Source organism: Pseudonaja textilis, chromosome 1, assembly GCF_049901715.1.
Source record: "Pseudonaja textilis isolate UNSWEBS1 chromosome 1, rPseTex1.2, whole genome shotgun sequence".
In the NCBI taxonomy this organism is placed as follows: Eukaryota; Metazoa; Chordata; class Lepidosauria; order Squamata; family Elapidae; genus Pseudonaja; species Pseudonaja textilis.
Window position 1 is genome coordinate 211,930,648 of NC_141990.1, and position 288,358 is coordinate 212,219,005.

General features: G+C 38.5%; 6 protein-coding genes across 17 annotated transcripts in view; 3 read left to right on the forward strand and 3 right to left on the reverse strand.

The window, feature by feature from the left end:
• The first annotated feature begins 4,465 nt into the window (after positions 1-4,465).
• HEG1 (heart development protein with EGF like domains 1) lies at positions 4,466-51,630 on the forward strand. 3 transcript variants are annotated; one of them, XM_087920386.1, is made up of 24 exons: positions 4,466-4,830; positions 5,905-6,213; positions 9,179-10,126; positions 11,738-11,851; positions 13,206-13,469; positions 15,131-15,430; positions 17,716-18,030; positions 20,288-20,605; positions 22,651-22,971; positions 25,591-25,847; positions 25,878-25,923; positions 28,509-28,853; positions 29,272-29,595; positions 30,990-32,342; positions 33,804-33,917; positions 35,887-35,981; positions 36,228-36,286; positions 37,136-37,296; positions 38,593-38,727; positions 41,942-41,984; positions 42,570-42,607; positions 44,295-44,382; positions 45,092-45,266; positions 46,471-51,630. In XM_087920386.1, exons 1-24 carry the CDS (start codon positions 4,491-4,493, stop codon positions 46,618-46,620), a joined length of 6,612 nt encoding a protein of 2,203 aa, XP_087776512.1. In that variant the 5' UTR covers positions 4,466-4,490; the 3' UTR covers positions 46,621-51,630. The 3 variants fall into 3 exon arrangements, with proteins under 3 accessions (XP_087776512.1, XP_087776511.1, XP_087776513.1); XM_087920385.1 differs by having other exon boundaries at positions 25,591-25,923; XM_087920387.1 differs by lacking the exon at positions 5,905-6,213 and having other exon boundaries at positions 25,591-25,923.
• An 8,377-nt stretch (positions 51,631-60,007) lies between these two features.
• On the forward strand, positions 60,008-89,220 carry MUC13 (mucin 13, cell surface associated). The gene is made up of 12 exons (XM_026707869.2): positions 60,008-60,050; positions 64,629-64,688; positions 65,475-65,588; positions 68,043-68,149; positions 69,793-69,848; positions 73,146-73,315; positions 77,830-77,961; positions 79,923-80,034; positions 81,066-81,103; positions 83,197-83,281; positions 86,032-86,272; positions 87,836-89,220. The coding sequence occupies exons 1-12, from the start codon at positions 60,008-60,010 to the stop codon at positions 87,860-87,862; spliced, it is 1,185 nt and encodes a 394-aa protein (XP_026563654.2). The 3' UTR covers positions 87,863-89,220.
• An 8,857-nt stretch (positions 89,221-98,077) lies between these two features.
• ITGB5 (integrin subunit beta 5) lies at positions 98,078-175,808 on the forward strand. Its single transcript, XM_026707946.2, has 15 exons — positions 98,078-98,667; positions 111,594-111,679; positions 117,821-118,025; positions 123,394-123,643; positions 130,340-130,508; positions 133,235-133,396; positions 135,621-135,716; positions 136,283-136,372; positions 140,757-140,891; positions 142,635-143,064; positions 163,608-163,830; positions 165,840-165,943; positions 170,712-170,828; positions 174,084-174,250; positions 175,224-175,808. Exons 1-15 carry the CDS (start codon positions 98,586-98,588, stop codon positions 175,317-175,319), a joined length of 2,412 nt encoding a protein of 803 aa, XP_026563731.1. The 5' UTR covers positions 98,078-98,585; the 3' UTR covers positions 175,320-175,808.
• A 4,792-nt stretch (positions 175,809-180,600) lies between these two features.
• Positions 180,601-188,552, reverse strand: UMPS (uridine monophosphate synthetase). 3 transcript variants are annotated; one of them, XM_026708026.2, is made up of 6 exons: positions 188,331-188,552; positions 186,197-186,350; positions 185,056-185,724; positions 183,955-184,130; positions 182,934-183,048; positions 180,601-181,765 (listed from the first exon to the last, which is right to left on the reverse strand). In XM_026708026.2, exons 1-6 carry the CDS (start codon positions 188,463-188,465, stop codon positions 181,584-181,586), a joined length of 1,431 nt encoding a protein of 476 aa, XP_026563811.2. In that variant the 5' UTR covers positions 188,466-188,552; the 3' UTR covers positions 180,601-181,583. The 3 variants fall into 3 exon arrangements, with proteins under 3 accessions (XP_026563811.2, XP_087776523.1, XP_087776522.1); XM_087920397.1 differs by having other exon boundaries at positions 186,197-186,325; positions 188,331-188,545; XM_087920396.1 differs by having other exon boundaries at positions 180,601-181,234; positions 188,331-188,537.
• Positions 188,553-194,230: 5,678 nt separating this feature from the next.
• LOC148128014 (kalirin-like) lies at positions 194,231-227,278 on the reverse strand. Its single transcript, XM_087925862.1, has 12 exons — positions 227,063-227,278; positions 220,953-221,012; positions 214,480-214,507; positions 213,363-213,401; positions 213,208-213,289; positions 209,488-209,621; positions 205,861-205,992; positions 202,910-203,074; positions 200,903-200,981; positions 198,384-198,584; positions 197,618-197,756; positions 194,231-196,924 (listed from the first exon to the last, which is right to left on the reverse strand). The coding sequence occupies exons 1-12, from the start codon at positions 227,156-227,158 to the stop codon at positions 196,379-196,381; spliced, it is 1,701 nt and encodes a 566-aa protein (XP_087781988.1). The 5' UTR covers positions 227,159-227,278; the 3' UTR covers positions 194,231-196,378.
• A 3,310-nt stretch (positions 227,279-230,588) lies between these two features.
• Positions 230,589-288,358, reverse strand: part of LOC113441172 (kalirin-like) — a 76,793-nt gene continuing 19,023 nt past the window's right edge. Inside the window, exons 1-16 of one of the 8 annotated variants that reach the window (XM_026708021.2) lie at positions 286,063-286,376; positions 256,099-256,382; positions 254,318-254,419; positions 251,168-251,263; positions 249,863-249,996; positions 248,890-248,956; positions 248,430-248,533; positions 245,111-245,180; positions 243,441-243,527; positions 241,903-241,995; positions 240,884-240,934; positions 240,352-240,429; positions 238,353-238,538; positions 234,641-234,812; positions 232,863-233,104; positions 230,589-231,608 (exon numbers count right to left, since the gene is read on the reverse strand). In XM_026708021.2, the coding sequence (XP_026563806.1) occupies positions 231,357-231,608; positions 232,863-233,104; positions 234,641-234,812; positions 238,353-238,538; positions 240,352-240,429; positions 240,884-240,934; positions 241,903-241,995; positions 243,441-243,527; positions 245,111-245,180; positions 248,430-248,533; positions 248,890-248,956; positions 249,863-249,996; positions 251,168-251,263; positions 254,318-254,419; positions 256,099-256,382; positions 286,063-286,153 (2,109 nt within the window). In that variant the 5' untranslated portion in view covers positions 286,154-286,376 and the 3' untranslated portion in view covers positions 230,589-231,356. Of the gene's footprint in view, positions 231,609-232,862; positions 233,105-234,640; positions 234,813-238,352; positions 238,539-240,351; positions 240,430-240,883; positions 240,935-241,902; positions 241,996-243,440; positions 243,528-245,110; positions 245,181-248,429; positions 248,534-248,889; positions 248,957-249,862; positions 249,997-251,167; positions 251,264-254,317; positions 254,423-256,098; positions 256,383-286,062; positions 286,377-288,358 lie in introns of those variants that run through there. The other 7 variants (XM_087920402.1, XM_087920399.1, XM_087920398.1 and 4 more) reach the window with 7 other exon arrangements.

Below are 288,358 nucleotides of genomic sequence, written 5' to 3' on the forward strand. Positions count from 1 at the left end.
CAGTTATTTATTTTAGCTAAAATCGCATGGGTTGTCTTTCCTAATACCTTGCTCCATATTGAGTTTCATATTTTTTTCTAATAAAAACCTGTTTTATTAGATCTTAGTATTGGTCTTCAATTTGGTCTTAGTAACATTTTTTTTTAAAAGACAATATTCTAACAGTAATAGAAACACTTTATGCAACACATTTATTATTTATCTTTGAAAACTCTAGGGTAACTCAGCAGTGTACATGATCAAAACAAAATAGACAAACTCAGCAATTTTGTTATATATCAGAAAGCAACATGCAAGAAACTTTGCAGCAAAGATGATCTGTAAATAGGAGTAATAAATAAAAGGAATAAGAAAATATTTTTATGTTTTGCACAAAAGGCAGACAGGTGATTGAGGTCCACAGAGGCCAGAAGGGTTTTTGAAAATGATGCTACTAGGTTTGCAAAACTAAAGAGCAGTTTACTGATAATGAGATACTTGCATTTTTTTTTAAAAAAAAAGTAAGCCACCTTTTTTAAAAAAGTGTGGTTGAACGTTCTTCAAATATTTGTGATGTTTCTGTTTAACAACTGCTGCATTCCATTGCCTCCATTCAGTAATCCCACTCTAGGGAATGTTGCTTATTAAAGTTAATTTGAGCTTTTCCAACAGATTAACAAGGAACAGGATCTGAAGTGTGAGTCTATTTATTTCTCTATGAGCGTTAAGTAGGAGATCAGGCTTGAACGGTTTTTTTGTAGTTGACCTTTCTGAAATAATGTTGAAAAATCCTATGTACTGATTTAGAATTAAGCTTGAGTGGATTTTTCTACTCTTGGAGAAATATATTTTTTGGTGGGTATCTACTTTACTAGCATGCCAGTAGAGGAGAAGAAATGTTGTTTTGCAGAGTTGTTGTTGGCGTGCTCAGTGAAGGGCTTGGAAGCCCCACAGAGTGGCAATTTCTTCTTCTTTGCCTTTAAATAATCCCCATGTTTTATTGTTAAAATATTGAGGTACAAAGAAAGTAGGAAAAAGCAAGATAAAGCAAAAAAACAAAAAACCCTACTACATTTATATTTTTAAAAGCATAAAAAAGAGAAAATAAATTGCATTCTAGGGATCTGTCCTCCCTTTCATTTGTATTCCCAACCACTAGCCACAGTTTAAACATTTAAACTTTGCATCAAACAGTAATTGTTGTTGGTTTCTATTTAAATCCTAAAGACCATATTCCAGATGTTTAAATCTGCCCTGCTTTATGATAATTGTATACAATGGCAGCCCTTCCTGCTTGAATTTGGTTAAACTTCTAGAATATGTACTTTCAGTTTTGCCACCGCAGCACATTCTCCAGTTTCAGCTTCCTGATCTTATATGGTGGGCCACGTATCTCTTTTCCGATCAAAGTGGCATTATCAGGGAGGAAATGTAACCTGTGAGTTGAACATCCCTGAATTAAGGCTAAAATCTCCCAGCACTAACTTGAGCGTAAGCATCATTAAACTCATGTGGAATTTGCTTTTGCAAATTTCCAAAATGATTGGCCAATGCTGAATCTTGCAACTCTCCCATTGGTTTAGCTGCACGCATAAAAGTAAGCAATCCCAAGATAAGAAAAACTAATATTTGTGGGAGAATATAGAGTTGTATAGGTTACAGTTCTTATGCTTGGAAAGAGAGAGATGCATATAAAACATGTATATATAAATCTGAACTACATTTGCAAACCAAATTGGACCTTGCAGCAAAATAACGTCCTATGGAATGCTTCTGTTCAGGATTCTTGTCAATCAGCCGTGCCCTTTTTTTAAGGAGACTCCATTTCGTATCCTTTTTTTAAAAACCCTACCATTCGTACACAACTGTTAATCAGCATTATGTGGCTATGGAGCACCTACCATCTTCACTGGGTGTTGGTGATGGTGATTTGGGACTTCCTTTCTGTTGATTCCTCTTACCCCAGGTTGTTTTTATACTTCTGGAAAAATGGGGACTTCCTCAGCTTTATCCTTCTCTTTTGTGAAATGTAATGTTTTACATTACAAAATGACAAGTACATAGATTTGCTGTTGTATATAATATCATTAGCATTCTGGAGCCTTACCAAATACTGAATTAGATGTACTCTCCACCAGAACGCCATAAGAACCACTTAGATGGGCGTAATTGGTGAAATGAAATGAATGAAACCATACTGTTAAGACTTGCTGGGACAAGGCATTCTGTTTTAACTTTTTATTTATTTATCGAAGTATAAAATATAAAGTAAAAAAACATGGAAAAGTAAGAAGAGAGGAAAGGAAAAAGAGGGGATATAGTGTAACAGGAGGAAAAAAATAAAATGGTTCCAACTTCCGACTCTCTTTGGCTTGTACGTACTGTTGGGTAAAAGCAAAAAAATTGTAGTTGTAACCTTGTTACCTTCGACTGTGCCAAAGGGACAAGGCACTGTGGATGTTGCCAGTAGGCAGACTGAGATCAAGGTCCTTTCTGAAAACAAAGGGAGAAAGGTGTGTGTGTGTTTGCCTTTGCATGTGCTCATATAGCTAGTTTATTCTGCTTAAATGGTTTTCTCTGCACATCAGATATTGAGCTCCGAGTTCAGTTATCAGGCAAATTGCTGAGTGTTCAATTAGTGTTTGTTGGTCCCAACTAGTGTTTGTTAAGTGGGGACATGTTTTATTTTTTAAGTACTTATTTAATAATATTTATAACTCACCCAAATCGTGATGGATTTCAGGTTGAGTAAAGGAGAATATTTGTTCTCAGGATTGAAATGAAGGATCCTTGTTGCTCTCTCTGAGCTTGGTTGTTTTCTTGAAGACATTTTGTTAACCCAACTAGGTAACGTCATCAGTGCTAGTAGTACTAGGATTCTGGGTTGGCTACAACAAAGACAAAAAGCTCTAAGAAACTAAATATAATACCATCCCAGCCATTGATAATATATCAGGTGCTTTTAAAACTAAACTTATTTAATTTAAGGGCCAAGCATGCAGTAAAATAAAACTATTTTATTGTTTTTGCGGAATGTCGACTTTGAGAAGCAAGCAGATCATTTGTGTGTGTCCCTCCCCTTCTAAAAGGCTGACTTTCATCTTGTGAGGGAAATCCATGATACCAAGTTGTCCAGATGGAAAATTACCTTGACTTCAAAGGGCGAGGCAGGAAGACAACATATTCAGGCAACATATTCCCAGAGTTTTACATTCGTGACTCTGAGAATATGTTGCTTGGATGCACATCTTCCTGCCTCTGTGTTTGAAGTCAAAGCAATTTTCCATACAGATAACCTTTAATTCTCAGTATTGCCAAAACATGCCCATTTCTGGTGACTACCCTCAAATGCTCTTTAACCACCATTTTGTATGGATGGGGAAAATGTTTAAATTCGTGTGTGTGTGTGTGTGTGTGTGTGTGTGTGTGTGATATTAGAAAACCAAGATAAATTCCAAAGTCCTGTCATTCATGAATGTTAGGGTTCTCACAGAATGAGGAAATACAAAAACGAAGGGTCTGGTGATGTTGGGATATGTGTTTATTTGAAAAAAAACAACAGATGCTGGTATGTTATGAAAAAAAAAACATAATTAAAGCCCTGTATGTTCTGCTTGTTTAATCCTATGGATGTTCTAGAAATGAGAAATATGAAACAAACAGGAACTTACAATCATTTCTATTGTTCATATAATCTGGTTTAAGGGGCTTAGTAGTTCAGCCAGCAATCAGCTGCAAAAGAACCAGAACATAGAGAAAAACAGGGTAATAAGAAGGCGCTCGAGCATAACCAACGTCAAGATTTAGGAGATCATAGTGACAGGAGCAGAGCCAGGAAAAGAAAGTCCAAGAAAGTCCACGAATATCAGTCTGCTACCTAAGTGAGCTTCAGAAACTATTTCCATGAATGGGGGATGTTTGTAGACCGAACTTCACACTCCAAGGGCTAAGGCAAGGAAGGTATAAGATGGGACTTAGTAGATCCTCTACCACCAACATGCATATGACCAACATGGATCTTACTTTTTACCATTCATGAGCATATATGCAACCTATTATCCATACTTAGTCCTATATACAGGCATACACTCAAACTTATATCAGTCAGAATAGAGGTGGAAGGGACCTTAGAGGTCTTATAGTTCAATGCCGTGTTCAAGGAGGGAACTCTATATACCATTTCAGGCAAGTGTCTAATCAATCTTTTCTTAAAATCCTTCAGTGATGAAGCATCCACAATGTCTGAAGGCAAGCTGTTCCACTGGTTAATTGTCCTCATTGTTAGAAAGTTTCTCCTTAATTCCAGGTTGCTTCTTTCCTTGATTAGTTTCCATCCATCTATGATAAGTTTCCATCCAGGTTTTACTGCCAAATTTCCTTTGGCACAGTCATGTATTAAGATTCAAATGCAAATGTCTGCCATCCATCAATAAACATACTTGCTTGGAGTCATCAGATTTCACCTAAGCCTTGTTTCTGTTCTCTTCTTCTTCATTTTATCATCAGCCATTATGACCAGACAAAAGGATGTAGAAAGTCCAAACACTGAAGCAAAGATTTCCACTTCCTATATACAAAGTCTAGATGCAACCAGTACATCTGGAAATAATAAAGTAAGGACGTTGTGGACCAATTTAGCTTCAGCATCTGTAGCTGCAACAGGAAGTACCAGATCTTATGCCAAAATAATCAGATCTGTGAATGTGACATCACAGTTATCTCAAATAATACAAACCAAGCAAGCAAGTGCCTCACGAAATATGGCGGGTATTGCCGAAAATGAATCAGTGACTTCGAGGAAGCATTTTCCCAAGACAGCAAATTCTCCATTTTTGGAGGAAAAACATTCAGGTGAGTTGGGGGAAAGACACTGAAACAATATAATGTATTGCATGATTAGGCAACCATTAGTTTTGAAAATGTGTTTGTGGATATTTTCATAATATGGATACGATAACTGAACACACTTTTCAAAAATAAAATGGCTAATTATTAAGCATAGCACAACATTATTTATTTATTTATTTGTATGCTATGATGCCAGAAGGTACATGGTACCGAAGTACACTCCCCCCAAAAAATAAAGATCCACCAACAAAATAAATCAAATATAAAATATCAATTAATCAAAAATGTGTGTACCAAATTCAAATATCCAGTTACAGCATATCCTCCTCCTTGAATTTAACATAAGAATAAGAACTTAAATGTTCTCCTGCCCAAATGGGAAGAAACAGACGAGATCTCCATTCTTGTACCCTTTATGTTTAGAATCTTATACTCTAGTCCAGAGGTCACCAAACTTGGCAACTTTTAAGACTTGCAAACTTCAACTCCCAGAATTCTTCAGCCAGCCATCAGTTCTGGGAACTGAAGTCCATAAATTTTAAAGTTGTCAAGGTTGGATACCCCTGCTCTAGGTATACGCATGGGTAAAAATATAGAGGCTTCATTTCTGAGTGGAGACATGATAGTGAAGAGCAGATTAATGCATGTTTTAATGAGAAAAATATTGGAATAAAAATAGTCTGTTTTCTCCTCATCCCCTCAACTTACCCAGGATTAAAGTTTATTAATGTTTTACTGTTTAATGCTTTGCATTAAAAAACACAAGTAAAATAGAAAAGCTTGCTGTATGCTGTTACTGTACTACTACTGTTATTATATTTACATTTAAAAAATTTTATTTCCTCAGTATAACTGTCTTTTATAACAGATTTCAATGCATTGTTCATTTCAAAAATTATTATTTATTTGTTTAAATTTACTGGCAATCAAATTCCAGTGGACTCTGGATGGCACTCAAAAGTAAAAAAAAGTTCTTTGTTAGCCACTCAGAGTAATTGATAAGTGGCCAGCTCTCGAAATTTAAAGCATAAACCAGTGAAGAAGGACATAATGAAACAGCCCTGTTTCTTATTTTAGCCATTGGGAGCAACTACCATACAGCTAATACCTGGGTTGAAGACAGCACAATGTCCGGTTTCCATATACCAGACATGGGCAGTTCAGCAACACTCAGTCAGAGTTCAGAAAGGACTTCCCGCTTTCTTAGAGAGAACTTCGGTGGAAAAGGGCCAGCTACTCAAAAAGAACTTGCTACATCTTCTGGTCAAATCCAACGGTCATCTCATGTAACATTTCCAATACCCCAGAATAGGAGATCAAATGCCAAACAGCCGGATTCTTTAACAAGGATTGTGCTTACTTGGCCTTATACTTCTCCACGAACCAGTATGTATCCTTCTATATTTTCTATTCCTTACTGTCAGAAAAAGCAGGGGATACAGCAGGGTGGGGAAACTTTGGGTGGCCTTGAGTTTGCATTTTATATTTCATGGCAATCTTGGATTGCAAGAATAGCAATATGGATGCAAATGGATGGAGGTGCGACACCTATTTTGGAGCAAGAGTTTACATTCCTGCTCCCCCTTTTTCTTAAACTGTTTTTCTGGAATTCATATAAAGGTTCCTTTGGGTTATCTGCCTTAAAACAATGGTAGACTACCACCTATAATTGACAGCATAGTTTAAAAAAGACTACAAAGAATAGGGCTGGGTACTTGTCAAAATTCTGCTCTAGAACATAGCTCCAATTTGGTACAGATAGTGCTCGAGTTATGACCAACATTGAGCCCAAAATATCTGTGGTTATGGGAGATATTTGTTAAATGAGTTTTGCCCCATTTTACGACCTTTCTTCGCAACAGTTGTTAGGTGAATCATTGCAGTTGATCAGTTAGTAACCTGGTTGTTAAGTGAATCTGGCTTCCCCATTGATTTTGTTTCTCAGAAGGTTGCAAAAAGGGGGTCACATAACCCTGGGACACAGCAACGGTCATAAGTGTGAACCAGTTGCCAAACATCTGAATGTTGATCACATGATCATGGTGGTCGTGTATAAAGGTCATGATAGTGAAAAATAGTAATAACTCACTTTTTTCAATGCCACTGTAAATTTGAAGGATCACTAAATGGACTGTTGTAAGTCAAGGACTATCTGTAATGGTTTGGATGAAAGTGAGAGGGTGACATTAAATCTGGATCATTATGTCACATTAAGTCAAATGTGTTGTTGTTCAGTAGGCAATCAGAGATTCAGAATGTGCTAGTTTGGTCTGCATTTCCTCTTTAAGAGTAAACCCACAGTCTAAAATGCTGCTTAATCCTGCATGTTGCAGATTTCCAAACTGCAATTGGTGGTGTGAAACATTTTTCACTGTTGCCTTTACTGTGCCAGTTGCCATCAATCCTGGGTTGGTCAACTATGGTCATACTTACCCATATCTGTTCGGGATCAAAATTAATTTCTACAATCTTCTTGATGCAGACCTATTTCTTTTAAGACAGTCCTCCTGAACTTCAGTTGATATAAAATGGACAGGGTAGGACGGAATATAAAATGAGTAAACTAAACCGGGGAAAATCTATAATTATCAGGTAAAAAAACCCCAATCTTTGTCTCAATAATCGCTGGAAAATATTAATACTTTCTCAATCTAGATGTCAAAATGAAATACATTTAAAGTGCAGAACTGTTTGTCTTTTTTCATATGTGGATAGGCTCCTGTTTTGCCTTTCGTTTTGTTGATTTAGGGTGCAAGGCCCTAGGCCTGGAAACCTTCACTGGGAATAATAACAATAACAACAACAATAATAATAACAATAACATTTAATATATATACACCTCAGATCTGCCCCCTTTCTGTAGCTCTCCTTGCCGTATCTTATTCTTTTCAAAATGGAGCATGAAATTATCAGGAATAAGTCTGCCAAGTAGCGCAATTTGGCAAGCATCGTATCTTTTTAAATTGGTATTTCTACAGCTGATCTTTTCTATGGAAGATTGCTTTTTCTTTTATTTGTTTTCCCCAGTTTGTGTGAGAGAAATACTGTCAGGACTCAAAGAGGCCTTCAACGAAGCATTTTGAAGGTTTTTCTGCTTGCAGTTACTCCACACAGTTGTCAAATAATTCAAATCCATCTCTCTCACATTTTTAGAGTTGTAGCTTGGCAACCTGTAAAAGTCTGAGTGCGCAGCTTGCTGAGAAATAGATTATTTTGACATACATGAAATCCACAAACAAGCAAATAATTTCTGCTGGAGTATTGCCTCCCATTAAATGAGATCATTAAGACCATGCAGAACATATTAGTCTTGCACTGACTGGACTTTATAGCTTAAAATGGATCAGGTTATAATAACAATGCCAGCTTTGTTCACCCCATGAGAATGTTTTTGCCAGCACTGCTTGGCACAAATCTGACATGTGGGGCAGAGCTAACCTGAAGGTGTGTTGCTCTGGGTTTATTAATTTCTACTGGCTTTCTTTATGTTGATTTCTTGAATATTTCAATTTCTGCATTTAAAAAGGAGAAAAGCGAGTAATATAAACAGTCGTACTGGAGTATTCAACATGGTGCCCCCTCCCCCCCAACAGTAGAACGCTGGCTGGATGTCTGCAGCCTTCATGAAACAAAATATTAAACACATTGATACCTTTATAGAGAGATCATTGAAATCATTTGAGATTTGGAGATTTGGGTTGGGCATTTGTGTCATTGAGTGATCACATGGAATCGTTCCAGATAAGCTAACTGAGCATTATCCTAACATGTAGAAAGAAAAACCACTATGATTTTATTCTTAGGGTGATGTCAGATATCACACTGAGTCATAACAAACATGATGTGTGAAGCAGATTGTGGATCTTATTCTGCCTGATATCCTGATTTTAGCTTAATTTATGTGTGCTTTGTACTCAACTCATTAATTATGTTAAACTTTAATTCAACATGCAGAGATTTAGTCAGAAGTTAATCTCACTTCTGTTTGATAAATCATTGTGTTGAAGTAGAGCAATAAGAATTTTCTAACATTAATTACAACATGGACAAGGGACAATGTGTTTGGGTCTTCCTGTCATTCTCTCTGCATTCTTATGCCACTACATTTGGGATATTTCACAGTAATGTTTTACTTGCACCTGTTTCAAGGTTAAAGTTTTTTATTAACACTCTGAATCATTGCTTTTTTCCCAGATGTTTCAAATTTTTGTCAGATTAGAAGCATGAGAAATTAACCAGCCTTCTATTATATTTGCAGAAATATAATTACTATATGAATACACTTTGAGAGATCCTGTCCAATATGTAGGTTGCATGTCTAATTTCTTTTTCTGTGTTTCATTTATGAAAGATACTCATCAGTTAAACAGAAACTCCAACACAGAGAAAAGAATTTCTAGTCCTGATATGGATTATATGAAAATCCTGAACATATCCAACAGAAGTGAGGAGAAGATATTTCAAACTATAAGAGACTTCAGCAGTTCTCAAGGTCCACATTCCACATCTGCTATCTCAAACCTTGAAATGTCCACCAATGGAGGGAAGATACTTCGAACTCTCAGAGACATCAGCAGTTCTCAAGGTCCACATTCCACATCTGCTATCTCAAACCTTGAAATGTCCACCAATGGAGGGAAGATACTTCGAACTCTCAGAGACATCAGCAGTTCTCAAGGTCCACATTCTGTATCTGCTATCTCAAACCTTGAAATGTCCACCAATGGGGGAAAGATACCACGAATTCTCAGAGACATCAGCAGTTCTCAAGATCCACATTCTGCATCTGCTATCTCAAACCTTGAAATGTCCACTAATGGGAGGAAGATACTACAAACTCTCAGAGACACCAGCAGTTCTCAAGGTCCACATGCTGCTTCTGCTGTCTCAGACTTTGAAATATCCACCAGTGGGGAGAAGATACTACAAACTGTCAGATTGAGCAGCAGTTCTCAAGGTCCACATTCTACATCTTCAGTCTCTAACCCTGAAATGTCCACCAATGGAGAGAAGATACTACGAACTCTCAGAGACATCAGCAGTTCTCAAGGTCCACATTCTGTGTTCACAATCTCTAACCTTGAAATGCCCACCAATGGGGAGAAGATACTACGAACTGTCAGAGAGACCAGAAGTTCTCAAAATCCACGTTCTGTATCCACAATCTCTAGCCTTGAAATGTCTGGCTCTTCAGACCCCAGTGATTCTTCTTACGTGATAGTGCCTGCAGATTCCCAACAAATGGATCTGTCAACACATGACACTGATGAAAGTTCTCAGTCTCCTTCAGCAACTACAGGTAAAGGAGAAGCAGAGGTGGCATTCAGCAGGTTCTCACCAGTTCTGGAGAACTGGTAGCGGAAATTTTGAGTCATTCAGAGAACCAGCAAATACCACCTCTGACTGGAGATTTTCCCTGTATCCTTCCCCTGCCACACTCACCAAGCCACGCCCACAGAACCAGTAGTGAAAAAATTTGACCACTGAGGAGAAGGATCTTACATTTGATCAAGATTTCAGAGTAGTCTTTTATTCATGTTGGGATAAAGCCAGATGTTCTACAGTAGATGAACAGAAAAAAGTAAAGAGAAAAGGAAAAAATAAGTTATCACTAGGGAAACAAGTTATTTTGGGAAAAGAGCAGCACTATGTATACATGACTGTTTTAAATAAATCTTCACTTCAAATACTGGGGAAGGGTAAAGGTGTTGCAGAAGGTTGCATCTTTATTGAGTGATGTCAGCACTAAAGATAATTTGGCTGCCAAAATTATCTTCTTTTTATCTATTGGATTCAAATAAATCATATTAATAATAGGTGGAATCATTTAAGAAAATTAGATATTTCCAACATTGGCTTTATCTTAATGCAGAGAAGGTAATACTGAGGAATTATAAGAACTACATTCTAAAATAAAATTGAAATAAAAAGGAATGATGATTATGTTCATAATTACAATAATCTACTTCATTTGTATGACACCTGTTCTCTTGATGAAATTCAGAGTCTAAATAATGAACAATTCTAGAACATTGTTGTAAAACAACACATTTTAAAAACAAATCTCTGCAAAGACCTGATACAACTGAACTTCATGCAGGCAGTTGCTGATGTTTCCTTTTCAACTTTATTATATGAAATATATAACAGATGCCCAAAACAATTTAAAAACAATCTTCTTTAATTTAATTATGCTTATGGTTTTTGTTTCCAATGCAATTAAGACTAAAGTGAATAGTTACTAGCAACTGCCCATTAGTTATGTATTTTCTTTTCAATCTTAAAGAGATATTTACTTTTCTAATCCTTGGAATATATTTCTAATTTTTGGTCAGGTTGAATATATCCTTTATAATAAATGTTAAGTTCATTGTTTATGACATCATTTATTGAAAAACAATTTGTTGAAATTAGCAACATTTAAACTTTAGAGCAAAATTCCCATGAACTATTTGAGAAGCTATGGATATGAATACTTTTGTAGAAAAAGCACTTTTTCATTAAAATGGATACTAAAAATGATTTTAGATTTTAACCGTATGTTGAATTACAGAGAGCCGATAGTAGGCAGATAGTATGCAGTTATCATTTTTTAGACCTCATTACCATCATCTGGTGCAGGGGTGTCAAACTCACATTGTCAGGGCGGCACTATGTGACCTATTGGGACTTTTTTCCCCTTCGCTAAACTGGGTGTGGCTGTGGCCAGCACGTGACACATCCGCCCCGTGGGCTGGGAGTTTAACAGCCCTCTAGTGGCTTCTCGATATTTGCAGTTAAGATATGGAAGATCTATACTACACTGTGTTGAATAAAATAACTAAATGTTCAGGTTGTGGGAAATGTTACTGTCAAAAGTGTATAAAATACAAGTGTATGAAATGCATTCTGTATTCTCATCTTTTCTCAGTGACCAATCGGATGTCCATGGAAAGCCCAAATACTAGAGAGAAGTGCAAAACACCTTTCTGCTCATGTTCTAATGCAACTGAGATAGAGAGGCATCCCAAAACTTATACCAGAGGTAATATATAGCATTCATGATGGGGAGCCATCAATAGATCAACTGTCCCGAAATTCTCACTACTCTTTTAAAGATATCCAAATTACAGTAATGGCCAACTCCACATCACCATATTGAATTCTGTGTTCTGTTGTTTAATTATGGTCATAAAGTGATATACTAGGTTTCAATTTTAGCTTGACCTTACAGGTAGTCCTCAATTTATGACCACAATTGAGTCCAAAATTTCTGTAGCTAAGCAAGACATTTGTTAAGTGAGTTTGGGCAAATGTTAGGATCTTACTTGCCACAATTGTTAAGTGAATCACTGCAATTGTTGAATCAGTAACACAATTGTTAAGTGAAGCTGGCTTCTGCATTGACTTCATTTGCAAGAAGATTGAAAAAGATGATCACATGACCCAGGGACACTGCAATGGTCATAAGTATGAGTCAGTTGCCAAGCATCTGGCCATGGAGATGCAGCAATGGTCATAACTGTAAAAAAAAGATCAAAAGTCACTTTTTTTCAGTGCCATTGTAACTTTGAATGATCACTCAATGAACTGTTGTAAGTTGCGGACTACCTGTATTAATTTGAATAAACTCAGCCAATGTAATTTACTAAATAATGCTTTATGGATACTGTTGAACACAATCTGGTCTATTCAATAAATGATTAAGCAACTGGGTTAGCACCGTAAGTAAACCAAACCTGTGTGCTATGCATATAATATATCTTGAATCTCACTATTTATCTATCTTAGCTAATTTTAACTTCAATATTATCAGAAACAGAATAAATCCCCCCCCCCTTTTAGTTTAAGGAATTAAGGCAGATTAGATATCATGAGTTAATATTCATCAGAGATAACTTGAGTTGGTCTTATATATGATAAAAATATCAGATAATTAACACAAGCAAAATCTCAAAACATTAAATGATGGATTAAAATCTGGAATAACTTTTCTTGAAAAGACATGTGCTTTATGTTCCATTAGATGTGGAAAAAACCATGAGAGATTTAATTACAAATAAATATTTGGTATGTTGTGACAATTACTGGACATAGAATTGGATTGGTTTCTTTATGTATGTATAATTCCTTATCTATTTTTTTATATATTTTTCATAGGTTTATATGCTGCTCCAATAATCAATTGATTCTGAGAAGCTTATGTAAATGAAAATTTAAATGTCATCATTATAAGTTTTATGTCTTAGTTCTCATTGATCTTTTTCATAAACAATAAAACATCTATTCCCAACAGAACTAATGTTTTCTACCAAATATATATGAATATCCATTAGGTAAAAAGCATTATGTTAATTCAGCCTGGAGATTCATGTCATCTTTTCATTGATATATTTCAGTCATGGAAGGCACTAAACAGATGAACAGCAAATCAAACACAGAGAGCAAAATATCTAGTTCTCACTTGGACGGTGTGACTGTTTCAAAAGTATTAGTCAGAGATGAAGAGAAGTCCAAGAATGTAACACAAACATTCACCACTGCTAACGCTTCCAGCTCTTCAGGGCTTTCATCCAGACCAGAAAAGACTGAAAAAATGGATTTGTCGCGCAGGAATTTTGTTGTCACTAAAGAAGCATTTACATTTTCTCAGGCTCCTACAGGTAAATAAAGAAAATCCTTGTTTCTTCTGGATTTCAAGCCTTGCTAAGGCTACCTGGGATAAAGATAACATGAAAATATTTGAGGTGGATATTAAACAAGAAAATGTGATAAAAAACAAGCAGTTTATTGAAAAAGATGAAGTCACTAGGAGATGAAGATGAATGAAATAATTGCATCTTCTTTAATGGGACAATAAAATCTAGTTTGAAGTTGGTTCTAGTCCAGAATAATATGTATGACAAAGTTTAAAGCATGAGGGCAGACTGAGTTATTATTTTGTAAAGCATTAAAGATAATACTAATGCGTACATTAGATTTCCTATTACAAGTTTTAATTTGAAAGAGATGGCACTGATTATTGGGAAAATTTCTGAGAAACTGTAATAATTGACATTAAGGAAACAAAGTCCTGTTTATAAGGTTAGAGAAAAACATTTCACCTGTACTATGGTAATAGATCAGAGAACTGTACTAATAATATTGCTAGTTGTTTGTAATAAAATTATCCATTCACTAATTCTTCTAAATAAATATGATTATAGTAAATCATGAAAGAAGTGTTTAAAAGTTGACACATTTTAATCTTAAATTGGTTTAAAAGATACATGTTTTTTACCTTGTCAAATTCTCCGGAACATTGATTATTAAAATAGTACTTTTCACTAAAAATAAGCTATTCTGAAAAAAAAAGAGACTGTATAATATAAATGTAAAGCTTTAATTGTTGCTAGTACTGTTGGTATAATGAAATTAAGATAAAAACAATTGGGGCTAATTTACCATACCCAACAATAACTATTTTCAGATTAGAACCATGTTCTAATTTTTTATACATACCTTTTAAAACATTGATAGATTTCCTAAGCTGTTCTGTTGTTCTCCAGTTTGACATTCATGCAATCTTACAATACATTTGAAAAGACAAATGTGATCATCCTGATAGCCACACTTTTAGACCATGGTGGAAATTTTACTTCCACCAAACATAAAATGGCATGTTGCATTCTCATGAAAGCACACTATGTAGATAAATTTACCAGGCCCAGTGCATTAGAGACAGAGCGTACCAAAGAACTTACAAGAGGTTGGCAGTAAGATGAGGTATTGAACAGGTAATATTTGTATGGATAGGTATTCTATCCCTTTTTGCTTTTGTTATCTATCACATAACTTTGAGACCTTAAATTGTTTCTTTATGTGGATTTTAATGAGTGGCATTTTCTTGGGCTTTCCAGAAAGTAAATAAAAACTTGTTTGGGTTCTTTGCAACTGTATGGATTAGAATAGGATAGGGATAGGGATAGAATAGAATGGAACAGGACAGAACAGAACAGAATAGACTTTGAATGTCTTCTAGTCCAGTCCCCTGCTCAAGCACCTTTACCATTTTAGATAAGTGAATGTCTAGACTCTTCTTAAAAATATCCAGTGATGAAGCGCCCATGATTTCTGTAGGCAAGCTGTTCCACTGGTTAATTGTCCCGACTGTTAGGAAGTTTCCAGTTTCTCCTCTCTTTGGTTAGTTTCCAACCATTGTTTCTTGTCCTGCCCTCTGATGCTTTGGAGAATAATTTGACCCCTCTTCTTTGTGGCAGCCCCTCAAATACTATAATGCTGCTATCATGCCCCCCCCATCAATTAATTTTCTACTGCATTTCAGAACAGAACGGTCAGCAACAGAGCAACTCAGATATGGAGAGCATTGCTTCTAACTTTTACACAGAGAACACTGACAGAAGTGTGAAGAAGATAATACAGACTCTGGGGTATACCAGTAGTTCTTACCGTCCAGAGTCAATATCCACAGCTTCTCAGAGTGAAATACCCAGCGGTTCAGCTCTTACTGATTCTTCTTCTGTGTTGACTCCAGTTCAAACCAGACAAAAAGATTTATCACCTGGGTTCACCAATGTCATGGAAGCAGAAAGTACACATCCTTGGGATTCTTCACAAGCAACAGGTAAAAATTAGTTTTTTTGAGGAGTTTCAGAACCTTGTCTAGTATCAAGATAAAAACAAAATGTCACAATTACACATTAAGTGTGAAAAAAAGGTTGGGATGTTTAACTGGAAGCAGCTAAGCAGCTAAGACATTTGAAGGTGAAGTTCATTAAACATATGCTGGTTTTTTAATTATTATTATTTGCAATTTCAATTTACTTGGCCACCCATCTTGAATTCACTATTCTATGCAGCCAACAAGAGTTTAAAACACCAGTAGCATATACCAGTAATGAAAACACATGTAAGTTAGTAGCTGAAGTTAAAAAAAAAACAATTAAAATGACCATCATTGACAGATGGCATTCTTTAACAAAGGGGACTCAGAGCAGTTGTCTTCTGACAACCCAAATGGAATGGGTAGACATCTTTAGGAAGAGGTGGTCCATTAAATAATCTGGCCTCATGCCATGAAGGAATGTATAGGTCATTCCCAGCCTTTTGAATTTATTTTTATTTATTTATTGAATTCATGTAGCCACCCATTTCACATTTGTGACTCTAGGTGGCACACATAGTTTGGCAAAACAATTAAAACCATTAAAAAACAGAAAAACAAATAGCTATTAATATAAACAAAGATGCAGAAAAGTGCATTCAAAATCCTAGATACCATACAACCAGTTGAACCTGGAAGCATACAGGCACCCTGTTCACAGAGCAGAGGTGTAACATGATGGTGAGGCATATATGACTGCTTGGAGCACTGCATTCTGTACCAGCTACAGCTTCCAGATACTCTTCAAGGACAGCTCCATGTAATCTGCCTTGCAGTAGTCCAATCCATCAGTCTGACTCCTAAATGACTCCTGCACAAACAAAGAGATAGATACATATCTCTATATCTATCTATCTATCTATCTATCTATCTATCTATCTATCTATCTATCTATCTATCTATCATCTATCTATCTATCTATCAAAGTACCATAGACCTGAAGATAAATAACTAGAAGAGATGTAGAGAAAACATATATCCCAAATAGATTTCATTGTATCAAATAATTTTAATTCAGACTGGGAAATCTAGATGATTGCCATTTTCCTTATATTATACTGTAATGTATCTTCTGTGTACCCTATCCTATACTTCATTGAATCTAGTCCTTGTGAGGAATCATAAAATCATAGGACTGGAAACTGCTGTGGGTTATAGGAATTGGGGAAATCAAGTACCTTGGAGGCCAGAGGTCCCTAGCATTATCCACACCTAGATTTAACTCCATCTGTTGTAGAAAATAGGTTCAAGCATATTTGTAAATCAGTGGATCATGCTATTTTTCCTGACATTCTAGCATTGGAATGTACTTATCTTATACTCTATTTTAATGAGGGAATTTCACTGTGGTAATAATTTAGATTCTTCTCCTTTTCTTGTCATGGAACAGTTGCTGATGGTATCTTATTATATCTGCTTCATGAATAAAATATAATTCCAAAAAAAGTATAAACTGAGTTTTTTAATGTCAATGGGTACTCAGAGTTTTTTCTTTCTTTCTCTCTGAGGTGAAATTAGGGCTAAAATGAATGATACTATTACTCTCCTTGACAATTTTGTCTTTTGAACTGGTTTGAACTGATACAATAATCTTAAAACATTTTAGGATGCTTATATCTAATCATTTAATCTTGGTATAAAATTAGTAAAAATATTAGGGTTAGGTGAATCTGAACATACGACAAGTTGAATTAAAATGTTAATAAAGTTCTGAGTGCTTGCAAATATGTGTGGAAATAGGGCATGTATCATTACATATTGTATGGGCTATACAGATGTTTTAATGTGCTAATCTGCTCCACACAACAATTAAAATAAACTTCTGAGGTAAATATGTCCATCATCTGAAACCAGTGGATCAGATTCTCTCTCCTCCTTCATCACTACATCACAATCCCCAAATTTCTTCTCGAAGGTTAGGAACTTGCACTATTAAGTCATGAGATGCATCCAGTTGAAAAAGTGATTCATGGGAAAACACTTTTTTTTCAAAATTAATAATATGCATATTATGAAATAAACATAACAACATTATTGACTTTCTATTTATGTAATGACAGGATGGTTTAAAACCTTATGACACACACACATACACACATTTACTTGTCATAATAATGCTTAAAATTTATTTTTCAGGCTAAAGATATTCTCCCATTTGAAATTAATTTTTACCAATAGGTTATAAAACATGGTCTTCATTCATTGCTGGCAGGTGGTGTATCTAAATATTTACTGTTGCTTTTCAGCTGCAGAAGGTAGCCATTTGAGGAGCAGTTCTTCTAAAGAGAAAATTTCCACTTTTCAGAGAGATGGTGTATCTGTTTCAAGTCTATCAAAAAGAGATGAAAGAAGTACACTACAAACTGTAAGGGATGTCAGCAGTTTTGAAAGTGACACACAAACGCCCACTGTTGCCAATGCTACCATCTCCAGCAATTCAGATTTTGCTCATTCTTTTCATATAAAAACTCCAGAAGAGATCAGCCCAGGTTTGTTACCTGAAGACACTGATTTTACTGAAGGAATGCTTATATCTTCTCAGGCTCCTTCAAAAACAACAGGTAAAGGATAAAGTTGTCAGAAGACTGAATTTATTTTTATTATTTTGAAGAGCCAGTTTGGTGTAGTGGTCGAGGCACCAGACTAGAAACACAGGTGTTGAGTTCTAGTCCAGCTTAGACATGAAGCCAGTTGGGCCTGGGCCTTCCTCTCAGTCCTAGAAGACAGATAAGGGAAAATCACTTCCAAAAACAAACCTTGCCAAGCAAAAAATACAGGACTTGTCCAGGTGGTTGCCAGCAGTGAAGAATAATAACTCAAAAGCAAATTACCTTCACCCCTACATTATTTGTTTTGGGTTTGTGTAAGAGATAATACAAACGTGATAGAATAAGATAAAACTCTCACAGAAACAGCAATTGCTGAGATTTCTATGCATTTTGAGATCTTATGGGTTCCTATATTTTTGTTAATCTACAGACCATAATAAAAATGGATTTGTTTAATTCCTATAATTAATACGTGAGAGAAATTAAAAACATTTTTTAATGATGAATTTATTTAGATTGTAGTATAAACAGTAAAGTAGTTTGACTTTTATCAAATTCCTTGTTTCTTTAGCAGCACTACCTGGCCAGAGGTGGTATTCAGCAGGTTCTGGCCAGTTCTGGCCAGTTCTAGTGGAAATTTTGAGTAGTTCGGAGAACCGGCAAATGCCACCTCTGAATGGAGATTTTACAGTCGCCTTCCCCTACCATGCTCACCAAGCTATGCCCACAGAACCGTTAGTAAAAAAAATTTGAATCCCACAGTTCTGGGTGGGTGGGGGAATAATGGGATGACCACAGGTGGGCAAAAAGCAGGGGGAGTGGGAGCAATTTCTGGCTTCCTGCCAGCTTCTCCATTGATTTTGTTTGTGAGAAGTTGGCAGGGAGGTTTGAAATCACTGCTTCGCTTCCTCGGCTGACCTGTGGAACTGCTTGCTACTTTTCTGGGAGGGAGGAGGGAAACAAAAGGAGCTGTGCACCATGAGAAAATTGCATTCTTGCTCCTCATCTTGGCATATCCCCAAGACCCTTCTCCCTTCAGGGACAAAGGGGGCTCACCCATCAACCATCCGTGGTCCCCCCGCTGAGCCCCATCTTGCCAGGAGGCATCTGAGTCACCCCCTAATCCTTTCCTTACTGCTCACTGCCATTAAGGATTACATTTCATCCCCAGTCCCCAAGCGACCAATTGCTGCTCTCCTATTGTGCTATACTATCAACCAGTTGAATGTTGGAGCCAGAGGAAGGCAGAAAAGAGAGCCGGGATATGGCCCTCCCATCTTTCCTTGTACTATGCCATCTACAGGATTTCTGAGAAATATAGTTGGAAGACACGGTGGTACTGTAGCGGCCACAGGTTTTCCAAATTTCATTCCCACGGAAGTCATGGATCGTTAATCCATTTGAGCTATCTTGGTTATATTGTTACCCAATACCTTCCAATTTCACCCAATTGAAGGTGACAAACCAACACAAGAGTTTTAGTGGTATATAGATGCTGCTAGTTTTTATAGAACAGCTCCCAAAGTATAGTGTAATTAAGGTGAAAATGAATGGTACCAATTTAATTGGAAATAAGTGTGATTGCTTACTGATTTGGACAAGCGTTGGTCTGTTGTGAGAGAAAATACTATTTAATTAGGGTGATAGAGTTTATCATAAGCAATCCAGTGATCCCAGAAATTGAGAGCCAATTAATGCTGATGTCAGTGGAAGTTGGTTAGGAACTTAAACTGCCCATGCAAATAAAGAAGAAAGCAAAGTGTTATGTCCCTGGAAACAAAGCATAGCAACGTGAAAATTATTGCGTGCATGGCAATACCTTCCAATCCTTTTTGTCATGGAATGATGTATAAACAAGGATATGTATTCATCCTACAATTCTACTCTATTTTTTATTTTTATTTATTTGTATCCCACTTAATTACAAAGAACTCAACACCTCTTCCGCTTCCTGTTTTCCCCACAACAACAGTCCTGACTTGGGCTGAAAGAGAATGCCTTCATGGCTAAGGCAGGACTTGAACTCACAGTCTCCCACTTTCTAGTCCGGTACTTAACCACAAGACCAGGGGTCCCCAATCCCCAGGCTGTGGCCCACTACCGGGCCATGGCCTATTTGGAACCAGGCAGCGCGATCAGTGGGCTGGCGCATACAAATTCATGCAGCTGTGAAAAGCAACTTTTTAATTTCAAAATTGATAGAAGGTTTTCATGTACATAGTTACGAGAAAATCGGGACTAACATTAATTCCTTCCTCTTCTGTTTCAGTTGAAGAGAATGGTCAGTCACACAGCAGCCGCAGCTCAAGTACAGACGGCATTTTCTCCACTTATCACCTGAACAGCACCTCCATTTCAGTTCTATCTAGCTTAAATGGGGAGAGGACATTACGAACCCCAAGAGATGTCAGTAATGCTCACAATGTAACACAAGGATCCATAGCCTGGCACAATGAAACCTCTATTTCTTCAGGCCTCACCAGTTCTTCTTACCTGTTAACTCCAGTAGAAACAGATTTAACTCCTCAGACCACTGATTTCACTGAAGGAACAAGCACGCATTCTCGAGCTTCTTCAGAAAAAACGGGTAAAAATGAAAGATATCTGGTTTCAGAACACTACAGGAAAACCTCGATTCATGAGCACAATTGACCCCCAAGTTCTGGTTGCTAAGTGAGACAGTTGATAAGTAGGAATTTTGCTTGATTTTATGACCTTTCTTGACACAGTTGTTAAGTGAATCACTGTGGTTGTTAATAACACAGTTGTTAAGCAAATCTGGCTTCCCCGTTGACTTTGCTTCTCAGAAAGTTGCAAAGGATGATCGCTTAACTCCGGGACACTGCAACCATCATAAATACGAACCAGTTTCCAATCATTTGAATTTTGATTATGTGACTATGGTGATGTTACAATGGTCGTAAGTGTGAAAAACTGTCATAAGACACTTTTTTTCAGTGCTGTTGTAACTTCAGACAGTCACTAAATGAACTGTTAAGTCGAAGGTTACCTGTATTTTACTTGGCACTTGTCTGCTCTTCTTCATGGAGCTTAATATTGTTCAATATACAATATTTGCCACTGTCTTGAATATTTTTTCCTAGAAAAAGCCACATAGGTTCTCTTACTTCTCCCTTCCTTATCCACATGCTAATTACGTCACATGTTAGCGATAAGCCTCTTTCCTGCTTCTAGAAAATAACTCAGTACCAAACTGGGAAGCCACAGTCAGTCATTAACCTTGGAAAGGATCTCTATTGGTTGGGCTTTTGCTGGTCACATGATCTGCCATAGATACCTTGCTTGATATTGCTATAGTATTAGTGCCCATCAATCTCATCTCTTGTCACAGCCTCTCCTCACACATAGTTCTTTTCCAAAAATTTGACTTAGGACCATTCAGTTGGTTTTGCAATATTAGAGGAAATGTCAAATGCATATTCCTTCTTTCATCCTGCCATTGTAAGCTTATCACAGCAATGAGTAGGAAAGAAATCATGGCTAAAGGGCACTAGGAATTCAAGGTGAGAAAACAAGCTCGCCTTTTTTCCTAGTAGTAAGGTGGATTTCATTCCACTTGTTTTAATGGATCATATATTAGAGTCATAATTCAGAATCTCCTTTCTTTGTAGTTTAATAGGCAAGTGTTTTTATCCTCTATCAGTTGTACATGGTAAAATACAATAGATGTAGCAGTGCTGAGATTACAGTGCAGTTCTAGTGTCATTTACAGTGAAACTAAGACAAAAATGAATCATGCTTATAATTCCTTGCATTCAAATCATTAAAAAAGTATTATTTTGAATTAGCCATAACTATGTGGAAATACGTTATCAAAAACATAGGAGGAGAATTCCTCATGGCATGGGATCTGGTGGGAATATGATTTGAATGTAATGGGAAATTGGGCTGATTTCCAGATTTGGATTAGGGTAAATGGTTAAGAATATGGCTATAGATATTTGTGAAAGTTGGGATACTAGTTTCTTTAAAGATGATATTTATATAATTGTTTTAATGTATTTTTGCTTTCTTGTGTAGAAAATTCCCAAGTTATATTTCACAGCTCAATTAGTAAAGGCAATTCATTTCAAAAAAGAAAATCACTTAGTTTATAAAAGCAGCTCCAGTTCTAGACCATATCAATAAAGTTCTTGAAAGTTGTTGCTTAGTAATAACATTTTCTTGGAGCATTAACATACATTTAGATAAAGTGTATTCCAGAAGGAAAGACTTTTTTCTTCCAATGCAATTATTTCTGAGTAGTTCGGAAGAGATCTTCAATGGTGAAAGATCTCACTTAAAAAAATATAGGGAAAGTTGTTTTAAAGAAGATTGCCTCAAATAAAAGATAAAAGTCAAAAATGTTGATATTTAAATGCTTTAAATTAATGTCATTCTGCCATATGATAGCTGAACATAAAAATCAGCTATAAATGAAAAAAAATAATAACTTCCTTTAGTTTCAGTGTTCTAGGTTGATTGTTCATTTCTTTGATAAGACAGTAGTTATTCCCTGGAAAGTTAATGTTTTCTATTAGAGCTGCATGAGTGTAGTTGTGGAAGCATATTTGTGGTGTTCCTTTAGCATATGAACATAATGCCTCCTAATATTTGACTATTATATTTCAGGTGTAGAAAGCAGTGATCCACCAAGCAGCAGCTCGAATATAGAGACCAGATTTTCCCATTCTGATCAGGACAGTGCATCTGTTTCAGGTTCATCAGACAGAGCGGATGAGATCACACTATCAACTTTAAGAGAAGTCAGCAATGTTTTTAATATAACCCAAACATCCAGTTCTAAGAACGATAACATCACTAGCTCAAATGTTGCTGATTCTTCTTATACAATGACACCAAGACACACCAGAGAAACAAATTCATCATCTGGGAATAATGATTTCACTGAAGAAGCATTTACATATTCTGAGGCTCCATCAGAAACAACAGGTAAATGAGAGGAATATCTTGTTATGTCACATTTCAGAGTAATTTTTAAGTTGGTTAATGTAAACCAGATTCCTGTGGAAAAAAGAATCAGAATATCAGCTTCTTTTCTAAGAATCCAATAATGGGGTTTGTTGTTATTAAACACTTTTAATAATGGGAACTTTGTTCATAAGTAAGTTATGAACAAAAATGCTTTGGCCCTTTTCTTACATTCTCTTTTCCAAATTTTACATTCTCTATTCTGATTGTTTTCCAGCATACGTTCAAAGCCATGTCAAATGTTACATCAATTTTACAGGACAATTTTTCCTAATCTGATAATCTCCAGATACTTTAGAACAATCATTTATCAGAATACCCGAAGGATCTTTTCTGCCCTTACATGAGAAGTGGGACATGGAGGTCTTTAACATAATGAAATCTAAACATGAATCTATTATTAGCAAATTAATTAGTTTAGTTATGACATGTCTGTGTAAAGTAGCCAGATTTGATATGAAATGCAATAATAAAGCTTCCAATAATTTGGTACACAGTAATACAGAAAATGAAACATTAATTTTCAATTTTAAACAGTCCATAGAGTTGGATAGGATGTCACAACATCCCCATCGTCACGTGATCAGTATTTGATCAGCTGCATCATCTAGGTGTCATCTGATCACCATTTGTGACCTTCCCAGGTGACTTCCAACAAGCAAAGTAAATGGGGAAAGCTGGATTCACTAAATGACCACATGATTCACTTAACTGCAGTGATTCATTTAACAACTGTGGCAAAAAATGTTGTGAAATCAGGCATGACTTACTTAAAACTGTCTTGCTTTAGCATTCTGGAAATTCTGGCCCCAATGGTCGAGGATCACCTGTACATCCAAATGAATCCAGTAGTGTTCTTTAACGTTTATTTTAATTTTTCAAGTTCTATTTGAATGGAGACTGACATGGCAATTGTATTGAAAAGTGTAGTATTTTTTTTTTTGCCTTTTAATGACCATGTAATCCCTTCCCGAGGTGGAGTCTGGGCAACTGAATGCCCTTCCTGTCACCAATGCAGAGTTTGCAGCAGATAATTACTCATTGTGCCCAGAGAGAAAAATATCTGCCACTATCTAGGACCGTGAAGGCAAACCTATGGAACACGTGCCGGAAGTGGCATGCAGAGCCATTTCCTCTGGCACACAAGAGCTCACCCGGAAGAACTCCACTGCACATGCGGGCGTGTGGCCGCCACCCTACAGCTGAATGTCGGGTATCTGGCGGGCATGCGCAGGGACTAGGGTGTGCAGGAGACACGTATGCATGCACAGAGACATGCGGCGTGCACTGAGGGTTGCATGTGCAGGTGCAGAGATGCACAGTGCGTGGAGGGATTGTGCCTTCATGTGCAGATGGATGGCGGCAGGGGTGATTGCGTGTGCATGTGCAGGAATGCATGATGCGTGGGGGGTGATTGCACGTGCATGTGCAGATCCATGGTCCACGGCGGGGGAATCGCACGTGCAGAGATGCTGCATGTGGTGGAATCACATGCGCAGATGCAGAGATGCATGGCGTGTGGTGGGGGAATCTACACAGAGATGCACAGCGTGTGGCAAGGAGATCATGCACACATGTGTAGACATGCAGCGCGCTGTTGGGGGATTGCGCATGCATGCACGGGGGGGTAGCACGCATTGCCTTCTGGGTGCAATTATCAGCACAGGAGCCAAAAAGGTTTGGCACCACTGATCTAAGATCAAACTCACAACCAGGGGTGGGATTCTACCAGTTCACACCTATTCGCTAGAACCGGTTGTTAACATTCTAAGCAGTTTGGAGAACCGGTTGTTAGAAGAAATTACTGGCCTAATCCTGTAAGGAAGGCAGGAAGGAAATATTCTTGTGTTTCTGGTAGAAACTGCCTCACCATTAACCCTTATTACATTCTTGGCAGGACTAGACTTCCTGTCTCAGGAACTTCTCTGGAGTTTTTTCCCCCTCCTTTGCTGGTACTTTGCTTGTGTGGAGTGACCATTCAAAGTTACAATGGCACTGAAAAAAGTGACTTATGACCATTTTTCACACTTATGACCGTTGCAGCATCCCCACAGTCATGAAAGGCCAGGCGAGGAAATGCGTGCCTCGATGTGAGTGATATTGAGTTGGCCACACCCTGCCAATAACATGACCACCAAGCCATGCCCACCAACTAAGCCACGCCCACAGAACTGGTTGTTAAAAATTTTGAATCCCACCTCTGTTCACAACCTCCTGATTGTGAGGCAAAAGTTATACCTCTAGGCCCCTGCACCACTCTATTGAAAAGTGTAGTAATAATATAAATAAAATTAGGCTACAACATAAAGTATACTCCCTTGAATGCACTGGAACTTCTCAACAAACAATGATTCTTATGCTAACTTATACAGTATGTATTCTAGTAGTCAGAAGCTCTAATGCACAGGTCTCAAACATGTGGTGTCCCTTTGGTGTCCCATGATGTTTTGTGATGTTTCCCCCCTTCGTGGAGCTGGGGTGGGTGTGGCCTGTGCGTGACGCATCCAGACTGCAGGCCGCCAGTTTGACACCCCTGCTCTAATGTATAGAAATATCTAATGATTGCCTCTTCTCTTGCAGACACCAAGAGTAGGCCACATGCCTTGAGCCACTTCAATGTAGAAAAGAAGGCCACTCAGACTGAGAGTATGTTCTCTTCTACTGTGATCCAAGATGAGACCTTTGGATCTTTAACTAATCAGAGCAGATCCATAGACACAACAGAATTGTCACCGATTGATACAAAAAATGCTGGTTCTTCTGTGATGATCCAGATGTCGTCTGCCACATTACGAAGTAGTAAAGAAAATTCCGCCTCTACTGAAATGGATTTCACAGAATCCCTAGAACAGTCTTCAGATACTACTTCATCAAAAGCGTCAAGTTATTCATCTTCTGTGAAAGATTTTTCAAGTGAGTTTTTTTTCTTGTTATGGTTATAGTTATAAATCCATCAGAGACCAGGTTGTCAATTCATTCCCTTGTAGGCCTTCCAAATTGCTCTTCCCCCACTTCCTATTTACATTTTTTTTAAAAAATAAAGTCTATTTTCACTGACCCATACAACTGCAGGCATGAAGCTTGCAAATGGTAGACTTTTTTTCTAAGGTGACCAACTTTTTTACAATGAGAAGGAGGACACAAATAAAGAAGAAAAAAAACAAAGCCACTTGTGCATGGCGCACTCTTGGGTGCCGCACATTCTTGCACATGGTGCACTCCTGCGCACAGTACACTCTTGAGCATAGCACACTCTCTCAAAACAATTCTCCTGTGTGGAGCGCATGCATCTCATAATCGCGTCTCGCCGCATTGTACCGAGCCTTGATGAATCGCCATGTCAAATACAAATACGTCACATCACACACAATGGATCAGATTGGCATTGATCAAATACGGAGATTTACAGATTAGTCTTCAAATATCAAAAAGGAGGACATGTAGGAGGACACTTTTCGAGAGAGGACAGAACTTACAAAAGGAGAGTTGGTCAACTTATCTTTTCTCTTAGGTCTCACACTTTTGTCTGCCAAAAATGTTCACGTATGCTTTATTTATAGTAGCATTATTATAGCGTCCATTGAAACTATATGATAATTATATTTATTTTGCACAAATACAAGGATGTGAGGACTCTTCTAAATATATGTGGAAAGCAAGGTTGTGATGTAAAATGATGTATTTAGAAGCAGCTCTAGTTAAAGACAAGGCCATTTTTCAACAGGGCAGATGTATACCTTCCTTCTATAGCCTCTTGGAAAAGTCATTCATTGAGATGATTTAAGATGAAAATGCATAATGCAAGTATTCCTCAACTTACAACCTGCCACTTAATGACCATTCAAAGTTACAACAGACCCCAAAAAGGGGACTTAGGACCCAGATCTGAAGTTATAATGGTTGGCCCTTCCCCATAGTCACGTGACTGCATTGTATGATGGTTTTGCAACAAAACAGCATACATAGCAAACCATTGGCTCATTTAATGACCATGGCATTTGTATAGTGGTGATTTGCTTAACAATAACGATAAAAAAACATAAAATCAGGTGACTCACATGATTGGCTGATTTTACAACTGTTATGACTTATGAATGCAATGGGCAGTCTCCATTAAGGCTGTAACTCGAGGACTATTTCAATTCAGAATAGAGCCGGAAGGGATCTTGAAGGTGTTCTAGTCCAACCCCCTGCCCAAGCAGGAGACCCTATACCATTTCAGATAAGTGGCTGTCTGTCCAGTCTCTTCTTAAAAACTTCCAGTGATGAAGTACCCACAACTTCAGAAGGCAAGCTGTTCCACTGATTAATTGATCTCACTGTTAGAAAGTTTCTCCTTAATTACAAGTTGCTTCTCTCTTTGCTTAGTTTCCATCCATTGTTTCTTGTCCTGCCCCCTGGTGCTTTGGAGAATAAATAAGCCCTCTTCTTTGTACCCATCAAATGCTGGAATACTGCTATCAGGTCACCCCTAGTCCTTCTTTTCTCTAGATTAGCCATACCCAAATCATGCAACTGTTCTTCATATGTCTCCATTTTGTCTCCAGGCCCTTAATCATCTCAGTTGCTCTTCTCTGCACTTTTTCCAAAGTCTCAACATCTCTTCTGTAATGTGGTGACCAAAACTGGATGCAATATTCCAGGTGTGGTCTTACTAAGGTTTTATAAAGTGGCACTAATATTTAACCTTATAGTATAGATACTGTATTACCTATAGCATAAAATGTTATTAACTGTGATAAGTGAAATTTGAGTCAATTCTGATTTTATGGCAATGCTGGAAAAAATTCAAATACTTATTAGTTATTGGTAGCTATGTTCTCCATAAGATTCCATTTTATTAAAAAAAAGTCATCTCTTTATATGCAACTACATACTAATTGAAAATAGTGACAGAAATGAGAAGCAAAAATAACTTTGTAATGCACTCAGACAGTTTAGAGTAGTGTTTAAGGCACTGGACCAAAAATCAGGTGACTGTGAATTCTAGTCCTACCTGAGGTACAAAAGTAACTGTGTGACCTTGAGCCTGTGACACTCTCTCAGTCCTAGGAAGCAGGTAAGGGCAAACCACTTCCAAAAAAATTCAAGGGCTAGTCCAGTTGTTAGTCAACAATGCCTTGAAACCACACAAAAAAATCCACCCAGAGGTACAAACACAAACAATATAAACCTCTGTTTATAAACTTTACCTAGTAAAAGACAGATGAACTGAACCTAACATTTTCTACTAAGCTGTAATAAGATTAGCACAAAGTCACAATAAAAATGTTTTTTTAAAAAAAAAAATCAAAGTCTTACAACAAGGATATAGGGATTATGCCTAGAAGTTTAATTCACAGCATGTCTCTTTGGACAGAGAATAATCATGCTGTGTTGAGTTAACTTTAAATTGTTGAGAGTCAGTTCTTTTATTGTGCCCCTCAATTTGACTTGTATTGTTGGAACACATTGCACAAATGGTGCTTATGAAATCTGAATTTTTAATCTTATTTAAGGCTCTACAGACCATTTTCAAACCATTAAGGGATCTGAGGTGGGAAGAAGATTTTCGATTGCTTCAACAGATAGCGTTTATCTATCAACCACATTTGTACATGGGGCAGAAAGGACTTTAAGATCCCTGCCAGATAACAGCACGTCTGATGATGCAGCAGATAGCAACTCTTACAATTCCCAAACTTCCAAATCTTCAGGGGAAAGCTTGACTTTGTCTTCAGATCCTGAAACAGAAACACATAATGCCTCACTAAGTGAAGTGCAATCTATTGGGCCTTCTACTGAGTATTCAACAGAATATTCCTCTGGAGTTCCTACAGCCTTGTCACCAAATGATTCAGCAAGTAAGTTTGCAAAGAACAAAGGAAAATGTGGGCTAAACTCAGTATGGTTTGTATTGTGTATGTCCAACATGGTAAATGTGTGTATATGTACGTATAGCATACAGACATTCAGCATATATAAATGGGCATGAATGTCTGTTTCTGTAGACATATCCAGTATGCAGAATCAAAATACTGTATTTATGATGAACTATCTAACTTGTTTGGATTTAGTTTGTGCAGAAGTAAATGTGTATGATCTAAAAGGCAACCACAATACATTCTGAGCCAATCAAATATAATTACTTCCAGGACAGTACTCCATTTCAAAATGTAGGGCTACATTTCTAATTCACAGTGCTTAATATTATAAATAATATGACTTCTGATACTTAATTATCTGCCATTTTAAACATATGTGTCCAAATTATTATTTCAGCTATTGGAAGCACTGATAATTCAACTAGTGGGCCAAGAGTTTTGCATTCTCCCACAATCAGCACTGGTAGTTCAGCCCCCTTCAGTGAAGGGGAACAGCAAAATACACAACCTACAATTAACACTACAGTGATGGAAGAGACTGAAAGTGTCTCATCATATATGGAAAATTTTGACAGCACAAGATCAAAACCTTCCTCATCCAAGTCATACTCTAGAATGACACATTTATCTCTAAAAGATTTGGATATCTCTCCATCTTCAACTGAGGCTTTCCAAATTCTTAGTTCATCAACTGATTCTTCTTCCAAAAGTGAACTTTCAGGTTAGTTTTCTATTATATTCTTTTGCCAGCATCAAAGCCAATTCCTGTCTGGGTTTTTTTTTCTTAGTATGTAAATGAATTGTGCTTTTCTTGGAGAACATTTTATTTGATGTTTCTAAAAGTGTATCAGTAAAGCACTTGAATATATTCATGGTTCTTTTTTTTTTACTTCCAGATCAAGTAACATTAAATGTTCTCTGAATCTGACATGTATTATTCCATTAGTAATTGATGGGCATAATAGGCACTGAGTTCCGTGTTGGTTATATCTAATATTTAATACTTCTTTATGTTCTAGTTTGTGACTCCTTTAAGTAGCTCATGTAACCTGAAGGAAAGGGCCTTTTCTTTGTGGGATAACCCGTCCCATAGCTTCTTAGGACATTTTTTGTATGAATAAGTTTCCAACATGAGATCCTGGTTTTTTCCTTAGGAAATGGGTCAAAGCAGATGAAAAATGCTATCTGAGACTTCAACCAGCCACAGCTATTCCAAGAAATACAACTTCCACAATCCATTGACCCATTGATTGTCTCCAGAATTTTCACCTATTCTAAAAGTCAGACTATTTTGTGGGAGACACCAGGAATTCTACTGTTATGTAGAGTCAGCCAGATGTTTAGACTGGATTTGTCGTTTTTGTTCACTATCCCAAGGACCTGGGATAGGCAGATATTGTTGATGATGGTGTTAAAGGCACCGTCACAGGATGTAAGCTGTTCCAAGTCAAGCTGCCTTTTGCAATTGATCAGTGGTGATTTTGCCAATGCTGTTGGTGTGCCAGTGGTGCTTCAGGTGTTTTGGGATTGCATCCAAGGCACCTATTACTATTGGTTATTATCTTTGCCTTCGTTGATTACAGTCGTTCTACTCTTATTTATACATTATTAGTCTTATTATTTATTGTAATAGAGTTGGAAAGTATTCACTTGAGTCCCAGAATGTATGAGAGGATTCAGAAGAACAGCGTGCCATAGTATTTGACAAAGCAAAACCATTGCAGAAAGACTGATGATGATCAGTATACCTTGACATTTCACATCCTGTGAAATGGTAAAGTCTAGCCATATCCTAGCCCATCCTTGCTATTATATGTCCTCTGGTATAAAAGTGACTCCCAAAACATACACCTTCTGTCTGACCAGATCTCAGAAGTCCCTATCTAAGAAGACGGTGGGACAAAGAACTTGCCAAAGAAATCACAGAAAGTAGGCTGTGTAATAAGATCATCCATTCCTTGGTTTGGAATGCTCTGAGCCAGTAAACTGGAAAGTAGAAGTTCCAGGATTATAGCATTTATTTTGAAATGTACCTTAGACCGTTATCTCTTTCATTTTTCTCTTACGATTAGAAAGTTTGTCTCAATAGTTAATTGTGATTTGTTTCTTTTTTAGATACTGGAACAGAATACCAACCAATAAGTGGGACTGATTTGGGGAATCAGACCTCTGTTTCTCATACTGACAGCACATACACTTTAACTACCTTTGCCAAGGGTGGAGAAAGGACATTGCTGTCTCTTCCAAACAACGGCACATCAGCTGATTCCGCAGGAAGTTCCACTTACTCTGCAGAAATGTCCAGCGCTTCGGAGTCAGTTCAGTCTTTCTTTTCAAGTGACATGGATTTTTCTGAAAATTCAACAGAACCTTTGGCAGTGCATTCCCTGAAAACACCAGAGTATTCGTCTACAATGAGTGAACCAAACACAACTCAGTATTACTCAGAATCAGAATCTGCATCCACTGGCAGCTTGTCATTTTCATCTTCCCCTACAAGGCTGTCAGAGCAGGATTCACTTCCACCAGTTCACCCATCCACTCTGTTTTCCTCAGCCAAGTCTTCTGCCCCATCCTCTTTTTCTACTTTCCCATTACCATTATCGTCATCTCCACCCACATCTCTAATGACATTTTCACCCATGTTCTCATCCACAAAACCACCCCCATTGCCTTTCTTTCCCTCTGTGTTGCCTTCACTTTCTTCAACACCTTCGTTGTTACAGCCTAGTGAAAGTCTTGAAACCAGTGTTTCTGTGACTGAGCCTGAAGGAACAACTGGAGCAGAACTACACACGGCAAGAAGCTCCCATGGCGAATATAACCATCCGACTACGGCGTATCCATTGGTGAACAACACTATTCTGATGGCAACTGGGACTTCTCTTCTGATGGAAATTACTGAACAGCCTGCCAACCGTTCTTCACCAAGAACCACTTCCCAAGAGGAAACGAAAGGATGGACACTTAGTCTCCCAGGAATCAATATTGAGAATGAACCCATTACAAGTACCTCTTCACCCTATTTCCAGGAAATGACCACTACTTCTGAGCCAGCAAAAGCAACTACGGCTATACCGTTGCATACAATCCCTCAAAAGGATACTTTCCCTTCATCAACAGTAACCATGGGCAAAAAAACTACAGAAATAACACACACACCTGGAAGATTGCCTACTTCAGCATCAACCATGAATTATTTGTTCACTACAAAGCTTCAAAAGGTTCCATTGCCCTCTCCTACTGAAATATCTTCTTCCCCTGGAATTCCCACAAAAATGATGGAAAAGAACAGTACAACAACTGTGAAAACCACAGCGCCCAGGATTGTTATTACCACTTCTCCCTATACCTTAACTTCTCACAAAAGCACTGTTCAGTCTTTTCCTGCTTCACCGATTCCTTCCAGACCAACCACAACTGCGAGTTTAGGAAGCTCAAAGATATCTTCAACTGTCTATGGAAAAGGTACCTTTGTTTGCAAATATTGGAAACAATATTGGCCTGAAAAATGAATTTAACTTGTGGTAGATAATTGCATACTGGAATAGGAGCACTTTGCCTAGATTAAAAAAAAAAGTATTTGAATTTCATGGAGATCAAAGTAAGATGTAAATATGCCATATAGAGTTAAAAGTTATTTGAAAATGGGGAAGGAACATCTTTATACTATGAAAAGGCCAGACAAAAACAATTATTTGTAAGTCAGTTTCTTAAAAACAAATAGCAGCAAATGCGCAAAGAAACACTTAAACATACTGCTAAGTAATGGTGGAAATGTTGATCTTTTCTATAATCACAAGAGCATATGCAATTTAATTAAGTGGAAGAAGGTGAAAAGAAATCTCAATGTATATTATCTACCATTCTGTAGCACAGTGGCTCAGCAGTTAAGAACCTGGGCTTGTTGGAAAGCCAACATTCCAAGTTCGAGACCTGAGCGCAGCACGACGGGGTGAGCTCCCATCCCCTCCTCAGCTTCTGCCAACCTAGCAGTTTACAAATGTGAGTAGATAAATAGGTGGGAAGATATCAGCACTCTGACATTGTACTGGCCCACATGACTGTGGAAATGTCTTTGGACAATGCTAGCTCAATGGCCTTGAAACAAAGATGACCACTACCCCATTAATTCAGGAACAACTAGCAGAGTAAAATCCACAGGGTCTTTTTTCTTTAATTATCTACCATTCCAGAAAATAATTTTGTTATTATGCTCAAGTCTCATAATAAATGTTTGCAATGGTTATTCACAATTACAGAATTCATGTAATCACCATGTAATCTGAAATCACAATTTTGAGTACTTGAGGTCTATTTCAAGTCAACTGTTTGAGAAGAGAAACTTTGTCTTTAACATCAAGTAGTCAATATTATTAATAGGTGTCATAGGCTATCTTCCAGATGATAAATGTGTATTATACCAAGTACAACTTGGTATCCCAGTATCTGAGAAGCTGAAAGTAGTGCCCTAACCAGCAAGGAAATGATTTGATTATTGTACAAGCCTGCAGACAGGCCTAACCCTTTCGTCTATAAATGATGTAAGGTTTAATTTTATCCGCTCTGGCCTATTGGCATAACGGTTGTTTTTTTTTGCTAAAGTGATTAATCCCGCTAAAGTTTTATTTTCTATCTGGAGCTGGAAGATGGCTGAATCCTCAGCTGGCCTTTTGCTATAGTTCCAAGTAAGTAACTTATATCTCATTAGGTTCTGCCAGACTCTCATTCCTTAGATTGTGCCACAGACATTCAATGACCGCCATAACATTAGCATATGGATGGATGGATGGATGTCCAGTCACTCACTTTGTCATAAATCAACTGTTTCTCTGTTCACCCTGGAACAGAGTGCTTTCTATTGAAGACATAGATGGTCATTCTACAATGGCCATTTTCCTCCTTTTCTCTCTTCTGTTTCTGATGTAGATGAATGCCTGCCTAATCCTTGTCCACCTATGTCTACATGCACTCATGTACAAGGTTCATTCCAATGCATTTGTTCCTTGGGCTATCAGATGGGAAAAGGAAAATGCAACTTAGGTAAGAGCCAAGAAGCAAAATAATAATAGCTAAAATATTGTCATTGTAAAAAAAAAAATTAAACCAAAAATATATTTAACTTCATTTTGCTGATTAGTGACCTTAAGTTGACACTGTATATTGTATTACATTACTGTATATCTTAGAGTTCTGATATTGTCAGCTTGATTATATAATAGTCAGTTAGGAGAATTCTTGGCAGTACAGTTGACTTTGACTTCAGAACTAGAATAGAATAGAATTCTTTATTGGCCAAGTGTGATTGGACATACAAGGAATTTGTCTTGGTGCAAATGCTCTCAGTATACATAAAAGAGATACATTCATCAAGAGTCAAGAATCATAAGGTACAACACTTAATAAAAATCATAGGGTACAATAACAATCAACTAAGCCTAACTTATGACTTTTGGGCAAGATGATTACATTCAAGTTACTGACAGGTATGGGATACAAAGATAGATATATATGAATAGCATGTGTCTTAAACACCGATTTGATGACTGGTTCAACTTCCATTGTTAAAGCATACACACACGAATTCAATTCAGGTGGTACCTGCTCCAGCATTAGACATTATTCATACAGTTTAAACTAAGTTTTTTTTAAAAAGACAGACAATTTCAGGTTAAAATATTCATTTGAGTCTCCCTACTCTTCTCACTGCATCCTGAGTCATAGTTTTCTCCAATTTTCTCCCAACGGTCCTGAAAAGGCAAATGTGTGTGAAAACTCAAATAAAGCTCTTTAGGTTGTCCCAAAGGTGCTTTTTTTTCAAGAGGCAACTGGACTGTCTCATTTTTCTTTGAAGATGTTTTGCTTCTCATCCAAGAAGCTTCTTCAGCTCTGACTGGGATGGTGGGGAATGGAAGGATTTATATTCCTTGCAGGCAGCGAGTCATTTGCATTCTTTTAAGGAGTATAAATCCTTCCATTCCCCACCATCTGGTTCAGAGCTGGAGAAGTTTCTTGGATGAGAAGCAAAATGTATTCAAAGAAAAAACAGACAGTCCAGTTGCCTTTTGAAAAAAAAAGCACCTTTGGAACAACCATGACCTGGATGACTGAGAATCTCCATGGATTCTCAAGGTTGTACTTTAACTCATCACTCTTCTTGCTATGGATGACTATCCCTATCAAGGCAGCATGGGAGTTCACCTGGTGATACCCTCCCTTGGGGATAAGAACCTTCTGAGTCAATCTAAGCTCTGTAATAGGTTGGGGATGCAAATGATCGTGGGCACAGACTGTGGATTTTAATTATTTGCTGATTCTAGACCTCTCCGTGTATTTATAGCAAAATCATTCTATCTCAAAACACCCACAATTCTTAGCCAAGTTCTTTTTCTAGCTTCCCTTCATTCCTTATCCCATATGTTAATAGCTTCCCCCCCACCCCCCCAATGCTGATAATCTGACCAACTTTAGTTATTTGGCCTCTTTAGCAACCTTCCCAGACTAGAATTCGGGGGGATTTTAGCAGTTGAAATCCACATCCTTGTACATCACCCAGGTTGCACCAGGCTGCTCTTGTCCTTAATGTCCTTCCACTAGCCCCTGGAATATTTTTTTTTAAAAAATCCATACTGGTGGCTTTTTTTCTCTCTTGTGGCTTTGAAAATATCTTTTTTGCTGTTGGGAAGGCAGCTGGGAATTTTGCAAAGGAGAAACATACCATTAGAAGGGAAAGGTAATAGCTGCCCATAAGGCAGACTAGAAGTCAAAATAATGAGGATGATACCCACTCTTGGTTGTATCCTTCTATAGATGATTTCTATGTCTTTGCATCTTTTGTACAAAATGCAGCTTAGCCCGTAAAGTCAAAGTCCTGACTTACATATCAAAAGTCATATTTCTGCTTCGTTGTGCAAAGAAAAGGCATAAGAACATATATGTCTGTATACATGAGAGAAAGGGATGGTGGAATCTAGTCTTGGTATTAGCTAACAAGGTGTTCTCTCATCCACAGTAAGGACCTTTGTTGGTCACTTTCCACTAACATTTAACACAACTGGAGGGACATACGCAGAACTACATCAAATTGAAGGAGTTATCATAAACCTGGTAAGTGTAATAATTCTCCTTTAAATATTTGTTTTCATAAAAGCATCTTGTGAGGCCATTTTTGGAAATTTTAATAAAACTTCCTGATGCTCTCAGTCTTCAGAGAGAAAGGGAAGAAATGGACAAGGTGTAAGAGGGAAACTTTATGCCATTGGCAGTTGTGTGGCTGTATTGTAAGTCCTGGGTTCAAGGCATAATTGCCAAGCTTAGAATTCTTGGTTGAACTTTTTTTCCCCTTGTTTTCAGCTGAATGAATCCCTTTCAACATTTCCTGGTTATTATACTTCAACTGTTAAAGCCACAAGGTAAGGAGCATATCATAGTGAAACAGCTGGGGTATAATTTGATCTCTTTCTCCCTTCTTGATATGATTGATACTACATGCATGAATGCATGCATACATACATACATACATATAACTAGGGCTTATTTTCTAGTTGGGTCTTATTTTGGGGAAACACAATATATATGTATAATATATAATGAAGAATGAGCCGGGCCAACCACAAGGTCACGGGCAAAGCAGCAAATTGCAATAGCTGACAGGTTAACATCACTTCTTAGAGATAAGCAAACCAAGCTGTGTCTAGTAAGGAAGGAAGCAACAGGAATTAAACCTCCATCGACCAACATGACTGAAGCAAAAACAACAGAGTTAATTACAGGTGGGAGGCAGTTGGAAGGGCCTATTACCCATGCAAGGGCTAAATTGATTAATGATATATAAAGGCATGGATTTCTGTAATGGTAATTTAATACTCTGACGATGTCAGCAGAGGGTGACGAAAGCTTAGTAATAAATATAATTTTAGTTCCAGAAACCGCAAGATGTTTGCTTCTTCTCTTACAAGTATGCCTGGAACTCATATTTTTAGAATAGTTTGTAATGTATAATATATATCTCTATTTCTATCTCTATATCTGTCTCTATCTCTATTCTATATCTATCTATCCACACACACACACACACACACACACACACACACATATATTTATATACATATGTGTGTATGTATATATGTATATATATATGTGTATGTATGTATGTATGGTATGTTGTGCCCACAGAAAAAAGACTTGTTTCTTAAGGCACAACATTCCAATGGTCTGAGTTAAAATTTTCTGTTATGCTTCCACAATCTCTTGCTCTTCAGGCAAGAAGATACTGTTCAAATATCCATCCAGAGCACCTTTTCCATGGCTTCCAACGTCACCTTTTCTGAAGTAATTGGCACAGTGCAAAGTCGGATCCGAGCCTGCAAAGCTCCCACCCCACCCTGCCAGTTCATCTCTAATTTGACCCAGCTCTATAGAGGTAAATACTGCAGAGTTTCTAAACCTCCCCCGAAAAAGTGTTTTGAAATAATTTTATTTACAACAAACAAGAACATTTTCTTCATAGCCATCTTTGTTGAAGTTGGAGATGTCTCAAAATGTCTAGAGCAGAGGTGTCAAACTCGCGTCGTCATGGCAAGGTCATGTGATATATCGTGACTTTTTTCGCCTTTGCTAAACCGGGCATGGACCTGGCCAGTATGTGATGCGTCCAGCCCAAGGGCCGTGAGTTTGACACCCCCGTTCTAGAGGCTGGAATGCAAGGATCAAGTCTGTTCCGACATGTGTAATTTGTCTCATTAAAAAGGCTCTATAGAAGGGAAGGCAGTTGTCATTGCACGTGAGGCTTTTCATCTCAGAGATACAACATTTGAACTTGTCCAAGTGACCTGAGCTCAGTTCTGAGGATCAAATAACGGGGAGGATACACTATAAAAAAAAAAGAGACAGCGGTTACAAAGACATTGCGATTAGTTAGATTTTTCAAGAGTGTTAATCTATTGGTGGAGATCTGCAGTCTGTTAAAGCACTACTGTAATCACACTTGTGATACTCTATGAAAAAGATTAGTCTGCTTGGCACCTCATGAAAGACACGCAGAGAAAACACACAAGTCAGAAAAACAAAACCCGAAATACCAATGTAGAAAATTGCCAAGGGAAATAGATGTAAATCCCACATCTTTAGCCTGAGTTTTTCTCATGGGATGTATATAATATCATAATAAAAGAAAGCAGAGAGGCATAACATTTCCTATCTCTAAAAAGTAACCTAGCCAGCATTGTGTGCTAAATCTCACCCAGAAATTCAGCAACTCAGGGAACTCATCCTCAGGGAAAGTGTTAATAGAGAAGAAGTTCATTTCAGTTAAACTCCTTATTTTAATGCCTATTTTGCTTGGCAGCAGAGTCAGTATATTCTTACAGTTGCTTTTATTTGGATGGGATTCTTAGTTATGTACAGTTTAAAGACAAGAGGGCACTTTGGGATATCAAAAATTCTGTGCTCCCAGCTGTGATTTTAGTTTTATTGGTATAACTCTAAAGAAAACAAGATATTTATTTATCTTGTTTTTTTTTCTTCTTTGAGAGGTAAACAAGCATAATTTTCCTTGGTCCTTTATGTTGACATCTCAGAAGGAAAACTAAGTACAAGTACAAGTTGTAATTTGCAAAGCAAGAATACAGTAACGATGCTTCCCCCACCCTCGCTTTCCAAATCAAAGTTATAACGCTGTAAATGTATCCCCCACCCCTCTCTCTTTCTCTCTTTTTAGTTGGTGGTCTATGTAAACATAAAGATCCGGAATGTGACAAAGGGACTTCTGTGTGTGTAGACTTGGATGGCATTGCTGTTTGCCAATGCAAACCTGGGTATTTCAAATATAACAAACTGGATCATTCATGCAGAGGTATTGTGCTTTACACAGCTAGGTGGCTGGGACTAGTCTTTTTAATCTTTTGATTCCAGTTCAAAGGATTTTATGCAGATCAACACAATTCCTTGCCTTTCTATGCATGCTAAGGAACTCTGCTCTCTGAATAAGTATTAAGAGCTTACTGGGTTTTTCGGTCTTTTATTTGACTAGAGTGGAGATATTGGGGATATTGTCTTCTGCCCACTCTCTGTGAAGCAATAATATTATCTTTTTGCACAGCCAGAAAAATAAAAAAAAATAAAAGAGAGCAGGCCAGGGAGGAGTCCGCTACGCCTGTGATGAAAATTAAATTTTTAGTGATTACATTGTGCAGTTATTTCTGTCTTTGTTTTGTCTGATTTCCTAAGGAAGTGGAAAAAAATTAGTGGATCTTTATGCTCAGCTGTTTACGTTGTCTGAAAAGTATGCATTGTTTTCGTCCCACAAAGTGGATAATCCACAATTGGAGCCAATGCCATTTACTGAAGGTTCTATCAGAATAAGTTTCATTTGCTGCAAAACAAAATTTTACCCTCTGTGCATCTTCAGGGACATTCAATTCTGCGCCGACTGAATCATAACATAGATAAATTTTCAAATGTTATCTACATTTCAATAATGTGACCCCATTTTTTATTTGCAATTGTAGCCATAGCAATCTCTTCTATTAATCTGAATTTCGAACAAAAACAGAAAATCAGGAAAAATGCATATTTGTGAGATATTGCAATGAAATTGGATCTAATCCAGTCTGTTAGGAAAAACATTTTTATGGGCTCCATAAAAATACTTTTATGGGTTCCAAGAATACTTTGTAGAACTCATAGATTACTCACATAAACACTCACAGAAATACAATCTAAAATAAATATTCTAGATCAGTGTTACTCAAGCTTGGTGACTTTAAGATGTATGGACTCCAACTCCCAGAATTCCCTAGCCAGCCTTCATGCTGACCAGGGAATTCTGGGAGTTGGAATCCACACATCTTAAAGTTCCAAGCTTGAGAAACACAATCTAGTTTGTAGATTTTGATTGGGTATACAAATCAAGAAAAGCGAGGTTTTTATAAGTATGATTTGTTAAATAAACTATAATTGCATATTATATGAGGCTAATCTACTGTTAGATTCACAGTCTAAGACTGGTGGAAACTTAATAATTCAAGTCCTAACCCAGATTCTAAAAAAATATTGAGGTAGTGTTTAAAAATATAGGGATTCCAAGCAAGGTAGGGTTTTGTTTTGTTTGGAAAATCAGGGCGTACATGTCTGAAAAATTCAATACTTCCAGGTAGACTTTTAAGTATTGAGCCTCTGAGGCTCCAATCACAATTGATACGACAATAGATTTCATTTTCTATAAGTGTTCAACGTTGATCTGCAAGTCCCAATATTTCATATTTTTTTCCAATTTCCAATCCTCAATCCTAGCATCACCCAGTATAGCAAAATCAATGAACCAGATTTTCTTCTTTTCAGTGACTATTCTATAAGGCATGTTATGAACAAGAAGCCTGTGTGTTTGGATCTTAAATTCCCATAAGACCTTAACTCACTCATTTTCCAAAACCTTATCAACTTGGTGGTCCCAGTAGGTGTGTTACTGCATTCAGATCCAAACCTCTGGCAAAGTTTACAGTGAATAATTCTGCCAACTTGGTCATGATGCTGCGGATAGGATTTTGCAAATATCATTAAAAAGCATGAGCTTTTGTGAGCTATAGGTAGCAGAAAGGCTAGATAAAGTTATTAGTTTGAAAGGGTGCTACCAGAGTCCTCTTAACTGGTCCGTTATCATAGACCAGGGATGTCAAACTCACATAATTATGGCAGTGTCATGTGATGTATCGGGACTTTTCCCCCTTTCACTAAACCAGGAGTGGGAATGGCCAGCACGTGACATATCCGGCCCATGGGCCGAGAGTTTGACAGCCCTGTCATAGACTAATATGGGTCTCTTCCTCCTGTGGGTTGTGGTAATTTCTCCAAGGAATGACTCTACTGTATGGAGAAGCAGGAACCAATGATAATGACTCAAAGGGAATATCTTATAGGAGCCAAATGAATTTCGCCATCAGTACCAATAAAAGAGAACAATCGCTCACGGCTAAACTGAGCTTGTTTTTTTACTTGCGCACATTTTATTACCTAATTTCACCATCGGTGTTTGGAATGACCAGAAGAAAAAAGAACAATTGAAATGGAAAGCGCCTGCTTAGTCACACAGTACCGAGAATAACTGTAGCTCAGGGTTGAAATGAGGGGTCTTTGGTGCTCTTTGAGCCTGGCTGTTTTTCTTGCAGATGTTTCATTATCCAAACTAGGTAACACCATCAGTGCATTGTTAATGAAACATCTGCAAGAAAGCAACCATGCTGGGAGAGCACCAAAGCCAATATAGTCATACTGTACTTAACTGCTTCATTGGGAAATGTTGTAATAATTATCTGAGTAGATGCTGTTCTCCTCACTGATTGATTTTAATCTGCCCTAGTGCAGGATTCCAGGTTTCCTTCTCAAATGTTGGCCATTCTAATAGGTGCCTGTATCTCAGGTGACATTTTTACCATTGGAAGACTGAGCAAAGATATGAGTCGGGGCCATGTATCTATTTTATCTATATTTATTTCCTACCAGCTGCTTTTCTCCTTGCAAAGGAAAAAAATAGAGCTTTTATGTCTTCAAACCCCTTTCTCCCTCCCCTCATATGAAGTTCGGAGTTGAGCTGAACTCCTGTTGACTTGTAATGTATTTTCCTGTACTGAGTCTTCAATCACAGCCACTATGTGGAATAATACTGACCTCTACTGGTTTAAATACATTTAACTACCAACTGATGTTTATTTACATATATAAAACTTATCCTAGACAGATATTGATTTGTAAAAAAAAAAAATCAATCCATCACCTTTTTTACCCTCTTAATAATCTTAAACAGCCCTTACATTGTATTCTCTAAGTGTCACTGTTGGGAATTAAAAGATTGACACAGTTGATTCTATGGAACCCATAAAAAAATCTGCAATTGTCTCATAGCAAATCCAATTTGAAACTGCTTTTCAGAGAAACTGTTGTACAAGATACTGCAGCTTCTTAAAAAGCAAGCCTTTATACTGTACAGCAAAAATAACCCTTGGAATCTCAACCATTATCTTTTGTTCAGCCATTGGTATTTTATTCATCAACATTCTTTTCTTGATTTTTAGCCTGCGAAGATGGGTATAAACTCGAAAATGACACTTGTGTGAGGTATGAAAAATAAGGAGCAATTTTTCTTTCTTTCTTTTCAATACACTGTGTCAATGTAGGCCTAGGTGTCCTCAGCTGCCCATGCCCATTGTGTGGAGGAACAAGGAGGTTAGGGAAGAAATGAGGTGGTTGTCTGCCACTTTGGTCTAGTTGTTAAAGGCCAGCTTAGAAGGGGGAGACTGTGAGTTCAAGTTCTGCCTTAGCCATGAAAGCCAGCTGGATGACTTTGGGCCAGTCACCCTCTCTCAGCCCAACTCACCTTAGGTTGGGGAAAATAGAAGGGGGAATGTGTATTGGATATGCTCATTACCTTGAGTTATTTGTGAAAATAATAACAGCCGGATACAAATAAATCCATTTTAAAAACTATACATGTTTGTTGCTCTTAGAGGAATGAACCAGGATCCCAAGGTGGTAACAGTTCTCAGATGAATCAGTCCATGGGAGGAGGCAGAGTGTTAGCATTAGAATTTACAAGAGAGAGGTCTTTTTTACTTCATTCATTGTGGATGATTGGATTCCTGCTGAAGAAATTGTGGGTTTATATATGAGACTAAAACTATATCTCCACTGTTTTCTTTTCAGTTGTCCATTTGGATTAGGGGGATTCAACTGCAGGAATCGTACGTATCCAGTCCAATGTTCTTACCTGTTCTATCTAGTTTTATTTGCATTTCTTAATTTTAATATTCCCTTCCATTGTAGATTATCACTGATAAGCATATAAAACCAATCAATTTAGAAAGTACTTACCTCAAAAGTATCTTAATAGATAATTTAAATATAATATACAAACATATATTTATCTATATAAAAAAATTAAATTGAATATGCATTCAAAATTTACAATTTTTCCAGGTTTGGTTACTCTTTAATATAGTATATGTTAATTCTGTCAGGATTCCGGTAGTTACCCCAATTAACCCATTTTCTATACACATTTTATAGTTGACAAATACACTTTAATATATACCATATTGTGTTCAATATATTTATAACTTTATAAAATATTCTATCTCCCTTTCTGCATTTATTTATTTGCTCATACAATTTGGATGCCACCTGACTCCAACTGACTTGGGGATGTGGATCTTTTCATTTTGTGAAAGGCTTGTGCAAATAGATTTATTTGACACAAAATTCATACCCATTTCTGATTGGAGGACTGGTGCCATCCTTTCAGTGTGGTGGAGAAAATAAGCAGATGTATAGATGCAGAATTCCTTCAAGTTGAAACAAAATGCTTTGCTGAGGGATACGGTGTTGCTCTCAAGTGTCCCACTGAGGTGGAGTCTTGCAATTACTGAGTTCACAGTTTTAAAAAAAGAAATTCAGCAGAACTCTAGAAAGATGGTAGAACATAATGTGGGATTCTAATCCAATGGCATTTCAAAATGCTTTCTTTAGTGCTCCCTAAGTTAAATGATAGCTTCAAGTATATCTTAAATTGGAGGATTCAGATAGATTAACGATTACGGTCACTCCTGGTTCGTATTCTAAAAGATTTGCTGGAGATCAGAGATTGAATGGCTGCCTTTGCAGGAGTTTTGAAATAATGTGACTCCCAAACCTTATTGCTTTACCGCAGGGGTGTCAAACTGGCATCCCACAGGCCAGATGCATCACACACAGGCCACGCCCACCCCAGCTCCACAAAGACAAAAAATGTCACGATACGTCGCACAATGTCACATGTCGTGATCCATGCCTTACAGCCTTTTGAACTAGCCAAAGTTCTGGACTGTCTTGAAGAGAAGTTTGCAAAGACAACAGTATAATAATCTAATATTTTAATTAGTCTTTATTAACATGTCCTAAAGCTTCATCAATTTGAGCATTGCCTCACAGCCAAGCTGGTTTTTGTTCAGTTCCCTCCAAGATCTGAGTTGGTTGAATCTTTCCTTCTGACATTGGATGGAGTTAAACATTCCATGACTGCAACTTAGGTCAGATGTCTATGGCAATTCTCAGTCAACCAGGTCATGCTTGTCCCAAAGGTGCTTTTTCCAGAGGCAACTGGACTTTCTGGTTTTTCTTTGAAGATGTTTTGCTTCTCATCCAAGAAGCTTCTTCAAGCTCCTTCTCATCCAAGAGCTGAATAAGCCTTTTTGATGAAAAGCGAAACATCTTCAAAAAAAAACCAGAAAGTCCAGTTACCTGTTGAAAAAGCACCTTTGAGACAACATAGGTCAGGCTTTCCAGCTAAGGGACTTTTTGCAGAGAACAGGAAACTGGTAGCCACTTTACTGCTAGTCATTCTAGGAAAAAAAAAAATCAATGGTGCTTAAAATGGCCTGTTCTTTGTTTTAGCATACCAGCTTATCACCATTGTGATTGCCGCAGCTGGAGGAGGACTTCTGCTTATCATGGGAATAGCTCTCATAGTCACATGCTGCCAGTAAGTACCATAAATGTCTCATCCTTTGACATTTTTAAACTATTTAAATAACATTAATGAGCCATAAAAGCAGTTTTTAATTTTTGAAAAGATTCCTATGGATTATATCTTTATTGATCAATTTGTTTTGCCTGCTTAAACAATAGTTAGCTTTGCAAACATCAGGAAGGTCCAAGCTGACAGAAGACAGTTTCAGCCATGTTGTGAAGCTTGTGCAGGCGATAACAAGCAGGTGTTCAAATACTGAATAGAGGAAATTATTTTTTTGAGATTATTTATTTCACGTTGTTAAAGAAGAGAGTTTGATATTCTTGTTTTCCTGCCTTCTGTCCGAACGATGTATTTATATGCTAGCCATAATTCCATGATTGGTAGAGTAGGCTAAGAGAAAATAATCATTCATAATCCTCTAGCATAGTACTTAGCCTTATATACTGCTTCGCAGTGCTTTTATAGCCCACCCTAAGCGATTTACAGAGTAGCATATTGGCCTCAACAATCTGGGTCTTCATTTTACCCACTTCAGAAGGATGGAAGGCTGAATCAACCATGAGCCAGTCAGGATAGAACTACTGGCAGTCAGCAGAGTCAGCCTGCAATACTGCATTCTAAACACTGTGCCTCCACAGCTCTACCAATGTATGTTTAAGTTGGCACGTTTTTCACTTCACACTATTTAGCCTGCAGATAAATGTATTTTTCTTTTCAGAAAGAATAAAAATGATATAAGCAAACTCATCTTCAAAAGCGGTGACTTCCAAATGTCACCATATGCAGAATATCCCAAAAACCCTCGTGTTCAGGACTGGAGCAGAGAAACCATTGAAATGCAAGAGAACGGGAGTACTAAAAACCTATTACAGATGACGGACGTTTACTATATGGTATATTTTCCTACATTGAATGAATGTCTAGGAAAGATAGGCACTTTGCAATCATTCAGAGATGCGTAAGAATAAAAAAGCAGGATTCTCTTATCAATTGTTTAACACAAAATGAAAATACAGCAAACAGTCCCTGAGCAATGAATAAAATGAAGGTTATGAGATTGTTCATATTACAGTATTTCATAACTCCCTTGGATTGGTGGCTATGATAACTTCTTCAATAATGTTCAAATATAGGTTGTCCTCGACTTAACAACCATTCATTTAGTGTCCATTCGAAGTTACAACAGAACTGAACAAAGTGACTTTTGAGTGGTATTCCCCCTTAAGACTGGTGCAACTTCCCCATGGTCATGTGATCAACATTTGGGTGCTATGACAGTTGCGCTATGCCAGGGGTCATGTGATCACCATGTATAAACTTCCCAGCCGACTTCTGATAAGCAAAATCAATGGGGGAAGCCAGGCTCACTTAATGATTGCATGACTCACTTAGCAACTGGAATGATTCGCTTAACAACTGTGGCAAAGAAAAAAAGTCATACAATGGGGCAAAACTCACCGGCCTTGCTCAGCAATGGAAATTTTAGTCTCAATGAAGGTCGTAAGTCAAGGACTACCTGTATTGCAGGCTGTAGGAACCCACTGCTTCTGTCTAAAATCTATTAGAATTCAATTCTTTATAGGAAAATACTCGAAGGAAATACTTATTTTAAAATACTTTGTTGAAAGTATTATAAAATACTTTTAAATGAGTTGCGAAGTTGTTGATAATTGATTGGGAATGTATTTCTTTTGCGTTATTGAATTCCCAAAGGTGTTTAACTAAGTTAGATAATAAAAGAATACTATCGTATTGATTTCATATGCATGGATTTATCTTGTTTCTTTAACCACTTTATCCTCTTTTGTTTTGGACACTATGATGTTTTCCTCTTACTGTATTTTAATATTTAAATCCTATGGGATTGGAATGCAATCTTCATTATTATTGAATGGCTTCCAATAGAAGAATGGTGAAGAGGTATAATCCCCTCTGTTTCTAGCAGTACGTGAAGCTGAAAGTTAAGGAAAGGCTTGGGGAGAAAAGTGCCTGCCAGAGAAACTCCCATTTGTGCAATATTTAGCTCTGTCCATGTAAAAAACTGGCAAGTGTTGAATTATTCTTTCCTTCTTTTCTGTGTAAATCTCTCTCCTTTAGCCAACTAATCTAAGGAATCCTGAACTAGAAAGAAATGGAATCTATCCGCCTTACACAGGTCTTCCGGGATCTCGACACTCCTGTATATACCCTGGACAATACAACCCATCCTTCATTAGCGATGATAGCAGAAGAAGAGATTATTTTTAATGCAGGTGAAAAAAGGCAGCTGGGTGACAAATGGGACCTTTGTATGCAGCGTGTTCCCGAGTATGCAGTCATCAGACAACAACTCAGTCACAACTGTGTACAGAAGGGGACTTTGAACCTGTGGAAAATCTCAGAAGGAGCTGCGCACAAGGAGCCATCTCCAGCTCTTGCTGAGCAGCAGCGAAAAGAAGACAGGTGTGGAAAGCAAGTTCCATACGCCTGGTTGTTGGAAAGACAAGAAAGAAGCTCATTCTGCATATTTTTCTCACCACTAACTGTGTCACATAATGTGAACGTAATAATAGATCGTGAAAGCAAAACTAACAAAACACTGTGGATGACACGCTAAATCTGATGCCATTAGGGTGTGTTGTGTTTACAGATAGTATCTAGTGTGCCAGGTTTGTGTTGCCCACTTTTTGTTTATGCAAAGCTGGCTTGAATGAATGTTATGGAACGAACCCTTGCTCTGTTGCCAGGTGTCCACTAGGAGGTACTCACAGCATGTTGCTCACCGAGTGGTGGAGATGGGTACGGGAACATGGCCTAGCAATATGGGATCCTATGCAGAATCCAAGGTGGGGTTTTATCCCTCTCCAAAAAGGAAAAAAAAAGTGATTCCCCCATGATCTGTCCTGTTGTTTAGTTATGGCCTAGGTAGTAGTGATACTTGACTCTTTGCCCTTATTCCAGGGGTCTGCAACCTGCAGCTCTGGAGCCACATGCAGCTCTTTCAGCCCTCTGCTGAAGCTCCCTATCGGCTGATCCCATCACTGGCTGGCCCCTCCCCTCCCCATTACTTCTCGCCTGGCCTGAGAAGGTAAGGGTGAGGGCGGGAGATGGAGACTTGCTCCATATTCCAGAGCAGGAGTTGACTGGGTGGAAGTGAGTGATATCGAGTTGGCCACGCCCACCCAGTCACACCGGTGGTTAAATTATTGGCTCCCGGTGTTTTCTTTTGTGGGGGAAACAGGTCCAAATGGCTCTTTGAGTGTTTAAGGTTACAGACCCCTGCCTTATTCATTTTTTTCCTATGTGCTTCAGACCAGATGCAAAAAAGTTACGTTTAGTTATGTTCTGCGGATTTTTTTTCCTCCTTTCTGTTTAAAGGTATTGAGGGTATAAGTCTGTCTATGGAGATTCTAAATTATCCAGGTCATAGTTGTCCCAAAGGTGCTTTTTCCAAAAGGCAACTGGACTTCCTTGGTTTTTTCTTTGAAAACCTTTCACTTCTCATCCACGAAGCTCTCTTCAATTCTAACTGAAGAAGTTCTAACTTCAGTTGGAACTGAAGAAGCTTCTTGGATCAGAAGCGAAATGTTTTCAAAGAAAAAAAACCAAGAAAGTCCAGTTGCTTTTTAGAAAAAAGCATTTTTGGGATGAGGGTATAGGTCATCTGCATGTAATCCAATCTTCTCTAATCGATTACATTGTCCAGATTCTGGTGAAGGTTTTCCAGTTATGCAAAGTTGCTCCTACATCATTTGACAATAGTAAATGCACAACATGTACAAGCAGAAATAAGGCAAAGCAGCTTACTCTCATACTCTGTATTACTTAATTGGTCATAGACTTCTTTGTAACATTTCCTTATTTATTTATTTAAAAAAAAGCTTTGGGGAACGTAGCTATTTGTTCTAAATAAGTGCTATTCTGAAAAGTGACCTTTGTCAAGGTGTGGCAAGTTGATAGGAATGTTTGAGTGGAATTTGAGCTTAATCATGAAAGTTCAGGAATGGCGAAGGACCGAATGTGTAGATTATTCATTGGTATTAGAAGAGTACAGAATGTGAGCAAATGGAACCGAAGACCATGTGATCAGTTCAATCTTGGTCCTTCAGAGTCACAGTGCAGCAGACTGTGCTTACCTTGTACAGTAGTTCCCTATCTGCAGGGGTGGGTTTCTACCGGTTCTGTCCACCTCTGTAGAACCGGTAGCTTTGAAGAGCAGTAGACATAGAACCGGTACTAGGTCTGCTGATGTTTTTGCCCACCCACCCACCCGGGCTCTTACCTGATCTTTATTTCCTGGTTTTTCAACTTCAGCTGCCGAACGAGGCACAGCTGCAGTTAAAAAAACAAGAAAAGAGGGCTGTTTCAAAGGCTGCTGATGACGATTAACAGGCGCGCAGCTCACAGCAGGCAGGGAAGCTCGTAAATCCCGAACTGGTAGTTAACCCTGTCGTATCCCACCCCTGCCTATCTGAAACACTGCACAAAATGGTACACAATGATATGCAATGATGCAGAAGAAAACATGCATGATAGAGGCTGCCACATCCAGTTTGCCTCCAGGATTGGCTATTCAAAATAGAATAAACTCTGAAGTGCCTGGAACTATCCTCTATGGTTATACCTAATTCTTTAATCAGAGGAACAGACAGTTGAGCAGTGCTGATATTTTGGGGTGTACTATGGCACCCACAAAATAACAAGTGCCTAGTAATAAAATACTCATTTAGACAAAAGGCAAGGCAATGAGGTACATCCGTTCACCAATTTGTTTATTAAGAATGCCTCTGGCATCTGACACATTGTCAGAAATATAGGTTTTGCAGAGTGCTACTTTGCTTTAGAGCAGACTAGCTTTACAGTCATTGTTTCAAACTCAAATCCAGAAGGAAAAAAAAATAGGGAAGAAAGCTTACTGGGCATCAAAATGTACAATGTCGTTTCTGGCCATAATGTTGGAAATCCAGAAAATATAACAATTATCCAAGGTATTTCTGGGGAAATTGATCCTTTCAAGAGGCTAAGATAAAACTAAAGCAGCCACATCTGTGCTTCTAAACATATATTGGCCCTCTTCTATTTATAGACTAAGCAGGTTCTAATGATGGGAAAGGTGGAAGGAAAGAGAAGAGGGCAACCTATAGCAAGGTAGATGGAGTCAGTAATGGAAGTACTGGAAGTACTGGAAGACTTGAAGGACTAAGTTAGGGACAGTTCATCTTGGAGAAATTCTAATCTACAAGGTCACTAAGGATTAGCACTGACTTGATAGCATCTATGCAATCAGTGAATGAAGTAGTTTTTCCCCAACCTATGCAGAGACTATAATAGAAGGTTATTTTCTTAAAACACCTGGAACACACCAGGTTGGGAAAAACTGTACTGAGCAGTCTCTTCCATTTTGTTTCAGTCTGTAACTTCTCCATTTATGAAATGATGTAGGAACAATGTGATAACAGATGTTAACGGTATTTAACTACTCTGCTGTTCAGATTGCTGCCTTCTATATTGGGATTTCCTGGGTGATGAACGTAAGACTGTAGAAAGCCCTCCATTATGTGAAGATTTTCCTCCCAAAGCTGATTGGACTAGAAGACCTCCAAGGTCCCTTCCAACACTGTTATTCTGATCCTGCTTGATAGGGAGTATAAATGAGGAAGTATAAATGTGAACTCCTGGACCCAACACAAAATAACTTGGGGCCGAAGGATTGGGGTGGGGAGCTTCCAGCATGCAGTCAAATTGTATTTGTGCGGCATCAAGATTGCACATATACACCCAAAGAGACGGTCAGTACTGCCTGCCATGAGCTAGCAACACTGCCCTTACTAACCATCTATTTAATAGATGCACAAACAACACAGCGGGTCAAAATGTCTCAAGTAGGCCTTTGTTTATAGACAGCAAAAAAACCAGCTGTGGTTTATGTTCACTTTCCAAGAAATGTATTATTCCCTTACTTTAAACAACTGAACTGTTTCTTACACCATCAATTTAAACCACAAGTTTAAACAAAATATCTAATTCCTTAATTTAATCCTATCAATTATATCCCTCAGCCTATTGAGTGAATCCTGCCGTTAGATATCCTGGAGAATGAGGTTTTGTACTAGATTGGACAGATTTCATATAGTCAATTCTTAAAATTTTGGCCAACCATCATTCTCAATATTTCCTTGGGGGCAACCATCACAATTTCTTAACTTGTCATAAATAGGCACACATTTCCACAGCAGATGTATTCAGATGATAACAGTGAAAGCTCTGTGGAGTTTAATTTTGTTGCCAAGCAACAAAAAAACACCCCTTCCCTGCATAAAAGGGAGCCAAAGTAGTTATTAATTTATTTAGATGAAATAATTGGATCTTTCCAGGTGATTATCTTGAATCATCATTGTTTAATATCAGCATGCTGAAACTGATATTTTAAAAATCTTAATTGGGTTTTTATTTATTTACTTTTTACAAAGGGCAAGCTTGACTATTTTGAGAAAATATTTAAGGTTATGAATATATGTACTTACGTGAAATAATTTCTACCAGACCAAACATTCCCACCCACCCACCCCCCGGAGGCCTGCCTTCCTATGATAACATAAATATCTATAAGTATGAGCACATTAATTCAGGGGTGATCAACTATGCTGACCTTCCTTATTTCAGTTGCATTAAAAACTGCCTAGTCTTGCTTTTCTTTGTGAAATATATAAATTAGATATTTTTGCAAGAAAATAATAAGCACTGATTTCTATGAAATTAGTTTGCTTCACAGAAAGTTCTCCAGAGAAGCATGTAATATCTTATATCATTTGTTAAAATTTTAACTTGCGAGTATGTGAAAAGTTTGAACCTAATGTTAATTTTACATGAAATCTTCTATGTCTTTTTGTTTTGTTATAAAATTTACATTTGTCATTTTTATTAGGCCATGCTCAAAGCTGCATATGATGCCGTCAAAGATAAATTATGCCTTGTGTTTTTCTCCATGATGACTCTGAATTACTGACCATCAATGAGTTGTAATTATTGTATTGTACATTGTTCAACTTTGCATATTTGTGAACATATCTTCTGATTTGTTTTGGTTATTTTAATTTTCCCACACTGTTATTTAAAACCGTATCTTATTTGCAATCTTCACTAATTATACAGTAATGTAGTTTCTAAAGTATAATTTCTAAAAATTGGATTATTTTTATACCAGCATCCAACTTATCTGAACTCTGGCGTTCTAGTCAGTATGTTTAAAAAAAGGCTACAATAAAAGTATTAATAATATTCTCAACGTGCATTTTTATTGGAACAATTGGTGTTAATCAAAGCTATGCTTCCATATAGAAGATTTACTTAATTCTTCCTGTAGACATATAATTATGGCCATGGATCATCGTGTATAAAAGTAACATTAATTCTGGAATCCTGGGACAGTTGAGAAATCTTAGCAGATACATTGAGATGTGTGCATTTATTGAATTTGTACACAATGGCCTTCATTTGATTTTGAAAAAGAGTATAAAGGCAGCATGAAGCAGACTTTCCTGGGAGTTGTTCAATAACTGGAATATCTGTGGAGATTCTCAATTGTCCCAAAGATGCTTTTTCAAGAGGCAACTGGAGTTTCTGGTTTTTCTTTGAAGACGTTTCGTTTCTCATCCAAGAAACTTCTTCAGCTCAGGTCTTCAAAGAAAGAAAAGAAAGAAAAACCAGAAAGTCCAGTTGCCTCTTGAAAAAGCACCTTTGGGACAATAACTGGAATATCATTACCATAAAGATTTTCTCCTAAGCAGTAACCTTACTGATGGGGGCAAAGCAAAGTATTGGAGGCTCTTCTCAAGAATATATAGAATGTGTATATGGAAGAAGGTAGCTTATGATGTAACCTTGTCCCAAGTTGTTTAATATTTAAAAGAAGGAGTGGGCTGGCAAGCCAATTATGCAAACCAGTTTACCAAGGATAAACATGTAGATGAGGCCAGGACTTTGTCTCTCTCTTTCTGTATATAAGTACAGAATTTGTATATAAGTAAATATAAAGTTCATGCTATATCTGTATATAAGTAAAATTTAAAGTTCATGCTATATTTTACATTTTCCCAATACAAAGGGGAGAGAAAAGTGCACCAACACTCTGCCAATATTCAATGGTATGGGCAAAGCAAGATAGGACTAGGGCTGCAGATCATTTAAGGTTAAAACTAGTGCAAAATTGTGTCTGGTAATAAACCAAATGTAATTGCAGTTAGTTAAACCTAGGTTTAATAAACACCTATGAATGACTAACATTTTTTTTATGTATATGTATGGACTTTGGGAGTGTGCATTTACATCTATATAATATATGTTTACTATATTATATGTAGTATATGATAAAGGCTTCTTCAAACTGAGCTTGACTTTGGACATCCCAGTCTAGCTAATATTTCTTAGATATCTCTCATCTACGTGCTAACCAAGCTGACCCTGCTTAACTTTTCAGACCATCCAAGATCAGCCAGGTACGGTTACCTGCAGTGCCTGGTTAGGGTCAGTCATATTTTAGAACCATTTTTAAGGACAGTCCTTTCTACTCTGCATTGCAATAGCTAAGTAGGAGATTACCAGAGGATGGGTAGTTGCAGTCAAGCTACATCTGTCCGGGTAAGGTGTAGTTGATATGGATCTAGGACAACTTGCTGTGATCAACTCACCATGGATTACTCAACACAGCCAACTCGCTGTGGGGCAATTAAATGTATTAATTGTTTCAATCAATTACTTTTATTATTCCTGACCAGACTTTTGTTGACAGTGTAATTCTTGTATATCTGGATTGACTTTATTTTATTAATATTGGCCACGGTGCCACTGAAATTAATTTAACTTTTATATTTGTTGAATTGTCCTATGGTGAGTTGTCTCGCAGTGAGTTGACCATGGCAAGTTGTCTCACATCGAGTTGGCCATGGTGAGTTGGCCAAAACAAGTTGGCCATGGCAAGTTGTCCCTTTTTAAGTGGATATAATTGCCACTATCAATTGTAAAAAATAAAAGGTTTTAAGGGACAAAGTCTCCTTTCTCATCCTGTGACTCAACTGTAGTCTCAATGCTTTAGTTTGAGAAAAGTGAAAATACAGGTAGTACTCAACTTACAACAGTTCATTTAGCCACTGTTCAAAGTTACAATGGCACTGAAAAAAAAATGACAATTTTTCACAGTTGTGACCTTTGCAGCATCCCCATGATCATGTGATCAAAATTCAGAGGCTTGGCACTTGGTTCATACTTATTGTCAGGTTTCCAAGTGATGAAATCCATTTAAGAAGAAAAGTACAAAGTCCATCTTCCAAAAAGATTTATTTAGGAAAGCATCAAATTGGCAAAGTCCATGGTAATTCCAGATCTGACACAACCCTGAATTATCCCACAATATTACAAGTTAGAAACAACCCCCAAAAGTCAAATTCTCTAATAGAAGTAATTCAACGTTACTTGATGTCATAAATCTCAATCTCAAGGAGCCCCAGTAAGGACAGCTCATTTCCCACAGGAAGAAAGATCACCTAGCTAAAACATCTCTCTTTATCTCCACTCCTCCCCACTTAGGAATGTGTCAAGCCTGAAACCCTTCCTCACAAACCACAGAGAAAGTATGAAAAATAATATATACTAAGACTAACTAAAATGGCTGACACTTATTACCATTGCAGTGTCCCAAGATCATGTGATCCCCTTTTACGACCTGACAAGCAAAGTGAATGGGGAAGCCAGATTCATTTAACAACCATGTTACTAACTTATCAATTGCAATGATTCACTTAACAACTGTGGCGAGAAAGTTTACAAAATGGGGCAAAACTCACTTAACAGGTGTCTCAGCAACAGAAATCTTGGTCTCAATTGTGATCGTAAGTTGACTACCTGGTAATACCATCTCAGGATTTAACATAAATACTTACTATAGAATTTTTTAATTTATCCCTTGTCTAGAACAAGCTGGAAATCATTTAGCAGAATAGACCTATCATAGATCAACATTAACTTTATCTTGTCTAGAGACTTTGAACTAAGGTTCGGTTTGCTTGATTCCATAAGTTCATTTTTGCACCAAAGTGCTGAATTTTAGGAGTTGTCCAGAGAATCCTGGTCAACTTGGTACATCTGTAGAAGACTTCATTCTATACAGGATACCTATTAAGGCCAGAACCTGATTCCACACTGTATATAATTTGTTCATAACCAGTAAACTTCTGACTTTTAAAAAATGGTTGCATGTGATTATGTTCTAAATATAAGTTTATTATTTTGAATCCATGGGAACTGGTAATGGACAAATTCACAGAGGCAGAGGTGGTATTCAGCATGTTCTGAGCAGTTCTGGAGAACTGGTAGCGGAAATTTTGAGTAGTTCAGAGAACTGGCAAATCCCACCTCTGACTGGAGATTTTACAGTAGCCTTCCCCTGCCATGCCCACCAAGCCACACCCACAGAACCGGTAGTAAAAATTTTTTGAATCCCACCATTGCACAGAGGTCAAGCAGAGAGGCTGTTCTTAATTCTACTTTTGTACAGCAGAAGCAAAAATAGGCTTTGAGGTCCTAAGTTAACTTGGTCTAAAATTTCCCTTCAGGCAAGAAGAACTTTCTGTTATTTATTCATTAAATTTGTATGCTGCCCATCTCACCAAGAAGAGGCTCTAGGTAGATTACAATGAAGTAAAAACAAGTTAAAACTTTAAAATATTAAAATAATATTAACATTAAAATTAACTACAAATCACCGAAGTTGAGAAGGAAGGGAGCAAAATGTACCTGAGGTGGAGCTGGAGTCTTATCTCAGTTGATTAACTACCACCACACCCTTTAAAGGCTTTGGATCCAAAACTCGTACCCTGCGCTTGCTCCACACAGCAAACCTTTCTTTGTAACATCAGAAAAAGAAGAAGAGGCTGTAAATGCTGAGAAGGAAGAAAGGAAGAAAAAGAATCTGTTATGCATTTTTCCCCAAGGTTGAAACACTTCCCCCAATCCTAAAGGGAAAATCCAAACAACTCTATGTTAAGGAAGTGGATAACAAGCTTATAATTTGATAATTATGATAATTTGACCTGTACTAAAAAGATAAAATTTGTATTAAAAATATTCCATAGATATTTACTCCAAAAGACAATCCAACACTCACTTAAAATTACTTAGCTCTCCAGTGGGGAAGCAATAGCAGATTCATATTCTCCCTCTCCTCTCTCTCTCTCCCTCCCTCCCCTCTAATCTATCTCTATAAATCAGTCATTATTTATCATCTATGAATCTGTCTATCAATATCTATCTATCTATCTATCTATCTATCTATCTATCTATCTATCTATCTATCTATCTATCTATCTATCTATCTATCTATCTATCTATCTCTCTCTATCATCTATCTAAATCTTACTACCCAAAGCTCTATAATATAAAATATAAGAGTATAAGCGCAGGTCTAAAACATATATGACAATAATCAATGAACTGGAACACCTGTTTACAATAATCCATAAAGTTCAAGGTCCTAACTAAAATAGGCATCAATTAATCATCCATTAGTGGCTTAAAATAGTACTGCTCGGGGTAATAAAAGTTGCACCAGATTGTGAAATATAGTCCCTGAAATAAATATGTTGAATGTTAAGGCAAGGAAATAATTTCTATAATATATATAAACTCAGTACCAAGTGTATTTTAGGTATACCTTAGATATACTTCTTAAGATATACTTACATATGGAACTGGGTTCCCTCTTAAATATGGGTTCCCTCTTATTAAATATGTTTCAGATTTACACAGCATTTCTTTGGAATCTGGTTATTTTTATTCATTTTCAATCATCTTCTGGCTTTTTTCAACATATGGCTTCAGCTTGAGTCCAACCAACTGAACAGGTGGACTGTGTGCATACATCTATTATTTCATCTATTTTTAAAGAACTTCGTATACAGATGTGATATATATATGTATGTATGTATGTGTGTGTGTGTGTGTGTGTGTGTTATATATATATATATATATAAATATAAATATATATATATATATATATATATATATATATATATATATATGTTCTTAAGTTTTCGTGGGTACTTGCATGTATGGCATTCAGCTTTGTTCGGGTATTTTCCCACGTCATTGTAGTTGTGCTTTTAAAGTTGTAGCGACGTTTCAGCAGAATCTCATCTGCCATCATCAGGCTTCTGTATGGCAGATGAGATTCTGATGAAACGTTGCTACAACTTTAAAAGCACAACTACAATGACGTGGGAAAATACCCAAACAAAGCTGAATGCCATATATATATATATATTTGTTTTCTGAGGTTCTCGCGGGTATTTGTATGTGGATCTTTGGTTGTTCGGGTTTTCTCCCGCGTAAGATTCGAAGTATCTAGGCAACGTTTCGATGAAGTCTCATTCATCATCTTCAGGCTTCTGTCTCCGGCTATGTGCTTCTCAGAGTAATGTGAGATTGCAGCTGCTTCCTCCTTTTAACTGCCAGTGGGTGTGGGACTTGATTGGATGGGGGCTTGGCTGTGTTCTGATTGGGTGGGGGTGTGTTAGACTTCATCGAAACGTTGCCTAGATACTTCGAATCTTACGCGGGAGAAAACCCGAACAACCAAAGATCCATATATATATATATATATATATATATATATATATATATATATATATATACACACACACACACACATATATATATATATGTATGTATATATATAACTGAAATTTATGGTAGACTATGTGCAATTAATGAGCAACAAACTAAGGAATTTGTCTTACAGCAAGGCAGAAAGGTTGAAAAACCTGCTTCTCTTATAGACCAGATCTGTTATGTAATTGATCATCATTTCCCACAAATTCAACTTTTATGTAGAGAATTAATGATAGAATCTTCAGGATCTCACTTTCTCTGAATTAATGTGTCACACGTTTCTATTTAGCTACTTATCAATCATCTAGATTCTTGGTAAAAACGTTGCTTTTTAATTCAAACTATGGATTTAGTTGAAGGAGATTGAAGGATTTATTGGTTTCTGCTCTTTTTTCACCTTTGGTTCCCACCTGATCATTTCACCTCTGATAATGATTTATACTGGGATCATGAACTTAGACGAACAAACTTATATCACAAGTAATTGTATAGGATCCAATCTGGGTCAGTTACCAGAATCAGAGGCTTTGTCTCCCAAGCTTTGAACTCGTGCTGGAACCCATCCTCAGGGAATTCTCTCTATTGTAATGAGAAATTAGAGTACTAGAGAGAAGTTATCTGAAGATGCCCCCCAGCACATGTCCGAATGCTTGGAAGACTAAACCTCTTACGTTACTTGCTTAAAGGCCAAGGAGAAACAATGGAGAAATTGGTGTGATCAAAGCATAAAAAGAATAAAATCACCTCCCATTTATATTCATGAGTTCGTCCCTCAGCTAAAAAGGCATTGAGATGCATAAACACTTCATAATTATGTTGATGTGGGTAATATGTATTTTAAAATAACTGTTCATGGTATCCATCAAATGAAATCACTGCATAAAAGCAAATAAGATCATATAACAAGAGAATTAAAAGCATCCCACTAGACTTCAATCTAATTGTCCTTGGGAGGAAATCCTAGGGATATGGGAAGTTTCAGAGTTCTCTTTTTGGAACTGAAGAAAAAGCTTTTGAGTTCTGAACATGTCAATCTAACATTGAATTTCCCCTCTCTGTACCTATGAATACTTCTCTGTTTTTCCCTTTTTAGCATCAGAACTTGAATATGGAGAGATAAGAGAGAACTGAGAATAGGAGTCGTGGGGTGTAGAATGTCATGGAAATCAGGGTGTATTAATCTTTTATGCCTACAGTACAAGAAAAATATTAGACAATTATTAGTGCTGATCCAAATTCTCTTCCATTTTTCTTTTAAAAAATGCAGCCAAGAGGTTAAGCACAACATTTTATGTTGTTGTTTTTTATAATGTAATAAAAATTTTAATTTGCAATTTCCAAAACCTAATAGTATCTCTAACATTAGCTATCCTATAAAACAGAAAATAAGTATTACCCTTTAAAATAACACTTAAAATCTACCTCAGTAATTAACGGAGGACACCCACTGATGCATTCAGTCACCACTACTTTTCCTTTCCTCAAATAGGTGTAGGAATAAAGAAAATTAATCCATTCCTCTTTTCGCGTACTATTTTCTATAAATAATGGGGAGAGAAAGAAAGAGAAACAGGTAACCTAAGTAATATTAGCAATATCTAAACCATCCTAAGAGAGCAATCCAAGGAGGACATCAAGAGGAAGCAGTAAAGATGGAAAAAGACTTGAGTCCAGAGACTGTTCATATTGGGTGAAAGGAAGAAAATAGGATGGTACATTTAGCACAGCAGTGAAACAATGAAACACTGGAGGGCATTGAGACCTTTCTACTCTGTTACTGAAATGCCAACCTTCACCATTTCCAGAGAGGATTTTACTATGAAGGTCCAAATTGTTGGATGAACTTTTCAGCAGCATCTGGAAGAAGACTTCTAGAAGAGAACATCTTTTTTCAAGGATCGATTTTCGTTTTCACCTGAAGAAAGGAGAATTTGCAAAAAAAACAACAACAACCTATGCCTCCTGGGAATAATAAAAGTAGGTTGTGTCGTCTTTTAGATGGCATTCAGAGTCTCCACATTGTATTTGAAAAAAATTATCAAAAGTAACTCCTGTGGTGTTTTCCTCAATTCATGGAGACTTAATCACTACTTAACTGAATGTTTGATGGTTGCAGTTACTTAGAGTAGAGAAAAAGACTCTTTGGTTAGATTTGTTTCGATTCCTATCCTTTCAAAATCCAGACTTCCACATCTAGGGTAAGTGAAGTTTTGTAACTTTTGCACTTCTGGAACCACCTCAGCCCCTTTGAAGCAAAAGTTGGACTAGAAATAATTCCCCTTTCCATTAATTCTTTCCAGAGGAAGGGGAAACCTAAAGCTTGCCCCTCTATGAATGCCAAGGGGCATTTGAACATCCATACGAGTGACGTAACTGGGCCATTGAACTTCTGGTGACCTTAAATGCATCCCACAGCATTGGTGAGCATATTAGGAGAGGAGGGTCTAAGTACAGAAGTAGAACCGGCACTCAAGAAACAGCCTTGTGTTTCTTCTGGTCAGCAATCAATTTGTTAGCAACAAACAACAGGATTAGCACAGTCTACTCCTTAACTGACATTCTTGTGTTTAGAATTTATTTATTTATGTGATTTATTTGATTTGTCAATCGCTTACAAAATAATAGGTGTAAGTATAAACATGAGTAAGAATACAGAAGATAGGTACAATTAAATGGGGACAATAGGACAGGGACAGGAGGCACGATGGTCCACTTATGCACGCCCCTTACAGACCTCTTAGGAATGGGGTGAGGTCAATTAAATTTGAATTATCTATTGAAGCAGATGCTTGGATCAAATCGAGAAATATATTAAGTATCTACTGTACTGCAAGGTTTACATTGGCTCCTTTGGCCATATATTAACTGGTATGATCCACCTGTAGCTCTGACGTCAATTAAAACGTGAACTCTGTCCTCAGCCTAGTGATCTAAAGGACGCTAATTTAAGGGGCGAAGCATTTCCTTGTAGGATTAGCAAGGAGACACTGCAGCTATGAAAAGCTTTGTATTTGTCGGTGTTCTGTGGCTCGCCCTTGGTAAGTGGCAACCTTTTCTGGAAATCCTGTTTAATATCCCCTACTTCATTTATAAAAACTAAACTAAAACTGTATTATTAGCCCAATGATTCAATATAGAGCGATCCATCTCCGACTAGCCATTGATCTACATTGGGCGGACATCATGATCTCTAATTGTCAATAATGTTGAACTGATCCTGTTTCATCTTGCTTCTTTCATCAGCATTATGGCTGAACCAGGATCACTTGTTAGATAACAATGGAAAATAGAAGTCAAGGCTTGTGCTTGGTTTCTGATTTGGGAGTGGCAAAACCAAGATCTTGGTAGGCACAACTTGTGGCAAACAGACATAGACAGGGCTTTCCAGATAGTTTAAACCATGGATGGATCAAGTTTTTGACAGTTCAGAAGTTTAAAGTTATTTTCTCGGAAGCCAGAGCCTATGGAGACTGATTGAGAAGTCATCTAACTGCCTATGATTAGATTTTTTGAATTTTCTTTCCAGGATTTCATGATGTCGGAGATTTCTTGTAAACTGTTTTTCACAAGCAGAGCCTAAATCTGTGTAGGAGGGAAAAGGGAAAATTGTCTCTGTGCTATTTGGAAGTTTATTCCTGAATTTTGATGTCACAATCTTCAGGAATTCTAAAAAGGAGGCTGCAGGAAGCTCATGGCCCACCCCTGTTTTCTGTACTCACAGTAGTGGAAAAAAACTATGGGAATAACAACTAATTGAATATAGATTCTTGAACATGACAAACCAACTGTCTTTAGTTTGACTTAGTGTTACTTTAAAAAACTGATTCTCTTATTTTTCAAAGAAAGGCTTCAATCCAAACCAATCTTTCCCTTAGGAAAATACTTTCCAGAACAAGAAAAACATCCTTTTCCTCATTTAAAGAATCCAAAACAATGGAAAGGGCATCTTTCGATCCAACCTGAACTAAACTTAGCTTTTTGACTAAGGTCAAGTGTAGATCTTTTCCAGCTTAGCATTGTTAAAATTCTAATTTTTGCTCAAATATTTTTGCTTGCTCAACAATTTATCTAAGTCACAATATGTTTTAATCCCACAATAGCTGATGGACCAAATGCTTTCTTACATTTGATGGTGTTGGGGTTGGGGTGGGGTATAGCTCCATTTTAAAAACATTTTTCACAACAGCAAAAGCTGTAACAAAGCAAAGCAAAAGGTTTTAGCTTAGAAGATTTTTATTACTTGTCAGAGTAAGATAAGATGATTTTGAAGTAATTGAAATCTATTGTAATTGAAATCTACTGGTAATTGCTTTTCAATAGTTCAACATTGAGGGTGGGGGGATATTTTTCAAACTTTTATATGAATTTGCCCAGTCCTGGAAAAAAATCTGTTGTTTTAATCATATATGTAATTCTAGTGTTGCATATACAGCTTTCTTGAGACTATCAAAATTTCTAACTAAATAATACCATAGCTAATGTCCCCTTTCCTAAGACGTATTAAATCTCTTGAAAATATTCAAAGTACAACTAAGGTATCTCATAATAAGCCACTTTGCAAGTGATATCATTGGTTGTCTAGTAATACTTTATTAGATGTTGTAATTCATAATTTGATAATCTGTACAATGTTATATCAACACTTTGTATACCAAAACTCTTATCCTGGCCATTTTCAATACAATAATTTTCCACCAAGACATTAATAAATATGGCAGAAAATAAACATAAACATGAGTTTGGATTAAGTGATTTTAATGGCTCTATTCTGTTAAATAGCAACTACAAAATATATGAGTATTAGTTATCCATAAAATATATTTAAATTACAAATTGGTTTTAGTTCTTTACGTATTCAAATTTATATCTGTCGCCATTTGCAGCTGTCTGCTAGTAAACCATAGCCATACAATACAATGACAAAAAATTATGCTAGAAATATATAATATGACATTAAAATTCATAAAATGAAATCAAGTAATATGCCAATAATGGGGATCTTGAGATAAGTATGGCAACCTGAAGAAATTTTTCTGAGAATATTTTTTTTCCTACTGGATTTACAAATGAGACTTATTAAAACCTCAAAGAACCCCGTGTGATTGAATAGAGAAGAAATGAAAAGAAACCAAGTCTTACGGCAATATTTGAATGATCTAAAGATTAAGAACGTTAGAAGAAAAAGGAAGGTTTATAAAATTGGGTTATTTGATCAGTGTTAAAATAAGTATGTTGTTGCTTCTGGCTACCCATTTTGGATTTTCTGTTGACATAAAGATGAAAAAGATGAGGTTTTATGGATTTGTTCATAGATAAGAGATGGAATATGGGATAAACAGATGTTTATAAACTTTAAGGTGGTGAAGAGTCACTGAATTTATTTATTTTATCTATTGTTATAAAGGTTTGAAGTCAGTGCTTTACATATTTCTTCTTTTTCTTTCTTGGGGAAGCCAGATTCACTTAACAACCATATTATTCACTTAACAAATACAACAGTTCACTTAACAACTGTGGCAAAAAAGGTCGTAAAATGGGGCAAAGCTAATTATTCTTAATTGGCACTAAGCAACGTGGTTGTTAAGTGGGTCACACCCAATTTTATGACTTTTTTCCCCAAGGCCTTTAAAAAAACCAGAGTTGGTCAGTGAATCTGGCTTGCCCCATTGAGTTTGCTTACGGGAAGTCAGCTAGGAAAGTCATAAAAATTTATCAAGGGACCTGGGATGCTGCAACTGTCATAAATATATCTCAATTGCTAAGCACTTGAATCACAATCACATGGCCTTGGGCACTGTAATTGTTATAGGTGTGAAGGTTGGTCAAAAGTCATTTTTTTTCAATGCCATTGCAACTTTGCATTGTCATAAATAAATGGTTGTAAATCAAGAACTAGCTATACACAAAAGCAGCCATATCATAGGCTGAAGTTGCTAATGTTGATTTTAATACATTTAGGTAGTATAGATACTGCAGCCTAAATCTGTTTCCCTGACAATTTCCAGAATTCTCAGCAGTGAATTTTCAGCGATTTGGTTAAGTTTTGGACTATTATGTTTATTTGAAAGAAGACAATCTTGTTTTTAAATTATCCCCTTAATAAAAGACTATTGTAGTCGGAAATAAATCAATAAACACAGATGCAGCTACAATATTCGGCTTTCACATTAAAATTTAGATGGCCAACTTTAGCTGAAATCAATGTCAATAAGTTCCCACTCCAATAAATAGGTGATATAGCTTTACATATGTATATCCAATGTATATTCTAGCCAGAAAAAAGAGGCAGGGGCCAGACAAAAAACAAATCTATATTGATTATAATTAATTAAAACAATCGCCTGTGAAATTACACCCTCCGTTTTCAAAATTAATCAATTCCTATCCACATGCAGCGATCATTCTCTTTTTCATAAACAAGATTTCAGTCACATATGGGCACATCCTACTATACATGTTTTCATCCTACTTTTCGGCTAAGGCAGGAAATTAACCAAGATGGAACCTACAGGAAATGAAAGAGCTACTCAGAGAAGGGAAAGAAAGAGAAGCAAAGAGGAAGCAAAACCCAGAGGAGATGAGACAGCAACCAGAGATAACTGAACAAAGAAAGACAATTATGTTTTGGTGTTATAAAAGAGTTAAATTCACTGCCCCCCTTCTTAAGCAACAGCTAATTTTTAGGTTAAATTTCAAAAACACAGTCTTTTTGCCGCCATTTGCAAGGAGATCAAAATAGTAAATCCTAAAGGAAGTCAACCCTGATTCAGGGGTGGGATTCAAATTTTTTAACAACCGGTTCTGTGGGTGTGGCTTTGTTGGTAGGTGTGGCTTGGTGGTCCTGTGACTGGGTGGATGTGGCTTGGTGGTCATGTTATTGGCTGGGCATGGCCAACTCAATATCATTTACATTGAGACACACATCTCTTTGCCTGGCCTCTCAGGACTGTGGGGATGCTGCAACAGTCATAAGTGTGAAAAATGGTCATAAGTCACTATTTTCAGTGCCATTGTAACTTTGAATGGTCACTCCACACAAGCAAAGTACCAGCAAAGGAGGGGGAAAAAACTCCAGAGAAGTTCCTGAGACAGGAAGTCAAAAGGAAGTCCTGCCAAAAATGTAATAAGGGTTAATGGAGAGGCAGTTTCTGTCAGCAACACCAGAATGTTTCCTTCCTGCCTTCCTTACAGGATTAGGCCAGTAATTTCTTCTAACAACCGGTTCTCCGAACTGCTTAGAATGTTAACAACCGGTTCTAGCGAATAGGTGTGAACTGGTAGAATCCCACCCCTGCCCTGGTTGCTCTTTGTAAGGACAGATATACCGAAGCTGAAGCTGAAATACTTTGGCCAACTTAATGAGTGGAGAGGACTCCTTGGAAAAGACCCTGATGTTGGGAAAGATGGAAAGTGAAAGGAAAAAGGGACAGCAGAGAATGAGATGGTTAGATAGTGTCATCAATGCAATGAACATGAATTTGGGCATGTCCAGGACGGGGTCACAAAGAGTTGGATACGACTTAGCGACTGAACAACAACAGTACTTCTTATTCATTTCTTTGTTTTCAACACTCTTTTTATCAGAAGTATATCTATACCTTATCTTTTCTTATCAGGGTATGTAAGGCCATCCTCCCAAACCATGATTGACTATTTAGCGAACAGTACTGGTGCTGGTAAGTAAGATTTAATTGTCTGGGGCCTGCATAATTTTGTTGCCTACTGAATGAATCTACTAGCTATAAAATTGCTTCACCTCTCCTTCCCCAAAAGCATTCATTTTCAAATAGATTTGCATAATTCAGGGGGGATTCCGAAAAATGTGTAAGTGCACTTGTTCTCCCTTCTGAGAATTGACCTTTTTATTATCATGTTTAAGAGACTTTAACATAGACTGCCATGTTTTTAGTCAAGGCATGTGAATTCTTCTTCTGACAACTGAAGAAGTATAACTCAAAGTTTGGATATGTTATTTGAAGTTAGAACTAGACTTAGTATGAACACAATGTGCAGGTTTTATGTGAGAGAACAGCAAAGGATTTTTAAAAAGCCCCCAGCATCTTCTTTATTTTCCAAAATTTGCTTGCAACTTTAAAAGAATAAAATCATTGCACACCACTTTGGTTGTTAGTTTGCCAAGTTCTTTAGAGGACAAAAATGTAAAATGAAGTCATAGAGCATATCTCTGGGGTTAATAGAGAGAGAGGCGGAGTGAAAGTAGGAGGCAGGAATAAAGAGGAAATAAAATGAAAGAAGTAAAATAAGTAGCAAAAGCCAGCATGCAGACATGATGGTTGCTTAAGCAAAGCTAAACTGAAACTTTTAGTTCTTGCTATCCAGGAGAAGATCTACTGGTTCTCCTGTTCAGCAGAGTCAGTACAAGGCCTGAGCGAACCAACTTGATCAGGCAGATGATGATGAACCTTATTAATACATTTATTTTAATTTTGTTTTTCCTTTAGAATCCTGTCCTGATAAGAAGTCTACCTATGGTGCTACATGTCTCAAGCTCTACAGCCAGGTTATCTACCAGTGTCCTTATGGGTTCTACTATAATAATTTCACTTGTAGGCTAGGTGAGTAGTGGTCATAAGTTTGATTTTAAATGTTAAAAACTGTCATAAGTCACTTTTTTTCAGCGCCATTATAATTTTGAACGGTCACTAAACAAAATGTTGTAAGTCAAGGATTACTGATGTAGGATTAGCATATAAAATCCTAGAAAGTTAATAAGCCAAAATTATAATCTTTATTAGTAAAATCATTAGGAATATCAGGAAGCTTGCTTTCAGAATGGTAGGCCAAGAATGAAATACTACCCTGTTTCCCTGAAAATAAGATAGCCCTAGTCTGGTTGTTCATGGTGCCATGGCTTTGAGGCGAAGCAAGGTGATGGTGGAGCTGTCCCATACGCCCACACTGACTTACCTCAGGACTCCCACAGCCAGGCCACCAATGCCCTGACATGTGCCTCATGGCGGCAACACCAACAGCCATGTGCAGCAGGAGCCCACATAGCTGCTGGCCCATTTCTTCTGCTTGCTTATGGCTTCAATGGAGTAGGAGGTCAAGTGGTGTGTTGGTGCTGCAGCCGCAAAGTGAGGCAGGAATCAGGGTGTGGATGGCCTGGCTGTGGGGGCCCTGAGGTAAGCCAGTGCAGGGCACATGGGGCAGGTCCACCTCCCCACGTCTTGGTGGCAGTACAGACACATCATGCTGCCTCCTGCCCTGCCATGAGTAAACAGAAGAAGTGGACATGGAAAAAATATATTACATCCCCTGAAAATAAGCCCTAGTGCTTATTTTCCAGCCCAAAAGAAAATAAGATCTGGTCTTATTTTCAGGGAAAGATGACCTGGAATATCCATCTGCCCATCATTAATAATATTTTGAAATGTTTCCTATTTCTTTCCTAGCCCCAGAGGTCTCGTTTATACTTTGGGATAAAATTCAACTTGAGTCAAGGCCAATGGAAGCCTTTTTGATGGAGGAGATACCTAGCCCTAATCAGTCAACAATAAACCCCAACCCTAACTCCTAACCCTAATCTTTCAGCAGTAAACTCTAACCCCCACACTAGTTCCTAACCCGAATAAGACAGCAATAAGGGCTGTAAGAACACAGGCCGACTCTAAGAGACAGATTTCTTTGATTATGTATGTGAGCCCATGACAAAATAGTCCTTCATATTACCATCAAAGCTGAATTCTTCATTAAGATTCCATATAACTGAGTCATTCAAAATGTATTGACTATCACAGGGGTCCCCAAATCCTGTCCATGAGCCTGTACTGGACCACGACCCGGGCCACGACCTGTTGGGAACCGGACGCACAAGCAGCAGGCAAAACTGCATTTGTGCAAGTAGTATTCACTCAAAACCATCATTCACCAACAGAAAGTCCAGGCAAGAGTCCTGCAAGAAGTTAACTGAAACTGTAGTCCTTATCAGCTCATTTGATAAATGCAAGGCCATTAGGTCCCAGTCAGGAGGCTGCAAATTAAGTCAGTTCAAACAGAGAAATAGACAAACCTCCGTTCTGGCAAGGCAATCTTTGTCGCATGAAACACACAAGGAACAAACTTTCCAGAAATGTGAATGGTTGTCTGTGACAACCAAACCACTCCGCTTTCCTTTCCTCCCTAGCCAGGGAGGAGCCATTCAGCATCCACATTTGTTTTGCTTCCAGAGCCAGCTCACTGTCTTATGTTGTTCACCTCTCCTATCTGCTCTGCACATACGCGCATCTGGAATAGGCCCCAGCTGTTCCTCCTCCTCACGCATCTCTGACTCCAAAGGCAGCTGCCTCTCTGGCTGGGGAATGCCCGACGACCCTGGCTCTATCTCTGTGTCCATTGCTGAGCATCAATCAGAGCCTTCCCCAGGCTCCAGAACTGGCTCAAGTTCTTCCCCAACCTCCTCATCGTCTGAGTCTGCCACCAGCTCCCCTGGCAGTTGGCGGGCTACAACACATCCCCTCTTCCCACCTCCTGCCCCCTTTGCCCCATCACTGCCACGACCAGTCCACAGAGGTGGAAAGGTTGGGGACCACTAGACTATCACATCTGGCATAAAGTGCCACACCCCATAGTTAACAGCCTTGTTTTCAGACTGTTGAGAGTGATTCAACTGGTCATTTTAAACAGTAAGAAAGCCTGGATTGGGTAGGTCTTGCTGCAAAGAAGGAATCACTCTGCCTGATGGCCAAGGAATGTCAGTGTGTCTTTTGGATGACATCTACTGTAAACCATAGAATAACTTCATTTAAAAAAAACCCTGAAAATATGTCTTTAATTCAGGTTTGACCTATTGTGGTTTTATTTGTAAATCCTAATTCGAACTCCAGCAACACAATGCTTTTTCTAGGGAATCCTGGAAGATCTGAATGGGTACATTTTGCTGTTTTCCATTTCTGGTCTACTGCTGGGAAAAACAAAGCATATGGTTATATAATGATTTTTTTTTTTACTTTTAACATCTGATTGTCCTGATATTGTATAACTATCTGTGATTCCTACTGTAATTTCAGGGAAAGTATTCCCAGGAGAGATGATTCTGGGTACCCCTTTTACTAAGTCTATGGAAAACCAAACAAGTGAAAATTATCAAAACTTATATGATAATCTCACAACTTTTGTAAGTTTACTTTTTTCTGACTTCTCTTTTACTCTCAAAATAGATGCAGATACAGTGTATGTGTGTGTGTATACATACCTCTCTCTCTCTCTCTCGTACCCATTCATAACTACCTCCAAATAATACAGAGAAAAAAATGTTCTGATTATGGTGTTCGTCATACTCATTACACCCAGAATTTCTATTTTAATATCTTCATTGATTGAAATTTAACTTTCCAATGATATTAAATATTTGAGATCCCATATCATCAAAGTTTATTTAATGCATATAACATTCAAAAAACTAATATAAAAATTACTATAATATTAAAAATAATACATGTATTAAATCTGTAAAGTAATAATACATTTCTGTGCAATATAAATAATTTTCAAACATTTTAGTATGCAGTTAAAGCAAGCAATTATCTAGAACAAGAAATGGATTGATCTAAGTGGAAAAGAAAACCTGCAGAAATATTACTTCTTGCAGGATGCCAGAGAATCGAAACCTGGTATAAAAATTATTCAGAAGAGGACCAATTCAGAGCTTTATGAAAATGCCTCCATGTCTGTCTGTCTGTCTGTCCCTTATCTTTATATCTATCTATCATCTATGTATGCATCTATCTATCTATCTATCTATCTATCTATCTATCATCTATCTATCTATCTATCTATCTATCTATCTATCTATCTATCTATTCTCTTTCTCTCTCAATATCCATCTATCTCTATCTATCTATTCACATATTTAGTTGGAATCATTTTAAAATGGATTATTGTTTTAGATCAATTGTTTAATATCTTGGAATAATCCAGTTTTGCCCAGACTAAATTCTAGTGTTATGCAGACAACCTCTTACAGGTAGTCCTTGATTTATGACCACAATTGAGCCAAAAATTTAAGTTGCTAAGTGAAACATCTGTTAATTGAGTTTTGCCCCATTTTATGACCTTTCTTGCCATAGTTGTTAACTGAATCTGGCTTCCCCATTGATTTTGTTGGTCAGAAGTTTGCAAAAGATGATCTCATGACCATGGGACACTACAACTGTCATAAATATGAGTCAGTTGCCCAACTTCTGAATTTTGATCAGGTGACCAAGGGGATGCTGTAACTGTCACTGCTGTAAGTGTGAAAAACGGCCATAAGTCACATTTTTCAGTACTGTTGTAACTTTGTAACTGTTTAAGTTGAGAATTGCTTTTATTAGCTTTGGCCTCTATGATTTCTCTCTCCTGTCCTTCTTTGGAAGAATTGCAAAGGCAATCTGAAGAATCTTATGTCCAAATCTTAGACTATGATTACTCTTAAATATGGATAGTGGAACGAAACTAGTTGCCCAAGTCATAGTTTGAACTTAGGTCCACTAATCCTAGTTTGGCTAGATTTGGACATCATGAGAAGCTGTGGCTGGACTACAACAGAGCAAAACTCCTCTCTAGAGTGAAACGTTTCCTCTTAATGTTAAACCGTGTTTTAGTTTAAGAGATGAATCCAAACTCATACCCATGTTTATACACATCTCCTTTGTTAAACTACTGTAATTCACCTTTGGATCTCTATCTGTTGAGGTATTCCCGTCCCCATTCATTTTTTTAAAAAAAATTCCCAATTCTCAGCTTGATTCTTACTTGCGTTGTATTAAACTTTTGCAGTTTGACAAGACATTTGAAAATCAAGATTTTCGGAGCATAAACATTCTTAGCGTGAAGTAAGTGTGATGGCTTTGTTGACATGTATACCATATACATTTTGATATAGGGTATGATTATATGTGTATGTGTATGTGTGTGTGTACACGAAAAGAGCACCAGGTCTTATTTTCAGGATGGGGGGAATTTCATCCACTGACTCACCTCGCTTGCGTGCATCAGGAACTTCTTCAGCTTCAGATAGCTGCAGCCAAGTCTCGCACACCACAGCCTATTTCTTCTGCAGCCAGCAAGGCTTTCCTGAAGGCCTCTGTAGCCAATTATCAGCTTGAGGCCTTCATGAAAGCCTTGCTGGCTGCAGAAGAAATGGGCTGAGGTGTGTGAGGCCTGGTTGCAGCTATGCGAAGTTAAGTAGCAGGGCTGCTCCACCACCACTCCATCCCCACCCTAGCTTAATTTTTATTCATGAACCCTGGAGTGGGCGGGGTCTTAATTGGGGCTTATTTTGGGGTAGGGCTTATTTTGGGCATACATGTAAAAAATCAAGCTAGGACTTATTTTCTGAGTTGGTCGGGGAAACACGGTGTGTCTGTATATGTGTGTGTGTACATACACACACACACATTTATATACACAAACATTAGAAGTGATATTCAGCAGGTCTGGAGCAGTTCTAGAGAACTGGTAGCGGAAATTTTGAGTAGTTTGGAGAACCAGCAAATCCCATCTCTGACTGGAGATTTTACAGTATCCTTCACCTGCCATGCCCACCAAGCCACACCCACAGAAACCGTAGTAAAAAAAATTGAATCCCACCACTGACACACATATACATATATACGTACATACAGGAGTGGGATTCTACTGGTTCCCTCTGGTTCTATAGAACCGGATGTTATGATTCTGTTCAGTTTGGAGAACCGGCAAATCGTGCCCCTGGCTGGCCCCACCCCTTCCCTTCCCGGCCGCTTGTCTCTGATGAGGCGGAAGATAAGTTGCTGGAGCTGCCGGGCTTTAAGCCTGGAGCAAGAATCCCTTTCTTTTCCCCGCTCCCCACCCCTATCCTATTTGAAAGACATTGAGTTTGTGTTGCTGACGGTGTCCTCCATGTTTCCCAAATGAGATAGATCGAGTGGGAAGTGGCTGGTGTGTGCGCGTGTGAATTTAAGCCTCCTTCCGGAGGGGAAGCCCAGAGCGCTGCCGGGTCGCCTCCTCCAAGCAGCGCGCCTGCCGGGCTTCCCCTCTGCCGCGTGGCTGGGGGCCAGGTGTGAGCGCCTGCGAGGAAAAAGGAAGCTGAAAGTTGCTGGGAAGTTGCTCGGGTTTCTACAGCTTCCAGGCTTAAACTTTGCACAGGCAAAGTTTGCAGGCAGGAGCATCTTCCTGCCGAGGAGCAGGAAGGGTTCTGCCCAGAGGGTGGGCGGGCTGCTTGGAGGAGGTGACCCAGCGGCGCTCCGGGTTTCCCCTCCGCCATGCGGCTCGGGCCAGGCGCGAGCGCCCGAGAGGAAAAAGGACGCCGCAAGTTGCTGGGAAGTTGCTCGGGTGCTGGGAGCCGCGGTTGTGGTGAGCAGCTCGTCAGACACGTACGTGAGGAGGAGGGCTTTTAAAGTGCTGCCCGAGCAGGACCGCCAAGCCGGGAAATGGGGCACCAAGGCAGGGCAAGGCTCCACCAGCAGCGGCCTAGCTTTAGGTGGCTCCAAGCAGCCCGCTCCAAGCAGCCCACCCGCCCGCCGGGCGGAACCCTTCCCACTCCTTGGCGGGAAGATGCTCCCACCTGCAAACTTTGCCTTTGCAAAGTTTAAGCCTGGAAGCTCCGGGAAAAAAAGGGGGATCAGCAGGGACTCACCTTCGGAGAGGTCACACTCGAAGGTGATTTCGAACTCCCAGCCAAGGCCTTTGCAAAGTTCTTTTCTTTCCTACCCCGAGAGCGCTCCGCACTGTTTTGCAGCTTTGGGGGCCACGCGGCGCAGGGTGATTTTTTTTCAGAGGCGGGCCGGATTGGACAGACCAACGGGCCGGATGTGGCCCATGGGCCATAGTTTGCCCACCCCTGCATTATTCAAAGCTATGAGAACTTGAATGGTCACTGAATGAGTGGTCGATAAGCGAGGATTACCTGTAAAAGATCTCTGTGAAGAGTTGCAGCCTGCCATTTTTCAGGATGGTCCTTCCAATCCTTATTTCTGCTTCCAAAGCTCCAACCAGTTTGTATTCTGAGCGAGCATCCCAAGTCTTTATGAGTCTTGATTTGGAAGCCTCCCTTCAGTTATATTTTATAAATACATTTTTTTTAAAAAAAATGTATATCTGTGTTGCCTTGGCTATTTGCATAAAGCACCATTTTTTTCTACTCAGAAAGCTCAGGCTTAGGTGTTCCATCATTGGAAAGACTTTGAAGAAGGGACTGTGGACAGCCACTTGTCTGAAATGGTATAGGGCCGTGATGGCGAACCTATGGCACGCGTGCCAAGGCGGCACACAGAGCCATTTGTGCTGGCATGCGAGATGCCAGCAAACTTACCTCATTGCGCATGTGCACGCCTCACGGCTGATTTTCAGCCCGTTTGACGCCTTTTTCAGCCGCCCAAAGGCTTGAGGAAGGCTTCTGTCGGTTTCTACAAGCTTTGTAGGCCGAAATCTAGTGACAAAACAGAGCTAGATTTCGGCCTACAAAGCTTGTAGAAGCCTGAAGAAACCTTCCTAAGCCTTTGGGAAGCCGAAAAGCGCCTCAAACAGGCCGAAAATCAGTTGTGAGGTGCAGTACAGGTAAGGGGGCTGCAAGGGTGGGTGGGTAGGATTGTGCGCGAATATGTAGGGGATGTGCGCATTGCCTTCTGGGTCCCGGCACACAAGTGCAGGCGTGCAAGCGTGCACACAATTTTTGGCACAGGAGCCCCAAAAGATTAGCCACCACTGATATAGGATCTCCAGCTTGAGCAGGGGGTTGGACTAGAACAGGACATATGTCCTACATTTGTATATTAAACACTCCCATTCAAGTCAAAAATTGATTTCCCCCACAACTGAAAAACCAGTAGGCCAGGGTTGGGGAAGCTTTTATGGCTCACTCAGGAATTCTGGGAGTTGAAGTCCATAAGTCCATAAGTGTTAAAAGAGCCAAGTTTCCCTACCCCTGGACTAGAAGACCTCCAAGGTTATTCTGTATCTGTTCCATCTTTATATCCCTTTGCAACTCAGCTCTTTCTGGTTGGGTATCAAAGTTTGCAGATTTTCTTTGTAATGGCTGCTTTGGTTTTAACCATAATAAACTTGAAAGTTTTAGTGAACTTAAAATACTGGAATTAATAGCCACCTTTCTTAACATACCTTTCTTAACATTTGTGAAATTACTCTTTCAGATTATCTCAAGGAATTTCTCAAAGGGTGAATAAGGCAGGAAACGAAACTAATACTACAGTTACACTCATCGCTGCATTTGATGAAAAGGCACATATGACAATTCAGAAATTGGAAGAGTCTGTAAATAATTCTTCTTTTAAGGATGACTTCAGTGAAGTATCATTTACACGTATGTATATATTAAAAAGGTTGATTCAATCCTGTCATTTTAAAACTACTAGAGATTCCGCAAGGTGCTGACTCCAAATGTGTGGGATTACACATGTCACATGGCTGATATGTCAACCAACCAGTCACAGATACTTTACTTTGAAGAGAGTTGTTCTGATCAATTGGACTATCGCTTGGTTCATATGCCCCAAGGAAGAGGGGAGTCAACCTATTCTCCAAAGCATTCGAAGGCAGGACAAGAAGCAATTAATCAAAGAACCAACCTAGAACTAAGGAGAAATTTCCTGACAACTATTAATCAGTGGAATGGTTTTCCTTTAGAAGTTCTGGTTTAGCAAGGGGTTGGATTAGAAGACCTCCTTCCTTTCCAATTTTGTTATTCTATTATACACTGGATTAGGCCATGATTTTAACAACTATATCACATATACAATCAATGGGCTGCACCTATACATCTTCAGATGACTTAGCACAACTTAGCTTGGAATCATCTAAGTTCAATTCTTTTATCTACTAGGTAGGGCAATGAAAAGCAGTAGTCAGCTGACACAACTCCTTTACTCTTTTTTCAAATTCAAAGGTTGCGTCACACATCAAGCTAAGCCACAACTATGACTTATATATTTTTGGTTTTGCATGAAGTGTGAATCCAGGTCATTGTGGTCAGTAAATTATGGCAACATATATACCAAGCTATGCTCAACGAAACATTAGCTAAACAATGACATCTTAATGTGATGCATATTGTCATGCCCCTGTTAGAATCTGACTCCGAGGGAGAGGAAGAACAACCGACAGGGAGTGGGTGTGTGGTTCCAGAGGTTGTGGACAAAACTGGGGAAGGGCACAGGTTGGCTGGGCATTCAGAAGAAGACCCAGGCCACCCCTTCTTCATCCTAGGGCATGCAGGGAGGAGCGGATCAGGGAGAAACATGAATGGCATGGTCTATGGGGGAGGAAAGGGCCTTGATCCTCTTCTTGGGCTGCAGCTGTTTAAAAGGACAAACTGTGCATGGGCCAGTGCTGGAAGCAAAGCGTGAAAATATTTGTAGTCTGTCCATTCTTATCTGAGTTCTGGCATCCTTCCCAGTGATGTTTTGATATCTGTGGACGTCTTCAAGCCCTTATCCTGCCTTGTCTCCTTAATTGCTTCAGTGTGGTATGTGTTGTTTTTTCTATTTATAATTTATATGTATTTTGAGCTTGAACGGAGGTTCTTCCTTTTGTGCAACTGTTTGTGGGGGAGTTTTTTCTCCAGTCAATGATAATTGGACCTTTCAAGCCAAGCTGAAGGAATTAAAGGGACTTTGCTGGTTTTTGTGACTTTGTTGCTTTTGTATCCCACCTTGGGTCATCACATATATCATCACATATATCATCACATATATCCTATTGAGTGAGAGTGATGCAGATTAGGTTTTTTAGATGTTGCACATTGCTGCATTTCCTGATTCTTGCTTAAAACAGGTAGCAGATGTAACTGAATTGTTGTTCAAGTGCAGGCAGGCAAGAGTCAGAGGTCAATTGGTATAATTATTAATGAAATATGAAATAGTCACCAGATTAGGTAGATATCGTGTCTAGAAAGGAGGCAATAAACTTCCACAGCTACATGTCTATAGCAATTCTCAGTCATCCAGATCATGGTTGTCCCAAAGATGCTTTTTTCAAGAGGCAAATAGACTTTATTGTAGACATCCCAGTTTCATCCAATAAGCTTCTTCAGTTCTGACCTGGTGGGGAATGGAAGCAGAGGTGGTATTCATCAGGTTCTGACCGGTTCTGGAGAACCAGTACCGAAAATTTTGAGTAGTTCAGAATACCACTTCTGACTGGCCCCACCCCCATCTATTCTCTGCCTCCTAAGTCCCAGCTGATCAGCTGGGTCTTCTTTTGTTGCCCTGCATGGGAGAATGGAGCTGGAAAGCAGGTTAATGGGGTGGGGAGAGAATGGGGATTTTATAGTATCCTTCCCCTGGATTGAGGTGGGAATGAAGATTTTACAGTATTCTTTCCCTGCCACTCCACGTCCACACAACCAGTAGTAAAATTTTTTGAATCCCACCACTGAAGGATATGTCTGCCAAATCTGTCCATTCCCCACCGTCCAATCAGAGTTGGAGAAGCTTCTTGGACGAGAAGCGAAACATCTTCAAAGGAAAACAAGAAAGCCCAGTTGCCTCTTGAAAAAAGCATCTTTGGGATTTCCACAGCTACAGGTTAGAAGAGAAGAGAAGAGAAGAGAAGAGAAGAGAAGAGAAGAGAAGAGAAGAGAAGAGAAGAGAAGAGTTTATTCGCAAAGTTTGATTGGACATACAAGGAATTTGTCTTGGTGTAAATACCGTATTTCCCCATGTATAAGCCACCCCTTTTTTCCAAAATTTTCAAGCCCAAAAAGTAGGGGGGTGGCATATACAAAGCAGGTACACTTTTTATACGTGAAAAATGCATAAAATAATAAAGTAGGAATAAACTGGTTTTCCAGCAGTATGCTATACTTTTTTGTAAAAATTGTACATGATGATATGATTACGAGTGCGAGTACGCGATAGAAATGCGTACGCTAGGCATCGGCCTGAATGCTTCGTTCCTACTCTCGTTCCGATGCGTAGATTGCTAGCGTCGCCTGCACCGCTTTCGGCGTCATGACCGAAGTTGTAGATCTAGATGTCGAATTTTGTTTCTTTGTAAATTTTCTTTCTTCATAACTTGTTTCTCTAATAAAATATTTTTTTCAAAACTTCACAGTCCAAAAATTGGGGGGGTGGCTTATACAAAGGGGGTGCTTATACATGGGGAAATACGGTACTTTCAGTATGCATAAAAGAAAAGATACATTCGTCAAGAGTCGAGAATCATAAGGTACGCCACAATAATAGTCATAGGGTACAATAAGCAATCAAATCATACTAGGAAATAGTCAATATAAATCGTAAGGATACAAACAACAAAGTTACAATCATACAGTCACAAGTGGGAGGTGATAAGGAGTGATGAGAAGATTAACAGTAATAGTAGTGCAGATTTTGTAATAGTTGAACAGTGTTGAGGGAATTATTTGGTTAGCAGAGTGATGGCTTTCAGGGAAAAACTGTTCTTATGTCTAGTTGTTCTGGTGTGCAGTGCTCTATAGCATTGTTTTGAGGGAAGGAGTTGAAACAGTTTATGTCTGGGATGTGAGGGGTCTGTAAATATTTTCACAGCCCTCTTTTTGATTCGTGCAGTATACAGGTCCTCGGTTGAAGGCAGGTTGGTAGTAATTGTTTTTTTGCAATAATAATTATCCTCTGAAGTCTGTATCTGTCCTGTTGGGTTGCAGAATCAAACCAGACAGTTATAGAGGTGCAGATGATAGACTCAATAATTACTCCATAGAACAGAATCAGCAGCTCTTTGGGCAGTTTGAGCTTTCTGAGTTGGTGCAGAAAGAACATTCTTTGTTGTGCTTTTTTGATGATGTTTTTGATGTTAGGTGTCCATTTTAGGTCATGTGATGTAGTAGAACCTAGAAATTTGAAGATCTCTACTGTTGATACTATGTTGTCTAGTATTGTAAGAGGTGGTAGTGTGGGAGGGTTTCTTCTAAAGTCTATCACCATTTCTATGGTTTGTGTTCAGTTCCAGATTGTTCCGGTTACAGTTGTATAACCTCCTGTCTGTATGTGGATTTGTTGTTGTCTCGAATGAGACCAATCACTGTTGTGTCATCAGCAACCTTCAGTATTTTAACTGATGAATTGTTTGAGATGCAGTCATTGGTATATAGGGAGAAGAGAAGTGGAGAAAGCACAGTCTTGGGGGGGCCCTGTGCTGATTCTACAGGTATCAGATGTGATTCTGCCTAGCTTCACCTGCTGCTTCCTGTCTGTTAGGTAGCTTATGATCCACTTACAAGTGTGTTCAGGTACCACTAGTTGGTTTAATTTACTTAGAAGAATATCTGGAATGAGGTATTGAATGCTGAACTGAAATCTACAAAGAGGACCCTTGCATAGGTATTTGGAGGTTTGGAAGAATTACAATTCAAAGTCCTGGAAATGTATGACTTAAATTCTGTATTCGTGAGGCCTTTAACTTAGTATTTAAATAAAATAAATACCACTGTATAACTTAATCAACCAACAGCATTAGTTGTCTAAGGATCGTAACTCAATAGAAATTTATATATTTAAATATTTAACCACTCTACCAGATTTTGACATGTCCAGTTCAGGTATTTAGTTAATTTCAAAAGACATAGAGAGAAAAAACACATTCCTTCCAAAAAGCTTCCCTTGTGCCATTAGAAACTGAAGTGAAATTCAGTTACAATCCAGTCATACTCACTGGCACCAATTCCATAGGATTTTATTATTTTTTCAGCTCTATCTGGAAATGTCAGGAGCAGAACCTGGGCCTTTTGCACGCAAAATCATGGACTCCGCCACTGAGTAGAAGTCCTTGAATGTCTACTATTGAGGGAGATATTGTTTCCTCTCCAGCTACTTATCCATGCTGTTCTACATTTTATAGGTATATCAGGTTGTGATATTGTCTTCTGTGATAAAGACACTACAGACTGCAAGGATGTTGAGGGCAGGATTCCAACATGTGAATGTAAACCAGGCATGGCTAAGAATTACTTAGAAGACAAAACTTGTCGAGGTAAGACTTTGAAGGCAATTTTCTGAGGTAAATGTGGTTAGCTGTCTAGCATAAACCAGAGTATCTTATTAAATATGGTTTTGCGAATCAATAGCCTTTTATGGCAGAAGATAATTATTTTTTTTCTATTTTTTTTTAAAAAAGTGAAATGATACCACTCACTGAATCACTCTATATGTGCATGTGCACATATATATGCATGTGTGTTACATGTTAGAAACATTATTCTAGAAATAGGCATTAATAAAATAATGAGAGCCACAAATGGAATCCTAAATTTTGGAGCTTCCCACTCAGGGGTGGGATTCTACCTAGTTGGGCCAGTTCTGTAGAACCAGTTGTTACAATCCTGCACGGTTCAGGGAACCGGCAAAATGTACCACTGGCTGGCCCTGCCCCGCCCACTCACTCCTTACCTGGTATGCACGCCATCAAACTTGCTGCTAAGTTGCTATTTTTCCTTTTTTTCCCCCTGACCATCAGCAGTTCTGCTGTGCAGAGAGATTTAGATTAGCTAGAAAGCAGGAAATCGTTGGATTTCTTGCTTTCTAGCTAATCTAAAAACAGAGCTGAACCTTCCTTAGGACTGAAGCTTCTATTTTTCTGTACAGACTCAGGTAGCAGATTCCAGAAAGATAGACCTTTGAATGAATCTGTGATTCTGTGAGCAACTCAATCTGCCTGCCTGCTTTGCCTGATTTTGAGTAAAAGTTGCTCTTTTTAAAATAAAAAATTCAATATTTATATACATGGTGTGTTGTGAGTTAACTTTGTGACTTTGCTTGCTAGCAAATTTTATGAGTTTGCTTGCAAGCAAATTTTATGTGACAGACTCAGCTAGCAGATTGCAGGAAGATAGATCTCTGAGTGAATCTGTGCTTCTGCAAGCAACTCAATATGCTTGCCTGCTTTGACTGATTTTGGGTAAAAGTTGCTTTTTTAATTATAAAAAATTAAATACTTATATAAATATTTATAATATTTATATACAAGCCACACCCAGCCAGTCACATGGCCACCGAGCCACACCCACAAATTAGGCCACACCTACAGAACTGGTTGTTAAGAAATTTGAATCCCACCCCTGTTCCCTTTGTAACTCTGGGAGACTGGGAATTGTCTCCATACATATAGTTCCCATACTTCTTATTTCTGAAAAAGTACTTTTTGAGAAAGTGCCTTTAAAATTAGGTTCTAAGGAATACATCTAGCAGAAGAAAGTACTAATTTAAGAAATGATTTGAAGTAAGAATATAATCAGCGAATCTCTGCTCAGTTTATTTATGCAATATATCCTCAAAGGTTGCATACAAGTACTCCTCAAGGTATGAATGTAATGGAGCCTGCGCATTCCATTCGTAACCCAAGGATTTGTGGGAGTGAATCTCGTACCTTGAGTGGGATCATTCCTTCCTTTTGCCCACGCATTCGCTCGTTAAGTGCACATGAAGTATTTCAGGGGGGGGAAGGCCATGGGCGGGGCAAGTGATGGGAAAGGTAACCTACTTAAGACTATCCAAGGCCTCACTGACCCTCTGAAATACTTCATGCTCCCACAATTGTTTTCCCCCAATCTGCCCAATCTGCCGAGCCAGGTCACTTACCTTGTGAAGATCTAGCAAGCACTCTCCTCTTCAGCCTCTGCCTGCACCCCTTTGTTTGAGCCTCCGCGGGCCTCGCCCACAGGTTGCTGGCCAAAATGAAGATTCTGAGGGATGAATCCCTCTGACACTCTGTTCATCTCTCCGTGGGCCTCCTCTGCCCTATTGCTGGCTGAAATGGAGCACCTGGAGGCCTCCTCAGCCTGTTGCAGGCCAAAATGGAGCCTCTGGGAGCTGGATCTAAATGTTTAAAGGAACCACTGGACTGCCATTGCCTTGCTTTGGTTCCCATATGACCTATTTTCAGTCAATGCTTTGCTAATCCTAAATTATTATCTGTTCCTCCCCTCCTGAGTGCAGCCTGTCAAGGCTGTTCTGCAGAAAAAAATGAATTCTGTTTCATGAAAGAAAATCTCGTCCCCGAATGCCGATGTCTGCCAAATTTCGAGAAAAAGGATGCAGGATGTGAAGCGTAAGTATGTGATTAAGAAAGCCGTCCTCCTCCAATGTATCTTCATCCCTTGTGAATGGGTGGACCTGCCCATGTCGTTTTTGTGAAAAACAAAATGGAAGCAGTTTGTCATTGCCTTTTTCCCCTGACTTCCTTTGTAGACTGGCATTCCTCTTTTGGCCTCCTGAGAGAGCGATTTAGGCTTCTTTGTATTCCAAGAATGACCAAGGTTGCCTAGCCTCTTGTGCTGACCAGAGTTTGACTGCTGCGCCAAAATGATATGATTTCATGGGATGATTTGCAGTCTGCTAATCTTTTCTAAGCAGACACTAACTGCAGAGAGAGATGTGGGAGCCAGTTTAGTCATATCATGATAATATGCATCATAAGAAAAAAAAGAAGCTCATCTAAGACATAGAAAAACATATGCTCCTAAGTTATACACAATATGTTCTCCCACTATAAATAAAACAATCCTTCTACAGGTAGTCCTTAACTTACAACCATAATGGAGCCAGGAATGTATGTCCTGATACTCGTAACTCAAAGCACCCACACGATCTAATTTTACAACACTATTTTCAGGGGTGGGATTCAGTTTTTTTAACAACCAGTTCTGTGGGTGTGACTTAGTTGGTGGGTGTGGCTTGGTGGTCATGTGACTAGGTAGGCGTGGCCAACTCGACATCACTCATGCAAGGGGTGCTTCTCCTCGCCTGGTCTCTCATGACAGTGGGGATGCTGCAACGGTCATAAGTGTGAAAAATTGTCATAAGTCACTTTTTTCAGTACCATTGTAACTTTGAATGGTCACTAAATGAACTGTTGTAAGTCAAGGATTATCTGTACAAAAATACAAAAGGCTTCTTTGCTTGCAAAAAGCTGCCCTAAATATCAATCATTAGATTAAAAATATCTTTGTGCCACACCCTGGGTCATCACACTTTGAGTGGTCACAAAACAACCGGTTGTAAGTCAAGGACTACCCACATGGGAGAAATCTTGATACATCATCAATTACTCACACGATGATATTTTGTGTTTGCTTTTAGGTGCAGCATTGGATTTTCTGGAGAAGGCTGCCAAGATAGTATGTATTACAAGGAGAATATTTTATTTAAAACTGAAAACTATTTCTAGGGGGAGAGATATGGTAGACCATCTATAATATAAATTATATCAGAAAAGCCCCAACATGAAACTTCTATTCATTGAGAAAACATAAGGAGAAATACCACATACAGACATACATAGAGAACCATTTCTGAACCACCCCCTCACTGAAAACTGCTATTTTTAAGGTTATATTTTCCATAAGCATAATTTGAGGTGGATGTGAGCGTAGGAGAGTACATTTGTACGAGCCTTCTGATGTCATATTCATGTATAAAAGAGCCACACACCTTGCAGTACAATATCACTGCTTCTCATCTTTCTAATGAAAGCAGCAAGCTTCTATGGACACCCCTCTGTTGCACTGTACCATTTCAAGTACCTTTGTAGAACATCTCTGTTGCAATATCTCATAAATATATATTATGAAGAACTTCAAAGAGATAGTCGCTAGTTATGTTTTGCTCAGGACCAAATAAATTCTTGAAGCATACCCAGTTGCCGCAGCTGAAGTTTAGCAATGTCAAAACCAAGGGACTCAGATATTCTAAGCTTTCCAAAAAAGAATCCTGCTACCAAAATGTAATAATGTGTCTTATGTTTCCTAAGATGATCATAACACAATGTTGTCCTGTGGAAACTCTTTCCACAAAACCAAAAGGTTCCCCCCCGCCTCCCCCGGAGAAAGATTTGTTCATTTCTTGCTTTAACTTTGTTTTAAAATTTGTTTTCCTCACAGAGTGGGGGATATAAAGTGTTATAAACAGGATATTATTTCACTTCAGCATCGTGAATGTATGTTATAAAAGTTATATCATAGAACGCAGCCAATTTTATGTGGTCGGGTTCAGTCGCATAATTTGTCACTCACACTTTAGACTTTAACACAAGGCTCTGCTTTCCCCCACTTTTGTTGGCACTTTGCATTTGGTTCACTTTCAATTAAATTCCCCCCTCTTTCTTTCTCCCCAAAAACCCTCTGAACCCCAAGAGGCTACTGCTTTCCAATGAAAGAAAGCCTCAACGAAATCTTTCTATGAAGTTTGTTGAGGTAATTTCCCATTAGGAGAATGAGTGCATACAGGGAGACGTATAGAGAGTAGTGTTGGAATAATACACACAGAGCACACAGATACACTGTACAGTAAATGTAGGTTTTTACTTCCAGAAACGTTAAGCAAAGTCCAAACGAGCAATCCAAAATCATTCACAGGTAAATCAGTCAGTTTTCAATCCAGGGATAATTCAATAACAAATTCCAGTGTCAAAAACAGTTCAGTATCAGACTTACATTAAATCCAAAAATATCAGTCAATTAGGAAAAATGGAGGAACGGAAATACTTTCCAACAGAAGGAAACAGAGAGACTCACTCAGACACACTCTCTTCTGAGACTAAGACTAAAACAACCCAGGTTTCTAGCTCCGTCTTGTGGCCATTTGAAAAACCACATCCAACTACAGTTTTGCATTTTCGTAAAGATATAGTACTAAAATGTCTATCCTATTTCTAACCCAAATACCTGTTAGGTGACTTATATTCCTAACAAAGTTACCTAGGTGATTATGCCTATCAGATGATAAAATATTTGAATTTCCTTCTCCTTCCATTCATCTTCAAATGGATATTTTTTTCACTTATATTGTATCTCAGAAATGATTTATTTCTTCATTTCCTTCCCATTCACTTTTTCCAAAGGAAAAAGAAGAATCAAAAATTCCTAGGGATGAGGAGCAATTAAATCAATTTGGATAAAATCAAGCAATCAGTGACCTTTAATTGTCTTCCTGTCAACATGTGATTTGATAAGCATAGGGGAATCTCTGTTACTTTCTGCCTATTCCATCCAAAGTGAGAGACCTCTCTATGCAGAGACAATCCAGAATGGAAAAGAAGAATAACTTTTTTTTAAAAGGTGGGGAGAGGTTAGAAAAAACAGAACAAGAAATAATAGCCCCATACGTGACAGAAAAAATTAAAATCTATTTTCCTTTATATGTAACAATGCAAAAATAAAAGTATTAGAAGATCTCATATGGTAGCCATGGTAATTTTGAAATCTCTTCTCAGGTTACATGGCCATCATCATAGGAATATCTACCTTATGCGGTGTTCTTCTGGTGGCTTTAATTGGCGTAACCATTTGCATCTTAAGGTAAAGTTTCCCCTCGCACATACGTGCTAGTCGTTTCTAGCTCTAGGGGACGGTGCTCATCTCCATTACAAAGCCGAAGAGCCAGCTCTGTCCAAAGACGTCTCCATGATCAGGTGGCCAGCATGACTAAACTCCGCTGGCGCATGAAACACTGTTACCTTCCCACCAAAGTAGTCCTATTTTTCTACTTACATTTGTACATGCTTTCGAACTGCTAGGTTGGCAGAAGCTGGGGCAAGTAATGGGAGCTCCATTATGCGGTGCTTCGGTTTCAAATGTCTTGGTCAGGTACAAATGATTTTTGGGAAGGGATGGCATTCAAAATCCCAGCAACCGGTTCTCTGCCCAGTTGCTGGCTGGGCATGGCCATAGTGGGTGTGGCCTACCAGAACTTCTGGGAGGCCTGTTTTTTGCTCTCCCCAGGCTCCGGAGGCTTTCCTCAGGCCGCTGGGAGGGTGAAAACGCCTCCCTGGGCTCTAGAGGCCCTCCAGAAGCCAGAAACAGGCCCATTTCTGGACTTCTGGAACTGCCAGGAGGCCTGTTTCTCCCCCCGCCACCCGAGCCTCTGTGCAGACCCAGAACTTATCTGCATCCAAAACAGGCTGTGTGGAGACTCCTTGGAGGGATGGAGTGGGGTAAACGGGGCCAGCCAGTCGGTTCAACTACTATTTTGGCAAACCAGATGTAAATTTAACATTCAGTTCGCCTGAACCAGTCCAAATCAGCTGAATACCACCCCTGCTTTTGGGGGTGTATGAATATATGTTATTAAAAAGTTTGTGACATGAGGCGATTCTGAATTTCATAGTTTAATTTGGAATTCAAAGCTATTAGGTGATGCATGAATGGACTGGCTGATTAAATGTGTTCGTCAATCTTGTCACAGATTCAGCTTCCGTATAAATATGCAGGTAGTCCTTGACTTACAGCCATTCATTTAGTGACCGTTCAAAGTTATTTTAAAAAAGTGAAGTATGGCTGTTTTTCACATTTATGACCGTTGCAGCACCCCATGATCAGGTGATCAAAATTTGGGTGCTTGGCAACTGGCATGTATGACAGTTGCACTGTCCTGGGTTCACATGATCACCATTTGTAATCTTCCCAGCCAACTTCTGACAAGCAAAGTCAATGGAGGAAGCCAGTTTCATTTAATGACCATATGATTCACTTAAAGACTGGAGTGATTCATTTTAACAACTGTGGCAAAATAGTGGTAAAATGGGACAAAATTCATTTAACTATGTCACTTAGCAGTGAAAATTTGGGGCTCAATTGTGTTGTATGTTAAGGACTACCTGTATCTTCCTCTTACTACATATGCATGGGAGACACCCAGGTCCTTTCAAACAAATTAAGCAAAGGTCAGTATTAAGATCAAACTAACCTTAACTCACCAATTTTTAAGCCTCACCGTGAAAAGGAACAAAATATTGTGACACACAAAATAACAATTTCAATACACTTTTTAGTGGTGCACTTTCAGGGACGGGTTCATAAGTCACAAAAATGGGAGAGGTGTTCATTGTCCACCTGGATTAAAGCACAACACAAAGAAACTGTCACATAAAACAAGGCTCTCCAAATTTGGCAACTTTAAGACCCGTAGGACTTCAACTCCCAGAATTCTTCAACCAGCCATGAATTCTGGGAATTGAAGTCCACTAGTCTTAAAGTTGCCAACTTTGGAGACCCCTGACATAAAATATTGAAAACATGCAAACATTAGTTATAGCTAGCATTTTAAAAAGGCCTACATTTTCCCTGAGTTTCCACTAGTTGTCGAGTTACTCTTTCCAACACTCCCAGTTGTACAGTACACTAATCGTGGGATAAGAAAAGACGTTATTCTATTGAACAGTTACCGATGAAAAATAAAAAAAGCAGATTAGAAACAATCACTTCTTCTATGGAAAGGAGGAAAACAGAGGGCTCTTCCAGGGCTCTTAATTGGAACTAATCCTTCTCAATTGTTCACAAAAGGGGTTAGAGCTGAGCAGTAAAGTTGCCAGATTTGCCAACGCATGAGTGTCTACAGACAAAAAAAGGATAACAAAGAGAAGCAAAAGGATTGTCCAAATTGAAAGAGAATGAGCATTAAAATGGCAAGTTAAGTTCAACAGCATACACAGAACTACATTGGCACAAACATTTGTAACCACGGATACACTAAAACTTCTGACAATTGAGCAGAAATTAGACTATGGCAGGCAAGGCATTGTAAGAGAGGGCAGAGCGGTTATGAAAAAGTGAATTTTAAACTGGGGATCATTAGGAAAGGTCCCCCTCATTATTATTTAGAGTAAAAAGAAAAGTGTGTTTTCATTTTATTGTAGAAATTTAGCTGTCTTGTGCACTTCAAGGCTGATATGAAGACAAATAATGAAATAATCAATAATACCGTTGTAACAACTAGTATCTTGATGAACCTAGGAATCTGGTAAACTTGATTCAAAAAGAATATTGCAGAGTTGGAAAAAAGAGTTTAAAAATGGCAATCAAAAGTGGTCATGATTACTTGGGTTTATGAAATTTCCTTTACTAAAATGATTGAGATCCTAAATTCCCTTTTACAGGGCACGTATTTGTAAATTGTATTGATATGAATAGTTAGCTTCATCATCACCTCTGTCACAAAACTTTGCACAACTCCTAGGGAGCTTTGTTAAGAAGAAAAAGCCAAGATGAGCACAAAAAGTGAAGACAGATTTTGAATGTCATTATGATTGCCCTTTCTTTTTGTATAAAAGAAAACGGAAGCCTAAAATGGAAGAGCGACAATTGGTAAGCAATGAGTATTCAACCTCGGGCAATCCTTATGGCGTTCCTCCTGCCACAAACTTTGCTGAAAGTGGGAGAATGTTCCCCAGAATCCAAGCTACGAATGGCACACCATTGAGCAAAGCCACTGCTGAGAACCCAACCAATTTCTACAAAGGAGGAGCTGCAAATAGAGGCTACGTTCCTGAGCAAGATTATAGCAATGATAACGTGAGTGGCCGTTTCAGGGGAAGTTTAAACATGAATATGGCTGAGATTATATTTTGTGTGTGTGTGTGTGTGTGCGTGTGCGTGTGTGTGTAATATATAGGTGGCTTCTATTTTTTTTTTCTCAGGCAGGCAGAATTTCCCCAAAATCTAGGTTCCTATCTTTGCAGTGGCATGAAAATCTGCATGGTGAGATAAAGCAGATTCCATCCTTTCCAATAAATGGAAAGTATGTTTATTTTAGAAGATAGCCACTTTGGCCAGTCTCCCTGCATTTTCTGTTTGTCACACATTCCTGTATCCTTGATCTGTTGAGCTGCCACTGACAGGGCAGTCCCAGGGCTCTGAGCAGTAACTAAAAACCCTCATTTGGATTTATGTTGTGTTCAGTAGCTAGAAAGCATCATGAAGCTTCTTCTCTGAATGTCTGGAACAGGGACAGCATCTGTATTTGGAAATCAACATCCTAGATGTTAAATGTCTGGTTTCCTTGCTGCAACCAAATTCTCTGGTTGGCTTATTGCAGGGGTCAGCAACCTGTGGCTCTGGAGCCGCATGTGGCTCTTTCATCTCTCAGCTGAGTCTCCCTGTTGCTGGTTGGCTCCACAATGGATAGGGCTTTTAGTTAGGATAGGTAGAGGAAAATGGACACTGCAGTAGGAGGAGACTATGGTGGGGGAACCGCCATAGAGTCTGGTCGGCTCCAGAATTGAATGGGGGGCTTTTGGTTAGGATCTTTGTGGCTCTTTGAGTGTTTAAGGTTGCCGACCCCTGCCTTTTTGTATTGCAGAGATGCACAGCTTGAGACCTTTGGTTTGCAGGAGGATTTAGTTCCCATCCCACAAATCTACAAATAGGAATTGTAATTAAATAACGAGGGATTATTTATTCTATTGATAGCATCATTGAATGTATAACTTGGGGAAAAAACATGGAGATCCTATCACAACTATTTGGCTGGGGAATTCTGGGAGTTGAAGTCCACACATATTAAAATCATCATGGTTGTGAACTGCTCTAATCTAAATTCCTTGTCTATCACAGGAACCCACGACCACCATAGTAGTTTTATTTTAAATTAACTACTGCTGCATTCTTTTAATTTTGACCCAACTAAATTAAATTACAGTGTAAATTTTTGTCCAGGGCTGTTTACTTGTTCAATGTGAGTCCTAGCATGGCACTCAAAGTCTAAAGTCAGTTTTCCTTTTTCTCTGCAAAAATAGGCAGCCCTATTAGAATGCTTCCTCATGAGCTATGGCTAGTCTTAACAGGGAATATGTATCCCTGAAATTTAGAGAACCAGCAGCACTGGATCATGAAATGCAGATGATGTTAGTTTTTAAATAATGCTGCAGTACAACTTTGCATAATTCTGTCTAAAATTTTTTTGAAGAGTGATAGTTCAGTTTAGTGAATTATTTTCAAAGGATTAAGATATATGATTTTGTTGGGGGGCGGAGGCGTCAAAAATTTGTAGTAGTAATAATAATTTAAAAGTTCAGCACATGTCCCCTTGGCTAAATTATATTTCCCTTGTTTTATTCTTCATTTCTAAACAACCAGTGGCTAGACATGGCCTCCAGATACTGAGTCCAGCTGAAGAGCAAGGAAAAATAAGAACATCTGGCCAACATGGGCGCTGCCATGGAATCAAAATGCAATGCTTCTGAATTCTCCAATCACTTTTCAATATCTCAGAAAGACTTTACAGCTACCTTTTGTAAACTACTCTAGACCTGCCGGTTAATGGAACTTCAGCTCTACTTGCTGTCTTCCTTAAATGAGGTGGGGGGGTGGAGGGGTGGTGGCAGGAAGAAAGACATGGAATGTGCTGCAACCCTACAAGCTGTCATGGCGTTAGCATATCTTTGATCACCTATGTGTTATCACAAAAGAAGAGGCAGTCAGGAAGAGGGGAAAGAAGAATAGCTCCCTTTAACCCAGAGAGTTTCTTAACCGGAGTTTGATTGTTTTTCATGTTTTGAAATGTTTTGCTAGTTTTGCTAGTTTCTTTTTCTTCACCTACTCCCCTGCATAAAACACGCACTTTCATTTTTCTCACTTTCAAGCCCCATGTTGCATTCAGTCAAAGTCCCTTGTCCATCCCAATTTCCACGTTCAAACACTTTTGAAGTACAGACACACATGCTCTGTGTGTATGTGTGTACTGGGGGTTTAAATGTCATGTAGATGGTTGGAAATCACTGCTTGTTTGCACCCTGTTCAACCTGCTGGTATGGTATGCTGGCACTGCTTATTGGTATGGTATTCTAGTCAACGATGAATTGTTTGCAGAGGTTTGTGAATTTCTGTACTGTGGACTTTTAATTTTGTGAACCACCAGGGAACCACCATCTAGCTGTGCAGTTAGTTTCCCAATTTTCCTACTTTCTTACAATTTTTCTTACAGGTTACCTATTTTCCCAGGACTTAGGCATCCTTTTTTGTCAGAATTTGGCATCTCAGTCCCATTTTTTGAATGAAATGCACATGGATTGTCAGAGAGAGAAATACATCTTTAAAAAAAAGACTGTTCTTACACTTTGTTTCATTATAGAGCTGGTGAATGGAAATAGATATAACTGGTATTACAGCCTTCTTAGAATTCTAGAGGCTATCTCATAAAACAATTTCTGAGTGAGAAAAGAAAAAAATGACCTGTTTTCTACCCATCAAATGAACCCCTCTATGTCACAACTCTTGTGTGTGGAAGACATTCAGTCTTCTCACTTGTTCAACAGTTCCTCTTCTGGTAACCTCAGCTATTACAGTTGTGCAAATTCTTCAAAAGAAATCCTTTAGAAAAGCAAGTATGAAGTGCCCTTTTTTCAGACTATTAAGGCAACCTTGTTTTTTTCTCCCAGGAATATGTGGCTGCTTTGGGAGCTCTTCCCTGCTGCCTCTGTGTGTGTGTTCATGGACAGCCCTTTTAATTCACTGGTGTGTGTGTGTGTGTGTGTGTGTGTATGTGTGTGTGTGTGTTCCTCTTTCAAACTATTTGCCCTATAGCCCTAGAAGAAACCATCATTGTGGTTAAAATGCACGGAAAATCAGCGTGGTTTTGAAAAAGCTGCTAGGTAAGTTATATCCACAAGATGGTGCCCCAACGTTGGGCTACAATTCTAGTCTACAGACTAAACTGTGCTTCCCTGATTTATAAAATCCCTTACACAGGAGTGTTCTGTTTTGTATGAAACAAAATAATTCCTAAGATACAAATATCTAAAAAGATCTTGCAATTTCTACAATCTAAGTTTGTGATTCAATTTAAAGAATTAGCTTGCTTTATTTAGGGTTGGTTGATATTTATATGGAATATATCAAGGTGTTTGTGCTGGTTTTATTTCTGATTGATTATACCACTTCAGCTTAATTGGCCTATGGTCTTTGATTGCTTGTGTCATTACAAAACATCACCATGACCTCTTTTTGTATTACTTTCTACCTGATTCTGGAATCCTACTTGCATATTACTCTAGGAGGTGCTCATCTACTTGTGCTGTCAGAGTCTGCTGTCTATTTCTAATACTTTGCAGGGCAGGACAAGCTTCATTTTAAGGGGAAAATGAATAGGAGGAATATTTTAAAACTGTCTTTCGGGAAGAAGTGCTTTGTACAATAACATTCCAGTTTTTTTGAAAAGTCCATATGCTCTGTCTCCGGAATAAGACAAACTTTTAGGTCAATGAGCATGGTTGGCCACATGCATCCTCACAAAATGGCCACCGCAGAGAGGCACAAAATGGCACAACTCACTGTGGTCACTTTGCTGTGGCCAACCTGCAATAAATATTATCTACTACTAATTCTTCAAGTTTATTTCCAAAATTTGAATTTTATTGGGTTATGCCATGTGCATTTGTCCCAAAGCAAGTTGACTCGTGGCAAGCTGGCACAACGAGATGGCCATGGTAAGATGGCGGTGCCGAGTTGACTATGGCAAGATGACTACAGCAAGTTGGCCACGGTGAGTTATCCTAGACCTGAAATACGCGTGCTTATTCACAAAGCGACTGCCTCACAGGTTCAGTTTGGGCCCAAATATCCATTTACCCTATGACTAATTGGGAAGATTGTGCTCTAGCTCAGGGGTTGCCAACCGTTTGGACCTCAGGGACCACCAAACTCATAATTTTAAATCCCGCAGACCAGAGACCCTGGGAAAATCCCCCAAAAAGTCTGCAGGAAAATTCCCCGCCATGTTTTCCTAACGATCAATCATTCTTTATTTGGGATCGCATGATACCTTATCCAGCTCTGTTCTCAAGGGGAGGTGGGAGAGAGAAACTTTTGGCTTCATGCAAGGAAAGCAGCAGAAGCAGCAGAAGTCTTTCTTTCTCTCCCCCAAACTCCGCCAGAAATGAGTCTTTGTCACACCAGTGCAACCTCTTGGACCAGGATGCCTTGCAGGTTCCCAAAGACTAATTTCTGGAGGAATTGGGGGGAGAGAAAGACTTTGCTGCTTTCCTTGTATGCAGCCAAAAGCAGAAGAAAGAAGCAGAAAGAAGCAGCCCGGTGGCCAGGCCAGGTGCATGAGGCATGTGGGACAAGTTTCCCCCCTCCCCCCTTCCCCCACTTGTTGTTCGCAATGCGATGCAAGACTTGTGTTCCCATGGGCCATGTGCGTGGCACAGTCTTGTGTTCCCGTGCAGCCTGGATTGATTGCTTTGCGGGGTGCTTTGGGGGTGACATTTCTCTGCAGACCACCAAAATTTCCTCGTGGACCACCAGTGGTCCCCGGCCCACTGGTTGGCGACCACTGCTCTAGCTGCAGTGGATCGAGATATTGTCCTCTTTTTGGGGAGAATGATGGGACCCAGACTCAGAGGGATACCCCTGGGTTTATTTTATTTATTATTTATTTTATTTTTATTGATTGATTGATTTGATTTGTCAATCACTTACAAGATAATAGGTATAAGTATAAACATGAGTAAGAATACAGGAAATAGGTACGAATAAAAGGAGACATTTGGACAGGGATGGGAGGCACGATGGTGCACTTAAGCACGCCCCTTACAGACCTCTTAGGAATGGGGTGAGGTCAATAATGGATAGTTTAAGGTTAAAGGAGTGGACGGTTAGAGGATGTAACAACAGAGTCAGGGAGCGCATTCCAGGCATTGACCACTCTGTTGCTGAAGTCGTATTTTTTTCTGCAATCAAGTTTGGAGCAGTTTCATTCCCTTCTCTGCCCCACCACAAGCTGGAGAAAGAAGCGGTTCCTGAAAACAGCAAAGGCAGAGTTTCCTGATTGGGCCTGAAACTCAGACCTTGTGCCCCAAAGCCATGGAAAAGTAAAACGTAGGATAAAACTGGAAAACAACATCACCCAGTGTTTCAGAGGCATTTTATTTTATTTTTTTCCATGCTGCTTTGCTAAATTGCAGGCCTTTATCTTTGTTCCAATGTTATGCCTCTTCCTTCAGTTTATCTGCTGGCAGGTTAATGATTATTCGCGTTGATAGGCGGGCCTCCTCTGATTAGGTGCTGTCTTATTACTCCTTAAGCCCTAGCATGGCTTTCATTGATTAAAATAAAAATATATGTGGGGACTTGGACAAACATCATGTTCTTCAAGGCTACTTAGGATTAGTAGCCCTCTTTAGAAGAAGAAAACTGGAGCCAGAGATTGAACAACCTCTTCCTGGGGAACGGAAAATCTCCCGCTCGTCCCCATCCATATTTCACATGAATAAGAGACCTGATCAATTTGGGAAAAAAGCTCACCTTCTTTTTCTAATTTAATTCAGTCACTTGATAAGCTGCTTTTCTTTACTAAGACAGAAAAGGACGTGAAGCTAGAAAATGCAGATAATAAACCAATCACGTCAGACTAATTCATATTTGACCAATGTTGTATATAATACTGAAACATTCACCCATGCACACCCCTTCCAACCATCAACTATGTATTGCATTTTGTTGTTCAGTCGCTAAGTCATGTCTGTCTCTTTGTGACCCCGTGGACCAGAACACAGCAGGCACCCTGATCCACTATCTCCCAGAGTTTGCCCCAATTCATGTTTATTCCATCAATGACCCTATCTAACCATCTCATCCTCTGCCATCCCCTTCTCCTTTTACTCTCCATCTTAACAGATAACAGATAATCAGAGTTGGAAGGGAACTTGTAGGTCATCTAGTCCAACCCCCTGCCCAAGCAGGAGACCCTACACCATTTCTGACAAATGGCAGTCCAATCTCTTCTTGAAAGTCTCAAGTGATGGCGCTCCCACAACTTCCAAGGCTAAGGTGTTCCATTGGTTGATTGTTCTCACTGTCAGAAAGTTTCTCCTTATTTCCAGGTTAAATCTCTCCTTGTTCAGTTTCCATCCATTATTCCTTGTCTGACCTTCGGGTGCTTTAGAAAATAGCTTGACTCCTTCCTTTCTGTGGCAGCCCCTGAAATATTGGAAGACTGCTATCATGTCTCTCCTGGTCCTTCTTTTCATTAGACTAGTCATGCCCAGTTCCTGTCACCGTTCTTCATATGTTTTAGTCTCCAGTTCCCTAATCATCCTGGTTGGTCTTCCCTGTACTTTTTCTAGAGTCTCAACATCTTTTTTATAGTTATTTCCCAACATCTGGCTCTTTTGTCCTTTGGGTGGCCACAGTATTTCAGCTTCAGCTTCAGTATCTGTCCTTCTAAAAGGACAATCAGGGTTGATCTGGCATTGACTGATTTGATCTAATAGTCCAAGGGACTCTCAAGAGTCCATTTTCAGCCTGGCTGGGAGATGAATAGTTGTCTGCCACATCCATTCATCTCCGCCCCCTGCCTTTTATCCCCAGAGCTAGGGTGGGGCAGCTGTGGCTCTTCCGTCCCAAGGATCGGCCCACAGATTTCCACTGCTCTCCTCTCTTCTGCAGATCCACTCATCAGGCACTGGACCCAGCTGTTCCTCCTCTTCCTCATCAGCCATCTCCAGACCTGGGGGCTGTTGACTTTCCAACTGAGGTCTGACAGACGGCGCAGTCTCTGCTCCCCCACTCCGACAGCTACATTCCCTCTTCCACCTGGGAGCTCTTTGATGCTGACCCTGACTTCCATGCCTCCTCCTGCAAAGAGTAATATCTATACATTTCTCTATATTTCTCTATATTTCGTCTCTATATTTCTATCATCTATTTACCTACCTACCTATCTAACATCTCCTGTCTCTATCTATCTATCTATCTATCTATCTATCTATCTATCTATCTATCTATCTATCATCTATCTACGGTATCTATCATACTATGAGAGAGCCCTCAACTTACAACAGTTCATTTAGTGACCTTTCAAACTTACAAAGACGCTTTAAAAAGTGACTTATGACAGTTTTTCACACTTACAACACTGGAAGCATCCCCATGGTCACATGATCAAAATTCAGACACTTGGCAATGACTCATAAATTTGAAACGCCAGGTAAGGAAGCCAGCCTGACAAGCAAGTGACGATATTAGTCTGTATTTTTCTTGGCAAGCAGGATTATTAAACTGTTCCTGATTATGTTAAGTCAACAGCCTGGCTTAAAGCCAGGAATCTATACACATTCAACAATACCTAGATGCCTCACAGAGTTTTGATATTTGACTTTAATGACCAGCAACTCATGAAACTGTGAGTCCTTGGGGTAATAAATGGAGCCTCAGGTGGGTCTTCAGAACGACATCATTCCTATGGAAACAGGCAACTTTCTAGCTCGCTTGGTTGAAGAGGGAGGCCCAACGGTTTTCGTTCCATTGTGTTGTGCTGGTGAGACCAAGTTAATCTCTTTACAAGGCTGGGTGAGGGAAGGGGAGGCGATCGATGCAGCTAAACGGAGAAAGGTCTGGGGTGGAACAATTATGGGTCACCTACATTCCCCTCCTACGGATGGCCTAAAGCATTTAAACACACAAAAATCAGTACAGTATAATTTATATTTTAATACAGGATTGATTGCAGTTTAAATGCATTCCAATGCTTAAGAAAGATTAGAAGATAAATTTAAAAAATGGTTAAACCAGGAAACAGATTACTAGGAGAAAAGGAACAGAGAAAAAAAATAAGGTTCCTAGTATGGGGTAAAATGTCATGAGTGTGATTTAAATAACTATCGGAAACAATTAGATATCTTACATTTTAGACAGATTTTCTATATCTACCGTATTTCCCCATGTATAAGCACCCCCTTTGTATAAGCCACCCCCAATTTTTGGACTGTGAAGTTTTGAAAAAAATATTTTATTAGAGAAACAAGTTATGAAGAAAGAAAATTTACAAAGAAACAAAATTCGACGTCTAGATCTACAACTTCGGTCATGACGCCGAAAGCGGTGCGGGCGACGCTAGCAATCTCACGCATCGAACGAGAGTAGGAACGAAGCATTCAGGCCGATGCCTAGCGTATGCATTTCTATCGCGTACTCGCACTCGTAATCGTATCGTCACTTACAATTTTTACAAAAAAGTATAGCATACTGCTGGAAAACCAGTTTATTCCTACTTTATTATTTTATGCATTTTTCACGTATAAAAAGTGTACCTGCTTTGTATATGCCACCCCCCTACTTTTTGGGCTTGAAAATTTTGGAAAAAAGGGGTGGCTTATACATGGGGAAATACGGTATATTATATGACTATATTGTACATCTAGCCTATCTCATGCTTTACAGAGAGTGTGATTCAACAAACTAAACACAAACAGTGGTTTTCTACATCATATTATATCTACAATCTGTCCACGCACCCACCCATCCATCCATTTACTCACCTATCCAATATTCTTATTCATATAAGCAAAATAAATACAATGTATATTAGAACTGAGCAAAAATTTCCTTCAGTTGTCTTGTGAATATGGCTAGCACAATGCAAAGCAGCTGGCTGACATAGTTCAGCCTAGCCTCATAGAGTTGATGCTTATGACGGTGACACCCTCTTGGATACCCTCTTTGATTCCCAAGCGTTGCCTCCAATGCTCTAAACATGAGTCGACTGTGCTCTCTTTATACAAACCTAATGGATATATGGAGACATCATCTGCAAACTTCCCTTGCATTATTTATAGAATCTAGAGAGCTGCCTATGTCAGTCTTAAGACATAAGGTAGCTCACAATGCAATACGTAAAAAGAAAATATAATAAAAATCATATTACAGAAAAGCTGAGGCCCCTGAAAATTTCAACCCAGTTGCACCACACATACAGCATGATCTGCTAATAATCTGACCCAGTGCTTGGAGGAAAGACCACGACGTCTTCATTGCTCAGCAGGGGTTTGGGTCATCTGGATCTCAAGCAAGATGTCCTTCTAAAGGGCAGCATCAGGAGGCACACTTCCACAATGCCACTAGGTGGCTGTGTTTCAGAGAGGAGACCCAAAGCATACACACTTTGCCACATCCGGTGGAATGAGCAGATAGAAGGCAGCCCCATACATAACATGGTCCTCTGCCAATAAGGTCTTCATAGGAGACTACCAGCACCTTGCATTGCACCTGATGGCTTATTGGGACCAATACAGCTTTGTGAAGCAGAGGTGTTATCTGATATACCAAATTATTTGTCCCAAATTATCTGTAGCTTCCAAATGTTCTCGAAGGGCAGCTCCATAAACAGAGTATTGCAATAGTTTAATCAGGAGGTGATTTGGGCCTGAGGTTCCCCAAGAAGGGCCTACCAATGTAGGAAGAAGTATCGATTCCAGCACTGATACAAGCGTTTTACAGCTTGCATGATGAGAAAATAAATGTTAACTACTTGTTACGCACAAAGCCATCCACCACCATCATCAGGAATGCTTCTGAAATTGTTGTCTAGATGGCTGCTGCCCCAAAACTGTACCAGAAGCTGGCAAAGAGTTTTGAATGATTAAAAAAGTTTATTAGTAATTTTTAATACTTCTAGGAATGTTCTATCAATAAACCCCACCTACAGATAGGTTGCTTTCCTCTATTGCAGAATATTAGAATTACTCCAGTGTTTCAGAATATTCTAATGTCACGCTTTAAGTATTTTTACAGTTTCAAACAAAGCTACAAATTGGCTCCACAGCAGAGGTGCTATTCAGCAGGTTCTGACCAGTTCTGGAGAACCGGTAGTGGAAATTTTGAGTAGTTCGGAGAACCGGCAAATACTGGAGATTTCACAGTATCCTCCCCCTGCTACACCCACCAAGCCACAGAACCAGTAGTAAAAAAAAAACTGAATCCCATCACTGCCCAGGCATATGTAATAAATGTCCAGAGAGCAGAGGGTTTTGGTGTGTACAGTTTTCCAGGTGAGCCTTCGATGAAAGGTAGAATATCTGTAATTTAGGGCTACCATTTTATTGGTTGAGCTTATGTATATAGTGTATACCCACACAAAAAAGCCCTCCTGGCTCCTTGGCAGCCATTTTTGCTGTTTATGTGGACATGGGGGGAAGTCAGGGGTGGTATTCAGCAGGTTCTGACCTTTTCTGGAGAAGCAGTAGCGGAAATTTTGAGTAGTTCAGAGAACCGGCAAATACCACCTCTGACTGGAGATTTTACAGTATCCTTCCCCTGCCACACCCACCAAGCCACACCCACAGAACTGGTAGTAAAAAAAAAATTGAATCCCACCACTGCTCCATAGGCAGAAATTCTGAGCCTCGGATAAGAAAACACCATTTCTTAATGTTACAGTACACATAGTCCTCGACTTACGACCACAGTTGAGCCCAACATTTCCATTGCTAAGCAAGACAGCTATTAATTGAATTTTGCCTCATTTTACGGCCTTTACTTGCCACAGTGGAAGTGAATCCGGATTCCCCATTGACTTTGCCGGCCAGAAGGTCACAAAAAACGATCACATGACTCTGGGGTATGGCAACTGTGGTAAATACGAGCCAGTTGCCCAGCGTCCGAATTTGGATCACATCAGGGATAGGATCCGACTGGTATAACTACCGGTTCTGTCGCTCTGTGTCGTGCGTGCATGCGTGAGTCGCGTGAGTGCAATTTACAACCTGCTGAACTGCCCGGACAGCTGAGCAGCTGCTTTTTCAATAGCAGCTGTGTCGTGCAAAACAGCTGCGGTTGAAAAAGCAGGAAATAAAGGTCAGGTGAGAGCCTGGGCAGGCGGGTGGGCCATAACAGCAGCAGACATAGAATCGGCTCTATGTATGCTGTCTGCTGCTCTTCAGAACTAACAACCGGAGTTGGAGGACAGAACCGATAGAATCCCCCCTTGGATCACATGACTACAGGGATGGTCAGTTATAAATCACTTTTTTCCAGTGCCGTTTTAACTTTGAACAGCAATAGCACTTCACAGGGCTTTCACAGCCCCTCTCTAAGCATTTTAGAGTCAGCCTATTGCCCCCAACAATCTGGCTCCTCATTTTACCCACCTCAGAAGGATGGACGGCTGAGTCAACCTTGAGCCTGGTGAGACTCGAACTGCCAAACTGCAGGCAGCAGAAGTAGCCTGCAATACTGCATTCTAACCACTGCGCCACCAAGGCTTATGGTCACTAAACAAATGGTTGTAAGTCGAGGACCATCCGTGCTCCAGACATTGTGGCTCCAACACTGGAGGTTTTGAAAGAGATTGGACAGGCAAATGGTATATAAGGCCTCCTGCTTGAGCAGGGGGGGGGGGGGGTTGGACTACAAGACCTCTCAGGTCCCTTCCGACTCCGTTATTTCTACATTCAGCACTGCCTTTCCTGCGGCCGCCATGCCATTCCCATCCATTCTGACCCCACTTTAAAAAAAAAAGGCGGGGAGAGGCCTCGCGTCAGGGCTGCAAAGAGTTAATCGCTGCTGGACGCCGATTGGGCGGGCTGGGCGGAGATTTTTACCATTCAGAGCCCGGGCAGCAAGAAAGTTCAGGAGTTTGGGAAGAGAGTCCCAGCCAGAGAGCCCTCTAGGAAAGGAGGGGAAGGGGGAGGGGAGGCAGGTTGAGGAGAAACAAACGCAGCCCAAAGACAAAAACCCCATCCCCAAACGATCCAGGCGGCAGAGAAGGAGGCAGTTGCTGCTTTCAAGGTCCTGGGAGATCTGCCTGTTTTCAGGCCGTCCCGCAACTTTGGATTCCCTGGAGAGCGACCGGACAAATTCGCCCGGGACGGAAACAGCCGGACGATGTGAAGAAGCAGCCAGCGCCGATCTTCTTTTGCCTTATTTTCCTCCTGGCTGGCTGGCTGGTTTGGACTCGGCGGCCGTAGAGACAGTAATGCTTAGGATCGCGCCCGATCCAGCCGCCCACCCGATCCGTGCCTCCTGTCGTGGCAGCGGTGGCCTTTGTTAAACGCCGGGCTTTTCCCGAAAGCTTTTTTAGCCTCCGCTTCTGCCGGCGGCGATCGTCGTCATGGCCCTGGGGAGGGGGTTCCCGCCGTACGCCGCCGCCGCCTGCCTTTGGGTCCTCTCCTCCTTTTGCCCCAGCGTGACAGGTGAGTGGAAATCAAAGGGGACTTTGGGAATATATTTTATTTCTCTCCGGGGATGATGGGGGGTGAGTGGGGGTGGCGACAAGGTGTCATAGTTGTGTGAATCTTGCGTGGGGGCAAATGTGTCAAACGGCCGCCTAATTTACAGTCCGAGGTAAAGGATAACTTTATTTTTATTTTGGGGATCTTGATGCTGCTTTTCGCGGCAGGCAGGGTTTGGGGAAGAGGGGAAGAGAAGGGGTTAATGGAAAACAGTAAACGTAGCACGTGTAAGAACTCCCTGTAAACATACCAGGGTTTCGATAGCAGCAGCAGCAGCAGCCCAGAAAGTCAGTAAATAGATGGACGATTATTCAACACACACCCCTTTCCCTCCAGCTGTATGGTCTGGGTTCCTTCAACTGCACTTGCACAGGATGGATCCAGCGGCCAAGAGATTTTGGAGGAAGCCCGCTTGCTTTGGCTCTAGTGAGGGCTGCAATGAAGAAGTGGCTAAATGGATTGATTAAAGTTTGCCAAAGTCTTTCGGATTGATGCTGCGGGAAATAAAAGCTGAAGAAATAGAACCTGAATTGGTAGCGGTGCCTGGAGAATAAACATGCCAAGCTTTTAACAGAACAGAATGACAAAAGTTGGAAAAGGGACCTTGGAGGTCTTCTAGTCCAACCCCCTGCTTGGGCAGGAAGCCCTATACCATTTCAGGCAAATGGTTGTCCAATCTCTTCTTAAAAACTTCCAGTGTTGGAGCATTCACAACTTCTGGAAGCAAATTGTTCCACTGATTAATTGTTCTAACTGTCAGGAAATTTCTCCTTAGTTCTAAGTTGCTTCTCTCCTTTATTAGTTTCCACCCATTGCTTCTTGTCCTTCCCACAGGTGCTTTGGAGAATAGCTTGACTCCCTCTTCATTGTGACAGTCCCTGAGATATTGGAATACTGCTATCATGTCACTTTTAGTCCTTCTTTTCATTAGCGATACCCACATTTTACAGTACCCTGAAACTGTAAAAGGTGCACAATTTTCCTAAACTTCTTTGCAGAAAACCAAACATGAAAATATGATGGATCTATATGCATTCATGAAGCCTTTCATTATAGCAAAGGGTGACTTCTGTGTGGTTTATATCCCACTTCTTATACTTCCAGAAAAGCTGTGCATCACCAAGTTACTTCTGCAATATGAGAGAAGGCTGTCTAGTGTCCCCCCGGCCCAACTGAGACAAGCAGACGTGGGTGTCATAGGAGTGTTTATGGTCTTGGTTTGCTGATATAGCATTTTTAAAAGTGTTTATAAGGCAGTTAGTGATTTTGAAATAGCTGTAGCTCAGCCTTCCCAGTGTGGCTCCTTGAGAATGCAGCTTGCAAGATGTGCAACAATGTGCCAGGTTGGGCAACATTTCCATAGATGTCTAGGCTGGTAATAACATGCGGGCAATCCAAAGTGAAGAAGACTTCTCTTTCATATCAACTGCCCAAACGTGCTTATTAGCTCTTCTGTATCTTTGAAAATACGCTTGTTACTAGCTCCTTATTCTTTGCTTGCCCTCTCTTTACCTTAGATTGGAAATAGGGTAGTCTTTAAATGCTAGTTCCATTCCTAACGCTTGTTGCAGAAGTAGATTACTCAGCAGAGGAAAAAAAAAACCACTATCAGGTATGGTTGTCCTGTATCACTTCCATCAGCAGTATTGAATAGCGGAAGATGTAAGAGAGACTGCAGTGATGCCTCTCCCTGTATATTTGAGGCCAAGGATCTTTTTCACCTCTCAATTTGAAAAATAAGCTTCAATTCCATAATTAGTTTTTTTTTTTAATAATTTGTGTATCTTGGGATGTTTTAAAACAGCAGTTTGCACCCCTGTTGAAGTTATACCCAGCTTTCACTTCTGACAAAAGCCACTTTTTACTCAGATAACAGATATTCAGAGTGGGAAAGGACCTTGTAGGTCATCTAGTCCAACCCCGACCCAAGCAGGAGATCTTATACCATTTCTGACAAATGGCAGTCCAATCTCTTCTTGAAAGTCTCAAGTGATGGCAGTCCCACAACTTCTGAGGGCAAGCTGTTCCATTGGTTGATTGTTCTCACTGTCAGAAAGTTTCTCCGTATTTCCAGGTTGAATCTCTCCTTGTTCAATTTGCTAGGTTCCCATTTGGTCCAAGCCCTGGGATAAATGCATGTTGGTGATGCTCCCTTCAGCCCATTCCTAATCCATAATAGAGGTCATCCTTTGCTGTTCCTGAGTCAAAGTGGTCTTTTCCACCCCATGTAGCCCATTAGATGTCTGCATTGTTTTTCAAGGGACTCAAAATCTGTTTGTTGGGACAGTGAGGTGGCCAAAAGGTTTGGGATCAGGCAAGCCTGATTGGCCACTTCAGATATATTCAGACATGCATCTTCCTCTTTAATCTCTTGTCATTTTCCTGCAAGGCCACTCTCTTTGGGAGTGGAAAACCGAGGATTTTATTGCTTATTGTACCCTATGACTATTATTAAGTGTTGTACCTTATGATTCTTGACTCTTGACGAATGTATCTTTTCTTTTATGTAAACTGAGAGCATTTGCACCAAGACAAATTCCTTGTGTGTCCAATCACACTTGGCCAATAAAGAATTCTATAAATCTATCTATCTCTTTCAAACCAACCTCTTTTGTTGTATGTGTCCAACAGGCTCAGGAAGTATCAGGACTTAACTCACCCCATAGGCCCAGTATTCATTCAAAACATCATGCCTGCACGAGCCTGTTGTTAAAACCATCCACCAAACACAGCAGTGTTGTGACTGGCAGATGGTTCCTTGCTGACTGATGATGTGAACGCAGAGAGAAGGCAGTGGTGCTGGAGTCTTTAAATGATGGCTTTGCTTAACCGATGGCATCCCTGAAATTAGGACACAGCCATCTGGCCTCAGGTTAAAAAAAAGGCAGGGTAGGAATTGGCAGTGGGGACCGAGGTTTTAAGACCAGTACAGATAGTCCTTGACTTAACAACCACAATTGAATTTCTGTTGCTAAGTGAAACATTAGTTACGCGAGTTTTGCTCCATTTTACACCCTTACTTGCCATGGTTGTTAAGTGAATCTGGTTTGGTTGTCACAAGGTTGCAGAATTTTGATCACATGCCTACATGCTATAACAGTTGTAAGCGTGAAAAAAAAAATCCCCTTTTAAGTAATCTTTTTTTCAGGGCGTTGTTAACTTCCAACAGTCACTAAATGAACTGTTGTAAATCGAGGACTCCCTGTATAGGTTTCTATCCACCCAGGCCACAACTGAGCCACCGGGGGAGCCCTTCTGACACTCTACGAGGCAGGTTTTCAGGATATGAGGGACAACAAACCGGACACACCATGGGAAGATGACAGTTATGTTTCTGGAACATTGTATTTCTTATTTGCACTTACCTGAGAGTAAATAAATCACACTGAATTTGCCGGCTTTGCCCATTTAACAAATGCAACAGGGATCTAAGTTAACAGCTAACTAAACAGTAGAAAGTATTGTATTCCCTATAATGTATCTTAGAGCAAGCTATAAATCATTTTCACATGGAATGCCTTCAGTGGTGGGATTCAACATTTTTTACTACCAGTTCTGTGGGTGTGGCTTGGTGGGCGTGGCAGGGGAGGGATACTGCAAAATCCCCATTCCCTCCCCACCCCACTAACCTGCTTTCCAGCTCTGTTCTCCTGTTCAGGGCAACAAAAGAAGACCCAGCTGATCAGCTGGGACCCGGGAGGTAGAGAATAGATGGGGTCAGGGGTCAGTCAGAGGTGGTATTTGCCAGTTCTCCAAAATACTCAAAATTTCTGCTACTGGTTCTCCAGAGCTGGTCAGAACCTGCTGAATCCCACCCCTGAGTGCATTGTAACTTAGAAGGGATTGCTCATGACTGTACATGGCAGTTGATCCCAAAGATATTTCTTTTTTTTGTCCTTTTGGGTAAAGCTTTATTGCTGTTCCAGGGTGTGCTTCAAAAGGGGTGAAATTTTCAGGAGAAAATGGCTAGGAAGAAGCAAAGCTACATAGCAGCAAAGAGGGGAGGTGTGTTATTGTCATGTTTGCGCATGTTGTTTTGAATTGCCTTCCTTCCACCTTTCTTAAAATATGAGCACAACTCGCCTTGTGACACATGATGTACCACTATAATCTGTCACTCTGAAGATTTCAATATGTGGAGAAATGCAAACTGGAAGTCTACAACAAGTAAAAGGCAGTTGGGTTAGTGGTAAGAAAAATTCCAAAATCTTTCCTTATTATTACTTGTATACCCATCTTATGAGCCTCTACATGGATCGGTTCATCTATACACGTCCTTTTGCAACATTTGAAAGTGGCTGGCTTCTCTTCTAGGGCTGAGACAGAGAGAGATTGGCTCAAAACCACCCTGCTGGTTTCAATATTTTTAACGTTTCAAGATCTACAAACTTAATTTTACAAGGAAATGTCCGAGGAAGAGATCTAGTGATGGGGGTGGGGGAGATGAAGGAATGAAGTCCTCCTCCTCAAGATAAAAGGTGCAGTTATATCCAGTGCTAAATTTGTGTTGGTCAGGATTGGCCTTGAATATTTTATTGAAGATTAGAACTGGGAATAAATAAAATAGACAGAGAGAAGGGCTGCTTGGTAGAAAAACACATTGCATATTTCACTGGAATAATTCTTTGACTATTCCATGAAGAGGTTTTGCAACAGGAAATAGGCTATCGTGCTTTCCTTGGGCAAGTTCCTTGAATGATCTAGCTGGCTTCCATTTATAGAAGCAGTAAATCCTCACATAGACCAGTCATATGTTTGCACTCCTTTAAAAGGATCGGATCTCTGCCTATACATAGCATTTTTTAGTATTAAAATAACCTCCTCTTGGAGCAACTTTTCTTTAAAACTTGAGGTAGCGCCAAGTTGATTTTTTAACAAGGCCAGCAGATTCCTATTTTGCCAAGACTTCGGGTATCCATGAAAACTACAAAGATGCAAGGCTGCTTTCTTGTTGTTACATTGCTTGATCCTAACCTGGATCATGACATACTTTTCTACTAATAAATATTGCTTCTTCAAGAGATCATATTTTTAAAGTTCTCAGAATCTCTGTTTGGTCCATGCCAGATGGCAGCCCTTTTTACTTCTACCCAGAACTATAGTTACCGATCATCTATGTCCTAAAACAGGAGATCCCAACCTGTGGGCTGTGGCACACTAGTAGGCTGTGAGGGGTTTGCAACTAGGCTGCAGAAACAGCTGTCTAGTGTATGTGCAATTAACATGCATCCTTGCTTGTGTGAGCAGCTGGTGAAAACACACACGTTCCATTTAAGTTCCACTTGTGCAGCACCATCTCTTCTATCCGGTCCACAAACCCGGAAATGTTGGGGACTCCTGTCCTAAAACACTGCTGATGGCTCGGCTATTTGCCATTTGACACAATGCAATTTAGTTTAAAAAAATTACAAAGAAGATCGCATTAATCCTTGCTGACTCTGGCATTATTTAATGTCTTCCCAATCATGTGGACATCTCCTTGGTATTGGAAAATCCCTTATGGGCAAACGATATCAAAACTGTAGCTTAACAGTGCAACATCTGCTTTGCCTCAGAAACTCTTGTGTTCGAGCCACAGCACTTCCCAGGAAAGTGAAGACGTTTCCTGCCTCAAATTATGCAAAACTGTCATAAATCAGTCTATGTAATATTAAGCCAAGTAGACAAAAGATCTAACTTATCAGTATTGTAGATTCTCGTTTCTGTTTTACAAGGGATGTGCAAAATGTTTCCATTTGAACCAGGGGTGGGATTCAATTTTTTAACAACCGGTTCTGTGGGTGTAGCTTAGGTGGTGGGCATGGCTTGGTCGTGTGACTTGGTAGACATGGCTTGATGGTCATGTTATTGGCAGGGTGTGGCCAACTCAATATCACTCACATCAAGGCACGCATCTCCTCACCTGGCCTCTCATGACTGTGGGGATGCTGCAACAGTCGTAAGTGTGAAAAATGGTCATGTCACTTTTTTCAGTGTCATTGTAACTTTGAATGTTCACTCCACACAAGCAAAGTACCAGCAAAGGAGGAATAAAAAACTCCAGAGACGTTCTTGAGACAGGAAGTCTCGTCCTGCCAAGAATGTAATAAGGGTAAACGGAGAGGCAGTTTCTGTCAGCAACACCAGAATGTTTCCTTTCTGCCTTCCTTACAGGATTAGGCCGGTAATTTCTTCTAACAACCGCTTCTCTGAACTGCTTAGAATGTTAACAACCGGTTCTAGCGAATAGGTGCGAACTGGTAGAATCCCACCCCTGATTTGAACTCTTTTGAGTTCAAAACATTTTAAAGCTTCCCATTTTCAGCATGAAATTCTTCCAGAAGATACAAAATAAGTCAAACTCAAAACCTGGAAGCTTTGCACATTTGCATTCAAAATGCCTTTGCACCCTTCTATTTTACTATTAAATTAAAACCCTCTTCTCACATCATTTGTGTGTATGTACACACAGATGTTTTTTCCCCTAGAGTAGACTGATCTATATTTCAGAAAAGCAACTCAGTGATTTCCTCTCCATAGTTATCCAAAGACAGAATATACCAATTCTCACATTGTGGAACCCATTTTTTTAAAATACCCATAATTGGAGGTTAATGGCTGAGGTGGTAAATCTTAATATCCTTTTCCTTCTTTACAAGGGGATTTGATTTGGTTATTTTTCTTGTAGGAAAAAAATCCTTCGGTACTTTAGTTGATAACAGCTGCTGCCGTAATTCAGCATTCCTGCACTTTTAAGCTTCATACATCTTTTCTTGAAGCACCGTGAAATTGAAAAATGTCCAACTCTGGAATGTAGCATGGGATGAAGAATGTAGTTTGGTTTGAAGTTGTTTTCTAACTTTGTGTGGAAGCAGAACTTTGTGTGGATGGTCTGAGGCTAGAAGACTAAGACTGGAAAAGCATATTATCCATCTTTCTTGGGGGCATATCATGCCTTTTAATTCCTTGTCTTACTTACAAAGGAAAACGTGATTCCTTGCGGTGGTGATGAAATTCTTGAACGTGTGTGGACAAATGCTCACTCAAGGCTCAAATAGAATTCTGGCTGAATTAAGCCTGCCGGCCCTGTTCTAGGCATGTTTATGAAAAAAAAATAACTTCAACGGACAACCAGGAAAATGCTCCTCTCATAACTATGGTAAATAATAATGCAGTGGGATTCTGTGAACTGGTAAATGATTCTAGCTAGCATAGGCTGCTGCAATTGAGATGTTTACTACTGCAATAAAAAAAATACTGGAGAAACTGCTGTGAAAAACATAAGATGCCCTTATGATAGAAACTTGAGTTAACATAGCCCTGCTTTGGAAAATGCAAACCCCAAATATTCTTATTGTGATAACTGCACTTTTAAAAGCAGAAGTAGATCTGAGGGCTCTTAGCTGTTTTATTGATTTCCTTCTTTATAGTTACAATTTAAGAAGCACAGTTACCGAACTATCTGCTAAATTAAGCAGCCTGTGAAAAAGAATTGAAAAACTGTAGAACCCGGTGAAAACGTCCCAGACATTGTTATAACAAGCACTGAATCCAAGACATCTGGAAGTAAAATGCAAGCAAAATTTGGGCAAAATTTAATTCATTTCTGAGTGATGAAATCAAGTCAGGATAGAAACTGGCATGCTGTTGTAAACTTAATATTTCAATTGTATTCTCCAGAATGCTATTAACGGAATGATACTGTGTATTCTATTATTAACACATTAAGTATTAGTTCACAACTCACTGTCTGAAATTTGACACAGAAGCTGAACATTTGACATATGCCATTACTTGATCAAAAATCTATCCAAATAACCACCCATGTAATTGTTCATTCTTAATGAAAACAAACTAATTGATGAATGTGGCTTTCTATTTCTTGTCCTTCATCTACTTCACCTTCTAGCTTTCAGATCTACCATGTTCTAATCAACCTCCATAACTGTTAATATAAGAATTGATACTGGATTTGCCCCCACAACATAGTTCATCTTAAATATGAGTTGATGGAATTAAGAATTCTGTCAAAAGGCCTTCTAGGGATTGTGTAAGTGTGCTTTGTGTAACAAAAATAATAAATGAATTAAATTCTGAGACTTTACGTTATGATAGTCATGGTGATATAGATAAAGAATATAATTATCTGCCTTTAAATGCAGGACAGGAATGGGAAATATGTGGAATGCTTTTTTCATAATCTTTATTTTGAAAAAAATACTTTATTGTCCTTACATAGCACAATCTTATTTTGTCAATATTATTATTTGCGGAAATAATTAACATGCTAGCATTGCACATAAAATAAAAATGATAAAATGAGAGAAAGATGGATTTAGGCAGACAGATGTTTGAGCTGTTTTGTATACAGCATAGAAAACAAAGTATGTTTTGCATTTAAGTGTATGTCACCTCTTAAGAATTGACACCAATGTGACGGCAGGTAATCAATATTTCACATTTTGTTTTAACCTTTTACTGCTAATGTTGACATGGCACAAATTCTCCCTTATAGAGTTTCCCATCATGTTCCACAAACCAGATGACATTTGTTTATTGATTTTATTTATTTTCAAATTTTGAGGCCACCTTGACAACTCTAGTTGGCTTACAGATCGAAAAGGACACAACTGTCTATACGAACCAAAGAGCCCTTAGGAACCAACCATAACCAAAAAAATACTCACATCAACCTATCCTCAGTGCTTGGGAAGATACTCAAGTGTTCAACTATTTCCTGAATTATATAACGATAGGAGCTATAAAAATCTCAGGGAAAGGGGGTAATATTGTTCCAGAGATCAGATGCTGCATTAAAGTAAGTGCATTTTCTGGATTCTTCTTGACTTTCTTGAATTGATGGTGCCCAGAGTTCATCTGCCCTTCTTGATCATATTGGATGGCTTGAAATTGTGGAGAATCATGCAGACTTCATTGCTATGTTACATTTAGCTTGGATTTTGAAAACTGATTTGTTGAACAGTGGCCTCATTTGCTTATGACAGTAACCCAACTTAGGGTAGGGAAAGACATTCCCATAACTTGGTCCAACAAGATGGAAGAACATTCTCTGGGGGAACTCTGAGACAGAACAGAAGAAACAAAGAGTCAGTATTGAGCAAAATAGAAATGGCATGAAGAAGGCTGAAGAATGAAGAATCCGTGCAGGCTAAGATAGCTTGAAAGTGGTGTTTTCCAACCTTGCCAATTTTAAATTCTGTGGACCTTCAATTTCCAGAATTTTGGTAGCTGAAGTCCACATGTATTAGAGTTGACAATTTTGTAAACCATTTGATACAAAATTGCTGCTGCTGGAGCAGGTTGTTATTTTTTCAACAAAGTGGTTTTGTGGGGTGTGGAATTTTCAATTCTCAAAGTGAATGACTCATGCAGACAACACCCATTTTTTTGCATTTTCAAAGATCAGCATATGCTGCACAAGAACAGCAACACAAAAGTGTTACGAAGGGAAATTGAAATTCCTACCCAGATGAAATTGCAAATCTGTTTGAGCTACATCTAACCTGCCATTCAGTGTTGCCATTTCTTCTATGGTTATGGTTATGGTTGCTGATGAGAAATTTTGGAGCCAAACCAATTAATGCTTCTGTTGATCTTTTAAGAAGGATTTAATGGAATCGCCTCTAGTGTAGGCAGTTATTACACTGACACTTTGGTATAGGATAAAAGAAATCAGTTTATAATCCAGCCTCAGGTCATTTTCTCTTTAGACTGCATAGCATGAATGTAGAGTCATTCATTGGATTCCTTTACAGTAAGGTGAATTCAGTGAGAACTTTAGCTCCCTTCCCATAATGCTTTTTTTCCTTTTCTGCAATCATCGTTATATGCAGTTGAAAACAAGTTAATCCCTTTTTTATTTCTCTGTTTACTTTCCTGTGAGGTCCAGTTTTGTGCAATGGTTAAGATACCAGGTTAGAAAGCAGAAGACCCTGAGCTCTGGTACCACCTGTGGGAAGCGCCCCTCTCCCAGAAAAATGAAATATTTTGGGAAATATTTAAAAAGGCAGAATATTATATTTCCCTAAAGGAGAAATGGAGAAACATGCTCTTAAAGACAGAAAGCATCCCCCAGTCTTTCTTAATAGCCCACAGCAGATGCCAGCACTTAAGGAGATAAAGAGCTTATTGAAAGAGGAAGCCAGCTATCTAGATGGCTCTATTCATAAGCAAAGCAAATACTGCAGGCAGAAATCCCTTCAAGACAGGATATTTCAAAACTCCTTGAGCAAAACTAAGAAAGACAGAATGATAGGATTAGAAAGCAGCCCCTCACCCAAGATCCAACACAGGACGAAAGCCAGTTGCCACAATAGGAATTGCCCAAACCCTTTCAGAACACAAGCCCCCTCATTGCACCACACCCAGAACAGCTCAAACTTCAAAAGTCACAGAAACCTATAAAGTTCCATCCACTCATTCAACCATTTGTTCAGCTCACCCAGAACCACAAACCCTGGTGGTTCTGTTCACCAGTAAATGGGCCTTCTTTCCAATCAGCCTCTAGCCTCCATGTTGTTCCCAGTGTCTTTCTCCCAGCTTGGAAGTGAATCAGATGGATTTTCCTTCCAACATACCTAAGGCATAATGCCAGCCAGGTGACCTTGAGCCAGTCATGCTTTCTCAGTTGTTGGAAGCAGACAAGGGCAAACCACTTCCAAACTCTTGCAAAAAAAGGGGGGCGGGGACTTGTCCAGGCAGGTACAAGAAGTCAACACTGACTCAAAAGACATCAAATATGTATATATATTTGCATATATCCAGAGTCTACCGTGTTTCTCATATAATAAGGCCGGGTCTTTTTTTTTTTTTTGAGCCCCGAAAAAATGGCTAGGCCGTCTTTTTGGGTGTGACTTAATTCCCCCACCTTGCATCTTCGGGTGGGCGGCGACAGCTTGGGTGTTGATCTCGGCGTTGGTGGGGCACTTCGTATCGGGGTCAACGCAGGCAGCACCATATCCGGGTGTGCAACAAAAGTGCTTCCTAACAGCAAGCCCCCCCACCATTCCTCCCATTTCGCATGTTTTAATATAGGCCTTAATTTGGGGGAGGGGCTTAATTTGATTTCATGCCTATAAAACAATGCTGGGACTTCTTATTGGGGGAGGCCGTATTGTTGGAGAAACAGGATAGCTAGGAATTGCCAAGATCTGTAATGCTAATAGTTCACTGCTGAAAGAGAGAGAGAAAAAATCTTGCATCTCAGTTGCCGATGTGCTGTTCTGTCAGAACCATGTATTCCATAACCAAAATGGAAATAATAAAATTTCACAAGTTTTAGCTGTTGGTGGATATGAGTTTTCCTTGGTTTTAGCTGCAACATGGCTAAAGCTACTAGTTTAAATCCATGTGTTGCATGTCAAAGGGCTAATTTAGGAGCCTCCAGTTCAGAAGGAAGGATAATCAAGGAGACAATATAACAAAAATGTATAAGGCATCATTGGCCAGTAATCTCAAAATCAAGAAATTCTCTAAACGGAGTATGTCTTTGATTAATTTCGCATGTAGACTAATAAAACACACACACACACACACACACACACACACACACACACACACACACAGAGTTTATATATATTACAATGTTTCTTACTAGAATCTAGTATGTTGCCCACAATATAGAAACAACACTGTGAATAGGATGGATTTATTGTAAGTATCAAAAAATTGCACAGTGACTTGGAATGGCAACATTGAACCCAAGATGTTTGAAAGGCTACTTCTCCTGTATCAGTCTGCCAAGGCTTCAGCCCAGAGATAGACTTCCTTGTAGGGTTTAGGAATATATTTGGAATATTAAGGATTTGATGGGCAGGCTGACCAAATCTTTGCACAAATTGACTGTCTTGCTGGACACAATTAATTAAAAATTGAATTTGTCAGAAGGTGAACCAGCATGTTCTCTATGAACACAATGGAATATTTAAAGAGCTCAAAGAAATTGCTATAGATAAACAAATAAATAGAATTTGGTACATACAGCTTTCTATTTTGCAACTGGTGTTAAAAAGTATGTCTTAAATCATATGGGACAGAGAATTTGGACACTAAAAGAGTTAGCTCTCTAAGAAGATTTGAATGACTTTATATTCCTTTTGTCCATCCCTGCTTGAAGGATGTAAATGCTACAGTCCTTAGACTTTGATATGTCCTGCCAAATGAGTTCAAGCTTATCTTTCTCCGTGATCTTTATTTTATAGGCATTTTTATTCAGGTAGATTCTTGGAGAATAGAAAAGGCCATTGTATGTCATTTATTTTGTAAAATACAGGTAGTCCTTGACTTACAACTTACAATTTAGTGACCGAAGTTTCAACAGTACTGAAAAAAGTAACCGATGACCATTTTTCACACTTATGACCATTGCAGCATCCCCATGGTCACATGATCAAAATCCACACATCTGGCAACTGACTCATATTTACGATGATTGCTGTGAGCCCCTTTATGACCTGCTCACAAGCAATGGAAAAGCCAGATTCACTTCACAACCCTGATAACTAACCCTTAACTGACAACTGCAGTGTTTTTGCTTAACGACTGTGGCAAGAAAGGTTGTAAAATGGCACAAAACTCACTTAACAAAGGTTTCACTTAGTAACACCAATTTTGGGCTCAATTGTGCTTGTAAGTCAAGCACTATCTGTAATGTTCTTAATGTTTCCATTCTGTTTTCATCCACATATCTTTTATTTTATTTTTCTTATTATTACTGTTATTAGCCACCTTGAACCTTGGAGAAGATAAATTTATCTTCTCTGTGGCGAAGCAAAATTTTTATGTGACGTTGATATGGACCAATAACGTTTGTTCTAGGGAAGGAACATTTAAAATCTCCAATTTTTTTCCTTGGGCTTTCTTTCAGTTTTTCTTTGTTTTCTTTAAAGGTCTCAGTGTTTGTTCAAGCGGCAATGCTACCTCCTGTGAAGAATGCTTGCTCATTCATCCCAAGTGTGCTTGGTGCTTTAAAGAGGTAAGTTCCCCATTTTTTCTCCCTAACAAAGCAAATTGCATCCTGGGTATTTCTAACCTTAGTTTTTTTTCCCCTGCCAAATTTTCACCCTTAAAGAAAAACACTATAGGGTGGATACATCTTGTTCCTTAGGCTAAGATGCCTGACTTTTTAGATGTTGGCTCTGGCTTGGAGAAGATTATTATGCAACTCAAAAACTACCACCCCATTATGAAATTGGTTCTTAAGGACATGTTTAATTCAGCTGAACACTTGCCATAATAACTGCTAGAACATTCCTCATATGCTGTGGCTTTAGATCAGGGGTCCCCAAATTTGGCAACTTTAAGACTTGTGGACTTCAATTCCCAGAATTCTATGCTGGCTGAGGAATTCTGGGAGTTGAAGTCCACAAGTCTTAAAATTGCCAGGTTTGGAGACCTCTGCTTTAGATATACAACAAGACATTTGAGACTAAGGGGCATGTACAGTGAGTTGATATCTCCAGGGCTTTTTATCAAAAGCAAGAGCCTAGCCCTACGAGAAGATTGGCTTCCTCCAAACCTTTGGTATGGAGCTTCCTTGTAAGCAACTAATGTTTAAGACAAGTGTGCTACTGGTGTGGGGACATCTAAAAGGCAGAAAATATTGGTGAGGATACAGTCATATTAAAATGAATTTATGTTATTTTCCTGGCACCGAAAATGCAAGTGTTTTTAATAGCTGTGCCAATACAAATGTTTATACAGAGATTGTTGTGGCTGCTCTTTTGGGACAATCATCAGTAGTTCATGTTGAAGCATAGTCAAATCAATTGTGAAGATTTTTCAAACCTGACTAGAGGTTAAAGGGCTGTTTTATATGAAATAATTCCTGAAGCCTACAGTAATTTTTCATTTAAACATCCTCTTTGAATGATGCCACTGCCAATAATAACAAGGCTTTTAAGCTAGGCTGGAAAAGTTGACTATCTTATATACTAACTATGAACAGTTGGAGACATTCTAAATGTCTTCACCTCATTTTAACTCAAGTACTCATTATGGAGGGGAAAAATACTGTATCCCACAAAATTATATACATTTATTCATAAAAATGTCTCACGAAGTTTGGATTTCTGTGGAATAAAGTTTGGGTTTTAAAATTTGCATCTAGCATCCAGGTTTCTGGATACAATTTCCACAAGTTACTGAATGCAAATATCTCACCCAGGGGCAAAATTCTGCATCAATTAATCTTCCTTTCATTTGTAGGAGAGAAATGGGCAATGGATTTTCATTTCTCCTGTTATCCAAAAAGTTTTGTTTGAAATGATGGCATCAGAATATATGACTTCAGAATATTTGACCTATTCTCTTCTCTTCTCTTCTCTTCTCTTCTCTTCTCTTCTCTTCTCTTCTCTTCTCTTCTCTTCTCTTCTCTTCTCTTCTCTTCTATTTATGAAGTTGTAAGAGACACATAGTCTGATCTCCTTTTGGCATGCTTATAATTTTCTGAATATGTTTCAAAAGCTAGGTGTTTAATAATACAGGTAGTTCTTGAATTACAACAGTTCATTTAGTGACCATCCGAAGTTACAATGGCCCTGGAAAAAACTGACTTCTGACCATTTTTCACACTTAACGACCATTGTAGCATCCCCATGGTCACGTGATTTACATTTGGATTCTTGACAGCTGATTCACATTTATGACAGTCACAGTGTCTTGAGGTCATGTGACCACCTTTTGCAACCTTCTTTCGAGCAAAGTCAATGGGGAAGCCAGATTCACTTCATGACTGCGTGACTGATTTAACAACTGCAGTGATTCACTTAAGAAATGTGGCAGGAAGGATTGCAAAATGGGGCAAAATTCACTTAACAAATTTCTCACTTAGCCACATAAATGTTGGGCTCAATTGTGCTCATAAGTTGAGGACTACCTGTACTGCACATGCAGAGATTTCTTATGCTCTTTAATCTGCAATTCAGGAGGGACACTTTTTGTGAAGAAAGGAAAAAAGAGAGAAGAAATTTTAGGTGTTGCTATTCAAGAACGGTTGCCAATATAATTATATAATTCTCTTACATGATTTTACCAATTTACCAGTTATCAATATAATTATACCAATATAATTTTGATCTAATGATATGACTATTTAAAAAAAAACCCAGTTCCAACAAAGGCTAATCAGCTTATGAGGCTTAGGCACTAACAGGTTATACCAGTATTTCATGAAATAATTAGATGGTATTTTGATGAAAAACATGCTTCATCTGAGATCCTTGATTCTGGAGGCGTTTTTTTCTTTTTTTTTTTTTTTTTAAGAGATGAAAGCTTCCTTTATATTTCTGATTTCAGACAAAAAACAGATGTGGTATATGGCAATGACATGCTTTTGGGATATGTATCCCTCGAGGCTAAGATGTGAAAAAAGGAATGATATTCTAAGAAAAATAATTAAAGTAAATAAGTAATTTTAGAGCTGATTATTTTTATTATAAGACTTCCCAAAAGTCTAAATCAGAAAATTCAAGAGTAGAGATTATAAGCAGTGCTTATTGTGTTAATTTTTTTTTTATACTGGAAGAGATGGAAAGGAGTACTCAGTGTTTGATGGGTGCCCTGTCTCTCTTTGTAATTTATAGATGGAAAAATCAATAGACAATGTACACTTCTAGCTCATATTATGGATTAGCTAAATTTGGTAGAGCTATTTTATTTTCATGGTTCTTCAGATTGCAAAATATTCTGCCTCTTCTGATACGAATGAAATTAAAAACACTTTGTTATTGAGCCTCAGAAAGTTTAAAATCAAAAGGAGACGTGCAATGACCTTCAAAACTCCACTAAATCTGTACCTCCAGGGTCAGCAGGAAAATAAAGATGAGGAATTCTGTCTGTGGATGGTTTTCTTAACTACCCTTTCCTAAGCGGGCAAAATAGATATATGTCGAAATTACAGTGGGAAATTTTCAGGCAGCCTGATATTTATATATTCTTAATTAAAACATACATAGTTTGCACTTTTTCAAGGCTGAACTGGGCTCTGGAGAAGGCATCGCATGAAGGTATGTTGCACAATGACTCAGTTACCTATCTGACTGTATTTTTAGACTACCAGACTTCAAATGATCCCGGGCAGTGCATTATACAGAAAACATAAAACAATACCCAAGGACAATAAAATCAAAATAAGATAGCTAAAGAAAATACAGCTAGCACAAAAAACAATAAGCAGCCAGAACTAAGCAAGAGTGACCGTCAGTCACAAATTCTACCTGCTGCTTATGAACCATCTAGGACAGAGATGTCATGAATCTAGGACAAGGATGTCCAATTCAAGGCCTGGGGGCCAGAACTGGCCCACGGGGTGCTTGGATCTAGTCCACGGGGCTGTCCTGGAAATATCGAAGGACCAGCCCGCAGTGTCTCTGCCAGCGAAAACGGAGCTCATGAGGGTCGTGGGCAGCCCTCGCAAGCTCCGTTTTCTCTGGCAGGGAGTTGCAGGAGGCCATCCCAGCTGAAAATGGAGCTTGGGAACCCGTTTTCACTGGCAGAATGCTTGGGTCATCACACTGGTGCCCCCCCCAACACCAATGATGTCATGCTGGCCATGCCCACCCCGGTCACCCAAGGTCAAACACAACCCTGATGCAGCTCTCAATGAAATTGAGTTTGATACCTCTGATCTAGGAAAACCCCAATCCCCACTCTTTCAGAGGAAAGGGCACTTCATCCAATAGGTAGCACCAGAGCAGAAAGAGAGCCATTCTGCAGAAAATGGCATTTCATCTTGTTGAGGTTCATCTTCGGATGGTTCATCCTCTCCATGCCTCAGCAAAACACCAAACCAAGATGTCTACAGCGTCATTGTCTGAACTCAAGGTAGAATTCCCAAAGGTGCTTTTTCAAAGGGCAACTGGACTGTTTGGCTTCATCTGCTATTTTAACAAGGTGATTATTAGGTGTGTGAGGATTATATGTCATGCTAAATATGATCAGATAACAACTAGAGCTTTGCAGCACTTCAGAACTGATTCCAGAGTTTAGCATGACCTCCGCCCAAATCACAGCTGGTTTAAAGAGCTGCAGAGAGATGCTTCTGTTGCACTCCTGCTTACTTTAAACCACCTGTTTGGGATGGAATCCAAAGTGAACTCCAATATGCCTGTGGAGATTCTCAGTCTCACCTGGACTGGACTGGAGAAGCTTCTTGATTGAGAAACGAAAGGTCTTCAAGGAAAAACAAAGGAAGTCCAGTTGCCTCTTGAAAAAGCACCTTTGGGACAACCATGACCTGGATGACTTAAAATCTTCATAGACATTAGGGTGGAATGTACAACTGAGCATCTTTAGAATACTGATGACATTTCACCTTAACTAATGGACAACATCTTCCAGGGCATTTACATAGAAATGAATCCTATTGGCCTTGTAAGTTAGAATACAGCAGATCATCCCCTTCTCCCCATCGGTTGGTCCGACTTATTAAAGAATGAGCCAATGAAGCATAATACTTCAGATTCTATTGAAGGACAGTGTTCCCTAGTATGATTGCTATCCACCTGCAGGCTTGAACCATGCCTCTCTTAGCTCCTTCAAGTTTCTATGATGAATGTGAGAAACTGAAACTAGGCAATAGTCAATACTTCACTGGGAAGCATTCCCTGGCTCACTTTTCTCTGGCTCTGAAGAACTCAGTGGAGTGCCTTCCCAAGCCATCCTTGAATCCAGGGATTAGATAACTATAGAGTATAAAGACCATTATCTTGAGAGATTTATTTGTATTTGGAGTCCTGGTGGTACAGTGTTTAAAGTGTGGTGTTGCAGGCAAACTCTGCCCACAGTCTGGATTTCCACCCTGACAGGGCTCCTTTTTTCTCTTACTAGTAGGGCTTCTCTTGGCTTCTCTCTTTCTCTTACTTGTTGGCTTCTCTTGGCCTTTCTCTCCCAAAAAGCAATCTCACATTTGTGGATTGAGATTGGGTTTGCTTATAAATATTGTTCTCCTGTTTTTGTGCCAGAAACTTACCTAAATGATTTATAGGCATAAAATACTGTTGAGGAAAGTGCATAGTTCTTTTTTGTTGTTATTCCAGACGAATTAGGTGATGGGGGAAGATACCAAGAGATAGTAAGGACAAGGACACACGAAAGGATTAAAAAGGATTAAAAACAACTCAATTCATTTTTCACTGTATTCTTTCATGAGTCTTTTATTTATATTCTCCTGAACTGTTTTTCTTCCTAGTTGCTCTTTAATCCCACTCATCCCCCTGTCCCAATGAGCTGTGGTGGCACAGTGGTTAAAATGCAGTATTGCAGACTAATTCTGCCAACTGCCAGCAGTTTGATTCTGACTGGCTCATGGTTGACTCAGCCTTCCATCCTTCTGAGGTCAGTAAAATTAGGAGCCAGATTGTTGGGGGCAATAGGCTGACTTTGTAAACTGCTGAGAGGGTGCTGTAAAGCAGTGGTCCCCAACCTTTTTTGTGCCGTGGCCTGGTACCGGCATCACAAAATCATCCTCGGCCCGGTACCGGCATCAGCACGCATGGCAAGGCAAGCTGAGTGACTGGCCAGCCAGCCGTCCCCTGCTTCTCCCCGCCATCTTCAACTCCTCCTTTGTACCTGTGTCGATGGGCTTCGCGACGGCTTCAGGATGGTCGCTCGGCTCGCCTTGCCATGCGTGCTGAAAGAATCCTCGCGCCTTAGTTTTGTTCAAAGCTGCCCCCCCTCCCGATGAAACTAAGGTGTGAGGATTCTTTCAGCACCCAAACACCACTTTCCAACCAGAAAAGCTCACCAGAAGCACTTTTTCATCAAAACAAGATGGCGGCGCCCAGCAAACCGGCGGCCCAGTAGAAATTGTTCCACGGACCGGTACCGGTCCCCGGACCGGTGGTTGGGGACCCCTGCTGTAAAGCACTATGAAGCAATATATAAGTCTAAGTGCTATTGCTATTGCAATCCCCAACCAAGCTAGTCACTGCATTTCGCTCTGATCTGTAAGGTGAATAGGGAATATGTTGAAAAGATTTCTGATATGATCCCCTTGTAAAACAATCACACTGAAATATGCAAGAAAGAAACAACTTCCTTGCTAACTCTCCTTTGCATTAAGATAGTCCCTGGGCAAACTGATGTACATTTTCTCCATTCTTCTCTTCTCTTACAGGAATTTGGCAACAAAAAATCCATCACTTCAAGGTGTGACTTCATTGAGAATCTCATCGCCAATGGTTGTGCAGGGCATTTTGAGAGTACAAAAAGCAGTGTTAATATAGTAAAAAACCTTCCACTGAGCAGCAAGAGCTCTACTGAGACTAATCCTGATGTGATCCAAATAATGCCTCAAAAGATCTCCCTGAATCTGCGGCCCGGTGAGTGTTACCGGGTGTTTCTCGTCCTTTAGTTTAAGTTTAGACTAGGAGTTAAAGTTTAGCAACATCTGGAAGCCCAGGTTCTCCATTCTTTTGAGATAAGGGAAGAATGTCAGGCAGTTTGGTATTAAGTGAGCCAATTCTGCCTTGCATGGGCTCCTCGTTCTTGTTCTAGTGACATAGTCTAGTGCTGGTATTCGGCAAGCCCAGTTTGTGTTTTAATTCTGAAGCTTCCAGTGAAGGATTCTCAGTTAGGATCCAGTTGGTGCCCCAAACCGGGAGATGCTGCAAAATGGCCATAAATACAGCCATGTTGCTGAGCGCCCAGTGTTTCATCTTGTGACTGTGGGGTTCTGTGTGACCATCAGAACTTCAAATCTGGGTCCCAAGTAGTCCCAAGATGGGTCTATTGTAACTTTGAAAGGTTGCTAAATGACCAGTCATAAGTTGAATACCTGTACTGGCTTTCCAACCATTGTGGACCAAATTGATAATATTTGCATAGCTAAAAAGATCCAATCCAAGTTAGGCCAATTAATTTAAGTTTCTTGTAAGCCACTGTAAAGACAGAGTTGTCTTGACAAATTTCCTCACTCCAAGCTTATTTTCTGGCAGACCACCAGTAGACAGCATACAAATCTCTGTCATAAATAACTAAATAAATGAATAGACTATGGTGAGACAACTGTTTTATAGTGTTATTAAACTTGCTTTTTGAACTTTGAATACGTGAGATCAAAATTTGAAGAAACCTACAGTTCATAAACTCATTCACTTCCAGAAATTGTGGATTCCCACCCTCCAATCATGAGAAATATCTCCCGCTTCCCTGTACTGCTCCAAACAACAAAAGTGTTTTGATTGTTTTGCGATTATGAACCTTGAAGTTCTGATCTAGAAACTAGAGACCTCCCTGTTGTTAGTTGTCTGCCAAGGTGGAAATTAGAATACAAAAGTTGGAGATTTCACTGTGGAATTAATTTGCAGAAAAGAGACCCCTTGGGTTGATTTTTCAACACTGGCCTAAAGATATTTGCCCTTCCATTTTCATACTTTCTCAAAAGCACTTTGTAATGTAGTGAAAGGTCAAAATAAAATTTGAATTCATTGAACAGTTTTGTACGGAGTGCTTGTTGCAGAACAATTCAATCAAACGAGAGACAGAATAGGGTTTTTTTTTCCTGCCTTACATTCCTCTCTTTTTGCAACTAAGCACGTGTTAAGGGATGAGCCATTTGTTATTTTTCTAGTTCAAGTTCATAAGATGCCCCTCCGTGTGTATCTATCAAGAACTTTAACAGGGCTAAACCTAGCTTAGCATAAACTCACAAAACCCTTTGAGGTTTTTTTTTCCTTTCGCACTACAAGTATAAATGCCTTGGATTTTCACATCAATACAATAATTTTATATCAGGCTTTAAAAAGCTTTCTGGGCAGTGGTAGGCAATTTTATCTTTCATGCATTTATTCATAGCTCTATTAATAAAGATAGCGTTTTAACTCTTTCAGCTCCAACTCTATCAAGGGTGGGCAATGCGAAGGCCTCCGGATATTGCTGGATTGCAACCCCCATCAGCCTTCACTAGTAGCCAAACCGTTCAGAGTCAAGGGGAGCTTATCCTTCCATGAAATCTGGAAGGACATCCTTTGCCCACCTTTGCAATAGATGAAAAAAAAATACAGGTAGTCATCAATTTACAACCATTCATTTAACGACTGTTTGAAATTACAACTGCACTGAATAAAATAACTCATGACTGCTTTTCACACATAAGACCAGGGGTGGGATTCTACCAGTTTGCACCTATTCGGTAGAACCGGTTGTTAACATTCTAAGCAGTTTGGAGAACCGGTTGTTAGAAGAAATTACTGGCCTAATCCTGTAAGGAAGGCAGGAAGGAAACATTCTGGTGTTGCTTACAGAAACTGCCTCTCCGTTAACCCTTATTACATTCTTGGCAGGACTAGACTTCCTGTCTCAGGAACTTCTCTGGAGTTTTTTTCCCCTCTCCTTTGCTGGTACTTTGCTTGTGTGGAGTGACCATTCAAAGTTACAATGGCACTGAAAAAAGTGACGTATGACCATTTTTCACACTTATGACTGTTGCAGCATCCCCACAGTCATGAGAGGCCAGGTGAGGAGATGCGTGCCTCGATGTGAGTGATATTGAGTTGTCCACACCCAACCAATAACATGACCACCAAGCCATGTCCACCCAGTCACATGACCACCAAGCCATACCCACCACCTAAGCCACACCCACAGAACTGGTTAAAAATTTGAATCCCACTCCTGCATAACACTATTGCAACATCTTCATGGTCATGTGGTCAAAATTTGGATGCTTGGCAACTGACATGTATTTATGCCAGTTTATGCGAATGTGATCACTTCCTGCAACCTTCTGACAAACAAACTCAACAGACGTTTTACTAACAACTGCAGTGATTCGGCTTAACAGCTGTGGCAAGAAAGGTCATGAACTGGGTCATAAAACTCACTTAACAACTGTCTTGCTTGGCAACAGGAATTTGGGGCTCAATTGCGGTCATACATCAAGGACGATCTGTAAACTGCTTTTTCACATGTAACATCCTTATGCATTTATACCAAACTAAATCTCAGAAACCCATCAAATGGCAGGAACTTCCCCAAGATTTTAGCTGAGTTCTTTTGCAGCCATTTAGTCAAAAAACCTATTACATTAGAGGTGACTAGTTTATGTCATCTCATTTGTCTAAATTTGTGCATTCCAGAACTATACTTCTGAATTATGGTTACATGTTTTTCAAAAATTGTAAGTTGTTATGATCAGTTATTTTTCCCTGTTCATCATCTGAATAAGGAGGCTTCTAAAGAAGATGTGACAACAAAAGGGTTCATAATATACACGTAAAATAGTCAAGCTAGATTTAAAACCATATTTTATAGCTCTCTATTAATTAATAGGGATTCACATTTGATTCACAGTAAATTGGCCCAACTGGAATCAGCCTCTGCGTGACGCATGTTGATTTTCCTGGAGAATGCATTTGCAAAGACAAAATAATTGTCCAACGGGAACAAACTCACGGAGCCGAAAGGGAGAAAACAGCTTTTTTGTTCAGCTGAACTCCCTGTCACATCAATCATTTCAGCTCCCTGATTCTTTAGGCAGCAAGTGAAATTCTTATACGGGCAGAATTAGAGGATTACGTTCCTAGCAGAGAACCCAGTGGAATCAAAATAGCTTTAAAAGCCGAAGTCGCAAAATGTGGAATTTAGGGAAAGTATAGCTACAGAAACACTTCACGTTCTGTGCCCACCTAAATCTTGCAGTGACTAATTTGCTGCTTGGGCTAATGAGAAACCGTGATCAAACCTTGCACTGGCTTATGGAAACTAAGTGCATTCACAAGGAAACATCACTTCAACCCTAAAGTAACCCCTATTTCCCCTGACCCTATAACCTTCTTCTTTGCTGTTCTCTCCTTCCTTTCCTTGACCTTCTTTATCCGTTCCTTCTATGAATGCTTCACCCATATCTTTTCTTTAGTCCCATTCCTTCTGTTTTCTCCTTCCCTTTCAAACCCTGTCTGTAGAACCCTAGTTGGCCCTGGTTACTGGACTAACAATTCAACCATTATTTTAAAATTAAACATTTTATGGTCTTTTTCTCTTTCTCTCCCATCCTCACCTTTCTTCCAGTGGTCATCATTAACTGGAAATATGTATGCATGGAAGAAACACTTTGTATCCTGCTGTCTTAACTGTGCATGGTATAACTGAAATATTTCCGTCATTTTGAATCTTATTTACAAAAGCTTTGCATACTTTAAGGAGAGAACAGTTCTGCTAGAGCTATCAGAGATGGCTTTAGTTATGGAATTGCTTTTCCTGTTTTGTTTGTTTTATTTTGTTTTGTCTGGGAGGGCCTTGAAACTCCATAACTATTTATCAATGGAAAATTCTGAAAAATTGTCACCCCATATACATGAAAGCTCTTTGTCCTGGTTTCTGAACAGAAGGAGGATTACAGTTGTAAACACCATAATCTCAGAGTTATATGCTTGGTTGTGCAGCTGTTACTTAGACAAAATTATTTTTTACTGTTACATCTTTATTCCTGGGCTTTATAATACAAGCTGCAATAGGATGGAACTGAGGTTTCCAGGCCAAGTTCCCGTTAAGAAACAGCTCTTAATATAAGTCATATCTTACAAAGCCAGCAGAATATGCATTACAGTGTAAGGATGTTGACTTACTCCTTACTGTTCTGAATAACACTCCCACCCCTGAAATAGATGATTAATTAGGCTGTGGGTGTGGATGGGAATTGTTTGCTTTTGAAAATGCTTTTGATTTAGGAGGAGTTCATAGTCTTCTTTGGGGCAAGGGGTAGTTTTGGCCTTTCAGTGGCATCCTGGGATAGAAAATATTATCAGGGATGGATATGAATTCAGTTTTAAAGTAAGTTTAGTGGTCAGTGTCTCTGTAATTTTTTTCGTTTGATTATATTAAAAATTGCAATTCAGCAGCAAAATTCACGTCTTAGGGAGTTGTCTGCTGTCTTAAATCCCAGGCTGTATCGTTGCATTAAAGTTTTACTCAAGTATGGTCTTTAACATGACTAATACATATTGTTATGTTGATATAATCCCCCATCCACCGGTTTGAACCTTTGGACGAGGCCATTGCAAAGCAGACTTCAGATATCCTCAGTTATTCCCCTTACTGGTCCATAACACACACATCAGTTGGAGCAGCCCTAATGTATTTATATATAATCTCTGCCCTCAGCCTCCATACAGAGAGTCTGAATATTTGTCAGAAAGAGGCCTTTTGTGTATCTTTATTCAATCAGTGATAACAAAGGAGTAGAGGCTTCTCTGTGAACATCTTCCCCCAGAGGTTGGTGCTCCCTGCATATAAATGTGTAGGAGACTGGCTGCATTTTAACATGCTATCATTCCAGAGGATTGTCACCGCTTCCTTATCTGTGTGAACCTTAGATAAAGAATTTCTGCCCAGGTCTACCACAGCACAGCTGTAGAAGTTTTCAGCAACAATGCATGAGGAATGTCTTCTGCTTTCATTCTTTATTCTGATTTTCCCACCATTTGAAAGTTGCCCTTTTGGCAGCCTTAACTGGAGGAATGACTTACATGAGATTCATATAAAAGAAAGAATGTGGTCGAGATTTTAGCCATGTGCCTGCTGCAACAGGAAACTTTGTGCAGAAGTGTTCATATTTTAGCCAGGGCACTGTGGCTATTTCTGGCCATGGGGAGGCTAAGAGGATGTTTTAGGGGCTGCGCCCAAACCGAGTCCCAAATAAAACCTGTTCCTTTTGCTTATTAACTTGCCAATGATCTGCTGCCTCCACAGGTGACCCAGCCTCTTTCCACGTGCAGGTTCGACAGGTAGAGGATTATCCCGTAGATCTGTACTATCTGATGGATCTTTCCCTCTCCATGAAAGATGATCTGGACACCATTCGGAACTTGGGAACTAAGCTAGCTGAAGAAATGGGAAAGCTCACCAGCAATTTCCGGCTTGGTTTTGGGTCTTTTGTAGACAAGAACATTTCTCCCTTCTCCTACACAGCTCCAAGATACCAGAATAACCCCTGCACTGGGTAAGCAACAGCCTTGGGGTTGTTTTCACAAGAAATGCCAAATATATGTATCACATTGAGCAACAGCTGGTCAGCTTTGTTCATCGGTATTCAAAATTGTTTCCAAGTAAGCATAACACATAAATATTTGTGGTAATTCTAGGGTTTTTTTCCATTCAGAATATTGATATTGGCATTAATATTTTTTTTCTTTCCTGGACTGAGCTCACTTTTTAAAATTACATTAATGTAAACAAATGTTGGGGAGTGGAAATCAGATCCATAGTGTTCTTAAAAATGTTATTTTGCTGTGCTCTTATATAGATCAATGTGGAGGGAAAGGATGGATCTTTGGAACCTGGCCAGTTAAATATTTCTAATGAGATCATTTGCTTGAAACCTGGAAGAGAAAATAACTCTTAAAAACTATATGGGATACTAACAGGAATCTATATTTCTGTATGAATTCTGCATGAGTAGATTCTATTTGAATCTCAATTTCTATATGAATTGATTTCTAATTATGGAACAAATCTTTTTTGGAAATCATGTGGTTTTTTAAAAAAAATATATAGATACTTGACTTACAATCATTCAAAGGTACAACCGCACTGAAAAAAGTGACTTATGATCATTTTTCACATGTATTACCATTGCAGCATTCCTATGGTCACATGATCACAATCCAGATGTTTAGCAATTGATATGTATTTATGACAGTTGCAGTATCCTGGGGTCATGTGATCACATTTTGCAACTTGCTGACAAAGTCAATGGAGAAGCCAGATTCACTTAACAACTGTGTTACTAACTTAACAACTGTGTTACTAACTTAACAACTGCAGTGATTATGAAAGGTCATAAAATGGGGCAAAACTTACTGAACAACTGTCTTGTTTAGCAATGGAAATTTTGAATTCAATTTTGGTTGTAAGTTGAAGACTATGTCACATATCTCTTAGGTCCTTTGATCCGTGAACTCTAGTATTCTAATATTAATGGGACAACAGGCAAAGCTGTTGATATTAAAGGAAGATTACTATAAGGACATGCAAAATTGGTCACATCCTCCAAACTGCTGTCACTCATCTTGCTTTTGTATAACAGAATTATGCCCCATGTCTCTACCAGTACCTTAATGTACTCCATTATTGTCTTCGATGAAGACATTGGCCAAACCCATTGGTGGAAGGATACCTTCTTATAGTTATGTCCGCAAGACCTTACTTTTGCTGTTAATTACTTAATGTCTATTCATTTATTTTGCAAACCTATCATTTATCTACTTCACATTCAAAACTGAATTTCTACAGCAGTGTTGGTTCTGAAGAAGGAAATGTTTGAGAGGAAAAAGAAAAATAACCCTGAATTCATCAACTTAAACTGAGAAATGGTTCACTAAGATGTCTGTATGTCTTTTTAATGTAATCTTTAAAATTGTCGCTCTCTCTCTCTTTAAAGATTCATTATATGTCTCTTTAAAGATTCATTATATCATCGGCAGGAAATAGTTGCTTTCAGAATCTGCAGCCAGTTAAGAAATAATTTCCCAGTCCTGCAATGTAAGCTTAGTATATTCGAAAGGATTTATACTTAAGAAAGCATGTTTAAGACTTCAACATTAGTTGTAGGCCCATGAATCAGTTCTGCTGCATTTTTGAAGCATTCGCTTGCCAGGGACTCTTACTATTTATAACAAAGAGGTTTTATCCACTTTTAAATAAGGTTGGGCATAAGGGACACTGCCTCATTGCTGACATTAAATGGGCAACAAATGAATACTTGGCTCTAGAAATAAAGCTTTTCGCACGGAAGATTGCTTTGTGTCACTCAAATCAGTAGTTATTAAGTACTGCTCATCCTCTTTGAACTCTGATGCACACAGCTATAGGGGAAACCAGATGATGCCATTTCTTTGAGTCAGCATCATTGAAGAGCAATACAGTATGCCTGTTTGTTTTCCTCGCTCTTAGGGAATCTTCTGTCAAATCTAAAATAATCTGAAACAGTAGCAGAACACCATAGAATTTTAGGGGCTGAAAGAAATTTCTAAGATGATCTGCTCTGAGATTAAAAACCTTTGCATTTTAATATTTATGTATTTGCTTACTTTCTTTGTAGTTCATTCTCAAAAGTTTTGAGCAGCTAGCAATCAAGATTCATATAAAACAAAAAGTCAAATAACAATTCCACCCAATAAACAGAATTGACAACACCAAAATAATAAATAGAAAACATGTGAAACTACAGTATGTATCTCCCAGATTCTAACCTTCCCTTATGACAATGTTTCTCAACCTTGGCAACTTGAAGATGTATGGACTTCAAATCCCAGAATTCCCCAGCCAACTGGGTGGGGAATTCTGGGAGTTGAAGTCCACACATCTCCCATGTTGCCAAGGTTGAGAAACACTGTCTTACGATACTCTCTCCTCCTGTGCCAGATGGAACAACCTAATACTTTAGTTTGCAAATTGAAAGTTCAAGAAAAGCCTACCTGGGATCTGTTTCTACAGTGGCTAGCCAGCTCTTTAAAAAAAAGAAAAGTCAGAAAGCCACGGATTCATCAAAACAACATGCAATGTATTTCTTTGAACATTGTGTTTTGGTGAAAAGGTAAGTACTTCAATAACAATAGCACCCTTAGCAGCCTGTAGGAGATCACAATTAATCCTGGTGTTTTGACTGGAGCCCTCTGTCATAATTCAAGGCTATGACTGGCCCTACCCATGGATGACCCTTGCCTTAAGTAACAGGTATTGAGCGTGGTGAAACAGGAGGAAATTACTCCTCCTTGTTCTAGTGTTTAGTTGCCTGGGAAGTATTCTGTCTCTTTTTTCTGAAATGACTTCCATGATTTCATGTATCACTTTCTACCTCTGTTTTTGATAGGTGCAAAGAAAGATTTCTTGCTTTATCCGGAGCTTTAAATGTCTTGGGTTAAATCAGTGTCAAACTCATGGCCTGCAGGCCGAATACGGCCTGTGGGGTACTTAGATCTGGCCCATGGGGCCACCTTGGAAATAGCCGCTGCCAGTGAATGCAAAGCTCGGGAAAGGCACACACAGTCCTCAGGGCTCCGTTTTGGCTGTGATGGCCTCCTGCAGCCCTCTGTCAGTGAAAATGGATCTCGGGGAGCTGCGTGTGGACCCCCCAAGCTCCGTTTCATTGGCAGAGGGCTAGCAAAGCAAACTAAAAACAAAACAAAAGAAGAAATGTTTTCCCCTTTGCATTTGAGCATTCAAGAATGGACAGGAAAGGAGAAAGGGAAAGAGGAAAGGCAAAGACAAAGAAAGGAAGATGGGAAGAAAGCAAGGAAGGAAAAGGAAGGAAAAAGAGGGAAAGGAAGAAGAAAGGAGAATGAAGAAGGAAGGAAAAAGAAGGGAGGGAGGGAGCGAAGGAAGGAGATTATAACGAGAGTGCGGGCGGGTCTGAGGGAAGTCTTACCTTAGCACTTGGCCACCACAGGTGACCCCGACACGAGAGATGTCGAGCTGGCCATGCCTCCCCCCAAGGTCAGACACAACCCTGGTGCAACCCTGATTCAATGAAATCGAATTTTACATCCCCGGGTTAGATTAGCTGGAAGAAAAAAAATCAATGTTTTGTGTTATCTCCTACAATGCATCATGAGAAGGTAATGCTCGAGCAAATGTTTTAAAAGACTGATGTGACTGATGTTTTCTATATGCTTGGGTGGGTGGGGACTGGCGTCTGGCATGCTTTGAAAAGCAAGTCACTGTTTCCTTATGGTGAAATCTTGCTTAACTGGCTGAATCAGCACTTTCATATTATATTATTAGTTCAGCACTCAGATGGGTTCTGTATTGCTTAGAGTTGCCAGCTTTTCTTATGCAGATTCTGTGCTAAGATTCAGAATTACAGTCTTCTGGAATGTCTGAGGACTCCTGTGCCTACTTGTAAGAGAAAGGAAGATTAATGCAAAAAAATATTTTTTTCATTTTGCATTTTTTTAAAACCATCATTGTTTTTTGGTTTTGTTTTCCAAATGGAAAACTAGGTTCACTCAGACTACTATTAGTAAACCTCAGCATTTCAAATTGCAAAGCTTTATGTAAAAGAAGATGATTCAAACATTGCTTTCTGTAATGATCTGGCTAATGATCCTGAACCTTGTAATCTGTTCACAACATTTATATTATTCTGATCATCACAAAGAAGGAAGGTTGGAATCTTGTTAGCAAATACCTTGTGAGCATACATAAAAAGCAAGCTACTTTCATTGGATATATTGCATTCGCGTAGAGGCTGGGGACAGTAATTCATATAAGATTTCAAAAGACAAGTTCATTTAATTTTATTCACTGAAATGCTGCATCAATCTTCTGGGCCTATTTAGGTTGAAGTTTTTGTTCTGAGTAATTATTTAATTCAATAGTCAATCACAGTATTCCTCATATAGCATTAGAAACTGTTAAATTCCTAAGCTAGATTTTTAATATCTGTTGTTGTTGTTAATATAGTTCCTTTGCCAGCTGGGATAATCTAAGATATTTCATCCCTGAACTCTGTCAGAATCCGTCTATATCCACAAGTGAGGCAGGGTTTTTGGGAACATGCACAATCGGATGACCACAGCTCCATCCTCTGATGGTGACAGGAACAATGTGGTTCTTTTAAAAATAAAGGACGGTGTTCTCATTCTCAGCAGCTGCCTCTAACTAAAGTAGACTTCTGCAAAAAGCTGCAGGAAGTTGAGATTAACAAAATAGAGGAACTTTTCTTTTGTGAAATTACTATTTTGGTAGGAATGGGTAACCGGTCTAGCCATAAAATGGTGTTAAAATTTCTTTCTTTTTTTCTAGGTGTTGCTAGCTCTGTCTGATTGCTTTTTTAGTTTTGGAGAATATTGTTTCATTTTAGGGGTTCTCTTTGCATGAGTTATTTTATCTTTAGAAACGTCCTCATGTACTGAAGTTCTCATCCATCCGTAATGCTGAAAAATTCTCAAAATGATTCTGCTCCCCATGAGTCAGAATCTGTATTGTTTAAAAGACTAAGATATACACTGCTCAAAAAAAAATAAAGGGAACACAAAAATAAGACATCCTAGATCTGAATGAATGAAATATTCTTATGGAATACTTTGTTCATTACATAGTTGAATGTGCTGTCAACAAAATCACACAAAATTTATCAATGGAAATCAAATTTAGCAACCCATGGAGGTCTGGATTTGGAGTTACACTCAAAATTACAGTGGAAAAAAACACTATAGACTGATCCAACTTTGATGTAATGTCCTTAAAACAAGTCAAAATGAGGCTCAGTAATGTGTGTGGCCTCCACGTGCCTGTATGACCTCCCTACAACGCCTGGGCATGCTCCTGATGAGGTGGCGGATGGTCTCCTGAGGGATCTCCTCCCACACCAGGACTAAAGCATCTCCCAACTCCTGGACAGTCTGTGGTGCAATGTGGCGTTGGTGGATGGAGCGAGACATGATGTCCCAGATGTGCTCAATTGGATTCAGGTCTGGGGAATGGGCAGGCCAGTCCATAGCATCAATGCCTTCATCTTGCAGGAACTGCTGACACACTCCAGCCATATGAGGTCTAGCATTGTCTTGCATTAGGAGGAACCCAGGGCCAACCGCACCGGCATATGGTCTCACAAGGGGTCTGAGGATCTCATCTTGGTACCTAATGGCAGTCAGGCTGCCTCTGGCGAGCACATAGAGGGCTGTGCGACCCCCTAAAGAAATGCCACCCGGCACCATTACTGACCCACTGCCAAACCGGTCATGCTGGAGGATGTTGCAGGCAGCAGAACATTCTCCATGGCGTCTCCAGACCCTATCATGCCTGTCACATGTGCTCAGTGCGAACCTGCTTTCATCTGTGAAGAGCACAGGGTGCCAGTGGCGAATTTGCCAATCTTGGTGTTCTCTGGCAAATGCCAAACGTCCTGCACAGTGCTGGGCTGTAAGCACAACCCCCACCTGTGGACGTCAGGCCCTCATACCACCCTCATGGAGTCTGTTTCTGACCCTTGAGCAGGCACATGCACATTTGTGGCCCGCTGGAGGTCATTTTGTAGGGCTCTGGCAGTGCTCCTCCTGTCCCTCCTTGCACAAAGGCAGAGGTAGCAGTCCTGATGCTGGGTTGTTGCCCTCCTACAGCCTCCTCCACGTCTTCTGATGTATTGGCCTGTCTCCTGGTAGTGCCTCCATACTCTAGACACTACGCTGAAAGACACAGCAAACCTTCTTGCCACAGCTCACATTGATGTGCCATCCTGGATGAGCTGTACTACCTGAGCCACTTGTGTGGGTTGTAGACTCCATCTCATGCTACCACTAGAGTGAAAGCACCGCCAGCATTCAAAAGTGACCAAACCATCAGCCAGAAAGCATAGGAACTGAGAAGTGGTCTGTGGTCACCACCTGCAGAACTACTCCTTTATTGGGGATGTCTTGCTAACTGCCTATGCTTTCCACTTGTTGTCTATTCCATTTGCACAACAGCATGTGAAATTGATTGTCAATCAATGTTGCTACCTAAGAGGACAGTTTGATTTCACAAAAGTGTGATTGACTTGGAGTTACATTGTGTTGTTTAAGTGTTCCCTTTATTTTTTTTGAGCTGTGTATTTAATTTTTCTGTTTTTCAGCAGCTTTGATGAGGGATGTATGAGATGTGATGATGTTTTTGTACTAACATCAAAAACAATGTGTATGCTTTCTTTCCTTTTTAGATATAAGTTATTCCCAAATTGTGTCCCATCCTTTGGGTTCCGCCATCTTTTATCCCTCACGGATAAAATAGATAGATTCAATGAAGAAGTTCAGAAACAGAAGGTTTCCCGCAACAGAGATGCTCCAGAGGGTGGCTTAGATGCAATCTTGCAAGCTGCGGTGTGCGAAGTAAGTAGTTTAGGCCTCTGTGGGAATAATAATTGAACGCAATTTTGCATGGCATGCTGATTGCCAGCACTATTAGCAATGGAAAATGATACATGGATATGGTTTTGTTTTAGAAATTGGTGCAAGAATTTTTATTATATTTGTGTTACGGTATAAGTACATCTTAGTAAGGGATAGATGCACTAAGTTGCTTTTCCATGTCATTTTGGTTGTACGGTATGAAGAAATATCTTTTTCCCTCTGTGTTGCTGGTTTCCCTTCTACATAAATATCTATCTCTATTTGAAATACATTTGTTTTTACCCATCCCATCTTGCAGGAGGGACATGCTCCAAGTGCTGTCAGCTAAGGAGTGATGGCTGGCAGGGCCCAGGAGAAGGAATTTTTCTGCCACATCACCCACCATATGGAAGATCATTCCATCTAGGATTAGGGTAGACCCAACTCTATTGACCTTTTGTAAGGCCCTAAAAATTTGGATTGGGGCTTGGGGCACCAGAAGTGTGATACAGACCATGTCATTTATGAAGCTCTGCTCCTACGTTTTTAATTCTTTATCTCATATTACGAATTCTGTTGTTTTTATCTATTTCACTGTATGCTGCCTACAGTCATTTATGTGAGTTGTGCATCTACACCAATCACTCAATCAAATGAATAAATGAAAGGAAAGCAAAATGCACAGGGTACCAGTTACTCTTCGTGCCTCTTTCTTCAAACAGTGGTTGCAATTTACACAAGGGTTTTGATAAAATGTGCATTCTTTTTGCCTTTGCATTTTGCTGAGCTGTGTAGCATTAGGACTTAACTGTGAGGGACCTGTTGTAATGTTGGATGCCTTTGACTGTGCTTTTGTTTCTATTGCCTGCTGTCCCTTCTTGTTTTTTAAAACCCTCTGCGCTGACCGAAACGGTCTGCTTCTGAAATGCTCAGGAACAGTTGTCTCTTGTTAGCTGTCTCGGCAGAGATTTCTTGGCTGGCAAAATGACCCTTAAGGTTTAAACTGCTGCTTGTGAAATCAAATGATAATATCTATCTATCACTTTCTTGGAAAGTGCATGATTTTTTTAGGAGAAACTGAAGACTAAACTCTGTTTTGGAATTTTCTACTAATAATGTTTTTCATGTCTCTTTTTGATACTCTCTTCACATTTATATCGCACACCAGAAAATTGCCAAGTGTAGATTATAAAATACTTGGTTTTCGTTCCAGAGCTGGGTGGGATCCGTAATAGTTTAACATCTACCGCGGTTTCAGTTTGCAAGTAGCCAATGAAAATATAGACTGAGCATTTATTTCCCGTATGTTCAGCCCATATTAACTTCAAAATAAACATTTTGTCTCTGAATCAACAGTCCCCTTGAAAAATGCTGGCCAGTAGTTATCTCAGACTGTTTTGTTCTATTCCAGGGTAGGAACTTTGGTTCACCAAGTATTGCTAAACTACAGTTCCCAGCATTCTTTATTTCTTCCCATCTTAGATGAAGTGCTGAGAGGTGTCATTTAACAACATTGGGACAGGCATTATTCTCTATCCTGTGTCAACACAATACTGTTGGCTAATTCTTATGTACCATGCTCCACTTTTTTTCTGTCAGTTTCAGTCCATTGATGACATTTTGTTTGATGAACATTTATTTAGAAGAGACATTTGGCTGTTAAAAAGAATTGCTCTGCTATGCTAATATAGGATAAAAATCTCACCATGGATTATTCCCACTCTGCAGACATTGGGCATGCTGCTCTGATAATGTCTAAGACAGGGATCTCCAAACTTGGCAGCTTTAAGACTTGTGGACTTCAACTCCCAGAATTCCTCATGCTGGGATGGGGAATTCTGGGAGCTGAAGTCCACAAGTCTTAAAGTTTCCAAGTTGGGAGACCCCCTGGTCTAAGAAAAAGAAGAAGACCATTCATGGTTTCACTGAATTGAATTCTTGGAATATAGTTGACCTCTTTTGTAGCAAAGGTACGCTGGGTATCATTAGATTGAGGTATTGGTCCTTTCAAAGGTGTTTCAAAATTATGTTCCGCCAATGAATTTACTTGTTTTGTCCCTTTTTATTTCAGTGTAGATTTTCTGGTTGCAGAATTTAAAGACTTGGGTATATAACTGTTGTGGTTAGGCGGCAGCAGGTGCGGACGGTTGAGGAGACCGAGGACTCAGATGAGGGGCCAGGACCATTAGAGAGTGGACTGTGGGGGATGGAAGCAGTGATGAGGTTCCTGAGGAGCCTGTGCTAAGTGAGCATGCGTGCAGGATTGCTCGGAGGAAAGAGTAGTTACAACAGCATGGGCAACTCGGGAGTAAGGCTGCAAAGTAATGGCCCCTCCTTCAAGAAGATAAAAGCCCGCTGTGAAATGAACGTACTTTGCAGAAGGCAAAGACGTTTTGAAGCTCCAGCCTCATGGACATTCCAGTATCCTGAGTTTATATTTGAAGATTCTTATTTTGCAAATTATTTCTTGTCTCATCATTTGGCAAGTCTTGCACAGTTTGGCAAGGCTTGTGCTTATCACAGCTAATTATTTTGTAAAAGCATTATAAGGTGTCTGTTCCTTTTGCATTGTGTTTGATGTGTTGGAAAAGGGCGTGGGTCAGAAAAATAACCTATTTTATTCTTGCTGTGGAGGAGGAGGGGTTTGTCTACTTACATTTCCTTATCTGCACAGGCTTTTAACGAGTGTGATAGAACTTCTGTTTCTTACCTTGACTTTCATGCAGAAAGAGATTGGGTGGCGGAAGGAGGCTTCGCACTTGCTGGTCTTCACTACTGATGATGTCCCACACATTGCGCTGGATGGAAAGCTGGGTGGTTTGGTGCAGCCACATGATGGGCTGTGTCACTTGAATGAGGCCAACGAATACACAGCATCCAATCAGCTGGTGAGAATGCACAGCTGAATATTCTTTCTTTTCCCCTTCTACTAAGATGTTTCAGAGTTGCAGTTTACTTCTGTATGTATTTGTCCATTGCAGACCTTGGACACATATTCAAGACCCAAAATATGTTTCTGTCTACCTAGTTATATACTCTCTAAAAGTGCTTTAAAAAATGGGTAAGAAAATTGTCTTGCGTTGATATTTTAATTTTACAAAAACTCTTCGGTCCTTGTGGACGTAAAAGAAATCCATGGTGCATACTGGATTCCTGTATTTCCTGCAATACTTTTTTTGGGGGAGGGATGTTGGAAAGGATATTATGACACTCTGAACTGTGCTTATTATTTCATGATTAATGCAAGTTAATATGTCTGCTTTAGATGCAAAATCACATTTCCAATCTTGACTGATCTCAGAAAAGCTAAGTGAAGTTGAGGCCTCTCAGCAGTGCTTGGATGAAAGACTTACTAGGAGATCCATGGTTATAATTAGACCAACGTTTTTCAATATCAGCAACATTAGGATGCATGGACTTTAATTCCCAAAATTCCCTAGCCAGCAATGTGGGTAGATCTGGCTAGTTACCCAAAATCAAGCTTGACTGAGAGGGATTTTGATTTCTAAATTAACCTGGTTTAATTACACATAGCTTAATATCAGCCTCAGTTATCTCAGGTCCTGACAATATAAATATTCTCATTGAAAAATTAGTAATAATAATAATATCAAAGGAAAAAATAGCTCCTGATGCTTAACCTAAAAGAACCATCAACAGAGAGTGCTTCAGCTTCCAGAATGAAGCTCTGCTTTGTTTTCCATAACTGTGGCCTTCTTTCTATAGGCCAAACAAAATGCCAACTCAAACTTATTTTTTGGCCTGTGGTGGCCTTATGTAATTTGGCCTTATGAGGCTGTGGTGTGCCCCTCCTCCCCTGCTGAAAAGCTTTCCTGAGTGGTTGTCCTATGACAGCCGCCTGGAGCCCTTGAACAGAACCATCTTTTGTTTCCCAAGTAAACAAAACAAATATACATCTTGGTTGACCATTGCGGAATTAATATACTAGCCTGGAAATGCAGTAAACAAAACAAATATACATCTTGGTTGACCATTGCGGAATTAATATACTAGCCTGGAAATGCAGTGAAAAGCTGGTGCCTGAGAGCATGGCAGGCAAAGCTTAAGTTTGCTTTCCAAAGTTTGCTTTCCAAAGAAAGATACGAATAAACTTCTCTGAAAAATTGCTAGAGAAATGTTAGCGTGTAGAGAATGATAGTTATTTAGCAGTTGGTTTCTCCCTAAAGAGATACATTCTTATGTACACTGAAATGCTTTTGTCCTCCATAATGTAGAACACCTTTCTACCAACTTGGGTTTATATGTCCCCACCTGAATAAAGATGGCCTAGCTTTAATTATCTATGCCCGAATACCATGTTTGTTTTATAGGTTCCTATAAGGTTGCTACAATTCTATACGAATCTGCTTTTAGAAGAAAATCTAGCTTGGGAATTTTAGTTCAGAAAAAAATAGGCAGCAAGATTGCAGCTGGGCATTATTGCCATGTCACTGTTCATTGCCAAATGCAGTTCAAAGTATGGTGTTACTGCAGTATATAAACCCTTTCATCATTTAGCACCACAATGCTTGGAATGTCTGTTCCAAAATATTCCAGCCAAACTCTTGCAATATTGCAGTACATTTGTTTATTTATATCCCTGATATTATTATTATTATTATTATTATTATTATTATTATTATTATTATTATTATTATTATTAACAATTCAAGGTGGTGAACATATCTAATGCTCCTTCTTCCTCCTATTTTCTCCACAACAACAACCCTGTGAGGTGAGGTGGGCTGAAATGGAGTGACTGGCCCAGTATTGTAAGCACAAATTAATGTAGATAAAATAACCTGTCTACTTTGACAGATAATAAATAGAAGTGTATTTGTCACCTATTCCAACAGTCCTATGAAGTGCCATAATTTCACAGATGATGATAGATCCTTTGCTGATAGAAGAGAACATATTTTGGTTCATATTCATAGTTGAGTTCAGGCATTTGGCAAATGAATAATCGCATACAGTGGAAGACTTTTAAAGTCTATTCATAAGTAAATCTCATTCAGTTCAATGTAATAAAGATAATCTACAGATTTGTGGGCTAAAAACTGCATAATAAATAATTTTACATTATCACTTTGCTTTCCTTTTCCCTTTTAGGATTATCCTTCACTTGCACTTCTTGGAGAAAAATTAGCTGAGAACAACATTCATGTAATTTTTGCAGTGACCAAAACCCACTATATGCTGTATAAGGTAAATGCTAGGGGGAAAAAAAAGATAAATTAATATCTTGATTACATTTGTCAAGGTGCCAGAATTTTTTTTTCTGAAAGTGTGAAAAGGCTAGTTTTTGAGAGGAATGGCAGCTTTGAATTAAAAAAGTATTTGAGAATATAGTTTATGATTGGATTTTACAACCAGAACTAACTGGGTGAAATTTAACTGCTCGTATAGCCCCTTCATTTCTGTTTGATTCTTTAATTAATTTCAGGCTGAAGCTTTCCTTCAAAGAACTTAAGTTTTCTAAAGCAAATGGACAAATATTGATCACAATAGTACCAAAAATAGCTGTGTGTTTAATCCTTCTGGACTCTGTATAACTCAATCTGTATCTGTATAACTCAATCTATTACTTAATTATATTACATGAAAGATAATGTCTGCAAAGTAATTTCTTAGTGGCATTATTCCCTTTTATTACCCATTATTCTTATCACAACATGAAAAAGACTGAAAGAACTATTAAAATGGACGTTTGAGCACTTGGAGGGTATTTTTGGTTCAGATTTCAATTTTCTTGTATGCTCTGTTTTAAAAAGAATCTCACGGCCCTAATTCCTGGAACAACAGTAGAGATTTTGTATCAAGATTCCCGAAATATCATCCAGCTTATAGTCAAAGCCTACAATGTAAGTTTCATACTTTTCAATTCAACTGTGAATGGTCAATGTAACGCATACATAGCAAGATTATATTTCATTTTTTACTATTTGTATATTCTTCATTTGCATTTCTTTTTCAAACTTGATTTGTGGGATTAATTTGAGTGTATGAGTGTGACATCACGTAATAGTTTTGAGAGATAGTGAAGTTAATCAGCTTTCTGCATGGGGTATGTTATATTTCTTTTATTTGTTTTTGTCCATTACACTTTTGAAGGGATTCTTTTAATATGCTACTATTTTAAAATTCAGTCTTTCAAACCTGATGGTATTTTCTCATCGTAACCAAATCATTAGTATTGGAATATAGCCAGTGGCAGATTTTTTTTCTGAACAAAATTTTTCTAGAAACCTCTTACACATTTTCTCTTGTGTATCTTTTCTCTTAAATTCTCAGTTGAAATATTAAACAGGTTTTGAGATATATCAGATTGTATAGTTGCCCACTATTAGCATATAAAGTCATTTATGGCTACCCAGATCCCAAAGATCCAAGTGAGATGTTTACATTATTTAAAATATAGAATCATAAACATCCCAAGTGAAATATTAACGAATTTAGAGATAAATAAATAATTGAGCTCTCTTTTTTCTTTGATTTTTTTACCTGGTGCTTGCTTATAATACTGACTAAATGTGTTCTAGTATCATTTTGTATCATTGTCCACAGTCTAGACCAAGGGTGTCCAACCTTGGCAACTTTAAGACTTGTGGACTTCAACTCCCAGAAGTTGCCAAGGTTGACACCCCTGGTCTAGACCTTTTGAAATGGCTTTCATTGCTTGACATTTTTGTTAATTACCTTAGTTCAATAATTGTGAACCTATATACCTCCCAATTTTGCCCAACTAAAGAGGTTACAAACAGACATGAGAATTTTAGTAGTATTCATTCAAAGACTGTAATGACCATATGTACATCACAAAGCAATCTATGCTTTTAGTAAACTTCCATGATACATAACAACATACTGTGAGGCAATTGTTGGCACCAAATTGGGCTTTTTCATTCTCAACTTGTTAAAAGGTACCAAACAAGTTACCTCTGTTTTTGCCTTCCTTTAAGTATATGTGTATGCAACAGTTACAGGAAGGTTCCCAGATTAGTTTAATTATATTTATTTTAAAAGTCCAATTTTGCATAAACTGGTTTGGGTGGCAATCATAACCACAAACAGCAGTTTTCAACTAGGTAGAAATTAGTGTGAAACAATTATTATGACAATTTTTGAATTAGCAGCTAAGGTTCTAATAATGAAAAAAGACTAAAGAATTTGAGAATGTCATCCAGATGGTAAGAAACTAGACAATGAGAGACTATGGGTGGGGAAAAAACACTTATAATTCCTGCTACTACTGATTCTCTCTATTTTGTATGCAATTCCTCTGGACACACCATTTGTTTCTTCATACTTCACACATTCTTCATTAACTTGGAGCTGCTCATTCTTGGCTGCACCCCCATTCAGTTTTCCTAAGAAAAGATTAGCGTATCTCTCTGCTATTCAACAAAACAATTCCCGCTTCATTCAATAATTCAAAGTTTTTATGATTTCATCCAACATTTCACTTGTGTAAGAGATACAAACCTTGTGTGTTCTCAAACATTGTGTGGTGCTGCTAAATCAACTATTTGAATGCTTTATTTTGGAAGGGCTCAGATCAGAAAACAGGGATGACAAATAACACTATTATATCATTTGTGGTCATAATAGCTTGTACCTGTTGCATTAATTGTATCTATCATAGTCATGATGCTTTGAATTCTTTTTTTTTAATTTGATGATAGGAGTACTATTTTATGACATGAGAGTCCTCAATATATATTGGAATAACCTACTACAGTAGCAGGGGTGATTGTATGGTTAGGTTTGAATTTTTACTGCCTGTTCATTGCTTGACTTGTTTTGGAATGCTTTCTCTATATTGTTTTAAAACAGATAAGTGTTATGCCAGAAAGTTTATTACTTCCTTTCCATTCATGAATGCCAGAATAGCAGTACTGAGTTTTCATACAATTAATTTCTAAATCTCTGCAGCTGCTATGGCTTGGGAAGCCAAAGTTATCTCATCTTGATAGAGCAACAGCAGTAATAGCAATAAGACCAATATATGTATTGTAGAAAATGATGTCAGGATTCCAGCAATCACTCTAATTAAATCATGATTCTCGAGCCAAGCTTCAAAAAACTTCAAAGGATTCATTAGAGGCAACATACTGGTACTGCCCTGTATGAAGCCAACTCTGGCATACCTAATTTACAATTATATGTGACCCTGTTTCCCCCTCCCCCCTGGGGAGCCAGAGTCTCCAATTGAGCACGTTCACAGGCTGGCTATTATTCACGTTCTCCAATTAAATATATTCGTGGGCAAAAGCTCTGGTATTTTAGTTACAATCTTTTAAAGATAAAAGTTGGAATGTACTTTCGCTTTCCCCTCCTTTTTATGGCAACTACTAAAACAGGCATAGAAATGTTTATGAGTTGACAATTGACCAATAAAGAGAGTAACATTTTCAGTCCAATAGGATTAGAATATGGCTCTCAGATCTAAAAAGCCAATGTCCCAGAATAATTCCATGGTGTTGGGAAGTTCCAAGCCAGGCAGGGAAGCGGGGTCAAGCAGGGAACTAGCCTTGAATCCTTGCATAGCTGCTTTAGTCATACTTTATTGTACATTGCTCAGAGTCCCTCTTTAAGGGAGATGGGCAGTTCAGAAATGGGAAACAAACACATAAATGAATCCTTGACAGCTATCCCTCCCCCCAGTTCCATGAAACTTTATCTCTTTCCAAGAAAAGGCAAGCAGTCAGAGGTGATTCTTATACTATAGGTACAATACAGTAAAATAGTCAACTCGAACCTTTCATGTGTGGATCTGGTTATCTGATACATGGGTAATGCTATGAAAGGTCAGAAGAGAGTCCAGGAAAAAAAATTTGGGGATCATACTTATCCAGTTTCTATCAAGATGCCTTTCTTCAATGATTTCTGCTACAGAATCATATCTATATGTAGTAGATTCAAATAACTACATTATGCAAGAAACCTTGAATTGATTTGCTGATGTACGTTTTGGGACTTTACTCAGGAAAGGAGCACTGGCAAAAAGGGAGAGTGAATAAATTAATTGATTGGTTTATTACTTTTCCCCTTAAATAGCTTCCTGTAAATGACAAACATATGGCCCTACCCTTAATAAGAATTAATTTAATTTGTATTAATTAGCCAATCCATTCTGGCAGCTGTTATTAGCCAAATAGCAACAGCACTTAGACTTATATACCACTTTATAGTGCTTTACAGCCCTCTATAAACAGTTTACAGAGTCAGCATATTGACTCCAACAATTTAGGTCCTCATTTTACCCACCTCGGAAGGATGGAAGGAATCCAGAGACCAAGTTTATTTGGCTGCAGGCAATTTACCATTAGGATTTTAATTGCTTGAACTTACTCTGAAAGTAGCAGAGAGGAACTGTTTCTTCATTGTCGTGGAAAAAAACACTATATATATGTTTGAGTTCTTCTTGTTTTCCATAATTAATCTCACAATTTTTTCTACCATTTCCCTGAGCCAAGCACCTCAGATATCTGGGTTCCGTGTGATTGAATATAATTTATATAAATAATTGTGTGTATCATCTGGATCATCTCTACAGAACAACCAGGGTTCTGACAGCATTCCCTGTTTTATTTGATATTGTTGACCATGGGTGTCAAACTCAACATGTCTCATTGCCGTCATATGACATTTCACGACATTTTTCCCATTCACGGAGCTGGGGTAGGCATGGTCTGCACGTGATGCATCCTGCCTGCGGGCCACCAGTTTGACCCCCCTGAGTAGACAGTCCCTCAGAATAATGGAGGATTCTCTGAGATTCTTTAGTCAGCAAGAACAGGCAATTTTAGGAGATCTTTATCATAGTAGATGTATTCAATTTATTTTGATTAAGTTTGTGTGGAAGTTATGTGGAGGAGATGCTTCATAGAAGCTGCATAATATTGAAAATAGAACTTGCATGGTTTACGTTTTATGAAAATTACGTTAAACATTGCAACTTTCCCTGGTATATGGATGTGGTGCCTTCATGAAGAAAAAAAAGTGGCTAATATTTTCATACTGAGGAAGCTTCTGAATAGCTGGAATCTATATTCTCTTCCCAAAATAAATTCTCAGAAAACAGTTCATCTGTTTTAATTAGAAAGAGAAAAGCTTCTTTGTTCATTTACAATGTTCATATGTTTTTACTTAATCATGAATAAGTAATAGAAACAGCGTTATGGTTATAAAAAGATAGATGTGCTTTAAAAATCAGTTCAATGAATTAATCTTTTTTTTATTTAGAGTATTAGATCAAAAGTAGAGTTAACTGTCTGGGATAGTCCTGATGACATTAACCTGGCTTTCACAGCCACATGTCAAGATGGTTCATCATATCCTGGAGTGAGGAAATGTGGAGATCTTCAGATAGGAGACACGGTGAGTTTGCTGTACCTCCATTTGTCAGTTTGGGGAAAGTTGGGTATTTTCAGTGATCTTTCCTTTAAAGAAGCAGCAGCTGGTCATTGAAACATTATTTTATTGTAATTCGATGATGGTGGTGATAGGGAATCTCTTGTCAGTTGTAATTTTTTTGACGGTCTTTTTCTCTATGACTTTTTGATACATATTTTTTTTTCCTCTGTTCAAGGGGGAAATTACTCCTCTGATGTCTTCTAAGGTTGTCTCAAGATCTCAAGGAATTGTGGGTGGGGGTTACCGATTCGAGCCAGCCTGGGCCACATTGTTTAGCATTGTTAATAGTGTTGCAAATATTTAATAATGGGTATTAAATTATTTGGAGGAATCCCCTCTACTCTCTAGTTATGGGGGCTGATTCTGTGTTCTTTTTTTAAATCAGGGAATGGCGTGGTTGGTATTATTTGTAGCAGAATATGCTGCAAGAGCCATCTGTATGTTACCATTTGGCACAGGGAAATAGAGCAGGCTGCCGTCCAGAAAAGCACCGAATCACAAGGACTCCAAAAGAACAATGATATCTCCTTTGCCCCCATCTTTTTCAAACAAAGACCATTTTGAGATGCCACAGAAACAGGTTTTTTAACAGTGCTTATACCCACATGCATAAAGCACAGAAACAGGTTTTTGGGGCAGTGCTTATACCCAAATGCACAAAGCACTTTCTTTTCAGTTGCTAGAACCTGTTCCTTTATTCTATTGGACAATGACAGTAGATGGTGTGTGTTTTTTTTCACCAAGCTTCTCACTTATTTTTTTTCTAACATCTGTTCTGCATTCTCTAGGCAGCTTGCAAATTTGTACCCGTGTAGGAAAAAAAGAGAAAAGGCAGCACTTATTTGTAGTCTAAGCCAAGGGTCTTTACTTCTCTAAATAGTATTGAGTTAAATACTGTTGGTAGAACAATCCATTTAACAATTACAAAACTAAGCAGCTACGCACTTATAAAAGACCATATGTATTTTTCTCAGTTAATAAAATATTTTAAAAGTCTGAGGATGACACTGAATATATAGCATTGTGTCTTTAGTTTTTGTTTTAAAGAGCAACATTCTAAATAATTCTTTATATAATATGGAAATAAAAAAACACTTTTAAGTTCAACACATTCCTTAGCATGCTGGTTTCTAGATTAGTGTGTGTGTGTGTGTGTGTGTGTATTGTATACAAACATTTACTTTGCACTATTAACCAGAATTATGGGTGCTTACAATTGTGCCAATAATGCTATAGAGCACTGCACACCAGAAAAACTAGACACAAGAACAGTTTTTTCCCAAAAACCATCACTTTGCAAAACAAATAATTCCCTCAACACTGTTCAACTATTACAAAGTCTGCACTACTATTACTGTTAATCTTCTCATCACTCCTTATCACCCATCCCCTCCCACTTGTGACTGTATGATTGTAATTTTGTCGCTTGTATTCTTACAATTTATATTGACTGTTTCCTAGTATGATTTGATTGCTTATAGTACCCTATGACTATTAAGTGTTGTACCTTATAATTCTTGACTCTTGACGAATGTATCTTTTCTTTTATGTACACTGAGAGCATTTACACCAAGACAAATTCCTTGTGTGTCCAACCACACTTGGCCAATAAAGAATTCTATTCTATTCTTTGACGCTTTCTATATATAAGTAACTTTTCAGGTTTCTGATGCCTTTTCACTCTTACTTCTTACTATTCTTTTTTAGGTTTCCTTTGAGATATCAGTAGAGGCTCAGACGTGCCCAGCTGAGAGCATCTCACACACCTTCACTATCAAACCAGATTGGTTTCGGGACATTGTAGAGGTCACCGTTTCTTACAACTGCACATGTGGATGTACCAAACAGATAGAGCAGAACAGCAGTAAATGTAGTGGAAATGGCACACACGTGTGCGGATTATGTGACTGTAACCCAGGCCATGTAGGAGCCAAGTGTGAATGCGAGGAAGGAGAAAGTGGGGCCATGTACCACAACATGTGCCGAGAAGCTGAAGGGAAACGTATCTGCAGTGGCCGTGGGGAGTGCTCCTGTCACCGCTGTGTGTGCTATAAAAGTGAATTTGGGAGGATCTACGGGCTCTTTTGTGAGTGTGATGACTTCTCCTGTCCAAGATATAAAGGCATTCTGTGCTCAGGTATGTGTTAAATTATCTCAGAGTTTATTTGAGTAAGCGGGGGGGTGAGGGGGAAACGGCACCTCAATTTATTTATTTTTATTTGCTTGCTTGCTTGCTAATGCTGCTGCAATTCAGAATGACTTTGAGCATCTTATACTTCATAGTGTAGTGTAGTATAGCATGGTATGGTAACAGGATTACAATAGATACCATAACAACAATCAATCATAATAAGCACATGCAATTATTAGGAATCACTAGGGGATGTGTCATCCAGCTGTACAAGTTCTTTCCAAAGCCCCTCTAGAAAGACACTAGAAAGGGATAGAGATATTCTTATATATAGGACTAAGTAGGCTGTTCTAGAGTATGGGAGTCAGCATAGAGAAGAGTAATCCTCAAGGTCCATAATGGTACCATTCCCATTTGGCAGTCTCTAAGATGCCTAGATCCTAAGCTGTAAAAGGCCTAATAAGCTCACCTTGAATTGTATTGGAAGCCTACTTCTCTCAGTGGAGGTATTATCTTAATCGAAGTGTTACAAATGAAGGTGATTCCATTAGTTTTTGAGCCATTGCATTTTGGACTGTTTCTGAATGGTCTTCAAGGGCAGCCCCCCCGCCCCTTAAAATTCATTGTACTAATTTAGTCGATTTACTCATCACCATTCAATAAATCTTACAAAAGTTGCTAGTTTGGCATAAGAATAAAAGATTAAGACTTTACTTTTCTCTTATCCTTTCTCTTAATAGCTATATTAAATGTATATTCATTTGGGAGCCACACAACATGGAATCGTTTCCTAAAGCTATAAGTTAATGTAATTTCACATTACTACATTGGCACATACAGTATTTTGTCATCAGGTAGAATCATACTTAAATTCAGTGTTCACTACATCAAATAAGTGTAATATTTTCCAGCTAGAGAGAAAATTATCATTAATCAAGGAGAAATTAGATAGTTTTTCCTTCCCTGGTAATAATTAATACCGGTAGGTAATGAGATTAAGAAGTAAATAAAAGTGCAAAGGGAGCCCACAAAATAATATGAGGGAGAATGCTGTATACAAGTGCTTTGCTTGCCTGAGGTTATAGTCTTAGATTGGCTTTATACGCAAGAAGGGAATGCTAGCTGCAGATTTTATGAATTAGCTTTCCTTTGGCAAAGACACTTGTTTGTGTGAAATGCACGGAAATATTCTACAGAGGATGTTGTGTCTACAGTCCTGGGACATGAAAATTCCCAGGAACGATGCACATGAAAAGGGACAGCTTTGGAACGGCTTCTTCGAATTTCAGTAAGATGTAGTGGCCTGATTCCACCCTGACTGTAGGGCTGTTGGGGCTTTATTTAATCTTGCTGACTATTCAAGTCAAAGAACAAAATATCGTACAGGAAAGTGGACTTGCAAAACGAGACACTTTTTTTTTTTTTAATGAACTGAACAAAAATAGATTTATATCATCAGCTGACCCTGAGTCATGCTGGAAACACATGATTCCTGTAAAAACACTGTCCAAGGTTTAAATGAAAAAAAAAAAAAAAGATTTGAAAATTGCATCTGCAGAAAAAATTGAGAGGAAATGCAAAATCATTCTTTCATGACTCGACTTCCTCTCCCCCCTCCCCCCCATCCTCATTCAGATGATCATATGGAATGATAACCTTTGTTTACAGTGAAAGCTTAGATGTATTTTCAAGAATTCCTACTGAGGAGGTTGGGAAAGAAGGAGAGAGAGAGAGAGAGAACACAAAAGTTCAAACAGTCAGTAGTCCTTAAGCATGGGTGTCCAATATTGGCAACTTTAAGACATAGCTGGCTGGGGAATTCTGGGAGTTGAAGTCTTATAGTTGCCAAGGTTAGAAACCTCTGCTTTACAGGCTTCGTAAATAATTATGTGGTGAGCCTCTTTCTAGCAAGTAGAAAAGAAAAAAACTTGTTTCAGTTCCAGTAACTCTAGCATAAAAAACACTTATTCGTATCAGACATATCTCTTAAACCCCATAAAAAGTGTCCTGTTGAATGTGAGATAGACTGTACAGGAATAGATGTTCTTAAGACAACAAAGCCTTGTTTGATAGGAAGGATCACCATTTGTTGGTTTGTTGGTTTGTTTCATGCCTTGAAAGCTTGGCTTGCTGTCACCACGCTCTGTTCTCAAATAAGCATGGAAATAATAGCATACTTTAAACTAGAATGGGGAATAAGAGAAGTAAATTGCCAAAGTAGGGAAAGGAATGAAACAACAGTTCTACACTGATTAGACTGTAATTTAAAGCCAACTTATTCAACTAAGCTTCTCCAAATTAGTTGGATAAGAAGGTTTCATCATACCTCGCCATCATCTAGAGAGCTACATGTTAAGAATCCTTCCTTTTCCTATGCTTCTACTTTTATTTATTTATTTATTTTACAAATGGCAGATGAAGTTGATCAAATCCTCTTAGTTTTAAAAGCATCAAATCTGGCTCTGATTACATTTGGTGGCATTCAAACACAGGAAAAACAAGAATTCCCTGAGGAAAATGCAGACAGAGGGTTTGTAAAAGCAATCGGTAACAGTGAAGCAGTAGAAATAATTAGACACAATGAAGAGAACATGGTAATGAGTTCATTGTTCTGCAAACAACAACAACAACAACAATAATAATTTAAAAAACAATAAAGAAGTCCTCCTCAGTACTTGATGGTAGAAGCTTGTAGGTTCTTGTCAGGAGATTTGGACTGTACATTGTACAGTATTGTTTAAGGGTGGGTTCTTTTTGTTTTTGCTTTTTGCTTTGGGGAAAAATATGTTTTATAGTTTGATGACTTGGCTGTCTGGAAACATTCCCAGAGTGATTCAGTGGAACTTCAAATGCCATGCAAGACAACATGAGACCTTGTGGTTTATAGAAGAAACCAGTCTACATGGGTAGAATAAATCCTGCAACACATGGCATATTTAGTCATGCGAATAAAATAAGAATATTCATACACTGAGTAGAAAAAGTGAAGATCATTGGGGGAGCAACAAAAATGGGAGAAGTTGAAGCATTTTACGCATTGCAAATGTTAGCATTTGAAGGGAGTACTAGATGCTATTGAACTCTACTACCAGTGCCATTACAAGATAATGATAATAATGTCCACAACAAATTTTACCCATATTTTATACTCCAGGGAATTCTGTAGGTATTATGTCAACATAAATTAAATCTACCTATAAAATAGACCATAAATTATAGGTGCGAAATAGACAGATTAAATTTAGTAAATTAAGAAGTACCTGTGTCAGCAAGAATTGACCTGGAAGACATACAATTAAAGTATAGGCCTTTATAAGGAATGGACTAAATTATTCAGAAGAGAAACTGAGAAATTGTAAGAAGAGATTAGGGATATTTTGAAAAGAGAGCAAGAAAGAATAGTCTCATAAATTCAAGGAGAAGATCCAGTGGTTTGCAGAAAATAATATCATAAATAAAGGCAGAAAATGAAAGCACTGTGCAACAAAAAATGCACAATGAACACCAGTTTTTAATTTGAAACAAGAGGGCTCTAGGAGGGGTTGGCTTAATCAAGGAGATCCACAGAGATAAATAACAAGACAATAAAAATGAGAGGCCTTTTTAAGAGGTTCAAAGAAACCACAGGGGTGAAAAAAAAATTACAGTTAAACTTGGATTTTGTTTTTGGCCATTCAATCATGTCCAATTTGGAGATTGCCTGGACAAGTCACTGAAGTTTTCTTGGCAAGGTTTTTCAGAAGTCGTTTGGCTTGCCTTCTTCCTAGGGCTGAGAAAGAATGACTGGCCCAAGGTTACCCTCCTGGCTTTGTGTCTAAGGTGGGACTAGAACTCACATTCACCTGCTTTCTAACCAGATACTTAACTAACTATACCAGGCTGGCTTTTAAGCTTGGAATACTCAGGAATAATCCCAGAAGAGACACAATAAACACAAAAGATGAGGCATGACAGCAGTAGGTCAGCTATCAGATAGGAAAGCATCAGGTGCAAATGAAGTAAACATGAAACTGTATAAAGTTGTTGGAGAGACGATAAAGCGTCAACATATAGTGAACAAAGCAGTACAGTCTAGAGCAGGGGTGTCCAACCTTGGCAACTTTAAGACTTGTGGACTTCAACTCCCAGAATTCCTCAGCCAACTGGCTGAGGAATTCTGGGAGGTGAAGTCCACAAGTCTTAAAGTTGCCACGGTTGGACACCCCTGCTCTAGAGACTGAAAAAAAAAAAAAGATCAGTCTATAGAGATGTCAGGGAACGTGCAATTTACCATCCTATTTCAATCATTTCTCTCTCCCTCCCTCTCTCTCTTTCTCTCTTTCCCTCTGCCCCCTCCCCCCCACATAACCTCAGCTAAATGCAAAACCAGATAGCTATGGAGAATGTAAACAGGAGAGTTAGCTTTGCTTTATTATTGTTATTTATGCTGTATTGTGACCTTTGATCATGTTGGTTATCATGGAATGTGGAATATATTAAAGTTCATAAGCACACAAAAACACCTGATTACTCTTCGGAAAAACCAGCACAATGGACAAGAATCTATAATGAAAATCGAATTGATATAGAATGATTCAGAATAGGAAAAGGAGTGAAAATAAGGGTGCATGTTTTCCCCCTGGACAACAACCATAACAACGGCAGAATTGGAAGTGATGACAGATGGAATCAAAATACAATGTTGAAGTGACAACAGTTGGACATACATAGCCAGGATTATGTACTTACTGTAGTCAGCAATAAAGAAATCTACAAGAACATATTCAGAAAGTAAAATAGAAAATGAAAAATCCTGGTAAGTGTTAAATATTAACAAGGTTAAAGGTAATATCCTTGTTGTCCTGTGGTTAACAGTGAAGAATATAAGGTAGTAAGCTGTGTTTTCTGAGATTCAAAATGAGTAAAGAAGAAGAACTAAAGAAGATATTAATTACAGCGAGATTCATTGTAGGAAGGAAAGCAATGACAGATTTAGGTACCATCGTGCAATTTCAGTGACAACAAGGATTAGAGTGATTAATCATGATGTATGGTGGGGAATACTGGACACTGAGAAAGACTGACAAGATGCCTTCAAAGTATAGATCTGGAGTTGGTTACAAAGAATGCTGTGGATTGTAAAAGGAACCCAATAATCATGGACCAAATAAGCACTGACTCCTATTTTGAAAGGGATGGTGAGCAAGCAGAAATTCCCCTACTTTGGGTATGCAATGCCAGTGGGTGATAGATTATTACCAATGACTCTGTGTGGCAAGTAGGGGAGGAAGATAATGGATAAATTGGTTGAATGGAACCAAAGAGATTTCATGAATGTCCCTGGAAGAGCTACAGATAGATAGTCACTAAAGCACATTGAGACAGCAAGCACCTCTATTTGTCCATGCAGCCATCAGGAAATGTGTCTGACTCAGTGGCAATTAAAAATTCCGATTCTGAACATTTTGTCCAACGATAGAAATCAGTTAAATTGAATGTCATGGTGGCCTGGTGATGAAGACAGTCGCCTCTCACTCAGAAGGTTTTGAGTTCTATCCTATGTAGTGGCAGATGTTTCTCTCCCAGGACGCAAAGAGAAAAATACCTGCTGTGAACTCCGTGTAGGCATCAGGAAGGATATTTGCCCAATAAAATGCTCAGCTCCATACAGTTACCCTGACCCTACCCTGAATAGGGATTACAGAGTTGAATATAACTTAGTTAAATTGTCTGCTGAATTGATTCTGCTGAATTGATTCTTTGATAATAACTCAATAAATTTGTAAATTTGTTCTTACATAGGTCCATACTGATTTTAGTTTTTGCATTTCTGAATCAATGAAACCAGGTAATAGTTTTAAGTCCCTGTCTTGATCTGTGAATAGCTTCATTTCAAGTATTCCAGCAATATTATAAGAAGGAAATAGAGGGAAATATATAACTATTTTTATTGGCTTCTTAGAAAAACAATCTCTTTGTAAATATTTATAGAGCTAACAAATTATGAATTCCCTCTTATGTTTGGGGATGCTTCTAACTCCTGACACTTCCGGTAAACTATGATTTCTGTGGACCTATGTAAAAACTGTGAGAAAAGTGGGGTATGTTAGTCTGTTTTAACATAACTCCACTTCACGGGGTCCTGAAAAAGGGTTAGGCATGGTGTGCTGTGCTTCTATTCATATTGTGAAGGGGATTAACATCGTGAAATATGAGGAGAAGGTTTAGACCCCTGAGTCATAATGAACATGGACATAAGCAGCAGGAAGTGGCGTCCTCTTTTTGGTTTTTACTTCTAGCAAGAAGGCTATTATAGTATGCATTAGATTGAAGAGATGCTACCATGCTTGGAGTCTCAATATTGTTGGGTTATGGCTTTTTAAAAAATATCATGTTCTCTCTCTCTCTGTGTGTGTATTTTGAAGTTGTCAGTATGATTTGACTATTGCAAGCAATTTGTTAGCATCCCAGTCTGGCAAATCTCTCTTGAGATATGAGGTTGCTCACTCTCATATTTCACTACTTCTTCCTGTAATCTTCAGGATGAAGAACAGAGAAGAGAACTGTCTGGATTTATCTCTACTCTAAAGTAGCCTGTTAAAGCTCTCTTTAAAACCAATTAATAAAACGCTGAAAAAAAACCCCAATTCTATGATGCTGATAAATTCCCTGTCTCTTGATTTCAAGTTTTATTTTTGTTTTTCTTGTCTCTTTTCTTTTGCCTATCTTTCTTGCCCCTTGCTTAATAATAAAAAAAATAAGTTACTATGCAGCCCTTTGGGATTCTCCTTCTTCCCTCAGTGCAGAAACCTCCTGCTTTGTAAAACCTTCTCATATTTTCCTGCCCAGAAAGTCATCATGTTGATGGATATCATGCCCACAAAACTCCAGGAATACTGAGGGCATGTCTGATTTCATCAGATCTGGGTTATGCAAAATTCAGAATTTTCCATTCTGTGGAAACTTGGGAATATTCCCCCTTAAAACAAACACTGTATTTGTATCAATCAGAAAATGCAACTTGTATTTCTATACCTGTCAAACTTGACATATACAGTATAATAAAGAGCTTTGACCCTTGCATACCTATGAATTTAAGGCGTGTTTTGTGATATTGTCATGGTTGAAGCTGATAAATCTTTTCCTTATTAATACTGCATTTTACACAAGCTTCACTGGCCAAAGGGTTCTCAATAGATTTATTCTGTTTTGCTGCAAAATAAAAAATAAAAACCATGAAACTAACATTTTCTGGAGTGTTACCATAACTTTTCAGAAACCTTTTCTTTAAATTCACTGTTTTAAAAAATGTGTTAAAAATATGCTGGATGCGTTCTAAGCTAAATACAATAATGTTTACTCTTCATCGTAGGTCTGTTTGTAAAGAGTGATAAAAATAGCAGAGAAGTATTTCCCCATTTGTTGTGTGGGAAGGAATCTAATTGAAGCTAGCATGAATATATCAGGAAGAATTAAATCTTTGAAAGATTTAATTTTTTTAATTTTGTTTTTTAAATGAAAAAGGTACCAAAGCAGCATCCAGGAAACCAAGGGCTCATTTTCAAAGGGGAAGCAACTGTATAGCATCTGGATGAATCTGTCAACATCACGCATGAGTTGTGTGTGTGTGTGTGTGTGTGTGTGTGTGTGTATTTGTTTTCTTAAGTTTTCGCGGGTACTTACATGTATGGTATTCAGTTTTGTTCAGGTATTTTCCCACGTCATTATAGTTGTGCTTTTAAAGTTGTAGCAACGTTTTGGCAGAATCTCATCTGCCATCATCAGGCTTCTGTATTGTGTTCGTCTGTGAGTCAGGCTTTCACAGCCATTTCAGTTAAAAACTATTGGTTCTAGCCTACTGCTATACCAGAATGTTTTTTTCTTCATCCTGATTGGTTGGGAGTCTTGGTCTGTGTTTATTGGTCTTGGAATTTGCTGTGTTCTGCTTGATTGGTGTTTCTAAAATCTTCTGTCTGTTTTGTAGCTTTTTTTTGTCTTGATTGGCTGGCAACATTGTGTTTCCTGTATTGGAGGCTTTTAGTGCAGCTTGGCTCCAAGGAAATGGACGGCTATCATTTATTAGGAAGTTTTATCTGGGTGTCTGGTTGGGGTGTGTTTGAGCTGGAGGTATCAGGGGGGATCTGTTTGTGCCCAGGTGTTTGCCTGGCTTGTAGTGTGGATATTTTTTTTGTTTGTGAGTGCAGGCTTCCAAATAATTGACAGTCTGGTGGAATCATCTCTTCTATCCATGCTTTCAGGTCTTTTTTCAATCTCTATGGCTTCTCTGATAATTCTGTGGCTGGAGTTTTCTATAGTGGCTAGGGTTTTGGTGCCACTGAAGTCGATTCTATGACTTGTGGCTTTCATGTGTTGGAGTAGTGAGGAAGTGTGTTCCAGCTTTTTGACTGCATTTTTGTGTTCATCCAGGTGGGTACTTATTCTTCTATTGGTCTGTCCAATGTATGTGGCTGGGCATGATGCACAGGGGACTTCATATATGCCTTGGTTTTCCAGGTCAATTTTATCTTTGGGGTTTCTTAGGATGGCTGCTATTTTTCTGTCTGTTTTGAAGGCAGTCTTGATGTGATGCCTGTGTAGTATCTTACTGATTTTGTCTGTAGTACCTCTTATGTAGGGCAGGACAGCTGTTCCATAGGTCTGTTCATCTTCTAGGTCTCCATTAAGTCTCAGTGTGTTTTTGTGGATCAAGCCGGTGATTTTGCTTTTGTGGAAGCCGTTAGCTGTCAGTACTTTAGTCAGGGTGCATAGTTCAGTCTTTATGTGTGTCTTGTCTGCCAGGCGTTTGGTTCCAGCGATTAGTGTTTTGGCCATGGAGTTTATCTGTGCTGGGTGGTGTTGGGATTGGGTGTTGAGGTAGCGGTTGGTGTGTGTTTGCTTCTGGTATATGATGTGTCCTAGTGTGCCATCTGTTTTTTTTGTAGATTAGTACATCTAGGAATGGTAGTTGTTTGTTCATTTCCATTTCCATAGTGAACTTGATTTTGGGGTGTGTGTGCTGTTTAGGTGTGTTAGGAAATTGTTTAGGTTTTCTTTTCCATGGGGCCAAATCACAAATGTGTCATCGATGTATCTTAACCATAGTTTGGGTTTGTGGGTGGCATTATCTAGGGCTCTGGATTCGAATTCTTCCATGAACAGGTTTGCAATGACGGGTGACAGTGGTGATCCCATAGGGGCTCCTTCAATTTGCTTGCATCTTTGTCCTTTGTATATGAAATAGGTGTTGGTTAAGCAGTGTTCTGCTAGTTCCATTGGGTGTTTAGCTGGTTGGTATTTATTTTTGATGATTTCTTTTATCGGGACTTGAGTGAATAGTGAAACCACATTGAAACTTACAAGCTGATCAGTTCCATGTGTAGATCTTTGATCATTTCCAAGAAGTGGTATGAGTTTTGTACACGTGAAGCTTGGATGCAGTAAAATCTCCAGTCAGAGGTGGTATTTGCTGGTTCTCCGAACTACTCAAAATTTCTGCTACCAGTTCTCCAGAACTGGTCAGAACCTGCTGAATACCACTTCTGGATCCAATCCCAAGAGAGAGAAAAAATCCTTCCTGGGAATATCATGACACAATTGATCCTGCCAGCTGCTTCTCAGATGAGGCTACAGAAGTAGATGGCAATTACAAAGGCATCTTCTGCTTCAGTTCATGATGTGTCAGCTCTTCAAGGTAGTTCAGTCAGAATACAAAACCATGAGTACTAACACAACCGTTATTGTAAGGTTGCAGTAATAGAGCCCTGCAAGCCTCCCCTGCCTTTACTTTGTGGGAACTAGGGAGGGTCTCTTTTGAGACTATTTCCTTGACCCCCATCCCTCTCTCCTTTGGATTCAGATTTTATTTATTAGACTGTTCTCTCAGCTGTGGTTTCTTGTCTTCCAAGGTTATTATCTCAACTCATTATGTGATACTTCCAATTTATTCATCTACTTTGGCTTATTTAAACCCAGTCAGTTAATACACGGCATGCAGCTTGCCAGGCAATTGAGTTAATTCTTGAGTGATATAAGGCAACAAAAATTCACCAAGATTCACCGCCCATCATTTTTGCCTTCCCACAGATATGCCGATTTCTCACGAGAATATCAGCATCACTCTTTATCCCCGTTCTCATGTGCAAATTTATGAAATTAAGAAGCATGGGATATATGATGAGCATTCAGGTTAAGCAGAAAGATAACCCAAGATGATTCTCTGTGCTTTGTTGGCTGATTTCTCCTTATTGTTTTGGGCATGACTTCTACTGGTAAGGCCAAGGCACAAGAATTTGGAACTCTGGGCCAAGGTTGTACAGCTCTCCAAAGAAAAGTGAGCAACATATGGCCTCCAGATGTTTGTTGGCTATTGTCCCTGAGCATTGGCTAGACTAGCCAAGGCTGATGGGTGAGCCCAGCAATCTTTGGAAAGCTACCTGGTCCCTCCTAGCATTAACCTCTTTGCGGATTTCTCCTGGAACAGGGGAAAAAAGCAACTGGAATATTGATGACGGTTGAGCAGTAAGTATGACAAAGTGAAATTTTCTGCTAGACATCGTAGCATCCTTTCACTTAATTTTGCAGGCAAAGTGACAGGGATAAATTCTTCATCACTGAGGATCATGTACAGTTATACTACATTTGAAGTAAATGACCCTTCCCTGTGACTACATTACTTAGCCAAGTGTCAAAAGCTGATATTCTGAGTCTTTTAGCTATGCCTTCTACCTTCACTTCTGATTATTTAATAAGTCTCAGTGTTACTCCAAGGAGTACTAAACTCTTATCTTCCTGGGCAAACAACATAGCTGTTGTTGGCTTATCCAATTTCAGATCCAAGAATGTGCCAATGAGAGGTGGGAAAAGGACATTCTTAAGGCCCTGGAATTTGCAAGGGCTGATAACTATCTTCTTTATTCCAACTTCTTTTTCAACCCTGTTTTGCATAAGCAGATTAGACCAGGGATCTCCAACCTTGGCAACTTTAAGACTTGTGGACTTCAACTCCCAAAATTCCTCTCCTGGCTGAGATATTCTGGGAGTTGAAGTCTACAAGTCTTAAAGTTGCCAAGGTTGGAGACCCTTGGACTAGATGATAGATTTTAGTACTTAAAATTACCACAGGATCGGCCATTTTTATCTGTTTATGCAATGGCTACCATGCTCTGAACCTTTGAGGGGATTTGAGCAGTCTGTTCTGGAGGACCTGGCAGGCTTGTTTTCTTTACAAAGAAAAAAAAAGTGCTCTTAATAAATAAATGTCCGCCTATTTCTTTGGCGTTCTCAGCATATAAGGATTTCTGCAATGCTGATGCAATATTGGCATGCTCAATGTGTTCCAGTTCTGACAAGGCGCAGTCAGCCTCATAGCACAATGCGTGCAAAGTATGGATAATTCTGTGATCAAGTTGTAATTGAACAAAGAAATGGGTGAATCAACTTTTCACTATTTCTTCTGGGTCAAATCTATATAACGGAGGGGCCCTATGTTTCTGTTTTTGTATTTTTTCCATTGTATTGTTTGTGCCGGAGATGGAAAATAATGAAGTGGAAGAGTGTGTAGGTGTAGATGTGAGGGAGAGAACTGAGGAAAATGTGAGTTTCTTTTTCCAGTTAATGATAATTTTTTTAATCGTTCGCCAGTATGCTTATTCTGGAACCTTTGAATTCACTCCAGAGGTAATGAAAGAAGAAGGCAAATACATTGATGCTTTTGTGCTTTTTTATGACAGTTTAAATGTATTGTTAATGCAAGTATCGCAATATTTGAAATCAATGGTCCTTTAATATGACATGAAGTGGAAAAAGATGAGTTTATATGCTGGATTGAGATAGAAGCATGCCTTGTTGAATTCAATTGACATAGTGAAATGAGAAGTGAAATGTCATCCTTGCCTCCAGATAACCTGATGTTTAAACATAAATATAATAAGTAATTCTTAAATAGCACTTCTATTGTGAAGTAAGGCCAAAATAGAAACTGAGAAATAGAAAGGTCAGAATATTTTTAACATTTGACCAAATATTTGAGAACATTGATTATTTGTCCTTGCAGAAAAAAACTGATTTACGCTACCCCTGAAAGCCTTTGTGCGGAATCTTTGCCAGGGCTAGGATTAGGGATATATCCATGTTTCATCTGGAGAATAGAAACCCCACCATTCAAGGCCAAGCTTTTTTCTTACCTTCGAAATTTAAGAAAACTTAAAATTTTCTTATTAAAATTATTTTTGTGTTTGAATGCCAAATACCCGATTACACAAAGCATTTAAAGCACCAGGCTGGACAAAGGTTAATTTGCATGAAGATTATTTAGGCCTTCAATAGTGCTTGAATGTACGGTTAAAAAAAAGTCTGACCATCTTTCTATGAGTTAAATTCTACAGGTAGTCCTTGACTGAACAACAGGTCATTTAGTGACAGTTTGAAGTCAGAACAGCACAGAAAAAAGTGACTTATGACCATTTTTCTCACACTTACGACCATTGCAGCATCCCTGGGGTCATGTGATCAAAATTTGGATGCCTGGCAGTTGGCTCACATTTATGAGGGTACCAGGGTCATGTGATTCCCCCTTTTGCGACCTTCTGACAAGCAAAGTTAGTGGGGAAACCTGATTCACTTAACAACGATGTTACTAACTTAATAACTGCAGTGATTCACTTAACGGTTGTTGCAAGAAAGGTCATAAAATGGGACAAAATGTCACTTAACAAATGTCTCACTTAGCAACAGAAATGCTGGACTCAAATGTGGTCGTAAGTCGTGGACTACCTGTAGTATTTTGAGCCAAAGTTTTGACTTTTCATCAGAAGTTGCCATGTGTTCTCATTCTTGATTTCCTATATGATGGTACCAATAATGAAAGCAGCCTTCCGTTATTACAATTTTAATGTTTAAGAGTATATTGAGTATAACTATTCAATGATCATATAACAAATGATCTGTTATCTATCCATATCACAATTTTTTTAACAAAAGGGTGGCTGTACATATATATGTATTAGGGTTCACTTTATAACACTTATGTATTGTTGATGTTCCACAGTCACTGGTATATGTTATATAATTGGATGGCTAATGAGCATATTTACGTCAATTAGTAAACTAGTCATAGAGCGAGGTGAGAATATTAAATCTGTATACAAACAGAATGAGTTACTTTTGTAGTTGTTGCTCTGTGCAAAATGTAAGAAAAACATTTACTATCTGATAGTTTAAACAAAATTTAAATTAAGATGCCGACAGTGTGTGTCCGGGTGAACAAATTGCAGAAAACCGCAGCCTGAAGGTTGCCATCTTAGCTCTGTGCCAAATCTCTTAATTTGAATTGTACATTTGACGTTGTTGGGACTTAGCCAGAGTTGGAGGAGATGAAGGGAGTGGGCCTTTTTGTGGTGCTTTGTGCATTTTAATAAGCATGAGTGCATAAAAGGGGCACAGGAGGCCAAGACAATATCCTGCCAGGTTCTTGAAGGACAACAAGGCAGGATAATATATTTCCAGTTTCTGTTTGCTCTTTGCTGGCGTTCACAGTAGCAGACTGAGAATTTGGATGTCTGATTTAGTTTAGCAGAGGCAGGGTGTAATTTTGATAAATGCAAGACTTTTTCCCCCTAAGATATCTGAACTTTATTTCCTTCTGATCTTCTCTAAGCTTTTTCTACTTGACAGCTTCTGAGTCCTCCACCTTTTTCCACACTGTAATTTTTTGTACTTGTGCTTGCAGCATCTTTGTTAGAAAGATGATCCATCCAACCATTTTATGCTCAGCTCCCCATAGCTGCTCCTCCATTACATAGTGTCAGAATGAGAAAAAGTTTGAAAAGAATGTGAATATTGTTTTATTCTTGATGCACAATAGTCACCAATTCCTAATTAAGGCTTTCTAACTTTTCAAAAAAAAAAAAAGAATTAGTTAACAGGTGCCCGTAGATTTTTGCTAAGTCTTGCTTAGGTTCTTGTGAGCTTGCCTAGTTGGTTACCGTTCTTGCCTGTTGTGTGTAGTATGACAGATTCAGCAAGCACCATCTAATAATTGAATTCCTTCCTAAATAAAGGTAAAGGTTTCCCTCACACATACATGCCAGTCGTTTCCGGCTCTAGGGGGCCGTGCTCATCTCCGTTACAAAGCCGAAGAGCCAGCGCTGTTCGAAGACGTCTCCGTGGTCATGTGGCCAGCATGACTAAATGCCGAAGGCACACAGAACACTGTTACATTCCCACCCAAGTGGTCCCTATTTTTCTACTTGCATTTTTACCTGCTTTCAAACTGCTAGGTTGGCAGAAGCTGAGACAAGTAACAGGAGCTCACTCGGTTACGTGATGCTAGGGATTCGAACCACCAAACTGCTGACCTTTCTGATTGACGAGCTCAGCATTTTAGCCACTGACCCACCGCGTCCCTTCCCTCCTAAATAATTCATTGCAAATATAAATTGGGATGTCTGTCTGTCTGTCTGTCTGTCTGTCTGTCTTGAATAATAAGAGTGACAGTGTTACTCTTGAATAAAGCCGACAGTAAAAGACTTCATACAGAGTTGAAAAGACCTTGGAGGTCTTCTAGTCCAACACCTGTTCAAGAAGGAAACCCTATACCATGTCAGACAAATGGCTGCCCTGCTGAGCTGTTCGGTGTAATGATTGTGGCAGGGGTAGGATTCAAATTTTTAACAACCGGTTCTGTGGGTGTGGCTTAGGTGGTGGGCATGGCTTGGTGGTCATGTGACTGGGTGGACATGGCTTGATGGTCATGTTATTGGCTGGGCATGGCCAACTCAATATCACTCACATCGAGGCACGCATCTCCTTGCCTGGCCTCTCGTGACTGTGGGAATGCTGCAACAGTCATAAGTGTGAAAAATGGTCATAAGTCACTTTTTTCAGTGCCATTGTAACTTTGAATGGTAACTCCACACAAGCAAAGTACCAGCAAAGGAGGGGGAAAAAACTCCAGAGACTTTCCTGAGACAGGAAGACTAGTCCTGCCAAGAACATAATAAGGGTTAACGGAGAGGCAGTTTCTGTCAGCAACACCAGAATGTTTCCTTCCTGCCTTCCTTACAGGATTAGGCCAGTAATTTCTTCTAACAACTGGTTCTCCAAACTGCTTAGAATGTTAACAACCGGTTCTAGTGAATAGGTGCGAACTGGTAGAATCCCACCCCTGGATTGTGGTCTGTGCTTCCTTAAGCCAACCACATTTCTCAGAGTTCATATATCTCAGTTTGCACTCCTTACTAGCACTGATGATACCTAGTTTGGGTAGTGAAACATTTGCAAGAAAATAAGGAAGCTCAGAGAGCATCAAGGACCTTTCATGTCAACCCTGAGCTACATATATTCTCCTTTATAAATAGAAATTTCCTGACAGTGAGAACCAGCATGCCTCCAGAAGTTTTAGGGGCACTCTATCACTGGAGGTTTTTAAGAAGAGATTGGACAGCCATTTGTTGTTATTTGTATAGGGGGTTCCTGCTTGAGCAAGGGCTTGGACTAGATGACCTCCAAGGTCCCTTCCAACTTTGTTAGTCTGCATTCTGTAATATAAATAATTGCCTATTTCTCTATCTGCTTAGTCTTTTCTAAATCAGAGCAATTAGAAATTACTTGTTGGGATTTCTTTGATACCTGCCAGCCATCAATAAAGCATAAAGCTCATCTATCAAAGGGCTTCTGGAAATACTGTCTGGGTGTAGAACATGTAACAACTTGAATTTAAATAAAAATGTAATAAAATAAATGGTTGCTTTTAAGCAAATGATGAGGTTGTCTCTTTGTAGTCAAACAGCTAGAAATAACTACTGTTTTGTTGGAATATTCCAAATATCTATTCCAACAAATAGAAGAAGCAATTTTGTAATGATGTTGGAAAGTGAATGAAATCTCCACCAAACATCATTTAGTAAATATGATTCAAAACCCAAATAGCAGTTTTGGAAACTGTTTGGGATATCATTAGTAATAGGGCTGCATGCACTTAAATGATTGGAGAGAACTGTTTTGTATTTGGTGTGAGGGTGATATTTCTCTGGTGTTCATTAAAACAGCCTGGCCTTTTTCAGCTTTCTATGTGAAGCTGGCAGAAAGAAGTTATTCTTATATATGATCCAGATCTGCTAATTAAAGTTAATTTAGCTCTTAAAGTGATGCACCTTTTTCATATTCATGGTGTAATGAGAAAAAATGGGTTTGGGGTTGCTTTAATTAAGAATAGAAAGGAGCGGCTTTTGTGATAAATCCAAATTTTTGAAATGTGTTGCTATGTTATAGAACTAGAATCCATGCTAACTGATCCTCATTTTGAAAACCTTCATTTAATATGGGGGGAGTCTACAGTGTGCTTTATTTCCTGTTCTAACTGAATAATGCTAACATAATTTACTTTTGAGTGCTTGAAAGCATCATATAAATGCAAAAGGCCTATTGATTCTTAAGAATATTACCTAGCAATATTACCTAGGTTTGGGAATTCCTGCCTTCCTTGAATTCTAAAAGTTGTTCATATTAGTAACATATCAGAAGATAATAGGAGCTTTAGCCTATATTAGAGTCTAATGAACACAGATCTTGCTGCATGCATAAAATGAGTATAATTATTTCATACGAACATAGCAATTCTAGCCTAAACTTATGTGAAAAAGTTTTGTGCTTGCATATAATGAAAATAAAAAGAATCTGAGTAGAAATCACCGTGGTATAGAATTTTGAACATTCCCCAACTTTTTCAAGCAGATTTTGCCATTATTGATTAAACTTTAAGCTTTTTAAAGATAATTTAATTTGGATTGATCAGTTCATTAGTTATTAATTATCACAGCAGATTTTTGTTCATTTATTCCTATGTTCCAGATATGTTGGATTTGTGCTCTTATGACTTGAGAACTCTGGTCTCAAACAGGGGTGGGATACGACAGGGTTAACTACTGGTTCGGGATTTACGAGCTTCCCTGCACGCTGCGAGCCACGCACCTGTAAATCGTCATCAGCATGCTGCGTGCAGAGAAGCAGCCTTTGAAACAGCCCTCTTTTCCTGCTTTTTTAACTGCAGCTGTGCCTCGTTTGGCAGCTGAAGTTGAGAAATCAGGAAATAAAGATCAGGTAAGAGCCCGGGTAGGCAGGTGGGCCAAAACATCAGCAAACACAGATCCGGTTCTGTGTCTGCTGCTCTTCAGAGCTACCGGTTCTACAGAGGTGGACAGAACCAGTAGAAACCCACCCCTGGTCTCAAACATATCCGAACAATAGAGAATTGAGGAAAATAGAAATCCCAGTGAGTTGCCAGTCACTTGTGTGAGATAGTGGGATGGTGATGATACAAATAAATACATTTAATGAATAGGAAATCACACCCATGATAATTTTTGAAATTAGACTGCATTAAAGAAAGCCAGGGAGTCGGTCTGGCTTAGTGGTGAAAGCACCAGGCTAGAAAGTGGGAAACAGTGAGTTCTAGTCAGGGGTGGGATTCATATTTTGTAACAACCAGTTCTGTGGGTGGGGCTAGGTGGGCATAGCCATGTGACTGGGTGGGTGTGGTTTCTTATTTTTTTTGCAGCACCCCCTCCCATTTTTTGGGCCTCCTGTGCCTCAGGGGAGCCTCCTGAGGGGGCATTTTTTGCTCCCAGAAGGCTTCTCTGGGGCTCAGGAAAGAAAAAAACTGAGCATGGGGGGCACGCAGCACCCCCCTGTGCTCTGTTTTGGGGCTTTCTGGGCCTCAGGGAAGCCTCCGGGGGGGGCGTTTTTGCTCCCAGGAAGCCTCCCTGGGGTTGCTGCACCCCCCCCTCCATTTTTTGCCTTCCTGGGCCTCAGGGAAACCTCCTGGGTGAAGCAGTAAGTAAGTGAAGGGAATCCCAGCACAGCTGATCATAGGAACAGCTGATTGTCTGGAGGAAAGAAAAAGAAAACCTTAAGGAGTGACTGGGCGGGAAAGAACACAGTCAGCATTGTCGGGCATGTGCGCAAAGTTGCACATGCCTGATAAGGACTGATTGGGAGGGGAGGGGAGGGTGGAGCGGGGTGGGGCCAGCCAGGAGCACAATTTGTGCAGAACCATAACAACTGGTTCTATAGAACTGGTCCAAACCGGTAGAATCCCACCCCTGGTTTCTAGTCCTACTTTAGACATGAAGTCAGCTGGGTGACTTTGCATCAGTCACACACTCTCAGCTCTACAAAGAAGGCAAGGGCAAATTACTTCGGAAATCTTGCCAGGAAAACTTCGGGAACTTGTCCAGGAATCAAAATTGAATCCAAGGCAATATCTCACCACACCCAAAAGACCAAGCTTGGTGTGCAACCTTAGGAAGACAGGTAATAGCTACAGGAGGTTTGTACAGGAGAAACAGAATGCAAGACTTGGGTTTCGCCAATTATGGGTGGCTCATTTTGGCGTAAAACTCCTGATAAAACTTGTTTTGAGAATAAAATATGGTATAAGTAGTTTATTAAAAAAATCTGTGTCTTAGGGAAAGGTTAGGAAGAAATTAATTCGATTAAATCCTTTATATTTTCTACTGTTCGTTTTAGATGGAGCCTAGCTGACTAACCATGTAGAGTTGACTGCAACTTTTTCTGCAAATATAAGTAAAGGGAATATATGACCTTTACTCTGCAAACATGTTCCATCACATCAAGTAGTTTGACAAGAACTATTTGGTCGCACCATTTTAAAGACTCTGTTGCTTCCAGGTGCCCTAGATATCAAGCTACAGCCTTCAGCGTATGGCTTGTATTACAAAGCTCTAGGAAGTAATTCCTCTGGGGATAAATGGTTGCAAAATGTTGTTAGTGGCAACCCTGCAATTTTTGCAGTAGCTGTTTACTTTCTGTTCTTTTTGGCAGAAAGCAAAATTTCTTTCCAACCAACAAAAAGATACTAGAGATGAAAAGATTTAGCATGAAGTATTTGTTAATGCAAAAAAGAAGGCATCGTACAAGACATTGGTGCTGCTCTGATTTGACTATAAACAGACTTTGGCAGCATAAGAAAACACTCCAGAACCGAAAAGAAAACATTTGGTTATTTTTTTTCTGTCAAGACCAGAACAACTAAGAAACTTATGTTCTGTTTTGATATTGCATTTAACTCCGTTGTAATTCCTTGTTCTTGCAAAAGTAGCGCTTACGCTTTCCAGATGAGCTTTACATGTAAAATGTTAACCATTTGAAAAGATTTCTCCCTTTTTCATCAAAGGGATATCGGAAAAGGCAGTCCTAATATCAACCCTAGCCTAGGATGCCAAAGAGACTTCTCCAATGACCCATATGAAACTGGATTTGGATTTGAACCAGTAAAGCTTTGGTTAAAAGCAGCTTGGCCTAAACATTCACTGGGTGGTCTTGAGCAATTTATATCCTTCCAGCTTAAATGGAATGTCTCTCTCTACACACCAATCCTGAAAGAAAAGGTGTTCTATAGACTTTTAGTAGATAAGCCTTTTCCTCAGGGCTGAAAACACGATGAGTTGGCCCATTGTCTTCTTCTAAAGGTTTATGTTGGGTAAGTTCTTTTACATTGTTCTGGGCCTATAGGTTTGGAGTGCATTCACAATGAATTCAGTGGGAGTTCTGGGTAGATTTAGATAGAATTGTATTATTTGAAACAGAAGACCATTGCACTGTAGACTTTCTTTCTACAGTCTACAACCACATTCTGATTATTCAAGTAATTTCTTGGTTTGGAAACCTAAAAACTACCATCAACTTTTTAAAACACTGGAGATACTACGTATGATTTAAAAATGCTCTACCTGGATCCTTCTGGGGGCATGTTATTTTCTTGTTTCTGAGGGAAAGATTTAATAAAATAATTGACCATCTGCAATCTGAAGCAATAGTGGAGAAACAGGTCTGTCTGTCATGAAATATAAACACCATTCTTCTTTAGTTGCTTTCAGTTTGTTTTCATGCTCAGTTTTCGGCTTAGTCAACTCTGTTTCTAACCCAGTTAATGTCTTCTGCTGCCACCACTATTTTTCTTTTCTTTTTCTTTTTCTTTTTTCTTTTTGTGTGTATCTTTGAGTCAATCTTGTCTCCTAGTAACCAACTGGATAACTCTATGCAGTTTTCTTGGCAACATTTTCAGCAGTACTTTTCCCTTACCTGTGTTCTAAAGCTGAGACAGCGAGAAAGAGAGAGACTGGTCCAAACTCAACCAGTTGACTTTGAGCCTCAGGCACAACTAGAACTCACAATCTCCTGATTTTTAGCCAGGTGCCTTAACTACTAAACCAAATTGGCTCTCAGTGCTGCTACTACTACTACTATTTAAACAACGTGAATTTATAAAGTATATTATGTCTTTTTTTATCTTATAAGTTAGGCCACTAATGATCTTAGAAGAAAGTATAGATGAAGTAGTAAGGTGTGCCTGAAACCACCGAATAATTCCATAACAATTAAATGAACTTTAAGCCAATACAGATACAAGATCATTGGATGAAGGGTTATGGTGATGATTGAATATGTCTCGTTCTGTTTCTGAATCAGATTTCAAGAGAGCATCTGGAACTACCATCCATGGCATTGGCAACGCAAATGATTTGTTTTTCCTTTGTGTAACTTGTATTTAGGCCATGGAGAATGCCACTGTGGGGAATGTAAGTGCCACGATGGCTATATTGGGGACAACTGCAACTGCTCAACGGACACAGGCCGGTGTCTTTCTAAGGATGGCCAAATGTGCAGTGGCCGAGGCAATTGCATCTGTGGGAAATGTCAGTGCACTGAACCTGGAGCTTTTGGGGAGACTTGCGAGAAGTGTCCCACCTGCCCGGGTGTCTGCAGTACTAAGAGGTATGTGCCAATATTGTGGTCCAAAACCCCTCAAAGAGCAAGCTCATGACATGGTTTTCTTTTCGATTTCTTGGCTGCGTTGTTGTCCTTGCAAACCTGAACACAGGTAATCCTCAATTTACAATTATTTGTTCGAAGTTACAAAGACGCTAAAAACCTGACTTATGACCATTTTCACACTTACGACCATTGCAGCATCCCCATGGTCACGTGATTAGAATTTGGAAGTTGGCACCTGGCTCATTTGTGACTGTTGCAGTGTCCCGGGGTCATGTTTGTGACCTTCTGACAAGCAAAATCAATAGGGAAGACAAATTCACTTAACAACTGCAGCAATTCACTAACAAATGTGGCAGGATAGGTCGTAAAATGGACCAAAACTCACTTAACAAATGTTTTACTTAGCAATGGAAATGTTGTGCTCAATTGTAGTCATAAGGTGAGGACTGCCTTCTGCAAATACAAAAAAAAATGTGGTGATTATTAAAGCTTGACAGAGGTTGCTGTAAAGGAGATTGTTTCTAAAGTGCTTCGTAGCATGAAAATTGGGGCTTGGCTTTTGAATTAAAAAAACTCTTAATAATGGAACATGGAATAGAACTTTCCCTGGGACTCATATGTTAGTGATTTGCTTATCTTCTCTTACTCTGCTCCAATAGTTCAAGATCCATGTAATGGAATCTGATTGACTTTCAAGCCCGAAAATTGACATAAGTGTAGCCATTTTACTAACCTTGCTTCAGATCTGTGACCCTTTACCCAAGTTGGAAACAGCATAGTGTTCATACATTGGAGCTTGTCAGAAATCCCAGTTTGTTTAGCTCTGGATAGTTGAGAAAACCAAATGATGTATGAAGATATGATAAGTCACTAGTATACTATGTTCTGTTTTGCTTAATGCAACCCCCGCTCTGTATTTCTGTCCTTAGTTCCAATTTAATTCAGCCTCAAATTATTTAAAAAAAAAAATCCCAGTAACAAACAACAACCCTTTGGGACTAGTTCAAGGAATTGTTCCCTAAAGCAAGTCCTCTCTTGAATGATTTCTCTTTGAAGTGCCTTTATGAATATTCTTATAGGGAGGCTAACCAAGCTGAAATCATTTCCTGGAAAGATTTAACAGTCAAATGATACATAATTTATGTAGATTAAATAGGAATAAAAACATCAAAACAGCTTTGTTTGAGATAATATTGTGGTACACATTTTATTATACGTTAAGAACGTCCTTGACTCACACATTAGCACTTGGCCTGCTTTATCCAATGGAAGATGTTCAAAAGAACACAAATGTTACAATCTGGTAGGTCTTCTGTGGAAACAGAGTCCTGTCACAAAGCTGAATCCAAATTTGAACCAATTCTAGAGCAGCAATGGGGAGCTGTGGCCCCTTATGACTTGTGGATTTCAACTCCCCAAATTCCTGATTTGCTGGCTGAGGAATTCTGGGAGTTTAAGTCCACAGGTCATAAAAGAACCATCGTTCTCCACCCCTGTTCTAGAGCAATAGTTTGTATTATGTCAGGGCCATTGCCGCTTTGAAGAAGGGAGTCATTCAGAGTTCTGGTGCTAGTTAGAATATCAAGACTCATTTCTCCTTTTATGACCATCATGTGTTAGATTACATCTTTCTAAACATGGCAGCTTTAATGTAGACTTCAACCCTCAGAATTCCCCAGCCTCCATGGATGGCTGAGGAATTCTGGGAGTTGAAGTCCACAAGTCTTAAAATTGCCAAGTTGGAGACCTCTTTGTTAGATGTTGAACTCAAGGGAATGTTCACCCAAATATGTAATATTGATACAGTTGTAAGAAAAATCTATTTTGGTTTGGAATATTTGAAGTTCATTCTTCTCTTTGCATGTTGTAACAGTCACAGGGGTAAGTTAATCTGCGAATGCACTAAAATGTAGTCTATACCAAAAAAGATTTTATTTTCCAGAGAAGCCTCATTATCATGTTTTAAATGTGACTTGAAGATATATTTATTAATGGTTCTTCCTTCCCAGGGACTGCATTGAGTGTATCCTGTTCAACTCAGGAAGGTTGGCTGATAACCAAACCTGCCAGAAACACTGCCGGGATGAAATCATAACACGAGTAGATTTTCTTAGTAAGTACCACCAAAGTGAAAACAACAGAAACGTTGGACATATAAAATATGTGTGAATCATAGGTGCATTTCTGACAAGGAGAACACTTGAACAAAGCTACCATAATTTGTTTTTGATGCCGTAAGTTCTTGGCTCATTTGAGTGGGATTTTTTTTGAGCCTTTTGTGTTGGAGGAAACTTTCTGAAGTATTTAGAGTGCTTTCCATGACAATAGCAGAAGTAAACACTGCATTTATTATTTATTTATTAAATCTATTTACATAGCCACCCATTTGATATAAAACAAACAAGGAATAAGGCCCACAAATCATTAAAAAGCCCTTAAGCCAGGAAACATACCCCACTGCACATCTGGAGCATAGGATCTAGCACAGAACCAGGTCTTCGGGACCCTACAGAAAGCCAGCAAGGCTGGGGCCAGCCTTATCTCTGGAGGGATGATGTTTTGATTGCAGAAGGCCCAGTGGTGTATTAACCATTAAGCAGACTAAACACATGCTTAGGACACCAGGCCCAAAGGGGGCAGCACAAAGTTGAGAACATGGCTTCGTTTGTACGGTATGTACACCAAGATTTGTCAGTGCTTAGGGCACCAGTGAGCATTAATCCACCACTGGAAGGGCCCCTTATGGGGCTTGGCCAATTAACACTGCTTGGCTGATGGTACCTTCTTTCAGATCACATGGGGCAGGTGGGAGGGCCTAGAAGAGGTGGTTCTTCTCTTATGTTTCAACTACTGGAAAATTGGATTGCAGAACAGTGAGAGAGCTTTGTTTGCTATAGACTGGCAAAGCAGAGAGTTCTGCATTGAATGGCCCTTAAGTGTTCATCTATGTTCCACTGCCTCAATCCAGCCTCTTTCTGGATTGTTTAGGTTGATATTAGTGGATGTGCACAGATGATAGCCAAACAGAGGTGAGGCTAGATGATCTTTTTAAGCCATTCCAATATTGAGTTTAAATATTTTAATATTTGGGAGTGTTCAAATTTCAACTCGGTTGTCTTTAAAAAGAACGCCCTCGTCTTTTTTTCTTACCTTTTGTTAATGCAGACATGGAGACTGTTTTGGTGTTGCTCTTCATTCATGTAAGACTTCTGTTTCTTTGACTCACTCTTCACTATTCCAATATCACAAGCAGCAATATTTGCTGATATAAATGTTTTGCAATACTCTTTTCTTTCTTTAATCTATGGTAGATATGTTTCTATCACTCTTGAGGGCAAGGGTAAGTTTGACATTCCTTTGGCAATTTGCACAGGATTTTAATATCAATTCTGCTTTCAATCTTTTGAAGAAAACTTCGTTCTGCACTAATGGCATTTAGAAGTGCAGTACAGATTTTATGGCAACATATTTTAATAATGATTTTACCTGAAATTTTCCTTTTTCTCTAAATATAAAAGTGAACAAGCTTTAAACTTAATTTCAGATAGCTGAATGTAGAAAATACCTTAAATGATAGTCTTTAGATTAAAGCTGTTTTCTAAATTCACGAGTTAAGCTCTGCAAAGATAACCTACCTAAATATTATACTTGCTTGCACAGAGGGGCCTTCCAAGTACAAATTGCAAATGGTTCAAAGGCCAAATCTACAAAATGACTTCCTTATCTGCCCTACTGGCAAAATAATAAATATAACATTTTTTTCACCTCTGGTTTGGTCATTAGAGATGGAAGCATCAGCTTTTGGGGGACAGTTGTAGTTGGATGAGCTATATCAGGAAATAAGAGAAGAAAAAAATAGAATAATTACAGCTAATGAGTTGTAGTTTAATTTGGAATGCTACTTGCGATAGCATTCCAGAAGAGATGCACAGTTAACATTACACAGAAAGATATACAGTGCTTGGGGTGTTTGGCCAAAACTCTGGCTCATTATTGTTTCATTTGAGCTGTGGTGCCCCAGTGGTTAAAATTCAGTATTGCAGGCTGACTCACTGCCAGCAGTTCGATCCTGACTGGCTCAAAGACCTTCCATCCCTCTGAATTCAGTAAAATGAGGACCCAGATTGTTGGGGGGCAATCTGTAAATCGCTTAGAGAAGGCTGTAAAGCACTAGGAAAAGGTATATAAGACTACGTGCTATGGCGATTGTACTGTATTTTAAATAAGCATTTCTAAAATAATGCACCCAAATAGTGAAAACTTTTTGATTTTATAGGCAACAAGAGTTCTGCATAAACCAAAGGAAATGCAACAGTGCCCAGAGATTATATGAATGAGCAGAGTCTCGGCTAGGAAATGCCTTTGCCCTGTGATAAAATCTTTGCTGAATTTATTAAATACTTACCATCTAATTTTTCATGTTTTGTACAGCTAATCTTGTTTCTGGGTATTAAAAAGGAGGGAAATGATCTTAAATTACCTGCAAGAATTTATAGAATTTGAACCACCCATGCCACATTCTTTTGTTGTGTAACCCACTCTATATAAGTTTTGTGCATTTAAAAAAAAACACATAGAGAATGAAGTGGGACTTGTTTACCAGGCTCCTTCTGCAGATAATCAGTGGTTATAAGTAGATAGTTGAATACTACGTGTACATTGTCCACATACTGATCTTAAAAGATCCTTGGTAGTAAGACTAAAGAGCCACTGCTGATTAAATTTGTATCTACCTGTGTAGAAAAATGTCTTCTTTTATATAACAAATAATAATACATTTAATAAAGAATAGAGTGGCTTCTTATATCTGTTGGCAAAATGTTCACATAATAATGAAGCTGCTTTTGTGGGTGAGAGTTGTAATGGGCTTAAGTACTATATTGGGAACCACATGGTACATATTTCCTCTCCTGACAGTCAGAGGTCCTTTATGCTCTTGGTTATTTTCTTGCAAACATTTCATTACCCGATTGATGATGTTACCTAATTCGGTAATGAGACATCTGCAGGTAAACAACCAAGCTCAGAGAAGACCAAGCACTCCACAGCTGAATCCTGAGGTACAAATGTTCTCTTCCATAAATACCACTGTTTTCTGCTCTGCCTTCCTCAAATACAACTTTTCTCTCTATAAATTCCCAATGGCATTTCCATTGCAATTTGAGTTTGTAATGAACTAAGACTGAGTGGGAATCTACTATTGTTCGTAAAGTTCTATGTTTTTTGCAAAAGCTCTTAGAATCCTTTAGAAAATCTATGAGAATTTGGCCAAGGATCAACTGAGCTTCAAAAGCAGTGAGCTTGCCATGGGAGCAATCAATTTATTATTTCATTGAGATGTTTGAATCTCTATGTGTTCAGGCTGCTTGCTGGCTCCTATTTGTCAAGTAGCAAAGGCTCACCCAGTGGATAGATGAGCAGGGAAACTTTGAGTCCTCAATATGGGGTCGCTATAGGGGTCATTAAATCACTTCCTTTTATAAAGATTGCCCAGATATGCAGCAACCTGGGTGGCAAGTGGTACTCTGGATGTGTGGTAAAATAATTCAAGCCATATTGGTTAAACCCCACTTTACCTATAGAACTGATGCCTTCTTGAATATGCTCCATGCTTTGAGCACAGTTACTGGATTTGTTCACGATTTCATTATAGGTACTTTTAATATCCTCATTTCTGCTTTTTTGTTTAGAGCAGGGGTGTCAAACTCGCAGGCCGCGGGCCAGATGCGTCACATGCTGGCCACCCCACCCCCATTTTAGCAAAGGGGGGGGGAAAGTCATGATACGTCACAAGACGACAATGTGACGACGCGAGTTTGACACCCCTGATTTAGAGGGTCAGTTTTAGCAAATATACTTCAACTGTAATTGAAGCAAGATGCCTGCTTTTATACAGTTTGATGGGGGGGTCAGAGCAATGTTTCATGTTGGCTTTTTAGAATTAAAAAAATAATAATTTTAATTTTCTTTCTCAGAACCTGCCTAGTATGTATCTTATTTTTAAGATAATAATATACTTAGTAATAGTAGTGCTTAATGCTTTCTTGTCAGAACTAGAAACAGCGGCCAGGTGTCTTTATTTCCCAAAGGGCTAAATAGTTTTTAAAAGGATTGAAGTCTGTGCAAGTTTAAAAAAAGAAGACCTACCTGAAAACGTATCAGTTGCCTGTCTCAACCCACCCCATATATCTGAAAAGCTTTAATTAAACAGATTAGTTTAATGCTGTGTGTTGATCCCTCCATAGTATTTTCACTTCATATATTTCTGTAATACATATCATCCAATATTGTAATTCTCCTCACGTCCCACTCCTTACACCCAGATATAGACTGTAAAATTAAACCTATTTCTAGACAATTACTTCCTTTATGCAGATTTGTAGAAGGAAATGAAACTTCCTGTTCCAAAGAAATTACTCCAAAAATTACTCCAAAATTCCTTGGCCTTCTTTCAGGACCTCATAATAATTACTGTTTTAGTAGAGTATAACTACGTCCACATTTCCTTTGCATTCCCTGAGTGATATCTATCCATGGATTTATAAACAATTAGTCATGAAGTAAAACAATTGGGTTGGACATCTCATCCAACACACTCTCTATGTTAATAGTTTGTATAATTTTAGACATGCGAACACTTCCATAATGTGCTCCATATGTACTAATAAGAAGCCTCTCATATTGAAGGAATCCAGTCTCATGAGAATCCCAGCATATCCTTCAATTGCAGAGGCCAAAATAACAGGTATTTTAAACACATTATGATGCGCTGAACACATGCCCACAACGCAAACATGGAACATGAGTTTTGCATCTGAATATATTGCAATGTATTAGATTAACGTCCTTTATTCCACTGAGTTTTTAAAATCTTATTTCAGAAACTGATGACCCTAATTCAATCTTATGCGCGTATCCCGTGAAAGATTGTGTGATGAAATTCACGTACTCAGAACTCACCAATGGGAAGACAAATATCAGTATTCTCAAGGAACCAGGTATCTATTTATCTGCCTTGCTTTTTCTTATTGATATAAACTCTTCAGACCATCGAGGCAATGAGAATTAAAAAACAAAACAAAATATCTTAGACTGGTGCAGGACACATATTTGGACACAGTTTTTATTAGCAGAAAAATATATGTGGATCAATTCTACTCCATTTTTTTATAGAGTGGGTGATATAAATATTGAAGAGAAAGATGGCTATTGGTAACACAAGGGACATTTGAAAAACCCATAGAGAAAGTGGATTATTAATTCCAGTATTTGAAAAACTGGTGTCCATCACCAGGTCATGTGTACCTAGGATGACGAGATAATTTCAGAGGCACATCTTACTACTTAACATGCTTATGGTGCTTTCTGGAAGATTTCTAGAAAGTAATAAACTGATTTAGACATAAAATGAAGGCATAGAATTTCATCATCAAATATAAATCAGCAGTGGAAATCTTCCTTTAATTAATCAGGTGCTTCTGGAACAAACATTATGGCACAACAACTGCTTCAAATTTTATTGTCTAACTGCTGCATACAATTAATTCAAGCTTTTTGCATACATATTTGTTAGCAAACTCATCTCTTAGAGTACTATGACTATGCTACAAATAATGTCCACAAAGATTTGTGTTTTTATATGTAGATAAATCATAAAGAAAAGTAATATCAGTCAATAGTATGGTGGCACAGAGCAGAATCAACCATTATCTGTTTTTACCTACCTAAAATAAATTATTAACACTGACACTACAAGTTATATCTACATTTTTATTTATTGTTGAATAAGAGTATCTTAGCATATTGTGTCTTTGGTTGGATTCCAGCCATTAGTTCTGGACAGAAAGGCAAGTTTGCCCAAACTACTGATGAAATATCAGTCTTTTTCCAGACAGAGTTCTATGCATTTTGTCTTCTTCCTCCTTCTTTGGAATTATGTTTTTTTCTTTTTTAAGGACCTCCCTCCCATGAGTATCTTTTCCCATTTTATAGATTGGGACATTAAAATCTGTATTAGTTTAGATTTTTACTCTTGTAAAGGGTAACGGGTAAATGTAAAGTGTAAAGGAATCCCTGCAGATTTTATTCTACTAGTCATTGCTAACTGTAGGGCACGGTGCTCATCTCCATTTTAAGGCCATTGAGCCGGGGCTGTCCGAAGACATGGTCATGTAGCCAGCATGACATCACAGAGCACTGTTACCTTCCCACCGAAGTGGTACCTATTTATCTACTCACACTTGCATGCTTTTGAACTGCTAGGTTGGCAGGAGCTGAGGTGAGGATTGGAGCTCATTCCGTCAGGTAGCGCTTGGGTCTCAAACCTGGGTTGCCAGCTTTCCAATCAACAAGCCCAGCATCTTAACCACTGAGCAACCGCACCACCTTATTTTAACGCATAGCATGGTCAAATTAGTTTTCTACTTTCAGATAAAGCAGGCATGTCCAAAGTCCAGTCTGGGGACCAATTGTGGCCTGTTTTCAAATGTCAAGTGGCCCGCAGCCACTTCTCCCCGCCAGCTCAGCCTGTCACTCATCCCCGCCAGCCGGCATTTTTCCCATATAATATTAATGGTTCAAAAAATGTCAGGCTGAATGGTCGGCCCCCCCACATTTTCACCTCACCAAATCTGGCCCTCCTTGCAAAAAGTTTGGACATCCCTGAAATAAAGTATTGATAAGATTTCTTTAACTTAAACTATGTTATACAGTTGCACTTTTACTTTGAAAATGATTTTTGAAATTTTTTTTCACATTTGCCTTCTTATATAAAATTGGTCTCGCATGGATTTTCAACATGCAAGTAACGGGAAAAGACTACATTTGTGGTTGCTCTGGTGTTGAGATGGATTGTTGAAATAACCTCACTCTAGTTTGGAAGCACTGTTGCCAGAAAAAACATTTGGGACAAGATCTAACCAACCGAATAGAAATACCCACCCATTCCATATATTCACTAGGCTAAATATAATTATCACCAGATTTAAAAAGAATCTAGATAATCCAATGTATAAAATAGTAATTTAAATGGAGAACATTGGAGAATGTCCATTTGTAGCTGAATATTCATTTCGGTTAAATCAGGTATGATCAGATGTAAGCTGATCTATCCAGGAGTAAGAAATAATGAGAAACTTGTTTTCGCATTTCCATATTTTGAACTGCAAAATATAAGCAGTAGATGTTTCCTTGGGTCAAACTTGATTCATAGTGACTATATAGATGAACCTGTCTTGTCTTCTTTGCAATAATACAAAAGTGACATCTTGTACCTTTACTTCACATCTAGTCTACAGTGGGGAGTGTTTCCGGTGGTCCCCAATCCAAGAATCAACACAATCTGATCCTGTTTAGCTTTTTCAAGATGAAAATTGGCTGAATGCTGCCATCTGCTGTGAAAAATTATCTCACAAATGCTTAGCAAAAATGAAAAAGTATAGCTTGAGAAATATACAAAATATTAAATATAAATATACAAAATATTTAATGATTTTAGAAATAAACAGATAAATAAATAATATATAAGCACTTGGCACACAGGTGAGAAAAAGCTTCTCCTTTAATACCAATCTAAGGAGCCTCTTTTGCATTGCTAGAACTTTTGGCAGAATCCAATTTGGTTACATAATTACATATTTATCTACCCAGTAGATAAATAGCACAATCCAATGGTAGGTGACTCTAAAGGAAAATGTGTACAGTATATTTAAATCTAGCTGATAATTCCCATAAATTTTATCTTATGCATATAATCTTCCTTGCAAGGAGATGTCTATGACACAGAAGAGTATGGCCTACATGTTGCATGCCCATAAACCTCTCAGCATAAAATTTTCATTTTTAAATTATATGTGCTGCTCTGATTTGAGTTCATACTTGCGAGTTTCCCATCTGCTTAATGGCATATATACAGCCAGCCCCCTACATGAATTATATTAATTCAACTTGCATCAATATAATCCATGATAATGAATTATATGAATGAATTGGGTGTTAGCAATAGACTTATTGTTTAAATCTTAGACCCAATTGGTCTGAGATTTAAATATAGATAATAACAGTGGTTTATTGATAATAATGCTAAAAATGGATAAGATACATTTGAAAATAGTTACTCACATTCAAATATTGTCCAAATAGATTCATGCATAGTTCAGGAGCGATGTATTCTATTATTATCTGATGAGGCTTGTTTTGAAGACACTGTCATTGTCAACAATAGTAAATCATGTTCCCCTCTTTCTTCTTCTTAGAGTGTAGTACCGCCCCTGATGTTATGACGATCTTACTCGCTGTAGTAGGCAGCATTGTGCTTCTGGGCATTGTCCTTTTGGCAATCTGGAAGCTGTTGGTTACTATTCACGACAGACGGGAATTTGCCAAATTCCAGAGTGAGCGCTCCCGGGCAAGATACGAAATGGTGAGTATTAAATTAGGAAAATAAAGAGGAGATAGAAAAAGTTATAGTGGTTCAGAAATGTGAAGAAATACAAAAGGATGCCGAGAAAGAAAGTTTAGTTGTTCAGGAATGACCTCAAATCAAGAAGTCCTACTTCTTGAAAGGGGAAGAATGTATTTAGCAAAGCAAGTGAAGCCAAACAAAAATCTTTTGCTCAAAATTTTGAAGGGTTACATCCTCTCATATCTTTAGCCCAGCACTTCAAAGTTCACCCCATATTAGATTAGGCAGATGAGTGCACATATATGACATTTCCACCAGAATTGTTACTAAAATGAAGCACCTCTGAACGTGCATTGCATGACTAAATTGTTAGATAACATTATCATGGTTCCATTCCCTGCTTTGAATGAGAAACTATATTATTCCATCTTTCATAACTTGTTTTTATGTGGAACTAAGTTGAGCTTGATAAAGAAAACACAATTTCTTTCTTATTGGATATTTAACCATGATGTCTTTCATTGTAAGACAATGCTCTTTTACTGATTGGTGAGATTGTTTATATGTGTCCATGTAAGGCAAAAAGCAAGATCCTTCTATAATCTCTCAAATATTATAGTACTTCAATTAACCCCTTATGTAGCAATAAAACTAGAAATTTTTTCCAGTGCAAAGTAGACAAAAGGGAAAGGCTAACAGAATAGCCTATCTTTAATCATATTTACTGCTGTGAGCAGTGCGATGGCCTAGAGGTGAAGATGCTCACCTCCTGCTGGGAAGGTTCAATCCTAGGCAGAGGGAGATGTTTCTCTATCAGGGTGCAAAGAGGAAATATATGCTATGAACTCCACATAGGCATCAGGAAGGGCATCTGGCTGACTCCAAATAAAGTGATCAAAGGGTCATAAAAAGAAAAATAAATCATGTTTATTGGTGCACATGTATAATTTATATGTTTCATAATGTTCTTTTCCTTTCCTTTCCTTTTAAGGCTACAAATCCTCTTTACCGCAAGCCCATTTCCTCACATAGTTTAGACTTCACATTCAACAAGCTCAACAGGTCCTATAATGGTACCATTGACTGATGGGACTACTCAGGTCTGGATGAAAACAAGAATGGAATGCTTGAGAACTGCTTGGCTTCTTTCTTCCGTACTTGCCAAAGGGAAGAGGGAGCCCTTGGCAGCTGCACAACCCCTGAAAATGCCACAAATAGCAGGAGTAAGCTTCTAGTTGCATGCTAAGGACAAATGGCCTGTGGCCAACATGCTCTTCAGATTCCTAACTCAAAGCCATTCGGATGTACTTGGAACTAGGCCTCGCTGATTTCAGACTCTTCTGATGGGGACGCTTGGGAAGCCCCTTCAGACTGAACAATAGACTGTTTAACAGTTTCATCCAAATTCTGAGAGCGAAGATGTGCAGCTCCCAGTTCAAAGGGATGCTGTGTTATTGACAATTTCTGGGGGTGGGAAATCTAGCAATGGAGATTTTGGTGGCAAAAACTTTTTATGTGTTATGCAGTCTTTAGAGTAATTTTTATAATAAAAAAATAAAACAATTGCATATACAAATACGCGGTGTCATTTAGATATTTATTTCCCACTGAGCACATGTACTGTGGAATGTCAGATGTGCTATCTACAAAATCCAGGGACAATTAGGGCTTTAAATGATTGCATTAAACATCTGAATTTAAATTATTAAATTTAAATTATTGCTATGAAATAACTCTAAGCATCCAGCAGGGTAAAAAAGCAACAATCAATCAAATAAGAGATAGCAACAGCAATAGCACTTAGACTTATATACCGCTTTACAGTGCTTTACAGCCTTCTCTACACAGTTTACAGAGTCAGCATATTGCCCCCAACCATCTGGGTCCTCATTTTACCGACCTCAGAAGTATGGAAGGCTGAGTCAACCTTGAGCCGGTGAGGAATGAACCCTTGGCAGTCGGCAGAATTAGCCTGCAATACTGCATTCTAACCACTGTGCCACCATGGCTCTTGAATACATGCAAAAGATGAATGAAAAATAAGCTGCTCGTTTGCCTAGAATATTATTTTGAGCCAGAATAAAATAATGTAGCCGCCCCAGACTTGAAAATAAATGTAAATTTGTCATGAAAAAATGCTTACATGGAAGTAGCCTTTGATATGATTAGTGCATTCCAAATAAACATGCATACATTTAGTGTCGTCTTTGAAGCTTAGTTGCAATTAATAGAAATGGCAAGTTGTTACTGTAATTAGCCGTAATGAACTTCTTTCTTGCAGTGGCCCAGCTGGGATTTCTCAAAACTACTGCTGCATATTAGGGCCAGTTCAGAAGCAGCAGAAATAAAACAAATGGCTTGAAGATATGAATTATCTCGGCATGATCCATAAGTAACATAATGGCAATTGTCAGGTTCTGTTTTACTTCAAAATGAAATAGCATTACAGAGAAGACTGCCTCTGATTATTATTATTATTTTGGTCCTTTATTTTTCTTCCCAACCTGGTAAGACAAATCAGAATCTGTACTGGGACTTATTGAGGTATGCTGTAATCCTTTCATTACAATCCTAAATCCATTTCAAGTGATATGAAAGCCATTTTGAGCTTCTGGAGGAAATTTAACAAATAAATATGGGAATCGGCAATAAAAATTAGGGTGCTGTAGCTTGGAGCCAATCCTCATTTGGATCCAGGCTGCAAAATCTGGATAATCTTACACAGTAGCTAAGAAGTAAGAGTCCTTATTTTTCTTTGTTACCATTTATTCATTATCCGGACCTTTGCAGCCCAGATTTAGTAGTCCTGCCTATCAGTGATTTTAGAAAGTAACCAGACATGACTTTTCAAAGTCTGGTTCCCCATTAGCTGAACGAAGAGAAAGGACTTTCCAGTAGATCCAAAATCCAGACAAAACATAATGGAGTAAACGTAACCTACTTCAAAGATCATAAGTAGCATGTTTAATTTAATACATTGTAGCTTAAGAGGACACAACCTGTGATACTGTGTCTGGTTGTGGCCTTCAGTGGTTGTGGCTCTCCAGCTCTCTGCAAAAGTTGCTACTAAATTGTAATCATTGTTGACGGAATCCGTGACAGAAGGAATACTTCTTATAGGCAGAAAAATCAGTGCATGAACTATAATCAACATTTTTACTATTTATTTTTGATTGATTTCATGCACACTGTGTATCGTCTATTAATTGCTGGCCTCGCCACAGAGGAAACCAGCATTACTATAAGGCTCCAGTCAAACAGACTGACAGCAGTGATCTAAACCAAAAGAGATGTCCAAACATTTACAAAGGCAGCATTCAGCTATCACAGCCCAGATATCACAGCAATCTATTCTGATAATTCTGGAAACAGACACAGTGAGCAGACTAAGCTTCACTCTGCAAACACATGCTTGATGATTAGTTGCCTGATTTTTGCAGGTCCTGAAAAAAAAAAAAGCCAGCTTGCAAATTTGAGCCATTAGGTCAAGTATAAAGACCTTTCTGTGTACATTAACTCTTAATCCTTATTCATTAATCTTTCTATCTTCTGTCCAGCAGGATGTCTGGATTTAGCTAACTCCCATCCCATCCACTACAAACGTCAGACACACATTGGGAAATAGAATAGCTTCTTTTGATTTTGAAGGAAAGGAGAAATAGAATGACAGAAGCGTTCTAAAGACACCGAAACTCCAAAACTCTTGCATTAAACAGCAAAAGAGAACTAGATGGAGCCATTAGGAACACTATAGAACAGGGGTGTCAAACTCGCATCATCACGTGGTGTATCGTGACTGTTTTTCCCCCCATCGCTAAACCAGGCATGGGCGTGGCCAGTGTGTGATGCATCCGGGCCACGTGCTGTGAATCTGACAGCCCTGCTATAGAACAATGGCTTCAAGGCCAACCTGGCACAAGTTTTTAATCCCTACAAGAAAAAAATATAGAAGTCCACTGCTTGAGTGGTGGTGGTGGTGGTGATGGTGGACTGGACTAGAAGACCACCAAGATCCCTTCCAACTTTATTATAAAAAAAACCTACCCATTACTGTTACTAATGTAAGGAAGGAGTTTCAAAGACTACCACCGTGATGGTTCTGAAAGTGGCTGAGAGATGCAGAGAACAAGCTGGGAGAACATTCACATTTCTATCCAGTACAGGTCCTCCATTAAGATGAGCACAGTGGCCTGTATTTTTTTTATGAAGTCTGAAGCACCATTTGGTGGGAGCGACGTGATTCAAAAATTATGATATCTATATATATTTTTCATCCAAAAAATCTCAATGAATCATAGTCCCATTGGAACGTTGCACTTCTGTGAGCAATATACTGTATGTTGATTATAAACAGTAGGAAATGCAAGAGAATGGTATTTTCCCAGAAGCCAAAGCAGCCCAATATTGTGGATGGAAATAGCATGCAGCCATTTCGTTTAGTGATCATTTGAAATTACGTTACTGAAAAGAGACCCATGACTGGTGGTTTTCACACAACCCTTGCAGCATCCCCATGGTCATGTGATCAAAATTCAGATGCTTGGCCACTGACTCATATTTATGATGGTTGCCGTGCAGGGGTTGCGCCACTGGCTGGACCCTTCCCTTCCCACCCCGCCCACTCATTCCTTATCCAGCATGCGCACCATCCGATTTGCCTGTGTTGGGTAAGTTGCTATTTTTCCTTAACCCGCCCCCCCAACCATCAGCTGTTCTGCTGTGCCAGGAGATTTAGACTGGCTAGAAAGCAGGAAATCGTTGGATTTCTTGCTTTCTAGCTAATCTAAAAGCAGGGCTGAAGCTTCCTTAGGACTGAAGCTTTTATTTTTCAGTGCAGATTCAGGTAGCAGATTGCAGAATGTTAGATGTGAGACAATCTGTGATTCTGTGAGCAACTCAATCTGCCTGTCTGCTTTGCCCAATTTACATATTTACACACAAGCCATGCCCATCACGTGACCAAGCTACGTCCACCCAGCAAGCCATGCCCACCCAGTCACATGACCATCAAGCCACACCCCACAAATTAGGCCACACCCACAGGACTAGTTGTTAAGAAATTTGAATCCCACCCCTTGCCATGTCCTCGGATCACAACTAGTCCTGTGGGTGTGGCCTAATTTGTGGGGTGTGGCTTGATGGTCATGTGACTGGGTGGGCACCTTCTGACAAGCAAAGTCAAGCAAAATTAATATAACCACATTATTATTAACAACTAGTGATTCACTTAACAACTCTGGCAAGGTCATAAAATGGGACAAAACTCAACAATTGTTTTGCTCAGCCATCGAAATTTTAGGCTCCATTTGGGCCATAAGTCAAGGATCACCTATATTCTGGAATGACATTTCATGCTGCCATCCTGGAAAGCTCTCTGAATACCTCAAAGAAACACTGCTTAAATCCTTGATATTTTTTTTGAACCAATGGAGTTTGTATCTGCAGCTCTTAAAACGTTTTGAGGCCAAAACCCTGACCCAGACTTAATATTTGACCCAGCACAGGTCAAAAGAAATCCCTTAGAGATCACATCACCTAATTTTCTCAAGCCACACTCTTTCTAAAAACGTCAGTACAGCTGTTGGTCTTGAGAGAAAGGCCTAGGGCTGAATATTGAGCTTGAAAGTTAAATGTTATATGGGGTAAAATAATTTTACTAGATTACCCCAAAATTACCTTCCTCCTGTTGGCTATGATCAGGTCGAAAGGATTATCAAAGGCTGGAGATAACAGAACTTTGAACTAAAATTGGCTTAATATGGAGCCCTGCAATGCTCATTAGTGAGAATTACTTGAACACATTAATTTCTGAGTTTTGGGAAATATTTTTTCAAAATTGGCATGTCTTAACTCTCATCCCTTTTAAGTAATAGATATAATAATATCCCTGTATCCAAGTGTATAAACCTGTGTGATTTTGGAGAGGTTGTTACTCTTCAGCACCCAGGAATCCTGGTATTTTTGATATTGCAATTACAGCACATTACAATTTTTAGAGACAAGTCATAGATTTTATTTAACACCTATCTTCCAGCAATTCTTGGAGAGAAGACATGCACACTAAACTTGTTAAGATATCAAGATACAAGGAGGAAAGGCAAATATTTGCTGGTTGCAATAAAAGCACAGCAACAGTTGACTTTATTGAACTAACCTCAATAAAGTTCTAGTTTTATTTTATTCGTTACTACCAGACACTTTTTTGGGCAGATTGTGACACATCCATCTTGTTTTTCTGCTCTATTATTTTGAATTTGCCTGCTCTTTGAGCACATTAAATAAATAAATTTGTAATAATGTAGTATCTCAATAAGATTTAAAATAGAAGTCTATGGTGGTAGAAACTTCTGAACAGAAAATGACATGCATTTATGAAAGAAATACTATTTTATTCACATACTTTGCAATTTATCTGAGTTCAAAATACAGTTAAGTCAGAATCATAACATTATAGAAGGTCTTTTATAGATCAGAATCAACTTTCTTCTCATTTGAAATATGTAAGGACTTTTACAGAAGAATTTGATGACTCAACTGAGTAAGGGAAAAAACAACAAATCTGTAACTGGTTAAGACAAGTTCTTGAGAATTCTGGAGCATTTCAGAACAAGAAACATCACCTCTGTATTAATATCTCATTTATGCTGCAAATCTTTCATAAGACATATAACATTCATAAACGCAATGTTTTATGTAAGACAATATACATATTATTCTACTATTCCCATATAAAACCACACAAAATGTATTTTATTCATACATTCACATTTAAAATTAATATTGTGAAAGATGTTCATATATCTCACATTCCAGATAATTATCAATAGGAAAAATACATTTTCTGTATGTAACATGAGGTATTAAGTTATCTCTACATCAGCAAAGCATTTGCTAAAACATTGAGAATGTCTTAATGATACTAAACAGGCAGATCTCTCGCCAGCACAATATTTTCAAGTATATTCCAGATGTGACTGAAATACCCACCCTCTCGGGAGACTCCTATTATAATACAGAAAAGAACAGATAAGTGCATATGCTATATAAAAATCTATCTTGTTTTCTGACTTCTCTCCATTTTTATATTACTGATGTTTTCAAACCCAATGGTGGTGTTTTAAAGACTTGTGAATGGTTTTCTATTTTATTCTAAACAATTCCAAAATCACCTCAACATGACTGCTTGATTTCAGTTTCAAGAAGTGCCATAGCTGTTATTTGTGTGACAGCTTCCAAATCCCCCAGTGGCAAATTTATTTTAACGTACAAAAACATTTGGTGGACCAAACACACTCCTCTTCTTAATTACGTTAGCTTTTTGGAATGGCCTGTTTAGTGGAAGCCAACTTGGTTAATTTTGGGTACAAACACCAATCCTCTGCAAGTAACTTTCCCAGGCTATTTTCCTGTATGCCTCTGCTTCAGCCCGACGGTCTGATGCAGATAAGATGCCCCGCCCTACAATGATGATGTCTGAATGTCGTTTTCTGATAACCTCCTGTGGACTTAGGTACTTCTGCCCAAGGCTATCACCTGCAAGGAACAGCATATGTGTTTTTAGTGTTTTCAGCCAAATGCCAGAAAAAAAAAAAATCCTTATAGAAGTGAATAGATACTGCTCAAGTACAAGGGAAACCATACAGAAAGGGGGAAAAATCTTCCAAAGAATCTTTTATCTCCTTATTGTGTAAGATAATAAAATGCCAATATAGGTTTAATGTAAGTATAAAGTAATGCAAGAGGTGGCAAAAAATAATAACCTCTATTTCTTACAGTGGAGCTAATAAAAAAATTTTTTTTACAATCTGTGGCAAATGGTTCATCACTAGGGGAAAAATCCAACAATTAGAAAATGAATGAAAAAATAGCTGCAAATATCAAACACCCTTACACAAGTATTTTATGTATCCACATTTATAATAAAATCAGTTCTGGGTTGTGTTGAAAAAAGCAGAGAACACCACAAATAATCTGATATTACAAAACAAAATTAGGATTTTTTTAAAAATCCAGCCATTATTATTTTTATAAAGAACTCAAGATAGTAAATATACCTCATGCTCTCCAATAAACCATTTGAAAATTTTCCTTTTCAAGTTGACAAAAGGAACAGTTTCACAGCATTCTCCTATTGTAAGTTCCTGTTGTATTTTTTTTAAATGATCATGTTTTCAAATTAATAGGCAAAATAAAATAACAATTCCTAAAGTACCCCTTTAAAGCAGAATAGTGGCAACAGATTATAGCCATCTAAAAAACTTCTTGCTGCCCCAGTTCATGCCACTTGGTTCTTAAAAAAGCATAGCCAATAGATGGGTATCCAATCTCTGCATGAACACATCTGGTAAGGGGTTGTTTGTTACCTTCCATTGTAATGGGGGTCATTATCAGACTATTCTTACCATCAACTTTAAAGAAAAAAAGTTATTCCAGCAGAAGTAGAAATACCCATTACGAAAAAGCCTTTTAATATTTTCTTTTAATCAAAAAAGGAACATTTACATCAGAGATGTGTGCCTCTTATGAAAGCCATGTCACAGTTGGTTGGTTCTCGGTTAGGTTTTACTGTAGATGCTAAACTTGTCCACATTTGCAACCAAGCCAATTCTTATTCCAGCCAAGGTTACACATTGTAAAATACTTTGTCCTGTTAAAAATGCCATATTTATTATAAATAAGCCACTGCTATTACAACGCTCACCTCCAGCTTGCATCTGGACTCCTGGAGTTAAGTGAAGGAATTCAGGTTTTTCAGTAATTCTGGACCCAGAAATAAATCCCAGAACAAAATCGGAGTGTTCTTCAGCCATTTTGACCTAGAGAACATGCATACATAAGATATGTCACACAACCAGGTAAATTTGCTTTTAACATACTGTAAAATGGAAGGAGAAAAAAAACCCACAACTAAACAGTTGATGCTATTAAAAAAGCCAAAACACACATTAAAAAAAACCCAATATTGTTATTGGCAATACTGACAATACTGACATGAGTCAACAGATGCACATCTCCCTATTTGCAAAAAAAATAAAAATAATATTACAGGTGGTCCTTGACTTGACAAGTAGTTGTTAAATGGGTTTTGCCCCATTTTACAATCTTTCTTACCAGTTATTAAATGAATCCCTGCAGTAGTTAAGTTAGTAACACAGTTGTTAAGTGAATCTGGCTTCCCCACTGACTTTGCTTGTCGGAGGATCACAAAAAGGGATCACATGATCCCAAAGACACTGCAACCGTCATAAATATGAATCAGTTGCCAAACACTCAAATTTTGATCACGTGGTCCTGGGGATGCTGCAACAACCGTAAATGTGAAAAATGTTCACAGGTCACTTTTTTCAGTGCCAGAATAATTTTGAACGGTCACTAAACAGATAGTTGTAAGTTGAGGACTACCTGTATTTATCTCGTAAAAGAATATCTCAATCACAACATTGCACTGGCTCTTATATAACCATTCTTTCTTTGTGTCGGAATCTTTTCGCAATCCCCTTCCATTCTTGCCTATAATCTCCTAAACTTCTAAGAATTATTCTAGTTTTCACTGCCCTTCTCTGGCAAGGATTTCTCCAATGTACTGAAGTGAATCTACATTTCCATTCTAAGCAGCTTTTTCACACTGCCGGAAAATGAGGGGAGGAAAAAAAGATAGGCGCTTTTAAGTATTTGAGTTGCTTTGGTCTTTCAACTCTATTCAAATGAAAGTTCGAACTTACAACGGCTTTCGTATAGTCCCCAGTGGCCAGGGACTCGCTGGAGCTCATCTCACCAATCAAGAGACACCCACGTTGTAAAGGATACCCTACTTCTTTCAGCCCCTTAATAACTCCTGGGCCAGGAACTGCATGAGCATTAACCATATCTGACCACGATGCTATTTGGAAAACACCGCCTGAAAGAAAGAATAGGCAAGTTAACAATTACGAGAATAGGTGTGACTGAAAAAGTTATTCAATCTGACCAAAACCCCTATTTTCACCTTTTTTATTTTTATGGAAATGTTGCCAAGGATTGAGATCAAAAATCCATGTTCCAAAACAGTCCAATCTACAATAGCCAACCCAAGGGGGGGTGGGATGTGTGTGGCTCTCTTCTGCTTCATCATGCTATTCCGCCCTCTGCCATAGGGGAATGGCAGCTGTGTTCAAGCTAGGGAATCATCTCAGGGACTCGGACAGAGTCTAGTTGGAAACAGCCTGTCTGTCTGGCTACCTGAATCAAAATAGCCCTGAAAGACAATCCCATGGGATGGAGGGGGTAGATCTCTCTTCAGTCTAAAGCCAATAGATCCTACCACTTAGGTGTCAGATAACTGTGTCAAGAGCAGAATGGTCAGCCAAGAATGGCAGAAACCCGACCGTATATGATTAAGAGGGGAAAGCTAATTTAAAAATAAAGCAGCTAAAGCACTGAAGTATATTATGGGCTATAGACCAGAATGCAATGCTATGAAGAACTGGCACACACACACACACACACAATGATTACTGAGATGTGTTTATGCTAGTACCAATGGGGAAAGGCTCAGCTGGATAAATATATTCCAATGTCCAAGCATTCCTTTGTCACAAAATCACTTTCCATGAGATGGGCGTGGAATAGTAAAAATAAAGAAATGAAAAATAACATACATGCTCAGCACTGAATTTGGATGATATTTGGGATAAAATTTATTTTAAAAGAAGTTCAGGCGGTTTGAAGATGAAAAGAAAATTTGCGCTCAATCAAATACATAGCAATTCTTTGACATTCAAAATGCCCCAACAAGTGGAATAGCTCTGCAGAGGTTACAGTGTAGCTGGGGAAATCAAATTTACCTTTGTACTGATGTTTCACTGTATTTCCAATGTCTGCAAATTTTCGGTCTTCAAAAATCAAGAATTCGTGCCGAGCAGCGAGCACACTCAGCTCTTTCACTACTTCCTGAGTAAAATCATCCAGAATATCAATGTGAGTTTTCAAAATGCAGATGGATGGTCCCAGAGTGTCAGCCAGCTGGAGCAATTCTTTGGAACTGTTCACGTCAGCAGAAAGGCACAAGTTAGACTGTTTTTTCTCCATGAGCCTGAGAAGTCGAGCAGCCAGAGGATGAGTGCCTGGCAGCTCAGCCCGAGACGCGTAACTTATTTCTTTGCATACCCTTTTCACAGGCGTGGTGCCGTTTTGCTCAGATGGTTTAAAAATATTGTCTTGAATGAATTTTTCCACTTTTGCCACCGTTTCAGAAGTAATTTTTTCCTGCTGTTCCAGGATTTTGAGAATTTGAGACAAGCCGCACACGGAGTGCAGCCTAATTCCATGTTTTTCCAACATGGCTTTTCCTCCTTGTTCTCTGTCCAACAGCACAATGGCATCAGTAACCTTCAGTCCTTCTTTCCAAAGGACCTCTGCAGTCTCCAAGACACTTGAACCGCTGGTTACTACGTCCTCGATGATCAAGCAAGTCTCTCCTGAATTAATTGTGCCCTCCACAAGGCGTTTGGTTCCTTTAACAATAGGAATAGAAAGGATCAAACATTACTATGAAGCCTTAAAATACCGTTGTCATTAATAAATATATATGTGCAATACATCATTCAAAAAATCATTTCAGTGCAACACATTTGCATGTATATTTACTAATTGTGCACACAAAATTTACCTCAAAACTCTTTTCTACCAAAAGAGAATAAACTGATAGCAATTGACTGTCAGTCACATCTTGCTGATTTACTCTTGATACTCCTGATTCTCAACCTGTGGTCTGCAGACCCCCTGGGAGGGGGGGGTGCAAGATGTCATCACATGGGGTTTGTGAAGGCTTGAATCAGAAAATCATGCTTCCTTATCTTGAGTTAAGTCTTGGGGGTTCATGTCCACGAAAGGTATTTAACGGGGGTCCATGGTGAACAAAAGGTTGAAAACCACTGACTTATACCATCAAAATGTAAAATTTAAATGAAATTTTATTCTTTTTACCATGATCTTTGGCTTCCTTTCTCCGTATAAGCATTGGTATCTTGTTGGTTGAGCAGATTATTGTAGCCAAGGGCAAAGCTGTGTACGGAACTCCACAGACAGAATCATACTTGAGTGCGGCATCCTTTGCTGAACAGAAAAGGAGATCTGCTACCTGGGAGAATGGTTTTAAAATGTATTTTATTAGCACACAGTATATCTATCTACCAGTGAGTGAAAGTTTAAAAAGGAGTTTTCAAAATCCTCCTAGGGCAACATAAAAAGTTTGGTCTCAGCTTCCAGACAGAACAGTTGAAAGAATAATCACTTATTTATCAGCTTAAACAACTGGATAATTAAGACTGCATTACATTAGTTGTTTCTTTACATCATTTGAAGCACAAAGGAGACCAAAGAAGCAATTGTTCCTTTATCAAATATTCAATAAATAATCATCTGAAATATGTCTTTGATTTATATGGGCAAAAATTATTCACCTCACTTATATAATTTCCCTTGTCCCTAATCCTTAATTTGTGTTCCCACTTATTCTTCAGATTTTAATTTCTGAAGTAAAGCTTCCTGGCATTTGACAATCATCTCCAAAGCACCCAACTTCATAATAGTATCAAGTGTAACTTGATACTAAACATTTTCTACAGACTTCCAAGACCAGACCAGACTGCCAAGCAAAAGCAAGCATTTTGACTTCTAGCAATCAATTAAGTGGGTTTACACACTACCCTCACACACATTATCTGTCTGGGAAAATGAGATGCCTGCTTTTCTTAAAAAATCAGCTATACTTCAGCTTACTTCCTCAAGGATCAGGTGGCTATATTGCTAAGAAATTATTTGGTACTTTTGACTTTAGCCGATACATAAATTGTGACCTTTCCTGGACTAGAATAGTCTGGTCAGAGTGATGCATATTTTAGTAACACGTCTGTGTTGTTTTAACCTATTATCCTGTGAAGATGGATTTGAACCTTTATCTGGTATATATTGCTATTGTTTAAAAAAAAAAGCAGCATGAAAAATCAGATACAATTATACCTACTCTACAGGGTCTGTCCAGGCTATCTCCTGAAATCCAAATTTTGCTGAAAAACTACAAAATCTACAGATACTAGCCTTTGTGATTCTTGGAGAAGAATCTCTTCATAATCTTGGCTATGAGCAATGTTTACAATCCAAGAAACAAAATGAGAGACTTCTCAGAGCAAAAGATTCTGCCTAAGCCTAACTGATCTAAAAATCCTACCCACTTCTATATCATTGCCCAGGAAACAACATGGGTATGTCCATTTTGGGCCCCCTACATTAACTTTAGCTGAAATAACGTTTAATTACGGCTGCTATGATTTGGATTGCAAATACGGGTAGTTCCCGAGATACAATTGAGGCCAAAAATTTATGTTGCTGAGTGAAACATTTGCTAAGTGGGCTTGTCTCATTTTACGACTTTTCTTGCCACATTTGGTAAGTGAAATCACTGCAGTTGTTAAATTAGTAAGACTGTTGTTAAGTGGATCTGGTGTCCCCAATTGGCTTTGTTTGCCCGAAGGTCACAAAAAGTGACACTAGGACACTGCAACCGTCGGATCACCAGAACACACGGGAATGCTACAACGGTCATTAAGTGTTTTTAAAAAATGGCCCTAAGTCCCTTTTTCAGTGAGCTGCTGTAAATCGAGGGCTACCTGTAATCCCACAATCTCCGACAACAGTAAAGAGCTAAAGATTTCCACCTCTCTTTGCTCAGCCAACGATCAGCCCTAATTTTGCAACCCCGTGCTAGTAGGCTGAGTTTCATTATTTTTTTCAATGGGATTTTTCAAGGCTTTTTGATCAGTGCCTTTGAAGTACCATTTGCTGGTAGAAAGCCGGCGTCACACAACCTCCTGACCTGGGAGATATACACGTGAACCGCTCCCACCTCCAGCAAAGGAAGCAAGGCAGCACAAAAAACCTTTTGTAGACTCCAAAGCGCATCTTCGGCATCAGCCCCCGGAATTCCTGCGACCGACTATTGGCTGGCTGGATTCCAAAGGCCACGCCTTCTTTTCCTTTCATCTAACTTAGCCCCGCCCACTCACCATAACCGCTTTTACCGTTCACGCCGGGTTGAACTTCGCGGGGTTTGGACGGATACCTTATTTAGCAGCGCCGGATGCGACACGATGACGCGGAGGTCGATGTAGACCGGGGAGACCAGGCCGCTCTTCAAGACGAATTCCCCGAAGCGCAGAGCCTGAACTCCGTACAGCTCAGACGCCAGCGACTCCATGGCGCTTTTCGCTTTCCTTGTACCGCGCGCGGACGAGAAGTGGGGTGGGGGTAGCCGGCGCGTGCGCCGCGGACCTTGTCGCCGAGCAATGACGAATATTTAACAGTCGATTTTTGAAGCGTGGCTTGGAACCCGGAAGCGGCAAGTGACGTCGCACCAGGGCAGAAAATGGCGTTTGCGCCCTCTGCCGGCGTGGAGGAGCAAATAATGGGCGTGGCTGGAGAGTTTTCGCATTGCTGAGTAGGGGCTTAGTAAAAGGGGAATATCGAAAGTGTTGGTCTAGGTTTAAATTCACAAATCATAGTTTTACCCGGGACGCGCCAAGATAGAACTTGGTGGCATTTGGACGATGGGCATCATGGGGCATTAAGGGAAAATGTATGGAGACCTCGGTTCAATATTCCCTTTGATGGTTGTGATCAGTTCTCGATATTGTTTTATCTCCAACTTCGTGAGCATGAAAATCAGGCGTGACTCGTGTATTCTGCCTTTTGGTGTTCTGTAGTTTGGCTATTTTAGTGCCAAGACTGTCCTAACTTGATGACCTCTGAATGTCAATTTATTACAGTAAACGTAGACTGCGTTCAACTGAAACAAATAGCAATTATTATTATCATTGAAAATAACAGGGCCAACATGGGCAGCCACAACCAATTGAGCTTGAGGCTCTTCTAATTCCAAACTGGAATTGATAAACAGCAAAATAGGAGGGAACCAAATTTGGAAAAGTTGGTTTATATCATAAGCGCACACATGAATGGGAAATGCATATGATTTAGTTCAAGGAAAATTGGTTCTACGCCAGTATTTCTGAACCTTGGCATTTTTAAAAGATGCATGGACTTCAACTTCCAGAATTCCCCAGCCAACATGGTCTGGGGAATTCTGGGAATTGAAGTCGATGCATCTTAAAAATACCACAATTCAGAAACACTGCTCTAGGGCTTGAAAATCTATGCTGTCAGTGCAGCTTTCCTTCTGAGATTGTATTGCAAATCTGATTTTGCACAAGATATTTCGAGCATATGATTTTAGTGAGAAGGAGCTGTTACATAATCTTAAAACATTTCCACTTAAGATAGCCACACCTTATAATACTAACTTTTCTCCCAAGTTTAATTATAACTGATAAACTATGTACATAAGTCTTAAGTTTAAAGTTTCAATATACAGTGAGTAGATTAATGTACTAAAGATACAGGACTCTGTTTTATCATATTTTATTTGCTACGATAAAACAATTTAAAAAGATACAGGAGTCCAAATAAATGGGGGGTGGGGTGGAAATGTGTGTGCTGAGAGCTTTTTTAATCTAATCCCTGATTACCTAGTGTTTGTGAAGTCAGGATCATGCTCTCTTGCACTGTTAATGCACTGTATAGCTGGGTACAAGTACATCTGATATAGAAGAAAGTTGACAAGTCTTTGCTCTTTATTCAATTCAGACATATATAGGGGTCCTGCCTAGCGTAGTAGATCCTTGCTTCTATGGATCTGGTGCTTATTGCCTGTTCTTACACTATGATTAATGCAGGGGTGGGATTCAACCTGAGTTACTACCGGTTCGGTGATATGTTTTGCGCGCACATGTAAAAAATCTTAAGCTGTGCCACCCGGAGAGCTAGAAAGCGCAGCACGCAGGTGCGCAGCATTTGAAAAGCCTCTTTTTTCCTGCTTTTTCAACCTCAGCTGTGAGCACAAAGCAGCTGAGGTTGAAAAAGCAGGAAATAAATGACAGGGAAGAGCCCGGGCGGGCAGGTGGGCCAAACAGCAGCAAACATAGAACTGGTTTGGTGTCTGCTGCTCTTCAGAGCTACCGGTTCTAAAGGGCCAGGCGGAACCGATAGCATCCTACCCCTGGATCAGTGCCACCTTTTCGTCCAGCCATTGGTAAGATTTCCCAATGTCTCCCACCTCAGCTTTCTGTCGATGCTACCTCCCATGCATCTTACTATGGCACTTCCTCTGCGTGATCTTCCATATCTGCTGCTCCCTTATTTTCTCAACAGCTTATCTTGGCATTGACGTAGGCCTTGATATAGGCATTCAGAAAGTCTTCAGAGCCCCTTCATTTTTGTCAGTTTTATTGTGCTGCAGCCTGATTCTACAGTTGCTGAAATTCATTTTTTTCTCTCATTAAGACTCTCACTTCAGAAGGATGGAAGGCTGAGTCAACCTTGACCCTGGTAAGATTCGAAGTGCCAAATTGCAGACAGCTGGCAGTCAGCAGAAGTAGCCTATAGTACTGCACTCTAACCACTGCGCCCCCACGGCTCTTCTATAGACACTCCATCATTTAAAACTTTTAATGACCACTACCTGATGGATAAATACTACAGCACTTGATTATACCTTAGACCAGGGATATCAAATTGGTCCCAAGGGCCGGATGCGTCATGCCTACCCCAGGCTACGCCCACCCCAGCTCCGTGAATGAGAAAATGTCATGAAACATCACAGCTCGAGTTTGATCCTGACAATACAAAATAGTGCAGTATTGGGTGATCATGAGATTTGGGGCTTTTTTTTTTCTGTCAGTGTCATCGACACCTGCTATATTCTTGCAGGCCACCAATGGATATTGGATCACAAGTTGGGGATCATTGATAGCGGCCAAAATAAAAACGTCTACTCACCAAATGTATTATATATGGCTTAGTCAATTTTATCAGAACAATTAATTATATATTCTAAAACAATCCAGGGCTAACTCTTTTATATATTGCATTTATAAGGAAGGTAGTAGCCTAAAATGTAACTTTTTATCCATAGAGATCATACGTTGCCAAAGAATAGGAACATTACAACATTACATATGAAGAGGTATAAATAAAATATTTACAAAATGCTTCTTTACAAAACACATATGCATATAAAATGAAATTAACAATAAAATAATACCACTTAAGGCAGACCAGCAAAAGACTGAAATTTGTTTAAGGCTGTGAAATAAGTTTGCACCTTGACCTTTGAAAGGATGGGAATAGGAGTTATTTAGTCTGATTATTTCCTTTGTGGAAATCCTGACAGCATCTCAGATATATAGTTGTCTCCATCCAAAAAAACAACAACCCATTACTATAATAACTTTCCTACAGTTCTCACTATTGGTGGGACCTTACACAACAGCTGCAAGTCCATTGTAGTAATAGTGTAATCCAATGTGTATCTCTATGAACAAGTCCCACCAAATTGAATGACTCGTATATCCAAATGTTGTTTGTAGGACTGTACTCAAACTGTTCATCTTTGAATTCATTGGGGCTTACTCATAAATAAATATGGAAAGATATGTAATGTTCTTCACACGACAGAATATGTGTCTATTGTGGAGTCACATGGGCAAAATCAGAATAATTTGCTAGCAAAATACAAAGATCTGATTAAAGCACTAGCACATAAAAATAGAATGCAAAATATGGCTTAAATAGAACAAGCGTTTTCCTATTTTAAAAGTATAAATAAGCCAACTAATCCTGACATGTTGACAATCATTAATATAATGATTTTAGAATGAGTATTTAAGAGGAAAAGGGTGGGTTTGATTTTATTATGCTAAGAAAGCACCACCATCTGATGAATAATAGATGCTCGAAACAAATAGGAAAGAAAAGAAGTCCATGGAAATGGCACTTTCAGAATTTTTTGAGATTCCGATGGTGTAGAGCCGTTCTGGGCTACATGCTAAAGGACCCAAATCATTGCTAGTCACACTTGACCACATGTAATCAGTGGTTCTTTAAGAAAGAACATACAGCTGTGTCGGACAGATCCAAGACACTGAATAAGGGCCAGAATAATACATCTGCTTGCAGCCTGTCTTGAACTACTTTGCTAACATTGTCTCACAAAACGAGATTTTCATATTTTGATAGATGAGCTTTAAAAAACACACAACTCCCAGCCTCTTTTATTTGTGTAGCATCTGATTGCTCTTGATGCAAAAAAACAGGTAATTGGACTAGATAGGTTTTACATCCACATTACAGAGCCCTTTGAAGTAACAGTTGCTTTAATATCTGAAGAAACACTGTCAGATTTGTGTCACAATTTATGCTTATTCTATGGAGCACCAGTCACAAAATCACCAGGGTTTATCCCAATGTTTGCTTGCAGTGAAGATTTCAGCAATAATTCATAGTAAACTATTCTGTATAAAAGTCATACATTTTTTTTAGGATCACACGTGACTCAAATTGGGAGCATTTGTGAACATTTGATTGATGTATACGAAGAGTAGCAGAACTGGACGCCCAGGTAGGCAATTGTGAAGCTAATGGCTAGCACAGCTTGAAGAAAGGAAATTTAAACAAATTACATCCATAAATAAAATGGTGACGCTTCTGTTAGATTGTTTCAGGTCTAGCAAAAATTGCCCATAATTTTAAAAAACATCTTTACTTGGATGTGGCATTTTTTTCAGCTAGACTTACTCATTAGTATATGTAGCAGTGCAGCATAGATCTTAAGGAATAGGTGTGATTTTAGGATCCAACTTCAGTTGAATCTTGGCTTTTGTTTTTACCTGAGCCCACATGCCACACCTTTAGATGATTGTCAGTGCCTTTTAGAAATAGTTTCTAAAGGCAACAAGGAATTGATCTGATCTTACATTCCATGTTATGACAGCATTGCAACATATGACCGTTACTTTGATAGTAAGTACAGCAAAGTTCTAGGAGAAAAAAATGGATTATGAAAAAATGAACATCTTGTATTTAAAGGAAAAGGACTTTGCCTTTTTTTTTTTCCTAGCAAAGGCACTCTATATATACTTAATAGCCCCAAATCCTAATATCAATTCATTTTCTGTACTGTTTGTTCTGCTTTCCTCTATTGATTATTACTTATCTAGTGAGACAAGGGATAAAAACATCTATAGCACTTGTTTGGAGAAGTTTGATAGAAAAAGGGGAAAATATTAGGGAAATAGCCCTGTTAATTTGATTTAGAATTATTATTAAGCATGACATGAGTCTTACAAAACCATAATTTATATTGTAAAGAGCATGCACCAAGTAAAACAAGATGCAAGAGAGAGAATTGCCAAGAAAAAACTGCAAATGTCTTTGGGACGGAGGTTTTAGTAACCCCAATATTGTGCCAGTTCAGACAAGGTGGCCTGTGCACCTGTGAATTTAATCCTTGTTATTTCCCTTTCTTCATTTGGCGAATGTTTTCTTGGTTCTTAAGGCATAATGTCTGAAAAAAAATGAAGTAGGCTCCCCACAAAATAAAATAGATAAAAACGAGGTCAGACCAGGATCTTGGTCCAAAAAGTTAATAGATGGAGATTCTTACATCTGAAATAGATGATAGGGTCTTTGTTGGACTTTATAAATTCCTTCAGTAAACAGGAGACTTTAAACCCACTAAAGAATTTCCATCAGAAGAGCAGGGGAGAAAATATATCCTTATTTTCTCCCAATTCTAGCAATTCTATATCTCCCCTAAAAAAAAAAACCAACCTATTTCAGAAGATGGAGGAAACCCCTGGAAAAATAAATGAACAACACCAGGAGCTTTGCCCTAGACAGAGTGTGGAATCGGCAAGAGTCACACGCCTTTCTATGGCAGAAACCTTTGAGATAGAACTTTGCTCAGTAATCCTGATAGAATTAAATAATAATAATCTAACCCAGGGGTGTCCAACCTTGGCAACTTTAAAGTGTGTGGACTTCAACTCCCAGAATTCCCCAGCCAGCATTCTGGGAGTTGAAGTCCACACACCTTAAAGTTGCCACGGTTGGACACCCCTGATCTAACCCATTAAATCTAACATGCTAAAGATTTGGAATTCTTCCTGTTTTAGTATTCTTGACCCCAGACCCAATCCTTTTAAGCCAGAAAAAAAATATATTGATGCTTAATCACTCCTGGAAAAGAACAAGGAGAAAAGTAGCAATGCTTGTTGCAGAATAGAAAACTTACTCTGTATGGTAATTCTCTTTGCCCCACGTTTTCTTTAGGAATTGAGTTCAATTCTCTTCTACAATTCTTGTCACTATTCATTATAAAATTGCAAGAACTGTTGACGGTTCCTTCCCCACCTTCCCTAACTTTCAATTGTACAAGAGTTCTCGGTCTTGTGGGCTCTGAGAGGAAAACACTTGGCGCCACTGTTGACAGAATACCAACAAAGTTACCAAATGTCAGCTTATCACGGGGGTTATGCATTCATTTGGAAACCTAATTATCTGTGCCATCGTGCCAAGGGATGAAAGCGTCAATTATTCCTTTGCTTTTTCCAGAATGATGAGATTTATTTTATCTTTTCTCCAAACAATACATTTGGCTTTGAAAGTATTGTATCAGGAGCTTTTTATATCTCGAGTAGTGAAAGGACACCCTCAAATCATTGGCACTTTGTGATCCAACAACAGGAGCCCATTATCTCTGCATGTAAGATGGTAGCAACCGTCATATTGGTAGATAATCACTAAATAAATCAGCCTACCCTAAGGCATGGAGGACATCAATTGTTGGGGAAGTGGGAAAAGGAGAAAAAAACAGATGGATGTTTTGATTGATTTGACTTCTAAAGAATGTCAATTCAGCAAGGCATGAATAATTCACTAGCTGTATTAAAATACTCTTGGGGTGTTCAGTGTTGGAATGGTTTTACGAAGATAATGAACTATTATTTAAAAAAAAACACTTCATTTGAAATGGTTGTTAAAGAGCTGTTACATTGTTGGGTCCTTGGCTAATCAGAATCTAATATGGCAATGACTTTTAATGTTATCGTTGAGTTGTTTCATACAATGCTTTGGGATAAAAAAACAACAACAACCCACCCATATTTGAGAAATGGAGCTAAGAAGATAAATGCATACAGTCATAGTAAACTATTAGCCTTATGTACTAAGACCAATTTCAGAGCCATAAGCATAAAGATGGACCCACTATGTTTACCACACCTTGGCCAACTTTGGCTTGAATTAACAACTGAGCAACTTTTTATAAGATAAAAGGAAATAAGATCCTTTTCAGGTTACAGAGAAGATGAGGATTCAACAAACATTCTTCAAATAGAATTTTTTTTTTTTTGACATCTAGTTTACAGATACAGCACTTATTTTAAGATAGCTTTTTCTCAACAAAAGTTTTCTGTACAAGAGCTATAAAACTTTAATTTAAAAAAATCACTTTTTTGTGCTTCATCTAAATGTTTTTGATGTTTCCATTACTTTACTCTTACCATCTTATCAGTAGCACACGGCTACTTTATAGTACATTAATCTTGAACAAAAAAAAACGTGTGGCATCCCAAGAGGCCTTATTGGCAATGGTCTGCCGATATCTTGATCAATACCACTTGATCTATCTATCACTTCACTGTTACTGTGAGTCTCAAGTACAGCACTCTTACTGCAAGATTAATTCTAGTTCAAGATTTAATGAAATCCGCCTTAGAGGAAAGCTCTGATTAACACGAGGATGGCGATTTTCACAGAATCCAGTATTTATCCTGTCCAGTTTCTTTAGCTGACTTTAAATAGTTACCTGGTTTTGTTTTTTTTCCCCATTTTTGATTGAATTTCAGATATATCATTCAACTATTCATATAATTAGCAAAGCTGTCTAGATCTTTCAGATGGTTGAAGATCCTCAAATCTTTCAGAAAGAAGATAACTGTGTTTTGGTTCCTGTTCTTGTCTGATGCCATCTTATTGAACATGACCATGTAGTTACAACAACACACACACCCCCAAAGATGTTGCACCTGAGGCAACCTGAGAAAGCATCTAATTCTAACTATTTAGATAATGTAACTGCTGGAATGGTACACACTTTCCTCAACAATCACATCAAATGTCATACTCTGTACAGAGAGGAAGAGTTGCAGAGAATCCATTTTCACTGGCTGTAGTGCTGCATTATCATTGAAACATTGAAACAATTATATTGCTTTACGTTCCTAGGTTCATTCTGCTCATAATGAAACTCTTAACGTTGGGAACGGGGCGCACATCGAACTGGTGTTTGCGGCGTTCAATGAAAGTAGCCAGGCGTGAGGTATCCAGAGGTATTTTGGAATAGCTGCCATTATGAAACTGCAGCCACGGGTGCTGCAAGCAAGTGGCAGCCGTAGGTCTCCTCCTGAAGTCTTCCTGAAGGATGACGTTGATGAAATCTTTGGCAGCATGGCTTACATCGCAAAAGTACTCATTGGGAAAGCTGAAATCTACTCGGCACACATTGATGCATGTCTCCTCCCTGCTTTCATCAAGAAAGGGAGAAACACCGCTCAACATGACATAGGTGAGCACTCCAAGACTCCAGATATCTGTGCCCAGGGACACTGGAGCCCCCTGGAGAACTTCTGGAGCAGCAAATTCAGGATTTCCAAGCAGATGATGGACATGGTAATGGCCTGTGATTTGAACAGCATCTTCAAGGTCAATTAACTTAACCCGCGGCACTGGGATCCGTAAATCAATCAGCAAATTTTCTGGCTGTGGAAATTTGAAAATTAAATCACATTAATTTTAAAAGGTGTATTGTCCATTTCTGTTGCAATAAAAACAGGTTTCTGTCAATACAGGTACAGCTAATATACGAAGAGAAACATGCCTATATCTGTGGTTACTTCTCAAACAAATATATTTTTATGGAAAGAATATCCACAGAAGTATTGTCTGGCAGGTTTGTGGCCCATTACATTCAAGAGAGCATCTAGTACGAATCCTCACATGACTGAAACATGATTTATCAGACCATATTGCCAACCCAATTTCACAAGCAATTAAAAATCACAAGGCACCATCAGTGTATAAAATTTTAATATATTTAAATGGTTATAAACTGAGATGAATATGATGGGTGCTGAGACAGTTAAATGCTTGTCTTTATTAGGATAGATTTTATTTAAAGTAAACATAATATAGAAAGACAATTTGGGACTGGCAGATGGGAAATACTTAACAGATTGTGAGATGGTCAGTATCTTCATGTACAAAGGTTTCAGTTAAATACATCCTGCAGAATGGCTCACATGTATGTAGACACTAACTTAATTTCAAATAGTTAAAGCTGTGAAGCAACCTTGGATACCAGTAGTTGGGTTTGCTGTGAAGATGACCAAGCAGAAATGGGTACTTAAGATTATAGAGGCACAAGTTAATATTTTCTTCTTTCCTCCTCCTTACCTTTATGTCCAGATGAGCAACTCGACAATTGTGAAGATATTGTAAAGCTTCCATCGTATCTCTTATATAAAAAGCTATTTTTTCCTCCATCAGTTCATCATGATTCATAAGATAATCCAAGAGACGGCCGTCGTCCATTCTAAAATCCCAAAATATTCCATTATGAAAATAAGTCTCATGAAATCTAAGCAAACTCTGAATTCCAGTCCCATCTTAGGCATGAAAGACAGCTGGGCAAATTGGGGCCAATCATTCTCTTTCAGCCCAACTCACCTCAAAGGGTTATTGTTGTGGGAAAAATAGGAAGAGGAAGGAATATTAAGTATGTTCATTACTTTGAGTTATTTATAAGAATAATAAGGGTGGGAAATCAATCATAAAACACTGGGATACATCTCTAAACAGAGTAGTATTTTTCAAAATAAAAAAGGTAGACAATTATTAAAAATTTACTACTGTGAAGACTTACGATACTACATTTTCATAGGTCTGATTTAATACTCTACATTTAGACTATGCCATTTCATAGAAACTTTAAGAATGCATCTTTGGAACCAGACATATACAAAATGTTCTCTCGGGGTCATTTTCCTCCTTATGGGGAAATGAAATGGCTTTTGTGAAAATAGTCAGATGTACAATGTGACAGAATAGATCAAGGGTGTCCAACCTTAGCAACTTTAAGACTTGTGGAATTGGAGACCCCTAGAATTGATAAATGACTTGCTTCTAGAAATACAAAACTTAGCTTCCATGTGGGACTTACAGTTCTAAAACTAAGATGTAGGAAGATGGTGACTCATAAGTGTCATGAATGGTGATATACTGAGGGTGTTGTAGGTGTTGCAGCATGGCTGCTTCATGTGCGGCCTGTTCTTTCTTTTTCATTTTTTTATTGACAAACTTCACTGCAACATCCTTCCTTGTGGCTTTGTGAATACATTTCTTTACGACAGCAAATCGGCCCCTGGAAAATTAAGACCATGAAGAGAACTTGTGAATAAAGGATGAATCCATTTTAGTTCCATACGAATAAATTTTAAGAGCTTTCTAAACTCATTGAGTTATTAACTTTACAAGTAATTATTGTCTTTTGCCCTGGCAATATATTTTTTGGGGAAAAGAAAAACTAATAAAAGTATATTCATTTCCCCCCACCCCCAATGAATCTATTATAAGAGATTGTAACTGTGAATTAGAAGCTGAATTCTGAGTAGCTTTGTGTCAGAGAACTCCTCTTCCCAACATTAGATTGTAAAATTGGCCATCTCTGTACACATATCCTCACAGATGTATATCATCGATAATGTACCACAAGATTACTCAAGCCCCTATAATAAACCCAAGAGAACTTGGTATCCTCCATAGCCAGGAGAGAAGTGGGAATACATCGTTTCTACAGAACTGTATGCCAGTCCCAAATCATGAACACAATTTGCTCATCAGAAAGGGCAAATCATTCTCTATCTATACATAGATAAATCCTGTGCCCAGACATAGCCAGCACTGTTTTCTTTCTAGTGGTTGTCCATGGAGATTCTTAAATCATCCAAGTCATGAATGTCCCAAAGTTTCTTTTCCAAAAGACAACAGGACTTTCTTGGTTTTTTTCCCTTTAAGAATGTTTTTCTTCTCATTCAAGAAGCTTCTTCAGTTCTTTAGAACTGAAGACTAGAAACAGACTTGCATACCATCCCACAGTGTTTTACAGCATTCTCTGAGCATATTGCCCCCAACAATCTGGGCCCTCTTTTTACCAAACTTGGAAGGATGAAAGGCTGAATCAACCTTGAGCCTATCAGGATCGAACTCCAGGTTGTGGGCAGAGTTTGCCAGCAAGACTGCATTCTAGCCACTATACCACTAGGGTGCAGAAGCTCCTTGGATGAGGAGGGAAATATTTTCAAAGAATTTTTTTTAAAAAAGTCCAGTTATCTTTTGGGAAAGCACTTTTGGAACTTTCTACTGGTTCCACATTTCCAGGTGAGGAAGAATGGAGAGGCACACACTGCAAGATGCTTGAAGTCCAGTGTGAAGTTTCCACAGTCTGTGTTGATTTGGGGAGCCATGTCATCTGCTGGTGTTGGTCCACTGTGCTTCATTAATTCCAGGGTCAACGCAGCCATCTACCAGGAGATTTTGGAGCACTTCATGCTTCCTTCCACAGACAAGCTTTATGGGGATGCTGACTTCATTTTCCAGCAGGACTTGGCACCTGCCCACACTGCCAAAAGCACCAAAACCTGGTTCAATGACTGTGGGATTACTGTGCTTGACTGGCCAGCAAACTCACCTGACCTGAACCCAATAGAGAATCTATGGGGCATTGCCAAGAGAAAGATGAGAGACATGAGACCGAACAATGCAGAAGAGCTGAAGGCCACTATTGAAGCATCCTGGTCTTCCATAATACCTCAGCAGTGCCACAGGCTGATAGCTTCCATGCCACACCGCACTGAGGCAGTAATTGCTGCAAAAGGGGCCCAAACCAAGTACTGAGTACATATGCATGCTTATACTTTTCAGAGGTCCGATATTGTTCTATGTACAATCCTTGTTTTATTGATTGCATGTAATATTCTAATTTTCTGAGACTGTGGATTTGGGGTTTTCCTGAGCTGTAAGCCATCATCATCACAATTATGACAAATCACGGCTTGAACTATCTTGCTTTGCATGTAATGAGTCTATCTCATATATTAGTTTCACCTTTTAAGTTGCATTACTGAAATAAATGAACTTTTGCACGATATTCTAATTTTTCGAGTTTCACCTGTAGCTTAGAGCAACGTACTAAACTATCCACTTGTGAATTAATCATGATTAAAAACAAGACTGGCTCCTGTTGCAAATAATAGCACGTACAGTAGTGATGGGGCTTAGTAAGAAAAGAAGAGTGAATTCTGGTGAATGGAGCTCATCATATTGGGAATTAGATCTAAGCCCACATATATTTTAAGCAGTTTGATAAATGAGTTGGGATATCTATCTATCGACTGATCGAGAGAGAGAGACACACACACAGAGGATACTATATGTGTGTGTGTGTATGTATGTGTGCACACACACACAATGTTGTCCAGTGCTTCAGACTCAGCTGGGAAGAGATGTTGCAACACATGAAAGTGTTTATGTGGTTCTTCTCTGTGATCAATTAAAGAAGCTGTGACTTTCAGGGATTGTGTGGTTGCTATGGAGAGACTCCCATTAATATGATTTTAAAATCCACAATTGTACCTTCTCTACATTTTCTGATGTTTGGCTTTTGTGAAATTACTTCCTTACCGTCCAATTTCATTCAGCTCTGTATAGGCAAAATCAAAATTCTCTTTCCAAGTAATGGTGGCACCATCCGCTGCAGAGTCTTTGTGGAACCAGATGGATTGGGAAACAGAATTGTAAAACAGATACAGTCAACATTAGGTAATTATTTTAGCAGCAGCAGAAGCAGCCACAGCCATAACAGCCACTACAACGACGATGGTGAGTGTTGATTTCATCATGCAAATACATTAAAGAGGGAATGGAGTGTTTGCCTGTTGCTCTTGTATCTTAGCAAGACTCAGGAAGCTCACAAGAGTCCCAGAGCAAGCTTCTAAAATTTCATGTGTTCTCTCTAGGAGACCACCTTTCTATGATCAAATCTGTCCCTCTAACCTAAGACAGTCAGAGAATACCTGCAAGGGAGGTCAAAGGAGAGGTACCCTCTGTAGGGGCGAGAAGGGCTAGTTTTGTTTTAATAATAATTACACGCTGTTTGTTATTACTGTATTAATATTATTACTGTAACTTAATATATGAGTCATAAACCACCTAAAATCAATTTGGAATAAATGAATAAAGCTAACTTGGAATAAATGAATAAAGCTAAGTTCAGTGATGACTTTGTCTCAACTTTAGACCAGGGTTTTGTTAGAAAGTTTGCCTTTCTATAACTGTAAATTGCTGCATTAAGAACTACATGCCTAAGATGGGATGCTTTATAGGGATTAAAATTAACATCAGTAATGGACCAAGGCTATCTGAGCAATGATTGTGTTTCTGTGAGATCAGTAAATCACTGCTTTACTGCATTCAGCAGGTTCTGACCAGTTCTGGAGAACCGGTAGCAGAAATTTTGAGTAGTTTGGAGAACCGGCAAATGCCACCTCTGACTGGCTTCGCCCCCATCTATTCTCTACCTCCTGAATCCCAGCTGATCAGCTGGATCTTCTTTGGTTGCCCTGCACAGGAGAACAGAACTGGAAAGCAGGTTAGTGGGTGGGGAGGGAATGGTGTTTTGCAATAACTTCCCCTGGAGTGAGGGAGGGAATGGAGATTTCACAGTATCCTTCCCCTGCCACGCCCACCAAGCCACACCCACAGAACCGGTAGTAAAAAAATGTGAATCCCACCACTGTACAGATACCATGTTATACTATTGTGCCAATTCAAACCATAGATCTTGTTTTGACTGGCAACAGTTATTGATTGAGCCAGCAGTGGCACAAGAAATTTGGCTCCCTATCAGTGGTGCCATCATCTACCAAAGTCAAGTTATTTTGAGTTGTTTTTTTTTAAAAAATCCTCTCCCGGAATACCTGCATGTAAAACAAGGAACAGTTATTTGCTCTGCTAAACATCCATTGCCTAAGGTGGTTGGTTCACTTTGCTTAATGGTGAAACCAGCCCTTCTGAGATCTTTTCAAATGAAAATGCTGGGTTTCAGATCTAAAGGAGTGCAGATTGGCTGGGATCTAATTGAAGTATTGCTTCAGGTTGGGTCATTGAAGCAATCTGATTCAAAGCAGTGCCTCCAAATGGTTCCCCTGTGACATTTCAATCCACAGGGAGGAAGTGGGAGAGGGGAAGGTTTTGATTCAAAACAACCCATTGCTTTAGTCTGGAGAAAAGTCTGCACATGAATAGGCAAGGGCCAATTTGACCAGGGATGTTGCTTCTCTTTGGAGGAAGCCATTAATCAGTGTTTTGCCAAATCAAAGCACCTTTTAAAAAATTCTTCAATTATTCACAGGATGGCTGCCAGCAAAGTAAGTATTATAAACCCCATGCTGCACTCTTTTCAAAAGACCAGCTGCACCAACATAAAATGATCTGAACGTAGGAAGACTTCTTAGCATACATCTCTCTTGAATTTTTCATAGCAGGCAACAAAATATGAACCATGTGAAGCTTGAACTCCCAGGAAATGTTGATTCTCGAACCAAGGACTCCAGCCTAGAATTTTGAAGTGTTACATTAGTGGAGTTTTCCACTCTGAAAGTCAGCTCTCCTCTCTGAATACAGGCTCACCGTATTCTGGGAGTTTCACAAATTCAGAGGCCTCGCTGGGTAAGCTAATTCCCCAGGGATTGCTGGCGCTGACCCGGAACTGGTACTGACAGCCAGGTGTGAGGTCTTCAATAACGAGGTAGGTGTCCAAAGTTGAGGCAACAGACTGCTGCCAGATCTGGGAGCCTGTGTGGTACGAAGAAAGAGAAAAGACTAAAGAGAGAAAATAACCAACGTTTAAATGCAATTACACATTTCCTTCTTGGTGACAAAGGCCACTAGCCTTCAGTCACAGGTGGTTAAAAAGAAAGCACCCCGGTTGAAATGCTCCTACAAGTTGATTTAAGGAAGACTTGAGGTATTTTCATCTCAGTCTTCAGCCTGGTTTCAGTAGAATCTAAAATTTAATCAGTTTAGGGTGTTTTTTTTTTTTTTAAAGTGGTGTTCTATAGAATTTTAGGGTTCTGTGAGAAGTTGGTTGAGTTGTCTGAAAAGATTAAGGCAACAAATAATAGCCATCACCTCAACAAATTATCAAATGCAACCAAAGTTCTAGCAGATAACTTTTTTTTTTTGGCCTCTTGATCAGGAGTTTGGGGATTTCGGTTTTTTAAAGCTGTTCTGAAAAAGTTTGAAACCTCTGATTAAACAGAAGAAATGTTATTTCCATTTTTTTATTGGTGGCGTGTCTTAAGATTGTAGGCCCATCTATGAAGCCTTACAAACTTGAGAGTGCCCCATCTGTTGTCATGACAATCTATTTTCCCACCTCCCTTGTTCTCCTTAAGGAATAGGATGCCAAATGCATCTGAAGCTCTGTTCTGCAGGATGCCTAAGCTTCTTTAAAACTTAGGTAAGTATAAAATGTTTCAGTAGCTTTGCTTGAATAGGAAAAAGAGTGGAAGAGCCCTGTGTAGAAAGTGAGGGGGAACAAGATAAAAGGAAACTATCCAGGCATGTGTGGAACATGTGTGGCTTTTGTGTCATACTGATAATATTACAGGAAGAATGGTGATTTGGGAACCACATCCATCATTTTAGTGAATGAAGCATAGAAGATAATAGGACAGAAGTGGAATGGAATAGAATAGAATAGAATAGAATAGAATAGAATAGAATAGAATAGAATAGAATAGAATAGAATAGAATAGAATAGAACTTTCTTCTAACAGAAATATGAATATGTTGGACTTGGAGTGATATGGATGGAAGAGCAGGGAAGGCAAGGACTGAGAAGATGGTAATTCTGTGGTGAAGGGAGACATGGAGTTAATTGAGTTCCATGTGCCTGGTGATACTAAGGGACTATTGTAATTTCATCTCCAGTTTTGCTGAGATACTTCTGACAAATTTTTTAGTATAGAAAGCTGAAGAGTGACAGGAATTATATTAGGCAATGCAGCTTGAACAATGCTTGCCATTTATTGAGACTCATCCGATATTTTCTAGTTACAAAGGACTTTGGGGGACTTTTGATGTATGGTGCACGCACGTGCCATAAATTGGAAATACAACAAAATGAAAAGTAGATGAAAGAAACACAAGAATGCATGTCAACTGTTCCTTAAATAAAGAGGCCACAGTAAGATAGCAATTCTCCAGTTACTAAATTGGAAGATGTAAAGGTGCAAGATGTTTTGTGTAGAAGACTTCCCCACTCCACCTCACCCCTGCCATTTCTTTCTATAGTCAATGGACTGAAATCAAGCAGTCAGCCCTAGACATTGTCAGATTAGACACTAATGGCATAGTGGACTGCTGGCAAAGCTCATCAGATGTTTTCACACACCTGCAAGAGGAACAACTGGAAATGAAGATGCTAGATTTAATCCATGTACTTAGCTTCTCAGCAGAAACAGAGAACTTTAACATTAGTGAAGCTTCCTTAGAGTTCTGAGCCTTTCATAGCCAGCACTAGAATCCATTGCTGACTTCAAGAGTTTGCAGTCCTGCAATTGTTCTTTTTTAATTATTATTCTATCCTTTCATTAGGGAGTAGAGAGGAAAAAAATAGGAAAGGGGAGGATGAGCTGTTAGGGCTGCCACCTATTCTACCTGGTTGCCTTCTTTCCCTCTTAAGACAGATACAGAGGTTTAAAACCAGAGGTGGCATTCAGCAGGTTCTGACCAGTTCTGGAGAACCAGTAGTGGAAATTTTAAGTAGTTTGGAGAACCAGCAAATTCCACCTCTGACTGGAGATTTTACAATATCCTTCCCCTGCCACGCCCACCAAGCCACACCACAGAACCGGTAGTAAAAAAAATTGAACCCCACCACTATTTAAAACCTAGAGTAAGCTCAGATCACCTTTGCCTGCTTTAGATATCATTTGTCCTTCTTGCAGCCACAGCAGAAAGGAAGAAAGGAAGAATAGAGTAAAAGCTAGCAGTACACATAGTACTCAACTATATCATCATTTGTTCAACAACTGTCCAAAGTTAAAATGACCTTGGAAAAGGGACTCACGACCTGTATTTGCATTTATAAACATTACAAATTGTTGTACCACCCCCTGAAGTGAATCACATGGTTGCAATTTAGGCACTTGGTAACCAGGTCATATTTATGACTGGTTACAATATACTGCAGTCAAATCATCCTAATTTTAGAAAGGTTTGGCTAGCAAAACAATGCCAATTGTGGAACTTGTATTATTTGAACAACCATGTGATTCACAGAGACTTGTTTTACAGTCATTGTAAAAATGGTTGCAAAATTGGGTCTGGTCACATGATGACTCTACTTTTGACGGAATAGCAATTATGGCAGCTTGTCTTTCTCCGGCCTTACCAGCAATGCTAGATGGTGCTAATAAAAATATTCAATATTTAGGGCTATGAAAATTTGCCTTTAACCAGTGCAGGGGAAACGTGTGACTGTGTTAACTACAAAATTCAGTGGTGAAATAAATATACGACAGGTACACAATTCAGGTTTTTTTTCCCACACCAAAGCCTCACAATGCTTGCACCTTCTTCTCTGTACTCGACTGTGTAGCCTGAAATGGTACAGTTGCCTGTGCTGGATGGAGGCAGCCAGCGGAGAATCACTGAAGTGCAACTTCTTTCCTGAGCAATAGGCCGATTTGGGGCAGCTGGAACCCCTGGGATGGGGAAAGAGAGAAGAAAGAAACCATTAGCAGAGACCTAGAGGAGAATTTTGGAGTCCCAGTTAAAGAGCAAAAAGAACATCTGAGGAGCAAACAATAGGGAAAATTAAGTCATGAGAAAGAGTATTTCTCTCTTAGAAGTGCTTCTTTAATCCAGTTTTTTTTTAAAGAAATGTAGCCTACAGGACAGATTACATTTCTGATTCAACATAATCTAATTTTAAAATGCATTATTTTTAGTGCAGTTTAATGTAATTGCTGATTGTAACCAGTAATCTCTATTACCTAAACATTGGAAAGGTGTAACTTTTAAAGGGTATTTGAAATTCAGAAAAAAAGCACAGAAAACGGAAGGAGGCAGGCATGTTTTCCTGCTATATATTAAGTTATTGTGTCAAGTTATTATCAGTCATTCGGCACTTAACAGTCAAGATCAAGTGAGGTACTAATACCACTCGATAAAGCCTTAGTAAGACCACACCTAGAGTACTGCATCCAGTTTTGGTCACCACACGATTAAAAAAGATGTTGAGACTCTAGAAAAAGTACAGAGAAGAGCAACCAGGATGATTAGGGGACTGGAGGCTAAAACATATGAAGAACAGTTACAGGAACTGGGCTTTGCTACTCTAGTAAAGAGAAGGACAAGGGGAGACATGATAGCAGTCTTCCAATATTTGAGGGGCTGCCATGCGGAGGAAGGGGTCAATCTAAAGCACCTGTAGGCCAGACAAGGAATAATGGATGGAAACTGAACAAGGAGAGATTCAACCTAGAAATAAGGAGAAACTTTCTGACAGTGAGAACAATCAATCAATGGAACAGCTTGCCCTCAGAAGTTGTGGGAGTGCCATCACTTGAGACTTTCAAGAAGAGGTTGGACTCCCATTTATCAGAAATGGTGTAGGGCAGTAGTTCCCAAAGTGGGTGGTACCGCCCCCTGGGGGGCGGTGGGATGCCTCAGGGGGGCAGTAAGAGGCAAGGGGGCTGGCAGAGGGGCGCTAAGAGGTGGCAGGGGGGCATTCGAGGTGCCGGTCCCACAGGCTCACTGACTTCTGGCCATGTAGCCCATTGACTGTTTCATTGCTCTGTAGCTGGCGCCTCAAATGTAGAACCTGTGCGCAGTGAGCCTTGCCAAGCCTGGAGGGGGGGAGAGGTGGGAGGTGGTGGAAAGAGGGCACCTTAGCTTGCAGGCTGCCCTCTCCGGTGGAAGAGGCATGCCAGAAGGCCGGAAAGCAAAACCCTCCCAAGGTGTACAGTAGAAGGGGTGGGTGGTCTGGCATTCTCCTTCCCTGGAGGAGAACAAGGGAGCGTGCAGCGCCCTACCGGCCTCTGCCTCTCCAGTCAAGACCTTGTTGATGATCCAAACTCTGTCAAGGATCCTGGAGTACTCATCTCTAATGACCTAAGTGCTAGAGCCCACTGCAACTACATAGCCAAAAAGGCATTAAGAGTTGTTAAGAGTTGTTAATCTTACAAAGCTTTTTCTCTGGTAATATTACACTAATAACTAGATACAAAACATTTGCTAGACCAATACTTGAATACAGCTCAAAACATACAAAACATTTGCTAGACCAATACTTGAATACAGCTTGTCAGTCTGGAACCCACATTACGTATCTGATATTAACACAGCTGAGAAAGTCCAGAAATATTCCACAAGAAGAGTTCTCCACTCCTCTACTCGTTGCAGAATACCTTATGCCCCCAGACTCAAAATTCTAGACCTAGAAAACCTAGAACTATGCTGCATTTGGCCCGATCTAAGTATAGTATATAAAATCATACATTGCAGTGTCCTTCCTCTCAATGAATACTTCAGCTTCAGCCATAACAACACAAGAGCAAACAATAGATACAAACTCAAGGTTAATCGCACCAAACTTGATTGCAGGAAATATGACTTCAGCAACAGAGTGGTCAATGTCTGGAATACTCTACCCGACTCTGTAGTTTCTTCCCCAAAAACTTTAACCTTAGACTGTCTACTATTGACCTCACCCCTTTCCTAAGAGGTCTCTAGGGGGCGTGCATAAGCGCACCAATGTGCCTACAGTCCCTGTCCTATTGTTTCTTTTATTTTTCTTATATGTATCCATGTATTCATAACTATGTTTTTACTTATACCTATTATCTTGTAAGCAATTGACAAAAATAAATAAATAAATAAATAAAATTGCTGAGGTTGAGAAAGACTGTTTTAAAGTTTACGCTTGTGGAAAGAACATATGTATGAAATGGATCGATCATGAGATCTTGAAATCTTCTGTTGATTGCTAATGTATATGGGTGTGGAAAGGCAGAGAATTACCAAAACCGGCAGCTGAGGAGATGATTAAACATGTCCTCTATTTACTAATGCTAGAACATTATAGAAAGGAAAGTACTATTTTTCAAGGGATTATAATCTGTGTAAATTTACCTCAAAACCCAATTTTCCATGTGAAAAGTGGGGATTTTTTTTTAATGAAAAGGAAGAATTTAAACTTGCAGTTGATAACATGCAGTTTCAAATGGTATGTGCCAGTGGTGGGATTCAAATTATTTTTTTTACTACCGGTTCTGTGGGTGTGGCTTGGTGGGTGTGGCAGGGGAAGGATACTGTAAAATCTCCAGTCCGTGGTGGTATTTGCTGGTTCTCTGAACTACTCAAAATTTCCGCTACTGGTTCTCCAGAATTGATCAGAACCTGGTGAATACCACCTCTGGTATGTGCTGAAGAAGTCTCTAAAGCAGGGATGTCAAACTCACGGCCCGCATGCTGGCCATGCCCACACCCAGTTTAGCGAAGGGGAAAAAAGTCCCGATACATCATGTGAGGACACGCGTTGACACCCCTGCTCTAAAGTCTGTATAGGTTCACTCCCTGAGTCTGGCTCCTGCTGACTATATTCATGTATTTGGGGCAGCAGTACAGACATGGCTTGCTGCTACCTCCTTCTAGGATTCAAGTTCCAGATGTAGCCCTCATCTTAGATATGGCCTGCTGGCCTTCCAGCCAAGTCTGTATCATCTCACATTTCTCAGCTTTAAGGGGGATTAGCTAAGGTCAAGGCAGGATGGTGGCCCTTTGTTGTGGCTATAAAACCTGAATATGTAGAGAAGTTTAAAAATCCTTTCTCTCTCAGGCTTCTCAGGCCATAAGTCCAAGATGAGAAACCATATAACCATTATTTTCTTACAGAAATTTCTTACACATATAATAATGCATGTTTCCAAGCAAATGATGCTTTCCAAATATGTCCAATTAAAGTGCGGCCCATTTGCATTCTCGTTGACACTTGCAGAGACCTCCTTCCAAGTAAATGAGACCAAACTGCTATTATTAATGCTACTTTTACTACTGGGGGAGAATTGGCCTTTGTTTACCCTATTACCTGCTCCTCCTGAAACACCATGATTAAAGTCAATAACATTTCGTCAAACAAACTATAAAAAAGATTTTATACAACAGGCCCCATGTACTTGGAAAGGAAAATCCATTACCTTGTACTTTGATCGTTGCGGATGTGGATACTGTCCCAAGTTCATTTGTGGCCACACAGGTGTAAATGCCACTGTCCTGAGGCATCACGTTGCAGATCTTTAGGGTAATGTCACCTGATTCACTAGAGGGCCACAGAAGTCAAAAGGTTAAATTGAAATTCTGTCAAGTGGCTTCTCTCCAGAACTTAACTGTTTCAAGTGTTTCTGGCAATTAGAGTCATGGGTTTGAGATGGGAGACTACAAATCAAATCAAGTCAATCAACCAACCAATCAATTAATATCAATTGATCTGGAAAGTGAAAACCAATGGAAAAATAGACAAGATGTGCTCTTTTCATTGATTCTATGGACATTAGTCACACAAAAGAAAAGCAATAATTTACTGATGGGTATTGGTTCACACTGCCCTGTTTAATGAATGTGATTGGGATTGTAATGATTGAAAAAATGGAATAGTTTTGCACTATAACTATATGGTCTATTCATACTGTGCAGATCGGGAATTTGGAGCCTATGTGAAGTAAGGTTCTTGTTACTAGTCTTTCTTCTCCCAAGGATTTTTTTAAATGTAATTTTTTAGTAGGAAGCTAACCTTTGGCTAAAAAAAAAAAGAACTCTAGCTGTGAATATCATATTTATTCCCAAGAATGCTTCTTGCTCCATATAGACAGGAGATAAAGACAATGAGTGGCTTTACTGAGAACTTTGGAAGTGTAGTTACCTATCTAGAAAACAACAAAGACTGAAGTGAGCTAGAAGAAGCAGAAGAGCCTCGTTCGGGCATGCCATCTTCCCTTGTTATTCAAGGCACAGTATGTGACTAACCAACCCCATCTTGCCTGCCTTGTTGTGAATGCTCCAATTCTCCACAGCAGCCACAGGGACAGGTCTCCAGAAAGCACAGAATTCAATTGATCAGCCCCAATCCTGATCAAGAGATGCTGAAGAACTCACTTCCAGGGTGTTTGGGACACTAACCAACATGATTTAAGGTAACTGAACACTAAGATCATATTTACACTTGGACATTCCTTTGACTCTTAACCTTCTTTTAAAGGTTCCCCTCACACATACGTGCTCATCTCCATTACAAAGCTGAAGAGCCAGCGCTATACAAAGACATCTCTGTGGTCATGTGGCTGGCATGACTAAACACCAAAGGTGCACAGAACGCTGTCACCTTCCCACCAAATTGGTCCCTATTTTTCTACTTGCATTTTTTGCATGCTTTCAAACTGCTGGGTTGGCAGAAGCTGGGACAAGTAACGGGAGCTCACTCCATTACGCAGTGCTAGGGATTCGAACTGCCAAACTGCCAACCTGCCTGATCGACAAGCTCAGCATCTTAGCCATTGAGCCATTGCATCTGCCTTCTTTTACTTTTATTTTAATCTTCTTTCACTGTTTATCAAACTACCTATACAAACATAGCAGTCATACCCGATGATGCATACAATGGATAACTTATAGTAACACAGGATTATTAAACTTTGCAGATGAAGGTGGAAATGATACAATAAAATGAACAGATGGAAAGTTCCTATGGGCCAAAAACAGAATAATGAACCCATCTCCCATGCCATTGTTGGGGCTCTCCTCCATGTTCCAATAGTTAAATAGCAGTTGTTAGCAACTTTCAGAGCATGGGCCTAAACTTGTCTTCCTTTCCTGGAATCAGCATAAATTCTTGAGATTGACAAAGGGCCAGAAAAACCTGCCATACGGCAATTGTGATGTCTTACAGAAGGTATTTCCTTGTAGAGGTGCAAAGGAATCCTTAGGAAGCCTTTTCCTTCTTATGCCATGAGAATATTCTTATCCAGCCTTAGATCTTAACAAGGTTTCTAAAATGCAATAGGAGCCCTTACAAGAATATTGCTTTAGCAACTGATATATACTGCATCATATTTTCAGGAGGTTTCATGGATCAATTCAATTCTGATTTGGACTTTTCTTTGAAAATGGTGTAAAAATCTCCTTGAATTCCACTTGATACAGGGCATACACCAGTGATGGGATTCAATTGATTTACTACCGGTTCTGTGGGCGTGACTTGGTGGGCATGGCTAGGTGGGTGTGGCCATGTGACTGGGTGGGCATGGCTCTTTTTTTTTTTTTTTTGCTTTTTTGCAGTTGCCCCCCTCTACTCGTTTTTGGGGCCTTCTAGGCCTCTGAAGAGCTTCTGGGGGGGGGGGTTTGCTCCCAGAAGGCTCCTCTGAGGTTCAGGAAGAAAAAAAATACAGCATGGGAGGGGCATGCAGCACCCCTCCACGCTCCATTTTGGGACCTTCCTGGCCTCAGAGGAGCCTCAGGGGTGTGTGTGTTTTTGCTCCCCTAAGACTCTGGAAGACAAAAAATGGAATTTTTTTTTTGCCTCCCTGGACCTCAGTCAGGGGAATTGCAGCACAGCTGATCATATGAACAGCTGATTGTCAGGAAGGAAAAAAAAAAACACCTTAAGGGACCAGCATCAGATGAGTGGGGCGAGCAAGCATCGGGAGTGCGGGGCAAGCGAGCCAGCAACTGGGTCGGGGGCATGGCCAGCCAGAACTTACTACCGGTTTGGCGACCCACGCGAAATCCTTGCTACTGGTTCACCTGATCCGGTCACCACTGGTGTACACTCTTTTGAAGAAAGGTTGGGCATGTGACCAAACCTCTTCCTTCTTATGACTTATTATGGCAAATTGTATGGCTTGATTGAGAAATTGATTAACACCTCTCTTAACAAAGAAATGTGCGGGTTTTTTGTATTTTAATGAAATACATTGGTGATAATAGACATGGGCTTCTATTTCTAGGATTTTTTTTTTCTTGAGATGAGTTGTCTTAACTATCCGATTCCAATCTACCTGGTTTATATACTCTCCAACCAGTATAATGTGCAAATATGTCCATATTCATTCTGTTGGATCTATTAATAGCTGTCACATTATTTGGGGAAATTTTAAGTAACAAGATCCTTTTAGTCGTTGTCTCCTGTTGCGATCCAACATGCTTGCTGTTGGATGAGCTTGTGAAAATAAATTCAGATAATTTTTTTTAAAAAATCAGTTTTTAAATTCGAAACATTTTGATCTATTTTTCAAAAATATACTACTTCTTTTCACTGATTTATGAAATTGATTGCAATGATAAGGTACTCTGAGGGCTACCAATCTTTATAACAGAATATAAAGGTGCAAATAGAAGGTACCCAGGTTGTCTGCCTGTGAATACTTGTCATCAGATGTAACTTAATAAAAAAATTGTCACAATAAGTAAGATAGGAATGGTAACCAGCCTTTTTGAATCCCATTTCTGCAGCTTCCAAAATCCTTTCAGTTTTTCCAAGGTCATCTTGAGGTGGGAAACACACGAAACCTATTAATTAAGCTATTATTTCTACTATTTTTTTTCTAAAAGGAACACCTTCCCAAATCTTAAAAACACCTGGCCCTATCCAAGTAGGCATAACTCAACTTTCTCACTATTTTTCCGCCAGCCAAAAGACGAAATTCATTGTGTTCAGCGATGAATGCTTGCAGGACTTCGTGACCAGATTGAACATACCAGTCAAGGTTGACTCAGGCTTCTATCCTTCAGAGATCGGTAAAACAAGGACCCAAATTGTTGAGGGTAATTTGCTGACTCAGTAAATCACTTAGACAGGGATATAAAGTCCTGTGAAGCGGTATGGAAGTCTAACTGCAATTTCTACTTATAGGTTTAACACATACAGACAAAATCTTGCTAGGCTGATGGTTGGTTTGGGCCGCCCACAGACTTTGCACTGCAACATTACGGTGTCTCCAAGTAAGCTGAAGATCAGAACCGTTTTTAAATTTTAGTTTATGAAATTAACTTTCTTCCCTTTATTACAATTACACAGATTAAGTGATATCCACTAAGGGCACGAGAAACTCAGGAGCAACTGGAGTAAATGCCATACACAGAGACACATCACTCTCACACGAGACATCAACGATTTTCATTTGAAATACTGAAACAGCTGTCAAGCAAGGAGTTGTGTTTTTTTGGTCCAAGAAAACTCCTGCTCCACAGAAAATAGGAAAAATATTCCTTCTTCTTCCCATTTCTGAGGCATGTTTTCAGAAATGGGGAAAAGAGAAATCCTCAAAGAGCTTAGAAGATTTACCACCATGGTCTAAAGGATCAACTCTGGTATGAAGCACATTTTTTTCATAATACAACATTGAATTCTTATATATTAATATACTGAACATTTTAAACAAGATTTGTGATGAATTTCCTCATAAAACCATGCTTGTAAATTTTTTGAAATAGATATGATTATAATCTGCCATCCAATCAATGTCAACTTTTAGTGACTACAAAGATTGTTTTTCTTCATTACAAACTATTCCTAATCTGACCATTCAAGTCTTCCATTGGTTTTGAAATAGAATTATGGGATATATTTTCCCAATTATTTATACTTTGATTGGTTTTTATCTTTGTCATTTCTGGATATTTGGGTTGTTTTGTTGTTTTAAAAAATGTAAGCAGCATGGGTGTTTATATTTTAATGAAAAGGCAGGTATACATTAATTTAATCAATAGCAATGTTAAGGGCAGATAGCAAGTTTGTATAAATGTGATGCAAAATAAAAGCAAAAAAACCCCTCAGAATAATTTGAAAAGTGCTTAGCTGAAATAAATGAAATAAAATGAATTATAATTCGAACTACCAAATCTGAGCTGAAAAATTTTGGACACTGATTTCTGGATCTCTTTTCGGCCATCCTGTAGTTTATGGATTGTAGCAATTCATATACTGTAGTTTAAATTATATTATGGGGAAAGCAAAGTCAGTTTAATTGGTTCTCAGATATATTCTTTGGGACTGTAGTAAGAATGTACTTAGTATCATGCTTGTCATTATTGAGACAAAATTACCCAGGGTATATTTGGGAAAATAATATTATTTCCTTTTTCATTTTTTAAGCATGGAAAAATAAAGACTTGACAAGCTTATGTCTTTAACTCACCTTCCTGGATGAAATTTGGGTTGATGATCTGAAAAATATATACATAAGTGCACACACACACAAGAAATAGAAAAGGTTTATTTAATTGGTTATTGTAAAAAGAAAATGCTCTCAGAGAGATATAAGTTTTAAAAATACTAAGGAACTGAAAGTACATCCTGAGAAGTCTCATTCTGAATGTTGTGTTTATTGTGACAGCCCCTTCTGACTGCTACATCAAGATTGCAGGATCCTTCAATTGGCCAGATCTTGAAAAGATTTTTTTAAAAGCAGAAATGAGCTAGCATCATGAATGTACTTGTTTCAGACGTGGGATTCAAATTTTTTTACAACCAGTTCTGTGAATGTGGCTTGGTGGGTGTGTCTTGATGGGTGTGGCATGGCTTGGTGGGTGTGGCTTGGTGAGCATGATAGGGAAAGGATACTGTAAAATCTCCATTCCAGAGGTGGTATTCAGCAGGTTCTGACCAGTTCTGGAGAACCGGTAGTGGAAATTTTGAGTAGTTTGGAGAACCGGCAAATACCACCTCTGACTGGCCCCACCCCCATCTATTCTCTGCCTCCCCAGTCCCAGCTGATCAGCTGGGTCTTCTTTTGTTGCCCTGCACAGAAACGGAGCTGGAAAGCAGGTTAGTGGGGTGGGGAGGGAATGGGATTTTGCAGTATCCTTTCCCTGCCACACCCACCAAGCCACAACCATTGAGCCACACCACACCCACCAAGCGACGCCCCACAGAACCGGTAGTAAAAAAAATTGAATCCCACCACTGCTCCATTCCCTCCCCACTTCTGGGGGAAGGTTACCCCCGGTTCGCCAAACTCCTCAAAATTTCCTCTACCTGTTCTCCAGAACTGGTCAGAGCCACCTCTGAATGCCACCTCTGATTTGTTTGTAAATGAACCATAGATTTACTGCCCATAATATTTGGTCTTTCCTCCCATTCACTTCCCACGATCAGCAGATTGTCTTCATGAGTGTCTGGGAATCAGATAATTTCTGTAGCTATTGGGAGTTCTAAAGGTGCTTTTTCAAGAGGCAACTGTACTTTGTTTTTCTTTGAAGATGTTTTGTTTTTCATCCAAGAAGCTTCTTCAGCTCTGACTGGATGGTGGGGAATGGATTTATACTCCTTGCAGATAGCTGGTCATCCACAATCTTTTTAGAGAGTCATTGAGGCCCCTTGGAGGTTTGACTATGTCTCAGGGTCACCTGAATAGTGCAAATGGGTGAGGAGCCTTCTTGGAACCACTGAAAGGACTCTGTTGTGGAGCTGTGCTTTCTTCAGGATATTTTCTGCCCTGGGTCCCTTCACTGTTGAACACAGGTGCAGGCTGTTGACCTCCAAGTGGCCTCAACAACTCTTTAAAAGAATGCAAATGACCAGCTGCCAGCAAAAAATATAAATCCTTCCATTCATCCAGTCAGAGCTGAAGAAGCTTCTTGGATGAGAAGTGAAACATCTTCAAAGAGAAACCAGAAAGTCCAGTTGCCTCTTAAAAAAGCACCTTTAAGACAACCATGACCCAGATGACTGAGAATCTCCATAGGCATATTAGAGTTCTACAGCACTTTGGATTCCATTCCAAACAGGTAGTTTAAAGTAAGCAGGAGTGCAACAAAAGCTCTTTAAACCAGCTGTGATTTTTGCTGAGATCATGCTAAAGAACCTCTCTGGAATCAGTTCTGAAGTGCTGCAAAGCTCTAGTTATTATCTGATCATATTTAGCACTACATTTAATCCTCACACACCTAAAAATCACCTTGTTAAAATAGCAGATGAAGCAAAACAGTCCAGGGCTGTAATTGTATTCAAGTGCTTTAGATAAAATAAGTAGAGCTTGCTCAACTTTAGTTCAGAAATCTCAGATGGTTTTGAATAAACTGGTTGTTTCAAAATCCCTCCATATCTGATTACTTCATGGCAATCCATTCTTTTTTTGTCATTCTGTAGCACCATCAGAGACAGGATGATTTGCAAAGAAAGTGAAGATTTTTTTTTTTTGTATTTGTACTTTGCACTTACTATCAGGACAAACCCGATGGTAAAAATTCTTTTACCTGACTGTTAGAAATTCAATCTTACCCACTAGATTAGGACTTTTACCTATTTTGTACCCGAGAACCTTTGGGCAAAATCCATTAAACTCTAAATAATTTCCTTCCAATAAGTCTTCATACTGATCTGGAATTGCTTTCAAGAAAATGATAGTTTTAAAGTATGAACTATTCTCATGTAGTGTGTTCCTCTACTTGGTATTTATAAACTCACTGTGAGAACTAAAAAGCCTAAAGACACACAAGGAAATTGCATTTATCAAAAATATCATACTTATTTGAAAAAAAGAAAAACCTGTGGTAGAAACAGTCCTGGCCACAAGAGTATTTGAAATTTACAGTTAACATATTCAGCATTTCACTTTAGCTTTTTAAATTAAATCTTTGATGAAGTATCTTTATCTAATATAATAAAATCCACCGGAAACAATCCAGTTGGTACAGAACTGTACCATTAGTGATATTGTAGCAAATGCATTTAAACCCTAGGGTAGAAATTAGACTTGTTTCAGCAGCAGAGGGCATATATGTGCCAAGAATGGTTAAACTGTTACAGCAGTCCAATAAAAAATTATTTTATTTGATGATGCCCCTATTTCAATTAAGGCTTTTCCAGCTGGAAGTTTTTGGCCTTGTTGATTCAAGATTAATAGGCCGTGCTATTTGTTACTGCTAGGTAATTATTAATAATCACAGTTAAGAAAGGGTGGGCAAATTATGACCACGGGTCATTTACAGTTCTTACACTTTTGTAAGAGTTGTGAAACTGCTTTCAAAAGGCAAAATAAGAATAAGTTTACCTGTCCTTTAACTGCACACGTGTGATTAGTCACTCACATCATTTGAAAAAAATAACTACACCCAACCAACCCTGGACATTTCAGCTTTGCTCCTTCTGGGATCACATTGCTAAACTCCCTGTGGCTAAAACAATTACAGTATAATATTAATTCTGGTGACAAATAGGTTGCCCACTTTGACTAGAAAGGTCACATTCCAAAGGTTTATCTAAAAATGAAATGTTGATGACAAAGGAAGAACCTAATTATGGCATTTCTGCCATGAAAAATATTGGTGATGAGGTGAAGAAAAGATAAAATGGCAATCCTAATGAGGATGGCATCTTCCCAATCTCGATCATTTCCCCCAAATATATGATACAATTTAGGTTATAAATAACCTGATGTAGCCTCATCCCCACCTCTTTAGATGGTAATAAGTATTGTTTTAACTGTTCCAAAACGTGGTAAGTCTTGCTTACTATGACACGGTTGAAATTTTTAGCTTTTTTTTTTTTGCCTTAGGGCCTTGGGGAGCCCCAAACAAACAAGGCCTGGCCATGGCCTCCAGGCTGAAGTTAGTTATCTCTTTTCTCCAGGTGTTCTCTTCTACCTATACAGGAAATTTGTTGTATTTTTCTCCCTACACATCAAACCGAATAAAATTGAATGGTTTTTGATCCACCAACGATGCTGAGTATCTTGTAGCTACTCTTGATAACATTCCTCTAAACAAACCCAAGCCTTGAATATTTTTGGATTCTGGGCACCTTAAATTGATTGCCTTTCTTTAATATTGCCATTCATTTTAATGGATTTTGACAAGCTATGTCATAACATATCACCCACAATTCAGGCTGAGCATGCAAACGCCAGTATGGAACACATATCTGCAGACTTAGAAACAAGTCTTACAGGTTTCAAAGGAATGCATTAACACTAGGAACCTTAGCACATTGAGGCAATTAAGTAGCAGCCTTTCATTTATTAATGCTGCAAAATGGAATGTATTTCATAAATCATTTTCTTTGCAAAAAAACACTCAAAAGTTTATGAGGACCAAATCTGGGAAAGTTAGCAAAAAGAAAAAGAAAAGAAAAAAGCTAAACCATTGTGGAGTACTAATGAAGTAATGCAACATTGTGCAAAACTGTAGAAAAAAATAAACGAAGGAAGCAGAAAAAGAGCTGTATTAATTTGCTTTAACCTGGGGAAGCTGTTGACAGCGGGACGCACACATTTGCTGGAGATGAAATAGTTCTGTCTTTTCCACCCTGTCAATCTACTGCTTGGATAGACTCAGTGAGGACCAACAATATGTTTTTAGTTGAGTTTTTCTTGCCTGAAGGCCTCCTGAACATCAGATGAACCGTTCTTCGCTCTTTTTTTTTTTTAAATTACAAACAACAGTTTCAGGAGCAAACAGTGGTTGAAAAAGTCACTCTTGATAAGAAAATTATCTGGGACTTCAATCCAAGTTAGGAAATAACCTTGCAAAACTCATATATTTCTTTAGAATTGCAACTGAATGGATTTTAAACATCTGTTCTTAGGCATCTGGGATGGTATGCTTGAGGTCATCAAATGTCAGTGTTTAAGGGCTGAGTTACTAGAACATAATGGGCATATTCCAGATTTAAAGCAAAACATAGTTTCTGTTTTATGTATACTCACTAGAAGACATAAACAATTAGCTGGGGAACACTACAGCATTACTAATTTAATGATTAGATATAGAGGAACATAATGGAGTGAGTTTCATGGAAGAATTAGGGCAGCTTTATGTACACCAAAGTAGCACCATAATCAACAGTGTTTTGAGGCAAGTTGGACAACACAAATATATAATGGACACAGAAGGAGTCTCTTTGCCAAAAAACAAATTGGTAGTGAGGGATTTGTTCTATTTTCATGGGGACAAGGTAAGAAAAATATGTGGAAAACTTTCTATTTGTGCTCACATAGAGTTTACTACTGCTGTAATACTTGAACAGCAGCTGTTTAAATCCTCTCCCTTGCCTCATCCAAACAAATATTACTGCTGCATCTTGTTTTGTTCCCTTTTTCTTCTTTGTTCATTGGCTTCAAACTTACATGAATGAATGGGCAAAGCAGTAGCAATGGGTATTCTATTAAAAGGCTTTTAAAAGAAACTATAATTGCAAGGCACAGCAAGTACTCTGATATCAGCATGAGTATTGCTTAGCCAAAAGTAAACACAGGAAGGAAGTGGGCAGGTAGGACTTCAGGGCTGGCCTATGTATCACCAGAAACCCACAAATCTAGCTTTTATTTATGAATTGGTAAAGGAATACAGATTTTAGGCATTCTAATATATTAAATATTAGGACTAGGCATATTATTAAAAAGAAGTCTTCTACAATGCAAAAGAATTTAGCTACATCATTACTGGACTTTGTGGGTATGAATAGATTTTTGTACATATACCCAAGCATTGTGAAGTAACTCTTTGGAAGGATTTGCATAGTCCCATTAAATATTAGTGAGATCTCTTTACCTGTATGCTCTACGGGCATCCCAAACATGTTAATTATAAAAGTCTAATATTCTTATGTTTTCCAAATGGTTTGAGAACATTAGAAGCACTTTTACATCATTGCAAAGTGGTTTTCTGTAGTATTTTTTCCCAATAACAAGCGCTTCATCTCTAAGCTCAGACAGATGCTTTGTTTCTAAAAAGACTTGCTTAATGATGTGTTGTCGTCTAGAACAGGGGCCTCCAGCTTGGCAACTTTAAGACTTCTAAACTCCCAGAATACTCCCAGGGTAATTCTGGGAGCTGAAGTCCACAAGTCTTAAAAGTTGCCAAGATTGGAGACTCCTGATCTTTTCCATTTTTCCTCACTTCTGGGTTTTAATCTATGTGCTTACATATTGTAATGTTATTGTTTACTTATTATTCAACTATTTTCAACGGAAAGGATCTTTTGCAATGCAGAGTCTTCTAAGTGATTAAGTAACTTCACGTTCAATATCTTGTATCAGAACTCAGGGATTCCCAAGAAAGCTTTAACTACTTGATATATGTCTTCTTATAGCACTTTTGTCCTTAGTACTCATTTATCAGCAGTTGCATTTCACTAGAACAGCAAGCACTTCTGATTGCTATTGACCTTGTTTTAAATACTGAAGTATCATGGTTCTTTATTTATTGCAGTCAGATCAAAATTCTAATTAATAGATGCCTCCCATTACATATTATTTAGCATATCATACTGTCTCATTCAAAGTTGGATCAGTGGAACCAAGAAAGTGAAAACCGGCTGTATTCATAACAGTTGAGACATTAATTGTACATATTGATGTGTTAGCTTACAGTGGAAGTTCCGGATTCATTTACAGAATGAATCTTTCCAGAATGAACTCAAGACAATTTGGTAACTTATATGTAATTCTCACATTGATGTAGGATATTGTTAAAATTAAATGAGAGATAGTTTGCTGTCTAAGATCTTCTGTCTGGGACGGGCACTCCGCTCTGAATCTACAATATGTTACAGTCACCCTCTTGTTTAGACACCGAATTTTATAGATACTATTTCAAAACAGGCATAAAATTCTCTGGGGAACTTAGTACTGGGTTCGAGATAGGGAGGATAGAAAGGATCATGGTCTACCTCCATGCTAGTGTTGGGGTCAAGGTCATCACATTCTGACTCTTCTGAACTGTTTGTCTCCTTTTGAGCAGCATGGAGAAAAAAAGAACAGAGTTTTGATCAGCAGAGAGATTAAAGAGAAGAAGAGCAGAGCAATTAAGAGCAACATAGAAATGGCCACCAATAACTCAAAAATACTTTCCAACAGAAAGTCACTAGGTGCAAGCAATACCATACTGGGCAAAATAAAAGGAAAAGTGTCTTTAAGTAATTTTGGAAAAACACATTAATGGAAGCAGCACTATGAAACACAACTTCTGCTATATCAGCTTTCCCATTTGGAAGGGCTCTTGGAACCTGGCTGACAAAATTATATCTAAATAACTTTTCCCATCCAATTCTGGCAAGTAAATAAGAATTCTGGAGGAGTCAAGAGTCTAGTGCTTCATTCAATCTTTTGGGATGTCTTTTTTTTTTTTTTAGAATTTCAGCCATGTGTATCAGATGTCAATCATTAATTTTTTTTGCATGTTTTACAACTGTAAGAAACTTGAACAGCCCAGAATTCAGAAGTGAAGCCAGTTTGAAAAATCTGAATGTCATTTTCTGATTTTGTATTTCTTAATTCCCACTTAGATAACTGTAAGCGCACAGCAGAAGGTATCACACTTGCTATGGCACTGCAGGGCATTCTTCCTCCATTCACTGGATTGATTGTTCAAGGAGGGAGGTGGCCACCAAATATATCTTATCCATGCTCTATCAGTGTTGACAGACTTGATCATCCTTTGGCAGAACACACACAACACCAAAACAGACACAACTGGATCTTGAATTTGGGTCCCCTCCCACCAAAGACATCGATAGGATTCATCCATAACGCGGGGTCTCTTCAATCACCATAAATGCTCATGAGATTTACAATATATAAAGAAGAGGAGGCATGACCTAATATATTATCTGTTCAAAAGAGGATTTGCTTTCAGTACTTGGATGCTCTGTTGCTTTTTAGCTTTATTTTGAGGACTAAAATTCCATTTTGTGTTAAAATAGCTGTTCTGAGCATGTTGTGTTAGAAAAATATATGCCTAGATTTCTACTTGACATTGTTAAATAAGTGTGATAGCAGCCCATTCTGATCACTATCAGTCAACAGCTGAAGAAAGATTGGCCAAGCCATAATTTAAATAATGTTGAAAACATTACACAATTTCTATATGGAAAAAAAATGGTTCCATTGTTTTCTCTTTGAAGTGATCTCAGACAATTTTCCCGCAGACTGGGTAGGAGGGTAGCAATTGTGTGCAAATAATTTAGGGAGCACAAGATTTCCCCCACCCGTTTTCTATGCTAGAACGCTGGACAGCATTTGTTTCATAGCATAGAACAGTTAAGCCAGTTTTGTTTGGATTTTGTTAGGATGCTGTCAACTCAGACAGCAAAAGAAAACATTTCAGAAAAGGCTGTTTTCTAAGCTTGAAACGGAAAAATATTTCCTGTGTTGTGCATATCTCTTTGTTTTTGTTTTGTTTTTAGCAAAAATCACAAATCAAAATTAACTTTTAAGAAATAGTAACAAAGAGTTTTGTGGCACCTTACGACAAATGATATAGAGTCCATAGCTGGAATTAGTATTTTAAACTGCAATTTTACATAACATGGTTGAGATAGGAAAGTAAATAAAAGTACAGTCAAAAGACAATAGATCTCATCCAACAAAGCTACCTGCTGCCAGGGCTTTTTTCATCCATGGTCCAGAAAACCTTTTCCACTGACAAAATGGACAAGAAGCAATTCTGATTGTCTGTTCCACTGAAATATTTGTGAGTTCCTTCGATTAAACAATGGTGGATCACCTGAAAGCAGGCCTGCTATGTAGCAGTGTGTGCCTTCTGGAATGAGGTTCTTCCAAAGATATGATTTAGAAAAGCCATGAAGAGAGCGGGCTCTTCAACCAGGTGCAAGGGAGATTTCTCATTTCAATCTCTCTGATCTGTTGCACTTGTCACCCTTTATTAATTTTATTGTAATTTGTTAACTGTGAGTCCCCACCTGGGTTATTGAGAATTCAGCAGCACATTACATAGATAGATAAATAGATAAATAGATGGATGGATGGATGGATGGATGGATGGATAGATGGATAGATGGATGTGTGGATGATCTGTGTGTTTCTGGGAAGCGGTGAGAATTTGCAAACCAGCCACCCAGATCCCAAACTCCCTCTTCCCACTTTACGAGTAAGAATAATTTGAAGAAATTCCTGCCAATGTAAGAAAATTCTTAATCCATTTCATTCACAATTACTTTATTGATGAAGCAATTCTGACAAATTACAAGATTATTTTATCAAAAATAAAATGTTTACCCATCTAAATGTTCAATTTTGGTAGATCATGCCAGAATAATAATGGAATTAATAATCTTGTCAAAATTATTCTTTAACAGTCTGGGTATTAGGAGTGGATAATACTTCATTTCTTTTCACTTTAATGTTTATTTAATATTTGATATAATTGCTTTGTATTATGTGCTATATGGGATCTTAAAGCCGCATGATCAGAATAATACATATTAGTTTTGAAAAAAATGGGATTAAACAAAACATTGTCCTCTATGTAGAAAAGATAACTTTATATTTAGTGTTAGGAAAAACACTCCAAATCTTATATGCTCTTTTACCTTGCTGGCACAGCATTTATTATTTAGATCTAACATGCTTAGAAATAAATTTAAAAAAGAACATTTCTGCAAAGGATGAGTAAATTTAAATGTACTAGAACTATTAGCTAGGATTTTAATATTGTATTCTGATATATGTGAATTTGTTTTCTTGAAAGTTATAATCTTGGTTTAAATCAGAAGTGGGATTTTAATGGAATGCAGTAAAGTGAAATGATGACAAACACTAATGATTCATAGTACTTTCCGGTTGATAAATATTTTCCATCTCTGTGGAACTGTAAATATCTATTTGTTTTTACACAGATGGCATATTTGAAATTGTTCAGATAAAATAGGGTTCCTCTTGTCTTTCATAGTTACAGGGGAGGAATTCTTCAAGAATGGGGATTGTAGCAATTGCACGGATTCTTCCTTCACCCCAGTTATGAAAAATACAGAAGTTCTATCCCAGTTTACAGCAATTACAAGAAATAGAAATACATGTATTTCTATTTCTTTCTAACATCTGTTACTTCCATGAAACAATGCAAACACAAACCTGGGAAAGATTAATTAAAAAAGAAAGTAAAACACATTTGTTATAAGAACACAAGTTAAAATTTGCAATATCCTGCTGAATGAAGTTGAATTTGGATAAGAACTTTCTGTGACATAGAAACAGAGATCTGCTTAATTTTAGAACAGGATTTAAAGTGGGGGGGAGGGGAGAAGAAATACAATATAGAGCTAAGTTCTATTTGTACCATTCTCCCAGAATGTAAGTTTTTGTTTTGTATCAAGTCTTGTTCTGGTATCAAAAACAAATAGCATCAAACATCAATGTTCAAGGAAGTTTATAAAGGAAACATACATTTATAAATTATGCTTCAGTAGTATCTGCATAAGACAGGGGTCTTCAAACTTGACAGCTTTAATTCTTGTGGACTTCAACTCCCAGAATTCCTCCTTCAGTCATGTTACCTCAGGAATTCTGGGAGTTGAATTCCACAAGTCTTAAACTTGCCAAGTTTGAAGACCCTTGGCATAAGACCAGTGGTGCAATTCAAATATTTTTACTACCAGTTCTGTGGGTGTGGCTTGGCAGGGGAAGGATACTGTAAAATCTCCAGTCAGAGGTGGTATTTGCCGATTCTCTGAATTACTCAAAATTTCCACTACCGGTTCTCTAGAACTGGTCAGAACCTGCTGAATACCACCTCTGCATAAGACAATCCTGAGAATATGGGCAAAGAATTGATAACTTGGAACAATAGTTCAGTTGTTCAAGCCTCATTCATTCCTATTCTATCCTGTCAGGTTTTTAAGTGATTAAGAATTGACTCTTAATTGCCTGATCCAAGTTACTGTTGAAATCAATGCCAGAAGATATTCTGGGATATGACAGCTGGTTTCAGTGCTCTTGAGGTTGTTTACTCAGTGTAACATATGGCAAGAGAAAGTGTGAAAATCTAATTCTCATGAATGTCACAATGGGTAGATTTTACTCAAATCTCTTAAGAATTTTCCCCCTCACATTTGAATAACAGTACAAACTTTCAAAAAGATAGCAGGTGATTTGACAATAGTTTTATAGTGTTTATTTTTAATTGCATTTTTTCAGCTCACTTGGAATCTGTGGATCTATCAGAGTAAATCTTTGACGGGGCATTTCTTAATCTTTCTCTCTATAGTATGGACTAGATCTAACAATAGAAAAAATGGACAATTCTATTGAATCCATATTTTCTGGATTGAAGTATCTATTGAATACAACTCATATGCTATTTAAATTATACAACTGCACAAGACAGATTACATAAAACAATATATGTCAATTCTATTGAGATAGGAAAAGGGAAAGCTGCAGTTTTCCACCTCTCCAGGCCTCACAAAAGTTTTCAAAGAGTGATGGTGATATTACTATTACTATTGTTACAAATCAATCCACTGCAGGATGAAAGCATCTTCAATGAGAGTTATGGACTACGAACTATCATGTCAATCTAGTGCAGGTTGATAGATGTATGATTTTGTACTTCTCAGGCTAGAGTGGAGCGTGTACAGTTGGTCCCAAATCATCTAACCAGCTTCCATATCCTGTTTCTAGTCCAGCATATAACATCACACTAGTTCTCTTTCAAAGGTATATCAAACTATGCATACTTGTTTAATGAAGAATTACCAAGTTTGGGCTATAATATAAACAAACAAAATTTGTTGGGCTATAACATAAACAAACCAAAATTTAATGGAAATAGGTACCATTGACAGCAGTGATGTCTTCTGTATTTTTTAGTTGCCATCAATAGCTTCTAACCAATTGAACTGGGGACAACAACAGGAAGAAAGTTTGTTGTTTGTCCCCACTACTATCTCTTAAGCTATGTACATATATACATCCAAACTAGACTGTGTTGTTTCTCTGTGTCAAATATGTGGGTACATGCACATATATGTGTTTATTTATTTAGTCATGTGTAGGTAGTTTATATTGGAGGTTGTGACCCTTCGAGAGCTGTATGCAATGAAATTTCATTTTAATGTATGTCGATTAGTGTACAAAGTGACAATAAAGTTATTCTATCTATCTATCTATCTATCTATCTATCTATCTATCTATCTATCTATCTATCTATCTATCTATTATCTACCTACTTACCTACCTATCTGGGATATAAGTGGGAAGTTATTTGAATTCTTTCTACAAAGGAGATAAAAATTCCGGGTGTGTCATGCCAAAGTCAGGAGAAAAAACTGGAACATTGCATATCCAGCTCAGAGTCGAAAAATAGGAGAAACACGCAACTTTTCTTTCTCATCTCCCAATTCTTAGAAAGCAAAAACTGTGTTAAGAATGCTATAGTAGCTTCTCCAAGATGAGCAGTTGTGTAAGGCCTGAAAGACTATAATGCCATATAAGACCTTAGGCAAACAAAGGAGCCCTACAAAATCATTTTCCTGTACTGCATTGCCATGGCTTACCATTCCTCAAGTTTTCTTATCTCTTATTTTTTAAAAAAATGGTGAGAACGTATTTACAATAGTTCCTGTTTAGGCTGCATGCTTTGGATCTATTCAACTCTTGTGAACTTTTACCACACGTATATTTGGGATGCTATTAAAAAAAAAAAACCTACTGAAAGTAAAGTACTACTCGCCGTCTAGGCACATATACATGCATGCACGCACGCATACGAGCACACACAGACATTCGCTCTACTTACAGTTTTGGATGCCAGTGGTGAGGAGAGAAAAAAGCTGTGCTGTAATCCTGCATGCAAACGCCGGCCAGAATGGCTACTACTACCAAAAAGTAAAAGAAATTAAAAATAAAAGCAAAACAAGGAAAAACAAAAACAAAAAAAAACAAAAGCCAGATGTCACCCCCTGTCCACAGAGAGGATGTTGCAGGGGGAGTGAGGATGAGAAGCAGTAGGCAGCGAACAGCTTCAGATGGCCTTACTCACTTTAACAGAGACTTTGTTGCCCAGAATATCCTTGGGTTTACGTAGGCCATTGGCTTCCGTTTTGCCACTGCTTTCCTTTTCCGCCCGCTTTCTCATGCGCAGGGTATGCCATGAACATGACTTCCTGTTATACCAAAAAATGCACTAATCAAATAGCAGGTCTTAGTAGGAAGAGGAAGGGATGTGGAAAGGCAAGGAACATACATGTTCTGAATCTCTGCAGCTCTTCCCAGGGAGTTGGAAGCCACCTGCAATATCTCTACTTGGATATACATATTCAAACCTGAAATTCAAACTATTCTAATACAGTTGTTATTCCTGTTGGAGCCCAAACATTATCTTTAAAATACAGATGAAAAGCAAACTGTATAGTTAAGACTGGTAACATGCAAAGATTTAGTATTAGATACAAATACAAATAAGAAGTATTGGAATAGAAAGAGAAGTCTGTGTCTCCCAATATGGACAAATAGTTCCATATTCCAGAGTTCAGTGCCACATTCCAAAACATCAGAAGTTCAATTGCAATTTTATTAACAGAATTAGCTATTTCCTGGCGCAACCTTCATTATGCTTAACTTTCCTAGAGTTTTACTCCCACCTGCATTTGATCAGTCCAATGTCAATAATGTTTTGCCAAACAACAACAACAAAAAACTCCTTCTAAATAAGACATAATTAAATTGGCTACGTTCATATTGTGCGATGGTAAGAATAAAGTGGTGTGACACCAGTAGGAAGCTTTTCTTTGGGATGTGGAAGTATAAGAGAGAAAACAATATGAAAGGCAAAGTGGAAAAATATAGAATTTAGTTCATCAAAACAATATATGAAAGTATATATTTATATGTAGGGTTTTAATTTTTAGCAGAAATTATATTCTTCAAATTCCAAATATATTTGTAGGTTTGAGAAGTGCACTGAAATGAAAAGAAATACTTAAACAAAAGGTTAAGTAGCCCGCTATTGTGCCTTCTTCATGCAGGATTAGAATGGCATACTATACAAATAGGTGATTCTGCATGGCGTATTACAATTGTCACAAGAGCAACAGTGTAATACTATAGCAGCAAGCATGCAAAATAGTAGGCAGTAAATGCTATGCATATGCACCTAGGATCTATGATTAGAACAGTATACAAATGTACATGAATTAAAAACATCTTTTTCAGCTATTTAATAGCACCTCTAGTGAAAATGAATGACCATATGAGGATTGTTCCAATCTTGCAACATAACACAACCATGTTTAGGTCAAAGGCTGCACTAAGTTTTCAAATGGTGTGCTGAGTGGGTCCTGTATTTCTAAGAAGCAGAGTCACGGCAAGAATGAAATCTAATCTTAAATCAATTATATATAATTAGAGTACTCCACTGTCAGCCCCACAATGTGGAACAAACCAATCACAAATCAACTCCACATGAAGGCCAAAGCTACTTTTATTAATAATTGGCTATAATAACAGAATCTTGTAAGTCTGACTAGGCTTTTCTCCTGTATCCTCCTTTAGTTCATGTGAATGAATACTTGTAGGTTGTGTTGGGGCTTTAAGAAATGTCTCTTAAGCAGCTTTTTGGATTCTTATTGAACAAGCAGTATGTATGGATGGATTTATATCTTGTGGTAATTACTCTAAAAAAGTTTAGACTTTTTTTTTGCATTTTCAATAGGTACATTCACTGAATGAATGGAGTTGTGTAATTCTCTCTTTTCTCTTGCTTTTCCAGCAGCAGGTCTGTAAATGCAATATATATAACTAGGACTATGAGCCTGTTCTTATAATATGCAGTTAACGTGTGTACTAAAAGTATTTGAGGAGGGCTTTTGATAATAGATCTCATAAAAATATTTCAAGATTACAGCTGAGTTCAATATCCATCTAAGTACAAAAGTCCAGCGGGAAGAATGAAAGTATTATTAAAGAAAGTAAAACAGGCGAAATTAGATGGGTCTAGAACCTTTGCTTAAGATACTCTTTCTGTTTAAATTTGCAATAGTAACAAGGAGGCAAAGATTCTCAATTTCTAGTATACATTCAGATAAGGCCCATCTCTGAAACAGGATGCACAAAACATTACATGATTTCATTGCCCTTTCACCATTCTACAATAATATGAAATCTTCATCTAATAGCTATAAATGACATGTGCAAAGCTGCAAGTAATTTCATGGGCTTTTAAAAAAATATTAACTGAAAAAAATCTCCATAATCCAAGACATTTGAGCAATATTTGAATTCAGGTTTGGTATAGCCTTCTACCAAAGCCTGTATCAATAGCCTTAATTTTTACACTGACAAATTTCCTTACACCGTCATTTATTTTTGTTTCACTTTGTGTGTGTGTGTGTGTGTGTGTGTTTGCCTTCTCTGTGTATTTGTTCCCTAGCATGAGTCTCATTGCATTTCACACTCATCTCTTATTTCACCATCTTTGGTATTTATTATGTCTGCCTGGTAGGTCATGCTTTATTTTCAAAGCTTTGGTGTTTGTCTCATCATAGCAGAGCAGTTTTATTCCTGAAAAGTTGCTGCTGTAAAAAATGACGCCATTTTCTCTATAGCAAGACATTAAGGGGCTTAGAGGAAGCCACCGCTGTGCAGGAGTAGCATTTTTAAGTCAGTTGCTATCATATATGAAGCGGTCCTAAACAGACTAACTTATGGGAGCAATTAGCGCCACATCTTACCATTCTCAGGAACTCTATTTATTGGGCTGTTACTGAGATTTAAGCAGCTGTCAGTTCAAGTCTAATTACACACAATTGGCAAGACTCCACCTCAGAGGTTCCCCAATGATCACTTCGGTGATTCTTCAGCATTATCCTATGAACGGGAGGGCCAAGTACTTCACACGCTGCCAATTTCTAGCTATGCTCATGGGATGTGCAGATTGACTAGACCATATAATTCTGCCACTGTCAGACCACTCTCATTAACACATTATTAAGCATTTATACATAAATGATTAGGCCTTGCTTCAAAGGCACATTTTCTTTTTCTTCTTGGTTTTTAATCATGGATATCACTGATTCTTCCTTCTTATCAAATTTCGTCCTGAGTTGAAAGAGAAATCCTGTTTGGAGTTGAACTTGGTTAGTATCTATGAAAAAGCAAGAGTAAACAATGGCTAAGGGCATATCTGCAATTGGTATGGTTTTGTCCCTATTATAATTAATAGTATAGCTCTTGGGATGACAGCATCAGAACCAGGCTTAGTGATTTGTGGCAAGGAACACGTTATAGTATTTCAGCATTTAAACCACAATATTGAAATATTTACCACTGGCAAAATCAAGTTTTGGTGACTTTGTGTGAGAAAACTGATACTGGTTTGACAACTGCAGGTGTAAAAAAACAACAACAGTTTTTTATGGAAAAGGATTGTACCTTTTGTATTTAATATCAAAAAAAACATTTTCTTGCATTTAGTCATTTCAAATTAACAAAATGACAAAAAAATTGGAAAGAGTATTTCACATTTCATTAAATTAGGAACAAAACATAGAAAGAAAAAAAGAACTAAAGAGGGTCAGAAATTGGTCCTTTTATAATCTTCTCAAAACATGCTCATAGTGAAAATTTATTTTACATATTTAAAATAGTACATTTAAAATTATTAGTTACATTACAGGTACAATGATGAACATTGCGACTATCCATAATATTGCACAATCTGACTTCAAATATGGGATTTTTTTTTAAATAGTGCAAAATACTTTTTACAGGAATGTACTGCAAAAGGGATTTATCAAACAAAAAAATTTTTTTATACAAAATATGCGAACAGAAAAAACAAAACAAAATGAAAATGTTACAAACTGTACAAGAAATTGCCATAGACAACATAAAATCTCTTCCTTGAGAAGCAGGACTCAAGCCAGTAGAGGAGAGCAATGTTTGTTTTGTTTGTTTCTCTCACACACATATATACACACACACCCTTTCACATTCACATATGTGTGTATGGTTCTACACACATACACACACATGTTATTTAAACACAAGATAAATAGAAATCCAGTCAATTAGGTCCATGATTAGGAAAAGATGGAGAACATAAACCATGTTTTTTAAACTGTCTATGGATTTTAATATTTTATAAATTATAAGGGGAAAAACACACACAAAAAACCCCCCAATTATCCCAAGATGAATACCCCATGCTGTGTTATCAAGCACAGTTTGTTCCAATGGCACTGAAGATCTAAGGAAACAGTAGGAAAATCCTACCATTTGTGTTTAACTTTTCCTCAAAAATCCACATACTGCTCCCTGGGAATCCAACACAGCACTTACTTTATGCTTCCGTCGCTACTATCTGTAGTTGATTTAGTGAGGGGAGCCAAGATATTTCCTGGGATCCATCCTTCTGCTGCTGGTGAGTGGTCATTGGCAGGCTGGTATACAAGGAACATGTTCTGCTGGTTAATGGCAAGTACTTGGACCACTTCACCCTGGTTGACACAGATCTCATTCTCCTTTAATGCATAGTAATCTTTGATGACCACCATAGAAGAGGTTCCATTGCACCCACCCAAGTCATTCTGAAGAGGAAACAGAGAGAACACCAACAAGAAGATAACTCTGGCATAATGTTAACTTTTCATCACTGTCCTCTTGTACCTCTTGCCTTCCAGCAAAAAGGCAACTAATAGGCTAGACAAATCACCCCTTAAATACTGAAGCAGTATTTTATCCACTGATACAAGATAAGGTACTGACGCATTAATTCTTTTAGGGCCTTAAGAGTGCCACAAATCAGACTGAAAAAAACAAAAAAACAAAAGGGGAATACAAAACCCACTAAAATTAACAGAATCGATACAATTTTGCTTGGACCACTAACATCGAACTATATAGTAGTAATTTCAGAAATAAAGGCCCAGTATGAAAGCAATATTGTATTCTCAAATCTCAAATTTGAATCTGAGCATATGTTGCTAATAAAAAGAGGTCCAAAGCTTGTTTGTTTTTTAATTGCCTGGAAACCATTCAAGTACCGGTATTATCTAGGACACAAAGGAAAGATTACTGAGTGCCAATATTGAGTAGAACTAAGTCTACATTTTTATCCTTGCAATTCAAGCAAATCAGATGAGGCAAAATCTAAAGCAAAGCACAATACAATGTTGGCTTGAACATTTAAGCTATTATGTTTCATGTCCCTTATTTATTAATCTTTTCAGTTGATCAAAGCTGAAATTCTCATCTGCTCTGGCACTTTGGGAGGCAAAGTGCATGAATTCCCAACAGCTTGTTGCTTAAATTCATGTCTAGAGATTCACAGAAGAGGACAATAATTTTGAAGGGAAAATGGGTGGTTGGTCAAAAGGCCACCTTTCCTTATACCACTTCTTCAAAAGAGGCAGCCAAAAAAGTGTAAAGGCATGAATAAACATTTGTTTAATGATTAATGCCTAATGTTTGCCAACAGGTAGATTGCTTGCTTTTTAGCAGTTTTCCTTCATTCTTCATACAGCGGGATGTTAAGTCTTTCCTTAACATCCCTCCATATCTTCACTATGATAAAAAAAACTTGCATATTTTTAATTTAATGAATACACAGAGCATGTATTATATATTTACTGTACAGCCTGGTTTACGTAATAAATTTTGTTGACTTTGGTTTGGAATACTCTGCTATGTGAAGTCAACTATTGTAATTTGTCATACGGATTGGTGAATTGTACAAGCAAATATGGATTCTTCAAAAAACAATGGTTTATTGTGTCTCAGCTTCTTCCTCCACCAACCAGATCAACAGGTAGCCAAATTTAGAATGGATGTGGTTCCACTACCTTGCTCTGTTCATATCTGTCCTCAGGCTGGTGCTGTTCATGCCCTGTGTTACCATTGGAGGTAGATATCTTCAGAGGTGGAAGCGATGGATTGCGCATTGTAACCTTTGAAGTTTTATCAGGTCCTACAGGTCCTGAGGAATAGGGTCTGGTGATGGGCTGAGGTGCCCGGCTGGTCTGGGGCCTCATTACAGCTGTGCTGCTGCTTTCTTTCCGCTGATACTCTATTGGAGACTGTAATGCTACAACAGAATATGAAACGTTACAGCAGGCCTCCCCATCTATCACATCATGAAGCAAGAATAGGTCACAAATGACCTTTGTAAATCACTGAAAACCAGTGGCAGAATTTTCCGTTTTTTTTCCTCAAAAGAAAACAAAACAAAATTTATATTCCTAGTTTCCAGGATAGGTCTACCGCATACAATTTCCCTAAAATATTTTTAAAAATAGTATCACAAATACAACTGAAAGCTAGTCAGTCGTTAGTTTAAAAAGAGTTGGAAATCTGAAACCTTTTCATTAGGAAGAGGAAGGAGCAAGTTTCAAAACTCTATGAGCAAAGAAAACAGCGCTATAGCTTTGGATATTTCAGGTCTCATGAAGAGTTGCCACAGGCTTCTCTGATATTCTAGCTTTACAGCCCAAAGGACAAAAGAGCAGAGGCAATTATGCACCCCGAATTACAAACATATATAGAAATTTGTTTTACATGATAGTGACACACTTTAAGTTTGTTCAATAGTATCATTGTATAAAATATGAAACTTGGAATCCTTCATGAAACTTATTAAAGTAAAGCATGTTGTACTATTTTAAACTAGTATTCTGTAAAACTTAGAAGGGTCCAAATGAGGAAGAAATCATTTCAATAATTTCATATCAATGAAATCATATCAAGAAATCATATCAATCAATGTCATGCTATTACTGAATGATGAGATATGTGCCAGAAATAAGGGTGAAGGCTTCTATCATGAGAAATGAAAAAGTTCTGTCATTTTCCCTACATACTCCTGGTTGAAGTTAAAATGAATAAATGAACTATTCTACAACTTTGTGGCTATTTAAACTCTATGCAAATAATCACCCAATAAAGAGAGGGTTGCCTGTAATATTGAAATAAAGGATCAACCACTATTTCTCCATTGACTTTTCTGAATTGTTCAGTGACATCCATAGGAAGCCATAATGACCAGACGTATATATTGATATAATCATGTAAATGGCACAACTTATGTACTGGTGGCAGATATTGGAATGCAAGTACATAATGACAAGATTCCCATGATGATTTGTCACACATGTGTCACTGTTGATTTCCTCCCCACCTGATGCCCAGTGAAGAGTTAAAAAAAATTGTTTTACTGGATGGCAGTTACCAAGATATAAATCCATCAATTGTTAAGACTTACCTATATTGGAAGTATATTCCTATGTGAATGCAACCAATCTATTAGAGATAGTAGTGCTAACATAAAGATCGAAGATAAAATATATGCCACTAGTACTAAGATATCAATAGTGTCAACAGTCTGCTAAGCTTCAACTTAGTTTTGTATATCTAACAAGGATATTTCTTTAACATGCATTTGGCCTTTTTCTAGTCATGTTTCATATAAAAGTGAAGACCTCAATAGCTCAGTATGGATGACACAGATAATGAGGATGGCTCTATAATTGGTATCAGGTTGAAGTTGGAGTAAGATTCAATCAGCATTTTACAGCCAACTGCAAAATACTTGGGCTTTATTTCAACAGAGCAGAAAAATACCTACCATTTAAGAAGTCCCTCTGGGTGTCAAGTACTTGACTGATATCCTGTACCCAAGCTTGTTGGATTTCAGGATTGGCAGACTGCAATACGAACCGTTCCGATGTTTCCCGATTCATGAGAGCAAATTTGCAAGGATCATTGTCCACATTGTCCTCAAGTATTAGATATGTCATCTGCAAGTAGCCAGAAAAAAAAAAAAATTAAAAGTAACTGCACAGGGGGACATGGAAAGGATCATGCTGAATCTGGCTATACAGTAGTAGTGGACTCAAAGGTAGCCCTTCAACTGCATATAGTCTGAAATGGCTTTTCAGATACCTTACCAATACATATGAGTATCAACAGTGATATGCCATTTGCTCAGTCTTGTGATTTTGATAACTTTTTCTGCCGGCTAAAGTTTTTAGTCCATGTTGAGAACGTTCAGATAGGATTTTATATTATTTAAACATATGTTTTTAATTTTTCTAGCTGTATGCAGGAATAAGGTCAATTTCTTATATCTTGCTGCCTGGACCGAAAAATTACCTAAGACAACAGTGTGATAATGAAAAATTATAGTAAATCTATTCTGAAGCCTCTTTTCCCCTTGAGGAACCATTCAAATGGTAAGGCTCATATTCACCATGTTTATATCCTACATAATTTAACTGTGAGGGATCAAGGTAGAATCTGAAAAATCACATCCGTCCTACCACTGATTACTGGATGACAAATTCCAAATAATTGAATGAGTGAAGGTCATCTTCTAACATTAATTAGTCAAGAGGGAAAGTTAAAAATCAAGTTGTTTGATTATTCAGAATTGCCCCGCTATATAGATGTGCAAAACAGAATTTTTCAAATATATGAAGTTGGTGAGGCAAGAACCAGTGCTGCTTGGATCTAGACATAATAACTGCTTAAATAAGGGGCAGGTGCATTCAAGTCTCAAAGCTAGGAAAAGAATGGCCAAGAGTCTGTTTGGGTTTGAGTCTCTGGAAGAAGAGATTTATAGCTCAGCTGATGTGACATAATGCTTGAAAAAACCTGCCAGGACATTAGTAAAGGTATACAATATATGTCAAAACTGATTTTCAAGCAAGGAAAAAAATGTTAAGAGAAAAAACTGCAATCACTTGGATAAAAGCAGTCAAAGAAAGTACAGAGAAGTAACGGTGTTAAACAGTTGCATTGGGAAGGACCCATATACTGCTTAAGTCATCCAGTTAGTAAAATACTAGGGGAAAACCCTACAGAAAACCTCCCGTCAAATGGCTTTTCCTGTACAAAGGGATGCAGAGCTCATGTTACACATATACCAAAGAGTTCACCCTTCTATTGCTTTTCCATCTACTAGTAATTTTCATTTTGGTTTCCCTATGCAAGCATACAAGATGTGGCACAAAGACAAAACAAGACCACACTGACTAAAACAACTTCTTATAGTTTCCTTAGCTGAAGCTCTTCGGAGAAGTTATCAGGACAAGTAAGTAACTCATAATCACAATTGAGCCCAACATGTCAGTTGCTGAGTTTTACCCCGTTTTATGACTTTTCTTGCCACAGTTCTTTAAATGAATCACTGTAGTTGTTAAATTAGTAACATGGTTGTTCAGTGAATTTGGCTTCCCCGTTGATTTTGCTTGACAGAAGGTCGCAAAAACGAGGATCACACGACCCAGGGACACTGCAACCGTCATAAATGTGAGACAGTTGCCAATCATCCAAATTTTGCTCACATGACCACGGGGATGCTGTTGAAATAATGAAGTCACGGGTGTGAAAAATCGGCCATAAGTCACTTTTTTCGGTGCTGTTGAAACTTGGAATGATCATTAAACAAACTGTTCTAAGTTGAGGACCACCTGTATGCTAGAAGCACAGAACTAGAAAAGCACTGATGATCCAATTCTTTTGACCTTCTGAAGTGAAAAAGGAGAGGGGTTTTTTTTTCCCCTTTGTCTGCTGTGTCTCTTTCGTGTCCCATCACTAACTTCCCACTGGCCCCAGGAAGCCTGTTAACTAGGGGAGAGCATGGCTCTCCACCTTTAACTCTCCTTTGCTGATACGGCAGATCCTGGAAACCCCTCCCCCCTTTCTTCCCATGGAAGAAAGCTAACACTACTTAGAACAGAATAGAATAGAATAGAATAACAGAGTTGGAAGGGACCTTGGAGGTCTTCTAGTCCAACCCCCTGCCTAGGCAGGAAACCCTACATCACTTCAGACAACTGGTTATCCAACATCTTTTTTTAAACTTCCAGTGTTGGAGCATTCACAACTTCTGGAGGCAAGTTGTTCCACTGATTAATTCCTTTAACTGAAATGGTAACATAGATTTACAGGATTTCACTACCTTCTACTGCAATGCAAATCCAACATTCTCAATTCCTTATACTTAGGGAGTGTTGAAAAATTACAGCGAGTAATTTCCAGCCTATCTTGCCTCCGGGTCTCTCCCCATAAATCCTTAGACTGGTAGTCTTTGCTTAATGACCACTGAGCTAGCAATTATTCAAAGTTAGGACGGACCTTCCTGCAGCTACTTGTGATCCAGTGCCAAAGTTAGAATAGAACAGAATAGAATAGAATAGCTTTACTGTCACTGCATTCCATGAATACAATGAAATTTGAAAGCTACTCCAGCACTGTGCCCCAAACACCACATCACAATCACTCTACAGAGTATTTAAAAATTAAAAAATTAATAACAACAAGAATAACAACAACAACAACAACAACAACAATAATAATAATAATAATAATAATAATAATAATAATAATAATAATAATAAAAATGACAAATGCACTGTTTGATTCAAGACAATTACTGCCTTGGAAACGAAACCGTTTCTCAATCTATTAGTCCTCATTTTAAGACACCCATCACGCCTCCCTGATGGTAACAGATCAAAATATGAATGTCCAGGATGAGAATGGTCTGTGGAGATTTTTAGTGCTCTAGAGAGGAGTCTGGTCTTCGCAATCTCTTCCAAAGAAGAAAGAGAGCAACCGATTGAAATGGAAAACTATGAACTCTTTCCACACAGTCTCCATTGATATATAGTGGGAGAGGCTAACCACTGCTTAGTTTTGCTATGAGAGCAAAATATGGAGGTGATTTCCATTCTTTCCTGGAGGAAGGCTCCCTCTCTCTTTCACCCAAGGAAACAGATTAAAGCAGCAGCTGCCTTTCAAAGCAAAAAGGTCTCTGAAAAGTGTGAAGTCAGTTGGTAAGGTAAAGGTTCCCTTTGCACATACGTGCTAGTCATTTCCGGCTCTAGGGGGCGGTGCTCATCTCCATTACAAAGCCAAAGAGCCAGAGCTGTCTGAAAACATCTCTGTGGTCTTGTGTCTGGCATGACTAAACACCGAAGGTGCACAGAATGCTGTTTCCTTCCCACCCAAGTGGTCCCTATTTTTCTACTTGCATTTTTACATGCCAACTGCTAGGTTGGCAAAAGCTGGGACAAGTAATGGGAGCTTACTCTGTTACATGGTGTTAGGGATTCGAACTGCCGAACTATTGACCTTTCTGATCGACAAGCTCAGCGTCTTAGCCACTGAGCCACCACTAAGTCAGTTGGTAAGCAGGGAAGTAGATAGGACTCCCCACAAGGCCTGCCCTGGCAAGCGACCTGCCCCGGGGTTGTATCCTTCATCTAAAGGGCCAGAAAAAGATGTAAAGAATCAAACTTCTTATCGACCTGGTGGCTTTATCAATTTCTTACCTTTATGCTCCTCTTAAACAGGTACCCAGGTGTTAAGGAGCCTTTCCTAAGTAGTTCACTAAAGATGACTATTTGCTCAAAGAGGAAAACTCTGCGCTCTTTGGGCCGAGACAACCCTCCAGAGTCCTGCTCTGTTACATAGAATGTATCCTGTTGCAACAATTTCCCTTGAGCTGCCAGCTTGCCCTAAGATGGGTGGGAAAAAAAAATAATGAAGTCAACATAGATTGAATGGACGCAGGGAAAATAATGTATTTATTTTACTAATTGCTATGCAGTACCTCATCCTCGGGACAACTTCTATAAATAAAAATGACAACAGTCCAATAGAACACACATTCATACACATGAATTTAGCACAAAAATATTTCAAGTGAGTAGGGACAGGGGCTTATATGTAACAGACAACAATCACTAAGGGATCTAATAACTTCCATGGAAATAGAAGCAGTTTAAGATTAAAGAACAAGAATGTACACCCATTTAAAATGCTTCTAGTATGAGTACCCTAAAAAAACATTAGTATGGACATCCTTTAATCAGAGATGTGGGAGAGAGATCCCCACTCTATTTCTATAGGCAAGGACCCTTCAGACAGGATCTCTGCTAACCATCTCAGAGCACAAATATGAACACAGGGGAAGAAACAGTCCTTTAATACTGTGATCCCCAAAAATGAAAGTTGTAGTATCAATTTGGGTTTGTATATTATCAGATGAAGAAGAATTTAGTCCATATCATCCTGGAGTTCAGTCACAAATTCAACTGTCTCTAGCTTGGCATCTTCCCAGTGTGTCGAAATAAAGCTCCCCTAATCCCCAAATAACCAATCTGCAAGCTGCTATGTTCTGCACTGAATTTTAACATTCAATTTAATTTAAACATTTTTAAAAGAAAGTTGGAAGGTGCGTTTATCTATGGCGAGGTTGATGTATTGCTTATGGGCATGAGAGAAAGGAGTGAAATACCCTAGTCATCTCTATACATACATACATGACACTATAGAAATTGTTTTAGCATTTGCATTTTGATTTCTTAATCACCAGACCAGTAAGACAGGTTGCGACAACTCTGACTCATTTTAATCAGGGGTGGACACCAAGTGAGATGCCTTCAATAGGTGGTGGCAATAAGAACAAACAACCTGCTACCACAAAGCAAAATGAGATCAGGGAGTTTACCGACGTTCAGCCTCCCACTCTGGGAACTTCAGCATTCATAAGCCTAAAAAAATAGGCTCTGCTTTAATAGCAGAGGATGAGCGTCTGTAGAGATTCTCATCATCCAGATCACGGTTGTCCCAAAAGTGCTTTTTCAGGAGGCTGCTTTTTTTTCCCCCCTTTGAAGACCTTTTGCTTCTCGTCCAAGAAGCTTCAAGAAAGTCCAGCTGCCTCCTGAAAAAGCACCTTTGGGACAACCATGACTGAGAATCTCTACAGACTTTTAGCTATACAATTGGGGGTGAACATCCCTGAATAGTGTGGGAGTAGGAACGGATTTCCAGAGGGGGGGGGGGGAGAATTGAGGACTACAGGAACCAGGAGCATGACCTAGGTGACCCTGAGGTCACAGATAAACCTCCAAGTGCTTCAACGACCCTCTAAAAGGATGCAAATGACCAGCTGCCTGCAAGGAATAGAAATCCTTCCATTCCCCACCATCCTCTCAGAGCTGAAGAAACTTCTTGGATGAGAAGCAAAACATCTTCAAAAGAAAAAAAACAAGAAAGTCCAGTTGCTTCCAGAAAAAGCACCTTTTGGACAACAGAAGATGAGCTCTGTTCTCAGAAACATTTTCAAAGAATGTATATATTATATATATTTTCAATACTACTGTATATATTCTAGAGGACTAGAGGGCAGCTCCTAATATTCCCACTGCTAATAGCTAGAAGTGTTGAGAAGAGGCCATTATACATTCTTAAAGTTTCCAAGAAGCCTCAATCATTTCTTCAGGAAAAAAAAAGCAACTGGCATTACTGAATAAGAAAGAGGGCTACCTCAAAGCCCTGCAGTCGTCCCAGATTCATCATGTCATTGCAGCGTTTAGGAACAAGGCACATCAACTCCACAGCTTTCTGTAAGAGAAGGGGAGCAGAGTAAATATGGGAACAGATAAAAAGCTGTCTGGACCCCCCCTGGCTAGGACCACACGCTGAGCAACCCTTCCAGCTAGAGAATACAGATCAGAATCAGAAATCAGGATATATTGTCAAGAGATGCCCCTTCATCAAATCGACCTTTGAAGAAAGGCAGCTTCCAGCCGATCTAAATCCACTGATTATTTTTAAAGAGCTTGGATAACATTTTCTTTGGAAAATATGTAAAGACGAGTGGGTCTCAAGAGGCATTTTCAGAAACCGATGGGTAGCTATGAACTCATGCTTTGTTGCCCACTTGCTCGGAGGAAGGGTGGGTGGAAGGAAGCAATTCAATCTTCAGTGAGAAATATCCAAATGCATTATAACTAAGTATTTTTTTTTTTAAAGTATCAGTCACTAAATAAAATAAAAGCTGACAGATAAACTGTACCTCTGTCTCCGAGCAATCCAATCCAGCCTTTTCACTATATTTCAGGAAATCCTATGGGAAAGAATATCATTCTTTAAAAATAATTAACATTTTAATGCACTTTTAAAGATGACTATGACTGTCGTCTTCTTGCAGAATTATCTGGAATTATACTTAAACCTATTTTATGCATAGTACATACCATCTGATTATATACTTAATAGAAATTTATGACTGAAGTTATATACTTGGTTTAGATTATGACACTCAGAGTGCAATACAAGCCAGAGAAATAGCTCAATCTGCCTGTGGTCATAGCTTTTCTTCTGTATAAGAGATAACTAATGCCAACCGAAAGGAAGGCTGGAAGTTGCACTTTTTACTATTAAAAATGTTAATATTCTTCTAGGAACCATTAGAATTCCAAAATTAAGGATAAGATGTGGAAAGAAAGAGAAAAAAGAGTTCCATAAAAGAGATGCCACCATCTTGATGGCAAAGGCTTGATCATAAATAACGTTTTACCTTGCCTGAGCAATAGAGGCACACAGAACAGGCTTCCTGATGAAGACTGTAGCATTTCGCTCCATAAAGCTTTGCTAAAATTATAGAAGACTTTTTACATGAATCCGTGCATGTGTGTGGTTTTAAAAAACACACACAGCTAAAACCAGTGGAGCTAGGTAATTAGATATCTGGTTCCAACAATAATTCATCATGATGACCTGATGGGTGATGGTGAGATTATCTAGACAGGCATGTACACACATGCTTCTTGGAATAGCAATCAGGCTCAACACCATGATACCATCAGGAAGCAGTCCAGCAAACACCAAAAGAATTAAAGTTGATTTGCACAAACTGGAGCAAACTGGCTAGTTATTACTGCAGGCTAAAACATGTAAACATAATACTTAATTATTTATTTATTCAATTTACAGAGCTGCCCATCTCCCCCTAAGGAAAGCCTCTTAATTATATTTCACTCACAGATGGATTTTTCATATACCTCACGTTTGTTATCTTTTGATGTGCTTTACCTTGAGAAGCAACTGGTACTTGGTTATTCTTTGAATGGGCTTAATTAAGAAGTCACTGAGAGTTAACCGCTGGTTTATTTCTTGTTGCACTTCCTATAAAATGAAAGCAGGAGAAATCACTGCGGAAAGAAAATAATTCATTTCTCCTTTGCTTTTTTCCCCATGGAACTCAAGGGAGCATATGTGTGATCCAATCGGAACACTGATCACACTTACAGTTTCTCAGATTTAGCAATTTAGTCTGAGGTTATGGAACATCTTACAATGAGCAGCCCATCATTTAAACCAAGATAGTCTGTCAAGACTGTAATGAGGGATGGTTTGTAAAACATTTCTGGCCATTGCAAAATGTTGCACTACCATTCTATATCACATGATCACTGTCTGGATGTTTGGCAACCTGTTCGCACTTATGACGGGTTGCCAAGTGCCCTACGATCAGATGAACATCATTTACCACCTTCTCTGCAGATTTCCCCAGAAAGTCAATGCAGAAGCTGGCAGGGAAGGCTGCCAGCTGCTGTTGCCTGCTTTGGCAGGCAGCTTTTTCAGCCATCCCCAGAGACAAGAGGGAGCTGAAATCCAAGTGGAGAATGGAGAAGTAGCACAGTAAAAGGTGCCTTGGGCAGCTGAGGAAGATCCTTGGTGCAAGTGTCTCTCTCCACTCAGGAGCTGAAAAGCGTACTTAGATTTTAGCCGGGTGGATTTTTAATTCCTCAGCTAAGATTTTTAGTTCCTTGCCATAGTCTCCCCTACCCCACCAAGGCATACTTGGAGCTCCAACCACTTAAAGACCCATGAGATTGCTCAACCTCTGCAACCAGGAGTACTGAGATTGTGATCTCTCACTTAATGACCACCTCACCCAATGACTGAGGTTCCATCTCAGCTGTGATTGTAAGTCAAGGACTACCTGCTTGTAACAAGCAGAGTGCAATTATTCAGAAAATATCTGATAACATGCTTTTTCTACATACGTTTATGTAACCAGTCATGAAAGTGTTTCAAAATAATGTAAAACATAATGTAATAATGTAAAATGAATGGTTTATTTGATATATTTATAAGAAATTTAGCCTTACTTTTTACGAAAAGCAATGCCAAATTATCAGCAGTACTTATCATTCAGAGCATTATTTAAACAGAAAGTAATCCAAACTTGCAAGTAAAATTGAAAACAGTGTTATCAGGAATATAATTTCTATATTAAAGTTTTAGGGAAAGTTTCAATTTGATTAAAATTTAGAAACTAGTCACGGTAGTAAGGAACCACTCTCTTCCATTCCTTACTCATTCATTCTTTACTTTTGCCAGCTAAAAAGCAAAGTATTACCCGAGAACAAATATTCACTGCTAGCAATGAGGAAGCATTTACTAAAAAAGCAAAAAACAAAAAACACAAGAGCAAAGCCAAGAGCCCAAGGAGGGAAAAACTTTCTGAAGCAAATCCATGAATATATACCATACATGAAAAGAGAAGAAGAAGAAATCAGGAAATCATATCCGAGCTGCGGCAAAGGACAGGCATCCAAACTTACCTCAAAATATGTACCACATTCAGCTACTATATATTCTGATTTTGGTTTGTTTTGACAGTATACCACGTACATGTGTAATCGCCTCTCCTGTAAAAAATCAAATACACAGCTCTCTTAGAATTAGCTGATGTTACAACTTTCACAGCTATTGGGCAGAGCTGAAAAATGAATTTAATCATGCACTTGCACATTTTTTTTTTCTGTCTGCTAATTTAATTAAAAAAAAAATGATAGGAGAGCCATAAAATCTGCGGTGGTATTCTACCTGTTCGGCCTGGTTCTGGTGTACTGGTAGTGCCAAAGATCAGAACCGGTCCGCTTCAAGTCTCTCCGATGCTTGGCAGTTGGGCCCACCTGCCCGCCCTTGCTCCTAGGTCCTTTTTAACCTCTCAGCTGAATGGCGTGACAGAGCGGTTTGCTGAGAGGCGCAGTAGCTTAGTTTTTACTGTTTTAACACATGCACAAAGCGTGCATTTGGCACACATGTGCACAATCATGTGAGTCGCGTGAGTCACGCCATCCCACCCCTGCAGCCACACCCATAGAACCAGTGGTGGGAACTATTTTCTGAAAATACCAGAAGTGATGAAACAGGGCTAGTTTTCGGCCTGCAAAGCCTGCAGAAGCCTTCCTCAAGCCTTTGGGAGGCCGAAAAAGGCCTCAAACTGGCTGAAAATCCGCTGTGAGGCATAGTGCAGGTAAGGGGGTGCCCAGGTGGATGGGTGGGTTATGTATGCATGCGTAGGGGTCATGGGGGGGACACACATTTTCTGGGTGCTGGCACACGAGTGCAAGCATGCACGCGTGCACACAATTTTTGGCACAGGAGCCCAAAAAGGTTAGTCACCACTGATGTAGATAATAAGCTGGGGAAAGCATTCAGATGGGGCCACTAACCAAAGCCACCTTTTTTTACAGAGTTTCAATCTGAATCTATTCCTTCTCACTCTCCCTCTCTCCCCCACCCCTCTCTCTCACACACCAGAGGTTGGATTGGATCTCTTGGGGGGGGGGGAAATCGAACCACTGAAGAATGATATACATCACTCCAATCCCATGGGGTAAGAATAGAACAAAACCATGATTGATGGCACTGAAAGTCACTGTGAGATTAAGAAGGACCGAGAGAGTTGGATTCTCTTTGTCTTTGTTTCTCCAAATGTGACCCTGCAGTTCTTGGTTCGAACTCTGATTGCTATCAATTCAGATAACCTTTTGCAGGACAGATTCTGGAGTGTACAAGTTGAAGGTGTGTGTTCAGTTTTTATACATCTATATATCACTGGATATTTTTTTCCTTGTAGACCTGTATCCTGAACACAATGACAAGACTATGTATAGCTAGGAAGAAAAACCTAAACATTATGTGTAATCATTTTAGTTTAGGTAAGTTAAATGTCCAGCAAAGACTCCTTTTTTACTATTTTGTTTAAATGGTAAGAAAATGCTAAGCAAAGCATAGCATTCTTGTATTACGACTGAAATTAAAACATGCTTATATCTAGAAAATAAAAACGTATGAAATAGTGTATTTTTATAACTCATGGAAAATCAGAATATCATGACCTCGAGTATGTAATTCTTATCTGATATCTTTTAAAAATGATGCCGTAAACTGAGCAAATATAAAATGCATTTAATTTCTAAGAAAAGTCTAACTTGTAACTCACATGTTTGATGAACAGCTGTGCTAAACGGTCATGTTCCTGAAGGCATTTTTCCAGTTCAGCAAGAAAAAAACTGCAATATAAAATAGGCAAACTATGCTCAAAATCTCTTTTCTCTCTTTTCCATTATGCCCCATTAGCACATTGTATAGTTCTATAATTAGAAAATAAACTTGATGTTACACTAGTTATCTCTGAAAACTTAATCTGTTATTTTGCTAATGTTCAGATAATTTTTCTAATATCATTCATGTGAGTATATAATAAATGGCTATCTGGATCCACCCCAAATCTCCCTCCCAATAATAATATTCTTGTTACGTTTATCTTTGACTCAATTTGGGCAGTAAATGCTATGGGGGGAATCTAAATAAATATATAGAAATTATAACTTGACTTTCATTACGATCTTGCTATTAACAAGTAGAATGTTAATTGTTCCTATGTGGAAGAAGCATTTATAAGACAAGTTTCCTTTACAAAGTAAAACAGTTAAATAAGAGAAGAAACGTAGCAAAATGTTTTGGTAAAATATTTCTTATTACTGGTAAAAGGCCATTTAATATATATTAATAAATTTAATTAATACATAAATTGTTGGTTTATCAACTAAGATAAAAATCTGGTTGCTATTAAAATTGGTTTTTATTCTGTAGCTCAATGTGTTTGGACTGAATCAGACCTTCCTAGTAATGCTACACATCAAGTAAAAAATTCAAATATATATACCCTCTACTCAAGAAGGCCTAAATCAGTCCTAGCTACTTTTGGTTACGGAATAAAGATCAATTTAGGTAATGAATTTCTCTCCTTATTTTTCATGATATTGGTTCTTGTTTGGATGATATTCTTACTGAGTACCGGCAATCTTCAGGTTACAGGTACTTGTTCAGCAAGCACTGAAAGTTATGACAGTGCTGAACAAGTGAAATGTACACTCTGAAGTGCCTTCCTGTCACCCCACTAGCCCTATGTAGTGCCAATTCACAGCCCCCGCTGACCAACCCCTACTCTGCAGTGGCCAGGCACAGCCCCCACCCATCCACCCATACTCTAGCATGGCCCATCGGAGCACCAATAGATCTGGTGAATGTTTCCAAACACCCAACCTGTCGGAGCACCCTCCTACATTCCTGGTCTGGATCCTGTCACTTCTTGCTTAATGACCTGCTTAGTTTTGAGGTTATAACAGCAATTGGGATTGCCAAAATTGTTGTGGCAAAGCAATGTGATCATGTGATGTCATGCTTTATGACCACACTGTTAATGATGGGAATTACGGTCCCAACCCAAGGATCACCTGTACTGTATATCCCTAGAGAAGAGGTGTCAAATTCACGTCATCACATGACATATCACTTTTCCCCCTTTCGCTAAACCAGGCATGGGCGTGGCCAGAGCGTGACGTATCCAGCCCATGGGCCATGAGTTTGACAGCCCTGCCCTAGAGCAACCCCTTTCAAATATACACAGCTTGTTTCTTTTTTATTTTTGTTTAACTTTTATTACATATTATGCTTACTAAATGATTAAAAATATGGTAAAATAACTATAGCAAAGCCGTGTTCTTTCAAGACAATGATAACTACACATAATTCTAGCCAAAGGATCCAACAGAAAGAGGGGCTCTGGTTTACAAACTCCTCTCCCTTAAATCCTGATTTTATTCTCTGTCTTTCCGGATAGCACCCTCCTATAAATTGTAGCCTCATCTGAATGTTGAATTTCCTTGCAAATATCACTCTACTCACATTTCAGACAGTTGTCATGCCAACAATTAATTCCAACTGGCAGTCCTTAATGTCTTAAAATAAATATTGTTTAAAAATGCAAAATCCTATTGATCCTTACATGACACAGTTTTAAATAACAGAAAGGGCCAGGATTATAATTCCAGCGACAAAAGAACAGTAAATACCACACAATAGCAACCCTTGTTTTTTTTAAAAAATAAGTCATAATCTTCTTCAGCTAATGCCAACAGCTAAAGAAGAACTGGGGCAGTTCTGGAACAATGTTTTCCCTGTATGTTAGTTACAGTAAATCAGATAAGAATCACAAATAGATGAGCTAATTCTGTAGTACTATAAAACTACATTGACAGAATACATAAAGTCAATCTTTAGAAAAATGTACAAAAGTTATCATTAAAAATAAAAAAAAATCACTAAATATTTAAAATATACAAACTAGATGGAGAGAACGAAGATCAGTGCAATGGCAGGTTGGAATACGGCTACTAATAATGTTCTATGAAAGCCGTATTAACCAAATCCATGATGGGTAGTAGATTTCAGTATCAATGGATTTATCTGGTTTTGATCATGACATATGGAAAACTGCCATGACTTTAGTCTGTCTGTAATGTCACACTAAAAACCATGAATTAGCAAGTGAAGGGAAGAAAAATACATATTTCATTTGTCTGTGAAATTAAGGGAAGGGAGGAATGTAACAGATCTAAATTCAGGTAGCCTAATCTTGAGAAATTGAGTTGAAGAATACACACAATAAAGTGGAATACTTCCTTGTGATAATTAAATAATGAAATTATAAAAAAACATGTATCATCTAGGTTGCTATGGATGCATCTGCAAGCAGGAGCATATAGATCTGTGATTGTCTGATGAATGAAGATCCTGGAGGACCTACGGGTGAATTTGGAGGGAATCTGTGCACCATTCTACATGAATGCAACTCAAGGCAAAAAATGAATGCAACCCAAGGCAAATGCAACCAAAGGCTATGAGGTGATAGAACAGATGGATGGGAATGACCAAGGAATGAATGCCAATGATAACTTTTTGGTCAGCATATGCTTAAAATCACTCTCTGTGTTTCAAATACATGCCTGAAGCATAAGTCTAATTATACATATGTGCAGATGGGAAAAAATGGAGCAAAAGGCACAAGTGATTTAACAGTTTACCACAAAATTGTGAAAATGAATGAAGGATACAAAGGTAGTAAGATGTTCTGAATGTAGGACAAGCCATTATTTAGTAACATCAAAAATGAATTGTGGAGAGAAAAGTTTGAAAGAAACCAAATAAAAGCAGAATGACCATTGGGATATGCATTTATGTCTCATGCCAAAACATATACACGTTCTATCAGAAAGCACAGAAAATGTGGATATATAGAATGTCTACAGAAAGCACTTAGAATACAGCCAGGAGTGGATCTATAGCTGGATATTTGGGTTGTATGCAAATGAGAGAAGAAAGGGAAAAGCAATGACTCTGGTCAAAGTACACACACACACACACACACAATATTGTACAATTGAACATTAGTTGTTTATAGTAGAGTGTAGACTTACTCTTTGTGCCAATCATAGATCTGGTGAATGTTTCCAAACACAATCTTGTCTTTTCCTTTCATATCTTCAGGAACACCTTTTTCTTCTATTCTTTTCATAAATCCCTTGATAAAGGAAAAAAAAAAAGAATGATTGAGCAATGGGAGACTGGAATATGACCAGTAATAATGTTCATTTTTCAAGCAAACAAAATCAACTACTCATTGTAATAGCAGATCTTTACATGCAAGATATCAAGGCTCTGTTCGTTCCTTTATTAATATTTTAGAGATATGTCAAGTTTAGACGAGCCTTAAGGACTTGTTGACAACTTGTTTAGATGAGTCTAGCTTTTAAGAATATTTAGAATGGCTTGCAAAAAGTCAGTATTAATTAGATTGTGATTTAAAAATTTCCAATATTAACCTTTTACTGAATACAATATTAACCTTTATATCTAAACTAATTTATTTTGACTTACCTCCACCACAGTTCCTAAGTCCTTGACATAGTCTTTCTCTGTTTGTATCAGTTCATTTAGAACAAACCTAGAATTCAAAAGAGGTGTATATAGGTTTCACAAGGCCTCTACTCTAAGCACTGACCAAAATCAATCTTAAAGTAGTGTGACTAATTAGTCAATAATGCAATTCCCATTAAGCAAGAAATTCTGAACAGTGCTGAATTTGAAAATGAGAAGATGAGCTGAGAAGAAAAAAAGGCCAGGTCATAGAAGCTGGCTGAAAGCAAACTCCTCTTCTACTGACTTTCTTATTATGTATAAATAAAAAATATATGAAGAACTAGGTTTAGATTGCTCCCATTGTGTTCAGCAGAAGTGATTGCTTTTGAATGTCTTATGTCTTCAGCACGCTTTTAATTGAACCAAGGCAAGGCCAATGGGTAAAAGGAACATGCTGGCTAATGTCTACACTTTTTTTGTCCTACAGTACTTGATTCTGATATTATCACTCTTACAAATGTATACATTTTAGACTCCACTCAATTTTATACAAATAGTTTTTTTTTCCTAGCAGAATAAAATGTGCTCTCCTCTCCACTTATGGATATATCAAATCCATGATGAGAGCCAGTTTGGTATAATAGTTAAGGTGCTAGCTTAGAAACCAGGAGACCATGAATTCTAGTGCCACCTCAGTCATTTAAGCTGGCTGGATGACTTTTGGCCAGTCTCTCTCAGCCCAACCTACCTTGCATGATGATTGCTGCTGTGGGGAAAACAGCAGTAGGAAGGAGTATTAGGAATGTTTACTGCCTCAAGTTACTTACAAAATAACAAAGACAGGATAAAAATCTAAGAATAAACAAATTTCTCTCATTAATATGGGTTGGCGCTGGAGAGGGAGTTTCTTTCCACACAAATTTCTAAGCTACTAGTGGTAGATGGCATCAGATATAGAGTTGGAAAACAGATCAATAACAAATTAACTTACATCCTGCCTCTCATTGCTTTGGCCTTTTGTTCCTCTTCAAGGTTTCTTGAAGGAGGGGTTGAAGGTGTCACAATTTCATTCAAACATCCAGTACTATCCTTTAAGCTTCCTCGGTAGGAGCCCCCTTCCAATGTCTTAAGAAACGAAGGAGGGGAAAAAGACAAAAGATTAAACTAGAAATTATAACTACTAACTAGACAATACATTACCTTATTATTTTTTCCTGATATTCTAGATTTATTATAATTAATCATGAATAAAATATTTCAGTATTTGTTTAATGCTATAGGAAAACGGTTTTTAGCATAACAGGAGTGTTGTCTGAATAGCAATTCTTCTAATTAAACAGATAATCCATTTTTCCTCCCAGGATCAGATGCCTATCTATAAGCAGAGATTAAACGACTGTTTCCCAGTTCACAAAAATTACAGAAAATTGGATTAACAGGTCAAAATGTTGAGCAGAAATCTAGATACACGAAAAAGGAAGAAAGTAGAAGGCTGATATAAAACCATAGGCACAAAGTTAATTTTGAAAGGAATCAAATTAAAACAAATTGGTATATTATAGCCAGCCTCAATATTGAGTTTCTGTCACTTTTCTTTCAGCTAGCTGAGTTATTTGTAATGTTTAATTATTAAAAAGCATCATGTAATACTGTTTAGTTTTAAACACAGTCTTTGGAGCTCTTTTATTCTGTTCAAGAAAGGTTGTTACTAAACATTCTTAGCTAAGATTTTTGTTCCTGTTCACGTTCCTCATTGCATTATACAGACTTCATCTATACATAAAGTGGAGTTCTTTAACGGAAGGTGAAACATTAAAATGAATATATAGCTTCATAAACAATGCCAAATATCTTTGAACCAGTTTCCAGAACTAACTCTATAAAGGCAAAAAAGATGTGACTACCATACATGAAACAATAAGCATCAACGATAGCAAACATTTAAAACAACTAACATGCTTGAGAACATTTTCATGACAGCACTTCAGTGCATTTTATATCGGGTCACACTGACATTTTTTCACTTCAAAAAGGTTGTGGTGACAAGAAAGCTGCAAACACATGCCTGGAGGCTTATCAAATAACGCACACAGTATGTAAGTCAGCATTGATCCATTTTACAAAGATGTTAACTCAGTTTATAACTAAAAGGACTATAGAACACGTTTGGTTGGATATTCAAATGTGCAGAACAACGAAGATGAGAAAAGCAGGGTCGGATAGCAAAGAGACTAGTTGACTTTCCATGTAGCTAGGCTATAGCGTTCTCCAGTCAATCTCAGGTGTCTACACTTACCAGCTTGCTTTTGACCAATTTTTCTATTGCACTGACAAGATCCGCAGCAGTTGGCACATCAGAGCTGGTCTGTCGAGAAGCTAGCAAAGAGGAAGACTGCAAGACACCAGTTTGCAAAGGAACAGGAGGTTAGCAGGAATGAGACGAGGAAAGCGGTTAGCAGTTTGAGGTCATACATTAGGTTTAAAGCAGGGGAAACATGGAGGAAGCATGAAGAGCTTATGGGGGAAGGGAAAGACCATGACATATACAAGGCACAGAACTCAGCAACAGACTGGCGTTCTCCCCTCAAAAGAAACCCCAGTTCTGAAGCCACGATTAGAATTTATGCCCATGATGGTTCGAGGTTTTTTTTTCTACAAAACGCAACATAAAAATGCCCTAGAGAACAGGTTTCTTCTTGCTTACATAATTCAAGATGTCAATAGTGTTCTTCTAAACCAACAGATGCTACTTATGTAAAGTATTTGGGGATGTGGGCAAGAAGGAGGCTTTGCTTCTTTTCAGCCTATATAGTACACGTATTTCTCTTCTTACTGTGTTCATTTTTATACTTAAGTAGCAGAAGGAAAGAGTTGAATCAAGCTAATTGTATTTCTAGTCTGGTATGTATTTTATCTGCAAAAATCTTTCTGTACTATGCACGATTACTGAATGCTGCTAGATATTCAATATATAATTTAAGATTAAAAACAAAAAAAGGACTTAAGACAGTTACTTCTTTCCACTGACATCTTTGAAAACATGAGTGAGGAAGAGTGATAAGAATGTCAGCTGCTTCCATCTTTATTCCACTAAACCTATCGAACAAGAATCTACAAAAAAAAAGCAAAATAGCTTCAGTTCATGCTACAGTTTTTGTGGGCAACACTTCACAGAACATTAGATATATCCAGAATTGCTTCCCACTCATTTTCTACCTTGAGAGAGTAACGTTTGAAGCAGTTACTCTCCAATTCATATATTCTGTTTACTTGTCTGCTACTTTTCAAGTAGTAACATACATGGTTTCTGAATGTGTAAATCAGGGGTGTAAAACTCAAGGCCCAGGGGGCGGATTCAGCCCACAGGATGCTTAGATCTGGCCCAGAGGGCTGCCCTGGAAATAGCGAAGGACCGGTCCACGATGCCTCTGCCAGCAAAAATGGAGCTTAGGAGGGCCATGAGCAGCAGGTTGCAGGAGGCCACTGCAGCTGAAAATGGAGCTCAGGAACCCATTTTCACTGGCAGAGAGCTTGGGCCACCACAGGCACCCTAACACGAGTGACGTCGAGCTGGCCACGCCCACCACAGCCACACCCATTCCCAGCACAGTTGATCGTTGGAACAGCTGGTCATTGGGAGGAAAAAAAAGAAATACCTTAAGGAGTGACTGGGTGGGGGAGAATGCAGTCAGCAATGTCAGACATGTGCACGATGTCGTGCATGCACGATAAGGACTGACTGGGTGGGGAAGGGTGGGTGGAGAGGGGTGGGGCCAGCCAGGGGAACGATTTGCTGGTTCTCCGAACTGTGCAGAATTTTAACAATTGGTTCTATAGAACCGGTCCGAACCGGTAGAATACCACTTCTGCAAATACTACACTAAGCCATAAACCATGGTATGCAAACTGCAGTGGCTGAATGAACGCAACCAATTACTTTATGACTTTATATGTTGCATGAACTCAGACATATAATCCTTCCAAGTCAAGAAAAATCCAGAACATTGACTGTTCTTCTGTCTTCTGATCAGAAAGACAGTAAATACTGCTCTATTGGCTTTCTCTCCCTGAAGTTATGCAACATGTCTAGATTATAAATGAAGTGCTCCAATCTTTAGCAATCCATGAAAATACAAATTCCAAACATTAAAGTTTTTGTGGTATTCGATACCACAGAAGTATTTTTATTTGCTTGCAATCAAAAGAGCTGTAGGAAGCTGAAAACTATATCGGGAAGTTGTAATCCAAGAGCAAGAGGCATTCTCTGTAGAACATTCTAACAAAATGAGCTTCTCTAACAGTTTATTGCTCCAAATAAAGGCATGGTTATTAATTATTACCTCCTCCCAATAAGAAGCAGATTATGGGGAGAAAGGATAAGAAATCAGCCTTCAGGAGAAAAAATTACATAGTCCTTCCGCTGTTTCTCACAAATCTATGGTAAATTCTGAATCAATAACTTACTTTTTGATTTGTTAGAAAAGTTGTTGCGGAATTATTATCTTACTTCTCACAATGCAGGATGACTCATGAATTACTAGATAAAGAATAACTAAAAAGGTTTCATATGAAAAATAGATCATTTTGACATATTTATTAAAAAAATGCTCAAGGGAAGAATAAGACAGACTTCTGCCAGTTGACAATCAATTCTAGATAACTGAAGCAAAAGAAAATTAATGACTAGAAGATACGAGTAATATACAAAAGGAGAATGGTGGAATACACGTAGCTTCAAACAAGTTGGGAGATGATGAGAGCTGTTGTTCAAGACCACTCGAGTATTAACTGCTATAAAATAATTGTTATCAGATACTTTTCTTTGGATCCAAAGAAGTTCACTAAAGTTTAAGAATTCCCCCTGACAAGGTCAATAAGAGAAAATACGCTTCCATAAAGCAATCCTTTCCTTGTGTTTTGTTGTTGTTGTTGTTGTAGCAGGGAAACATTTGGATATGACTTTAAAAATTACTCTATTTATGGAAGAAGATGGTAATAAAATAATGCCCAAAGTGAACTCAACGTTTTCCCTATAATGGAATTCAGAAGAGTTTACTGTATTCAGAATGTTCTTGGTTGGTGACTGAACTTTAATAAACTATGAAGAGATCTGACTGCTAAGAAGTCCAAAAGTCCAAACAAAATAAATGAAAAGCATCATTTAATACCCATAAAAAGTATGAATGTAAAAAAATCCCTCAAACTACAAATTTAGACAGGATAAATTATAAGACTTAGCAGGAAATGGACATCAATACACAAATATACTTTATCACTAAGATTTTGAAAGTAGATGGTTCGGTTCCATTTTTTTTTCTAGGAAAACATCAACAAATAAAACAAAACCACATATAGCAAACTTGATGCTTTAGATCCTAATGGAATTCCCCCCACCTTTTCTTTTTAATGAAGTTATGCCAAGGAGAAATGTAGGTTAGAGCCTTACCATCTCATCTTGTGTAGGATCATTATCAAAAATCTTCATTGGAGGAGGAAGTGGTGTATGAGATTCTTCATCTGGTTCATCTTCACCCCAACCTTTCTTGCTCTTCTGAAAGCAAGAGAATCGTGTTTACAAAGATGTGAACAAGATAAAGGAAAAAAAAAGTGGTCTAAAAAATAGGACCAAGGATGGGGGAAAAAAGAAAAGAAAACCTCACAGAAAAATGAAATCAGTTTTATGTTTCATTATATTAAAATCAATTTGAATTCAGTATACAAAAAACAAATAAATGAATGAATTCTTGCTTCTCCCTGACGAAGGCAACTCCCCCTACAGTCTTCTTGAGGATTTGGAGAATACCGTGGGACATAGTGATGGATAACAGGAAACAACAACAAGCCCGCACTGTTCTACCACCGTCCTCCTATAACAGGGCCGTCAAACTCGCAGCCCGCGGGCCAGGTGTGTCACATGCTGGTCACGCCCAGTTTAGCAAAGGGGAAGGAGGAAAAGTTGCAATATGTCACGTGAGGGTGCCATGATGATGTGAGTTTGAGATCCCTGTTCTATAAGAATCTTCTATTTGCAAAAGGGTAAGTCTCAAGTCACCCCATCACATGGAGCCAAAATGTATTATAATAAGACAATAGTGTATGGGAGAATGAATTTTCACACATTTACTTCCATTGCATAAGAGCTACTCATTGCTTCACTCGAGTAATATTCACAGCAATAAAAGGGCAATTGACCGAGTTCCTGTCATCCATTTCCAATCTCAGCGTTGAACTGGGTTTCCCCCTCCCTCATGCTCAGTGAAATGCTTAAGGCAGGAAGAAAACACACCACTTCGAAAATCACTACCCATACAGTGTTCCTGCCACGCTTGTAAAACGGGGCCAACGTCACATGAGGATGGGACTATGGCTGTTCAAGACTGCTTTGAAGGTGTTGGGGAAACAGTAGCTGCAGGGAAGCTGCTGCTTCTCCTTTATAGCAAGGCTCCATACTTTCTGGAGAGAAGAAAAAGAACACTGCAGAGGTCACTGGTAGAAAAAGCAATCTTGTGAAACACCTTCCGGAAAATTATTGTTCCTACTTCAGCTTAAGAAAGAGCGGAAAAGAGAACGTTGGTTACTGGGGAGGTCCTGTGCTTTCCAGTCATGTAAAGCAGAAATGGGAATGGAGCCACGGTAGCGCAGTGGTTAGAGTTCAGTACTGCAGGCTACTTCTGCTAACTGCCTGCAATTTGGCAGATTGAATCTCACCAGGCTCAAGGCTGACTCAGCCTTCCATCCTTCTAAAGGGGGGTGGGGTAAAATGAGGACCAAAATTATTGGGGGCAATAGGCTGACTCTATAAACTGCTTAGAGAGGGCTGTAAAAGCACCATAAAGTGGTATATAAGTCTAAGTGCTATTGCTATTGTAGACTCCAAAGTAGGCGTGGAGTGGGAATGGTCCTGCAGCAATCCAACTGGAGCTTTTCGGGTCACTAAAATCCTTGAAACTCCTCCTCTACCCAAACCAGAATGTTCACATAGACATTTCTTTTGTTTTCCATATGAAAAAAACCCACTTCCCTATTGAACCACTTGCTTCAGATTCTTGAGACAAAGACTGTGCCTGGTAAACCTGGCACTGGGGTAAAAAGGGTGTGTGAATGAAGTCTAGATTAGACTGTCAATCACGTTTATTAATCAGCTATTGAAAAGCAGAATAGCAGAAATGAAAATATTAGGCTCAAGTTAGTATTCTTTAAAAAGAAAAAGGCTAAGTGTACTTGTACCTCATCGGCGCTATCTCCCTGAGGTGTGGTTTCATCTCCAGGCTTGGGAGATCCTAGGTCAAAGCTCTTCCTTCCTTCACGTACTTTCTTCTGTTTTTTGATGTTGCTGTCAGCCTTCCCGCTGTTCAGTCGACGTACAGGGCTCGTCAACCATTTTTTCAGGGTGTTGGTTGAACGCTTTGGACCAGGGGAGCTCTGGATGGAATTGAGGGACGTGTGGGGCTGTAAATTAGCCACAGAATCAGATTTTGCTCCGTTTTCATTGGAGGAGGTGGAATAGGCATCTGCCAGAACAAGAAAATAAAGGTGCTAAGCAACAGTCATCTTAGGCTTGATAATCGCTCTGAAAATAGTGCCTGCAAATTGTTGACAAGGGTTAAAATTAGAAGGGTACATGCTACACCAGTTCTGAATTCAATGTACTCACTTCGTTTTCCGATTTTATAGATGACTCCCCACCCTCTCATGCTTTTCTGTTTTCTACTTGAAAAACAGCCTAAATTTTTATTGTCTGACATACTTGATGTTAAGGTTCCAAGTAATGCATCCCCAACAATGAGAACTCCAAGGCAGGCATATTCCTCAAAGAACATTTTATTGGGACATATCAAATTGGCACAAAGTTGGTGGAAAACCAGCTCTACATTCCTGCCGGTTTTACACCCAATTAAAAGTAAAACTTTACCACTTCCCCCCCAGAATCACCAGTCACATGGTCCAATCATAATATAGTCCAGTTGTCGGGTGTCTTCAGTCTCCACTTTTTGAATACCTGTACGAATATCTTTGACTCCCAGGGGAAATAATTTTATTCTGTCTACAATATGCCAGTTATCTCTATACTGCCCTCCTTGCCCCTTAGCTCCAGGCTGTATCAGCCCTGAAGCAATGCGAAAAGAAACCTCCTTTGAGGAAAGCTACAAAAAAGAAGATGGCCAGAGGTAGGCCATCTTCAAGGTTGACACCGATACATTCAGAAACCAAGTTTTGTTTGTGTAGAAAAAGAAAAGTTCTGATAGGAACGTTACAAAGCAAACTAGCTTTTCTTTCTTTCGGCCAGAAAAGTACTTACACTGTGAACTTAAGAAGTCTCCACAGTTCCCCTGTTGAAAACTGTGGAGACTTCTTAAGTTCACAGTGTAAGTACTTTTCTGGCCGAAAGAAAGAAAAGCTAGTTTGCTTGTAACGTTCCTATCAGAACTTTGTTTTTTCTGCACAAACAGAAGTCACCTAGGGATGATACATCTATAAGAGTAACTGATTCTAGCTACTGTATTTTCCTACCACTGTTATTTTCATCCCGTTTAGGCACACAGATCAGCATTAAAACTGGCAAAAGATAAACAACTGCTGAAAAGTGTTCCACTGTGTTATCTTCTGTTTGATAAACCTCTAACTTTTTCCACTTACAAAATTCACATGACTTAGAAGGGGAAGAAACAGAAAAATCCAAACTATTATCAGACCACAATTCTAAATTTGCTTAGTTTTCAATCCGAAGGCAATTTAATCTCCTTCGTTCTTTTTTCTCTTCCAATTTTACAAAACAGGACCCATCCCTGAAAGAAGTGTTATACTTTGGAAAAGTTTCAGCTACAGTATCCTTTGCCATGCTACTTTGAACAGCCGGTTAAAACTAGCAGTTACTGAATTAGCTTATGAAACACCAAAATAAATGCCAGTGATCTGAATGCCTGGCAAGCTGCTGAATTGGCACCTCTGTACAATAGAACTTTGTTCATCAGGATAGGAGGCCTGCTGTAAATCAAGCTAGACTTGCAACTTGGAGAATAGTTTTTATTTGTCTCAATCTCCAGTTCTAGCGAGAAACAGCTACAATACTATCAGTAGAGTTTCATGGTTTTATACTCTTGAATAAAACTATTGGCTACTTCAGTTCCACAGCAAACTATGCATTTAGCTACATATTATTGGACCATGTAATTATCAAATTATCAAATTACATTGGACCATGTAATTATCAAATTATTAACTGGGTCTTCCACAAATATGACTGAAAGACAAGTTCTTTACAACTACTTATTTTTACTTTATGAGGTTTTTAAGGAACAAAAGGATTCTTTTTTTAAAGTTGAATTTACAGATATTTTCTCATATCGATTTCCTTTTAGCACATAAAACATGTGAGGTGTACTTTGGAAAGGCTTACATGTCTATCATAACCTTCAACACAGCAAAAAAAGAAATATGAGGAAAAGTGGAGAGGGCTGTGGTTTCAGTGACAGCAATTCATTTTATATCTATATGATTTTTACAGATATTATATGTAAAACTCTTGGAACTGGCTGAGTTGAACAATGACATTCTATGTAACGTTCTGAAAAACTGAAGTGGGAGTAAAGAACTTGCCTCACTTAGTAGCTACATACAATATATTTGATGAACAGTATTAGCTGATTTGCACTGTATTTTATTCTATTTTCACTTCCTTCACATGAAGGTTCAAGAGGAGGTTATTCTGAAACTACTTTCAAAAATGTTAAAAAGCCCAAAGACTCAATCCATTTCTGCTTTTGCAGCCACAAATAAATATGAATTTAAATGACATTCCTATGCTTTAAAAATACTGGTTGGAACTTAAATAGCAGCATCGTTATATCCCAGTGCTCACCAAATTTCCATTTGAGCAGACTTCCTCTCAAACAGGCATATCAAAAGCACATTTCACTGAGTAAAAACAACTATTTGTGATGTTGGGAAATTCAGCAGGGTCTTCAAAATAAAGAAATCCAAAGTCTACATTAGGATGCAGATAGTATCTGACCTTTTAACAGTCATTTAGTGACTATTAAAAGTTACCATGACAATGAAAAAAAAGTGACTTATGACCAATCCTCCCATTTAAACCATTATTGCAATATTTCCAGTGTCATTTGATTGACATTCAGGCACTTAGCAACTGGTATGTATTTATGACAGTTGCAGCATGGAGGATCATGTGATCACCATTTGTGACCTTACCAGCCAACTAACCAAGTCAATGGGAGAAGGCAGTTTTACTTAATAACTGAGTGACTCATTTAACAACTGCAGTGATCACTTAACAACCATGACAAAAAAGGTTGTACAATTGGGTAGAATTCAATTAACAATTGCCTTGCTTAGCAACAGAAATTCTGGTTCCAATTGTGGTCATTGGTCAAGGACTACCTATACAGAGAGAGCTTCAATGTGGAAGCTAAATATTAGTATTTTTTTGCGGGGGTGGTGGTGGTTGTGTGTATGTGTGTGTGTGTAAAAGAAGAAACAGACATCCTGCAATCTCCGGAATTCAAAATTACATTTAATGTGCATATATATATATGATGGAGGAACAACCATAAACAGAAAAAATACAGATAGTCTTCAACTTATGACCACAATTGAGCCCCAAATTTATGTTGTTAAGTGAGACATTTGTTAAGTGAATTTGCCCCATTTTATGACTTTTCTCACCACATTTGTTAACTGAATTCCTGCTGTTCTTAAATTAGTAACATGGTTGTTAAGTAAACTTGGTTTCCACATTGACTTTGCTTGTCAGAAGGTCACAAAAGGGTCTCACATAATTCTGGGACACTGCAACCATCATAAATGTGAATCAGTTGTCAAGAATGTAAATCACACGACCAGGGATGCTGCAATGGTCATAAGTGTGAAAAATGGTCATGTCACTTTTTTCAGTGCTGTTGTAACTGTGAATGGTCAATAAATGGTCTTGTAAGTTGAGGACTATCTGCATGTAGTGGGATGGTTATTGCAAGTATATCATACACTATGAGAATATCATAGTGTCAAAATGCCTTTTATGGAATGTTTACAATATGAAGAAAAGTTTATGGCGATGGTTCATATTCCACAGAAAGTCCAAATGAGATATTACTGAAAATTTCAGATGGATTTTGAGAATCTTTTTATATTTCTTTAACATTCAAAAATGTTAAAAAAATTTTTATAATTGTTGGTTATTACTGATATTCTGGTGTTCCAAACATCGTAGTTTCAATGTTTGCTTGAAAACCAAGGCAAGCACATTTCATACACACATAAAACAGTAAAAGTACCCAAATGACAATGCTGAAAGATAGCTGAACACTATTAAAACTTTTCTTATACACTGCTCAAAAAAATAAAGAGAACACAAAAATAAGACATCCTAGATCTGAATGAATGAAATATTCTTATTAAATACTTTGTTCATTACATAGTTGAATGTGCCGTCAACAAAATCACACAAAATTTATCAATGGAAATCAAATTTAGCAACCCATGGAGGTCTGGATTTGGACTTACACTCAAAATTAAAGTGGGGAAAAAAACACTACAGGCTGATCCAACTTTGATGTAGTGTCCTTAAAAGAAGTCAAAATGAGGCTCAGTAGTGTGTGTGGCCTCCACGTGCCAGTATGACCTCCCTACAACACCTGGGCATGCTCCTGATGTGATGGCGGATGGTCTCCTGAGGGATCTCCTCCCACACCTGGACTAAAGCATTCCCAAACTCCTGGACAGTCTATGGTGCAATGTGGCATTGGTGGATGGAGCGAGACATGATGTCCCAGTTTGATTCAGGTCTGGGGAACGGGCGGGCCAGTTCATAGCATCAATGCCTTCGTCTTGCAGGAACTGCTGACACACTCCAGCCACATGAGGTCTAGCATTGTCTTGCATTAGGAGGAACCCAGGGCCAACCGCACTGGCATATGGTCTCACAAGGGGTCTGAGGATCTCACCTTGGTACCTAATGGCAGTCAGGCTACCTCTGGCGAGCACATGGAGGGCTCTGCACTTCCCTAAAGAAATGCCACCCTGCACCATTACTGACCCACTGCCAAACTGGTCATGCTGGAGGATGTTGCAGGCAGCAAAACATTCTGCACGGCATCTCCAGACCATGTCACGTCTGTCACATGTGCTCAGTATGAACCTGCTTTCATCTGTGAAGAGCACAGGGAGCCAGTGGTGAATTTGCCAATCTTGGTGTTCTCTGGCAAATGCCAAATGTCCTGCACAGTGTTGGGCTGTAAGCATAACCCCCACCTGTAGACATTAGGCCCTCATACCACCCTCATGGAGTGTTTCTGACTGTTTGAACAGCCACATGCACATTTGTGGCCTGCTGGAGGTCATTCTGCAGGGCTCTGGCAGTGCTCCTCCTGTCCCTCCTTGCATAAAGGCGGAGGTAGCGGTCCTGATGCTGGGTTGTTGCCCTCCTATGGCCTCCTCCACGTCTCCTGATGTACTGGCCTGTCTCCTGGTAGTGCCTCCATGCTCTGGACACTATGTTGACAGATACAGCAAATCTTCTTGCCAAAGCTTGCATTGATGTGCCATCCTGGATGAGCTGCACTATCTGAGCCACTTGTGTGGGTTGTAGACTCCGTCTCATGCTACCACTAGAATGAAAGCACTGCCAGCATTCAAAAGTGACCAAACCATCAGCCAGAAAGCATAGGAACTGAGAAGTGGTCTGTGGTCACCACCTGCAGAACCACTCCTTTATTGGGGATGTCTTGCTAACTGCCTGTGCTTTCCACCTGTTGTCTATTCCATTTGCACAACAGCATGTGAAATGGATTGTCAATCAGTGTTGCTACCTAAGTGGACAGTTTGATTTCACAGAAGTGTGATTGACTTGGAGTTACATTGTGTTGTTTAAGTGTTCCCTTTATTTTTTTGAGCAGTGTATGTAAACTATATGTTAAGATACCTTAATCTAGAATAGTTGCATTACAGAATATTTAAGAAGAAATTTGATGAAATAATTTATGTGGGATAAGCATACATCCATTATGAACATTTTAGAAAACTCATACCAGGAAGCATCTAAAATGAGAAGGTTAAGTAAGGTTAGGCATTTTATGTTCATTCAAAGCTCTGGTTATTTCTATTATCAATGGAGATTTCATATCCTGGATAAGAAAATATTTAATTTCCAGTGAATTTAATGCAAGATACTCATTTTTTTCTTCCCAAGGTACCCATCCTGACTTCTGTTGTGGTGTAGAAAGAAGGAACACACTAAGGTCAAAGGGGCTGACCCAGAGCACCCTGGATCTCATTAAGATGAGAACAAGCCAACGTAATAAAACCCATAACCTCCCAAACCCTGTAAGGATATTATTGGATATGTGACATACAACTATACATGCTTAATAACAGTTCAAAGTTTCAATGCAGAACAATTCCAAACTTAAGCTTCAGGTACAAATGTATTAAAATTTGACCAGAATACTGTGACTGACAAATTTAGCCTCATTCATTGCTAAAAGGTATATGTGGACCACTAGACTAGCATCCTTGATGCTGAAATGCTCATAACAAGAGGGCTGTGATACGGTTCCGATTCCAAAGGCACTTAAATACCTTCAAAGAGGTTCTGCCACTCAAAGCAGGATGGAAATCTTTTGCCAGGACAAAATTCAAGTGAATGGAACCAAATGCAATTCTCACCAATAAAAAAAATAAATATGAAACTTCTTACTCGGGAAACTATAATGCAGCAGTTCTGCTGCTTTTAAACATACAAGATACAGGTTTCAAAGATTAAAAATAAAAGCTAATAAAGGAGAATATTTGTAGCTCAGGGTTGACATGAGGGGTCCTTGGTGTGTATGAGCACTGATGATGTTACCAAGTTTGGGTAATGAAATGTCTGCAAGACAACAGGCAAGCTCAAAGAACACCAAGGACCCCTCAAAAAAAATAAAAGCCAGCTCTCCCATGCAGAAGCAACCCATCAATTCAGCATATTCCTCCCAAAATGCAGAAAATATGATCGGAATAAAAAGAGTTCCTGTCCTTAATTTATTTACTGAGCCTTAGTTATGCTCCAATGGAGATTCCAGCTGCTTTGGGAGGGATGCTTTGTTCTGTAGCTATGCTTGAGTTCCATGGCTTAACAAAGAGCTCTAACAGAGTTCTGGAAAGATATGAAAAGGAATGGAAAAAGCCCCAAATGCTGTGAAACAACACAGCATGGAGGAAAGACACAGATGGCACATCTACCATCAATAAACAGCAGCAAAATTACAGATGTGGGGGGTGGGGTCAAAGGCAAACAAGTACAGTTCAGCAGCAGATAGGGATGTAAACAACTCTGAGTTGTCTTGGTCTGAGAATTGCATTTGCTGAACAATGACTTTTTGAAGAAAAAGCATGTGTAATTAGGCCTGTTTCAGGCATCATGGTTACCCATAGTTTGTTGAATAAAACATTGGCTGGTATCATGCTAACCGGTGGTGGGATTCAAATAATTTAACAACCGCTTCTCTGCCTTAATGACTGGCTGCATGGGTGTGGCTGAGTGGGCATGGCCAGGGTGTGGGTGTGGCCAGGGGGCGTGACAGCACTTAGCCTCCTGCAGCACTCTGCCAGCCAAAACAGGGCACGGAAGTTAATTATAAAATGTGGGCTTTGCTTTGTGACATCCAGATCCAGGGAGCAAGGGGTGTGAACTGTACGGAAAATCGACTTTTGTTTGGTTATGAAAGTCAGATGTACACTAAATGTAAACTGACTTTTAGCTACACATTTCCCCAGCAAACAACAAATTTAGAAGCTCCAGATAAAGAGGATTCATTTTAGGATAAGTAACCACATTATGCATGTTGGAGGTTCCTAAAGGAATGCTGGGAAACTGTATTTTAAAGAACATTTGAGGGAGGGGTGCAGAATAGCCCTTCTCTGTCCGAAGCTGCAGAGACCCGGTTCCAATCAAAACACTTTTTGTGATCAACACTGACAGTGTAAGCTACTAATATATGAAAATAAGAGCAAACTTCACTCCCTTCTAGTACTGATGATGTTATCTAATTGGGTAATAAAACATCTGCAAGAAAACCATCAAGCTCAGAGAGCACCAAGGAATCCACAGTTCAACCCTGAGCTACAGATATCCTCTTCTATTGAGAAACACTTTTTGGTTAGAGGGATTCAGAGCCTGCATCATGAGAGATGGCTCCCATTGGATTTCATTCTAAGTTTTGATATGATTTCTGTAAATAAGGAATGTAGAATTATAATGGCTGGGTATTTGATCCTTCATACATCAAAAAATGCAAAAGTATGGGATATACAAATAAAAAACAGATTTAAAAAAGAAAGGGCTCAGGAAAGAAAAAGAGTGAAAGCGTAAGAAAGAAAGAGGAAAAGAAGGAAACCTGGTTCCTGCTTACTTATGAGCAATAAAAATGCAAAATCCCCATTCGCAACTCACCCCACAGTAAAATCCCCATTTGGAAGGCCTCCTGCACCACCATGGAAGCCAAAATGAGGTACAATGGGGGGGACACATGACGCCCCCTGTGCCCAGTTTTGGGCCTGGACAGCCTCCTGCACCAACCTGGAAGCCAAAATGGGGCATGGGGCGACTCCTGGGAGGGGAGGGGCAGGGCCAGCCAGCGGTGGGATTAGCCGATTCTCTGAACTGGGCAAAAAGTTAACAATTGGTTCGCCTGAATTGGTGAGAACCATCTGAATCCCACCTAACCCATAGAGAAACAAACTATATTTTGCCTCAGCACATTGTTTGACTAAAGCAAAATCAAGGATATATAAAGATCTCACCACCTACTATTCTGTTTTTCACCACCACCCCTCAAACCCTTTGAAACAATGTGAAGGCAATCCACAATCTTCTGCCGATTCAAAAGTAAGCAGAAATCACTGCCCAGGGTTGCAGTTTAAAAAAAAATAAAAATCACTCCATTACATATCAAAGAGGTGGAAAAACAAGATAACAGAAAACCTTATAGCTTTGCCTACCAATTCATCCCACTAGGAAGAGAAAATAGGAATTGACTAAACTCCTGTGAATTTTACCTGTTCACTTGTGTTTCAGCTGAAAAATCACGCCCATCCAGTATCACTAAGATACACTAAGGTGATTAAATAAATGTAACAGTTTCACTAGACGGCCTGAACTCAGGGGCCAGGAAAAGGAATTAGAAAAAAGCTCCTTCCAATGGGTGTCTTAAAAAAAGAAAAAGGCCAAATGAGTCTTTCAACAGTTTTAACTTTAATGACATTACACTGAAAGAAAATTGGTTCTGCTGGATCTGCTTTCAATGTTTCTGCTTTATGCAGAATTCTCACGTAAAAGCATTTTCACTTTAGCTTCAAAATCCACGAATAACTAAAGATTTTATCAATATATCCATAGATTATTCTGCTTAAGTAAATTTACCTGTACTCTATTTATGGAATAAAATGATAGGCCGGCATAATCAGGTCTAATGAATTTTCATTTTTACAATGGTGTAGTTCATGAATCTAAGACATAAACTGTCTATTTCAAGGAGGACCAGAAACTGTAAACTTCCAAAAATACATATAGGTACCTGAAATAGAAATAGACTAAATATAAAAACAACTTTTTAGAACTTGACAGTTTGTGAACCTGCAATTACTCTGATCCAGAAAGAAATAGAAAGCTTGCTTGATTCTAATGTTTGGTTTCCTCCATCCAGGTTGTCTAAGTCAATAAGAAGTTTTACGGTCAAAGCATTACTGTAAAAGAATTTCCTGGCCTAGTAAATCCAGAGAATGTAATTATAGGATTAACATGAAAGACTTCTTTTTCTTTCTTTCTTTCTTTTTTTTTACTGACTAGGCAGCCCAAAGTGCTCATCTGCAACAGTTGTTTTGATCTCAGTCTTTAGTTTAGCAAGCAAATAGATCCAAAAGAACATTGTCAAAACAGCAGACCATGCAAATATTTTGTACTTCTCATTCAAGAAAGGAATTGGTTTTGCTCATTTTAGCAAATTAAAAGCCTAGGACAGGGGTCTTCAAACTTGACAGTTTTAAGGCTTGTGGACTTCAACTCCCAAAATTCCTCCTCCAGTCATGTTAGCTCAGGAATTCTGGGAGTTGAAATCTACAAGTCTTAAACTTGCCAAGTTTGAAGACCCTTGGCCTAAGAGATAGACTAACACTAAAATGGAAAAATAATGAACTTGATCTAGATGCAAGTATCTCATGGATTTTGATCTGTCTGCACCAATGATGGTTGTTCATTTCTACAATTAAATTATTAACATAGTACTTTTTGTTTTGACAGCAATTTGTTGAACTGCAGGGCTTCGCTTAAAATATTGTATCATAAATAAAAGTTTACAAATCATAACAACTGCTTTAATATAAGATACTAAAACACAACCAAATAGGCCACATCATCTATACAAACATCACTGTTTTCTTTTGTAAAATTAGTAACATTTAGCCAAAAAAAAAATTCCTTAATTACAAATATTTGTTATCTGACACTAAATCTGTTGTCAGGCCAAAGACAAGACACCAGTTGAGCAGAACAGCAAAGCTGTCACCTGTATGAGATTATTCCAATATCTTCAGTGAAGCTAAAGAGGTTTGAAAAGTGTTAAGGTTACAAGAAAGTCGTCTTATATATTCCAAATACACAGCAGTCTTGTTGTTTCTTAAATCAGTGATATTAAAAAAGCAAGAGTTGAATATTATACAACACAATAGGTCTGGTGGCATATTTCTGCTTCTTTGTAAGTTTCGTATCTTGTATATTGTATTACAGGGGGAAAAAAATCCACAACCTCAAATGTCATCTGTGCTCTTATGGGCTACAATGTTTTTCCTCCCTCTTATGCCTTCAGTTTATTTGAATAAGAATTCAGATTAAGATACAAAGTGCAACTCTCCTTCAAGATTTAAAGAATTACTCTTGGAAAGCAGTTCTGAGACACATAACAAAATCAGTAAACACTAGAGCAGCTTTGAAGACTGCAAACTTTTGTAGTAAACAATGTCTGATAAGACAGGGACAAGCCTTGTTTTTGGCAACTACAGCCTGCACTCTTTTCTTTGATTACAGTTTTTGCATAGTGAGGAGGACAATAATGAAATATTATCAAAGAAGGCAAGGTCAGCACTGTTGCTTTGCAAAGACTCAACATCTTTTAAACAGTTAGTTGCCACCAAAACCCTGGCGGGAAATTGCACCTTTGTTTTTCAGATTTTTTTCACTGAAGTTTCTAAAACTGTGAGGGCCGCACAATATGGATTTGGGAGCCAGACATGGAACATGAATTGATACTGGAAATTCCCACATTATACAGGGTGATCTCATCTGTAAAATAATTCGGGAGTATGACAAAATGTTGCTTTATGAATCTATTAACTTCTCTCCTCAGAAAGTTGTTGCATTACTGAGTTAAATCTTGCCATCTCTACTGCCCTATGATAAACCTCAGCAATGATTAAAGAATCAAGAACAGAAATTGACCAGTTTTTCTGCAGTCTATCCTAATTTCACTGAAAGACTACTCACCTGCAGGAAACTATGGAACGAAGGAAAGAATTGGGAGAACTGGGTACAGTGTAAATGTCATCTATGAGCAACTATTTGCTCTTATCAACCTGTTCTGTAGCTAAGAAAAGGCACACAGAAGGGAATTTGCACAATAATTTTGACCCAGCGTCTTGGAATTATGAGTCACAGGAATCCTCACTGCTTCGTTTATTCTTTGCTTACCTAACACCACTACTGAGCTGCATGACATGATGCAATGAAGTCATTAAGGTCAATCAGCTACTAAAAAGCAGCTTTCCCCATCCTATTACAAAAAATCTTAGTGAAACCAAGGGGTGAAAAGCCATGTAATGTGTGGTTTTGTGCTGGGAAATAACCAAGGTTATTTTACAAACTATAATGGCTGACTCACAAAATATGCAGAGAAACTATCAAGAAGCACATTGTGTAACATAATGTCTAAATTTTGGAATGAGACAATTCGCCGTGGACAATTTGCCACAGGACAATTTAACAATTAAATTATTTCAAATAAAAAAATATTTTAAATTTTGTCTTTCGTTCACATTTCATTCTGTCCCTCCTTTTGCATCCTTTCTTTAATGATTGTATTCCAACATTTCTTTGATATTAGTGTAACTCTTGTCCCACAACGAGTTTTCCTGAGGTGAGCTTTCCCGCAGCAAGTTGGCTGTGGTGAGTTGGTTGTGGTGATGTCAACTTCATTGTCATAGATCCTCTAAATTTAGCATTTTCCAGCAACATAAACTGTGCTTGCATGGGAAGATGTCTGAATCCAGTCACATAACCATAGTTTTGTTTATAGTTTAAACCAGTTTGTGGTTTCAAATATTTAGCCAACTGTCATTAAACAAACCATGGCTTAACAAAATATATAGAGTACTTTTTTCCAAACCCCAGATCAGTTGTATTGCTAATTCTACAGGATTTTATTATAGTGTTTTTAGACTTTACCCACAACTAGTATAAGGCACACTAGTTCAATCTACCATTTTCAAATCAGTTTTCATGATCTACATTTCTTTGCAAAACTTCCAGCTTGGAAACTGCTCTCATGCATGATTTGCAATAATTTATCATCAGTCTAAAGACACAACCCATTCAGAAGAATGCTTACATGTATCCAACTTCTTCTTTTACACTTGCTTTGAATGGGCTGCTGCTGGACCAAATTATGTAACCATTTTTCCAAAAAAGAATATTGTTTAATTCACAATTGTAATGGAAAGGTTGCTCATAACCAAATTTAGGAATCAATAAATTAAGAAAATGTTCTGCAAAACAATGGGCCATGTCATAGACTCTTAGCTGCTTACAGAACCTATGGATAAATGCAACAGCAATAACCACTGCTCTTTTGAATCAACTGGAAATTGGGTAGATGTGTATTCTTTCCTGCAGAAAACTTTATTGTATAGGACCTACATAATGCTGCGTACATTTTTTCATCTTAATTAAGGTTTAAATACAGCAGAATAGGTAAGTCTGTTAAAAACATTTACATGTTTTGAATCAATTATATAAAACAATGCTGTATTCTCATATTGATAAAGCCACTTAATTTCAAACTCAGCTAATAAATAAGGATTAAATTCTGCAACAACATTGTTCATTAGCTTGTGACTTTACCATAGTAATTGTAAACATCAGCAACACCCGACTTAGGCAAGGTCTTTAAGCTTAGCCACATTGCCAGATGTCCCAAAACTATCACATCTTTAAACCTTGGATATCTTCCCCAGTTATGAAAATATAATTTTTTACACTGAAAAAATCCACTGCTCCACTAAATTGTAACGTTTGTTTTAAACCCAAATGTGGCTTGTTGGGTTTTGGCCTTGTGAAATGAGTTATGTGAACTCAGCCATCATGGAACAAACCACAATTGCTACATTATATTGAGAAGCAAGATGGACATGCAGATGAATCGCCTGACAGTGAAATGGGTGGCATATAAATGTAATAAATAAATAAATGCCACTTTCCTTCAAAAATACTTAAAATATTCTATATGGAAAAATAACTGAAATACCAAGCTGACTTATATTATAATATGATAATTTATATACAAAGACAAAAATTAAGCTTAGGTTTTTACCTTCAACAACAGGTAACACTTGTCGTCTTCCAACTCAATGTAGATAACTGATGCAATTTACATTAATTTGTGTAATTACTGCAATACTGCTTTTTACATCTTTTGTTAATGTTAACTATCCCCCCTCCAAGGATTCTGCCCATTTATCAATTTTTCTAGAGGGGTACAGCACAAAGTCTCATTCTCATGAACATGTGAGGACCATGAACCAGATGAGAGACCTTTGAGATAACCCTGATCTAAAACACCTTACCTCCCAAAGTGTGCCTGGTCCTCTCATTACTGACATTTTGCAAGTCTGTAAAAGCAATTTCATTAAGGCGGACTTCAATATTACCACCTTGAAGTCTTTCTTGCCCATAAAGCTTTAATATCTTACTTTGAGTAAAAGCATTTTAAGACATTTTATTGTATGGATTATTTTTACGTTTTTATACCTTCTGGAGTCTAGTATTATAGGTGGTATGAAATAACTTGATAAATATATAATAAAATTTTCATTGGTTTGCCTCCTTTATATAAATAAAGTTGCTATATAATTATATAAATGACAAAAATATGCAAAATTTGTAAATTACATCAGATTGTTTTAATGAACTTTTGGATTTAAAGGAGATCCGTAGCCACATACTAATAGTCCATCAAACTGTTAGCACTGCACCAAATAAAGACATATTAATTATCTGATACAGTGGTTCACTTACTATCACCTTAGCAAGCAAAATATTATTGTAATTTTGAATCTTTAGGAATTCATTTTGAAACTGAGAATAACTTTAGAGGTTTTTACAAATGTATTCAGTTTAGGGCCACTTACCATTATTACACATTCTGAATTTTTTAAACCAGAGTCCATTTATAAAATAAAAAGGCAGTGCTCTAAACTGATCAGCTGAGTAATTGAAAGGCTATTTGCTAATCCTGCTTCTGACGGTGCAAAAATTCCTATTGGGTGCATAATTAGGATTACTGTACGTCCAATACTTAGTATAGGCTCCAAAGCCAAAAACGCAAAGTAGAGGTGTATACAAAGTCTTTGTGTACTGTACAGTGTTACAAAAGGACTACGGTATATAAAGCTATTTTGCCCAACAAGCTTTTCCTTTGAGGCAAAACAAATAGAGCAGAACATTAACTTGTGATTCTTAATCTGAAGTAGAAACAAAGTCCTCCAATGCCTCTGGTTCTTCTTAATGTGTGATATTTATTATGTAATCACAAGTCGTCCAGTCTATCAATCTCTTTAGAACTCTCAAAATAAGTTGCAAATACAACAAGGAGTATCTGTACTCCCTAGGTTTTATTCTTGGAAATCTGTGACTTTTCCCAATGCACATAAAAATTACTACGATGACAAATGATGGTTTGCACTAATGCATGTTTGACAATTGTTGAATTTTATATGTTTCCATGATTTATAGAAGATGCCAGGAAGACGACAAAATTTATAAGCACATCCTCCTCATGTATGAAACAGATTGCATTAATCACTCTCTGATTCAGAATGTTGTCAGAATTGTATGTTTCATCTTTATAAGAGATGTCACATATTTCAGCAGTGCAAATATTTAGGTTCAAGCTTCTGAACAATCGCTTGGCCAATCTTATTTGAAACTCATTCAATGATGCTAATACTGTCTCAGCTTGCATTGTTTTTGTTCAAGCAATCCTTCTTTATGGTTTTTTTCCCCATACTGTTACATTTTCCAAAACTAATAAACTAAAAATGAGGAAAAAGACACTTATAAATATTTTAATAGCTAATATATTCTGTCACTTTACCTTTTAAACCAACCTACTCTGATTGCCTGTTGTAACCATCATTCAATCCCTCCTTAACCACAGACTGATTTCATATATTGTATTAAGCCACATACTGTTTTTACAAACCACAGGAACTGGATTTATACAGCATTTCAAGTCTATTTCAAATAAACCACATTTTGGCTTAGTGCAATGTGTGAGTTCAGCCATATCATCATGCATTTTTGATGCAGGGTGTTTAATTAACTTATTTCTTTATTTACAGTATAGTCTACAAATGTCAGTGAATTTCATTATGACCTGTTGAGCAAGCATTAGGTGAAACATTCAAAAAATATGGCCAAAATAGCTGGGACTGCTAGGAAGAATTGTTCTAATGTAAGTATCACAAGAATTACTATAGATGGGTCATGATTAGTGTGAGTTAAAATAATGTGATATTTGATTTAATGTGAATTGTAAATTGATACTAGGATTTGATGCACTCAAAATACAGTTAATGTGAGGCTAGCGGTTGAGTCTAGTTGCATGCATCATTGAAGTTCGAGACACCGCTAAACTTTGTGGGTGCAAAATAGAGAAAAGCAAGATTCAGTAGAAATAAACAATACTATAACAAGTTAAAAAAAAGGTTTCTTGTTATATTAAAACAAAAAATGATGTAACTGAACAATATGAACATGGTTGTAGCAATAGTTCAATATAATGAGATGCTGGATGCAAGAATCTACTATATATGTGTGTGTGTGTGTGTGTGTGTGTTGTGTGTGTGTGTGTGTGTGTGTATATTGTTTTCCAAAACTACTACTACTAGTCTGTGACTTTAGCCATAAAGTTAAATTATAAGTATATTCTTTCTGTCCTTTACTGTAATATTTCATTATCATGCTTATAACATTTATGTTTAAAAATATTTTACTGCCTATTTCTCTTGAACAGGAATCAATTACTATATTTTCTACAGTCATATCACTTAATGTAAATTCAAATACATGATCATTTCGTGGGATTCATTATTCATATGACCTGCCTATATTAGAACTATTCAACATAGCTGAACTATATATTTGCATTTATCAATTTTTTGTCATTATATGATCTAAAGCTATGTGGTCAACTTCAGTCATAAAAAGGGCTGGCAACTATTTCAAAAGCTGAATTTAAATCATAATAATATATTGTTACATTGTTAATAATAAATTGTTACATAACATTTTAATGAAACAAAAACCCTCCTAAAATGAATTGCAAACTACATGAGCATGCAGCTCCTCCTTGAACTACTCCAAAATAATGCAGTATTATGACTTAAAGTATTGAGAGTCGGAGCTAAGTATTGAGAAAATGTTATATAGATCTGGTTCACATACCAACCATAATGGTTACTCTTATTAATAAAAATTCAAAGTTATATAAAAATAATTATAATGTGGAATGTGATACGGTTGGACTTACATAGATGGAAAAATTAAGATTTATGACTAATGGAAAGAATTTCAGTTATTAAGATGAATGTGCAACCTACAATGTTATTTCTTTTTTAGATTATACTGACATCGATCAAACAGTGGTAAAAAGATATATCTACGTTTATTTGGCAAAATAAGTCTATTTTTTCATAGTTAACTTTTTGCATAAAATAGGCTAAAATCTCCATCATATCTTTTCATGGTTCTCTTTCACTAGTGGGCTTGATAATTCTTCCCCTACCATTTTTTTTAAAAAAAGATTACATTGTACCTTACATAGAAACACATACAAGTTCTTTAGTTTGAGCAATAAATACTACAATATTGGTTGCTAAAAAAGAATTTCATTAGGCAGTACATCTTAATATTTTCAGTTGTTTCCTCATAGTTATCATTCAGGAAGCATATGGAAACAAGACAAACTTGTTCAAAGCTTTTAATCTTTAGCACAATTTCCCTGCCATGCAAAGTTTAAGAGCAGTCCATTTGAATACGTTTTTACATCTTCATATTAGAATTCAAGGGTAAAATAGAAAATAAGGTTATAATAGGGAAGTAAGTTAGGCATAATAAGTATCTTCAGTTTGGATAACAGAACTACCGTGAATACCTAGTTATTATTTGAGAAAGAGAGAGTTGCTTGTTTCACCTTGTTTACTATATTTTCATTAATTGATTTAAAATAAATTCTTCTTGTCCTAAGACACTTTTGAAATTCCATTGGAAAACTTAAAGATACAAGATTACTAAGGCATAATTCTCAATCAAACTGCTGAAGAATACCATTAATACTGACGTGCTCATGCTTTTTAACTTTTCCCAGTATGGAAAACCTCTCTGACTTATAATCATTTCATATTCTATACATACATGGTCTGCGATTCTCCCAAAGCTTAAAATATCACTGATATTTCTCCTGAAACTATTAAAAATAAAGGTTAGAGGCAGGGCAAAAGGGAAAAATAGTAAACTTCCAGGACACATTTTAACTATATTTAATTAACTAAGCTTGAATCAATTTTGGTGTTCAGGGAAAAATTAAAATGATTTTTTTTGGCATGTGGCCTCTATCCTCCTTAGATGAAATACAGTCCCCAATGTGAAAAAAGTTTCATGGCTCCATCATAATAATCTGGGACTCCTTAAACAAAATAACCAGTTCAGTGAGGCCTCAAAATAGCAAGCAGACCTTTATTGCACACACACAGTGTTCTGCTACAGCATTTTGGGATTTGAAGAATCCTTAGCTTTATTGGTTGATTTTATATTAGAATCTGGAACTAGTTTCAACATTCTTAAATTGAGACATTGGTTCAATTTCCCTTTGAATTTATTTTCTAATACAGTTTAGAATAGTCAGCAAACAAATTATGCAAGTTTTCAGATTAGATTTACTCTGACAATATATTGTCTTGGCATTGTCCGCAGGTAATGTCCTTGTGATAACTGGAGCTCCATTTGTGACTTGTGAGACTGATGGTAGATGGTCCCATGATTTTTTCACCCAACATTTCAAGTTCACACCTCAATAATTAGGCTAACAAAGACAATCACAAACACTCAACTCGACTAAGCTGTGAAGCTTAAATCCCCCTCTATCCTTGGGGCATCATTAATGCAGTAAAAAGCTGCAAGTTGAAAAGCCACAGGATTGATATGCATTGTCATAGGAAATAGTCCAATAAACTTGGTATCCAGCATCTCAGATGTTCACGAAGAGGGAAGAAATCTGTAAAAAACCCAGATTTAATCTTCCAACAATGATAGAGGATGTTCCTGATAATGACAATCAGTAGAGGAGTTGTAGGAGGCCTTGGTGTGGTCTAGCAGTTCCTTAAAGTGATGTTGACAAAATTTCCTGGAGGAATAGGGAAGCTTCTACAGCAGGCAAGCCCTACCAGACTTGGTGTCGCCTCAGAGAATGATAACTAGATGAAGGTTGGACTAAGTTATTACATGCACTCAGGGTGAAATATCTGTTCAACTGTGTTGCTAGCAATGAATATAGCATCAGAGAATGTTCTATGATGATGTTTATCTTCTCAAGATTCTCCATTAACTGTGGACGATGGGCCAAGAATGGGTATAGTTTTATGTCCAATAATTGAAAATAGGCTCTTGTGTATTGCGGACTTCAATTTTGAAGATGGGCCATTGGTGGCTAGTGACATAATTGATATCTCTGTCCCGAGAAACTCTGGCTCTCAACTACCACAATAACACTGACAGAAGCTCTCGTCCTGCTCACGAAGAGTGTTTTTAACAATACTTTTCATGTTTTCATCATTGTAACATTCAGCAGATATACTATGTCATAGTAGGTGATAACACCTAGACCATCTAAATAAGGTCAGAACTGATTTGTACTTGGACAGATCACCAGGAAATCCTTGAAATGGAGACTAGACAATGAAGCACTTCCAGGAGAAGGTAATGGCAAACCACTTTGATTTTGTTGGTAAGAAAACAGCATGGATATGGTTCAGGTAGGCATCAGCTCGACTCAAGGCAGACTTTACCCTGAAATGCAGGGAACAAGGAATAAAAAAAAAACCTCAAGTAAGCACTGCCCTATACTCCACTGCCTCATTTTTACAGAAAAGAAAAATAAAATAATGCGCTTGTTTCTTATATTTCCATACTGAGGGGGAAATTTCCATCATTGGCTCTAGCAGGAAAGGGTGACCTTGGCTGATAAAAGCTGAGCACTGCACAAGATTTTGCATATATGTGTGCAGGTTCCCCCCCCCCCTTGCCCACTTTTCTTAAATTGGTAAGTCTTCCTTTGGGATTATTACAATAATGTCTGTTGTTCACCGAGAACAATTTTAGTATAAAAAGCTGTTTTCTTCAACGAAACAATTACATATAGATGTTATAAACAGATAAATGATTTAACCTTAGTAAAAACTAAGTCATTCACACCTCTGACCATGAACATTAGCAATGCAGATTCTGTAGTAATAGTTATATGCCAATTACCAAAAACATCGGGTTTTCGGTGCAGATTTCCTATCAGTTTCTTATTATGTGTGCATAAGCTGTTCCTATTTAAGAAAAAGATTAAAGTAACTATGTATGTAGGATAGTATGCTGTAAACATACAGCAGCTATCAGAAAAACATTAACTGTAAAATAAATTAGCAACCCTCTTTTGAGGTCACAGAGTACATTGGGAACTCTGAGAACATATTGTGCACATTATCACAGAATAGTTAACTGGGGAATATTTTTCACTTCATAATATTATTACTCATTTAACAGGGGGACAAGGAAGGGAAGTCATAGAGAGCATAGCTTCTGAAATTATTTCTAACTCCTTTACCAAGAGCAGCCCTAGGCAGAGTACGAATTATCTTCCATGCCATGAAGTAGTGCCTATGTGGGCGTGTTTCACCTCTCCTCTCAGGTATGTGTGCAATTGGGCAAGCTGTTTGTCTACCATTCTGGGCCATGTGTCCAGGGGAGCAAAAAAAAGGGGGGGTGGGATTAAAAGCAGATGCTAAAAATCTGGATCACTGGCCAACTGCCTCTCTCATAGGAATGTATTGAGGACTCTCTTTTTTTTTTCCTGCAACGTTTTTCTTTGCAGCCCCATATTTGATTCAATCTGTTTTTGTGCTTGTTCTCTTCCTTCTTCCCCATCCTCTAACTCTCAAATTTGGCCAGAGTCTGTTCAGTTTTCAGAGGGATTTGCAAGCATGCAAATCCCTCATCTTTATTTTAATAAGGCTAATTAGAAACAAAGATGCATGAAGAAACACAACCAGAAAGGAGAAATCAGTGGGGCTTTGGTGATGGGTATAGTTACTTTGTTCCCAATACTCTTCACTTCTTTCCTGTCTTTAAGGTGATTTACAGCTAAAGGTTTCAGCTCCCCTCTGTGCAGCGAAGTTATCTTCTTTGGCAGGGTGCAGGAACTGAGCTCAAATCTTCAGGATTTGAAGTCTGTTTCTGCACCCTGCTGAAAGAATTCAGCTCCACTCAGCTGGCAACTCTTTCAGCCAGCCCCACTCCCCCAGAGACAAGAGAGAGGTGGCAACCTTCCCTAACACCCTCTGCATTGACTTTCTGCGGAAACCAGTAGGGAAGATTACAAACACAGATGAAAAGATTGTGAGGCACTTGGCAAGTGGTCACGAGTGCAAACAGGTTACCAGTCACCCAGATCACAATCACATGACCATGGGGATGGTGGTACAACATTTTGCAATGACCTGAAGTGCTTTACGGGCCATAAAGTACTGTTTCTGAGGCTATCGTAATTCCAGACAGTCGTTAAATGATTTTAAGTCAAGGCCTACCTTATAGACAGGGGTGGGATTCTACAGGTTCATACCTGTTCACTAGAACCGGTTGTTAACATTCTAAGCAATTCAGAGAACCGGTTGTTAGAAGAAATTACTGGCCTAATCCTGTAAGGAAGGCAGGAAGGAAACATTCTGGTGTTGCTTACAGAAACTGCCTCTCCGTTAAGGACTAGACTTCCTGTCTCTGGAACGTCTCTGGAGTTATTTTTTTCCTCCTTTGCTGGTACTTTGGTTGTGAGGAGTGACCATTCAAAATTACAATGGCACTGAAAAAAGTGACTTATGACTATTTTTCACACTTACGACTGTTGCAGCATCCCCACAGTCACGAGAGGCCAGGCAGGGAGAAGCGTGCCTTGATGTGAGTGATGTTGAGTTGGCCACACTCAGCCAATCACATGACCACCAAGCCATGCCACCAACTAAGCCATGCCCACAGAACTGGTTGTTAAAAAATTGGAATCCCACCCCTGCTTATAGATATTGAGAATACTAAAAATGTAACTAATTTTTTATTTTCCTGTAAACAGTGAACTCTTTTCATATGAATTCTAGGGTATTATCTGAAGTTCATCATTACATTCCAATGAAGATTTTATTATTGTAAAGCAATTAACTTGGAAGGGTTAAAAGTGTTTAAAATAATGAACTTGGAAAGTCCAGCTGGTCTAGTGGTTAAGGTTAGAAATCTTGAGACTGTGAATTCAAGTTCTGCCTTAGGCATGAAAGCCAGGTAGGTGACTTTGGGCCAGTCACTCTCTCTCAGCCCAATTTACCTCACAGGATTGTTGTTGTGGTGAAAATAGGAGGGAGGAGGAATATTAGGTATGTCTGCTGCTTGAGTGATTTATAAAAATGATGGTGGCATTAAAAATAAATAAGCTGAACTCTTACTGAAAGCTCTAGCTATTTGGAGACATCATTGTCACAGAAAAAAATATTACCTCCTAGTTAAACCTAGGTCTAATTTCCTTTTGGAAATTTGGCATTAGTGTGTATCTTTCCACTAGATTTTAATCTTCTGTAAAATAGTTTTAAGTTTTTGACTCAACTATGGCTGTTATATAGAGAGGCATCACTAAAGGTAGAAATGTGAGACTAACTAGCCATGATTAAGTTTTCTTGATTTATCTTAACTGAAAGAATAATTCAATCCCTAGTCCGTGCAGAGAGTTAGTTAAGTGTACTGGTTAGGGCTTTAGGCTAGAAACTGGGAGACAGTGAGTTCTAGTCCTGCCTTAGATATGAAACCAGCTGGGTAAGCTTGGGCCAGGCCCACTCTCAGCCCTCAGAAGGAGGCAATGACAAAGTACTTCTGAAATTTTGCCATGAAAACTAGAGGGACTTGTCCAGGCAGCCACCAGGAATCAGGATTGATTTGAAAGCACAAACATAGTGCATGTATGCTCTGTTTGTTTAACATTCCTTTACAAGGATTTTAACAAAATCCTGATCAGTTTTTGTTTGCTTGTTTCAATATGTTTGGCCAACTTTTCAGTTCTACATTTAGTAGGCCTTTTTTTTTTTTACAGCCTGCCTGATACAAGCAACTTCGATGTCCTTTGCCGATGTTTTTACCTGGCTATATGAGATGGTTGCAGTCTGGCAAAAAAAATGTTCCCATATTTATTTATTGCATGAATATAATTCACATTATGAAGAGACATAAGAGTTCATATATCCAATCTTAAATATATATATATATATATATTTAAATACATAAATCAACAGGACATGAGTATGTACAAGTATAGCAAAGCTTAGCAAATTAACCAAGTTAACATAGTGCACAGCTTCCACAGCCTTAACAATGTTTTATATGTGAAGCACAATTGAGCGTACATGCACACATACCTTTGCACTGTCTACAAAATAAAGCACAACACAATACATGTATAACCCATCCAGCCATTGACACAAACTCAAAATTTCCCAATTCTATCTAAACCAATAGCAGTACAACATGACACGTCCTTGATGCTGTATTAGCTAAGGTGGGGAAAAAAGTCCAGATCAATCACAGGCCCTAAAACAGTTTAATTGTTGGAAATCATCAGAACATTCAAAGCAATGCTCTGAAACAGCAAAAATCTGTTTCATGTTCAGGATAGAACGGCATGTTTTGTTCAGATCTAGAAACAAAAATCCAAATTATGCCTGTTTAATGGCCAGAACACTTTGAAACAATAATAATGATCCTACATGTGCAGGAAAACCAAAGAAGAAAAAATGATGTTGGAGAACCTCAAGGTCAAGTACTTTCTTATCATCTGCACAGCCCTTCTAAGGTTAAACCAAGTTCCACATGTAATATGGCAATGTAGCAGTTCAAATTTAAAGTGAAAAATGTGATTTGGAGGGTGCTTAGCACTTACTGGAAACACTTAAACTAAACAATCCTTTCTCCAGATTGCAGACTAGCTTCGGCAGCCTTGTGAGACAAGATAAGATGCAACTCCTTTTAAGATGTATCCAATAGAGGACATTCCTCCAATTTTATATTTTGCCCTTTGAAATGAAGTTAAGTTTGTAGACCTAATCATAGCTACTAGAAGAAAGCTCTGTCCAAAATGCACACAACCACACATTTCATTTAATACTGAGCTAATAACAATTTTAACACTTGCCACTTTAGGCTGGAGATATTGTGCATTGAGCAAAGTATTAAGCTCTCCTCATGCTGTTCCCAGAACTGCTGGGTTTATCAACTCAACAGCATTTCTCAATAGCCTATGAAAGGGGAAAAAAAACCCCAGATATATTTTCTAATAGTTAAGCACCCTATAATCCTGCTTCTTTCATGGTATATTATGGGGGATGCAGATGTTACTGTCTTCTATTTGTGAACTTTCCATCCTTTTTCTGAGGTATTAAAAAAACAGAATTGCTCCATAGTGTTCATGGAGGGGTAGGATTAAAAGCATGCCCATCTACAAAGTAGCCACAAGATGTTACCAGATCCATAGCCTGATTATACACCTGCATTTTCAGCCTTTCTTAGGAATAAACGAAGGTTTAATTTAGAACAAGAGCAGTAGCAGATGGCATTCAAATAGTGTTCCATATAAAAGGCATGTGTGTGTGTCTATCTGTATGTATAGAAAAGCAATATGCCAAGGTATCACGTCAAACCAAACACAGATTTATTTGTAGATAGACGCAGTTCCTGCTAACATTTGAAATTTTTATATTAAATAAAGTTAATGTTGGAACTTTGCTTTAGAAAAAAACAAAGCCATTTATCAGTAATCTACAGAGCATAACAAGCAAGCTAAACTTCCATCATGTTTCTTTTTAACAAGTTTGTTTTCATATTTACTTCTGGCTTGATTTAAATTCTTTGAAAGTGACCTTCCACAAAATGGGAAGCTCTCAGTTGGTACTTATCACAATCTATGTTTTGAAGAATAAGGTTACAGGGGAGCTGGAGGAGCTACAAAAAGTACGCAGACTTAAAGTAATCTCAGAACGTAATTATATCCTATACCTAAAATAACCCTAGTTATGTTCATTACATTCTCTCTCTCTCTCTCTGAAACTTTTGAGCATTCCTGACAGATTAGAAATCAAAATTCTTACACTGGGCCTACCTTCAAATTAAACATCCGTAATCTGGGTAATTGATTTGTTCATTTCTTATATGGGTTTTATCTTCCATTCCTAATGTTAACCCAAATAGAAGCATATTTTACTCCAATAAAATAAGGAAAAGTGTACCTAGATTTGTAAAATAGCCTCTGAAGCTTAAGAGAGTCTATTTATTAGATTTATAAGGCCACAAGGCTGAATGCGACTTCTGATTCTGAACAAGTACATAAGGATACACAGAAATTATACACACACTTCTACACACTAAATCCTAGAAATTCTCTATTTTAAGCTAAATTTCACACTGTGTCTTTCTCACTTTTCAACACAGTAACATACATCAATCTTTCCCACTTCGCAACATAGTAATACACATCAGTCTATCATAATGCCAAGGTTCGTGTATTAAAGATATCCCTAGGGTTTTACTGTATTGAACTGGAGATATGTAAAAAACGCTGTGTTTTTCCTCATGTAAAATCTACTTAAAATTGTGATCATTTTGCAATGACTGAATGTAACATGCAAGTTTTATAATGTATATATGTAGTAGGTAGAGGGACGCAGTGGCTCAGTGGTTAAGATGCTGAGCTTATCAATCAGAAACATCAGCAGTTCGGTGGTTCAAATCCCCAGCACTACATAACAGAGTGAGTTCCCCATTACTTGTCCCAGCTTCTGCCAACCTAGCAGTTTGAAAGCACATAAAAATGCAAGTAGAAAAATAGGGACCACTTTGGTGGGAAGGTAGCAGCGTTCTGTGCGCCTTCGGCATTTAGTCATGCCGGCCATATGACCACAGAGACATCTTCGGACAGTGCTGTCTCTTTAGCTTTGTAACAGAGATGAGTACCACCCCCTAGAACCGGAAACGACTAGCATCTATGTGCGAGAGGAACCTTTACCTTTTTATGTAGTAAGTATGACATGTAATAATATTATCACATTTATAATAAATGTAATATGTAACACACTGTATGTGAAAAAAAGACTTTGAGAGATAGGACGAAGAAATGATGCCTAAGGAGCAACCAGGTAGGAGAGGCCACAGCACACAGGTGCCTAATGGTTTGGGCAAGAGGCTCAGAAGGAATCCTTCCTCAACTTGTAAAGGAGACATGGGAGATTTGTACATTTAGACTTGCAAGATTTTGTTAATGTAGGCTTTAAAATAGAATTAACTTATTTGGTCATGTTTCCTGTCTGATTTCCCAGCAAAGGAAAGCTGACATATACTGAAACCAGGTCATTTGAATCTTGTCTTATTCCCATTAATACTCGGTAGTTTTCTGCAATGTTGGAATCTAAATTTGTATAATCACCAGGGTGACAAAGGAAAATATCTTGTTGCATAGTGTTTCTTGTGAAAAATGCAATAGTTTGTGTTAGAAATGGGAAAAAGAGAAAAATCATATGACTAAAGAACAGAAGTTTCTAAAAGTCACCACTTTTTAATCAATCTGACAAAACAATATTATTTCTAGGAGCATATCAGTCAACATACTTTTTAAAAGTTTAGCTTAGTTTCTCAGGGTTTTTTTCCCCAAGAGAAAAGCTGCTCATTTCCTAAAAGCTTTAATAATATATTTGTAAGTTATACAGCAAATAGGGATTATGAAATAGATTTACAATATCATATTTTAATTTTCCTTTCTGTAAATAATTCAACAAAACTGAACCCTAAAAAATGATTTTTCTCTGTGCTCACGCACAGGTTTTCATTAATGGCAAGCATTTAAAACACACTCAGAAAACTATGAAACTCAGTTCAAGTAGTACAGTAATCTACAAATTTTTAGGGACTGTTTATCAAGAAATAACTGGCTTGGCTCACTTATAATTCAAAAATCACAGTAGTTGGAATCATGCTCAGCTCAAACCACATTTAGGCTTGATGTGAACCCATTTTACATATTTTTGAAAGGGTTCTACTACACAGTACTGTGGGTTGTTGATAAAATGCAATAAAATAATAAATAACAAAATAAAAATAAAATCCTAGGCTTGTGATGGCAAATCAATGGCACGTGTGCCACAGGTGGCATGCAGAGCCATTTGTGTGTGCATGCGAACCCCAGCCAAACTTACCTGCACTGCGCATGTACACACCTCCCAGCTGATTTTCGGCTAGTTTGAGGTCGTTTTTTCCCTTCCGAAAGCTCAGGGAAAGCCTCTGCAGCCTCGGGAGGCCGAAAAATGGGCCTTCCGGAAATACCAGAAGTGTCTGTTTTCAGCCTCCAGAAGGTCTCTGGAACTCGGGGGAGGCTGTTTTCGCCCTCCTGGAGGCTTGAGGGAAGCCTCTGCAGCCTCAGGAGGCTGAAAAATGGGCCTTCTGGAAATACCAGAAGTGCCAAAACGGGTCCTAACCTAACCCTAACCCTAGACAATAAAATAAGCATAATTTATACATTCACATCACAGAAGTACTAGCCATAATTTTTATGCCAATATAAAGCATGAAAATATAACATGTAATATACCTGATAATCAGCACTTTGCGATTATATATAATTTTCAAATGCAGAAATCATAATTGTTTAGAAAATTATTGGGTATACATACATCTTTCCCAAATGTACTGTATTTATTTTCTAAGAATTTATAAGATAGCCTTAAAACATATCTATCTATCTATCTATCTATCTATCTATCTATCTATCTATCTATCTATCTATCTATCATTTTCTATATCATCACAGAACACTGATAGTGGAATGAAAGAAAATAATTCTATCAACAATGTTAGTTTCCATTGTTGATAGAATTATTCTCTGATCTTAAAAATCCACTACTGTGGATAATTTCCTAACTTCTAGAGAAGACACTTGAGGCCAGGGGGCGGGGGGAGGGGGTTATAATGGGTAGAAGGAAGTCTGTTAAAATTTAAGATTACTTGCATTTCTCCCATTGCCTAAATTTCCAGTAATCCCTTGCTGTGATCCAACCCAATTAAGTGTTCTATGCATTTAAGTTGTTACTAAAATTTAACCAAGTTAGGTCTACCACAGACCCCTATGCTGCAGCTAAAGTATCTTTGCACCCACAGAAATTAATACGGGTATAAATTAATAAATTAATACGGCATATGGAAGTTTGTGTTGTGGCGGTTTTTCAAATTAGAAGTCTAAGAAGAAAATATTAAATGAATCAACCAGGGCAATAAGTTCCTCCCCAAAATGCTACCTAGCTCTAATCAAGCAAGGAGTACTATATGGAATATTCCAGAGGCTAATTCCTGGATCATTCAGCAGCCCTTTTCTTTACCTACAGAAACCATTACACAATTTAACTGCAAGTATCTATTACTCTCCCACCAGTTCCCTTCTTGGAATAAAGTAGCAGACACTCCCTTCCTCAGTTTCACTTATTTTAGAGAAGACCTGTCCTTGTAATGTAGGACAAATTGAGATTTTAGCACGTGTCTTTTTGTACGCTTGTTTTACCAAGACATGTTTTGCTACTATTGCTATTTCTTTACCATTTACTAATATACCAGCAAGGATTGTTCTGTTTTACTTCTTTTGGTAGATAATGGTTCAGTTTTACAAAATATTTTCAAATTTTGAACTGGGACTTGTAGAGTTTGCCAATTGATACTTCAAGATTTGGCCCAACAGTAAACTGCTATTGTTTTTTTTAGTTTCTTTTTAGTCATGTTTATATTTTATACCGATATACACGTTTATAGATGTAGTGGTTAAGGTTCTGGCCTAGAGACTGGGTTCTAGGCCTCCCTTAGGCATGAAAGTCATCTGGGTGACTTTGGGCCAGTCGCTCACAGCTTAGCCCAGGGGTGTCAAAATCATGGCCTGTGGGCCGGATGTGTCACCTGCTGGCCCCGTCCAGTTTAGCGAAGGGGGAAACAGTCCCGCTACATCCAGTGGTGGGATTCAAATTTTTTTACTACCGGTTCTGTGGGTGTGGCTTGGTGGGCGTCGCAGGGGAAGGATACTATAAAATCTCCAGCCATTTGCTGGTTCTCTGAACTACTCAGAATTTCTGCCACCGGTTCTCCAGAACTGGTTAGAACCTGCTGAATACCACCTCTGGCTAAATCATATGATGACACCGTGATGACACAAGTGTGACATCCCTAGCTTAGCCAATCTCCCAGAATAGTTGTTGAGCAGGCAAGAATATTAGGTATGTTCACAAACTTGAGTTGGCATAAAGTGGGATAAAAATTAATAACACCTTCCTCATTAAGTTATTAAGAGACCAACTGTATTAAATGCTGCATAAACATAAGTGACAATAATAAAAAAAATAAAGAAAAAATATCTATGCTGTATTTCTATGTGCCTATGGTGAAATGAAATGTGCCAGGCATTATACAGAACTACCTGGCACCATTCATATCTTATTATCTTATATAGTAATATAAAACTTTCGATACAAACTAACTTTCAGCATTTTTCAGGAATACTGAGAAAGTAGAGAAGCTTACTACTGCATATGTCAGCGGCCCCCAATCTTTTGGGTGCCAGGGACCGATTCCATGGACAGAGGTTTCTTTGCGGACCGGAGGAGGCATGGTTTTGTGTGCTGCCTGCATCCCATGGATGGGGCTTCACTTGTTTGCACGGCTCAATATTGGTCCATGGACCAGGGGTTGGGGACCCCTGGAATACATTATAGGTATCAACTGTCTTTTCAGCTTCAGGAGACATACAACTTTTATTTATACAGAGAGCTTTCTCCAAAATATTTTGAATCTGTAGATTTTTTAAAAAATAGGGGGGAAAATATATTTCTTAAGATTCTGTATTTCTAACTTTGTAAACCGGTTCATTTACAATGGCCCAACAAAGCCTTATTGTTTCTTGTGAAGTAACTATTTATTCTCCACTCCTAATTGTACTTTGTATTCTAGTTGTTTATATTACTTATTCCACAGTTGTGCTGACTAGAGAGCAACTATGCAATTTATATTTATTGGGTATCAGTATAGCATATTGTAAGAGCTCAGCCAACTGTAGCCGATTCAATCATCTACAGTTAAACAGATCATGGTTTAGCATGCTGGGTCTAGGAACAGGCTTAACAAAACATATAAAGAATGACAGCTACACATATTAAAGCAAATTATAATTAATGGTTTATCTGAAACCTATCCTGGCTCAATAAGCAGCTGTAAACCGTCTATATGTGATATAGACTGCCTCTCTCCAGGCAAAACCCATCCGAGGGGATTCACAAACAGAGAACCACTTAATAAATACAATATTAGTTCAGAAACAGTCAAAAGTCACAAACACAGCATCCTACTCAGCATCTTCTCCCTAATCTCTAAGGGGAATGAAAAACAAACCAACCCTAAACAACTCAGAGAGGGCAGCAACATGCTTGCTTTTACGAGAAAGTGAGTAACCTCTCTTCAAAACCACCTTCGGATTTAAAGGACCTCCTCGCCGTTTAGGAACTACTAACCTTTGCACCTTGGGAAACAGCAGCAACACTTAGCAAGAAACCAGCCCCGGCAAGACCTGCTGGCGTAGGTAGCTTGTTTCCCCTCCTTCATTCCGCCTGGGAGACAATCATGTCAAATCGAGCAAGTAGCCACGCAGTGCCCCCGGGTCATTCACGCGACTAATTCCGCAATATCTCACGGAGAGTGAAAGGGGAAGGGGAAAAAAAACAAAAAAAAAACTACCCCTCGAAAGGGAGGAGCTTTAGGACATGAGAGGCGGACTCACGGCCACAACCGCAGCTGGTGGTTATCTGCCCAAACTTGCAACAACGCGGGCTCTGAGCAACATTGTGCAATACCGCGACTGGGAGTAATACACGCCTATTGCGAAGCTGGTTTTTTTTTTTCTTTCTTTCTTCCTTCCCATGCCTAAAGTCCAAACGCTGCAGTGAATTCTTGTGGTTTAGAAAAAGGACAATTTACTGCCTCCAAACGTTGCAAAGTAATAATATAGGCAGCGTTCGCCTTCGGTTTGGATCCACCTAACTAAGCCGATTGTTTCAAGACCTTGCGATCAATCCCGTCAGAAGGGAACCTTTTGGAGGGATTTCTTGGGAAAGAAAGTAAAAGAAATCCACCCACCACCCGGGTACGTTTTCTGGCGAGATCGTGGTCAAGGAACTAATATTTGAAGCGCGTGGAACTAAGCATTGCAATTCAAAAATCTTTCAAAGGGAAATGTTTGAGGGGCGGGTTCTGCACTTGTAGTACAGAAAACCAAAAATGTCACATGAGAAATGTCCCCAACGTCCACACGTGGTAGAGAAGTTTCACCAGATATGTAACTGTTAAGGACGCAGGGGCGGGAGGGGGGAGGTGAAGGGAAAGCAGGCAACTCAAATCTAGAGTAAAGGTAAAAAGTAAAGGTTTCTCCCACTCAGTCGTGTCCGACTCTAGGGGGCGCAATTTATCTCCGTCTCCAAGTCGAGGGAGAATAGTTGGTAATAAATCCCATTCAAATCCTTTTCCAAAGGACCCGTCCTTCCCCCTCCTCCCCCCAATTTCCATATGTATATTATGGAAAATATTTAAAAATATTGGTGAGGCTAGAAAGCATTTCTTGGGAACAGCTGGCAGGAAGTTCACACATGGTGACCATGTATTTGTGGGATGATTGCCAGTGTTGTTTGAGCCAGCGGCCCAGTGTCTCTTAATGATTGCATAACTCCCTCAACCCTTTCAGTGATTCACTTAAAAACCGTGGTAAAAGCAGTTGTAAAATGGGGCATGGCTCATTTAACAACAGCCTTGCTTAGCAATGGACATTTTGATTGCAATTGTGGTCATAAGTTGCGGACTACCTGTAGTTCCTTCACTATTTCACTTTCAGTGAATCTAGTCTGTGAACTACAGGTGAAGGGTGTGACAGACATTTCTTAGTAATGTCTCCGCTTAGCATTTTAGAAGGAAAACTCGACCTTTGCTGTGATTCTTTGCCACTCCCTTCCTTATTTATACTCAGAGGTAGCTATTTTATCTATTTGAAGAATACCACAGGGAGCTGTTTGCTTTTCTTGGTTTGTTATGGTGTGATGTTTCTGGACCATAAATTCCTTTGGAATGTTCTTAATAAATGGCAGCATTACATTAAGATTGGTCATTGCTACATCTGACTCAGCACTGCATTTCTGACAACTCACAGAAATTACGTGAAAGCTTGCTTTGTCATAAAAAGAAATAGGGGAGAAAACCTTTAACTGTTTAAGCATGCATGCTAGGGGATTACACCTATTTAAGAGGAAGAATATCAAGTTAAGTCACGGTTTCTTTGCCCGATCATAATTAGCTGAGTTCCAAGATCACCCTATGCTGTAAACTATGAGTTATAAACCTACAATGGTTGGGTTTTCACAACACACTAAGCCAATTTACCATGCAATTTTAACTTAATGGGATACCTGAACCCAGTAAGCAGTTGATTGTTACTCAGTTAACACAATGACACCTACACTTTTGATCAAATGGAAGTAAATATGAAACATTAACATGTTAAAAAACATGAAAAATGAAGTTTGGCAAGGCACAATATTTTACTCTGGTGGTTTTGACTGGGTTGCTAATTTGTTGATAGAATTAGGACAGGTTAATATTCCTTTTGCATCATGCTACAATTGCCCATGATGATAGTTTACAGCCTATAAATCTCAAAAAAGAATATGTCCTACGAACAAAACAATTTTGGATCTTTCCCTTATCTAGTGCTCATCTGGATTTTGGTAGCCCACAGCTGGTAGCCTAGTCCTATTGATCTAATCT

What these genes read in the sequence shown, in the direction of transcription:
- HEG1 (XM_087920385.1), top strand. Translation starts at nt 4,491, where the DNA reads ATGACCAGACAAAAGGATGTAGAAAGTCCAAACACTGAAGCAAAGATT. An exon ending in TTATACTTCTCCACGAACCA is followed by an intron (nt 6,214 to 9,178) that starts GTATGTATCCTT and finishes CATTTATGAAAG; the next exon opens with ATACTCATCAGTTAAACAGA. An exon ending in GTCACCAAATGATTCAGCAA is followed by an intron (nt 28,854 to 29,271) that starts GTAAGTTTGCAA and finishes TTATTATTTCAG; the next exon opens with CTATTGGAAGCACTGATAAT.
- MUC13 (XM_026707869.2), top strand. Translation starts at nt 60,008, where the DNA reads ATGAAAAGCTTTGTATTTGTCGGTGTTCTGTGGCTCGCCCTTG. An exon ending in TGTTCTGTGGCTCGCCCTTG is followed by an intron (nt 60,051 to 64,628) that starts GTAAGTGGCAAC and finishes TTTTCTTATCAG; the next exon opens with GGTATGTAAGGCCATCCTCC. An exon ending in ATGATAATCTCACAACTTTT is followed by an intron (nt 68,150 to 69,792) that starts GTAAGTTTACTT and finishes AAACTTTTGCAG; the next exon opens with TTTGACAAGACATTTGAAAA.
- ITGB5 (XM_026707946.2), top strand. Translation starts at nt 98,586, where the DNA reads ATGGCCCTGGGGAGGGGGTTCCCGCCGTACGCCGCCGCCGCCTGCCTT. An exon ending in TAAAGGCATTCTGTGCTCAG is followed by an intron (nt 143,065 to 163,607) that starts GTATGTGTTAAA and finishes ACTTGTATTTAG; the next exon opens with GCCATGGAGAATGCCACTGT. An exon ending in GGTGTCTGCAGTACTAAGAG is followed by an intron (nt 163,831 to 165,839) that starts GTATGTGCCAAT and finishes CTTCCTTCCCAG; the next exon opens with GGACTGCATTGAGTGTATCC.
- UMPS (XM_026708026.2), bottom strand. Translation starts at nt 188,465, where the DNA reads ATGGAGTCGCTGGCGTCTGAGCTGTACGGAGTTCAGGCTCTGCGCTTC. An exon ending in AGTGAAACATCAGTACAAAG is followed by an intron (nt 184,131 to 185,055) that starts GTAAATTTGATT and finishes TCTTTCTTTCAG; the next exon opens with GCGGTGTTTTCCAAATAGCA. An exon ending in GGGACTATACGAAAGCCGTT is followed by an intron (nt 183,049 to 183,954) that starts GTAAGTTCGAAC and finishes CATGTTCTCTAG; the next exon opens with GTCAAAATGGCTGAAGAACA.
- LOC148128014 (XM_087925862.1), bottom strand. Translation starts at nt 227,158, where the DNA reads ATGAGAAAGCGGGCGGAAAAGGAAAGCAGTGGCAAAACGGAAGCCAAT. An exon ending in ACCCCAACACTAGCATGGAG is followed by an intron (nt 214,508 to 220,952) that starts GTAGACCATGAT and finishes TATATTTTTCAG; the next exon opens with ATCATCAACCCAAATTTCAT. An exon ending in AGCCTAGCAAGATTTTGTCT is followed by an intron (nt 209,622 to 213,207) that starts GTATGTGTTAAA and finishes CTTTTGACTTCT; the next exon opens with GTGGCCCTCTAGTGAATCAG.